The sequence below is a fragment of the Candoia aspera genome, chromosome 6 (genome assembly GCF_035149785.1).
Source record: "Candoia aspera isolate rCanAsp1 chromosome 6, rCanAsp1.hap2, whole genome shotgun sequence".
Lineage (NCBI taxonomy): Eukaryota > Metazoa > Chordata > Lepidosauria > Squamata > Boidae > Candoia > Candoia aspera.
The window spans coordinates 10,504,274-10,781,751 of NC_086158.1; the positions used below are offsets into that span (position 1 = coordinate 10,504,274).

General features: G+C 41.4%; 6 protein-coding genes across 8 annotated transcripts; 3 read left to right on the top strand and 3 right to left on the bottom strand.

The window, feature by feature from the left end:
* Positions 1-28,470: 28,470 nt before the first annotated feature.
* Positions 28,471-79,544, top strand: PEX5L (peroxisomal biogenesis factor 5 like). The gene is made up of 14 exons (XM_063307868.1): positions 28,471-28,533; positions 32,655-32,759; positions 48,516-48,627; positions 52,175-52,381; positions 53,796-53,922; positions 55,805-55,901; positions 63,835-63,930; positions 70,900-71,016; positions 72,257-72,400; positions 74,382-74,452; positions 76,283-76,480; positions 76,691-76,856; positions 77,532-77,689; positions 79,327-79,544. The coding sequence occupies exons 2-14, from the start codon at positions 32,691-32,693 to the stop codon at positions 79,529-79,531; spliced, it is 1,767 nt and encodes a 588-aa protein (XP_063163938.1). The 5' UTR covers positions 28,471-28,533; positions 32,655-32,690; the 3' UTR covers positions 79,532-79,544.
* Positions 79,545-92,376: 12,832 nt separating this feature from the next.
* Positions 92,377-199,558, bottom strand: USP13 (ubiquitin specific peptidase 13). Of its 3 annotated transcripts, XM_063306408.1 has the most exons (21): positions 199,292-199,557; positions 167,365-167,490; positions 154,797-154,857; positions 139,240-139,361; positions 137,318-137,460; positions 134,936-135,120; positions 127,354-127,448; positions 123,947-124,134; positions 121,533-121,604; positions 121,227-121,320; positions 110,796-110,921; positions 105,877-106,030; positions 105,142-105,316; positions 102,820-102,908; positions 100,271-100,393; positions 99,109-99,135; positions 97,254-97,397; positions 96,322-96,488; positions 94,824-94,986; positions 93,392-93,476; positions 92,377-93,006 (listed from the first exon to the last, which is right to left on the bottom strand). In XM_063306408.1, the coding sequence occupies exons 1-21, from the start codon at positions 199,445-199,447 to the stop codon at positions 92,913-92,915; spliced, it is 2,589 nt and encodes an 862-aa protein (XP_063162478.1). In that variant the 5' UTR covers positions 199,448-199,557; the 3' UTR covers positions 92,377-92,912. The 3 variants fall into 3 exon arrangements, with proteins under 3 accessions (XP_063162478.1, XP_063162479.1, XP_063162480.1); XM_063306409.1 differs by lacking the exon at positions 99,109-99,135; XM_063306410.1 differs by lacking the exons at positions 92,377-93,006; positions 93,392-93,476 and adding an exon at positions 93,504-93,620 and having other exon boundaries at positions 199,292-199,558.
* A 2,014-nt stretch (positions 199,559-201,572) lies between these two features.
* Positions 201,573-210,943, bottom strand: NDUFB5 (NADH:ubiquinone oxidoreductase subunit B5). The gene is made up of 6 exons (XM_063306412.1): positions 210,774-210,943; positions 208,432-208,517; positions 207,234-207,300; positions 206,621-206,682; positions 203,869-203,975; positions 201,573-202,295 (listed from the first exon to the last, which is right to left on the bottom strand). Exons 1-6 carry the CDS (start codon positions 210,898-210,900, stop codon positions 202,175-202,177), a joined length of 570 nt encoding a protein of 189 aa, XP_063162482.1. The 5' UTR covers positions 210,901-210,943; the 3' UTR covers positions 201,573-202,174.
* Positions 210,944-211,039: 96 nt separating this feature from the next.
* On the top strand, positions 211,040-218,189 carry MRPL47 (mitochondrial ribosomal protein L47). The gene is made up of 7 exons (XM_063306411.1): positions 211,040-211,173; positions 211,790-211,935; positions 212,930-212,990; positions 214,648-214,744; positions 215,588-215,718; positions 217,674-217,769; positions 217,886-218,189. Exons 1-7 carry the CDS (start codon positions 211,085-211,087, stop codon positions 217,998-218,000), a joined length of 735 nt encoding a protein of 244 aa, XP_063162481.1. The 5' UTR covers positions 211,040-211,084; the 3' UTR covers positions 218,001-218,189.
* Positions 218,190-220,187: 1,998 nt separating this feature from the next.
* On the bottom strand, positions 220,188-241,149 carry ACTL6A (actin like 6A). Its single transcript, XM_063306413.1, has 14 exons — positions 241,034-241,149; positions 237,750-237,826; positions 236,709-236,883; positions 235,529-235,629; positions 233,525-233,622; positions 232,722-232,816; positions 231,621-231,727; positions 230,295-230,384; positions 228,202-228,263; positions 226,737-226,851; positions 225,202-225,282; positions 223,506-223,601; positions 222,258-222,344; positions 220,188-220,680 (listed from the first exon to the last, which is right to left on the bottom strand). Exons 1-14 carry the CDS (start codon positions 241,056-241,058, stop codon positions 220,600-220,602), a joined length of 1,290 nt encoding a protein of 429 aa, XP_063162483.1. The 5' UTR covers positions 241,059-241,149; the 3' UTR covers positions 220,188-220,599.
* Positions 241,150-242,289: 1,140 nt separating this feature from the next.
* NIFK (nucleolar protein interacting with the FHA domain of MKI67) lies at positions 242,290-248,718 on the top strand. The gene is made up of 6 exons (XM_063306414.1): positions 242,290-242,435; positions 242,531-242,659; positions 244,234-244,342; positions 245,353-245,564; positions 246,560-246,637; positions 247,736-248,718. The coding sequence occupies exons 1-6, from the start codon at positions 242,325-242,327 to the stop codon at positions 247,910-247,912; spliced, it is 816 nt and encodes a 271-aa protein (XP_063162484.1). The 5' UTR covers positions 242,290-242,324; the 3' UTR covers positions 247,913-248,718.
* Positions 248,719-277,478: the final 28,760 nt, after the last annotated feature.

Below are 277,478 nucleotides of genomic sequence, written 5' to 3' on the forward strand. Positions count from 1 at the left end.
CAGAGTATGAAATACAGCTTTACTGTGCTACTATTCTGGCTCTATCAGGTTAATATAAATTCAAGGGGAAAGGTGACTTAGAACGTATGCGGCCAGGCATAATACATCAGGGACTTGCCTCTGAATAAAAGTATGTCTGTAGCGCCGAGGCTTTCTTTAATTCAGCCCTTCCTCCAACTTATTAGGTAGAAAATTTTCTTTCTTAACCAGGAAGCAAATTATTATTTCCCACTCTAAGCAGTTCTGCTACAGCTACCTGCCCTCCCTTGACTGAAATTGATTTTGATGGATGAGAACATTCTTCTGAACAAGCTTACACTTGCAGAAAGATTCACAGGAAGAATGTGCAAGACACTGCAGCCCATGATGCAGTAATGAAGAATCTTACCAATGTGATACAAGTTTTTGAAGCCAAGCCAACCTGCCTTCATTCAGTTCAACATCCCACACTATATATGATTAAACTATGAAGAAGTATTGGGCGTTTATCTCTAACTGCTGGTTTATCATCTTGCCACTGATGTACCAGATTAGAACTACAGTTCAACAAAAGGATTTTCCATGTCCTATAATCCAGTTTGGAAATACAAGCAGCATTACGTAGCTTTCCAAGAAAAGCAAAGCTCTAAAGGAGCTTCAGAGCAAGTTTAATTCCTGATATAACAGGAGCATAAGCCTGGTCAAAAAATAAAACACTGAAAGTCACCTCTGATGTTATATACGTATGTTGAAAACCTATATTTGCACCACATTTATTAATTAATCGGTGTTAGGTTTATGCCCAGCCTTTCCTCCAGGAGCAAAAGGCAGCCCCATAACACTTCCTCCCTTATTTTATCCCCACCCACTGCAAATCTGTGTGGTCGCTTGGAATGAGAGCGTGTGGCCCCAAATCACCCAAGGTCTACTTCAATCTACTTCATCCCCTTCAATAATCAAGTAAGTCCAAAAATTACTCGAGGAAAAAAAAATTAAGTTCTCAAGCTCTTGAAAATACAACATAAAATTATAAGCCTTGTTTGCAAGAAAAAAAAATGTGGGGCAGATTTCCTCCTTCTGGGAGGAACTCCTGTCTGATGTCTCACTTTGAGACTGAATTGGTGTGGACAGAAGCTAGAGAGGTCGCAGAAGAAACCTGGAAGACATGGCTCTGCAATGACAGGAGAGTCACCCACTATCATTGGCCAACTCAGAACTAAACACAGGTAAGAACAGCCACTCTTCCCATTTAAATTCCATTAACATATTCTTCTGGATTAAGTGGTGCTTTAAATGGAAATCATCTTTCATCACACTGAAAGAAAGTAGACCTTCCATGACTGAAGTAGACTTGAACCTGAGTCTTCCCATTCCAGCTGCAACACTTCAACTACTACACCACACTGGCCCACAAGGATTTTTAGCCTATGCTTCATTCATTCAGAGGTTAGAGTTAGAGGTTGTGAAGGCATGAGCATCATTTAAAGCAGTGGGACTTATATCTCAAACAACATGCAGAAGACAAGTAAAACAACAACCCTAAGATAGAGCATCTGGATTAAATAGATCTAAGGTACCATGAATGACCTAGTCTGTCTGAAACCTTGGTAAAACTCAGCATGGGGTGAGTGGGTGGGAAGGAAAATGTCAATATATACACTCTTGTTACCTAAAATTCTCCCTCACATGGCATGCAAAAATGGCCTGTGTCTAAATTTAGATGGGAACTACTGTGCTTAGCTTTTAAGGGAAGATGGCTGGAGGAGAGCTGGAGATAAAAGCAAAAGAGGGGGGGACATAGGCATCGGTACAAGCCGCAATGACACTACATGTGTTTAATGTCATTGTGTGAGTGATGCAAATGACATAATTTGCATCATTAGTACAACTGTGTCATGATGCACAGGAAGTCATTCATCCCCATGTAGCCACAGTGGCTCCCAGCATCCTATGAAATTAATTATGGGAGTTGAAGTTCACACATCTTAAAGTTGCCAAGTTTGAGAAACACTGGGTTGGACAAATTCCATTTTTTAGAAATATGCAGGCTTTTAGGATGAGACTGCACAATTTTTTCCAGGCGAAGAGCTCCCTGTGGCCTTTGAATGGTGTGCCAGGAGCCACACATTGCAAAAGAATGGGGAAGAAGCGGCTGGGTCAAAGTTGTATTGACTTTGTGTTAGGTCAAATTAAATATAGTTAATAGGCTTCCAATGATACAAAATTATGTCCCTTTCTATCACATTTGAATTACAGTGTGGGAACTTTCTGAGGTTTCTAACAGCCACATCTGGAGCTTTGGACTGAAATCTGGAGCCTCACACTGTGTATTTTTGACCAGATCCCTAAAAACCATACTAATTCAGAACCTAGAAGGAGAGATTTAGATTTGTCAGCCCCGAAATGCCCTTTTGTGGGATTGCATTCTAATGCACATACATGGAAATGTAAAAAGTATGTGCAAATATACATTAAAAATATTAGGAAGAAAATCACCCTGCATGAATCTGAGTTGTGCTTTTATCCTGGTGTATAAACTGTAGCTCTTCACTGCAGGTTTTTTTCTTTTCTTTCTCATTTTGTATTGCTAGATTAGGATGCCATGCCTGTAGAACTGACTGAATACACATTTTCCTTGAACAAAAACCTGGGTCCTAATTCCCAGCTCATTGGGCTGGTTTATTGTTTGTTGTTTTTCAGCACTGTGTTTTTGTAATCCTCATTTAATTACAGTGATACAATCACAAGAGTTTTCAATATCCTGGGTTTTTATCTGGTGAGCTGAAGTCATATGGTGAAGATGCACAGATGAGATATTGGGGGTGGAACATACTGTAGGCTTTGGAAATTAGGTACTTGCCTTTTACAGAATTGTTCACAGCCAAATGACTTGTCATCTAATGCTACTTTTACATGCATAGACACACTCACCCTGTCTCAATCTCCAGCAATGCTTCTGGGCTCCACAGAGGCCTTGCAACCATTAATAGAAAATTTAAATGGCAATTGTGGTCCAAATTAAGGTTGTGCAATCATCTGGATTTGAAAGGCTGAATGAGATTTGGTGGGCTTGTTAAAGAGTTGAGTCTTTCTTGCCTTAGGTGGCCTGCAGCATGTGTTCAGAGTGCTGGAAAGCGTTTGGCCTGAGAGATCAGAAAAAACACACACCAGGCATTTCTGTAAAAATAAGTGTATTTACAGAAAGCATAAAGACACAAACAGTTTCATATCCAGATATCCTGGATAGGCTCAAAAGCTTCTTACATAAACATATTTACAAGCTCATGCATTCACACGCGCAGAGCTGTGACTGGAAGGAAGGCTGCAAAAAGGAAACTAAACAAGTCCAGGCAAGTTTCCTTCAGGCAAGTTCCCCAAACAGCAGCTTTTGCTTATATGGTCATCTTTTCACACCCCAACCTCAGGATACTTAAGTTCACCCTGCCAAAGTGATTTGTTAACATAATAACTTAGTGTCTTGCTACTTGCAAACAACCAAATACCAACATCATGATCCTGGGAAAATATGTATTTGATGGAAGGTGTTTGATAGATGCTGCATGCATGTCCTTGCACACTCTGAATCACCTTTTGCCCTTCGAATCTCAGTCGTTACATAATCCTCCTTCAGAGATCTTGCACTACAGTGTGTTTTGTACTCTGAGATTATTTGTGGGAATAGGAGCTAAGAAACTAGCTCAAGTGATACTATAGTCACTGGGGGCAGAAGATTGAAGAGTAGCAGAAGGCAAGGTGCAGTGTCAGTTCACACAACACACTTATCCAAGTCAGTTAACATGGTGAACTTAGCTAGTACTAGCCTTGGATACTTGCTACACAGCCTTTTGGTTAATTTATGATTCAGTGTATTGTATGAGCCTAGAAAATAGTTAACCTGGCAATCAAGTTAAGCATCTTGTGAAGGTAAAGGTTTCCCTTGACGTAAAGTCCAGTCGTGTCCGACTCTAGGGGGCGGTGCTCATCTCCGTTTCTAAGCCTTGGAGCCGGCGTTGTCATAGACACTTCCGGGTCATGTGGCCAGCATGACGACTCGGAACGCCGTTACCTTCCCGCCGAAGCGGTACCTATTGATCTACTCACATTTGCATGTTTTCGAACTGCTAGGTGAGCAGGAGCTGGGACGAGCAACGGGAGCTCACCCCGCCGCGCGGTTTTGAACCGCCGACCTTCCGATCGGCAGCTCAGCGGTTTAACCCGCAGCACCACCGCGTCCCAAGCATCTTGTGAGTACACAGCTAAAGTTCAGTAGCTCAGGGATCAGTTGCAGTGTGTGATAACTCATGGTAGCCCTTGAAAAATATTGTGGAAATGGAAGCAAGTCAACATTGAATTGATTTGGCATTTCCCCTTGCCCTTCCAATGAGTGTTTAGGGCCATACAGGGGCATCCATGGAGGGAATCAAAAAGTCAAGATGGTGGCCCTGCCCCCTTTTTACCTGCTTTGCAAGTTCAACACACATTAAAAAGAGACTGGCCTTCAATTGCTCAGCTGTATTTGTGATCTTGACTTTTTTGACCTCTCCTGCAAATGCCTCTGGGCCAAACTTGGCTTTTGAGTGATGTTGCTGAGGGGCACAACTGAAAAAACAAAGACAAAAAGGAATTTTGATTTCATTTAATGTATTTTCCATTAATTTCAAAGTGAATTGAAATAAACTCAGTTACTCCTAATCATGTATGTAAATGTTTCCCCCCTCAGTTAGATTAAAAAGTGCAGAAAAGTGTTTTTGGATAACCTTTGGGGGAGCTCTGGTTTTCAGGGGATTCATGCCCCCTGGGGCCTCCCATTGTGTACTTGTGTTCTAAAACCCCCATTTAAAAAGGGCCATTTCTGCAATTTACCTACCATGTAAATGGGAGCTGGAAGAACCAGCTCATTACAATCAAAGGGATTCCCTGAGGGAACAGAGAATCTTAGCTTTTGCATCAGTTTGTTGTGCAAACGCAGCTGTGCAGCTGCTAGGTCTTTTAACTCACCTGGTTAAGTCCATCGTGCAAAAATAGCTAGTGAGTCATTCAGTATGATGAATGTGTGCTAGAAGCCAGATTCATTTTGTAAACCTGCTTTCTGAGAAAAGGCATTGAAAACGGTCAGCTTTGCACTGAAGTGGAAAAGAAAAAGCATTCTTGTATGCATCTATAAGGTATAATATAGTTCTAGCATTACAGTAATTTCTCTCTTCTACTTATGCAATATAAGCCAAATTAATTATTAAATGATGAAATGATTTACCTATCATTCTGGATTAATGAATGGCCTCAATATTTGTGTTACAAGACTCAGATTTATTTTTTTTAAAGATGTAGTATAACAGAAACAGTCTCAAAACCTTCCCTTCTATTTAGCAATATTAAAAAAAAAACTGCAGAAGAGAAGTGTCTATTAGTGGTAATGGAAGAATATCTTTGGTCTGACTACCAGTCTCTTGAAATCTAATTCTTATTATTTTACATAGCCTAAGACATTTTTTTAGCCTAGATGGGACACCACGTGGCTCTGCTGCTGCCAATTCAAAGTCAAAGAACATATGACCAAAGATTGGTCAAGCCGGTTTGGTCTAGTGCTTAAGGTGCTGTGCTAGAATCCAGGAGACGGTGAGTTCTAGTCCCACCTGAGGCATGAAAGCCGGCTGGATGACCTTGGGCTCTCTGAGCCCAACCCACCTTGCAAGGTTGTTGTTGTGGTGAAAACAGGAGAACGAAGGAGTATTAGGTATGTTCGCCCCCTTGAGTTATTTATAAAAAAAATAATAAAGGCGGGATAGAAAATAAATAAATTGCTTTGGCAGAGGTGGCAAAAAATCCCTGTAAGAAGATATCTAACAAACTACCTAAAAACTTGCTGCCCTTTCATGGGGGCACCCAAAATGAGCTGCCTGAAGGAGCCAATTTACACACACACACACACACACTTATACATATATATATATGATATCATAAGAAGCTTACAAAGAAGTATACAAAAGAGGGGAAAATACAAAAATTCATCAATAAACAATAACTAAATAAAGAAAAAGAAAAATCACACTATCACATATATAGTAAGTAATAAACAGTATACAAACATTTCTAATTTAAATAGAATAAATGATGGTGTTGTAAAATAAGATCAAATTTGTCCCAGAGGCATACGTATTGCATCATTTTTTTATTAACAGATAAAAGTGCCTTTTCAAAAATAGATTGCATGTCTCCTGCACCTCATTCTTAATTTTTGGAATATTGCCTTTTTAATTTTTCAAAATAGTTCCCTTAAAAATATCCCATGCCCAATATAGACATAATTACTCAAAAACAGTCAGATTCCAGAATTTTGGAACATAATTTAATGTAACATTATGACCTTTAACGTTAAAAGCTCTTTCCATAAATCTACCAACATGCCATTTCATTCTTTCTAATAATGGGGCCAGTCATGAAACACACAATTTTTCTACTCAATAGACAACTGTAGCCAATTATGTATTTATTCATGTATTTAAAATAGGGGGGGGATTAATGGCTACCTGTTAGGGACAGTTTAGTGCAATGTTTCTCAACCTTGGCAACCTTAAGACAGGTGGACTTCACCTTTCAGAATTCCCCAGCCAGCATGGCTAGCTGGGGAATTCTGGGAGTTGAAGTCCATCTGTCCTAAAGCTGTCAAGGTTGAGAAACATTGGGTTAGTGGATTCCTTCAATGGACAGGTGTTGGACTGGATGACCTGCTTTCCAACACGTATGATCTATGATTCTCTGAATAAAACTAGATGATGGTTTGGAGTCCCATTTGCCCTACATCAAAGCAGTGTACTCAGGAAAAGTCTGCGTGAAGGCAGTTCAACATAAACCAACACGAAACCCTTAAGTTTTTTTCCTCCACGTCAGCAGGGATGGAGGAAAAATGTCAGCTGGATGACATCTCTGAAATAATGTCCAAACCAGCCCATCACCATAAAGTCAGGATAAAAGGTATGTGTAAGAGCGGCGCTGCAGGTTAAACCGCTGAGCTGCTGAGCTTGCCGATCGGAAGGTCGGCGGTTCGAATCCGTGTGACGGGGTGAGCTCCCATTGCTAGTCCCAGCTCCTGCCAACCTAGCAGTTTGAAAACATGCCAATGTGAGGAGATTAATAGGTACCGCTTTGGTGGGTAGGTAACGGCATTCCGTTTAGTCATGCCGGCCACATGACCACAGAGGAAGCATCTACGGACAAACGTCAGCTCTTCAGCTTTGAAACGGAGATAAGCACCACCCCCTAGAGTCGGACATGACTGGACTTAATGTCAAGGGAAACCTTTACCTTTACCTTAAGAGCAAAAAACTTCCCAATACACAAATAGCTAAATTTGGGTTAATGAAGCACCATTACAGTGTTCAAATAGCCCGTTAGATTCCATTTACAAACCATACTATGGCTAAAATGATATCATGGTTCATATAAACATGCTGGGTTCCCACAACCTGCTGAATTGCAAATGACCTGACCCCATTTTAGTCTGGTCTAATGTGTTGTGTAAATCAATAATGTCAATCAATTAATTAATGTGTTGCAGCACATGCAAAAAACAGGATTTGTTCAAATGATGAAGTAGGGTGTATTCTGAGAAGAACTGTCACTGTTTGTTTAACTATTGCTTGTTAAATAAGCCTCAGCGCCCAGCAGGCCCGCAACTAGGGTCTCTGTCACCTGGGGCAAACATGGAATCCGTGCCCATTTTGGTGCCTCCCCAGCATGGCACCCAGGGCACATGCCCCCTAGTTGTGGCCCTGGTGCCCAGAATCATGTATTACACTGACCCAAACCCAAACAAATCAGTTATGGCTTAACAGGCTATATAAAACTAATCTAAATGTCACTCAATTTGGGGACAATAGAATGGATTTAAAAAACTGTTAAAAAAGTGTGTGTGAGAGAGAAAGAAAAAGAAAGGTGGGAAGATGAAGAGAAAAACAATTAAATAGGAAAGGAAGATTTCAGCATTTGGCCCTGTCCAATATATCAAACATCTTGGGAATTTGGAAAGGGAGACATTAAAGCTGCATTCCTGAAGCAGGAAATATACGTCCCATCACTTCTGTTTTAAGGGGAGACAAAATTAGAATGACTGGTTCTGTGCAGATCCACCCTGAGTAGGCTGCTTCACTGCAACAGTAGGGTTTCAAGGAAGGATTTTCCCACAATGCACATGGATGAAGCTTTTTTCAGTCTGAGTCCTGACATGAAAGACTCACTTTGGTTCCCCCAGACATCAACAGAAATTAACAAAGAGAGAAAACTGCCACAAATCTATTGGTGGGGGTGGGGGGCGAATTCTTGGCGATTTTTGATGCTAGATCAAACAAACCAGTCTCCCAGACTAGTCTAGCTTATTCACAGTTTGAAAGATGGAATGGAAGCAGGAATTTAGATACTGAAGACAGTTGAAATGCCAGCAGTATTGAAACTGGGTTGTGTTCATTGATAAAATGCTTAGAGGGTCTCCAAAATTTTACAAAGCAAGCTTTTGTCACAAAACCTACTAAGTAAAAATTACCACTCTGCCAATTTGATCATTCAGAGCATACCCCTTTTTTGCAAATCCCAATGTCCCGGGAACATAGCAAAAAGATAGGTACTGAGTATGTGTCAGAAGTATTGGCTTTTTTATTTAAGTTTCAGAGGTGGCATCTTAAGCCTAGGGTTAACATGACATATTTTATTTAAAAAGCCACAAAAGTAGATGACTTTGAGCTGCTTCACAGTAGGATCTCATTCAGTCTAAATTGGGACAGAGCCCCTGGCTTTTCAAGCATTTATGAACTAGGTTCAGGATATTCAGTCCAAAGCAGTAAATTCCCAACTATTTCAAAATAAATCATTGTACAATCCAACTCTAATTTCTGTCCGTTAGGGATGGGAAACCAGAGATCCCAATGCTCCCTGTAGTTCCCAGAGCACCACAGTTGCTAACAATGCTCATAATTTTTAGATGGAAAATATAACAATTATGATGTTCTAAAATAAGTTTAAAATTGGTTCCAAAACACTGCAGAGGACTACAGCTCTGACTATATGTTAGACCATGCCCCACCTACTTTACATGATAGTACTGGCCTTGTTCTTCCCTGAAAATGTTAAATGTGACCACTAAACTCTTTCTAATCTTGCTGGTCATGGGAATGTCCTTCAGACCTTGCTGACATCCATACAAATTGTGTGTATATCCTGGATTATGGCCCAGAATTGTAGGCTATGCACCAAATGCTTTAACAACCCAACTGGAAGAAAAGAGAAATATTTGAAGGTATTTCTGTGTTCTCTGTGCATCAATATTTTCAGCAGTTTCTCAATGTATCAAGAAGCAGCTTTCATTGCCAGGAAATCCATTAAAGTGAGTGGAAAGTGTGTCTGAGCATCCGAACAAAAACCAAAAATAAGTGGGATTTTTTACTTAAAAAAAGGGTATTAAGTTTCTCAGTCAGAAAAAAATTGTGATATAATAAATAGCCCTAGAGATTAAAGGCATTCTGAGATCAAAGAAAGAGAATTTGATACAGATCTTATTTTTTAATGACAGATATTGATTTGTTGTCCACCGGGGTCTCATATCTAAAAACAATCTGTCTTCTATTACTTATTTCTTCCAGGAAATGATAGGAATATCAGCTAGAATAGCATACTGTGGTATTGCACATATCTTTACAGTTAAAATAACACAATACATTGTTGAATAGGCTTAAAGGAATGCAAACCAGGTTTCTTTTTAAATGTTAATAGGATCCGTATAATGTATTTGTGATAGTTATATTAAAAACTGGAAGAATGGTGATGCTGAGTATAGCTCTCATTTTACAGTTCTGCAGTCTTCATGGGCACGTTTTTCCTGCATTGTTGTTGCCCTTTCATTTATAGACGCCATTGAAATAATCCCCAAGGATTAGATAGACCATACAATATAAATGAAAGATTCCAGAGGCTGATGCTTTTAAATCTGAAACTTTAAAAAAACATTCAGTTAAGAGAATTCCTATTACTAGGAATCTTTATTTTTTATTCGTCAAATTTTATCACCGCCCATCTCCCCGCATCCATCTCTTCGGTGAAGCCCATTTCCTTCCAATAAAACATCAATGATTACTGTTACACATCTGTATCTAAGCCATTTGGAAAAGGTGGAAATAGTTTCTGGTCATATCTGTCTCCTTTTCTGGCCATGGAAGGTTCAAATATGTGTGTAAATAAGGCCAATAAAAAGGATGAGGATATAAATGAATTCATGGGATCCTTCATAGTATATGTCTATTCAAGGGAAATCTGCTGAATATATTTTGCAAAATTAGCAGAACTTCCAGAAGTTTTATATTCTGGGGACTTCTGGTGGGGACAATGGCGGCTTGAGCTGTTTTTTTCCACTCTCTGTGGAATGGCCTGTCAGAGTGGCGTTTTTTTCTTGGGCTCAGGCAGGCTTCCATGGAGCCCAGAAGCGTTCTCCAGATTAAGGAGAACCCCAGGAGTCACCCCATGTGTTCTCCAGAAGGTTGGTCACAGCCAGAAGACCGCAAAATGACGTTTCACAATTGACTGGTAAGCGATCAGCTGGGAGGGGGGGCCGTCATCTTCTTCCCAAGCCACTCCAAAGCCAAAATGGACCTTAAAGCTGCCCATCCCATTTCTGCAGCAGTAAGGGTTTTTTTGTTCGTCTGTTTGTTTGAATTTTACCAAAGAGAGACTTTCTACAACAAAGAAATGCGGAATCTCTTGGTGACTCTCATTAGTTTTGAAAATTAACTTGGTAATTTGGCTTTTTATATATAATTTGTTAAATTAAGATTTTAAAATTTTGTGTCATGTTCGCCGTTTCAATGTCTTTGATACATCGTAACGTTTCGCATGTCATTAGCTGGATGCGTGTTTCATCTTTCACGGGAGGATGGGAGTATTTATCTCTTGGCTTTGATTTTGGAATGTGTTTGTGTTATCTGCTATGTTCAAGGTTACTTTCCCAGGCTAGCAGGTCTGACGGTTGCCAGCACCTGGGGACGGGCGGGGCTGTTGCCAGGGAGGCGGGGAACGTTCGCACCGAGGGTTTTAAGTTTGTATTTGGCGTGCTTTTGCTCATTCTCAGCTTTCTCTGTATTTGTCTTAAGTTCCCTAATAAATCAGATTTCATTTAGCCACCTCTTGTGAGTCTGAGTATTTGGGCTGGGCAATCATTACATTTTGGTTTTTTTACTGCTTTTTTATTAAAGTGATTTTTGAGGAATATTTCTTTGTTGAATCTGCGGATTGGAGTTCTGATGTATTTGCTTGCACTTTCCTGTGGGAATGCTGTTTGTTATTACTTTTTATTTTCCTGATCGGCCACACTGGAGATAAAGAGGCTGGAGAAGAGGGTCCAGTTACAGCATTAATGACTTTACCTTCCTGAGGCACTAGAGGGTGCCATAGTCTATCTTACTGTTAAGAAATATGGAGGAAATTAATTTGATATTTAAAGGTCTCTACAATGCTGTTATTTAAGTCTTGGAGCATTTCTCAGAATTTGTGGAGCCCAAATTGTCACAAGAATCAAGAGAAACTGACAAGGCTGAAAACTACCTTAAGAGTAAAGTGGTTTCTCCAAAGAAAAAGAGAATTGGTGACTTATGTTTAGTCAAAGGAAAATTGAGTTGTCAAAAGTTGAAGATAAGAAGACAGTGTTGCCATCACATGGTGATCAGGAAAGAGAATTAAACTCTAGAGGCTGGAAGATTTTGGACGAATATTGGGCTTCTTAAAGCAGGTTGTAGAATTTGAGATTGACAAGAAGAAAGCTCTGTACATAATACTGAGACATGTCAGTGCCTTGGTTTACTTTGAAGTGGGATAAATTGTCTAAATGTGTTTATCAGGATGGTTTCTTAAAGGTTTGGATAAAGGGTTATGCTGTTTTGAAAATTCTTACATTTTGGTAAATGCCTAGGTTATTGTTTAAATGTGGTTATCAGGATGGTTTTTTAAGGGTTTAGATTAATGTTTATGCTGTCCGGATAATTCTTATATTTTTGGTTAATGTCAGTTTAGTTGGCAGACAGGAGCAAATTATGGTGAAGAAGAGTAGTGTTTGTTACTATATTGGGTTCCAAATTATGTTTGAAGGGTTTTATATGTTTTTCTTTTATTGGGAGGGTAATCTTGTTTTAGAAGGGAATGTAGCAATGAGGGTTTAAATGCTTTATAGAAATAATGCTCACAATAATATGAACTGGTGCAAGAGATTGATATTGATTTATGTATATCTTTGTTATAGAAGAGGGACGCGGTGGCGCTGCGGGTTAAACCGCTGAGCTGTCGATCGGAAGGTCGGCGGTTCGAAACCGCGCGGCGGGGTGAGCTCCCGTTGCTCGTCCCAGCTCCTGCTCACCAAGCAGTTCGAAAACATGCAAATGTGAGTAGATGAATTGGTACCGCTTCGGCGGGAAGGTAACGGCGTTCCGTGAGTCATGCTGGCCACATGACCCGGAAGTGTCTATGACAACGCCGGCTCCAAGGCTTAGAAACGGAGATGAGCACCGCCCCCTAGAGTCGGATTCGACTGGACTTTACGTCAAGGGAAACCTTTACCCCTTTACTTGTTATAGAAAGTCAGAAGTCACTTTGTAGTAGCTTGTTTTGTGTTTTTTCACACCTTTTTAGTTCCGTTTCATTTTCTTTGTAGGCTTCTCTGTTTCAATCTTTTTAGTTTTTATGTAGATTTTGAAAATGCTTTAATAAAGTTTTCTTTAAAAACCCCCAGAACTTTAAATTCTGAAATATAAGTTCCAGATTTAAGACCGGTATCCATGAGAGACGTTCTACACCCATTTCATTTAAAATCAGAGGAACCTGTTTAGTATTACACAAGGTTTCCTATCAAATATGACAGGCACTTCTGAAAACTTTAAAAGTCAGGGGTGTGAACTTGATTATTCAGTCGGAACTTTTTCTGGATAAAATTCTCTTCAGAATACTTTCAGCAAGTCAGCAAGAGATGTAGGGGGCAGAGGGAAGGGCCTTGAAGGACAGGAAGAAGGGCAGCTACAAAGGCAACAGTCAGATAAGACGGGCTTTAGCCTGGGCCAAGAAAATAATACGAGTAAATGTCTCAGACAAGCCCTTCCCTAGTTCTCATGAAAATAAAGTGAGGGAGGATGAAGCCCATTCAGACTTCCAGGATTCTGTCACTATAGATCAGTGTTTCAAAGCCTCAGCAACTCAGGGATTTGAAGTCTACACAGCTTAAAGTTGCTGAGATTGAGAAACACTGCTATAGCTTTACAGTAAAAGCAGTACCAACCTACATGGCTTGGTTTCCTAGTCTGGTCTACCTTGTAGGGCTGACAAGAATTGAGCAATTCATATAAAGTATTACAGTCCTCTAATATCACATTAAATCAACAGAAAAGCTTTCTACACTGTGAGGAAGATCTGGAAGTAAACTGTCATAAAACCAACGGAAGTCAACGGAAGAACCTGGTCATTCCTTACATGGCCAGCGTGTCGGAAAGGATGAAACGGATATTTGGAAAACACCACATACTGGTATATTTCAAACCCACTAACACACTGAGACAGAGGCTTGTACACCCTAAAGATCCAACACCGAAACATAAGAGGAACAAAGTAGTATATGCAATCCAGCGTGGTGAGGAGCGTTCTGAGCTCTGCATTGGGGAAACCAAACAGCCTTTACACAAGAGGATGGCCCAGCACAGGAGGAGCAACACCACAGGACCAGAATCAGCAGTTTACCTTCATCTAAAAGAAAAAGGACACTCATTTGAGGACAACAATGTTCACATTTTGGACAGAGAAGATAGGTGGCTTGAGAGAGGGGTTAAGGAATCCATTCATGCCAAAGTGGAAAATCCTTCCCTCAGTAGAGGCAGAGGCCTCAGACACAACTTGTCTGCCATTTTTCATTCTGCTCTTTCATCAGTCCCCAGGAAGATTAAGACCACCAGGAAGGCCACTCTGAACGATCCACTTGGGGATGAAAAGAAGCTGCTTGGACAAGCAGCGAAAGGTTTCTACCAGAAAGAAAGAAATCCAGTTGCCATGACTCAACCTACAGACAATTCCACCTGGATGACTGAGAAACTTCATCAACATATCATAAAACCAGGATCTCCGCTGCTGCCAGAAGACCAGAGACATGCTGATGGTATATAAAGGGGAAAACAATAGAGCAGGTTCCATGCTATAACCACCCTCCCTGGGCTATAAGCAGACCAGCACATTCCTTAAACAGCATATAATGGACACAAAGGTCAGACCAATCTACGCAAAGCTCCACAGGTATATGGTACCACCAGCCGCATATTTTAGCAATTACAAGTTGATTGCCACAGGGTGTACACAGCTGCTTTCCTTTTATTTATTTCAGGGGCCCCCATGTGGGGGAGATGGGCAGTGATAAAAATATGATAAATAAATAAATAAATAAATAAATAAAATATTATTTATTTATTATTCAAATTTCTATTACCGCCCATCTCCCCCCAAAGAGGGGGAGTCCCCAAAGAGGGGGACTCTGGGTGGTTTACAATAAAATACTCTGTTAAAACCTCAGCACCTAAAATTACCAAATCAGCATCTACCAAACTAAAATAATAAACATAAATATAAAATCCAAGTGGGGAAATTTCCATTCGGTAGGGAGAATTCTACATCACCAGCCACCCCCAGGAAGAGCTGTTGCCCCACCCCAGGCGAGGCGGCAGAACCAGGTCTTCAAGCCCTTCCAGAAGGTCAGGAGCGAAGGGGCCTGCCTCACCTCCTGGGGCAGAATGTTCCAAAGGGCAGGCACCACTGCAGAGAAGGCCTGCTTCCTGGATCCCACCAGGTGAAACTCCCTTGCTGACGGGATCCGCAGCATGCCCTCTCTGCACGACCAGGTGGAACGGGTCAATGTTATGGGGATGAGACGGTCCCTTTTCCCTTTTTTACCTCCCCTTACTGGTTTACAATTTTTCTTATAAATGATAACTTGTTTCATTCAAAAGCGAAGAAAATGAATTTTAAACTGTTCATTAAACTGATAACACTCCAAGGTTGGAGGAATTTGACATTTTCATTTACATCTGAATGTTTCATTAAACTGTGCATCGGTTCATAGATTTACGAGGCTCCTAGTGGCTTTGATTGGTTGCTTGTCTGAAAAGGAAAACCTACTATCAGATGTGAGTGTCTGATCAAGTCTGTGCATATGTAATTAGGACACAAGGTAAAGTTCGTGTAAAAATTCCTGGAGCAACATCTGCAAATTCTGAGGGGGGGGGGAGGGAGGGAGGGAGGAAGGTCTGAGTGTGTGAGTGAAGCCTATAAATGGAATAGGAAACTTTCTGAGCGCACTAAACTCTTGCTGCATGATTCAACCATGGTTGTATGTAAAGATACCTGTGAAAGTACAGTTCTTTACATGTGGCTCTGTTCAAACTTTAGATAATTTCTAAAGATTTGGGTAGGGGAACACAGTGCCGGGGGTATCATCCTGCATGTTCAGTGAAGAAATATATCTTGGGATTTTGTGAAAGATATGCAGAAATCCCTAGGCATTTGAAATCTGTGGGAAAGATTTCCTGATAGCAGATCGTAAGTACTGTTGTTTTTGTTAGGTGTTGCTCTATCTTCTCCTCAACACCCCCATGACTTCTACTCTGTAACTATTTTGGGTAGTTTTTGTACTCAGGGGCCTCTTGGATCTCTGTGATTATTATTTTTCAAATCTGACTACCTTTAATACCTCTTTCCATTTAAAAGATGATTTGGTCTATGCCAATAAGGGCTAAAGGCTGCCTTTGGACTCTTGCTAATGACCTTTGAGTCTCTGAATGTGGAGGTGGAGATTTTAAGAGTCTGGAATTATTTGGCATGGGTTAATCAGATAAAGTGCCAGCCTTGAGAAAATAATTGTGCTTTTCGAGAGTTGAATGGGAGATTGCATTACCATATCATCTGACATTTCCATGGAGAAATTATCTCCTCTCTGCAACTGTTGAAATTTCAAGAAACTTGACAGTTGTAGCAAAGATTATGATGAAATGTAAAAAAAAACTAATTGTCATCCAGTGCAAAGATAAATGCTGAACCACAGAAACTTATAAAAATGAATTGCAGCACCATATTTATTAGGATTGGTGTGCATGCAAACTTCTACACAATTTCCTAAGAATAAGCTTCAGTAAACTCAGTGGTGCTTATTTCTGGTTGCATTGGTTGACCTGAGCTTTAATAAATAATAATTGTGAACAGATTCCTCATAGATGGATTAACCATTTCAATGGCTGGTGTACAGTAGGAATTCCACCACAGAAGAGAATGCAGACATACTGTGCTCTTTATTGACAATATTCATATAACACCCTTATTCTGTTTACAGAGTTGACCCTTTTTCTGGGCCCAGAAAATACATTGAAACAGAAACTAACCAGGCAGGCAGGTTCACAAGCACAACATGCTAACCCTAAGCAGGTTTTGCACTTTATTTGTTTATTTGTCACATTTATATGGCTGCCCATCTCACACAAAATGACTCTGGGTGGCATACAGTAAAAGCCACCATCAAAAACACACTACAAAACCAATTAAAAACAGTAAACAAAGATTACACATAATACAGCCAACATGCAGACTACCTACTACCAGGGGATCCCCAGGTTTGCTGAAAAAAATCAGTTTTAAGGCCTTTCCAGAAGGCCATGAGGGATGGGACTAACCTCACCTTGGGTGGGATGATGTTCCAGAGGACAGGCGCCACAGCCGAAAAGGCTCGCCTTCTAGGTCCTGTCAGATGGAACTCTTTAGGAGACGGGACCTGTGGCATGCCTTTTCTGCCAGACCTGATGGGACAGGTGGATGTAATAGGGAAGAGGTGGTCCCTCAGATAACCTGGCCCCATGCCATGTATGGCTTTAAAGGTCAAAACCACACCTCAGATTGGACCCAGAAGCAAACTGGTAACCAATGCAGCTCACAAAGCAGAGGTGTAACATGTGTTTTCGTAGGGGCATACATAACTGCCAGTGCTACTACATTTTGCACCAGTTGATGCTTCTGGATACTCTTCAAGGGCAGGCCACTTTCTCCAGAGCCTTTCCCCAAAAAGGAGGTTGGACAGTGGAAGAAAACTATCCAGTATGGTGGGATCCAGCAATGGCTTCTTGAGGAGGGGGTGAACCAATGTGTCCTTAAGAGACAAAGGAACCACCCCCTCTCCCAAGGATGAATTAACCATCACCAGAACCCAGCCACATGTCGTCTCCCAGGCAGACTTAGCCAGCCAGGAGGGGCACGGATCCTGCTTGGTGGCTCAGCAAACAGTCATAAGGACCCTGTCCACTTCCTCAGGCCCAACAGGTTCAAACCGTTCCCAGATAACAGTGGAAGACTGTGCCCCAGGCATCTCCAACAGACCTGTACCAAGGCTGGTGTCTAACTGGGAACAAATTCAAGCAATTTTAACTGACAGATGCTCCAAAAATTCTTCTACCTGGCCTTGCCGATGAATCTCCAGGTTCCCCTTGCCCCTTGGGCTCTGGTCACCCAAAACAAGGCTGCTGGATGGCAATCTGCAGATACAATAAGGGCAGAGAAGTACTGTCACTTCGCCACCCTTACCACAAGATAGGCTTTAATAGCGGCTCTTACCCATGTGCAGTCAAGTTCATCCTTTGTTGACCTCCAGCAGCACACTTGACATCTCTCATTTCATTTCCCTCAGCTCCCCCATAAACCACAGGTAGCAACTGGATCCAGGGGAAGAGAGAGGTCACACGGGTACAATCCAGTCCAAGGCCACAGCTGCCCTCTCATTCCAAGCAACGACTAAGCCACTGTCAGACTGTGTAACATTTCACATTATATTCCACATTTCTTCTCAGTCTGTGTCCTCAGGCCAGCCAATAAAAAATAAAACACAAATTCGAAAGTGCAAAATTTAAAAAAGTAAATGAAACACTAGAAGTTAAATTTCCAGCAGCTTTATCATAGCTTCTGTGCTGAAAACACTCCTCCATATTTCCTTCCCCATTACACTATTTTGCCATGCTATCTCCTTACAAAGCAGAAAAAAGAGCTTCAAAAATAAAATACAGGTAGTCCTCATTTAGTGACCATAATTGGGACCAGCAAAGTCATTAAGCGAAGCAGTCACTAAGTGAAACTGCAACTGTGCTTATGATCTTTCTTCAGCTTTCTTTGTTTTACAAACCTGCAAAGGGCATAAATGCAAGGATTGGTTGTAAAATTACTTTTTCATCACAGTTGTAACTGTGAATGGTCACTGAACAAGACAGTCGCTAAATAAGGGCTACCTGTAGGAGAGAACAATCATATGCACATTAGCTGTATTCACACAATACACTTATCCAGGGCATTTAGAGATCTAGTGACTGCATTCATGCAACATACTTAGTTGCGATTAACCTTCATTAGTTTTGTGTCTGTGTGACTTAGCATTTTGTTTAGTTTATGGTTCAATGAATTGCACAAAGTCAGAAAATGGATCCGTTCAATAACCAGGTTAAGTATATTGTTTGAATGCAGCCATTCTCTCATAATATTTTTAAAAAATGGATTTGGAGAGATGGAATGAGGATGCACAGAAAGTACTTTTGCTTTATGGAGATGTAGTAGTGACCTCCTTGGGAGGAGAGCAATGACCAATCTCGATAAAATAGTCAAGAGCAGAGACATCACACTGACAACAAAGGTCCGCATAGTTAAAGCAATGGTGTTCCCCGTAGTAACATATGGCTGCGAGAGCTGGACCATAAGGAAGGCTGAGAGAAGGAAGATAGATGCTTTTGAACTGTGGTGTTGGAGGAAAATTCTGAGAGTGCCTTGGACTGCCAGAAGATCAAACCAGTCCATCCTCCAGGAAATAAAGCCAGACTGCTCACTTGAGGGAACGATATTAAAGGCAAAACTGAAATACTTTGGCCACATCATGAGAAGACAGGACACCCTGGAGAAGATGCTGATGCTAGGGAGAGTGGAGGGCAGAAGGAAGAGGGGCCGACCAAGGGCAAAGTGGATGGATGATATTCTAGAGGTGACGGATCCGTCCCTGGGGGAGCTGGAGGTGTTGACGACCGACAGGAAGCTCTGGCGTGGGCTGGTCCATGAAGTCACGAAGAGTTGGAAGTGACTGAACGAATAAACAACAAGTAGTGACCTGGTCTAAATGCATAAATCTCCCAGCATCATTTAGAATTTGTCCCTAATGGTCAAGGCGTTCTTTACAGCATCTACAATACTTTTTGGACTAAAACATTTTACTTGCAAACACTTATGTCTGTAGAGGCTTTATCACAACTGGGCACCTGCTTTTATTAATAACAACTTTCCCCCCTGGCTTTTTTGTTGACTAATCCAGTACCTGATATAAATCTCAGAATCAGGAATGGGGCCTCAGCTGTTCAGAGATCAGGGTATCGTAGCTTGAAGGCATCTTTGTTAACTTTGTTCTCTGATTTTAATTCATTGTTAAAGTCATGCTAGCAAAAGGAATGAATATATAAATTGTTTAATGAATGAATAAATAAGCAAAAACATTTTGTTCAGTAGATCTCATTAGGGGCTAGAACTATGCAAAATAAATTAATGCCTATGCCTTTGTTTGCAATGCAAAGTCTATTCATACCTGCATTTCTCCATTTAGAGCACAATGCTGCAGAACTGAGGTTTCGTTTTCCAGCTCTGTGTTGAAGATTTGAAGGCCAAACTTCATGACCCAGCAATCTTTTAAACCAGACTAGCATTGCTTAAGACCACTGGTGTGCTGATAAATGTATAACAACCAGCTTTGCCAGCTCCATTGCTGCTGCCATGCTGTGATATGAGCTACCAAACAGCTGATCAGTATGCTAGGCATCATAGCTCAGCTCTGCTCTCGACTGGTTTGCAAAATTCTAGAAATTTAACAATTGTCTCTCAGAAGCCAGTACAAGCTGGTCCTAGCATGCCACTGCCTATGACCCAACAAGCCAAATGTAGCCCATCTATGGAAGACAGCCAAATCTGTAGTCAATCTTTACTGCTTGCCATGGGTTTGAGAACCAGGTGGAGTGAGGTATCACCTCCTTGGCAGCTTACATTCTGTTTATTTATTGATCCAGTGCTACATTTCTATCCTGCCCTTCTCTGGAAACCCAAAAAAGGATGGGGGGGGGAGGTCTCCATTTTTCTTCACGTGAACAACCCCAAGAGTTTAGTTGGGTTTTTCTCCTTCATATTGTTGCACCCCCTGCCTTCCTCTGTAAGGAGACATGAGCCAGCATTGATTGTCTGGTGAAGGATGCACACACATGATCATGAAGAACCCACTTTCACACAAGCATACAGATTCACACTACGGTTATCACAAGTCCTTCATTCACACACCTCATGTATTCATCCTTTTCCTTCCTCATTCATAGCTTACCTTTCCACTCATCCTGAGCAGAGTCACTGGGTGGAAAAGGGAAGCAATGCAGTTTTCCCTCCTTCTAGCAATTGTTTTCTGGATCTTCTCGTTTCAGCTGAGGGAAAATTGTGATTTTCAATAGGGTTACTGAGAACAGGGTAAAATGTTTCCTCCTGCTCAGTTATTATGGTCAGTAGCAGAAGGAAATTAAAAACCTTTGAGCAGTGTCATAAAGAGGAAACAGTAAATATTTCCCCTTCTGTTCAGCCACCCACAGTAAGTTGCTGGTTTCTTACAAGCTGGGGGAAGTCAGTAATCCAGGTTTAGTGTACCAGCTGACCAGTGGACTGGTAGAGCCAGTTTGGTCTAGTGGTTTAGGTGCTGGGCTAGAAACCAGGAGTCTGTGAGTTCTAGTCCCGCCTTAGGCATGAAAGCCGGCTGGGTGACCTTGGGCCAGTCACTTTCTCTCAGCCCAACTTGGTGCAATGTAGACTAGCCTCCTCGTGGTGCACCCTGGGCAACATGACTTGTCGTAGCTAAATAATCTACACACCTGGCTGCTAGACCTCACAAGGATTTCCCAGCAAGAAAAAGCAGCATGAACACCAAACTGCTATGCCATACAATTAAAAAAAAAGAAGGGTGGACTGGTGGGCACCAGATTGCTCTGGTGTCTTGTTGTTGATGTCTAATGGCAATGGGAAACTGATAATCAAGAAAGGAAAAATGGACAGGGGTCTCTGCGACTCATCAATAGACTTGTGTTTTTGCGCTAAATTTATTGTGTCAGTCATGGGTTCCCCATTCATGCTTTCCAAATGTCTCATTGTAATTTTTGCAAAACTGCTGAACTGTAATACTGTACCCACCAATCCAAGCAGCAGGACCAACTGTGAAGGATGTTTGGAGTTGTGGCTCCCCAATATCTGGAGGAACATAGATTTCATCCTTATGCTGTGACATGTCCAAAAAGGAAGATATTTATGAGTTATCCCATAGTCTGTATATGGGTCCTCAAAGCCTTCAGATTAAAAAAAAATCCAGGTGCTTCAGTGTGAGATAGTTAAATCATTTTGCTTTCTGACATCTTTGAGTGATTAAGTACTTTTGTTAAATGACAAGCCCTATCTAATTGTCTTAGAACTTTCAAATTAATATTCTATAGCTGTAGCTTAATTAAATCCTCATTAAATAGCACCATATTTCTTATGAGAATCGCATCTTCATTGAAACACAAAAAGGTGGCATGTTACTACCAATAATGGATCAAGGGGGGATCTGATGGTGTGTAATGAGTTCAGCAGTTGGCCAGTGGCCAAATTCTGATGAATGACTGCACATTTGCTGGTTCCAGAAATACCTTGGAAGGAAGCTGGTTTAAATAAATCAAGGTAGGAAAGGGCAGGGGTTTTTTGTTGTCGTTTTTTTAAAATCAAGAGTGCATTCTTGGGAGCATTCTTTGCTGTCACGGCTAAGCAATTGTACAAGTAACATCTTTCTTTAAAAAGTTAAAATACACCAGTACACCATGAACATGTTAGGAAGAATAAAATTAAATGAATCATACAAAGTAAGGTTGTGTTGGGGTTCACATCCAGTCTCAGTAAAGCATTTGTTTGTTTGTTTGTTTGTTTGTGTAGTCTTCTACCAGTATCCTTAAGAAAGCAGTGAACTAACAGAAGTGCTAAATGCTGCAGATTTAATGGTTTGGTCTAATTTGTCATGTGAAACTCAGGATCACTTCATGGATGATTTTTTTTTTCCATGAGTGGGTATTAAGGACTGGGATGGGGAATAATTTGAAATTAATTTGAAATCTTGCTGGCAGATTCCTTCTTCCAAGGGTTTCCCCATAGAAGATAAATATTCGTTTGTTTGTTTGTTTTCTATCCTGCCTTTATTATTTTTATAAGTAACTCAAGGCAGGGAACGTACCTAATACTCCTTTGTCCTCCTGTTTTCCCCACAACAACAACCCTGTGAGGTGAGTTGGGCTGAGAGAGAGTGACTGGCCCAAGGTCACCCAGCCAGCTTTCATACCTAAGGTGGGACTAGAACTCTCAGTCTCCTGGTTTCTAGCCCAGCACCTTAACCACTATAGACCAAATGCAAGTCTGACTCTGAGTCTTACACAGCTGGCTATAATAGCTGTCACTAGCCAGGTTGCCACTAGAACCTCCTGACACACTCTACTCAGTCTAGCTGTGTACATCTAGTTGGAGAGATCTTTCTCCAAGGACTTCTCCCTCCATCCCAACCTTAGAAAACAGAGAGAGAAGATACTTTGGATCTTCCTGTCCCATGACAGCAGTACAGAAGCTAACAAATTTTCTGTCAACCTAGAAACGTAAAGGGTAATTGGACAGTCATGTTCTTGGAGAATGTGGAGGATAACTGAAAACTAGCTTCTTTGGGGCCCGTTGCTTTATCTAATCAAGCAAAATGCTTCACCTCAGATGTCCTGGCTCTAGTCAGCACAGCAGAAAATTATCTAGTGGGTCTTCCTATAATCTTGGTTGAACAATAAAGACATTGTCTAGCTTTCACTAGTTATGATTGATTATGTGCCATCAAATCAGTGTTGACTTTTAGCGACCACATGGAAAGATTTTCTCCAGAACAATCTGTCTCCAACCTGATCCTTCAGGATTTTCAGTGGTGCATCCATCGCCACTGTAACTGAGTTCATCCAACTTGCTGCTGTTTGTCCTCTTTCCTTCCACCTTTCCCAGCCTCAGAGGTTTCTCCAGAGAGCCAGTCTTTGCATAATGTGTCCAAAGTAGGATAATTTGAACCCGGTCATTTGTGCCTCAAATGAGAACTCTGGGCTGAGTTGTTCGATGATCCACTGGTTTGTTTTCTTGGCTGTCCATGGTAATTCCCTGGATGTCTTTTCTGACACCAAAGTTCAGAAGCATCACTACTCTTTTTATCCTGCTTCTTCAAAGTCCATGTTTCCATAGAGTGTTCACTAGCTATACCATAGTATTGAAAGGATTGTATGGAGGAGGCTTTTTTGGGACAACAAAAGACTAACTTCATCTCATCAGGACTCTTTGGAGCCAACTTAGAAGGTGCTGTAAGGGGCCCTACTGTGCCTGCCAAAAATTAGAGATTTATCATAATGGGAAAACAACTGTACTATCCAAACATTATATGGTAATAGATTCAATGTTTCTCCTAGAGAATGGTGTACAAATGTTACGTGTCAGTTTTTGTGCACCAGTGTAAAAAATATATGAATTGACAGTATCCTAGTGTATAGAAAACTGAATTCTGGGAGTCAGTGCCATGGCATCCTGTAAGATTTCTTTAATAGTGAACACATTTTAAATTGAGAATTATCTGTTCTTTCCTCTTAAAATATAAAGTAATGTTCTAGATTTGAGTTTCTAAGTCACTTCTTTATTACCTTTGATAATCTCACTTTGGAACTTGTTCCACTCAGTGTAAAATTCCCCCCACAGCATAGACAGATACACGTGATGTGGAAGATCACACATAATGTTTCCTAGAGGTTGTACTTTGTAATAACGTGCTGTGTGAAAGTGCATTATTAAAAATAGATGCAATAACTACATAATTTAGGCAATTAGTGGTTTTGCCTCCTGGTTTAATAATAGGTCTTCACTCCATGTTAAAATTAGATTAGAGGTCAAGCTGATTCAGGGGCATCTGCAGCAAGCCAAGACTCCATCCAAATTATGGAACATGTTTTGATATTGCAACACAACCTCTGTCCCTTATATACTTGTGAGTGACAAATACACAAGCACAAGAAGGGTAGAGTGTCCATTACAATAACATAATGCATGTTTTGTCATGTGCTTCCATGAGCTGATTATATCCTCAAAATGTCCAAATGTCCAAATTTCAGTGACGAAATGTAATAAATATCCTCGAAATGTCCTTCTTCTAATTTTATGGCAAAAAATAATGGGTTGGATCCTGATTTACTCATACTTAGGATAGATCCATTGAAACCATTACTTCACAGGGCACTGGAGAATTGGAGACCCAGTTTCAGATTCTTTCAACCCTGGAAACTCACTGGGTGACTAACGCTCAGCCCAGATTATTTCATAAACTAGCTGTTATGGGGATAAACTTTGAGGACTTTATTATCTTTTCTCCTGGAGAAAAGCCAAGACAGACTCAATAAAATTACTTAATACTCATACTTCCTGGAAACTCTAAAAGTTGTGACTTGAAGGGCACCCAGCTGGCAAAACCTGGTAATTGAGGTCATATTATAAAAGTTTATTTTTTTCTTGTAAATAAACCACTCCAGAAAGGCTGTGTTATACAGGAAAATAATTAGCATTTGCAAACATTGTAGCTAGACGTTTGTTACTGCAGGGAACAGAAAATTCAACCCATTTGTCTAGCATTTACAGTAGTTGGAACATTACATGAGAACAATCTCATATTCCCAGTATCCTGTATTGAGGCTGGTATAATGAAGTACTGATATTTAAAGCATCATTTACATTAGTACCTCTTTGGGGTACTATAGCTTTGATTTTTCTTTAAAAAAGCCACTTGCATAATGCTAAGACTAGGTTCCAACAACATGTTAGACTGGGCTAAAATTATTATTATTATTATTATTATTATTATTATTATTATTATTATTATTATTATTATTATATTTATAGTTGATCATGTTGTGGGAACCCATACATTGTCAGTTATTGCATCAACCAGGCCATCACATTAAGCCATAATATCATTGGTTAAATTGGCGTCAGGGTTTAGGATGTTGGGTATACCACTGGGATTCAGAAAGATGTATCTGTGGAATTCCTCATGGCTCAAGAGCCGCGGCAGACTTCAGTCTGTGTGTTCTGCGTGTTGATTTTAAAATTTCCATATTACAAATTCATCTGCCAAGTTCTCTGAGGTGCTTCCTTTATTAAAAAAAATAGTATTAATTTCTCTTCATCCAAGAACAGAACACATCCTTCTTGAAGGCTAGGTTGCTGTCACAGCTCATAGGTACAGAAAGCCAAACTTTAAAAACACATTTTATGCTGGAGGCATTTGGAGCAAGAAGTAAACACAACAACTCTTCTCCCTAATTTGGATACAGTTAGTATTTTTTTAATGGCATTGTGAAAATGCTGCAGATTATCAGCAGTATTACATTTTAGGACATGGGAAGACAGCACCATTATTTTTGGTGCTTATAATAAAAAGGCTGGCCTGATAACAGCTAAACTACAGGTCTCAAATGGGCAGGCTGTCTTCGGGCTGCGTGCAGTTCTTCACAGACCACGTTTATTTTAGGCAGTGAGAACGCTGACTTGTGAGCCCAGGGCACTGAGAACTCTATAGATATGCAGGCTGGGAAGAGCTCCAGGCAGAGAAGTGGGACAGGTCTCCCAGCATCAATAGGGCCTGGTCAGACAGGCCACACAATCACTATACTGAGGCTTGTCACACTGGGCAGCACCACTCTCAGAGAATCCATACCTGCTCTCACACTCCATAGCAAATGTTGCTTCTTAAGAAAAACCATGCTATCTGGGTTTGAGCAATGGGAAGGTGAGGCTCAGCCATGGAAGATGGACCAGGAATCTGGGGCTGCCCAAGGAAGAGGAGGAGGAGGCAGGCAAAAAAGAGGGGTGGTGGTGGGAATGTCTCTTAAGATCTTCCTGGTGTATTCCAGCTTATCTCACCATCTGTTAGAGAGTCGTTCAGCATTTCACTGATATTTGGGAAACAGGGTCAGGTGAAAGGGTGCTGGACAAGCAAGAACCAATTGGCCTGTGTTCCTCTGGAGGGAAAGTCCAAGGCCATCTTTCCATCTATAATACCACCCTTGTTTTAAAACTTAGGATGCAGCATCACCTCAGCTCATCCTCTGACTCTTTACCCTTCTTTTCACATATGGAATGACCTTGCCCTCCTTTCCCAACTTCTCCATTTGTGTCATCAACTTGTCATGATTAGCTTTCTAGCTGCCTTCTTCAGCACTGTGCATCAACTTAGCCGCAAAACCTTGAAAGGGTATGAAAATAGGTCAAAGGGAGGTCCTTATGTTATTAAGGCAAAGCAGAGATTCATGCTTTTGATGTAGCTTCTTTAGTTAAGCAAAGCTCCTTCGCATAACAAAGGGTTTATCTGTAAGCATCTCAGAAGGAACCCTCCCTAGTTTTCTGGGAAAGTAAAAGTAAAGGAGGGGAGAAGTGCTTTCAGACTTGCAAGATTGATGTCAGCCCTTTGAGGTAGTCCAGACAAGAAGCACAAACCATGAGTACTAACACTGCCTTTATTGTAAGGTTACAGTTACAGAATCTTTTAGGTCCAAAAGTACTTCTCCCCTCCTTTATTTTTACTTTCCAGAAAAGTAGGGAGGGTCCCTCCCGAGATGTTTCCCATGCCCCTTTTCCTTCTGTGGGCTACCTTTTGCATGAGGGGTTGTCTAAGCTGAGGATCTTCCTTCTGTCTCCCAAGGTCATTCCCACATACCATTACACTGTCTAAGAAGGTGCTTTGTACTACAGTGATGATCCTGTTTGCCTTGTTGAGACATGGTGGTGCCACAGTTGCCTGGGTGAGATGTTTTCTGATGCTTCTGAACCCCCTGCCTGTATGTCCAATAGCTACCACAGGTTTTGATCATGCACTGGACATGTGCAGAAACCTCTTCCAGGAATTAGAATCGGTAGAGGAGACCTCCAAATCAAAGTAATACAGCAGCTTTATTTTGTTAGTGAGGGAACACATTCTGTAACGAAGGAGCTTGAAAGGGGTGCTTTACTTCAATCATTATTGAAGTAAAGCTTTGCACGTCCCTAGACATTAATTTGGCAGGAAAAGAGTTCAAGGGATGTCAGTTTGTTTCCACCACAAAGTCTTTTTTGAGTGCTTTTAAAATTGGGGAAATTCCAAATGCCTGTCATCATTTTGTTCCAGGGCCTGACAAATAATAATTATAGCACAGTAAATTAAGTTAGTTCTTTTAAGCAAAGTGAATTAAGATTGTGGAAAAGGTATATTATGGCTTTAGTTCTGATCCATAATTATAATAACATTTATCTGTTGGTTGTGAAGGTTGGTCACCTCTACCCTGGCCATTTGCTGGAAACTGCTATTAAAATGGGCAATATTTAAATATTTTTAGAGCACACACATTTTTTCAAACTGACTCCAGAATCTCAATGCAGATGAGAAAGGAAGGACAAGGTTTTAAGTGGATTTGCTAAAATGTCACAGCTTCATATTTCAGCAATCCCATTTTCAGATTTGGGTACAAGGGGAAATATATTTCCATTGGGTTGTTTTTCTATTACGTATTTCATGTAAAACGTAAAGAGGCTGTAGTCAAATATTCATTCATGGGGAGGGGAGGTGGGAGGTGTCAGGGAGATTTCAGATTAACACTAGATTCTAATCAAAAGTAAATCTAGTTGATTTTCTTATGACTGACTCCCAGGTACCTCTGCTGAAGAATTGCTAAAGCATTTTGTAGAAATAACATTATAGAAAACCCCTTTTCACAAAACTACTTTTTCTTGGAGTTATGAGTCTGTTTCATGCATTTGTGGTTAAATTACTTTTTCTGCCAGTCCTAATAAAAACCGTAATAGCCTCCTAAAGACAGATTTAGCACAGCAGTCTTGCCAAAGAATCTCTGTGAATTTGTCTATAATAGATTTTCTTAGGGCCCTTTATAGCAAATTCCCCTAGTTGTGTGTTATGCAGAGAACTATTTTCTAGATCTTGTACCTGCTGCCATTAACTGGAGGCATTAATCACTCCAAAATTTCAACTGCCATTCTCAAATCTTAGAGAGGCTGCTTCTGTTCCATGCAGAGACGGGATGAAGTTTGAAGCTGTGTATGGCTCTGTGTGGCAGCCCCCTATTTTTCCAGCCCTTTCCCCATCCAATAAGCCTTCTGTGGGGATTTTGGGGTCTTCTGCAGCAGAAATAACAGGGATTATGGATTACGGATTATCGGTGTAGAAAAAAAATTGAATGTTGTGGTATTATGATTACAGCCATCCAATGGATTAATGATGATGATTGATTGATTATTATCAAGCACTAATATGAGTATCATGACTGTTTTCAGGCAGTAGGTGAGACCCTGAAGAAAAAATGGCTGTGGCTTCAAAAATGCAAGCTGATCTTTGCCTTGGTGGGTTTTTCTCCTCCTGTGCCAGACATTTAAAAAGCATTGCATGTTTTCTAATGCAGCTTTTCTAACTGACAAAACTTGCTTTATTCCAACCTTCAGCACGAAAGGAGTAACCTCTTTTGCCAAAGCCGCATGTTATTTACTGCTAGTGCAATGATAGCCCCACATATCGCATCAGAGGATGCTGCCACAGGGTGAATCATCCATAAAACTCTGCACATTTGGCCAGATCATTTTTGTTATGCTTAGCAAGTAGAATGTGCCTCCCATCAGATTAAAATACCATATCCTGGTTATATTTCACTGTTCACTACTGTGCATTTTGCAGTTTGGGTATAACAAGTGTGTCAAAGGATAAGCATGCTTAGATTTGATGTATTTTATATGAGCATGCCTTGTACATGATTGCAGTTTCTTGTATCTTATTTCAAAATGTTAATTTGGGTGCCAGTGTTATTCAGAAACCATGGTTCCTTGACTGCACTTTATAAACAACAAATAACATGTGTTATTTTATAGGTAGTCCTCACTTAACAACCACAATTGAGACTGGAATTTTGATTGCTAAGCGAAGCAGTCATTAAGCAAATCCAACCCAATTTTATGACCTTTTTTGTGGTGGTCATTAAGCAAATCACTGTGGTCATTAAGCAAACCACATGGTCATTAAGCGAATCACGTGGTTCCCCATAGATTTTGCTTACCAGAAGCTGGCCAGGAACGTAAAAAATGGCAATCATGTGACCACAGGATACTACAATGGTCATAAATGCGAACCAGTTGCCAAGTACCAAATCGTGATCATGTGACCACGGGGATGCTGCAGTGTTCGGTTGTAAGTGCAAACACTGGTTGTAAGTTGGTTTTTTCAGCACCATTGTACGTCTGAACCGTCACTAAACCAATGGTCATTAAGTGAGGACTACCTGTATAGTATCAAACAGACCCAGCTTGATTTTGATGCAGTGAAACAGCATTGCCTAAAAACCTGATATGAAGATGTCAGTAAAGTTACAGGAAAGTGCCATATTTATGGCTTTCCATCTTTTTTTAAAGTAGTTTTATTTCCGGTTAAGTTGTACATCATAATTCCAAGCAGGAGATCTACTTAGAAGAATAAGCAGATGAAATAATGGGAGAAATCAGAACCTGAAATGTCTATAAAACTATAATGTTTGTCAGAATACTTTCATTCCTTGTACAGTACACTATGATTCACATTAAGTGAATTTGTGTGTTGCCTTTATGGAAGAGAGTTGTTTTTACATGTTCTCTCCATCCAGTTTTGTTTTGTTTGTTTGATAGATTTGTAATTTTTGTTCCAACCTCACATTTTTCCAGCCAAGTTTCTTGCACAATGAGAGGGCCACCCACTGGCAACATTCCCAAACTCATAATCCCATGAGGGCTTTTGTGGATATTTACCCTCCTTTTCAGCAACTGAGACATTGAAAAAAAAAATACTGCTGTTCAGCCATGCTGAGGTCCATGTCTGATCCATCATTCAGCATTCCACCCCAAAAGCCAATGCAGAATACACAGTTGCTCTTCCTCATACCCTTGGGTACCATTCTTGATGATCATGCCTAAATTCTACATATGCAATAGTTTAAATGTAGCAGAACTTATTTGAAGATGCCTTTACTGCCCTAAAAACTCACTCAATGGAAAATGGTTCTGTGAAGTTCCAGTATATAGAAGCCTTGTACCATCAGTCCTACTGGCCAGCATCCATGATAGCATCCATGATACAGATAAGGAGCTATTTCTACACTGCTGAAGTAGTTCTAGAATTGGACTTTCATGGGTGTATGTTTCTATATATATATTTGTATGTGTACACACCCACACACGTATACACATACGGCAGTTTTCAACACATACTTGACATCAGAGGTAAAGAACCCATTATAGCCCATCAGGAGGATCTTGGGGTTATAATTCAGGTTACCTTGGATATTGCTGTCTCCATGCAATGGATAACTCAAGAATAGGAGTCAATGCTTAGCACAGTTAAGCTATTAATCTGTTGCCCCTGAGGAACAGTCGGATTTGACCTGACACTAGGGCGCTAATCACATTTATCATAAATCAACATCTAGTTCCGTTGTCAGATCACTGGAGAGGACTTGATCACATATGCACAGTACAATTATACATTCAAAGAAAAACCTAAGAGACCTATACATTTTTACAATTACATCAGAAATTATTTAAGAGTTGTAATAGTGTTCTCTTTATACATGATTAACCACTTGGGTGCCTCCCTGAAAAATACTTTTCTGTTGTAGCAAGAAGGACAGACTTTAAATTCTGCCATTTTGAGCTTAAATGGTTTATTGGGAGTGGGGACATTAGCTTTAAACTGTAAGATAATTGTTTAAATAAATGTTTTTATCGCAGTCATGCTGTGAATCTGAATCTGGTGGGTTGCCATTGGGATTAGATATTAAAGCCAGTGTTGGTTTGAAGGAAGTTTTTATTCTCAAGAATTTGTTTTTTTCCCAGAAAACTTATTTGGTTCCCGCCATCTTTACTTTTTAAAATGTATTTATTTTAGAACTGCTTTTTCTCCTAAGGCAACACATACTGTTTCTGTGTTTTAAGAGGGGACTCATTACATTCTCTAGAGAGAATTAAATTAATTTCTCTCTCTCTCTCTCCTTCTTTTTTTTTTTCTTCAAATATTGGTATGCCTCTCTTGATGTCCTAGTAATCATTATGCTTCTTTTTTAACAATTCAGTTCCAGAGGAAAGTACCACCATATTCCAATGGGTAGCTTCTGCCCCAGTAGGAAATTAAGATACATTTTAGCTAACCATGCCATGCAACTGATGCTTAAAATTTTCTCAAGATAATTGGCCAACTGAAGCTTTCATTACATGGGGGCTGATGAGAGATAAACTGTAATACTGATCTTTGGTCTCCTAAGAAAAGAAGGCAAAGGAGACAATGGGAGAAAGCAGTAACCTGATATATTTATATGAACGTGTTAATGATGCATTGCTGCAGATTCTCTGAAGTCATTCCAAGACTAACAAGAATGAAAGTGTTCAGCATGATGGCATTTGCGAATGAGAATGGAAAAAATGTTCATACTGATTTAAATTCTTTTTCAATTAATACCAGACATGGTGTCCAATCCTACAACTTTAGCTTTGATGTGGCATCTTATTACCCCAGCAAGACTCCCTTATTAGGTACAATATTTTGAAGTATTCATATACATTATTTTGTGTGTCTCACCACAACCTGGAGAAATAGGCCAGTACTGTCCTCCACAACAACCTTAGATAGGTCAAAATTATCTTGTTTCGGAGAAGTGCCATGCTATGCCTAAAACCACCTAGGGAGTCCAGATGAGATTCAGACTGGAGGTTGAATTACAATTTAATCCACTGCAGTAAATGGTGCAGATACTAATTCTGAATATTGTACAAATGGAGTTATAAAATTGCAGCCCACCAGGAAACAGTACACAGGAGGACTTGGCCATCTTTTGCAGGTTGAGAACCTCCTGTGGTCTTTGGTGTGCTGTGGGCTGTGCTTTTTAAATGACTTGGCCAGGAAAAATCCTAAATATAATATAATTTCAACTTCATTATTTCCATGGATTTAAAAATATCCCCCTACTGACACAGTAAAATAACAATTTAGCAGCAAATTTTGGAGGCCACACCAAGGACTTGCCCTGCCTTCAGGTTGGGCACCATGGAGGATTGCTTTAAATAATCCACGGGTCATACATGGAAACCTGAAAGAGGGGCACAAAAAAAAAAAGAATGCTTGGAAAATAATAAAGAGTGTTGGATTGGGCATCATACTGTATATCTATAAATATATATTGCTTCTTACTATTAACAGCTTTGCCAATATGATTGCTTAATTGCTTTAAAAATTACATTTTTGTTTCCAGCATCAACATTTTGCTTCCACTATTTTACATGTTAGTTTAACTTCTTGCTGTTTTGTTTTTTGTTTTTTTGGGGGTGGGGGAGGAAAAGAGGAAGGGAATTAAAATGGATGATAATAATGTCATACTAAAGCTATTTCTACATCTGTAACAGGAATGTCCTAAGTTTCCTCCTGACACAAGTCATTGTTGATTTCACTGTTATAGGGGAAAGGCTCTAGGGCGGCAGATAAGGCTGTTGCCATGGTGATGAAGGAGATACCGAGGGAGGAGTCTCCGGAGGAAAAACCCCTCCTTACTATGAAATCACAGGTGGGCAGAATGGTCCGGATTTGAAGGAAGAAGCTGCCGTATGTCAATACAAATGGAGATCGACCATTAGTAGAGCTATCATATTTCAGTTGCAAAATCTCAGCCACTAGGTGGCAGTACAGAGGTACCATTTTCAGTATCTCTTTGCTGCCACCTAGTGGTCGCAAAATCTCTTCAGCTCAGATATAGTAGCCCTATCATTTTCTAGAAGTCTTCCATTCTTGAACTCAATATTCATTAAGATTTCTTTTCTTTCTCTTTCTCTCCTTCCCTCCTTCTCTTTGGTTCTAACTTTATCACCTCACTGGGAGAGAGATATTTAAATCTTCATCCCAAGTTACACTGGAGGCAAATTGGCAAAAAATAATTGGGGAAAAATGTTAAACTTTGACAATACCCCTTGCTGATGTGTTTAACAAAATATTTTCAACTGTATCCTTTAAAAAAAAATTAAACTATATCCAGTATTTATTTATAGGTGTATTTATGTGATTTCTTTGTGGGCATTGCTCTCAGGATCCGGTTTACGGTATTATAATATTATATGCAATGTATTGTTACAAAATTATCCAAACAAGTATAAAAAGCGTAATATGTATTATAAAGCAGAGAAAAATGTTACTTCTATTTAATCATTTCACATATTCTGTGTTAGTATTGGATTTTTTTAAGGCAGGTATTCTAAGTAAATTAATATATGTAACAAGACTGTGTATGTTAATCACTAGTAAAGTATCTAAAACTGCTCAGAACTACCATCTGTGATCCATGCTGTCCATAGCTGCATGATGCAATATATATAAATGCACATTAATAACAAAAAGATAAAACGTACTTGGTTTGTTGAGCTTTGCACCATATTTCACAATACATTTAGTGCTTTAAAATAGTCATGCTTACTGACCCCACCCTTACCCCAACAACTTCACACATGGACACAATCCTGAATGTTGAATCCATTTTCCTGTAGAATGTTCTGCTTGCTTTGGCTAATGCCAGTTCTTATCCAAGTTGCACCCAACTGCCTTCAGATTTGCAGTTTGCAGTTTTCAACTTTAGAAATGCTAAGTTATACATTTGCAGATTAAATACTTTAGGTGGAAGCATGGAACAACTCAAAAAGGCCTTTCTTCAAAAGCCAGCAATCAAACAAAACAATCTAATGACCAGTCTATTTTGTTGAAACAGTCTGCTTTAGTTTCACTGTAATCAATATATAAGACTTCAATCTCATGACTTCAAGCTAAGGTCAATAGGAATGAATTTTGTGCTGATCAAAATCCTTAATTTTCCAATCCCCAGTGCAAGAGGGACACTAAAAAGTATTGCTTCTCTTTTTAACTCTCTGCACATTGGCATTATTTTTCAGCCTAAACCTTGTTTAGCCTCAAGTACGATTTATTAAAACAAGCTGACTTCTCACTGTTCATTGTGAAATAGGCTTGTTTTAATATACTGTGGTTAAAAGTAAGCACACTTTTAACATTCAGGTTTAATTCTAAAGTTATGAAGGTTATAAACTGGACTATTAAATAGTAATTCAGTAAGATGGGGTTAGCTAAACAAGTCTTGGGTGGAGTAAATGGGGACATTTGATCCAGATCCCTAACATAAAGGGGATCCCATTTAAGAATGCTTTAGTATTTGGAGTGAATAGATAGATCTAGAGTTGAAATATAATCTCAAGGATTTTTGTCTACACACTGCCATTAATTGCATCTTTCATTTGAATGGATTAAAAGCCAATGGGAGGGAAAAATAGGTTGTCATAGGATGCAGGGATACTGAACAGGTAGGACTGTAAGGAACACTGTGGCCAGGGATCTTTTGTCTCAAATTAGCCCTGATAACCAGCTATTTTAATTAAGGGTCTGAACTGCACTATGTATCAAGCCTCAGTGCCTTTGCTAGAACCTGAATATTAACTCTAAAATCCTGTGATACATTTCTTTGAGACTTTCTGCATTAAAATGTAGACTGTGCCTCTAAATTTTGATTCTTCCCCTTGTTATGGAATCATTACCTCATTATTATTATTATAGTAGTAGTACTATTACTATTATCTTGTATGGGTAGAATAAATGGAAACTTATATTTAAAACAGAACCCAACTGAAAGCAAGGCTTTACCTTTTTAACTTCATTTTATTTATAAAACACTTTTAAAAGAATACAAACCATGAAAGATAAGAATTATCAAAATAATAAAGTAATAAAATACAATTAGGAAAGTACAAGTAAGTAAACATGGGACGTAAAATGTCATGCAGATTAATGTTTTTCAATATAACTAGCTACTTATAGAGTTATCAAATGTGTTATATCAGTTTGTAAAGGAAAAGCTGAGACTAGTTTAAGAGCTTTAAACTAAGAGTACCTGGTTAACACAGTATAAACACTAGCTAGAATTATAGGTGATCTAATTCTAATTATAGAATTATATCATCTCATTGCTTGTAAAGTTAAAATATAGACTAAATGTATAACAAGCCAAATTTGGGGTTTACTTTTTAAGTATGACATTATTTTGGACATCAAAACGTAGCCCCATAACTTGATCAGCCATTTTTCCAAGGAAAGAAGCAAACGTCATTTCCAATAAAAAGTATGTGATATACTTGCCACAGTTAACATAACTAGCTCAGCGTGCTTTGAAGAAATACATGGCTTAATAAAATTTAATAAAAATATCTTTGGTTGCAAAGGGAAATCAGCTTTCAAAAGTTGTTTCACTCTAATATAAATCATGTTCCTTTTTAACTTCATAGGAGTTATTCAAGTGACCAACAAGTGATTTTTTTTTCAGCAGAAATAAGATGCATTCTACACTGTTACTACCTCGAAGCATATGTTTAAAATAATGGTAACAATGACAGTTATAAACAAGTCAAGCCCTGTTATTATCAACAGTTTGCAAATGTTACATAAATTAAAATACCAGCCCACTGTTTTTTATTATTCCTACATTTTCCAATAGCCCTGAATGTTAAATTGATTGAATTATTTGAACGAAGCACATAAGAATCTAAAGGCAGCTCAAACTTCCCAATTATTTTATTTAATTTACTTCAATTGTGTAAAATCCCAAAGTAGCTTAGTTCAAGTTATTAATAATTGCCAATATGCTTCTGTGCCTTGAAAGAATTTATTCTCAGTTGCCTTTCACAGATTTGCATTATTTAGTTACCCACACACATATGTCAAGACGGTAGGTAACTTCAGTGTGACCACTTTTCCTACAGGGGTTAGAGTGAAAATATATTTGGTTGCCCCGTATGTAAGAAGGTTGTGATTGTTTCTGGATTTTATGTGAATGTGTATTAACACCTTGTCCATTTCCAATAGCAGCTCCTTAACAAACATACAAAGCAAAACAAATATCTCAGTGGTTTTTGTATATGAAGTTATGCACAGATGATCCATGTAGGAAAATCTTCCTGTTTGATGCTGCTGTGTATTGACCTATAATACAGTGACGGAATGGGATGCTTTCCTTTGATACATCCTGTTTTAGTTTTACATACCAGTTTATGAATCAGTCGTATCGAAGGAAAGAGAGAGCGAACCTCCTGATTCATACTATGTGTTTCATGCCCTGTTCATATTTCCGGTAATCATTTGTGATTAGAGTTTTTCAGAGTAAACTGTTATTGGTCTGTGCACGTTTTTGTCCTAGTATGTGTGAACTGACCTCATCCTTGCCATGTGCCAGTTGGCTTTGCACTGAGTGGTCAAGTATTTCTGATCTTGCCCCTGCACCTGTTTTCCTGTATCTGATCATGTGCCTTTCTCACTTGCATACTCCTATAAATAATTTACTGCCTTTTGATGCCTTTGTCCTAAGCCTATCCCCATGCACTTTTCATAGTGAGCATTTGTCTGACGTAATGTAATATTGCAAGAAAATCAGAAGGTTTTAGATCCAACTTTTGTGTTCCCTCTGTAGCAGGGAAGCCACTTAAATATTCTTTCTGTGCTAGACATCCTTGTTGTGTTCTTAATGCATACAAGCATAGATCAAAGGGATTGCCTTGGTCATGTGGCTGCTTCCTGCACACCTGTATCTCCTCTGGAGTTGATATTGGTGGTATCAACAATGGATGGATGTGATCTGCATGTATACGTGTTATTTCTTCACTGCTGGAGTCTGACGGAGGGGAACCTGTTTTTCAGTGGTTACCATGCCATGGCTGTATTCTATAAACTCAGCTTTAATATAGAAGAGGAAAACATTTAGTTTGAATTCTGCACCCAAAATAAGATTGTCCACTATAGCTTCTCAACTTAGCCTTCTCCAAATATATTGAATGCGACTCTGATTCCTGACAGCATGATTATTGTTTTAATGGCTTTAAATTAGCCAGCAGCATTAATGTGCAAGGATCATTAACATTAACAAGAGCTTGAGCAAGAGAACCATCATCCACAACCTGATATCCTCCAGAGGTACTGGAATCCCAGCATTTTCAGGCATCCTATACATGCTGGTGGCAAATTCTGAAGTCCAACACTTTTGAAGGGCATTTCGTTAGAGAGGTAAAGTAGCAATGGATATTTCTATGAGTCGCAGAATAACTGCTAGCAAACATCCTAAATCAGATTCCATTATAAAATAATAGGCTTTTTAGTATCCGTTTTCATCAGAATTTTTTTTAAAAAAAATAGCGAATGTGGATTTTTTTAGAGGAATGACCATGCTTTGGGGAAAAGTTAAATTAAGAGTCCTGGTGACTTTATAGATACATCTATCTAGTTTTATTGGCAACAATACAGTATGAAGTGGTTTCTCTTTGCCTTCCATCAGGATGTTTTGTGACTTCCTAGAAGAAGGCAGTGGGTATTATATAGAGAAAGTTTGGTGTAGTGGTGAAGGTGCTGGCCTAGAAACCAGGAGACTGTGAGTTCTAGTCCCTCCTGAGGCAGGAAAGCCGGCTGGGTGACCTTGGCCAGTCCCTCTCTCTCAGCCCAAGAGCCAATCAGGTGTGGTATGAGAGTTCTAGTCCCGCCTTAGGCACGAAAGCCAGCTGGATGACCTTGGGCCAGTCCCTCTCTCTCAGCCCAAGAGCCAATCAGGTGTGGTATGAGAGTTCTAGTCCCGCCTTAGGCACGAAAGCCAGCTGGATGACCTTGGGCCAGTCCCTCTCTCTCAGCCCAAGAGCCAATCAGGCGTAGTAGGAAAGTTCTAGTCCCGCCTCAGGCCTGAAAGCCAGCTGGGTGACCTTGGGCCAGTCCCTCTCTCTCAACCCAACCCACCTTGCAGGGTTGTTGTTGTGGGGAAAATAGGAGGCATTAGGAGGAGATATTAGGTATGTTTGTCACCTTAAGCTGACTCTGCGTGTGTGTGTGTGTGTAGACACACACACACTGTATATGCAGGATAAAATATTATTATTATTATTATTATTATTATTTACTAATGATGTCTAATCCTGCTTGGCTTTGGCTAAATGATGCCATCTAACCAGACATTATTATTATCATTATGTAATAATAATACATATTACTTAGGTAACAATAAAAAATTCAACTTGTAATGCATCTGCTGTAACAGCTATTTATATTGGATGAAAACAAGCATCTCTTGGTTGAAGAGGAAGTGACTACAATGTTACAAATAAGCTTAAACTGGATTTGTTTTGCAAATCTCCATTGATTGCTTACTTATTTATCTCTAAAGAAGACAAAATAACAGCAGAAAGACGGATGAGCCAAATTGCTATATAAAACTCAGCTTCTAAAACATCTGTATATACAAAAAACAAAAAAAGACCTTGTTCACGTTGATCAGTTAACTCCCGATGAACATGTCTAGAGAGAGAGAGAGAGAGAGGAACTAGAGAGGATGTGGAAAGTGAAGGCCAAAGTGGTCCCAGTGGTGGTAGGGGCACTCGGTGCTGTGACTCCTACGCTGGGAGAATGGCTCCAACAGATCCTGGGAAGAACATCAGAGCTCTCTGTCCAGAAGAGTGCAGGGCTAGGAACAGCTCAGATCCTGCGCAGAGCCCTCAAACTCCCAGGCCTCTGGTAGGAGACCCAAGGTTCAGGAAGACACACACCACCCATGGGGGTGAGAAGATAATTTTTTTGTTTTTAATGCAACAGTATAGAAGTGATTTGCAATTGTTTTCTTCCAGAATTTTTTTTTTTCAGCTTCCAAGTGTAGCTTATAGCCTTGGGATTTTGTGGTCATCTCCCTTCCAAATATTAACTTGGCCTCACCATGTTTTGTGTTTTCTGAGATTAGTTGTCTAGGAGATCTAACTACTGTAAGGTTTAATGGGACTTACTACCAGGTAAATGCGCATAGGACTGCTGTTTTGGAGAGTCACAACTGTGATGGCTATCACCTAAGGGCTGAAAAATGCCCTCTGAAGACAAGTCTCATAGCATCTGGCCAGTTTCACTGGGAGGCAAAGATCTTTAAGGTTTGATGCAAAGCAAAACAGGCAATTAAAGACTGAACCAGGACATTAGCTATGTGCGACATCCAAATAATATGTTCTGTTGAAACATGCTCATCGGTTATATTTTTTGCCTTGAGGAAGTCATATCCAACATGCATATGTATGTGTATATGTATATGTACATACGTGTACATGTGTGTGTGTGTGTGTGTTTGTGTTTCAATAGGCCTCCCTATGCATCCAGCCCTTTGCTCCTCTAAGATTAGAACTGGAGTTAGATTAATTTGTTTTATGTCTAGCCAAATGGGATTCATACAAGTTAGTAACCTAGATCATGAGTGCTGTAGTGAAACTGGAATCCCTGGGCTGTCTTTAAAGGAATTCCCCATGGACATCTGAAAAAAGGTGTTATCAGAGGATAGATAACAATGGCCAAATTGTCTTTGTTGAACTGGGATTATAGCTGACAGCCAAAATTGGAATATACTATCATGAAGATGTAGTATTCTAGTATGAATTACTAGATCATAAAATATGCAACACCAGTATCTCTAAGAATGATTTTGAGTAGAATCAGTTGAAGCCATATTTTGGATGTAATAGGAGCTATTAAGTATACAGTACAGTTATGTGGATGAATTTATGCCATGGATTTTATTTAACTATGATTTGTTGAAAAAGCCATAGTAATCTTGTTCACACATCATGCTAAGCCATAAACCATGGTTTACAAACCACAGAGGCTAGGTTCACACACTCCACTAAGGCAAAATCCAACGTATTATAGCTTAGTACGATAGCCTAATATAGGCATAGGATGAGCTAGTTTTAGGTGCTACTCAATGGCGCTTGGCCATTTGAAACCTTGGTTTCAGTCCCTGGGGGTTTCACTTTTCATAGAAGCAAGGCAAAGAACAGCCTCCACTGATACAACTACTCCTCTGAGAAGAATTATACAATGTGCCAAACATTAGGAAGCCAAATTTGGAAGAGTCTTAGTTGTTGTGAGGAGGCCTATGATATAAAAATGTCTTCCCCAAACTGGTGGCCTTTGAGGATTCTGAGAGTCTGACCCAGTGTTTCTCAACCTTGGCAACTTTAAGACATGTGGACTTCACCTCCCAGAATTCCCCAGCCAGCATTGCCAAGGCTGAAAAACACTGGTCTAACACAACTGGAGGGCACTAGGTTGGAGAAAGTTGGTCTCATCATTCTGCATATGGTCTTCCTTGTGGTGGCTGAAGCCCTGGTCATTTGGTGTGAGTACACCCATGATCTCTTCTGTGCTTTTTGGACATGAAAAGAACCCTTGATTTGTATGTACCTTACAAAATCATTTTTGAGCAAAGGCCAGTAAAACTGTTAAGCCATGACATTTATTAGATTATCAAGAACCATTTGTAAGTTAATTGTTAAAACTTTTATTTATTTTTAGGAGGACACATATAATATCAGCCAAGTGTTCCTATGAGAGTAATGTTTAAAACATTGCCTCAAATAAAAAATGGCTGCCTGCCAAACTGCCATTTCTTTATAGAAATGATTTTTTTGTTGTTGTTGAGTAACTGATTTGTTTTTAAGCTGCCATGCAATAAGGAGAGATTAAGACCTTTATAGCCTTTTCTCTAAAAGTTGTGTTTTGCTAAACAGAAATGCAAAATTATACTGCATTTTATTATGTATAAAATATTTATATTTCCTCAAGCAATATCTAGGTAATATAGATGTCTATAATAGAGGTTTAATTAAAGATTTAATGAATCTCACAAATTCATTAGAATATAAAAGGCTTCGGCAGCTAAGCCAGTCTTCCCCAACCTGTTCTTCAAATGCATTCATCTTCAACTCCTGTAATTGTGGGGTCCTTGGTGCTCTCTGAGCCTTGTTGTTTTCTTGCAGACATTTCATTGCCAGACAACAGCCTAATCAAGGAACTCCCAAGGAGAGAACAACACCTCCACCAACACAAGCTGGATAAACCACGGTATATAAATAGAGAGCAAGATCCACTCCCTCTTTGCATTGAAGATGTTGCCTTGTCTGGCAATGAAACGTCTGCAAGAGAACAGCAAGGCTCAGAGAGCACCAAGGACTCCACAGTTCAACCCTGAGCTACAAATATTCGCTTTGACTGGTACTCCTGTAATTCCTTGACTGTGTTGGCTGGGATTTTGCAAGTTGAAGTCTAACACCCAGAGATCACCAGATTGAGTAATGCTTAAGTAAACAACAAAGATGGCGCCAAACGACACAGGTGCTATTCACTGGGTGCTTATATTTAAGGTTCCGAGTTCTTTAATGCCAATAACTTCAGCTAAGATGTTGGATAATTATTGGGCCTAGAACAGGCCTACCATGAAGATGGGGTGCTCTGAGAAAATCTGCTTTTTGAAAGCACCATTAGTATCGGAAGATGTTCTGTTATGGGTGCTAATATGAGATTTTCTTTCAAAGGAAAATCAGCAAACGTAGATTTTCTTGATTTTTATAATAAAATTGAATTTTATATCAAAACAACATTTATTTTTATTATATTGTATTATTTTATTGATTTCCATGACCACCCATCTTAAAACACCTCTCTGGGTGGCTCACAAGAACAGTAAAAACTGCCCAGAGTCCCTCTTTTGGGGGAGATGGGCGGCAACAAATTTGAATAATAAATAAAATAAAATAAAATAAAATCCCTGAACCATAAAAACCATACAACACAATCAAAACCCAGCACCCCGGTCATCCCTTGGGATGCTCCAACAACAACCCAAAATACCCTCACTCTACCCCAGTGCCTGGGTAAAAAGCCAGATCTTGACTGCCTTCCAGAAGGCTAAAATGGTGGGGGGCTGCCAGATCACCGGGGGGAAGGTGTTCCATGAAGTAGGGGCAGCCATGGAAAAGGCACACTGGCAGCAGTTCAGGGAAGGCACCTGGAGCATACCTACCCTATCCGATCTGGTGGGATGGGCCAATACCCTCAGGGAGAGGCAGCCCCACAAATAACCTGGTCCCATGCCATATAGAGCTTTAAAGGTAATAATCAGAACCTTAAATTGCACCCAGAAAGAAACTGGAAGCTAGTGCAGCTCACACAACAGAGATGCAATTTGGGCAAGTAGGAGGCCCAACACTGCACACTGCTGCATTTCAGACCAAATTGCAGCTTCCGAGTAGTCTCCAGGGACAGCCCCATGTAAAGCACATTGCAGTAACCCAAACAGGCAGTGACTAAAGCATAAGTGACCATGAGCATCTTCAACTCTATCGCAATAATGTCTCCAATCACTCACCTTCCAAAGGCATCAGGCTACAGTTCCCCATCATGTATCATGCCCAATGGTCATGGTATTTGGATGAGCTGTAGGCCAAGAAATCTAGGGGTTTAAGAAGACTGCTCTTAAAGCTTTCCAATCTTTGAAAAGACACATCCAGACATATTGGGATTACAACTTCCAAAACTCACAGTTGTAGTACTTTTGGAGGCACCAGGTTGGGAAAAGTTGGGCTAGATGCACTGGGCACAATGCCTCAGGAGCTCTAGCATAAATCCTATTGAAGTGAGTGGAACTGCATAAAACATTATGGAAGAGTGATGATTTAGCAAATCTTCCTTCCATTGTGTGATTGCAAAAACAACAACAGACTGTTGATTTGTGGAAACAGATTGCATGTATTTTCTCTGCAGACTTGAAGCAAACAAAACAAGTTTCTTTTTAAAAGAGGGAGGGAGAGAAAAAAAATGCAAAATAAAACCAAGTGGATAAAAGCAAGTCTATGTTTATTACAGGTAGCTAAATTTACTTTCAGATGTGATGCAAATCTAATTTTAGAGGGAAAGCAAATACGTTAATAGCAATATTGGGTTAGAGGCCAGTTTTGTGGACTGAACACCCATATTCCGCAAGGTTAAATAATGATAGCTTAGCAGCAGCCATGAGGCCAGACTGAATACCCATATTCTGCCTCTGCTATGGTATCATTACTTAACCTTGCAGACTGTAGCTCTGAATAAGGTATTAGCTCCGTGTTTCTTCTTCCTCAACCTACCCAAGCATTTTCTAAATAGCAGCCCTTTTGTACAATTTGGATTCTTCACACACTTAACCAGGTAACTAAACCCATTTTTCTGGATTTACACTATATATTGAATCATAAATTAGGTAATCAAGAGAGGTTCACATCACACAATAAGCCATCCAAAAACCTAACCCAGGTTAGCACACTATGCATGTAAATCTGCTAGGTTTCTAATTCACCTGGTTAAATACTTCATGTAAGACAGCCTTTTAAAGCCTCTTATTGACAATGTTCCTTCCAAGTTTATTTTTAAGCTGCTTTTATATAATTTCTTGAACTAGCACATTCTTACAACTAGGGGTAGGACTGTTATAAATGCCTTTACACAGCTAATATGATTACAGACTCCCAATAGGTGCAGGAAAAAGTAAGTCATAAGACTGAAAATCAAGACTCAATCTGGCATTTTCCCAGCCTCTACCTTTTCCCTCCCCTGCAAATTGCTATCAGTATCCTGATTAGAAATGCTGACTGGATTCACTCATCACATTAAGCCATGATTTATCTAACCATGGTATATTGAATTAATCATAATTGGCTGGGATTGCAGAACACATAAACCTTAGTTGCAGTCTACAGTAGCTGATTACATCACATTAAACCAAATGGAGTAGACTTGTTCCCTGTTTCTTCAAAGGCATAGCTAAAACTAATGGGTGGAAATCTCAAAGAAGCATGTTTCAAGTAGCATTGGAGAAACCTCCTGATAGTAGGAGCTGTTTTGTGGTAGGATGGATGGATTGGGAAGTGATGGACTGTCTTCTACTAGAGAAAAAAGCTGGATGTCCATCTGTTCATCTGTCTAAATTAGTAGTTGAGAAATTCTTCAGGAATTCCACTAATGTTTAGGACAAGGCCAAAATCACCTATGTCATGAGTACTGATGGCGAGCTGGAAGGGGCCTCTATCCAGGGGGGAAAACGCATGCGTAGTACTGAGGAATTAAGCAGCCATTCAAAGAGACACAGATCAGACCCGCCTTAACCTTTGGGGTGTATCTGTCTGGGTTTTTCCCACGCTGCTTCAGTTTGTTAGGATTCTGTCTTATGTAGCAGTAATAAACACTAGAGACCTACTCCTCGTCTCAGCGTGATTCCTGACTGTTAGGACACCTGTGGGCCAACAGCGGACACTTCCACATAAACATACCCTTCCCTTTCTATTCCTCACATGTGCATTGATGTGTTCACATACAGAGAAAATCACACTTCATCTGTACACATGCATCCTATCTTGTCAGTCATAGCAATCTATTTGACTTGCTCTATGCACAATAGTTGCATATGAGATGCAGGTTTGCCTAATGTTGTAGTTGCATCCTATACTGCAGGGTACAGATGAATTGCAAAAGTCCCTTTGAACTCTGATTTTGTGAGATGTCCTAAGAAGACTTGGGTATCTTTATCCATGTCTAAGCCCTTTATTACTCCAAAAGAATATTGTTCCATACAATCTCCTTTCTCCTCACTCAGTATGGAACACCAAATTATTCCTTGTTTCTCAGATTTTTTTTTTCTTCATTGCAGCATTCTGAAGAAGCTTCTGTTTAAAGTTAGGGTTGAAAATCTGCCACTCCATCTGCAGAATCAATTAATTCCTTAATAACAACTTCAGTTCTAACATGTCTGAAGGGCACCAGCTTGGGGAGATTTTGTAAATCTAACAGGGCAACCAATATGCTTAAGATAATCTTTCCAGATAATGCATTAGCTGGTTGAATTCTTTCAATACACAGAAAAGCTGACTTGATTAAATAGCTTCAGCAGCGTGCCAGAGTTTGCTTTTAGTCTATAAATGGGTGAACAGAACATTGAAAAGGAAGACGTATGAACAGTGAAAACATTTAAGCTAAGAGTGCATGTGAAATCCTGTCACCAAACTAGTAGTTGATAGTTTCAGGCAAATAAGGATTGCCACATTCACTTTACAGGTACACTTACATTTACAAAGCAGAGTAAATGATGTAGCAATCACTTACTTATATCAAATCCCAATGTGCATGAATATCTTCTATGAATCCCAGCAAAATAGAGATTTCTCTCGGTCCTTTTCTTTCCCCTATACAATAAAAGTAAAACCTTAGACTTATCTTGTCTCTTTCTTCCTTTCAATAAATCTACTGCCTCCACATAAAGGGTTAAAATTATTGGAAAATTCCTTGGAAGATAATGTATCAACTCTAACAAAGCACTCCTACCTTGTACTCCAATGAATCCAGAATGCTTCTGCTTCCAACCAGTGTTGCAGAAAACAGAACCGGCAGTTGCTTGAACATTTTGAGCCAGGTTGGTCTGGTGGTCAAGGCAATGGGCTAGAAACCAGGATGCTGTGAGTTCTAGTCCCACCTTAGGCATAAAAGCCGGCTGGGTGACCTTGGGCCAGTCCCTCTCTCTCAGCCCAAGAGCCAATCAGGCGCAGTATGAGAGTTCTAGTCCCGCCTTAGGCATGAAAGCCGGCTGGGTGACCTTGGGCCAGTCCCCCTCTCTCAGCCCAACTCACCTCACAGGGTTGGTGTTGTGGGGAAAAGAGGAGGAGGAAGGAGTATTAGGGATGTTCCCCGCCTTGAGTTATTTATAAAAATAATAAAGGCGGGATAAAAATAAAATAAATAAAATAAAATAAATAAACTTCCTTTCTGCTCTGAGGTGATTTATTTAAGAAACAGTTTCCCAATCATACAACTGAACAGATGATAACACCTACATGATCTTAGTGAAGCTAAGCAGGACTGGCTGTAGTTAATATTTGAATGGATGACCACCTGAAAATTCTGAAGCTTTAGCTAGACCAGGAGGCTGAAAAAACATTCTGGAAGAAGACAATACTGTAGTAGCTACTTCTATAGCTATCAAGGAAGCAGGGATCAAGCTTGTCTCAAGGGCACCTTTATTTTCTCTATCATTCAATGAAATCCTATGGGGTAGCCATAGAATAGTGTAAAGATCAGAGAGGGAATTCCTCCCCCCAAGATTGGAGATTCTCTTTGTCTTATAGGAGAAAAACCAGATTATCCTATAATTTCTGGAATGCTGCCCTGGAGTCATAATATTTCCACCTAAAACTTTACGATTATTCAATCTTTCTGTACAATAGAATAACTTCCCTCTGTACAGGCAAGTTTATCAGCCTTATTCAGATGTTTGGAAAAGGACTGAAACAAATGTCAAAGTGGGAATAGAATGTGCAAATATCAAGTGCTTCCAACTTTGCAAACAGCATTTACTCCAGAAGTGGAAAATGTTCTTGCAATCAGGGACCACACTTTTTTTAAAAAAATTAAATTTGACCTCAAAGGACTGCAAAGCATGTGACTGGTTGCATCATGATATTACTGAAGCAATGTCATCACTTGTTTTTGTGGGGTGGGGTTTTAAGGGCTAAAATAGCACCCTCTTTCTCCCTTAAACCAACCACTACAGGGGGAAACCTGATTCTTCCTTAACCTTAGCCTTAACTTTGTTTCATTCAGCAGTATAAAGATACCTGGAAAGAAACATAACCATGCATATATTAAACTGAATACAGTCTTCCTTCTCGAAACCAACAGTGCCACTGATGTCTGATATCTATCATCTGGGTGCATATTAACATGGTTAGACTGCTATATCTGTCTGTGGGTACCTTCCTCAAGTTGATGGATAATCTCAATATCATTAGAGCAGTGTTAGCATTGTACTTAAGGTAGCAATTAAGCCTGGGTAGAACTAAGTTCCAATTCTCCCTCAGCCATGGAAGCTCACTGAATAACTTGGGGTCCATCATTGGGTCTCAGTCCAACCTACCCCACAAGTAGTCGTTGTGAGGCAAAGTTGGATGAGAGAGCGTGACATACACCGTCTCAGACTCTGGGAGGGAAATATATAAATAGAATATTATGGAATAATTGAAAGTTTTGAATCTTGAATAGAAAGTATTGATAGGACAGAAAAGAAGGAGGGCGAAATCAGAAATGATGTATAAGCTGAGAAAGGACTCATGGCAATGGGCTCATTCAAATAAAGAGATGCAATCAGTGGCCATCCTTTGCGTGTGAGATAAAAGTCCAGGAAGACGCAGGAGCAAACTTCAGTTCCTCTTGCAATTTCCCATATCAGACTCAGAACCCTTCATGGCCACACTTGTACATAATTACCATGCTGGACACCAAATGTTCTATTCATGTAGCCCCAAAACATCTTGGTGAAAGACTCCTGAGAGACCTTCATAGATTACAGGGGAAAGGGGGTGTCAGAAGCCTTACCCTGTTTAAGAAACAGGGAAACATTTTCCAGTCTTAGGTCCTCAGATTTCATGGGGCGGAAATGACCATCATCCTGCTCATGTGGACAAAGGGAGTTAGAGTGCACAAGAAATGGTCACTGCTGAAGTTGACAGTATGAACTTTCTCTTTGAGCCAATATGTGTGTGATGGGAGTTTCACAGACACTCTCTGCCCCTGTAAGGGCTCTCAGCTCATGCAGATGACATCCATAGCATTTTGTTTTCAAAATGTTTTTGGAATGCACATTGGATGGTCTGTCCAGCCTAATTGAACAAGTGATGGAAAGAAAAGGCATTTGGATGATCGCTGTGTTCTCTTACCTTCTCTTGCTTTCTGTAGTTGAGATGGACTCCCTTTTCTAGAAAAAAGGCAGACTGCAATATTGCTAGCTAGTTGCCAAACAGGGAACAATGCATGAATACAAAAAGGCAGGTGTATCTACAAGCTACCAAGGCCATAAGCATGGCTGGATTTGCACAGCATGCTAAAGTAAGCTAAATAGATTAGATAATTTCTGGCAGCAGATGTTAAACCATGATAAGCCATGTTAATCCATTATTTATTTGGGTATAGCATGTTACACAACCACAGCAATTGTGTTTTGCTAACCGGAGGGTGGGGTGAACCCACATATTGTGTGAACTCAGCTAAACTGGGCTTCATTTGATCCCAAATCATAGAAACTATGCCTTTTGGAACCTGAATATAATTATATCACCTAAAGGATCACACCCACACACACACACACACACAGAGCACAAGTCTGAAATCTAAAACTGGATTTAGGTACTGCTGAGTGTTGATTTATCTTTTTTTTTGCTTCCTCTCATTCAGTTGCTATATTCATCTCATTTAATTTAAAAGGAGACCGTATGCCTATTTAAGCCATCTGATGCTTTCAGAAAAGGAATAATATATTTTTAAGCTGTTTGATGCTGCCAGGACATTTGTGTGCTTATTTAAGCGAATATCTACATGCACGCACATACACATATCTCCTTTTGCTTTTTGTTACTAGCTTGTGAATGAGCAACAAGAAAGCAGACCACTCCTGAGTCCTTCTATAGATGACTTTCTTTGCGAAACCAAATCAGAAGCTATTGCACGACCTGTGACCTCAAATACTGCAGGTAACTCTTGTTCAGTTGCAGTTCATTTCCAAATACTGCTTGGGATTTGTTTCTCTGCCTACTGCTTTTTGAAGCCCCTTACCACAAGCAAACTTAGGACAAAGATGTTCTCTCATTCGCGGGAGAAGAAACCAGCAGCTAGCAGTGACACATGTCCTAGAAAGCCATGATTATAACTTGTGATGTTGTTCAAAACTGCCCAGAGAATCTGAAAACCTGCTAGCATGAGAATCATCTGGATTTCAAAAAGAAAGGGCTGGATCAAATAATTAAATAAATAGGTCTTGGCACGTCAATTGAGAGCTATATTCTTTGATATTTATATCACTGAATTTGTTTCTGCTGGAACAAAGTGTTATTGGCTACTCTTGGGCCTGAGGTTCTGGGTGGAATACATTTTTCATCTGGCATATGAAGGCAATTTTGATGCTAAATAAAATTCCCTGTTGCTTTCAAAAATTCAAAATAAATAACATAAATACAAGGGAAGAACAAAATGTGAGTAGCACAAAACTCTAACAAACAAGATATGAAGACAAGTTCCTTGGCTCCTCTGAGCCAGATCAGCCTAGATAAAAATATCATGATGCCAATAAGTTCACCTCTAGAAGAGAAAAGGGCGCTAATATCTTACTAGAACACAAGTTTTACGTATAAAAGATCTCACACTCACCTGATGGTATCTCCAGGTCAGTCTAGACAAATCTTCCCTATAATCTTCAGAAGTTACTGCCAGTTCATTTAGCCAGCCTTCTCCAACCTGTTGCCCTCAAGATGAACCTCCACCTTCACTGTGTCCTATACTGGCTGGGAAATGTGGAAATTGCAATCCAACTCATCTGGAATGAACAGATTGGAGAACACTGTGGACCCATGGATTCTATGTAAGAAAATGTTTCATAGCCTGATGCCCTCCAAGTGTCATTCTTAGAATTCCCAACCACCATGCAGTGCCAACATATCTGGAAGATTCTTGGCTGCAGAAAGAAAGTGTATTGGCGATATCCTGTCTTCCTAAAACAATTCTTCACTAGTTACTTCACTTAGCTTAGTCTAGTAGTAACATAGGTGCCTCACATACTCCAGGTGAGACTGTCCATCCAATCATATATCATGTGTTCTGAGTGGCAAGGTCCCTCCGGGCTCTGGCAGGGGTTTTTCGTGTAAGTATCTGGCAGGATTGAACCACAAACCATCTGTATGCAAGGCATGTGTTGTGTATGCATCTCTTTTTATCCAGATGAGGTAATTTGTTCATCTGAAGGAGCAAGGATATTTTTGGAGATGCAGTAATAAGAGCTTGAATACATGGTTGCAAATAAATTAACCTGCCATCCCAGCTATCACTGGGGAAATAACATCTTTGTATATTGGATTCACATGCAATATCAAATTTAGACAGAATTTTAAGGCTCTTATGTCTCATTGCTGTTCCACCTCATATAGGATCTAGTTTTTGACAAAAAAGAAAGGATATGCTGTAAAACAAGATAAACATCTTCTGTCCTCACTCACTCCTGGTTTCTCCAACAACCTTAGCATTTGGAGATACATTGAATATGGCCTTTATATCCTCTTTTCTACATAATCAAATGGGTGTATCACCAAAGCTGGTAGGGCAATAACTTCAAAAGGTCATCCAAAGAGTGAACCAGAAGGAAGTAAAGATTACAATTAAAGGAGAAGAAGACTGAAGTTTGACTTATTAATAGATAATGAAGCAAAATATTTTAACATTGGATATATTGAAGGATATTTTTGAGCAATGGACCCAGAAATTTTTTATATGATTTTTATTGAAACTTTAAAAAAGAAAATACAAACTAATACAAACTAATATAAAGTAAGGGAGAAAAAAGAAAAAAAAAAGAAAGCAAAGAGAAAGCAAAAAATGCAAGACAAGAAAAAAGGTTGAAAAAAGAAAGAAAAAAGATACAAAGAAATGGCTTCTGCTATTCTTCACAGTAGTTATAAGTACAATTACGTATATTTTAACCTCACTCTCTAAAGTTACATCATGAGGTTAATTTACATTTATACATATAACTGCTGTAAAAGAAAATCAGAAGTCATTTTTTAATATTTCTTTTCTTTCTTTTCTTTGTTTTCTGCACTTTTGTTTCTGTTCTTTTCTTGTTTCTTTCCTTATTCTTCCATTTTTATTCTAAATATTTATTTATTGACCTGGTTAATTTTCCTATATTGGATTTACAAAAGAGTCCTGTCAAAACTTTGAAAAAAATTGTGAGAAGGGGCAAAGAAAAAATGAAAAGAAATCAAGTTCTAGGACATTATTTGAAGGGACTAAAGGTCAAGATTGTTAAAAGTAAAAGGAAGATATATAAAGTTGGTTTATTTGATCAAGGTTAAAATAGATATGTTGTTATCTCTAGTAACCCTTAATGGGCTTCTGCTGATGAGGATTGAACAACAAGGTTTTAAGGATTTGTTTTTAAATGAGAAATGGGATATGGGAAGAAGAGATCATTTGTTGTATTTTAAGAGAAGGTGATAAGTTATTAAAATTGTTTATACTTGTTGTGATAAAGGGGAAGTCATTTATTTATATATTTCTTTACTTTCTCTTTTTCTTTTTCTTATTTCTTATTTCTTATTTCTTTTCTGTTTTTCTTTCTATTCTTTTCTTTCTTTTACTTCTACTGCACTTTCTATTTTTTCTATTTCTTTTTTTTTAGTTTGCATTAGTTTTTATCTTTTTAATTGTGATTTTTAATAAAATTACTACATAAAAAAGAAACTTCATTTGTCTAACCCTCTCCTCTTAGGACAGGTTGAACAAATTATTATTATTTATAATCATAATATTATAACTATTAGAATTATTGTCTCAGCAAATGACAGTATCTGGCTGAGCTCAAGTGGGCTTAGAAACTAAGCAGGACCACCTGATCAGTATTTTCATGGGAAGTCCCTAGGGAACCCTGGGCTCATAGGCCACACTAGGAAATCAGAGCCATCACAGGAGAAGACAGTGGCAAACCATTTCAATAGTGTAGCCAAGAAAAGAAAATTTGAGGACAGCCATACTATAGGTTTTTATTGAAGAAATTATTTGATTATCTGGAGCAAAAAAAAAAAAAGCTAAAAAAAGAATGGCTGACTTTGATCACTGGGCTGAGATTTAATGGAGCCCCTGATCTGATTTCCTTATGTAAATCATTTGTACAGAACTGCTATAAGCTGGAAAGTATAAAAAGTAAATATGGTAACTTTTCTTGCTTATAATTAATTTAAATCATGTGTGCAAGAGGAGATTTGAATTACAGTCACCATCTGGAGGAATAACCAAATCCTTTTCCTATACACATTATTTCTTCAATCCAAACTTGAGATACAGGAATCTCCCCTCCCTTTCCAACAGGTGCACACACGCATACACATGCATAATTATCCTATGTTATATTTAGTTTGGATTCCACCTTGAAAAAGGCAAGGGAAATTCAGCTTCCTTTTCAAACATTGGAATTACTACAAAGCACTGAGAAGGTATTAAAATGTCTCTTTTTTCACAATGGTTCTATGATAGTTCTGTCAACAGGGTTAGATCTCCTTGACCTCAGTGAACCTGTTTCCCAAACTCAAAGCAAAGTGAAAAAGCGGGAGAATTCCTCAAGAAGGGACAGCTTGAAGGGGTCAACCCACAGAAGGAAGACAGACAAACTGGATCTTACCTGTGTGGATGCCGAGCAGAAAATCCAACCACTCAAGGGTCCAGAGAAATCATTGGATTTAGGTATGTAGCAGTTCCAGCGGAAACTGTAACAGGGGTCAAGATAAGGAACATGGTTGATGGAGCATTGTATTACAATGCATTATCCACCATCTGGCCAATTTCAACCTGCCTTCCAGCGAACGCCGCTGGGATTCATAATCTTGATTGGAAGCTATATGCTATTCAATCTATTCAATTTGCTTTGCTCTTCCGACACTTTATTTGTGGGGTGGGGAGGGTCAGTTCTAAAAAGTCCTGTTGACCTGTAAGACTTGAACTAAAGACTTTTGGGGTCCAGGTTGGGATACTGACTGGTGAGCTATCCTAATATTTAGCTTGTTCACCTCTTGTGATGGAGAAGTCTTCAAGCATAGAACATAATACCTTTTACCATTTCACAGGTGCAGATAACAATGGTTACTTTTAACAGCAATCCCACACCAAAGAACTTTACCACAGTACTTGGAGCACTAATGTGAAGATTGAGGAAGGTGCTATTTAAAATCCTGTAAGGAGGACCTGCAGATGATTTTATCTCTTGCATATTAGTCTTTATAGCACCCTTTCACAACCTGGTATCCTTCAGATGGGCTAGATTAGAAGTCCTATGTTTCTAATCATCCTAGGATAGGATGTAGTTGTAGTTCAAAACATGTGGAAGGGATCCAGTTGGAAAAAGCAGCTGTACAAAGCGCAGGGCCTTCACTGTAGTGGTCTCTGCTGATCTGCAACGCTTCCAAGACACTCGTCTGCTGGTTTTATGGAGCAGGGAAAAGGTCATTCTTTCTCAGAGAGCATCTTCATCCTATTACTCTGGTTCATCTGCTGATCTCTGAGATTTCTTCACTGTGTTCACACAAGCTTAACCAAGTTATCAAATTAAGCCATTTCTTGAGTGTGCACTTTATATTGAACCATAAATGAACTAACCTGGCTGGGGTTTGCACTTCGCCAAAGCCAAAGAAAATATACCTACATTTAATTCTAACCAAGTTTAGCAGTTGGTGTAAATGCAACCACCAAGTCACTATCCCATAACTGATTAAGTGTATTGTGTGAATGCATCTATTATATTCTCTACTGCAGCAGCAACATACATAAAACTCACAATGGAGGGAGCTTCTGACAATTTCCTCCCCTGTTTGGTTTCAAGGGAGGAAATCAATATCTGACATGCACTTTCCCTGCAGTCACTTAGGTAACCTTTCCGAAATGGAAAAGCTATTCAGGGTTGGCCCTGATTCATGCCTGGATGGAAGATCCCCATTCCAGTCCAGAATAGCAGGTTTAGGCTGGACTAGGAAGTCAAGTAAGCATCTTGGAAGAAGACAGTGGCAAAACACTTCCAAGAAAACAACAAGAAGTCAAGCTTATCTGGAAAGAGAGTTGATCTTTGCTTTTCTTACAAGAATTCATTTTCTTTTGCCTTATTCAGTCAATATTCAGACACAACTAGAAAAATGGGATGAAGTCAAGCATCATGGAGAAAGAGCCAGCAAAGGTTCTCCAGCCCCTGAGGGAAAATCATCATCTTCTAAAACTCCACCAAAAGAATTTGTGTGGTAATTTTTTTCTTTTAACTTTCTCTGGAGGGCCAGTCCTATCACTAGGTGAGAAGAACCATCCCACCTCATTCCACCTGTACCATCTTACACATTCTGGGCAACCTGTAGTCAATGACTTAGCCGTACACCATCCATAGCTTGCCATGCCCACACTTGCAGTTTGGTTGAATATAATGCCTGTGAGTAGATCACCCAAACAAATATGAAAGCAATGAAAAGCCCAGCCCTGAGATAGGAATAATGTCTAAATTGATGAGGTAGAAAGATGTCAATATTCATGTGTGCTTGTGTGCATGCACACAGGTCATGTGGGCATTGCATAATAATATGCTATAGGAAGAGAACCAAGGGAGATGCTTGCTACTATTACAAGTTGAACATGATCTATAAAATGGTCAGAAAGCGAATGACTGTGCTGGTTAGAATCTATGGGCTCATTCGTACAGTCACTTGTGTCTCAGTCACCTTGAGGATGGACTGTTGCATTATGCTCTGCATGGGGCTGCCCTTGAAAACTATTCAAAAGCTACAGTTGGTCCAGAATGCAATAGTATGAGCAGTGACACATGGGCCATGCAATGATCATATAATACCTTTGCTCTGTGAACTGCACTAGTTACCAATTACTTCTGGATGCAATTCAAGCTGCTGGCTATCAGCTTTAAAAACCTACATGGCATAGGGCCTAATTCTCTGAAGGACCATCTGTCTCAAATCATTTCTGTTCACATTGTACAATCTTGACAGAGTTGGCTCACTTTGGTCCCATCAATTAAGCAACATCATCTAACAGGACCAAGGAGACAGGACCTGCCCTCTGGAACAGCATCCCTGATCCACCTTTAAAAGAGCCTTACAAACTTGGTTCTTTCCTCCAGGTCTTGGGTTTGGGTGATGCAGGGGGTGGGGGTTGTCTGCTTTTATCATTGTGGGTATGGAAGAGAGTTAGTTGTTGTTCCCTTCAGATGAAACAGTCTGCCTTTGGGTTTTATTCTGGTTTTTTACTGTTTGTATATGTTAAGCTTCTCAGAGTCATTGGAGTTAGGTGGTCTAGAAATTGGATGGATGGACAGACAGACAGACAGACAGAGATGATAGATAGATAGATAGATAGATAGATAGATAGATAGATAGATAGATAGATAGATTAGATCAGCCTTTCTCAACCTATTTGACCCTGGAGGAGCCCTTGAAATATTTTTCAGGCCTTGGGGAACCCCTGCACATTCAGGCTCAAGTATAGGCCAGAAGTTACAAAATTATTATATTTGTTTCATGGGCAGGCCTGTATAGATGCATTAACAGTGTTCTTAAACTAAACATAAAGAATGAAACTTACCTCTTTAATGTGAAGTTGCCCAAATTTGAAATAATTTTTTAAATAAATTGTGTTCTCCCAGGGAACCCCTAGTGACCTCTCGTGAAACCCTAGGCTTCCACGGAACCCTGGTTGAGAAACCCTGGATTAGAGAGAGAGAGAGAGATTTTTAAGTCAGAAGGAGCACATTTTGTAAGTAGTATGAACTTAGCAAATGGGCAATTCCCTAACCAAGATACGAATCAGAACATGGTTGTTTTTCCATATTTACACCTCTCAGAATTTGTAGTACAGTTCTCTTAACAAAATGCATAAATGAGGGGGAAGGACACAGCCCTCTCCTTTACTCTCACTCAAATCCTCCTGCAGCTGAAGGCTGAGAACTCAAGGGCCCTTTTTGTATTTCTGCTGTCCAACATGTTTTTTTTTTCCGGCAAAGCAGTTTGCTGTGAATGGGCTTAGACCCATGATTTGGGGATGATGTAATGCACTTAGCATTATTTACATGGCCAGCTGTGCTGGCATTGCAATCTGAGGATGTACAATTCTGTCCTTTTGTAGGTCGGCAGAAAACAGGTCCCAGCCTGAACTGGCCGCTGTTAAAACCACAGCGGAATCTATTTCAGCCACAGATTTAGAATTAGCCCCTGCACCAAAGGTAAGAGACTTTGCATTTATTTAGTCAAGTCATGTTTTGAAGCAGGCCAAAATTGTTCTTTTGGTTTTCCAGTCCATGCAGATAGTATTAATATTTTGCAAATCAATAACATTAATCCTGATATCAACATCGATACTAATACTAACGTATTAGTAATAATGAATAGTATTTGGCATTTAATCGTATTTTTTTTAGCATGCACTTATAAAAGCAGCCCAGGATCCATTTTTAATTGGGAGTCATTGGGAGTCATGTGGCACACAAATTTGATAAATAAATTATGTAAGATCGTATTCTTGCACGTATTTATTTGAAGTAAGCTTTGGGATCATCACTGAGTAAGTTGGTTCAAACTGTTAAGTTGTCATTCTGTATGTACTGAGGGCACTTCTCCAGGAGGGCTTTGTGCAGGTGGCATTTTCTTTCCTTTTGCAAGTGGGGAAGGAGGGTGTGAGGTGATTTTTGCCAATGATAACTTGAGCCTGGACTACTTGGTCAGCTGGAGGAAGCATTGACTGACTTCAGCAGATTCTGCACATTTTGAGGTTGGCAGCAGTGAAGATGATTGCAGGTGGCTTCCAATGGTTTTGCCTGATTGGAAGAGATTGTAGCATGGTTGTGCTCTGAGGCTGATTAAATGCCATTGGTTGCACTGGATTTGATGACTATAATTTTTCTGTTTGGATAAGGCAGGATAAGACAGGACCTTCTCCACCCATTACCCCATAATACTTTGCAGAGTCTGCCTATGTGTGCAGTCCTCTGATGGTTGTTATATATATTATTCCAGTAAATATTTATTTATTGCATTTTATAATAATTGTAAGGTGTCTGGTTTTATGAGATTTTAATGTTTATGATCGTAGTTTGATTTTATTGTAAACTGCCCAGAGTCCCTCTTTTGCGGGAGATGGGCGGTAATTAAATTTGAATAATAAATAAATAAATAAATCTGAAAAAGTTCTGTCTTCTCTTGACTTCTTAGAAACATTTAATAAGGAACATCCCCTTTTCTTGTATGGTGCATTTGGATGTCCAAGGCAATCATACCCTTTACATTGAACTGTAACCCCCATGCATATGCATCATCATCTGGCTAAGCAATAGAAAGCTTCCTTTGTCAAGAATAGAACAGATCACCTTCTGCAATCCCTTAAGGGCATCTTTCTTGTCCAGTTTTTGTCAGTATGGAGATTACAGTACATCTTCTGTGGGTCTCAAGAGCATGGATGTTACTCCAACCATGTCATTTGCTGAAGTTATCTCCCAAGCACAGATGCTTGAAAGTGCACAGAAATCATTGGGGTGGCATTTATTAATTGTTAAACATTACCTGAAGGAGGATTGATCCATTCTTCAGAACAGCAGAGAACAGGAATTATTTTCATGGTAAATCAGTCAGTCAATCAATCCAACACTGGGGTCAGTTGTCCCAGCTAGAAAAATTCATATAAATTAGTGAACATTCAAGAATGTTGCATAAAGACCAGACGAAAGTGTGCTTAAAAACGGTAGGTTGCATTATGTCAGAACTAACAACTAAACTCTTGATGGATTGATTTTGATTCACTGATTGACTGTTTGGCAGCCTTTAAGGACATGCATACCTAATGTAACAAAAATGAAATCAACATTAAAAAAACTAGTGATAGTTGCATAGCAACTATGAATTTGGGAGATACTTATTCAGAATAATATCTGAGTCATACAGCAGGGACATGAACAGGAATCACTCTTCCAGGAATGCAGTTGCAAGGACTTGAGTTTACTTAAGACCAGTTCAAGCTAGGTACTTGTTGTTTATTCGTTTAGTCGCTTCCGACTCTTCGTGACTTCATGGACCAGCCCACGCCAGAGCTTCCTGTCGGTCGTCAACACCCCCAGCTCCCCCAGGGACGAGTCCGTCACCTCTAGAATATCAACCATCCATCTTGCCCTTGGTCGGCCCCTCTTCCTTTTGCCTTCCACTCTCCCTAGCATCAGCATCTTCTCCAGAGTGTCCTGTCTTCTCATTATGTGGCCAAAGTATTTCAGTTTTGCCTTTAATATCATTCCCTCAAGTGAGCAGTCTGGCTTTATTTCCTGGAGTATGGATTGGTTTGATCTTCTTGCAGTCCAAGGCACTCTCAGAATTTTCCTCCAACACCACAGTTCAAAAGCATCGATCTTCCTTCGCTCAGCCTTCCTTATGGTCCAGCTCTTGCAGCCATATGTTACTACAGGGAACACCATTGCTTTAACTATGCGGGCCTTTGTTGTCAGTGTGATGTCTCTGCTCTTAACTATTTTATCGAGATTTGTCATTGCTCTTCTCCCAAGGATTAAGCGTCTTCTGATTTCCTGACTGCAGCCAGCATCTGCAGTAATCTTTGCACCTAGGAATACAAAGTCTTTCACTGCTTGTACATTTTCTCCCTCTATTTGCCAGTTATCAATCAAGCTGGTTGCCATAATCTTGGTTTTTTTGAGGTTTAGCTGCAAACCAGCTTTTGCACTTTCTTCTTTCACCTTCATCATAAGGCTCCTCAGTTCCTCTTCACTTTCAGCCATCAAAGTGGTATCATCTGCATATCTGAGATTGTTAATGTTTCTTCCAGAGATTTTAACTCCAGCCTTGGATTCCTCAAGCCCAGCTTGTCGCATGATGTGTTCTGCATACAAGTTGAATAGGTAGGGTGAGAGTATACAGCCCTGCCGTACTCCTTTCCCAATCTTAAACCAGTCCGTTGTTCTGTGGTCTGTTCTTACTGTTGCTACTTGGTCGTTATACAGATTCTTCAGGAGGCATACAAGATGACTTGGTATCCCCATACCACTAAGAACTTGCCACAATTTGTTATGGTCCACACAGTCAAAGGCTTTAGAATAGTCAATAAAACAGAAATAGATGTTTTTCTGAAACTCCCTGGCTTTTTCCATTATCCAGCGGGTATTGGCAATTTGGTCTCTAGTTCCTCTGCCTTTTCTAAACCCAGCTTGTACATCTGGCAATTCTCGCTCCATGAACTGCTGAAGTCTACCTTGCAGGATCTTGAGCATTACCTTACTGGCATGTGAAATGAGTGCCACTGTTCAATAGTTTGGACATTCTTTAGTGTTTCCCTTTTTTGGTATGGGGATATAAGTTGATTTTTTCCAATCTGATGGCCATTCTTGTGTTTTCCAAATTTGCTGGCATATAGCATGCATTAGCTTGACAGCATCACCTTGCAAGATTTTGAACAGTTCAGCTGGGATGCCGTTGTCTCCTGCTGCCTTGTTATTAGCAATGCTTCTTAAGGCTCACTCAACCTCACTCTTCAGGATGTCTGGCTCTAGCTCACTGACCACACCGTCAAAGCTATCCCCGATATTGTTATCCTTCCTATACAGGTCTTCCGTATATTCTTGCCACCTTTTCTTGATCTCTTCTTCTTCTGTTAGGTCCTTGCCATCTTTGTTTTTGATCATACCCATTTTTGCCTGGAATTTACCTCCAATGTTTCTAATTTTCTGGAAGAGGTCTCTTGTCCTTCCTATTCTATTGTCTTCTTCCACTTCCGCGCATTGCTTGTTTAAAAATAATTCCTTATCTCTTCTGGCTAACCTCTGGAATTTTGCATTTAACTGGGCATATCTTCCCCTATCACTGTTGCCTTTTGCTTTCCTTCTTTCTTGGGCTACTTCTAGTGTCTCAGCAGACAGCCATTTTGCCTTCTTGGTTTTCTCTTTCTTTGGGATGTGTTTTGTTGCCGCCTCCTGAACAATGCTGCCAACTTCTGTCCAGAGTTCTTCCGGGACCCTATCTACTAAGTCCAGTCCCTTAAATCTATTCTTCACCTCCACTGCATATTCCTTAGGAATATTAGTGAGCTCATATCTAGCTGATCTGTGGGTCTTCCCTAATCTCTTTAGTCTGATCCTAAATTGTGCAAGAAGTTCGTGATCTGAACTACAGTCAGCTCCAGGCCTTGTTTTTACCGACTGTACAGATGTCCGCCACCTTTGGCTGCAAAGGATGTAGTCAATCTGGTTTTGGTGTTGTCCATCTGGGGAAGTCCATGTATAAAGCCGTCTCTTAGGTTGTTGGAAGAGAGTGTTTGTTATGCAGAGTGAATTGTCTTGGCAAAATTCTATCAGCCTATGTCCTGCTTCATTTTGTTCTCCCAAGCCATACTTACCTGTAATTCGAGGTGTCATTTGACTGCCCACCTTAGCATTCCAGTCTCCTGTGATGAAAATAACATCTCTTTTAGGTGTGTTGTCCAGTAGGTGCTGCAGATCCTCATAGAACTGCTCTACTTCAGCTTCTTCAGCATTTGTGGTTGGGGCGTATATTTGGATCACTGTGACGTTAGATGGCTTGCCTTGAATTTGAATTGAGATCATTCTGTCGTTTTTTGGGTTGTATCCAAGCACTGCTTTAGCCACTTTACTATTAATTATGAAGGCTACTCCATTTCTTCTGTGGTCCTCTTGTCCACAGTAGTAGATCTGGTGGTCATTTGATGTGAAGTGGCCCATTCCAGTCCATTTCAGTTCACTGACGCCCAGAATGTCTATCTTTAATCTTGACATCTCACCAATAACCACATCCAATTTGCCCTGGCTCATAGATCTTACATTCCAGGTTCCAATGGTGTGTTGATCCTTAGAACATCGGATTTGCTGTTCACCACCAGCACCGTCGGCCGCTAGCCGTCCTTTTGGCTTTGAGCTAGCTGCGTCATCACGTCTGGGGCTAGTTGAGCTCATCCTCTGTTCCTCCCCAGTAGCATTTTGACCATCTTCCAACCTGGGGGTCTCATCTTCCGATGGTATACCGACATATCTCTGGTTGTACTGATCCATTTAGTTTTCACGGCAAGAATACTGGGGTGGGTTGCCATTACCTTCCCCAGGGATCGCATTTAGTCTGACCTCTCTGTCATGACCTTCCCGTCTTGGGTGGCCCTTCACGGTTTAGCTCATGGCATCATTGAGGTGCTCAAGCTCCAGCACCACAACAAGGTAACGATCCTTTGCTGAAGAAGCTAGGTACTAGGGATATCTTTTAGCCACGATGGTACACCAGTTCTCCTGTCCCTCCATAGGTGCATAAAGTACCCAATATTAAGGGAAGAAGTTTACTGCATTCATGGAAGAGTGATTATTACTCAGATACTATTCTGAATAAGTATCTCCCAAATTCATAATTGTATAGTATAATAGATGCACAGGAGCATAATATTAGACCTGCTTATGCTCCTGTGCATCTATAACACTATAATCACTTCTGGTGTCATCCTAATCAACTGAGAATTGTGGGGTAGCATCCTCTAACCTGTTCCTTGCTCAGCAGTGCTCAGCTGAAGATCAGCAAACCATTTTCATCCTCCCAAAGAAAAACCTGACAGCTAGCTCAGAGTTTTATCCATCTGACAACCCTTTACAACTGAATAACCATGAGAATAACCCTAATCCAGACGCGGTGGCACTGTGGGTTAAACCGCTGGGCTGCTGAGCTTGCCGATTGGAAGGTCGGCGGTTTGAATCTGCGTGACGGGGTGAGCTCCCGTTGCTAGTCCCAGCTCCTGCCAACCTAGCAGTTCGAAAACATGCAAATGTGAGTAGATTAATAGGTACCGCTTCAGCGGGCAGGTAACGGTGTTCCGTGTAGTCATGCCAGCCACATGACCACGGAAGTGTCTACAGACAAATGCCGGCTCTTCGGCTTTGAAACAGAGATGAGCACCGCCCCCTAGAGTCGGACAAGACTGGACTTAATGTCAAGGGAAACCTTTACCTTAACCCTAATCCAAAGTAGAATAACATAAGAAGATGCAGTTGCCACTCTCTATTGGAAAGACATCAGGTTGATGAGTTTGACCTCAGACAAGTATAAGATCAGGAGCTTAGCAAAGCCAACATTTTTAGGTCACTCCATTGTTTTTCCTTGCATTGGAAGTGGAACTTTCTTTTTACTGTGTTCATGAGTTCAGAAAAGGGTTTTATTTTAATGAAAAAGCACTTATAAACTTGCATTGTACTTCTTCCCATGGGATGAATCCAAAGAAAGAGGCTGAACAAAGGAAGAAGCCAGGAATCGCAGGTACTGACAAATCACTGCTGCCTGGTCAAAGTGGAAAATGAAAACAGAGGGGGGCTTAGAACCTGAAATGGATAAGAAAATGTTTGATATGGGCTTCACTGCTGTTGACAGAGGAACTGGGCTATGATCAAGCAAAGGCTTCAAGTAAAGTGGATACTAGTAGAGGTTAACAATGAGACAAAGCTTGGCCTTTAGCCACAAATATTGTCGTAGACAGCCATGATTCCGGCTTTCATCCAGCAAAGTACTCTGAACTATATTCAGAATAATATATACTTCTCCCAAACACCAAAGAGCATTTACCCTTGCTTAGTGTAAAGTATTTCCTTCAGTGGTATTGGAAGGCAGATTTAGGAGCAACTCCTACAATGACGCAATCTGCTCTTACGTCTTGGATACCAACGAATCTCTGGAGCACGTCCTGCCTTATTATACCTTTTGTACAGATAAGCATAACAGCATAATATTGCCTCTAATTAGGATGTTCCTGGATGCCCTGATGCACTGTATGTTAAATTTCTTCTGGATGGCCAAGATCCAAACACTACACTCCAAGGGTGTAACATGGCTTCGCTTAAGCCAGATATTGGGGCCAGTTTGGTACAATGGTTAAAGGCACTAGCTAGAATCCAGCAAATTCTGAGTTCTAGTCCTGCCTCAGGCACGAAGCCAGCTGGGGAATTTGGGACCAGTCACTCTCAGCCATAGGAAGAAGAAGAATTCCTCTCATAAGGTGATTTTTAATAAGTATAAATTGTGGATGCCATTTCCTAGTGGTTTGGTCTATGATCATAATAATGTTCTGCCTCCCTTCCTCCCTTCCCTCTATCTCTATCTCTATCATCTCTATCATCTTAGATAAACTTTCTATTTTTTATAAGTGCAAATGCAGATAGGAAAAAATAAACAAGTACAAGGTATATACCAGTTATTGCTACATCAGAGAACCAAAAGAAAAGGAAGGAAGAGAACAGGAAAAGTGGAGCTAGAATCAGCATCTGAAACTGTTGTATTCTTTCAGGACAGGGCTAAGCACTGACCTGTTCATGATATTGGATACACTGGGGATCGGAGGAGATGTAGTAAGGCAAGTGACTTTCAGACCAAGTTGCTGCCATCAAATATGTTCCAAAAGGGAGCTTGTTTGTGGTTATCTTTTCTGGACCTCTTCCCCATAAAACCTAGACTCAGCTCTAGGAACAAGGACCTTTCATTCTCAATTCATTTAAGAAGATCTCCTGTGAGTATGACTCAAACAATGGACAGTGTTGTAAAGTTTTTGAGATCATTCTAAATCAGGATACACAGTCTAAACTCTGAGAGCTGCATATAACTTCCAAAGTCTTAGGGAGCCCCTCCAAAACTTGCAGTGAATTGTAATTGAGAGAAGAATAAGATGTCCTGAATGTTATGAAAATAACAGTTTGACAGTACCTAACCCACATGCTATAATTGTGCATATTCAAGAGGTGGCAGCATCTACTTAAGTTTGGCTTTTCTTGGAAGCTAAATAGGGTCCTCTTGGGTAGCATTTGGGAACTATTAGACTGATCCATAAGGGAAAAAAAATTCCACAAGAAAGGAATAACAAACCATTGTTAAGAGTCCATTGGAGTTGGGCAGCTATAATAAATCTGAAAAAATAAATAAAACCACATCTCAGTGCTGCTAAGAAAACTGCTTGGCTGCAATCACTAGGAGATGAACTCAATTTGAAAACATCTTTATTTTATTTTATTTTATTGATTTTATTTTATTCCAGATCCAGACCTAAACTTAACCCCAAGCATTGACTGATTCTGATTCTTTCAATGAATGTCATCTCCTTTCTTACCATATTTTGTTATTGTGTTTTTCTTCCAGGCCCGGTCAACCAAAGAGCAACGCTGGGGAGGAGCACTCCTATCCCGAAATCATTCCTTGGAAGAGGAATTTGAACGAGCTAAAGCTGCTGTTGAGGTATTTCTGGGCATTTTAGGAATTATTTTAATTAGAACTAGAAACTGTGTAATGCAACAGGCCATTTTCATTCAACTCAACTGTGGGACATTGGTTAAAAACACAATCTGATGATGAGCCATCTAAACCGGAGTAGTGATTATGTCTCCATTGTAAGAGAAACACCTTGGTCCTCAACAAATTCGTTGGAAGTGGAATGGCTGGTTCACACAACACGTTGAGCAAAAAAGTAGCCAATCACATTTCAGGCCAGACTGTTTGTGAACCAAACCACATGTTCACTGAACAGTGTTTACTCAGAAAATAGAGGTAGCTGACTTTTTAATTGCCTCAAACAATACATCCAAGCAGTTTGGTGAGTTCTAGGGAAGCAAATACAGACCACACTCATTTTGGAATCAGGAACTTGGTTGTTTTGGAAGGTAAGTGTTTGTGTATGTCTGTAAGCATTCCTGAGAGTGGGAATCTAACATGAACAATGATGAGTGAGGCAGAAAGAAAGTTTGTTTAAGGAAATGTATTATAGGAATAGTCTACTAGCTAACCACCTCCTACCAGGAGCAGAATTAAAGACCATCTGCTCTGTGTGTCTGCCCGGAATGAAGGCAGAAAGAAGGGAGCTGAGATTCTTAGATTAGTCTCATAGGCAAGAAGGAGACAGAGTGATAGATGCAGAATTAACTCTGTGGGTATCCTGTTGGTTTTGTCAAAATGCTGAAAGCAGCCTTGCACTGTTGTGCTGCAAACTTTGCCCCATTGGGACATATAGGCAATATCACAACACTCAAACAAAAGAGGGAAATGTTGCCTCACAGTGGTGCCCCCCTTTTGTCAGACTGACCTGTTTGACCTCCTTGGTGGACACCACTGCTTAAATCTCCATCTACACCCAGTATCTCTGAAGTCAGGAGGTTGTGGTGTGATGAAGAGTCCATGCCAGTGAACCCATGGTTCCAGCAAGTTGTATGGACAAGAGTTTCCTACCATCCCAGGTTGCTTGAATTTAATTTCTCCATCTGTGCCCTTTCCCCCTATGCCTTCTGGCTCCAGGCCAGATCCAAATGAAAACCCTTCCTAGAAACTGAATTTGGAAGTAGGCTTTGAAGAAGGATTGCCCTCTGCTGCCTTGACAGAAGATGCATGCCTGAAGTTTTTCCTGAAGTAGTCATTATTGTCCAAGATGGTAACACGTTTATTCAAATCAATGATTACAAATGAGAATGAGGATTTCTTTTCTCTGATGTTTATACAATTCTGTATCTTTGCTTTTGCCTTAAGTTCAAATTAATTCACCAAAAGATTTTATTCCAAATCCATTGAGTTCCTCCAAGAATGTATCAGAAAGGATGGAATGTAGGTTTTTTTAGTTGGTGATATAAGAAATGTGGGGGTGCATTAACTCATATGATTTGATCGTGTCCAGTTTTGGTTTCTTTTTGGAAGAATATCGTAAGATATATAAGTAGAATATCATAACATATATAAGTAGTAAATAAATGTTTTCTAGTTGAAGATCCCAATGTTATTTTGAATCATATTCCAAAATTGTGCAACCTAACTGTTTTTGATGAGTATTAGTATTAGTTATATCAGTACTATCAGTACTATTAGGAGTACTATTAACAGTACTATATCAGTACTATTAGGAGAATTAGTTATATCACTACTATTATCCTGGATATGTAAAACAGATTTGATATTTTTTTTGTAATTTATCCATTTTTTAAAAATATTTTTTCTCCTAATCAAAAAATGATGCAATACATTTCCTTTGGCATATATTTCATCTTATTATGCAAGACTAGACATTATTATGCAGAATTTGATACATTGTTACTAACTGATTAAACGAATGTGTGATGTATTTTGTGATTTATATGAATCTAGTATGTTGATTTTTATTTTTTTTTCTGTTTAATATTTTATTATTTTGATTTTCTTTTTGTTTCTTTTGGCACTGCGATTTCACACTGTAACTGTTTATTGGATAGTATCATTTTTCATTAAATTTGTTTTTGTATATTGTTTTCTTTTTCTCTTTTACAACTGCAATACTGTAATCTTTTTTTAAAAATTAGAAAGGAAGGGGGAATTTGTTGGCAGATGCTGGGAAAGCCTTTAGCCCAGAAGAGGTAAAAAAAGTCACACACCAAGCATTTCTATAAAAATAATTTATTTACAGAAAGCAAAAACAAAAGCAAAACATATTTAAAGGACTTAGCTCCCTTTGGAGCAAGTCTTGCTTGGCTACATTGCCGGCAGAGAGAAAAAAGAGGAAGTAAGAACAAGTCCGGGCAGATTTCCTCCCCCCAGGCGATTTGCATGAAGCACGTGAGAGGAGACAATCTAATACAACCTTTTCACCTGGCCAAGATGATTAGGTACAACAGCAGCTTAATCTGTTAGTAGGAAAACCTCAACAGAATTCATAAAAGTGAAAGGCAACGTAAGCAAAGCTTTGCTTAACGTTGAAACCCTCAGCAATTAAATGCCCTGTAGAAGGGTTGATAGTTGCAGAAGTACGACCCATATTAGAATGTAAGTAAATGTGTAGGGAGTAAATGACTAATTTTTAATATATATATATATATATTACTAAAGCTTACATGCTGCTCCAGTTAAATGATGACTCTAAGCAGCTTACATTCTTCATTACAGTATTAAGGTTCCAATGCAATTAAATCAAATCCCAAACCACAAAGAGCGCATCCATAAAATCGTAATACTACAGATGCTACTGCTTCAACAACATCTCGGTCTTCTCCAACTGTCTGAAAGAGCTGGTCTTGGCTGCCAGCAAGGATTTCAGCAAGGAAATAAATAAATAGCTATATTAACATCTATGGCGTTTGTTTACTTGGCGATCATATATATTTATTTTGTATTGTTTTATGTTTTTTTTAATGATCGTACATCACCCAGAGCATCTCCCTTGATCAAATTCTATTACCTTGGGGTACATGGGTTTAAAGTATTGACATATAAATCAAATCCAGTAAGTCTGCAAACCCTCTGTTTGGAGGCCAAAGCCAAAATAGTAATAATCATTAGGCATTAGTTTGATACCATTCTAGGTCCATTAGCTGCTATGACTTCAGCTAAGGTGATGTTTTTCTCATTCCTCTAGTATTGTCATGAGCACTGATGGTGAGCAGGAGGGGGCCCCTATCCAGGGGGGAAAACGCATGCGTAGTAGGGAGGAGTTGAGCTGTCATTGAAAGAGACACAGAACAGACCTGATGTCCTAACAGCCAGGAACCACGCTGAGACAAGGAATAGGTCTCTAGTGTTTATTACTGCTACATTAGACAGAAAATCCTAACAAACTGAAGAAGCGTGGGAAAAACCCAGACAGATAAACCCCAAAAGTCAAGGCGGGTCTGTTCTGTGTCTCTTTGAATGGCTGCTCAACTCCTCAGTACTACGCATGCGTTTTCCCCCCTGGATAGAGGCCCAGTCCTGCTCGCCATCAGTACTCATGACATCCGCCTTGACTTTTGGGATTTATCTGTATGGGTTTTCTCACGCTTGTTCAGTTTGTTAGGATTTTCTGTCTAAAGGTAAAGGTAAAGGTTTCCCTTGACGTAAAGTCCAGTCGTGTCCGACTCTAGGGGGTGGTGCTCATCTCCGTTTCAAAGCCTTGGAGCCGGCGTTGTCCATAGGACACTTCCGGGTCATGTGGCCAGCATGACTCACGGAACGCCGTTACCTTCCCGCCGAAGCGGTACCAATTAATCTACTCACATTTGCATGTTTTCGAACTGCTTGGTGTGCAGGAGCTGGGACGAGCAACGGGAGCTCACCCCGCCGCGCGGTTTCGAACCGCCGACCTTCCGATCGACAGCTCAGCGGTTTAACCCGCAGCGCCACCGCGTCCCTTTTTCTGTCTAATATAGCAGTAATAAAACACTAGAGACCTATTCCTCATCTCGGTGTGGTTCCTGCTTGTTAGGACAAGTATCCCCTAACCTTACAGGATCGCACCCCACCAAATAGGGCACTAAGCATATTTCTCAGCATTATAGAAATATGTCCAAAGTATGACAATTTGAGCCCGTTCATTTATGGCTTAAGTGAGAACTCTGAGTTGATTTGCTCTGTGATCCATTTGTTTGTTTCCTTGGCTGTCCATCAATACAGATTCTACCTGGCTTCTTCAAAATCCGGCTTTCACTTCCATAGATGTCACAGGCAAGATATTTCCCTGCACAGTTCTGATCTTACGTATTTGATATGGAAAAAAAAAAAATCAAGAGCTTTCTGGAATCCTTTGGAAACTGATTAGAAGGGACTGAAGTTAACCAAAGGGTTTAAATTTAGATTAGCTGATAAAATTCAATTGAGAAATTAATTACTTGAGTGGCAGTTTGCCAAGGAGAAAATGGGGGGAGGAAAGAGGTCCCATCTCTGCTACTCCCCATGTCAGCTGGAAGGGGTTGCTTTTTAAGAAAATGTCTCCATTATAAATGCACAGGACAAAAGCACTGTTGGTTCAAACCTGTGCATGTTTGCAAATGGAAAACTGAATTAAAACTCTGTAAATACATGAGGCTAGTACAGTGCTAATGATCTCCCCAAATGCATGGTTTTCCTCTTCTCCCAAAATTACAAAACATGTCCCTTCAATCACAATCCCAGCTGACTTCTTCTCTTTTTTGACCCCATTTGTGGCCACCCCTGCACACAGTTGTAGATTGAAATTTTATCCACAGTCATCACATTGCTAAGGACAATTAGACACTGACTGTTTTTCAGGACTGTGGCATGGATTATTTAAACTGCATTTTCTGTGTAGATAAGGGTCTTAGAGGCATCAGAAATAAAATAATAAGGTGCTATTGAGATAAATAACATTAAATGTTCTGGCAGGGTTATAGAAATGCTAATGGTTTGCAATATTCCATAAACATTTCTCCCCCCTCCCCCTAATGCATAACATTATACGTTTTAGGAGTTTCTTAGCTATGTGGGAGAGAGAAGCTTTTTTCAGTGTGCAAGGCTTGGACTCCAGATATCCATAAAGTGCTAGTGATTGTGCTATTCAATTACAAAGCATTCAATCAAAAATAAAGAGGCTGTTTTTAATAGCATCCTTCCCTAAAATACATTACCTAGAGAGATAATTAAAACAATTTTATATCAAAGTGTGTAGGGAATGGGTGGGGAGCACCATTAGTTAGAAATGTAATTAAGAGAGCTTATTTGAATTTTGGACTGGATTTAAAAAAAAAAAAAGCAAAAGGAAAGGAAAACCTGTATGTATAAATGGCAGCATTTGTTAGAGTATTTCCCTAATCAGTAGGAAAAAAAGGTAGTATTATTGCTGGGAAAACAGAAAGATAGCCTCAATAATGGCAAATGGCAAGGAATAAATTTATTTGTTTGTTTGTTTATCCAGATGCTTATATACTACCTACTCAAGCAGACTTTGTGGTTTACAACATAAACAACTGGGAAGCTCTAAATTCAGAAGCTCTCCAATAAAATTCCTATTAAGGCATAACTTGAAACATAAGCATAGACCCAAATAAAAACACACTAAAATCCAATCAAAAAGGCCCTGCAGCACCACCAGTAGTGCCTAAGCATTTCTTGGAACAAAACTCCTTTCACACCTTTGTAGAAAACCAGCAGGTTGTGGGTTAAACATACCTTACAGAGCAAGCTAGTCCATAATATCAAGGCCTCCACTTATCAGGTCTGCCTCACGTACCCACACCTTAAGTCTCTTGTGGAGTGGGGACCCTAAACATCCCCTCCTGGAGGATTACACAAGACAAGCAGGATCTAGACTGGAGAGAGTGTCAGGCAGATAAGTGGGAGCTGAGCTATTGTAATGGCATGGGGACATGACCTTGGGAGGCAGGAGGAAGATCTGCAGCCTAGACAACCCTCATGCAAAAGGTATCTCAGCCCACAGAAGGAAAAGGGGCATGGGAAGCATCTCGGGAGGGACCCTCCCTACTTTTCTGGAAAGTAAAAATAAAGGAGGGGAGAAGTACTTTTGGACCTAAAAGATTCTGTAACTGTAACCTTACAATAAAGGCAGTGTTAGTACTCATGGTTTGTGCTTCTTGTCTGGACTACCTCAAAGGGCTGACAGCTATATAGGGCACTGGCATTTGAACAGGATTCTGGTAACCAATACAATAGCTAACCTCTTCCGTATTGCTGCTAAGAAAATTGTATGGAGCACAATTGCGGGGGTGTGGGGTGTTTATTTGTTTTTTTATAAAAAGAATGTCAGCCATGTTGACCATGAAGGGAACAGGATCTACCTCAGTTGGAATTCCTCCTGAGTAAATAAGAGTAAGATTGGACAAAGGAAGAACAGCACCTTGACTATCTTAAACTTGCAAACTGGGATGAGTATCTACAGTGACCATCTAGATCAGTCTTCCCCAACCTGGCACCTTTACTAGTGTATTGGGATTAGAACTCTGACATTCCCAACTTTCACACAAGCTGACTGAAATTCTAGGAGATCTGTAGGCTGTGTTCACACAGCAATTTTACCTGGGTCAGGTAAAGATCTCAAAGATCCATTTGCACGGTGTGTGCAGATTGTTTAGTTTTAACTTTCGCTTATTTCTGGCTTTGTTAATTATGAACTTATGGGTCAGTATATAGTGCCAAGCTGGAAATGGGTTAACTCAATATGAACACAGCCTAAGATCTGCATCCTCTTCATCTGGAGAGCGTCAGCTTAGGACCTAGGCCTCTAGTAGAAGCCAAAATATTGTCACATGCATCACAGTGGCATCACACAAATGATGTCACTTCCCCCTTTAACCCCCCCCCCTTCCCCAAGGATGACCACATTTAAAGACATTTGAGGTTCCGGATTTTCAGTTTGGAAACTGAAAAATAGCTAAGGAGGTGCCATAAAGAATGGTGTCTCTCCCACTCTACTTCTTCCACGTTTCGTTATTGCTTTCTTTGGTTCTCTTTGCTTTTTCTTCTCCCTAGTCAGACACAGAGTTTTGGGACAAGATGCAGGCAGAGTGGGAAGAAATGGCTCGCAGAAAGTGGATTTCAGAAAGCCAAGAAGCACGAGGACAAGCGGCAGTCTCCATTAATGAGAAGGTAACCTGGGATTGTAGAGGTAGCAGAACAAAGGAGAACATCTTTATTATAATCACAGACCAGGATAACTGAGGTAGAAGGCTAACCTAGGGGCAGCTGTGAGAGCTTGATTAGAAATCTCTCTCCCTACTCAGTAGTAAAAGACACATTTGCACATCATCACATAGGGCCTGGTTATCTGAAGGACCACCTATCCCGAATGTTTACTCAACCAACATTGTCTGATGCAGATTGGAATGCTTGAGTCCCATTGATTAAAAACTGTCACCTCATGAGACCCAGAACATGGGCCTTCTCTTCATGGCACCTACCCTGTGGAACACCTTCCCCCTGAGATTAATACAAACGTCCTACCCTGGATCTATTTCGATGAGCCCTTAAAACCTGGGTCTATCTTGAGGGCCTAAGCTCAAGGGGGCGATGAACCTTGTGTAATGTTCTGGTTTTTAATTAAATGGACTCATTGTGTGATATTCTGTTTTTTTCTGGATTTTGCACTGTATTTTTACTCTATATTATGTAAGCCACCCAGAACCGTAACAGATTAGGGTAGCCTATAAATGTCATAAATGTCATAAATAAATATGTTTAACCTGTGTACTTTATCTGAACCACAACAGTCAAACTCCCTCTTGTCAGAGCTCCTGCGCAAAACAGGCACATTCTTAAACTATGGCTCTATCCCTCTCCCATCATTAGCCACCATTATAGTGTATGGGTCCAATCCCATCCACCACCATCACCCCCTTGCAGTTCAGTGGTTGCCCCTTGCACATCTGGGAAAAATTGTAAGATGAGGAGGCAGAAGGGGAGGAGGAGATGCACTGTGTGCAATTCCAGTTACAGGTACATTGTCCCTTACTGTAGTATATTTGACACATCAAATGTTTTCAGAAGAAAAAGAATCATCTCGTTGATCATACAGATTTTCCTACTGTTCAAAATAAGCCACTGCATATAATAATGTTTCGGTTGTTCAGACACATACGAAAAACCCGTTCATGAATGAATCCAAGTGAATGAATGATTTCATTTTAGTGTAGTTAAATTGCACCCACAGGCTCACGGGGACTTTCCTGTGACGAAATACGTATAGGACTGCATGGATACTTTTATTTATTTTATTTATTTATTTTTCCAATTTTGCCACCGTCCATCTCCCCCCAGAAGAGGGACTCTTTATACTTTTCTATAATAAGATTTGCTATCTAATGGTCAACACATTAATTCTCTTTTTCAGGGCTATTACTTTCACACTGAAAACCCCTTCAAGGATTGGCCTGGTGCTTTTGAAGAGGGACTAAAAAAACTGAAAGAAGGACACCTGCCCCTCACCATCCTATACTTGGAGGCAGCTATTCTCCAAGATCCACATGATGCCGAGGTATCCACCCTGATGAATATCTGGAACTAGTAAAAATTCCCTTCTGGTTCTTTGTCAGTGCTGGAGAACCAGCTTTGGAGTTCTTGATTCTCTCTGAGCATTGTTGTTTGTTTGCAGACGTTTCACTACCCAACTAGGTGACATTATCAGTATGAGTGAGTGTGGGGTTTGCTGCCTGTTTATATATACTATCTTGCCCCACCAGTTTTGGGGTGTGTGTGTTTTACTTCTTCATTAGTACCTTGATTGGAGTTTTGTTTCATTCCTTTATTAGAATATTCTTTGAAACAGCTTTTCTTGTCATCCTCTATGCTACCCATGGACATGTCATCAGCTTAATCAAAGGGCACATATCCTTACCTTGAAAGGAAGATATTCATATCAGAATAACCCAACCTTTCCTCACTTTTGAGCTTGCCATTTTGGAGATAAAGCCCTAATGTATTTGATGGCCTTGGTGCTTTACCACGTATATATAATTTGAATGTGATTAACACTGTTTTACATTCTCTTGAGCACCAAATCGTTGAGGGTAATTGGAATTGCTGCCCTCCTGATTGGTTCCATAGCCAGAACTTCTAGGATTTAGGATAGTAGGGCATCTAAGAGAATTTATGACTCTAGAGGTATATGACCTCTGCATGTTCATTTCCTTTCCTTGCAAGACATCTAATTCTACATTTCATGAATTTTGCTACAATAACATCTCAATTCTCTATTAGAGGGCATTTGGCTGTACATTGTGGACATCATGGCAATCCCTGGTTAATTCAGCTATGATTTACTCAGTTAACCCAACTGTATGGAGTTGTACATCTCACTGAATCGTAAACTAACCACATAGATTTGGTTTGCACAATATGCTAGGCAAGCCATGGTTATCTAGTTTGTGGTTCGCTATGTCATGTGAGCCCAGCCTTTGCCCATAAAATCTATATCTATCTATCTATCTATCTATCTATCTATCTATCTATCTATCTATCTGTCTGTCTGTCTGTCTGTCTGTCTGTCTGTCTGTCTATTCTCTTTCTGTGTGTGTGTGTGTGTGTGTGTGTGTGTGTAACCATATATATGGTTAGCACTAAAAGCAGAGAATATTGTATGATTTCTAAGACAGTGGCTATGTTCATTCAGACAACATTCTTCATCAGGTCAGTTAAACACCTAGTGACTGCATGCCTGCTGAGCTAAGTTACTGTAAATCTTGATTAGTTTCTTGTGGCTTAATTTGTTGGGTGGCCCTGGGCCACTGGTTTACTTTATAGTTCAGCAAACTAAGAAAATAGAATAATTCAATAACAGGGGTAAGCATGTGTGCAGATGCAGCTATTGGATGATAATGCAGCTTCCATGTTAGAAGCCACATTGCTACATTGTAGGTTTGGTTGCCCCAATAATTGGGGATGGGATATTAAGGAGGTTATAGCTGTCTGCACCACTTTGTAGTAGCAAACAGCAGCCCCCATGCATTGATCTTATGGAGCTTCAAGATGATTCTGATAGTTAAACCACCCACTGTGGATGGTTGGTAGTCCTTCAGGTTTGAAGAAGACATGCTGTTGTACAGTTCATCTGTGGACACGGAGGTGGCTCTGCAGTCCCAGTCTGGAAGTGCAGAGTCTAGCACAATGGGGGCACTGGAAGTCCATTGTTGTAGTATTCTGTGATGCCACTCAGGGTTTTCTATCAGTTTTCGGCGGCGCCTGTCTTCAAAGCCAGTGGAGGCTTCATAGCACAGGGCTCACCAGCAGGTTCTATCAGCAGCCACAGCTTCTCGTTCCTTGGCTGGAAGTTACAGTGTAGGAGAAAGCTAAAGGACAAACCTACAGATTGTATTTTCTGATTTTGTTCACCTTCCCTTGCTTTTTGCAGCCTTGCGTTTTAAAATAAAGATCTACATGGCATTCATAACAAAAGAATATCCCAGAATTTATTATGCAGTACCTAGCATGGAATAATCCTAACACCCCCTATTTTGCAGGCCTGGCAGTTTCTTGGAATAACACAAGCAGAGAATGAAAATGAGCAAGGCGCCATAGTTGCCCTCCAACGGTAGGTGATGCTAATGACAGGAGACTGTCATTGGGTATCCAAGTGGTTGCCCTATTGCAATGTTTTTCAACCTTGGCAACTTTAAGATGTGTGGCTGGCTGGGGAATTCTGGGACTTGAAGTCCATACGTCTTAAAGTTACCGAGGTTGAGAAATACTGCCCTATTGCTTGCAGAGGGAAAGAGGTTCCAGAAATCATTGACATATCTTAGTTTGAATTCCTGGAGTTTGATGCAGATTTTAAGAACAAGAACCCAGAACTGTTCTTGAAGGATACAACTAGACTGGTAATCTTGGAAATGTTCTGCCTCACTGCTCATGGACTTAACCAAAGCTGTTCTTATAATGAAGCAATATGAAATAATTGCTTCAAACACCAGTGGTATGTCATGGAAGAATGAACTCCAATCCAGAATAAAGGTCAATAAAGAATATTGACTTTTCACTTGAGCTGGAGAAATATCTACAGCGACCCAATTATTTTCCATAATTTATTGGTACTCTTGTTTTGCCATTCTGTTTCGTAGGACATCATATTGATGATGAACCATCCAGCCCAGAGCAGTATATAATAGGGAAGTCTCCTTGGTTTTTGGTACTGAGACTTCAGCCGCCATGCCCTGCAAGGGGAAACTGGGATGATTCAGGAATTTCAGGGCCTCCTTAGCAACATGAACTTATCCCAGGTTATTTTTGGCCTGACTCATGCTGGCAATCACATTAGGCCTAGGATTCGTCTTGGAAGGGTTTGCATGTGATCTTAATGTGGAAGTTGTCATCATTAGCCCTTTGCCATGATCTGATCAGTCCCAGGTCAAGATGCAACTCATTAACTCCTATGATGGGAAGAAATTAGGATGTCTGCCCTAGGTGCCTTAATGATCTGGAGGATGTTCTGTAGGTGGTTGGAGATTTTCCTGGTTAGCTAACAGTAGCTCCACAGTATGCCTGGTTGAACTCTGGAATGCAGACAATCAGGGCTTTGGATGTAATGGCTTCCACATGACCTCCATCTGTGTGCTAATCAAGGGGGAAATCATAATTTAGGAGTTCTGAAAGACACAGCAACCAAAGCGATGCCTTAGAGCACTGATGGATGAAACTAGTGAATTAATAAGACTACAGGTAGGAGTTCATGTTCAGCCCTGTCCTATGGTGGTATCATCAGCAAACCAACAGTACTTTTCCACTTATCAGCAGGATAACCAGCTGATTTAAGATGGCCCATTCCCTGCAGTTTACTAAACATTTTACAGATAAAATAAAATATATTTACTTAAGTTTGGATTCCATATGAGGTGACTGGGATTATACCTTTTATTATCATCTGAGATCCATTTGATTTTTAGGTATCAAGGAGATAGAAAGGGTTATATGCAGTATGAGCTCCTGTGGGCAGCTGGGCCAGGGGTTTTGTTGGATTTGAGATAATGCTGGAACAGATGGAAGGAAAAAGAAGAACAGGATGAGCAGCAGTAAGGTGGATGGTCTTGATCAGTGATGGGTACGCTGATGGAAGACCTGAAGGGCCAGGTTCATGATAGATCATCTTAGAGAAGGCCTATCTATGTGATTGCTAAGGGTCAACACTGATACAATGGCACACAATAAATCAACTTCCTGAAAAAGAAAACCTCCAACTTTGGTGTTTTGACTCTCAGCTACTGCGTGATCAGTAGATGCAGTCTATGGCCATGGGAGCATTCATCCAGTTTCAGCTGGTACATCATTTGTGGTTCTTTTTGGAACAGGAGGCCTTAGTGATAGTAACTCCTGGCCTCAGCCCACTGAGAAGGATCTGGTTAACCAGATTTCCTTTTCTTCTGCTCAGGTGCTTAGAGCTTCAGCCAAACAACTTGAAAGCCCTCATGGCCTTAGCCGTGAGCTTCACAAACACTGGCCACCAGCAGGAGGCCTGTGAAGTCCTAAGAAGCTGGATCAAGCAGAATCCCAAGTACAGATTCATCTTCCGAAGCAAGAAAGGGTCTCCGGCACTGCCCAGGCGGATGTCAAAGGCAGCTGATGAAAGGTAACTATAATCCCTGATTAACTGATTTACAAGCAAAATTTGGGACACTGAAACATCACCCAACTCAACCTGCATTTAAATCATGTGTTCTTTGAAGAACAGAGGGAAACATGGGAGCAAATTAATTCTATCATCTATTCTGAGGACAAGGTCATAGTTTCATTGCTCTTACATTACTGTACATTTATCTCTACACTGTACTACTTCTAGTTCACTGCTGGAAGAAGTGAAGGAGTTATATCTGGAAGGAGCTCATCATAACAGTGAATTGATCGACCCAGACTTGCAAACAGGACTTGGGGTGCTCTTTCATCTGAATGGGGAATTTAACAGAGCAATAGATGCATTTAGCGCTGCCCTCACTGTGCGCCCAGAGGTAAGTTTTGCACTTTAGCGTTAAAAGTTACACTTCTCTCTATTGTCCAATGTCCTTTAAACTATTAATAAGCAATCACTTCAGCCATTAATAAGCCTGAAGTGAATCATTAATTGCAAGCCCTGTTTTTAAATAGTTTCGTTTTTCTCCCATCTCTGGCTTACCTACAAAAACAAATAGAATAAATCTCAGATAAAATTATCTTGAGTTACATGCCATACTAGTTAAAGGAGAAGACAATTACTCTTATCCATGTTGGCAGATGCTGGGAAAGCCTTTAGCCCAGGAGAGGTCAAAAAAGTCACACACCAAGCATTTCTATAAAAATAATTTATTTACAGAAAGCAAAACAAAAACAAAACATGTTTAAAGGACTTAGCTCCCTTTGGAGCAAGCCTTGCTCACCTACATTGCCGGCAGAGAAAAAAAAAGGAAGTAAGAACAAGTCCGGGCAGGTTTCCTCCCCCAGGTGATTTGCATGAAGCACATGAGAGGAGACAATCTAATACAACCTTTTAACCCGGCCAAAATGATTAGGCACAATAGCAGTCTTAATCTATTAGTAGGAAAACCTCAACAATCCACATCATTCATTCATTTGAACAGGATGGCAAAAAAAAAAAAATCAAAGCTATCTGCATGAGAATTATATCCATATTGTTTTTGTCTTGTCAGGATTATTCCTTGTGGAACCGTCTAGGCGCAACCTTAGCAAATGGTGATCGAAGTGAAGAAGCCGTAGAAGCCTACACTCGAGCTTTAGAAATCCAACCTGGCTTCATCAGGTCCCGGTACAATTTAGGAATCAGCTGCATCAACCTGGGGGCATATAGGTTAGTATAGCAGATTCAACATCTTTAAACATGGAAAGAGACCATTGAAAAAGTCATTTTCCTACTCCTGTCTTTCTACTGCTGTTCTCTAGTGTAACCAGGAAAAGAACCCACTCACTCCCACAAAGAGACTTCTGAATAGGAGTTAATATCAAAATTCAAAGGCAGGTATATTTTTCCCTTCGAAAGTCTCAGCTCAGGTGTTTTTACCTTAGATACAGGAGATTCAGTGATAGACTCAGAAGAGCACCTGCTAATATTGTCATTATGGCAGTATCTGAACTTGGATGTCCTTGGCACATGCCCACACTCTGGGCCTTTATGCTATTCCACTTCTTTCTGTCTCTTTTTTTTTGTTTTTGTTTTGTTTTTGTTTTTTGTTTTGGGGTGCCTCAAGTCAGCCTTGACTCCTGGCAACTGCCTGGACTAGTCCCTGCAGTTTTCTTGGCAACAGTTTTGAAAATGGTTTGCCATTGCCTTCTTCATCCTAGGACAGAGAGAAAGGACTAGTCTAAGGTCATACAGTTGGCTTGACACCAAAGGTGGGACTAGAACTGTGGAGTCCTTGGTGCTCTCTGAGCCTTGTTGTTTTCTTGCAGACGTTTCATTGCCAGACTAGGCAACATCTTCAGTGCGAAGAGGGAGTGGGCCTTGCTCTCAGTTTATATACTGTGGCTTGCCCTGCTTGTGTTGGTAGGGGTGTTGTAGAACTCATAGTCTCCCGGTTTCTAGCCTGATGCCTACTGTATATCTGTTTATCTGCTTGTTGGCCATGCCTACAGTGAGCATACATCCTTTATTTCAGAAAGCTGTCCTTTCGATCTATTTATTTTTCAAAAACTCACTTTTGTCCTTTATTTTGGTCATTTAACTTTTACATACAAATGGTACCACTTAATGCACAGTCTTTCACATTCATGTAAAAAATATGGAAATTGAATTGTCTTTTTAAAAATAAATGTACATATACTGTTTGATTTTAGATATTTTTAGTAGAATAGGAGGCAATGGTAAACCTCTTTCGAAAAACCTTGCCAAGAAAACTGCAGGGACTAGTCCAGGCAGTCACCAGGAGCCACACTGACTTGAAGGCACAAAACAAACAAAAGTTTCAATTGTCTTCTGATTGATGTGTTAAGAAGGGGCATGGGTACAGGGACAATATTTTCTTGGAAAGAATAAAGGGCAAACCTGAAGAAGGGGCAAATCTGAAAGAGGTTCATAAGGACAAAAAATTAAATGTTTATGTTTATAACTTTGCTTTACAAAGGAAAATTCAAGAGCAAAACCAAGAAAGACTTTACAAAAATGCATATTCTACTAAAAATATCTAAAACCAAACAGTATATGTAAATTTATTTTGATGTTCTGCTCCTGGGTTTAATATTCAAGAAAGATTTCAAGGTGTATTTGATAGCTATCAGCATTTCAATCCGAAGGGCATAAGGTTTGTTTGATAAGTCAGAACTTATCTTTATGTGAATAATTTTTTAAAATGTGCATGGCCAAGTGATGCTTCAAATGAGTTGCCTTACGTGAGAAAGGGAAAAAAATCAAAATACTAACAGCTTGGTTCTTAGACATTGTAGAAATGGTGGATTCTTTTTGAGCATGTTCTGCTTTTTTCTAACCCATAGAGAGGCGGTGAGCAATTTCCTCACAGCTCTCAATCTCCAACGAAAAAGTCGGAATCAACAGCAGGTATCTCATCCGGTAATTTCAGGTAATATTTGGGCTGCTCTCCGGATTGCATTGTCTATGATGGACCAGCCAGAACTTTTCCAGGCTGCTAATGTGGGTGACCTGGATGTGCTCTTAAAAGCTTTCAACATCAAGTCTTAACTACACTCACTCCCATTCTCACTCTTTCCCTCTATAACACACACACAAACACATAGACACACCTTCCAAATAAATCATCTAATGTTCTACAGGAGGAGGAAACATTACATTTGCGACCTGAACAACAACATCAACAACAAGCCATTTGGACTACTCTCCAGTGTGAAGGATCTGCAGATTCCATCAGATCTTCAGAAAACACGTTCATAAGCACAACATTTTGTACATACCATCTGATGGGGTTTGAATGTTCACGACAGAATTAAGAGAAGAACAGCTATTGTGATATGTTACAGCATTTGGAGAAACAACCTCACGCGTGTTCTGTACAACATGCACTGATAGGTTGCCCATCATGCTACAGAGACTCAAGAGCACATAAGCCAGGAACAAAGGGCAAGTTTTCCTAAAGAGTCCTACTAGTCCATTGGATCTTCTGCCCTTGAAACAGAGCATCAATGGGGAAAATTGGTAACTTGCCTCAAGGTCTTTTTTCCACAGATGTGATCCTCAGTATATGTGCATGTTAGATAGCTGTGTTTTCTCCATTAATGTATTAAACTGACAGATACCTAGGGATTTAAATTATATTAGCTGAATTTTTATTCTGAAAGCTGATCCTGTGAACCCCTCCAAAACAGAGTTCTCATGAGATTCCAAAAGAATTCTGCACGCACAGAGAATGTGCATGTCAAATAATATCTAACAGGGCTGTGTCACACAATTGTAAACTGCTATTTGCACTAGATGTTGGGGTAAGTATGAGTAGGGCTGGACCTAACTGGGCACCTTGGACAGGTATCTGGGTGCATTCTGCCCCTTTTGTCTTTCTAGATCCAAACACCGCCCACCTGACATTTGACACCTAGCTTGGTTCAGAATATTAGCTTTCAACCATCTGTTTTGGGTATTTCTGAAATAAACCGAAATGTTGGGCTGGAAGTCATTGTTACTTAAGAATGCCAGGATGTAACTGGAATCAGTTCAAGATGACCCCCAAAGTGGTCAGGGAGGGTTTTATACAGTTGCTAGACAACTGCAACGTGCTTCCTTCATTGAACAGGCCAACACTGTTGGCCACAACTATGGTGAAAAGAAACTGGAATGTTCAGCAGCTGGCTGCACTATTCCTTTGGCAGGTATCTGGCCACTGTATTTGCTGAACCTTGTTTTGAGCAGAGCTCAACTTAGCTAGAATTTATGAAACTTGCACTTTAATCGAGCTTTCTTGTTTTTCTGATAAAGGAAGACAATATGCCATGCTTTTAATTCTTCAAAAGCAAAAGATACAGATGTAGTTGTATTGGCATAAAGGGTCAGTAATGACCCTTCAGCACAGGAAGAACTTTAAATGGCTACCTTTAAAAATGAAATAGAAGTTTCACAATTATGGTGGAGCACAGATAGAACGCTGATGGCAAATATCAGCAATGAGAGAAGGTACATCCCTTTCCTCACCTATCTCAAGAAAATGCGCAGATGGGTACAACTCCTGCTTTGACAAACAAACACTAAAGCAACTCTCACCCCGCCCTACTTTTCTATGGCTGTAATAAAAATGTTGCAAGTGGAATGCAAAATGGCTTACCATCCTTGATAGAAATGTGATCACACCCTAGATCTTTGGTCAGTGCTAAAAGGAGGTAAAAATACCACTCAAGTCCACCAGGAAATAAGCAAGTCCAGCCTCCATTAAAAGACATGTGCAGCAGCATGTGATCTGTTGGTCTGGTGAATTCAAAGGTACCTCAAGACAATAAAGTGCCTCATGAAAAAATCCCCTTAATTCATAGACAAAGTGTTACATGTTGTGGGGGGTACCTTCAGTGGGATTTTTCTGCATATTCTGGATGGGGAAAGAGTGATTGGGCCCTTCCAACAGTGTTTTCCCATTTTAGAGTTCATTTTACAGGTTTTGTGGGGTTCAAAGCGCTGGAAAAACATGCTGTCAATTTTCAGCAATGATACTCAGAGGTGGATGAGATTATTTTAAAAATGGGGGAGGGGTGGCAGGTTTGTTTTTCCCCTATACTATATATTCAGGTGGAGGCAAATATCTGGGATCTCTTTTTTAACAGTCACAAGTATCCACTCCTATTGCTGAACATGCATCCACAGATCAACTTGTAAGGCTTTCCACTAGCCCAAAAACACAGGGTCAGAGCAAATGTATTTTCAACACATACCCCCAAAGGAAGGCTATTCAGTTCTAATAACCAGGGACCTTAGCAGACGCAATAACAGTTAGATGTAAATGCTGCAATCCATCTTTCTGTTTCCCTCACCACCCTCCACTCTGCAATGAGGTTGTAAAGCTATCAGTGCATATCTGGTGGAAACTGCCATTTATTTTTATGGCTAGCGAGCAAACACCTTCCCTGCCTCTCTGACAGATCTCAGAGTCAAGATGCAACAGTTCATTAGCGAGATTGAAAACACTCCATTATGCCCTTTCATAGGAGACTGGAATCTCAACGTAATGGGATGAATGGTACCTTAAGGGAGAGAGGATGCAGGGACAGAAAAGGACCTTTGAAGAGGTGTTGCCTACATGACTGAATATTTCGTTTCCCATTATACCGTTCAATCAGAACTATTTATTTCATTTATTTCTTTGTCGTATTTCTTTACTGTCCGTCTTGTAACAATGATATGAATTGCATTGGGACTTGCTGGACCTTATTGGTGGCTGAATTGTGGTGGCATGACACACAACACTCAGCAACACTCAGGGCTGCCACCAAAATGGTCATCCTGGTATAAAGGTCACTCTGTTCTCTCCTTTTTCAATGCAAGTCTATCCAAGTCACTTCCCTGCCTCTCTTTCTGTTAGCTGTTAATGAGTGGAGCAACAGCATCAGTAAAATGGTTCAAGGTTATAGGATGGAGAAGAAATTCAACACAGAACTTCAGCGCCTTCAAAATGTTACCAGCTGCTGTCTGAGCCTCTTCCCATTGCTCTGGCAGACCACTTAAAAAGCAGCCTTTTTGTTTTAATTTCATGTTTTAAGTGTTTAAGCTTTTCCCTTGCAAAAACAATAAATCTTCAATGTACTGGACTTCAGTTTAGTGGATTTTGGATTTAATAGACAAAAATCTTTCCTCCATTTTATGCATGCATAATTCCATTTTACAAAAACCCATTTGCCAATTTATACATGCATCAAATGGTACTACGTAAGTGGAAAATCCCATTTGCCCTTTAATAGTCATTTGGATCTAAGGGGCTCCCCTTTCCCTCATTCCCCTGTTAAATCAAGGGTTTGCTGAATTGTTTTTACAGCCCACTGAAATTTCTTTATTTAAATACATGAGCAGCTATATCTATTTCAGTTAGCAAATATACCATCTCGCTACCATTCTTCTTCTCCCTTCTTATAGGTGTGTATGTGCATGTATATATGTTCGTGAGAGAGAGTGTGTGTTTTGCTCTTATAGAGGTAAAAATTTGTGCAAAAGAGGTGATATTTTTTTGAAAACAAAAAACATAGGCTCTCAGGTACCAGTACACTGCATGTAGCCATATTTAACAGAAGTGTGCTACTATAATGCTTGCAAGATCTTTTTAAAGACTAGTATATGCTGTGCATGGCTTAACCAGTCCCTGAGCAAACAAAATTAGTACACCAAGCAACAGTTTGCTTTTCTTAGGTAAAGATATGCCTAACTAGCTAAGAAGTCTTCTAAGAAGAAGGGATCTGGCTTATGTCACTTTGATTAGTGCATAGAAAGGAGATAAAAGTGGGAAGAAACCATCGGTGCTTATCCTCCAAGAAATTTATCTTAATTGTATTATTACTATTATTATTATTATTACTATTATTGTTATTGTTATTGTTATATCCAACTTTGGAAAACAATTACATCATCCTTCCCCAATATGGAAACCATGCTGGTTGGAAATTCTGGGAATTATAGCCTTAACGCATTCAGAATAATGATTGCCATAAAGACTGGCAAACCACAGTTACTACCCTCTGGGCTGTCAAATTAGGGCACATATGCCATTTTGTTTGTCTCAACTCTCAAAATGTCCTGGAATTGCTAGGATCTCTGTCAGAAATCCTTTGAGGCTAAAAATGTAGACTTGGCAAGGGTTGACATCAAGCCGTGAACAAAGGAATTAAAAATGGAATACATCCATCTTTACTGGCATGGAAGATGTATCATTAAGACATGGGATTGTAGCAGTCGTGAGAGAATTAGAAGCATTAAGCTGACAGTGTAACAATCACCATGTTCCCAAGTGTTGGGGAAGATAAAGTACCACTAGGTTACACAGATGGAAGGACCCAAATATATTCATGTCACACAACAGATGTAATGAAGCAGAAATCATTTAGGTCTTTAAGGCTATTTTTATATAATGGAAATGGGCTCAGTCAGAGACTATGTAGCTGAACTTCAACTCCCAACATCCCTCCCTATTGAAAGTTGTTGGGTAGGTCACTTCTAGAAAGCCAAAGTTCTCCTCTCTGGCTCGATGCAGGCTTGTTGGTTCACAAATAAAACTAGAGAGAGCAAAACATACTGTATAGCAGCTTCCCCAACTTAGTGTCCCCTAAAATCCCAGCATCTGCCATATTATCTGAGGATGATGCACATTAATTCTGACAGCTCTGAAAGGCACCTAAGGTCGGAAAGGTTGCTCCACAGACTGTATCTTACAAGTGTGAAGGCTGCTCACTGAAGTGTGAAACTTGAGTGAAAGGAGAAGTGCACAAGTGTATGTGTCTGTGTGTGCATGCCTGTAATGTATAGACAAGAGAGAGATGAGGTCACCACAGTGCTGTATAGTTCTGCATTCAAGATTCCTTTTGCTGCCCCTCCCAATCTTTGTCTCTGCTATGGTAAAAAAGGAAAGCTGGGTCCACAGTGACTCATCCCGTTAGCATCAGGTCATGGCCTGAGAATGGAAGTCTTCACAGAGCCAATCTTAGAAATAACTTTTAGACTTTCTCGAGCAAAGACTACCCTCCAAATCAAGGCAGCGTATAAGTTAGCAGCAGGTAATAGACCCACAAGGCAGAAGAGTGAAGTGAGGCCAATGTGTATGTGAATCAGCCTCAGGTCTTAAATTTCTACTGACTAGTCAAAGGCTCATGTGTTTGAGAGACCTCAGTATTTATCTGTTTCCTATTCCTCTGCCTGCATAATTTCTAGGACTTGCATCATAGGCAAGATGAAGACTGCATTTTAAGTTTGCAGCTTTTAAAATATCTGTATGCTACCAGCTATACATTTAAAAGAAATATTTATATATTTCTTTATATAAAGAAATGTATATGTATGTATATAAAGATCTATATTATATATATATATGTATGTATGTATGTATATGTATATTCTTTATATATCTTTATATATATATAAAGATGAAACTCAAGCATATAAATTTTCAGGAGAATCTTGTGCCTGCTTTTGCTGTGTGATGTTTGGAATTTAAGGTCAATTACCTTGCAGGAAACTTGCAGGGTCTTCTTTTAAACTACAGTAAGAAAAAAGTCTGAAAAACCTGCCCTCGTTTACATTGTGATATATAATTTAATTTGTGTAAGCATCAATCCTGCAAATATTGGACTGTAACATAAATTGGAAAAGAAGGGGAATCATTTGCTCTAATGAGTGCAGTTCTTTTGTCAAAATGTTCAGAATGTTACATGTTTTTCCTCTATGTCATTGACTGCTGGCACATGGAAAATACATTCAAAGGATTGACATCATTGTATGCAGTGCCAGCCTCCTTCTCCAACCTGGTGCCTTCTAGATGTGTTGGATGTCAACTGATGGGCACCAGTTGGGGAAGCCACAATACATGAACCTTCATACTTCGGGAGGTAGGAGACTTCAGCATCAGTTCTGGCAACATCTCTAAATGTTAGCACACATGGGTCACACATTCAAGGCCAAACTACACTGTGTAGTAATTAAGTATGTTTAAAAAGCATGCTTAATTGGCCATTTTTATTTTGAAGGAATCAGCCTTTGAATCTGCACTTTCTATGCAGAGATGTTGCTCATTCCACCTTTGCCCCCATTACCTGTTGTTAGCAGCTGGTAGGGCAGGGAGAATGTTCAGAACATAAGGTAATGGCATTCCTTCATCTGATTGGGGACATGCTTTACAGACTGCAGGATCTGGCCATTTTTTAAATTAAAAAGGGCAATTTAATAATTGCTTTAAAATATAATCAATTAACAATAGTTATTTGGTCAATGGCCAGGTAAATATGAATAACGTAACATGTAATTTGGCCAGAGGTAAGATTGTTGCCAAGTCTGAAGCTTTGCCTAAAAGCTAGCGTTCCATATGATCATATTTGATTGAAAGATGTATCGGCTGCAGTGAACAACCAAGTGGGACAACACATGCACCAATTTTGCAAAATTAGAAGCTTATAACAGACTAAACGACAAAGATGCAAGTATGAGCAGAATAATCCCTGGGGGTTTTTTTCCATTCATTTTTCATTGTATAGGATAAACCTGGATTGGGCTAATTTCGAATAAAGAGTTTAAAGTTAGTCTCCAAACAATAGCAAAAAATTGCTTCCATATATTTAGTGCATTATTAGCAGCAAATACAAAATTCTATAGTTTACTGCATCTTTAAAGTGATTTTTTTTTGTTATGCTCATTAATGCAACTTTATCTTGGAACTGTATGGATATTTAGTGTGTTTAATTTATACGGCTGACAAAACTTGCAGAGCACCACAGTAAATGTATTTTTGTACAGTAATGGAAGCATGCCTTCCTGTTTTACTTTCCTGTATTTCTATAAAATTGTGCAATTTTTAAATAAGTTTTAAAAAAATAAACTTTCTCTGTGGCTTCAAGTTCATTGCTAGCTGGAAATCTGCATTATTTATTTCTGCTTGGGGTGATGCCTTTCTTACTACCTGAAGTTAATTTGTTTTATTTTTACTAAATTATGCTGAGGAACCAGATGAAAGCTTTCCTTGTATTGAACCTTCCCACAAGAGAGGCATAGATTTTGATGGAAGAGGTAGTCATAGCAGATCTGTTGAAAATCGTGGTCACAAAAAAGACAACGTGAACCAGGAGATGCAAGTTTGTTTGTTTTTTAATTTAAAAGAATGGTAACTCATTTATATTGTTTCTTCATGTCAGACAAATCCTCTCCAGAACAGGAATTCAAGCAAATAATTCTGAACAGTGCAAAACTCATCAAAATTACAAACAACCCCAAGGATACAGTAGTCAACCTCAAGTGACAAGGAAAGACCTAGAACTGTGATCTGACTCAGTTTGAAGATTAGTGTGACCAAGGGATGAATTTAAGAGGCACATCCAGTTCTACCATAATTTTGCATAGCAGTGTATCTCAAAACTAGTAAATCTGCCCCAAGAATGAAAACAAAGGAACTATGCAACAGATTCATTTGGAAATATGCAACTGGCAGCTAAGGACAAGTCTTGTAAACTTGTAACTTAAAATTTCCACTGTGGATGTTTTCAAATGTTCCACATCCATAGTCACAAGTGCTGTTTCCCAGCTGAGATTGGTATAACTGTAGCAAGCATGTGTTTTGGCCAACCAGCATCGTATTTGTTACTATTGACAAGTGGTGCTAGTAATGGCAACCATGTTGATCAGAGTCAGGTTCCTTTATGGAGTCACTCTGCATGGGAAAATTCAAAGAATCTGACTCTGCCCAACGTCAACTTCAGAAATTTATATCACAGCCATTTTTAGTACAGTATATGTTGAAATATTATCCTAGGCATACCATATCGGGCAGCAAAAATCCAGACAATCAGTAGAAACATCTCACTATTTGCTTCCAATTTTTCTAGGTAGCACTAAATAAATTTCAGTTTGGGCTAAAGGACAAAGTTCATTATTTTCAAAGTTGAGTTGTCTCTCCTACTGATGAATGAAAGATTACCAGTTGTGATTGGCTGAGATATACACTGTGTACTTGTGTGATGGATTACATCAACAAATCCTCATGTGTGTACCAAATGTTCCAGTGAAATAAATTATCACAACCATCACAAACCATCATCACACTTCTGGAAAGCAAGACTAATTTCACTCAGCTCCATGCAGTTAAAATCAATAAGGAATAAAGGGAACAGTTTGCTATGACCAATAACTATTTAACTTTGTCATACTGTTACCCAATAAGACGAGGATATTTTTCCCCTTTGTTTGCAAACATAAAGTCCTACTGAAGCAAAATAATGACTTCTAAAATAATACCTTAAAACCTTGATTTTACAGACTCCTATTCAGCAGGTTTTGGACAAAGTCCATTATTTCCATAGTTGAGTTGCCTGTCCTACTGATGTAATTCATGGCCTTTTCATCAATTGACACCATTTGCATAATTATATAATTAACATCTTTTGTGTCAATTTTGGTCTTCTATGTACTGCAAATGATGAACATTGACACAATTGACACCAATGAGGAAAATTATGTAATTATGCGAATGACATAAATTACATTAATTATCAACATTCAAATTTAATAGAAGTTTGCATTTAGCTAACATCCATTCCACCATATGGCCCATTAAATCAATGTTGCACTCTGTAACTTTGTAGCCAAACACGTAGATTAAAAAAGACTTAGAAATCATTATCCCAAAGCACAGACAACAGAGGCAAGCAGGATCTTAATTCCATTATTCCATGGTTTTTGCACATAACCCCTTCAGGATTTTTTCTATACCCAATCAAGTTAACCTTTCTGCATTTCTCATGCCAATTTCAAAGGCACATATACAGCATAACATTTCAGCAGTGTTCCCTGTTTTTGAAAGTCTGGCTCGTTGTAAATAAAAACAGTTTTTATTCCAATAAAATTTGATGTTCTAAGAAGTTTTTCCATCAGCAGCAAAGCTAACTCATCTGAGGTGTGCAGAATGTTTTATGTTCAAAACAGATGCTTTAGGTCTGAGACAGGCAGTTCCAACATCACTGTAACCATTCTGCATTGAAACAGCTCTTTTCTGCTGCAGTTGGAAAGGCCGGTTTCAAGCTTCTAATGTTTTGCCCCTCCGTTGCTCAGGTATTTGTGAGCCAGGGAACCCTTGGTTAAATAAGGGTTGTTGTTGTTGTTAGTTACCGTTGAGTCGTTTACAACTCATGGCGACCCTAGTATAACAGAACGAAATGCTGTTCAGTCTTGCGCCATATGCTTGACTGTTCCAATGTTTGCATCCATTGTTGCGGTAATTGTATCAATCCATCACATTGAAGGTCTTCCTGTTTTCCACTGGCCCTCAACTTTACCAAACATGATGTCCTTTTCAAGCAATCGGTCTTTCCCGATGATGTGCCCAAAGTATGAGAGTCTAAGCCTACTTATCTTCGCCTCTAGGGAACATTCTGGTTGTATTTCTTCTAAAACTGATTTGTTTGTTCTTCTGGCAGTCCATGGGTGGCTATCTGGGTGTTGCTGACTGATGATCAGTATCCCTCATTATTGGTCACGTTGGTAGGGACAGCTGGGAGCTGTGCCACAGTAACACCTGGAGGGCCTTGGATGCAACAGATGTTTGAAGCATGCTATTTTCTTCTCAAAAGAATACATTTAACTTTGATATCACATAGTCCAAAGAGCTGCTAACAAACTATCCCAAGGCAAATAAATCTAAATATACTGTATTCATGCCTAGCTCATGAACAAGCACCTCAGAGACAAATCAGCTTCCCTAACAAACTACATCATCCCCCAACTGCTAGAGGAAAACCATATTCTTAAATGTTCACACTGTCATAAATCCCTAAACTATAATCTCAATGGTCACATGCACACAGCGATGAAATTCTTCCACCCCAACCATCCTGTTAGAATGTGAACAAGAGTTCTTGTAAAGGAAACTCTTGTATTCATAATCAATGACCAGACACAGTGTATCAATATCTAATTATTATTTGTTGGCAATTGTACAGAAGGGAGCCAAGTGGGGACTAAAGTATTTGATTCAGCCCTTTCTTGCACCATCTTAAGAATAAAATAATGATTCACACCACTACATCTCTCTTCTGGAATATTTATTAATATTAATATAAGGGAGGACTATGCATGGATGAATCTGTATTGGAGTTGGGTGGCCAAAACATGAGGAGGAGGGGGAGGAGGAGGAGGAGATAATTCCAGTCCATTGCAAAAGGCTCACTCAGAACATATATTCAAGGTGGATCTGCTCCAAAGATTCAGAGAACTGAGGTGCCCCTGTGTTTGTCATGACCTCACATGAGTTAGGATTACCAGAACTGGGGTGCAAAAATCTGGACAACCACTAGACAGCAGGAAAGAGATATAGAAATCTTTAGCAGTCTGCTACCATTTAATGGTTATCTGGATTTATATAGTCCATAGCTGGTAGACCTCACCAGAGGCTGAGGGAGGAGGAGGTCAGGTGAGGTTGTCAAGCTTGAGAGAATCTCTATACACCTGGATAGTCTGGCAGCTAAATCAGCTTAATGGACACCAGCTGAGTGAAGGAGGGTAACAAAATATTGTGATGGTCTTGCAGGTAGAGCAGGCATGTTGAGCACCAGCTACATAAGGGCAAGGTGGTTACAGCCTTCAGGATCAAGCTCTGGGAGTAACTTGTTGAAAGTAATGCCTAATGCAGACCTGTATTTTTTGGTTATTGTTGCATCTTGAATCTTAACTGCCTGACAGATCTTCTGGCTGTACAGATTTTTTGCTAGTTAGACCCTGACTCTGGTTTTCTTGTTTTGGCCCACTGGAAACTCAGCTAAGACTTGGACTGAGTTAGCTTTGACTTCTGGACAGCTTTGACTATTGAGTATTGTTCCAGGCTGACTGACTTCTGGACACATTTATTGACCTATTGTTCATGAGAAGTCCCTTCTGGAATTACATCTTGAACTGCCCTGCTACATTTCTGTCTTTCTCAATCCCTAAAGGATAACATTTCTGGGTAAATTTGGTAAAACAAAATAATAAGACAGATTGGAGGAAGCATCAAAACCAGAGACATACTTTTTCCAATCATCTACTCTAGCTAAGAGCAAGGATACAGAAGGTCAACTGGCAAGTTTGTGTTGCAGAAGCCAAAATCTGCAACCAGAACAGCCCGGACAAGGCTGCAAGAATGATCAGTGTGCCAAGATGCCTGCAGGGAAGTGGTATGAGATGCTAGACTGAGTTGGAAGGACAGCTAGGTCAGAAGATACTCCTTACAGTATTATTATTTTGGAATGCCTTATCTTGTAGGCTTCTAGGCTCAAGCCCATAAACTGCAGCATACAGACATCTTACTTCAACCATAAAGAACTATAATTCCTGCCTTTCCGTATGTGTAGGGGATGCATGCATAAATGTGTTCCTGTGTAAATCTGTTCATACATCCATCCATCATAATAGCTTCCAAATGTCCCATTATTTTATACAGAGTTACCTCCCATAACCATTGAGCTTCTTTTACTCAATTATTAGAAATTAATGTATGTGCCATTGCAAATTCCTCAATGATCAACTGTTTCAGCAATGGAAAAGGAAATTACAAAGCTTCTCAGGCCTATGATTCATATAAACAATCAAAATCCAGATTAAAACCTCTGGAAAAGCTATTAAAATGTTCAGGAAGAGAAATGTTTTTTTTCTTTTTTAAATGGAGTGAAGTCTCCAAAATACAACAATGTGGGATTGGCAGATGATTGACTTCTTTGCAAACTGCTGGTAAATCAGTATGACTGTATTTAAAATGAAAAAGAAAAAAGAAAAATCAATTTGTCAGCACTTTTACCAAGCAATATCCTGTGCCCAAGAACAAAATTTCAAATAATTAAATGATCTTTGCCAGACAGCAAGACAATATACTTGGCTGTCACAAATCTGTTCCTCCTTGTGTGTCACTGCTGAGGATGGTTGCATTAAGCTTCTCTGTAAATGATCAGTGCTGCCTTTTTTAAAACCCTTGGCGGAAGGTGTGCAACAGGTAATCTTGAATACTACAAAACTAAACTTGCAACAAAAATACAGAACAGGTGCAACTTTGCTCCAAGGTGTGTGTGATGACCATGATGAATGCCAAAAATGGCTATTTGGAGGTGAAGGATGCTCATGTGAGTGCTCAATATTTGCATCCAGATAGTCCTTGCTTAGCAGCTGCTTCGTTTAGTGACCATTCGAAGTTATGACAGTGCTAAAAAACAACTTAGTGACCAGCCCTCAAATTTACAACCTTCACAGCATCTTTGTTCTTATTTTCACTGGTTTCTTTACCCCATACCAAGATGTCCTCAAAGACAAAGAGGAAGAAGAAGAGGAAGAGAAAGAGAAAGAAAGAGAAAGAGAAAGAGAACCCCTGTTCAGCTGAAGGAAGTGGCAAAAAGCAAAGGAAAACTGAAGTAGAATCATAACCACAGTCGTGGTCATGTGATTTTCATAGCAACCGCTTTGCTTAACGACCAAGTTGTTGGTCCCAATTGAGGTCACTAAATGAGGACTACCTGTATTCTCCTCACAGGAATCCCCCTGCCACATCATATTGCATGTTTCTGCAAGCCATTTCCCATGCATTTCTATGATGCATTTTTCAATCTTTATTTGCAACCCGTAACAGAGGAGAAAAAACAGCTATACTGAAGTTTATCAATCCACAGGCCCACATAAACACTTGCACAGGGTAGTGGTAGGGACACAGTTATACATATATATAAACTCACATATGTGTACCAATCTATTGCAGTGAATGAAACGGGCACTTTCTTAGACAGGAACTCCAGGACCATCAAACATTGGGTGAAGAAATAAAAAAATCATGATACGTGATCAAATCCCAACTGAAAAAATGAACATTCAGACTCTGTTGGGACACAATACAAGTCACCTTGGCTTTGATAATTAACTTTAATTTCAAGCTCTGAGGTCTGCAGAATATTCTGGGCTGTTACATTTCTGGAGGGTTTTTCTTTTTTTCTTTCTAACTGGAAATTTGGGGCTCAAGATAAGCAACTTTTCATGCTAGCAAACAGATTCCATTCAGCATAGTGATGAATTCCTAGTTCAAAGCAAGTGTTTAGTCCTTAAAGATTAAAACTAAGCTGGGAGGTTCTTCTCAGTGTGGGAACAGCTTTCTCTGGATGTTTCCTGCAAACTCTGCTAGTGATCAGAACAGTCTTAAGGTCTTCACAAAACGTAGACAAATTTTAAAATCCTACAATGCACCATGATTTAACAGAAAACTCTCCCCTAAAGATTTAAGAAGGCATCAACTGAATTATCCTGATTCAAGCGATAAAGAGGACCAAATATTTTCCTTCTTGCTTTTCTTTTTTGGCAGTCCAAGGGCTTTGCTTACTTGAAACACATTTTTGGCAGAATAAAAAGGCGTACGGCTCCTTAAGGCCAGAGAACATCATGAGGTCTAACTTGGTATCCTGCGATAGAAGTAAATATATCCTAACTCTCTGGGTGGCTGCTCAGAGGCACAAACTTTAAGGTCATTGTAGATAATCCACCTGAAAAGGAGGAAGAAGAAGAAAATAGAGTGAACATCATAAAATTAAATTAAATTGACAAGGAACACCTACAGAAGCTGACATACCACCACCACCACCACCACCACACTCGTTAAGAGCCTACTTTGGTTTTCTTATCTGGAAAATTAGGGTAATGAAGTAGCATCAGGCTGGCTACTCCTGACATTTAAAAGAACCTGTGTTCAGCTCTTAATCCCCATCCAAAACCACTGCCAACTTGGAAGCCAGCCCTATTCATTCATTCATGTTAGAAACTGAATTTTCTAACATGGTTTCCATGGAAGCGTCAATCTCAAAACATTTATCCAACCGTTGGGCACTCCCTAACATTAGCAACCCGACCGGTAATGTCACGCTAAATTACCTTCCTTCCTTTTTAAGATGACAAACATAATGGCCGCTCATTGTGGATGTTCCCATGTGACTGATGAATCCAAAGAGTTCATATCCTGTGCAAGAAAACATCAAGGGTGTGGTAAGCAAAGCCATCAGGAAGACAGTCCAGAAATCTTGCCCACATTCTTACAGCAACAGTTCCTTCACCAGCTCACTCTTGATACTCTTATCTGTCCCCGTCCTCAAAAAATTAAATTCTGGAATAAAATGGACATTTTGAAAATTTCAAATCCATGCCTATACAGCAGATTACCAAGTACTGCACACTTCAGCTCCCTAGCATTTATAAACCCTGCAAATATACAGCAAAAACTGTGTGTGTGGTTGTATATTATGTCACGAATCACATCTACTTAAATGCTATTTCCTATAAAGGATGGTTATATTCACAGCAGCCCTCAGCGACATTCAGCCTTTCCTGAACTGCACACAAGGTATCTCAGAAGGTTGTTTATTATCTCCCTTAAAAGTTCCACAGTTAGGTGCATCAAGCACTACTTGCTATTCTCAGGCTATTATGACTGTGTCCTTGCATTCACTGATGCCCAACAACTTTTAGCTGCTGCCTGAAAGCTGCATCCGGTGGTTCATTTTAGATTTCTCCTGCAAGAACCATAGTGACATCAGGTTAAAAAAACATAAAGCAGGGAATGTTGCAAGCAAATTGAAGCATGAGGACCAGGCCTCAAAGAACCCTGGCGAAACTCATACATGCATGATTCAATAGACTTTTATGATGAGCTACTTCGTATCGATTCAGACATATGGCCCGTATCAGCTTATTTTAACTATTTTTGCTGGCTGAGCAGTATTCAGGAAAGGTTGATCCCACGATGCTGAAGACTGAACTAGGGTCAACTAAAGAGCTGTTTAACATATTATGCAGCAACAACCAAGTTCATCGTCAAGCCAATATTCAACAGAAACTTGAAATCAGCCCTTTTCTTTGGTTATTATATATGTATAATACATATGTTTGGCTCACGGATATGTTCATAGGTATGTAGCATTGCAATCACGGGTGTTATCAAAATGTGTAAAAAGTCCAAAAGCACTTTGTCATAAGTTCTTCAACCTATCGACTGGATTAATCTGAAAAAAAGATGGCTTATCTGGGCGAGAAATTCTATCACTGTTTGCACAAATCCTGAAACCACTATTTTCTCTCCCGCATATTTCTTAAGCTTTTACCAGTCTCAATAGTTTATATTCAGAGATTCCTACTGGTCAGAATTAACCCGTATTCCTTATTTTGATCACTGCTGCTTTAGAGCCATTCCACTTGAAGCTTCCAGTACGGACAGAGAAGCAATTCATAAATGTAGCCAACAAATTTGAGGAGAAGGAAAATGAATAAATCAGGCAGATCGACTTATGCAACGTGTCAAAGGGAAACTTACTTCCAGGCCCATCTTTGATCCGGGGCCCTTCGGGGTCAGATTCTGCAAGGATGTTAGCGTTCACACGGTTTTCTATATTCATGACCTCAGAAGCTACTTCCGTCTCCTCCTCTGGCTCAGGATGACTAAAGATCCAGTCCAATGCATGTTCCAAGTTGTTATTCTTCCAGGCAAAATAGCATGGAATAATAAAATAGCGAAGAGCTGTCAGTATCCTGTAATCATTGTGATTACATTATCTCTTATGGAGCTGTTGTTGCCTTGTTTTCCAAGAACAGACGAACATACACCATTTTATGGAGCGACTACAACTTGCATAATTCAGATAAGGTATGGTAGCGGAAGAGCCCCTGGTTAGGAAAAACTGTACTAGCTTCTTCTACTAATGCACAGATCATATTGTAACTAGCATCTACTGTCACAGCCTTCTCATGTCTGACACATTCCAGAAGAGTAATTGCATTTACCGGTATATACTTGGACCTGTATTTGCAACAAAGCAGAACGTTTTTCTAACAGCTTTTTTCAAAATCTAGCACAATCTGCTTTACCCATTAGGCTCTCTGTTCTACTAACATCTTGTCAATACATACCCTGAGAACTTCACTGATGTGTTTGATCATTTCAAACATTGTACAAACTATTAGCACATAAGCAAAACAGGACAAACGAAGACTACCAGACAATTATAGATGCTGTTGAACTACAGCTCCCAGAATTCCTGGGGCTGTTGACATCTGGAGGGCCTACAGGTAGTCCTAACTTAACAACCATTCATTTAGTGATGGTTCCGATTTATGACAGTGCTGGAAAAATGACTTGCAACTGGTCTTCACACTTGCAACTGTTGCAGTGTCTCTGTGGTCACGTGATCACAATTTGGGTGCTTGGCAACCAGTTTGCATTTATGACCATCGCAGCATCCCGTGGTCACGTGATCACCATTTTCCACCTTCCCAGCCAGCTTCTGGCAAGCAAAATCAATGGGGAACCAAGAGGTTTGCTTAACCACCACTGCAAAAAAAGGTCATAAAATTGGGTCAGATTAGCTCAATGACCACTTTGCTTAGCAACCGAAAATCTGGTCCCAACTGTAGTCATTGAGTGAGGACTACCTGTATACTCGTGGTTGCAAAAATACTTGGCTGTGGTGCTTAATGGCTTTGCATTCTCTTTATAATTCTTAGATCCGTTATAGCCGTTTCCTAATTCTCAAGGAGAGCCTGGCAAAGTACAGTGTTTGACCAACTAATATTTTCCCCTGCCCTCTTCTTATAATAGGGTGTATCATCAATTTCATGCCCCAAAACAGATCTACAGTAACTTAGAGTCTTCCTTTAACGAATTTGCTGCTGCTAACAAGAGTCAGGAGACTTGTGTTGCTGTGGATAACGACATCAATTTATTGTCGCAGCTTCTGGAAGTCCTGTGGGGTGATGGGGCAGGAAGCTGCATTTGTGCTACAAATAAATCCCTAATAATTTTCAGGAAGACTCACTGTTGCCCGTAATGCCTGAAGAGCTACATTCCGCTGGAATCCCATAGAGGTAATTATGGCTACCATCTCTTCTGGAGGCTGGTTATCCAATCCAGAAAACTCTGATCTTCCTCTTCCAGGAAAAGCAGTTCCTCCATAGCCAGGCATGGATAGAGGCTCTGCAAAATCTGGGATAAAAATGGCAGGTATTCATTCATTCATTCATCTGCCCATCCATTCATTATACTGGTAGACTGCAAAATCAATACAGGCCCACACAGATTCAAACCTAGGCAAATAATTGATTAGAAGTTTTGATCCATGTGTTTCACCCCAGGTACAGACATGTTGTTATTGGGAAAATGCTACCTTGTGTAAGTTAGTAAAAAGACCCTTGTATAACTGCAAAAAGAGAAAGGCAGAAATGCATCTAATGTGGCTGGTAGACTTTTACCTGGTTACTTGTTGATTCACATATTTCATAGGAAACCAACCACAGAGGAGTTTGTAAACTGGGAGAGAGAGAGCACTTTCTCTCTCAACTGGTGGCCATTTATGCATTAAATAAAAATAATGTGGGCATATGGGTTAGTGACTTATTTCACAGAATTATGTACTGCGTAGGAAGTCTCTTTTTTACATTTGTCTGTGGGCTTTCCCATTCATAGTTGCTATACTTTTCAGGAAAGTTCATGTCAGATCTTTGGTCTAATCGAGCAGGATGATTTTTCTAAAGGTCTTTCATTTGTAAGAGTACGAAATAGGAGACAAAACAAAATGAGTGACTGTGTATATTTCACATCCATTATTTTGCAAAGTAATATAGTATTCAAGGTCAGGTTGTAAAGGAAGCAAGACTTGTTTCTAGCTTAATAGAAATACACTTCAGCCCAGGAAGCACAAATATATTTGTTCACAGGTGCAAAACCAAAAAAAAATTCCAAATACCAGACCTGGTTCTTCCATGTGTGCAATGATCCAGTTGAAAGCCACCTCAGCACCCATGTTGCCAGTATAGTACACAGCTTTTCGGCATGCTTCCAATGGAAATCCCATCTCTGCCAGCTGCATCACAGAGGATTCATCAACATCTGGGGCTGAGAGAGAGGATGTTCCACAGGTGAAAACTGAATTCATCGCTTCCAAGTCAATCAACCTCGCTACATGGATCACCCAAGACACAAAGACTGCAATTTGCATCACACTGTGAGTCTGCAAAACACTGTAACTGATTCTCAGAGGAAATGTTGTAGCCTTTGCTTGTAGCTGTTGAAAAAAAAAATCATAACTGCTAGAGACAACATCTGATGGAGGCTCAAATTAGAAGAGAGAAATTACTCAGGAGAGGATTCTCTATTCCCTTTCATTTCTTGTACAAGGAACTGCACGCTGGGTTCAGATGTTCAGTTTTATACTTGTAAAGATCAGTATATGAACTGAACATCAAAAGGAAGAGTTGTGTGAATTCCTACAACAGTCTTCATACTGTTCTGAAGAAGAGCAAAGTGCTAATCCAAATCAGAGAAAGTGCTGATTCAAATTACCCCTAAAAGCAAAAGGGACAAAGACCATTAGGTTCTACAGACATCAGTTGAATGGCTATTTTCCATGCAAAAAAGTTCCAAAAGCTAAGCAGCCCAGGCTTCTTTTGTAATTCTAGATTTTAAGGATCACACCTATGATGGAGCTCCAACAGGGGTTCCATCAGTCAGGCCAAGCATAAATGGTAAACTGAAGCAACACCCTCAATCTTCATCTGTTTAAAAAATGATTAGATCGTAAATACTATTAATCATGTAGGGGAGTCTACAAAATTATGCTGCAGCATCCAGAGAAACTCAGTATTCGCACCTTCAAAGTTTCTCGATCTTATTAATATAAAACTAGGTATGAATGTGTGAACCAAAATTGCTATTCTTCCTCCACTCCCTCTCTCTCTCTAACACTGCAGTGACTATTGGCCCAGAAGATCTTGCTTTCTATTGATCAGCATACCGATCAGCAAGCATCTCTGATAATCTTTTTGGGGGGAAGAGTGAAACAAAAAGATTTAAATAAATAATACTATTTTTATGGCAGATCTTCTGAACAGCAAAGAAAAACGACAACTGTGGATCTTTTTATCTTCAACTTTTGCCAAATTCCTGTGTTGTGAAGTCATGAAATGTTGTTCCCAACAGAGCAAGGATCCCCAGTGTCCCAGGCTTGATTTTAATACTTTGTTTACTACACTGTTAATCTGAAAACCTCCCCTCTGATACATTATGAAACCACTGAAAGCCAGGATGGTGGAGAAGATGGGGAGAGCCACAGGAGTAAGTCCACCCTCAACCATGAAAGCTCACTGAGTGCCTTTAAGGTGATCCCTGTCTCTCAGCCCAATCTAAAAAGATGGTTGTGGTGGTCAAATACTGAAGGAAGTTCTATGAATGCTACCCTGACCTTCCTCCTAAAGCTGGGACAGGATACAAATCTAACTAATAAATTTATCTAACTAATTTCCATACATATTCCTTCAAAAATGATTCAAACCCATGAACCCTTCTGAAAAATGTAAACTAGTTCTTTGAATTCCCATCTGATTTACCAGATCCAGAAGTCAGAAAATACCTATTTGCAACAGGAATTATTCCTTCAAATATCCAAACACAGACCCAGGATAGGTGGAAAGTTATAGAAGACAAGACCACAGTTAAATACCTAAAGATAAGAGCTCTCATGCATCTATAGAGCTTCTGTGAGTGTCAGCAAATAAGCTCAGCCATTTCAAACAAAAATAAAACCAACATAACGAAATGGGGTACATACGCTCCATGAAATGGTTCATCATGCCATCTGAAAATTAAGGAAGTAAAGTAAGGGAGACAAGAGTGTTCTGGAGTGGCAGGAAAATGGAAATTGGCCAGTTCTGCATTTGGTGTACATACTAGATGATCACCACTACAACTTGAAAATGCTCTTTGCAGTCCAACCCCAATCGGGTGCCCCCAGCCCTGTTGGACTACAAACCCCATCACCTATACTCAGCAAAGTTATTAGCTATTCCATTTCAGGAGTGGTTAAAATTCTAACCTAAACCAGCTGGAGTAAATTTTATACTAGGAAGTCCAGATGAAACACTCTTGACATTTAGTAAAATACCTAAGGCATAGTCAAATTTTTGTTGGGTCTAACTTTTTCTGTCCACCCCACTTCTGCACAAACTTTTCTTCTGCAGAGGAAAAAGTAATGTATATGCACCCTTACTGCATCTTCTTGAATTCCAATCCTGAACCTTGTGCTTATGGACAATCCATGAGTGGCATACACCTTCCTTATTTGAGCTTTCAGCCTAGAGTAGTGTTTCTCAACCCTGGCAGCTTTAAGATATGTGGACTTCAGCTCCCAGAATTGAAGTGGGAGTTGAAGTCCATGCATCTTAAAGCTGCCAACATTGAGAAACATTGGCCTAGAGTGATAAAGTTGCTATCTTATGGCAAGCCATCATGTTAGAGGTTCCACGACTCTGACCCCCTGCCCCCCCCTCCAGACAGGGGGCTATTTCAGTAAATATTCCTGTGGTTTTATACATTACGTGACCACCAGGAGGCAGGACAATTATATTTTGAATAGACCTCTTCAACTTTGGTTCATGATCTCCCTGGCATGTTTGTCATTTTACCTCCCGTCTGCTTCTGCAGAGCTCTATCACAGCTTCTGCCTGAAATAGATGCAGAACATGCCAAATCCACCAAAGCAAGCATGATCAATGGATCTCTGTTTACACTAGAGAACCAGGCCTTGGTTCTATCATTGCCTACTTTTCTTCCAGGGAACATCCCCAATGATTATGTTGGAGCTTGGCATCCATGACGATGTTCCATGCGAACAGGAAAGGATTAAAAATGACAAGGGAACAAAAAGAAGATCAACTAACAGTTGTGGTGGAGAATGGTGTGGAGGTAGGAATCCTCGTGGTAGTAGGCAGTACCTTTGGGGTCAACAGGAATGATAACAGGTGGAGAGATGTCTGGAAGTTCCTCCTCTCCTGGTTGAAGGCCTGTTGCCCGGAGGTGGCTGATGTCAAGAAGATCTGGCATGTCTATAGAAACATCTGCAAGCAAAAGGACAAGTGGGAAATATTAAATTATTTGTAAATCATCCTAATTGTGAAACTGCAGGTGATCTACAACAAAGCAGGAATAATAAGAACAATGGAACAAGACACACCTATCCAGAAAGAATTCCTTCAATCTATTAACTAGGGCTAAAGGTGTGGTGGAATAAAGATGCTATAACTGTTTTGCATAATGCAAGGAAGGAGGGTGCTATATGTACCTCTGGGAAAAGCATATTCCAGAGCATGGGGCCACTGCAGAGAAGGCCCACCACCTAACTCAAGTCCCATGTACTTCCCACAGAGGGGGAACACAGAACAGCCACATTCAGGATGTTCAGATCAGAGGGGCAGAACAAATTTTCGCAAGGTGGTGCCTGCTGTAATTCTAGGCTATCTAGAGTTAGATAGGTAATCACCAGCACTTTGAACGAGGCCCCAAAGCTTGTTTTTAACCAGTACAAGGACTCAAAATAGGTGTTATCTTGCAGCGGCAGGGTTGCCTGGCCACTGCAGGCTGGCCCAAATTCAGCTCCCTAGTCACCTTCAAGAGAGCCAGTTTGGTGTAGTGCTTAAGGCACCAGGCTAGCAACCAGGAGACTGTGAGTTCTAGTCCCACCTTAAGCCCAAAGCCAGCTGAGTGACCTTGAGCCAGTCACTCTCTCTCAGCCCTAGGAAGAAGACAATGGCAAACCTCTTCTGAAATCTTCCCAAGAAAACTGAAGGGACTTGTCCTGGCTATTGCCAGGAGTCAACACTGACTTGAAGGCACCAAAAGAAGAAAGTCACCTCCAAAGGCTAGCCCACAGCGTGTTGCGGCAGCCTACCCATGTAGTGATCTGGGAATAAGTTATCAATGCTAAAGCATCCTGACCCATTCATTACAACAGGCAAATTAAAGTATGTTCCCACATGCTATTCGTCAAACCCAGTGTTTTTGTGTCACAGGAGAAGGTATGGGAACCATCCTTTGAAAAACAGGGGTGGGAGATTTTTATCCTTTTCTCAAGAAAACTGGTGTATCCCTAAAACCTTATCAAAGCTGCTTCATGAGATGATCAGTATTTCAGGTTTCCTGAAATACAGGCTATTCAACATGACCAGTCTTCCTTGGCAAAAGGAACTTGCTGCCAAAGACACTCCCTCCACATGGCTTGGCCACTCTCCCAGATTAATGGCGTGCCCCTTTGAAAGAATGCCCTCAGCTTGCACTGCTATATATAAAGGCTCCAGAGCAGAATGTAACCTTAAATAAGACCCCCAAGAAAGGTAAGCTTGAAATCATTGGCCTAAAAAGCGAAGATGTTAGAGATGAAAATCTCTGTAACAACATAAAGAAATTAGTTTAGGGCACACTTATTTATTTATTCCCATTTATACGGCCATCCATCTCAACCTCATGACTCTGGGTGGGAAACAGCAATTAAAAAATCAAATAGCAATTGCATCACCATAAATATAAATATAAATTGGCAGCTAGGTAAATGAAAGTCACCACAACCATCCCGTGGGTTCTGTCACATCCTTTCCCTTCAGCCATCAACAACCAAAGTTGGGCTAATATAGACAAGGGGTAAGAGATGACCTGGATGCCCACTCATCTGCTCCTTCAAAGGCAGAGGTACCATCCTGCATTCTAAATTTCACAAAGTTCCTTGTATGGATGAGGATGGTTTGAAATGTGACAACCAGTCATTTGACTGCTTCTTAATTTTCCTTCTGTGAATTTCAAGCAAGGAGCAGTCCAGAGATGGGGAAGAATGATGTACAAAATATACCTGAGATTGGAGAGTTTCCTAAAATCCCATCAATATAATGGTAAATTTGTTTTCAGGGGTTTGGAGGACAGGCACACAGGGAAATCTACATTCAGCTTCCATAACCAATGGACAAATTTTAATTGTGATGCTGCTGTTACTGCTCTACTAAAATTTTTATACTGCTATCAGTGGGATCAGGGATATCAATGCCAACGATGTTCATGTGCTTACTGTGAAGTAACTGAAAATGGCCTTTATGGAATCCTTGGGAAGTTGGACAAAAATAGCAAACTTTTTCTGCACTGTTGCTGAGAAATATACATGGATTTATCTGTGCAATCACAGGAGTTAAGCTTGATTTGTGGGTGCCTTTACTTTCTTAAATACACTAGTGAAAAGGCAAAGAATTGTGAGGAAAACTCTTTGGACTGGGAAAATAACAACAATTCAACTATTTTTAGTGACTTGCAACATTCCCAGGTCACCAAACCGAGTGAAAAAAAACCCACTTTCTGTTATTAACAGAAAAAAGAGGAAGCCCCTTGGTTGTTGCCTGGAAGATAGAAGCTACTTTCCCCCTAAGCAGCCTTGGAGTTCATAAACCTTACAAATGAACGCAAGGCCATTCAGGACGGAAGATACTGAAAATTTCAAAATACATACCAAGCTTCTTAGGGATCCAGTCGAGGCCAAAGGTAAACTTCTTTATCTGAACCACCAGGTATTCAGGAAATGAAGCAAAGCGAGAAGTTCTGGAAGTGCAAAGTAATTCCATGTGAAATTAAAAGACCGGAAAATTCAAGATCAGAACCTTCATCATCTTAACCGAACAGGAAAATTGCTCTTATTGGGTCATACACAACAGCCCATCCGCTCCACTATTCTTTTCTACAGCGGCCAGCCTGATACTTCTGGAAAGCAAAGAAGTGCAGGTAGCCCTCGTTTAGCGACTGGCTCGTTTAGCGACCATTTGAAGTTACGGCAGTGATGGAAAAGGAACTACAACTGATCCTCCCATTTACAACTTTTGCCGGTCTGTAAAGCAAAGGAAAGCTGAAGTCAGATCAAAAGCATAGTTGAGGTTTCACTTAGCGATCGCTTTGCTTAATGACCAAGCTGCCAGTCCCAATTGTGGTCGCTAAATGAGGGCTACCTGTAGAGCGAGATGGAGGTCATCCCTCTCCCACTGCTTCCCCGCCATCTGGTAAGACTAAGAACCCCTTACTTTATTTTTACCAGATGGCTCAGCCAAAGTAACGAAGTGTCAGAGTACTGTAAGGTTTAAAAAGGTAAAGGTAAAGGTTTCCCTTGAGGTAAAGTCCAGTCGTGTCCGACTCTAGGGGGCGGTGCTCATCTCCGTTTCTAAGCCTTGGAGCCGGCGTTGTCATAGACACTTCCGGGTCATGTGGCCAGCATGACGACTCGGAACGCCGTTACCTTCCCGCCGAAGCGGTACCTATTGATCTACTCACATTTGCATGTTTTCGAACTGCTAGGTGAGCAGGAGCTGGGACGAGCAACGGGAGCTCACCCCGCCGTGTGGTTTTTTGAACCGCCGACCTTCCGATCGACAGCTCAGCGGTTTAACCCGCAGCGCCACCGCGTCCCTTACTGTAAGGTTTAATACATATATATTTTATAGCATGTTTTGTACTATCTGAAATCATCTCCAAAACAAGCAGACATAGAAGAAAGAGAAGATTCCTTCCATTTCATCCCAAGGGAAGACCCAAATCCCAAGCAACTGAAGAAACAGCAGAAAGTGTGCAATACAGAGAACCAATGAATAACAAAAAGTTCCTGGCAGACTTCTCTAAGTAAATGGATTTGCTTCTTATGGATTTGCTATCTCAGAAGACACAGAGAGTAGAAGAAGTGGATCGTTCCTACAGTTGAAGGCTTATGAGAAGTGGGATTCCCCAAGGACAATGGTTTTCACTTATAAATAATCTAATGTGAAGTATGGCCGAAATAATCGAGAAGGTTGAAGCAATGTCTGATGAGAAAAGGTTATTCTTGAAGCTTTTAAACTTTTAAATAAGGGATATAATAAACATATAAAGTTTATTGTAGAAAGAGCAGAAGGAACCTCTTCCTAGCACCAGAACCATGAAAGAAGATCAGGATAGATAAACTTAAGTAATTTTTCACACATTTAAGATTTTACGGCTTTAAAAAAGGATAAGCCCAGTTCGTGGAAACTCTCCATAGCTCTCCATGTCATCTCCCAAGATCACAATCAGCATGTTTCTGAATACCAGTTTTGTTATGTTGCTAAGAGCCCAGGAAGTAAGCGGCACACAAACAGAAATTGCTTGTACATATAAATGAAAATAAATATCCATGTAATTGCAACTAGTTGGCTAGTTTGGGAGTCGGTATGGCTTTGGTCTTGATCCAGAAAAATTCTTCATATGTGCATCTGGAGTGGAGATATCAGAGTGATGGGTGTTTGTTTCTTTTACAAAATCTCTAACCTGCCCCATTCCTAACAGACCTTGGGCGAGGCACAATGTCAAAGCACAATGAATGAATGAATAAATGAATGACCCATTCTACAAAAAGAAAATAATATTTTAAAAAGACAACAATAGGCACCAGAGTTGCTTAGCTGAGTGAGGCAGCTAATACACCGATTAAATGTATTAAATAAACAAATAAAACCATGGATGACTATAAAACTAAACTAAAGGCCGAGTGCTCAGTGGAGTAAGATTGCTTTGATCTGCTTACAAAACGTCAGCAAGGGCACAGGCAAGCTGTAATGGGGGTGGGGGGATCCTCAACCAAGTAAATTAGATAAAGCTATCTCATATGTAGCACCATTTCTTTAACTCAATACTATTTCTGTTTCTGTTCTTAAACAGTTCTGGAAGTTGCAGTTGAAAATCCTGGCCAGCATTATGGGGCTGACCAGCCACAACTTGCCTACTCCATCATGTCTGATCTGTGCCTACCCATGTTCAAGCAAACCTGGATACTCACTTAACACCAGCAGACTTGGCTTGGAGGGCGCTGCTCCAGAAGTCTTCTACATTTTCTGGTTCAGAAAAGGCCTGTAGACAAGCACTGAATGGGATCCTAGCCCGGACCACCTCCGGTGGGGGCCTCCTTGCAGTTTCTGCTTCTCTTCTCTTCAGTTCATAAGCAATCAATTCATCTAATCAGAAGCACAAGTGATACTGAAGAACCACCACCCTTTATTGAACAACTTTACTGAACCTGATCAAACAACAAAGTCACGGGTGGGCTCGTGCACGGGCCTTATTTGATGACAAATGAACATGAGGAAGGACTCCATTGATAACATTTTGCATCTAAGATGGGATCCCTTAATTCTCCCTTTAAATATGAGTGTGTGTTAGTTCATAGCCGTAGTATTATTTTCCTTCATTTTTTTTCTTTCTTGATTGTATAGTTTTAGCAAATAACATTATTACTTCACTATTGTTTATTTTTGATGTTATGTAAATATACGGAGAGCTCTTGCACCGAAGTCAAATTCCTTGTATGTCTAGTCATACTTGGCCAATAAAGTATTCTATTTCTTATTCTATTTCCTATTTCCTGTTCTATCAGATGAAATGGCAATTTCTGTCATCATTGCTAGATCTGTAACATATACATGTGATTGAACTTGGACTTTCAAGGAATGTAACCCTGAATTATATTTGAATGATAGACAATCCACACATGTAAGGAGCGTCACATCTACTTCACCTTTGTTTGCTGCAGCCTCCATTGCCACAGGCAGTTGCATGAGATAGTCCACCCTCTCTGTGTACCGTACTTTTCTGGTCTGGCAGCACTGCGTCCGTTCTTCCACCAAAAAACGGAAGACATCACTGGGGTTTTCGGAGCCAATCCGGTTTCTCTGAAGAGAAAAATCAGAAACATAACCACTCACGACCACACAATTGTTGACTATCCCAGGTCATGCAGGAAAACACCAAGAAGCATCCTCTTTGCCCTGACCACCTAACTCCAGTTTCCAAGAAAAGTAATACCGGCTGGGGGAGTAATCGCAAAACCCGAACAACTCCCATGCCACCATCACAAGCCTTAGTAAGTTGGAATTACAAGGCAAGTAAAGAAAGCCCTTCAACCTCTACACCCTGAAACTCTCAAAATCCTAGCTGAGGATATTGAATTTGTAGTCTGAGACATCTCAAGGGACATCAAGCTATGGAAAGCTTGCACTTTAATGGTTCTAGAAATAGTCCTGATAGATACATCTACATCTGGAGATACTACATTAAGGATTTGAGCTTAAAAAAAAAATCACACAAAGCACCAGGGAAGCAAAATCTAGCTTCCCATTCTCCCCTGGGGGGAAAAAAAGCTTCAAAGGTATCAGTCAGCATTTAACAGCACAGAACCTCCCTCCCTGTTAAATGTATACTGCTCAATTTTTCAAAAAACCATCATGAATGCAAGCCAATGAAAGTTTAAGAACTTGAAGGCTCAAGTTCAATAGACAACTCCCAGTGAAATCTATACGGTTTGGAAATGCTTAATATTGGCTGGAATATATTCTATATTTGTGGATCATTTATCAATAAATGGCATCCTACAAGTGAACTCTTTACTGATGCCTGGGTTTTGTAATAAACCTGAACGTATCCCAGGATGAAATAAGGGCGTTTGAGAATTTGGATTGCAAACCTCCCCATGGGATTGAATATCACAATGTATCACAATTTCAAATACAGTATAGGAATTTTTTTTACCCCAACATTGCCTTCCCAACATGGTACTTTCCCAATTTTTTTATTTTACTCTGAGGAATTCTGGGCGCTGAAGTCCAACATAAGCTGCATGTCACTAATATCTGCTGTGATTTTAAAAAATAATTTCATAATTACGCTTATCCATTAAAGAATTGGCAAAGCTCATTACAAAAAAGATGAGGAAAATGAGACAACAGAAAGAGAAAAACCTAACAACTTGTTCAGAAAAGGCATACAGAACAGTCTACCTGGTTCTATAGGATTTCTGAATTTTGAGGAATGAATTCCTTCACTGCACTAAATCTTTCTTTCAAGAATTCCAGAATAGTTCAAAGAGATCTCTACCATTTTTCCCCCAAAATGTAGACTGATTTCCTTTATGTGCCCCAGAATTTGCTGACAACTGTTTCTAACATGGGTGGCTCCTGTTAATAACTTGATTTCCAGACTGAAGCTCAGCCAATTCTCAGTTCAAGACAGAAGAAATAATGTGTGTGTTGGGGAGGGAAAGTTTAGATGAACAGCATGTTTTAAAGTCCTTCACGGGAAGGACATTACGGAAAATAAATTGATCCTGTTACAAAATGCCCTAATATCTACTATTCGGGAAGAAATAGCCACTAGAACTAAACAGAGACAAAGCCCAAATTCTGATGAAAATCAGAGTAATTTGGGACATTTATATGAGGTATGCATCATCCTCTCAAAGTTACTCCATGTTGAAGCAAACCTTTTTTGCACACACACCCTCACTGTTACTCCACCGTGCTAACATTTAAAAAGTAACAGCCGTTTGGGGATTTATGCATTTCCTATTCTAGATAAAAGCTTGGTGGAGCTCCGATTTTTCAAATTTCTTCTGATCCAGGGAATGAATCAGAAAAGAATTCAGATTAGCCCAAGGTGGGCTATTTCTGAAGTCCTAGATCTGAAGCTGGCCTTGACCCATTCATTATGAGGGATGATTTTCAGTCCACATGGAAACAGGCAGTGGCAACTAAAATGTCATCCCTGGAATTCTCCCCAGGTCTTCTACTCAGCATGGGATATGATCGGGCCAAAGCACTCCTTAAACAGCGTGTAGCAGACACAGAGTGCCAACTGGATTTAGCCAGGTCCCCATCCTTTATTGCCAGTGAATCCAGCAGGTATTCTGCCTCCTCTCTGGCATACTTAACTAAACTCGAGGTACCCAACCATTGGAAGGCCTTTACTTTGGCACGATGTAATGCCCTCCCCTCAGCTGTCCTTGAAGGCCAATACAGGAAGATTCCTTACCCAGAGAGTCAATGCCCCTGTGACTCTGGTCACATAGAAATAACAGAGCATGTGCTCCTCCAGTGCCTGTATTATAGAGACATTCAAACTAGCCTCATTTTACCATTATTGTACAAATACCCAGGGCGCTCAGGACAATTTTACACCTCCCTGCTGCTGTCAGATTCCAACCCTGCTACATCATACGATGTTGCCAGGTTCTATGCAGCAGCGCTTAAAATGCTCCAGATGATGACCAGTGCCATAAACTAGCATTTATTTTAATATACTAGAGTACCGCACTTACAGATATTCTAACCATAATGCCCCCCCACACCCATCTAATGCTCCTACCCCTCCCTCCAGATCTTCTTTTTTCCCCCCTTTTTTCTTCTTCCTTTTCCTTTATATTTCTGTGTTTTAGCTTTTTATATCAAATGTTAATGTACTTTTGTGTTTCAGCTTCTTGTATTAGACTTTAATGTACCTTCTATGCTTTCAACTGACTATACCTCACCCTCCTTATGCTGGTCTTTGACTGTAATAAAGATTTGTTTGTTTGAAGCTGGCGTTTGCAAAAAAAAAAAGGGGGACGTTGAAGCAAACCTTCCATTTTGGATTTCTCTTTGCACACACACCAAGTAAAGCTATATGTACACCTTTTGCAAGTATCTTGCCAGTAAATGATCTTGCAATTCCATGACTTTCTCTATCATTCCCCATTCACACTTTACATAGCTGCATATGTTACTTCAAGAAAGTTTTTCCAACCTGGCATCTTTCAAGTCTATATTGGGCTGGGATTGTATCTGGAGACTGCTAGATTAGAGAAGGGCCCAACAAGTAATCAAAACAAATAGAAGCTTATTATATTCAATCTCTTTAACCCTTTCTTTAAAAAAGAAAAGAAAAATGGAAGGAGGTTTTGGAGCTTTCCAACTCAAAGAACAGAAGCGAAAATACATCATATGGCTCAGAAAAACACAGGAAGAAATCTGTTGGTTGTTGTCAGGTTTATTAAATAATTATTCCCTGTGACTCCTTTCAGCCACCTGAATGAGATCCACTTTCTGGATTTTTTACATAGTAACCTGAAGTTCCTGTCTTCCTCCCATATTGATTTAACTGGGGAATCAAGAATGATACTAAGAAATACATAATTCTTCCCTTTGAAAATTTCAGTGCTCTCTCTCTAATTAGTCATTTCACCCTTTGATAGCAGCTATTTTGCGAAGGAATTGCTTTCTTTGAGAAATCAAAATCTTAGCCTTAAATATCCAAGACTGTGAAATCCATATTCCAAGGATGATTATTAAATTTATACCATGGCTTTCTGCTTAACATAAACTGGCAAAATGTTCACCACAGTTCTATGGCCAGGAGGATTTTTATGCCTTTTTTTGCAATACTGTATATGGATGACACTGAAGTTTCTGTAGGTTTCTTAGTCTGCGCTGTGGCCATACTATTCAAGAAACAAGCTTTATTAAATAATGATCACTTCCCAATGTCAACCTTCCAAATTCAGCTTAAGAGAGTCTTGCATTGATTTTTATTAAATTCATTTCATGGCATTCTTTTAAGAGAAAATTTATGAGGCACTCAAGCCTGTTTACCCAATTGATTTATTTAAAAGGAATGACGATGATTTAGCGAAATCTGTCATTGAAACATGCCCAGCTGAATCCACAATGGTTTCTTGGTAACGCACAAAGGATCATTTTCTTTTCTTCTAAAACAGAAGATCGCCTGGGAGTGGGGTGTCAGTTCTAAGTCTTTAGAGGACAATGTGGCCCCAGTTTATGCATGTCTGCTTCAAAGGAAAGGTTTACTAAGCTTTACTAATAAAACACTGCTGATTCAGCTGGGCATGTCTCAATATAATTAAATGAAATACATGTTTAGGGGGCATGGCCCTACCTTCTTCTTTGTAAAAAGGCAGCTTTTAGCACATCACTCAGAACCAAACGTCTTTGGCTCAGAAACAGCTGTACATCTCTGTTTCCCCATGTACGATGTGGTAAGCTAAAATAGCTAGGAGAGACCACATCTTTAGCTTATATAAATCTCTGAAAGCCCAATATATACTATTGGCATAATAGCCAAAGCTGACAAGGTAGGAGACCACAAAGAAAGCCACTGTGTGAGCACTGAGCAGGTACACTGGGCTCTCAAGAGTAGGAAAATATTGACTAAGAATCAGTTAACTTGAACAGGTGAGAGGAAAAAGCTTAATTCTAAGTCCTGGGGCAGGCAGGCAGGCAGGCAGACAGACAGACAGCCTGATTTCTGTGTTCTGAAGCATGCTAGTCCCTCATATCTAATTTGGTAGAAGTAGAGGTAGAGGTAGAGATATATTGGACAAAAAGGAAGACAGACAGACAGACAATATCTTCCTTCTTGTCTATAATAAAGCAGCATAACTACCAGTATCAAGTCCTGGAAATTTCTTTTAGTTGATTCCTATATGTGAGGTTGAATTTCTAGAAGAATTGAGATTCATAATGTCCTTGACCAGAAGCCTGACAGTTGGTACCACATTTATCTATGAATAAAATACCTAAATGGTTGTGTAAGATTGGCTGGTATTACCTTTTGCTTGTTTGTTCATGTGAAGAAAAGGAAACAAAACTAGAAGTAACGTTTGCTCACCTCTATCAGGTTGATAAGGTGCAGAAAAAACTCTTGTGCATCTTGTTGCCGACTGGAGGAAAATTCGGGGTGCCCTTTGCTTACAAAAGCTTTGAACATGCGAGGAGAAATACCATTGTGCTGAGGCTGAAACCCAAAATGAGAAGGAAAAGAAAAAAGAGGTCAAATATATTTTGAAAAGTTTCTTTCACTGAATATGACAGAAACGGTATAACTATTATGCTCCTTTAGGACAGTTTGTTTCCCAGTAAGTCTGACAAAAATCTATTATTTTCATTTTATTCATTGTTGCCAGAAAATGGAGGGAGAGAGGACAAGAATTGTTATGATGCCACTTGATTCTGTTGTTTGTTTGTCTACAGATCCACATTAGAATCCATGAGTGAACTGGCACAACTGGTAAGATATATTCACTATGACAGTACACAGCTTATCATCCATGCAGAGAACGTCATTCAAGTGTAGCTCCAGGTACGTACATTAGTTCATTGCCTGTGCACTCTTTTACTGTGGCAGATGGATAGTGCAGACACTCATCCTACCCTGCAGATTCACAGAATGTTGTCCTTACTGTTAGCAGGTAATGGAAGATAGATTGTACAACACAACAAAGAGTACAGATATGAAAATCAATGTATCAAAGACCAAGGTATTGTGTTTGGCAGGGAAAATGGAGTGAATGAGTGTAAGTTAGATATAAATGCCCCCCAAAAACTACAGCAAGTAGGTGAATTGTGAACTTTGGTAACAAGTCGGTTAAAGAAGAGAAATGGAGAAATTTTAAGTTGTGTCATTGCTGGTAGAAAGGTAGCAGGAAGTATGTATGTTACTGTAACGGTTGCCTATTCCAATAAAAGGAGTCTCATCAGTAATTACTAGAGAAAACTGATTTATTGAATGAATAGTATGCAAAGTACGAAGAAAGCTGAGAATGAGCAAAAGCGCGCCAAATACAAACTTAAAAAGCCTTGCTCCCGTTGCGAACCCTCCCCTCAGGCTAGCATAGCAACCACCCACCCCAGATGCTAGCAACCGTTAGAATCGGCCTGAGAAAGTAACCTTGAACAGCAGAGATAACCCAAACATACATTCCAGAAGATCACAAGTCAGCACAAAGGAAATTTACCAGCGTGGCCAGGCAGGCACGCAACTGCAGACATGACATGTGAAACGTTACGAGGAACCATAAATATCGGAACAGGAACATGACAGTTACAAGGAATGAACGTTTGTTAAAAGAAGTGATAACGGCTGTGCATAAGAGTGTGCTACTGCCCACCTGAAACATCTGTGTATGTCAGAAGAATCACAGAAGTTGAATGTGGTGGGAATGAGGCACTTACAGTACCATAAGAACGGACTGGATCTAGAACGAAGCGGTGCTGAATGAATGGTGGATTTAATGTAAATGTGAGTACCGGTATGAAAGAAATGCATTGAGGTGGTTTGGTTATATAGTGAGAATGAACGAAGAGCAAATTGAAAAACAAACATATGAAAGAAGAGTGCATGGGTTGAGAGGAAGGGGAGGACTGAGGGAGACATGGATGGATAGAGTTGATGAGATTCCCAAAAAGAAGTGAGAACTTTAAAGAATAATCTATGAAGCAGTGTATGCGAGTGGTAGAAGCAATTATGGTTTGTACAAGATTGCAAGGTATGGAGAGAAAGAGAGAGGCAGGCAGGCAGACGCTGAATTAAGTTTCCTTGTCTTTTTGTTAGTTTACGCCTTTAATTCTTTTGACCTACTATTTCTTAGTCCTTTCCTGTGCTCTGCATAATATTGCTTATCCTGAAAGGAAATAGCATGATGGGTACGCACATCATGAGACTCATAAGGACTGAAAGAGCCAGTGAACAGTCAGGCAATCTCTGCACAGAAGTCAGTCCCACAGAGTCACAGTTTAGAGTAAGGCAAATCTTGTCTGTAAGTTAAGAGCCAAAGTACCAAATTCTACCTGTAGGCAAGGTTCAAGAATATGAGTCAAGGTTAGGATTAGAGTTAGGCTAAAAAAACAGCTGTTTAGTTTTGTGGCTCAGTGTATCATGTGAATGTAGCTATACTACTGTTTCTCTGATCCTTCATGAAAAAAGAAAGAATCCATATCAATTTTATGCCACTTTAACACTCATGGCTCATGCCAACAAATCCAGGGAATCAGGAATTGGTACTGAGGTTCTGAGAACTGCCAAGTGTAGTGAGTTATTCCCTCTCAGATAATCGAAAAATAGGTTGGTTAGTTATAATAAAGAATAAAATAAAAATAAAATAACAGTGCAAGCCAACTCAAGGAGACAAAGTAACCTAATTCGAGATGGCCACTGATAATAGCTCCTTGACATAATTTTAAAGGGGAAGTTAGATGAATGGAGAAGCCTAAAATGTTGATCACCCTTGATAACATACTGGAAATTATATTCCCCTGTGACATCATGGCTGGGTTGAAGTTAGTTACTTAACTTGGTTAATCTTCTGGGCTTGCACAATACATTGAATCATAAAGTAACCAAGTGGCAGAATCACACACAAAAAGCTTAACCCAGGTATAAACTAAGCTTATCATGTTTTGGCAAAATGATCAATAACAATTTAAACTGACCTGGATAAGCATAATGTATTATCCAGACAATATATATTCTCCAACCCAGTATTCTAGCAACGCCTTGGGCCTGTATCTCCTAGAACTCCCAGCCAGCTGATCTACAAGAGCACTTTTTGGGTGACAATAAGGATGCTCCAGAGCAAACAAGGGTGACAATAGCTTTTAGGCCACGTTTTTTAGTTTCTTGGAGACTCTTGACTAGCCTTTGCCAGAATTGAAATAATTTGTCTGTATCTTTTTCTCTCACACACAACTCTTAAGCACCCATACGCAGAACTACAATTCCTAGCATTCCTCAACAAAAGATACATTGTTTAAAAGGTGCTATAGTGTAGTTGTATCCATTGTTACCTAACTGAAAAACATAATTCTCTTTCAGCCAATTCATTTGATTTCTTCTTGTCCTTACACTTATGCTTTCAGGAAAGCAAAGGAGATTAAAAACTATACCAACATGTTTCTTTCTTTCTTTCTTAACTATCCTCTCTCTGAATTTTCTATCCTAACTCACTAAGGGGGACAGATACTCCCTTATGGTAAAGCTTGCAAACTTCCAAAACCTGAACATGTTACAACAGGTTTCAGCATACAGATGACTACGTATATTTATATACAGAAACAGAAAATTCTGGGCATGCTTTCCTCATCAACAGTTGCAAAACAGCTTAGCTAAAAATAAACTGGGTTAATTATTCAACCTCTCACACAGATAATTTAGGCAGGAGGCACTCCGTGATGTCCCGCCGTTACATAAAATTAAGAGAACTCTTTATAAAGTACATTAACAGACATGGTGTAAGCTATATGCCATCCATGTAAATAAGAAGGCTATATTTATAGAGATCTAGTCAACTAGAAGAAGTAAACATGATGATCCATGATGTTTTCGGGTTGTAGGATATGAATCCAGTTTTTTGGGAGCTGGGAGCGTCCATATATGATAAAATCAACTGCTTCCAAAGCCCTGTGACAAACAGGACCCCACTCTGATGGTCAGAGAAGCACCCAAGAAGACATATTTACAGTGGGATGCCATAACTGTAATTCTTCCTGTGCAGGCAGAAGAAAATAACAAGGCCTGTTACAGACTGAGAGCTAAAATATATAGGTTCTGCCCAAAATTGACTGCCATTCATCTTGGTTGTGGGAAATAAACTCCAATGCTCTAAGTCTTGGTTCTCTTCTCTATTCAATAAATTGGGAATGTGCTAAAATGTATTGTTTACTGATTCTTCAAAAGGACAACTGATCATTCATGTTTTTTTAAAATGGTTCATTAGCAAAACTTCCACTTGCCCAGCCATCTGATAGTGCCTAGCCAACTTTAGCTGACTGTGAAAAGCTAAGTGGGGTCAGTCCTGGTTAAAATCATATAATTGAAATCAACTCTGTCCCCCTTCTCTTAAAGCATCCAACAGATGACTATCTAGACTTTGCTGGAAAATATCCAGTGAAAGGGAAACTGATACTACCCTGGGTAATTAGTTCCACCATTAAACTGCTCTTACTGTTAGGAAGTTTTCTTTCTCACATTCAGTGGAAATCTGCCTTCCTGTATCTTTAATCCATTATTCTGTGCCCTGCATTCTGGAACAACAGAGAACAGGGGCATCCTTTCAGATATCTAAAGAACATTATCATCTCTATCTCTTAGTCTTCTCTTCTCAAGGCCAGAAAATCCCAGCCTCTTTTCTTCTTTTTAAAGACAGAGACATCAGTTCTGAAAGATTTCTCAAAGATAGAACATCAAAGTTCACCCCATCCATCAGCAAATGATTAGGCCAGAATTGCAGACTAAACAGGGAATTTTTTTTAAAAAATCCTGTATTTATTTATTATTTATTGTATGGCAGCACATCATACATATTACAAATACATTATATTTTAAAAATGGAAATATAAAAAGGTATACAGAAAATACACAATGGTCATAGGGCAATTATAACTAAAAACCAACATTAAGATTACAAATATAGTCTTTTGCAGCATCAGTTGCCATCAAGAAATCAGCAAGTCGTAGGCTCTAGTCTTACATTCTTGTATTATGTGTTTAACAGTTTGCCTGTCAGCCCCGCAGTCACACCTTGGAGATGGTATCTTACCCCATTTATACAGGGAATCTGCACACCTGCCATGAACAGCGCACACTCTGTTGATAGCTGACCATATTCTGCATGGCTGATCAAAAACAGGAGCTTCGTTGTAATACAGGGTAGGCTTTGACAATGCTGGGGGCAGGCTTTTTGCCAAGATTGCCTCCAGGAATTGAGGAGATGGAATTTTTTATAGCCAATTCCCTGGCAGTAGCCATAGGTGGTAGAGGGAGAAAATGTAGAAGCAGTGAAAGACTTTGTATTTCTAGGTGCGAAGATTACTGCAGATGCTGACTGCAGTCAGGAAATCAGAAGATGCTTAATACTTGGGAGAAGAGCAATGACAAATCTCGATAAAATAGTTAAGAGCAGAGACATCACACTGACAACAAAGGTCCGCATAGTTAAAGCAATGGTGTTCCCCGTAGTAACATATGGCTGCGAGAGCTGGACCATAAGGAAGGCTGAGAGAAGGAAGATCGATGCTTTTGAACTGTGGTGCTGGAGGAAAATTCTGAGAGTGCCTTGGACTGCAAGAAGATCAAACCAGTCCATCCTCCAGGAAATAAAGCCAAACTGCTCACTTGAGGGAATGGTATTAAAGGCAAAACTGAAATACTTTGGCCACATAATGAGAAGACAGGACACCCTGGAGAAGATGCTGATGCTAGGGAGAGTGGAGGGCAAAAGGAAGAGGGGCCGAATAAGGGCAAGATGGATGGATGATATTCTAGAGGTGACGGACTCATCCCTGGGGGAGCTGGGGTTGTTGACAACCGACAGGAAGCTCTGGCGTGGGCTGGTCCATGAAGTCACAAAGAGTCAGAAGCAACTGAACGAATAAACAACAAAGCCATAGGTGGATGCCTAGATCGCAATCTGTTTATTCCTAATTCCGCTATATCGCCATGTATGGGGAGCTCGGAGTTATCAGCTATCCTTTTATATTCTCGGAGAAGAGCATTCTTCCGCTGGAGGTCTGGAGGATGGATATGACTCAAGATGGGCAGCCATTGGGTAGGAGTGGACCTGATGGTTCCGCTAATAATCTGCATCATACTGTTGAGCTCTATGTCTACCTTCTTTGCGTGCGCATTATTAAGCCACACCAGAGCGCAATATTCCACAGCTGAATAGACCAGCGCTAGAGCCAAAGTGCACAGCATGTCAGCAGAAGAACCCCATGGAGTACCGCATAGCTTATGAAGAATGTTAATTCTAGTTCTCAGTTTAGCTGTGGTATCTTCTAAGTGCTTCTTAGAAGTAAGCGTCCTGTCTAGGGTTACCCCAAGATATTTTGGGTATTATGTCAGAGTCTTACAAGAAATTTGTGGGGGCAATAATAAGTGTAGCAAAGAACACCATACCTAGAGGATATCGCAAACAATATATTTCAGGATGGAATGATGATTGCGAAAAACTATCAGGAATTCCTTGAGAATGGAGATCAAGAAATTGTGGATGAATTACTACATAGTCTTGACTTAGGGCGACAAAAGAAGTGGATAGAAACAGCTTGAGGCTCTGGATTTTAAAAAATCCAGCAGAAAAGCCTGGTCACTCTTACGGAAACTGGGTGAAGGCCACAGGATGGCACAAAATAGTATATCTACATCCCCAAATAAGATCGCAGCCCACATTGTATCAACATCTAGTGCCCCACAGGATAGACCTCATGCAATTTATATTAAACATAAGTTTACAGCGCTGCTTGCTACCAGCGAAGAACAAACTGAATACTCCCGCCCATTCTCGACTGATGAAGTAACAACCATGCTGAAGGATGTGAAGGCGAACAAGGCACCAGGGCCTGACGGAATCCATCCAGAATTCCTCCTTAACTGTAGAAGTGGCTGGCAGACTTCTTTACAAATATCGTGATGACAGGCATGATGCCCCATAAGATGAAGCATTCTAACATTATTGCTATTCTCAAGCCAGGAAAACCAGGTAACCAACCAAAAAGTTATCGGCCCACTGCACTTTTGAGCACAATTTACAGGCTTTTAGAAATGCTCCTCTATAACAGAATTAGCATCAAGATATTCGAGAGGGTTCCCATGGAGCAAGCTGGTTTTCGCCCTAAACGAAGCTGCACTGATCGGGTCTTATCACTGACCACCTACATAGAAGCAGGATTCCAGAAAATCCTGTGAGGCATCAGTGATGAACTACTTCTGTGTTATTGCCAAGGAAGTTCCACCAACGTGTCCATGAAGTCACTGAGTTGACCGTGGTATGTAGACTTTATATAAAGGTTTCATGTGTTTTTTTCCTGAGACACTGAAGGGTGTGATCACTGCTCATAACTGAATAAAGAAAAGCTGCTATTACTCATTATCAGAAGAAAGTGTCACTGTCAGCATTTTATCACTCCCAGATTACAGGTTCCTCAAGAACTGCATTTGGCCCTTATCCTGTCTTCAGAGTATTTGCATAGATATCTTTCTCTAGGCCTTTAAATACCTTTGATTTCATTAGCTATGCTTTCATAGGTTTTTATGACTTGCAATTTCTGCCTCAGCATTCAGTCTTAACACAAACACAGCACAGAAATCAAAGAGCGCACAATCAAATAAAATACTGTAGAATCAAAGAAGCTTCTAGAAAGAGTTTTTCTTCAACTTTTGACCCGACATTCAATCACTCACAAAATCTGCCTTCAAGTTGAAGTTCAGCTGATTAACCTACTGATTCAACTTTCAACCCTCCTATAAATATATCTGTGTTTACCCAAGTAGTTCTTCCCAGAAGAAAAAATCCTCACTAGCTACTGCATCCCCTATATCTGTTACAGTGACCTTTCCTTTCTAAATATACCATCTATATCTATCTATCTATCTATGAAAAAAGGCACACAAAAAAATAAAAAAATCAAGCACAAAGTAGGTATCAGGTAGTCCTCGCTTAACAACCACAATTGAGACCAGAATTTAGGTCGCTAAGCAATGCAGTCGTTAATCTGGACCTATTTCATGACAATTTTTGTGGCAGTCGTTAAGCAAACCATGTGGTCATTAAGTGAATCATGTGCTTCCTTATTGATTTTGCTTATCAGAAGCCGGCTGGGAAGGTTAAAAATAGTGATCACATAACCATGGGATGCTGCAACTGTTGTAAATGTGCGATGGTTGCCAAGTACCTGAATCACAATCACATGACCGAGGGGACACTATGACAGTTGTGAGTGCAAGGAAAGGTCATAAGTTGTTTTTTTAGTGCCCTCCTAAATCCGGACAGCTGCTGAACAAACTGTCATCAAGTGAGGACTACCTGTAAATAGGAAATTTACAAGCATCCTACAAGCATCCTAGAATTAGTTATTTTTTTCAATATTTCACTGATTAGTTTTAAGTAATGGGAATGTACTAAATACTTTTTAAAAACTACAAATCTTTATTAAAATCCAAGTAAACTATGAATATTGACAGCAACATTCAGCAGCACAGTATAAATCATAAAATGAGATTAAGAATTACAGCAATTTCTACCCAAGCAATTAAATACGTTACAAAAAAAATCAAATTTCAGAAGTGGCACCATCCTGCAGAGAGTTACAAATAGTTTTCAAGTTGAATTAAAATCTGTGTTAGATTTACTTGGGAAATATATACAGCACTTTAGAGGGAGAGGTAAGGGGTGAGGCATGGAGGTCTACAATGAGTTTCCACATTTTAGGGGTAATAAAACACTGGCTGGAACTCAGATGTTAACTAGATGTAAATACTAACTATATCAATGGTTTCTCATTAAACAAAGCGTATAAAGTAGGGCAGACATAAATATCTTCCTGTTTCATTCTTAAACCAGGCAAGCACTTTTATGAACACTAGCTCAGAGTGTTGCTCTCAGAATACAAAGGTATCTTTTTGCCAAAATGAAAAATAATGAAGGTTGCACTGGGATGTCAACTGACACAATTGTTAAACATACCAATTTGTCCTCTGTTTGTGTTTATGCTGCATGGGACTATTCTTCAGATATGTTTATTAGTCATTTCCAGACTCTTGGTCCTTTGGAAGTTACTGAGACACAACTGTGCCCTGTTATCTGGAATGAGTTGGAGCTGGTCAATCCTGAGAAAGTAGATGGTCCTCACAGCTGTGAGCTTGGGCACCTGTGTTCTGGACCCATGCCCTTCTGGTTGGTCAAGGCCTCCCAGGAGGTGGCATGTGGTTGGGTCCATGTGGTGGTTGATGACTCTTTGCAGGAGGGGGTGGTACTGTCTGTCTTGAAACCATTCTTGGACCCAACAGCATTGGACAAGTTTTGTCAGCTGCAAAGGGCTCTGAATGAAGTAAATTATCTGAACCCCTTTCAGTCTGGGTTCAGGCTGGGGTACAGTACGGAGACAGCAATGGTTGTCTTTCAGACTACTTCTAGAGACCTTGGGACAGAGGTAGTGCTACAGGTCTGGCCCTCTTGGACATTTCGGTCAGTTTCAATACCATAGTATTCAATACCATTCATGGCTCTCCTGTATCTCATGGTTATTTGGACCTAAGAAGGCACTTGGAAAACTAAATAAAGGAGTCCTCTGTTTTCTGGCCCCATGGATCTGACACTAAACTATGATTTAATGTTAGGTAAAAAGCTGGGATTCATGCACACCTGAATCCCTTTCCTATTTAGATGAGTAAAAGAGAATGGAAATAATCCCTTCATTTTAATTAACTACAATTAGGTATTATTGTCCAAATCCAGTCAATTTTGAGCCAGCTTTTCTTAAACAATTAACTTGTGTATTGAAACAAGCCAGCTTCAAACTGTGGTCTTGTAACTGTAGCTGGCTTGATTCAATAAGCCAAAGTCAAGGCAAACATCGGACATCATGAAACAATTGAAAAAAAGAAATGAAACGTCCAATTCGAGAGGGCTGTAACTCAACAAAATAGCATATGACTTTTATGGAAAAAATCCTCTCAACAAACTCCACCATCTTCAAGTAAGGGTAGAGAAATTCTCACATGGAACCCAGAATGCTGTCACTAATTAGTGTCAACATTACAGGTGTAGATGGTCCAATGGCTTGACTCAGCTGGAAGCAGCCGGCCATGTTCCTAACGTTCAGTTCGGAATTTCCAGCAGAGGAACAGCTTGGAGATGAATATAAAGTTCATTCCCATTGTGCTAAACAGTTATGGCTATTTTGCAGATAGTCATTATTTGTATTTCTGCCACCCACTTCCCCACCCCCCATGTCAAGGGCTGCAAGAGGTGCATCTGCCACGTACGCATTTCACTGAAATAGAAAAATCGAATATTTGGCCCACTTTTTTCCTTTGGTGTGCACTTTGCAAGTTTTTGTTACAGTAAGTTTGCTAAGCTTATTAGAAGCTTATTGCATCTATTGTACTCAATATCCTGCCAAAATTGGCAGAAAATCATGTTGTTGTTATTCAACATCTGGCTGTCCAATTTCACTGATGCAGTCTTGGGGCACTCACTGAGCTGCATACTGTTTTCTCCTGCATTAGCCTAACATCTGAACAAGACTATTGTGCCTTTGCATAATAATACAGCGTTTACTTTTCAAATCTTTAAATTAAAGTTCCATACAAGAATTCTCTCTAGACCTTTGCAAAGATCTCTATAATACCTAAATTACAAATAAATATTCTGCTATTGCTGAGGCTGTGATTTTCGAAGAGACAATCGTTTTGTAAAACAATGGTGGTTCTTCACATCTGTCCCCTTCTACTTAATTCTCAAGCTGTATACGATGGATCAAATACCTTGTGTTGTTCCTTCATCACCTGTTCAATGAGCTCAGATTTCACTGGAGGTTTCGAATACTGGCCTGAAAGAAGGCCATGTCCCAATTTAGCCCTGTAGTAAAGGAGAAGGGAGAGGGGAAGAAAGAGAAAGCATACAAAAAGTTGCCCACGAAGTTTTAAAAAGGGAGAAAGGACAGGAAGTGGAAAGTAAGTTTAAATCAACCATCTGTCAACACACATCCAACCTGGACTCATCAGACATTCCCAATAAGGCTATCCTCCAAGTAAGCTTCTTTCCACTTCCTAAAGTAACCAGCCACTTACATCTGAGTATTGAAATCTTGTGTTGGGTCCAAAGAAGAGTAGTCGAATATTCTTGGAAGGTTTCCCACATACCTAACACAGAGAATAGTAGAAGAAAAAAGGGAAAACAAGAAAAAGAACAAAATATTGAAAGATTACAAATATTAGTGTCTTTTACTTCAGAAAGACAGACATTGTGGAATCCCCTTCATGATGTCTCAGAATGCATATGAGGGTGCTTCTTTTGAAGACGGGCACAGTCTTTAGGGCACAGGACAAAACAGACTTTAGGTTACATTAAGTTCTCCCTGCTGCCATTCCTCACTCCTATACTACAATATCAGAAAGGCCCGCTCAGACTCTGTTGCATTCACACTTTACACTTCCATCTAAAGAAGAATTAACTTCACTGGGAATATATTTGAAGCCAGTGTTTTCATGATTTGCTTAATCATTTGCTTATCATTTTATGATATGAACAAGCATTATCAGATCAATACTGAAGTACAGAGAAGCTCCATATGATACTTCAGCAATTTGTAAAACCCATGTCAAGCTGGTATCCTGTAGATGTGTTGATAATTTCCAGCTAGCATGAACCAGGTATCTTTAGGGATCCCTTGCTCCCCTATTGACTTACCCAAGAATTAACTTAAACTTCAGTATCCTGGCCTCTCCAGATGCTTAACCAGGCCAATTAAAAGATCAGTGCCTGCACTTCTACAACATGCTAAGCTTGGTCACTTCAACCTTTTCTGCACGTTTTGCGGGTTAGCACTATTTGCAAAACCAGTTTACTGGGTTAGCTTTTGGTTCAGTGTACTGGGTGAATCCATAAAGAAGTTTATTCAGTATCCAGGCTCAGTTTGTTGGGTGGACACCGCCAATATATTGTGCAAATGCAATACCATGGGATGATTTCAGTAGCAAATTCCATGTGCTGTGCCAATCCAACCTCAGGGTGAAAAATAAATGGTGTGATATTTTCTGTTAGTCAGTTGGTCACTATGTGGGTAAATTAAATGGACTCTGGAATCCTGATAGAAGCTACACTATAGTAGAATACGTGCATTGAATGAACCCTGGGAAACCTCCTTCATGATCAAGGTATCTCTCCTGCCAGTTAAGTATGACCTGTGCCATAAACTAGACTTAATCAGCATCTAGTTTGTCATACTAGAGTGCTCTGCAATTTGATATTGTCTCCTACATAGTAACCTTTATGCTCCCCTACACCCATCTAATGCTCCTACCCAACTTTTAGATTCTTTTAGACTCTCTCTCTCTATATATATACACATATATATGAATAATAAAGTCGTATAGATATACATTTATTTATTTATTTATTTTTCAAACTTCTATTACCGCCCATCTCCCCCAAGAAAGGGGGACTCTGGGCGGTTTATATATATCTTCTCGCTTTTTGTAATTTCTTTAGACTCTGATGTATCTTCTATGCTTTTTAATTGACTGTACCCCACCTTCCTTACGCTGGTCTATGACCATAATAAAGATTTGATTTGATAGTAGAACATTTATTTATTTTAACTTATTATTCAAATTTAATTACCGCCCATCTCCCCCAAAAGAGGGACTCTGGGCGGTTAGAACATGAGCAGTAGGTTCTACAGCGCCTGCACCACAAGAACATAATCAAGTAGCATGGGGGATTTTTTCACACCTGCCTTGACTGATCTCCAAACATTAGATTCAGTTAATATTTTGATGGGAGACCACCAGGATAGACCAGACTGGGAGAATTAGAAACCAACCATCCCAGTAGAAAGCAACAGCAATCTACTGTACGTCTGCAGTGTTGGCAAGAAAACCACGCAGATTTTGTCCACGTAGCCACAAGCGTTAGGGTTAGCTCAACCTGAGGCTGCTTTTACATTTGCTGGAATATGTGCAAGAGTCACGGATTTGAGATGGAAAGCTATAAACAAACAAACAAACACTGTAAAGAGAACATCAAAAATAAGAAAATAATGCAATAAATATAACTTTGTCCACAGACAACAATGCTCACTCAACACTCCCAGTTAACGGCAGCTTCCTGTTGAATGAGTTTTGCCATGTATAAATAGCAGTAATAATATTTCTAAAAGGATGCAGAATTAAAGGCCAGTGGTCACCAAAAAACTAGCCTCTCAAATCCCAGTTTGCCTTCACATAGGCAAGTAACTGTGTTTAAAGCAAGGAGGCAACCTATTGGCCCCAAATTCCCAAAGGTTTAGAAGAAACAAGCCTAGGTTTTAATACAACTAAATAGCAGGGGGCCTTCACAGACATTGTAGCCTTGTACATTTGTAACACTTCACACATCGCTGCACCACCTCTGTGGCCCTTCCCCAAAAGTGCAGTCATCAACCAATTGCTTGTCTCCAATCTGTTGCAACCCAAGTTCTTACAAACCCCTGGAAATGACTTACGCCCTCTGAAATTCAGGAATACTGAAAATGGCTTGCAGTACACTGTTGGTATAGCAGCTGTTCCCCAAGTTTTTCATGCCAGTATATCCGGGGCCATACATTGGTTTCAACTTCATGCCCGATTCTTGGATGATTTCCCATTCAGAGACTCGGGGTTTTATGTCATTATCTCTCAGGCCGTTCTCTGTCTGAAAACAAAAATAAAGTTTTTAACAACTTACAAAGCCAGGATATTTAAAAGAAAAATCATACATCTTGTCTGTTTATTTATTTATTCGATTTCTGTAGCCGGCCATCTCAGCTAGTGACTCAATGGGCTATGAAAACCCATTCATTCCAAAAGGAAACATCTCTCAGCATAAAAATACCTTATTTTATAATTGCTGAGACATATATGTGACCGTGACTCCCTCTGCTGAATTACCCAAGTAACTGTAATCAATACAAGGATCCCACAGTTAAGTCACACTCTACAGCTTTGCATGGAAAATTATCTTTACACCCACAAAAACTTCCAAGTATTGCTGCAAACATTCAGCTGTGATATATGGTAAAGCTCTGAGAATAAAACTACTTCCAATCTTTTTTATATTTATTTATTGCATTTTAGATTTGTAATGTGTTTGATGTTGATGAGATTTTAACGTTTATTGTTGTAGCTTGATTTTATTGTAAGCCGCCCAGAGTCCCTCTTTTGGGGGAGATGGGCAGTAATAAAATTTGAATAATCAATCAATTAATCAATCTCATTGTTGCGGAGAGTCAGTGTAGATGCTAAGACAAGGTTCAGAAGTCTGATTTTCAAGTTTCGCATTTCATTCTGGTTTGGAGTGGTGGTTGTTTTTTTAGATTTTTCTTGAAGATAAAGCCTCTTTCAAGAACAGGTAGTTTTGAAATTCCTACCTATAACTCATGAACTCATTATGTAGCTATTAAGGAACATCACAATCTCTTTAGAAAATTTCTACATCTACAATACAGCTTACTTTAGCTGGTTGTTTTAAAGGAGAATAAAGGGTACTCTGAATTCTAGGTTAAAAACATTCTTTCAAAAGAAGTAGCGAATAATGTATCATGCAAGCACTTTATTAAGCTAGGTATATAGTAATTTCATAGCAAAATATGCAAACTTACGAATGATGTGAGGTATACATTTTCAAACACATAATATACGATGGAGCAAGTAATGGTAGGGTTTTATGTTTTCCCAAGTGGAGGATTAACTATAGTTTATTTTCTCTGCTCAGGAGCCCTGTGGTAGCACCTAGGTAAAACTTGCAATCATTTCAGCATCTGATGTAAGCTCATTTGATTATCATTTTCAGACTAAAAAGCTTGAACACAGGCCCTTGGTCCCCTTTCTCATGCACCTCCATTTTTGCTCTGATTAGAAGCTTGCCCAATGAAAAGTCGTGGAGAACTTGAAACCTTATCCTTAAGTTGACTTAACAAGGTATTTCCATAATATTCATTTTGGGAAACAATCTTTACAATAAATAGCAGCTCAGGCTAATTCATCAAGTTCACTAGACTGGTTTTTCTCTCTCTCTTGATGTTTAACACTTTAATCCTATGCATCCCTACTGAAAAAATACTTGTTCTGGGATTCAAGGTTTTTATTAAGTGTGCCTTAGCTTTTCCATTATCCACAGAGGGCATGATTTTGGATGAGGGAATTTAAATGCAGTGAGGACAGTTTAAATATCTTCTTTTCTCAGTGCTACTGATCCAAATAGGACAGGTTTAAATAAAGAAAAAATTACCAGACTTTACACCTCTTAATTGTCTTTAATATCACAGATATGTAATGGGTATATCAATAATAATGAGAAGAAAAGAGGAATAAAACCAGCTGGTTGATATACCATCCTGATGAAGCCTCACATTTCTGCAGGACAACATGGTAGCAGATTTCCATTCTTCAAAATGGAACCCTAGCTGTCCCAGAGTTTAACTAAAAGCTACAGACATACTTCAGACTAGGGTTTCTCAACCAGGGTTTTGTGGAACCCTAGGGTTGAGCGAGAGGTCACTAGGGGTTCCCTGGGAGATCACGATTTATTATTTCAAATTTGGGCAACTTCACATTAAAGGGGTAAGTTTCATGCTTTAGTTTTAAATTAAGAACACTGTTAATGCATACGTACAGGCCTGCCCATGAAACGAATATAATAATTTTGTAACTTCTGGCCTATATTTCTGCCTGAATGTTCAGGGGTTCCCCAAGGCCTGAAAAATATTTCAAGGGTTCCTCCAGGGTCAAAAGGATGAGAAAGGCTGCTTTAGAAAATACATGGGAAGATCAGTGGGCAAAAAGTTACAAAAAGTGAGGGCATATTGACAAAAAAGGTCTGGTTGTGGAGGGATGGTCTGAACCACACAACAAAATTTCTACAGGGTGTTGCTGTCATTCAGGTCACAGCAATATTTCTTTTAGAACCACAGGGGTGGGATTTTGAAGACACTGAGTAGCATGGCTATTCAAATTAAAATAAAACTCTGAGTATACACTTTATAAATCTTTATAAATATATAAATTATATAATTAGTTTTTATATAAGTATGTATAAAATTATTATACATATAATATAAAATGTAATACATAGTTTATCATTAATTATTGATAATATAGTATTAATAGATTAATAATAATGTATTATCAATATATATATAATATAATAAATAATTCTATATTAAATTATAAATATTTTAGAGGTATAGATTTTATAAGTTTTTAGGGATACTTGATGTAGCTCTCTGGACCCCGTCATCCCATCTATGTTACACTTCCTTAATGTGAGAGCATCTGATTTAGCTATTACAGATGTAACTCTTTCCTATGACTTTTTTTTTTATCCATTTAATTGTCTCTGATTCTCAGAGACTGCCTGGACAAGTCCCTGCAGTTTTCTTGGCAAGGTTTTTCAGCAGTGGTTTGCCATTGCCTGCTTCCCAGGGCTGAGAGAGACTGACTGGCCCAAGGTCACCCAGCTGGCTTTGTGCCTAAGGCAGGACTAGAACTCATAGTTCATGAGTTTCTAGCCTGGTGCCTTAACCACTACACCAAAGTGGCTCTCATATGACTTATTACATATCTGCATATATACTGGATGAGTTCAGGCAAGGATCTATATACGAACACAAAAAATCAGTTTCTGTTCAGTGGACAGGTCATATTCCATGCTTTTTTTACTTAGTCCAATACTAATCCATTTCCATTTCTTTTTTTTTTTAATGTTATCAGATCTATTTCAGTAAAAGAGCATAAACTGAAAAAATGCAGAAAGAGGGAGAGAGACAAAAGTATTTTTCACCGAGATTTTGTTTTCCTGATTTATTTGTCAAATTCGTTTGTCACGATAACCGGCTGCTTAGGACAGCTTCTTCATAAACATCAAGTCACTTACTACATGCATTTGAAGCATGTCAATTCCAAAATGAGCTAAGTGTTTGGCGATATGAGGATCCAAAACAGCCTCCTCTTCATCAAAGGAATAGACATCTGCAAAAAGAGGAACAAAAGGGCAATTCACCAAATACTACCCATCAATAGTATTTAACAATTCTGAAACTCTGAAATGGTACTATGATAATTTTCTGCCAATCTAGTTGTTATGCAAATAATCATCATGAAAAACTACCAAGTTTTCTATATTGTAATGGCTATGGCTATGTGCAATACAATTTTTTAATTAAACCATGGTTTGTATCAGCCCTTTCAGGTACTCCAGGTTAAGAAACAGGCACAGCAGAGATCCGAGAATGCTGATTATTGCAGTAAGGTAGAATAACAGAATCTTGAAAACCTGACCAAGTTTTTCTCTATCCCATGTTATACTAAACAAAATCAAGATGGGGTTATGTTGAGTTTCTTTCTCACACTTCTATCTTAGGACTATGTAATTTTTTCTCAAAGTGCCCTCTTAATGCCTTGCTCCTTCCTTCCCCACTCAAGGTCAGGTTTAAATTCCTTTACAATTTATTACTCTTAACTATGAACTATCCTGCAGATACCTAAACAATCCATGGCTTCTCTTGCCCGCTCCTAATTTGTTTTTTTCCCATCTTACCTACCTGATTCTCCCAGTATCCCAAACACATACATATACACCATTATAGGAAGGCACAACTCAAGTATGTTAGCCAATTTTCATTCACCATGCCATGAACTTGCAGAAATTGCTTTCAGATAAAAGCCTATCTGCCGAAGGAGAAGTCAAGAGCAACGGAGAGTTGAGCTTCTTCCCAGATACGCCATGAACTGGATCATAGCAACTACCACAGCGGGAACCGGCAGGATAAAGGAGTATGTGCAGAACCACTATAATCATAATTCTCTGAGCCACAGTTCCCAAGTCAAGATCCAAACATATGAGGAACCAGAACACCCTCAATGTGTCTGGCTGAGCACTCTACTGCTACCAATGAGGAAAGCTACTGAGATGGCTTTTGACTTTTCCACAGTCAAATACTTTTTGGAACTCAAAACCAAAGGCTTGAATGCTAACTTCCATCAATACAAATGAGTTCACACTTGTGGAAAAAGGCTTTCTGCCTTCCTCTTTCTTCTGTAGCCACACGGCACCTCTTAAAACGTGAGCTCCTGGGGATGGGGGATCCCTGGGCGTATTATAGGATATAATGTAGGTTATATCCCACATGGAGGTATGACATGTAGGTAAGGAAAAAGACTTTCTAGCAGAAATTCTCCACCTAATGTGGAAGGAGAAGCAACTTAAGATTCCAAGACAACTTTCAACAAATCATAAACACTGTGCAGTAGTGGTCAAAGTACAGGATTAGGACCAGGCCAATTCAGGGCCAAGCCCACCCTTCTTCATCAAAATTCACAGCGTAACTTTGGACCAAGGACTATTTCTCAGATCAAGCTATCCAACAGAGTTGTCATTAAGGAAGAATAGGGAGGAGGGAAATCTCTATATATTACCTTGAGCTCCAAGAGAAAAGAAGGGATATAAATCTAATAAATAAATAAATATTCACTCATTCATTCATTCAGGCCAGGAACAATGGGAAATTGTAGCTCAACCCATTTGGAAGTACAAAGCTGGAAAAGAATGTTTCTAGTCACTGTATCTAACTTCTACCAAGCTAGCAAAAGTACTTTCTTGCAGGAGATAGATCTTTTAATGGCCCCTGTTTGCATTTGTTTAACCCTTGCATGCTGCAAGTTACTGGGCTGCAAAATACTTTGAATTAACCTGGCACCTGTGGGCTTTATGTCTTGTCCAGGTCTGCTTTTTTATCACCGCAAATTATAGAATCTAGCTGATATGGATTTTTCTCTTGCGCCCTTAATACTTGCAAATGATCAAATAGAAAATGCTTTTGCTGTAGGGATAGAGACTCAACTACAACTGGGAATATGAACAAGAAGATCAAATATAATAATAACAAATATGTTATCATTTGTTTATCAAGATACTATCAATGAATAATAATTCATGATTATCATTAGGATATTTTTCCAGCAACAACAATAATGCTGTAAACAGCATGTCCCAGAAGATGAGTCAAAGGAAGGAATGTAGATGAACTGGATTTTTAGATCTTCTGTGACTTTTTTAATGTGTTTGCTTCGTTGCTAAAATCCCCTTAAGCTAAACAGTAGAACATAAAACATTTTATCAGGGATAGCATTTCAAATATGAACACTCTTGTGTATTGTACTTATCAGAAATGTACATTGCTTGGTGTTGGAAAAAAAGAAGCTTTCTTATTCTTCTGCCAAGAATTTATCAAGCCCAGCATTTTCCCTGCCTGTGCCCACCTAGAATGATCCTGCTGGCATTTATAGATATGCAGCATGGCCTTTTGCTGGCATTCCAATTTAATGTTTCCCACTATGTGTTATTGTTCCCCTATATAAACATGAGCTCAGAGAGGTCTCATGCTTTTTCAGTGAAGTCATGATGTCGCATGACACCCAGTCAACGTCTCTGCATCAGTGTGGCTCTAAATGGACCTTGTGTGGATATTTTTAACAATAATCAATGTCTGGTTAGAGAGAAGCAACTAAGAATACCCCCAGGCAGAACATCGTAAAACCAAGAACCCTAACGCAGCAACTCTGCAAATCGTTTGTCTCTTCTGAAGTCGCATTGAGGTCAGATTGTTGCCTTGGATCTTGTCTAAGCTAATTTGGACACAAGCCTTCATTCAGCTAGAATGCTTCACTGGAAGCCCCTGGGCTAGTTACCATCTTGGCTTAACCTAACTTACAGGGCTGCTTGGGAAAAGGAAAAAGGATATGCTATTCTGAACTCCTTTAAGGAAGAACCCAAACAAGTATAATGAACAGATTTTACATATTTTTGGCTTTTCAGAATACTTTTTAATTCATACATGCAACCCGGCTCAGTTTTTTTAAGATTCTAGCTTTAAAATGTGCTCTCCATGTAGGGGTGAGAGAGAAAGAGAGAGAGAGTGTGTGTCAAAAAATACCCTACCTTGTCTCATCAGTTTTGAAAGGTTGGGGTTGGGATTTTTTTTTTCTTTTTGACATCTAATTAGTCCCAAAGCTGATGAAAACAAGAATTAAAACTAGCAAAATTGCTAGTTACATATCCATCAACTTTGTTTGTTTGTTTGCTTATCCAATTTATATGACCGCCCATCCTTCCAAGAAACCCTGGGCAATGAACACGTTAAAAACAAGAATTTCATTAAACCAAAGGAGGGGAAAAAAACCAATAAAGCCATATTGAGACTCAGTAAAACCACACCCCATGTTAGCCTCCTGAGCCAAATGCTTGGGGGAAGAGCCAGGTCTTCCTGGTCTTGCAAAAGGCCAACAGAGCAGGGGCTGCTCATATTTCAGGAGGAAGGCTGGTATACTTGCCTTCTGGTTCAGACAAGGATATGCCCTGGTATTTGATTCGCATCAATATGTGGTTTTGTTTCTGTTTTCAACTTTTTCATCTACACTGCAGTCTGCGATTTCCTGGTGATATTCCACCCAAGTACACATCAGATCTAGCCTTGCTTAACTTGGTTAAGAGCAGCTAAATTTGTCTAAGTACTGCTTTCCACTGGCAGTGGAACAGATGGAAGAGAATGCTAAAAGGGTTGTTTTCAAGGATGAGAGATAAGATTTGAAAATATCACCTGGGCTACACAAAATGCTGTGCAGAAGTCCAGTATTTACAGTGAAATCCTTTACTAAAACTTCATATTTAGACTGAGTTCCAAAATAATTCACTGGTCTTCTTAACAATATGCTCCAGCCAAATATTACCCAAGTGACTTCAAAGCACATGTTTTGATCCCCTCTTAGCCAGATGGGAGCCCTCCAGAGCAGTACGTCAGGCACTTCATCACAAAGGGTGCATGAACAGCATTAGCATCCTCTAATAAATTTTGTCCCAATTCCCTAAGGACCCAAGGACAGAATTCACTTTGCCCTTTTCTGCTGCAACTAGAAGATCCAATGATTAATTTGCTTTGTGATGCAGCATTAATTCTGGAAGAAAATTAGGGGAAAAAGAAGGATGAACCTTAGAGAATTGCTAGCTGAGCTACAGAGCCTTTGAGAGCTGTGTGATAAACACTGCTATGTCAAAAGGCCCTGCAGACCTTTTTGTTCTAAATTTGCAGATGGCTAGGAGGTGAATACTTGCTCTCCCAATACCAGATCCATTTTTTGCAGTGATGAAAGAAGACACGAAGGACTGGAGTGGCTTTGAAGGAGAGATACGTTGGTCAACTTTGCAGCTAAAGAGTGTTCAAATTTAGGTGAAAATCCTATGAATCTGCATACTCTCTGCCTATTTTAAGTGCTGCCCAGCATCTTTTCCTTTGTTTGAAGTGCACATGCATACACTTATGTTGTTCCTCTGATATCTCTGCACAATTTGGCACATCCAGCATTTTGCTTTGGAATACACAGCAGCTAATTTCTATTTAAGAGAGTCTAAGTTCAAAAGAGAGCCAGTTCAGTGTAGTGGTTAAGGCACCAGGCTAGAAACCAGGAGACCGTGAGTTCTAATCCCGCTTTATGCACAAAGCCAGCTGGGTGACCTTGGGCCAGTCGCTCTCTCTCAGCCCTAGGAAGGAGGCAATGGCAAACCACTTCTGAAACCTTGCCAAGAAAACCTCAGGGACTAGTCCAGGCAATTGCCAGGAATCAAGACTGACTCAGAGGCACCAAAAAAGAAAGAAAGAAAGAACGTTCAAAAACATTTCAGGCACTCAACCCTCTAGCAGACCAGCATGCTTCACAGAATAAAATTAGGAAAAAAACATAAACATTATATTATATAAATTACAATTCCAATGAAAAATTGGAATATGAGATCCAGAATTCATCTCCTTGACAATACCTACTTTCCTCCTCTATTTATAGCATGAAAGAGAGATCAATAATGGGAGCCACCTGAATTCCAGTTATGCCGATGGGTTACAGAGAAAGCATCTGTACTCTACTTGGGCACTTACCTAACACCATTCTCAAAAACTATGAGGAAAAACACAACGAAGTGTAAAAAAGGCATGATTTCTCTTTATTTGCATCATTGAAACAAGGAGAAGCCAGCCTTTATAGGATCAGGATTGGTATCAACTTTGTGTAGAATGGTGGCAAAAATGGCATTTTTCTTGGCCAGGATGAGCAATTTGCCAGCCATAGGACAAATTCCCTTCCAGCTGCATGGACCTTCCAGATGCATTTTGCTGCCCCGTGAATCATCACCCACAACCCATCCACCCCGCCCCATAGATCATTCCAATTTCCAGCAGCCCCAATAAGGACTAAGATATATTAGGCTTCTAGGTAATTTTATCAAACCCACTTTGATTAAAACAAGACAAAAACAACTTCAGGACTAATGATTATCTATAGGACCATCTTTCCCACTTCCGCTTACCTGATGAATTGGGCAAGTTAATAGGGGGAAAGACGTACTCCCAAAGGATGTGCGTTTCACTCCCACTCCCCCATGATTTAGGAACATCATAAAAACACCCCACTTTCAACAAGCTTTAACTGTTAATTATATTTAAAAATTCATTTCAATTTGTTAAATCAATTTCAACTGTATTCATTTTGTTATGTCGTGTACTCTGTATTTTTATTGTGACAAGCCAAAACATGCACAAAATGGAAAATGTCTTTTGATCTATGCTCCAAACACTCTGCAGCTCAGGAGTTTAGCTGAACTGAAATCCAGGACATCTTGATCATTCCAAGCTTGGGCAAGACAAATTTCAGAAGCGTCTTGTAGAAGAGTAGCTAAGGCTGATGTGCTTTGCCCCTTTTTGCCCTCTGAATGGCCTATGCAACAGTGCTTGAACTCAAAAGTTCTCTGAATGCCCCAGTGGATTCCTCTCCCTTATCTCTGCTCAACTGTTACCGTGACCAATGGTTTTGCTATTTTCCTGCTGCCTTTCTCCTCAGAACACTGGTGCCCCACACTCTAGATCAGTGTTTCTCAAAGTGTGGTTCAAGGACCCCTCAGGTCCCACAAGACCCTCTTAGGGGTCTGCAAAATCAAAATTATTTGCCAACCTACATTGAAAAATAATACTAAAATCCTATCAAACAATTGTGAGAAGCAGAAGTTGCAGCAAATGGGTCCATTTTAATTTTTAATGTGGTAAATATCAATACAGGTAGTCCTCCACTTACGGCCATTCGTTTAACGACAGTTCAAGGTTATGAAGGCCTCAGAAAAAGTGCTTTATGACCTGTACTCGCACTTACAATCCTTGCACCACCCTTGCGGTCACGTGATTGCAATTAGGGCACTTGGCAACTGGCTCGCATTTACGACCAGTTACAGTGTCCTGTGGTCATGTGATCGCAATTTGAGATCCTTTTTGCTGGTTTCCAGCAAAAATTAGCAAAAAACATCCATTGGAGAAGCTGGATTTGCTTAATGATAGTCATAAAAAATGGTCATAAAAATGGGGTCCAGTCGCTTGGTGACTCGACCTTTGACCGCAACAACTTGCGACAGAAATTCCAGTCCCAACTGTGGTTGTAAGTTGAGGACTACCTGTAAATAAAGCCCATACAAACAAAAGCTCTTTAGGGCTCCTCCATAATTTTTAAAAGCAGGAAGGGGTCCGGAGTCAAAAAAGTTGAAGTAATACTGCTCTAGATCTTTGCCTAAACAGATCTTAACGGTTTGGCCTGGACCACCCTAACCTGACCAGTCCATGCGCATAACTTTTTGCATATCCATAGTTGTAAGTTGCTTTCAGTGTTGAAAGAAACAGGAAGGTAGGCTATATATTCAGAAGTAAACAAATATACTATCAAATCGAATAGAAAAATTCACCCCTATCTTCTTCAGTAATGTTACTGACATACAAATGTGTACAACCTCCAGCCACAAATACATTGTCTAGAGTTGTATATTACGGAAAGGTAATTCCAACCGCTACGTCGCAATCAGGTACAAGGGGACATTCTCATTTAAGCTTTAAGCCTTCGAATAACATGGAATATGTAAACAATACCTCTGCCAGCACCATGCAAATGCACAGAGACTATCCAGAGAAGTATCTCGGCTGAGAGCTATAGTCCAAAACCAGGGCAACTAACCATCAGTAACCTGTGCATTTGTTACCATCTCCCAATGTTCACAATTATGTGGGTGAAAATTTATCTGCCCCCAAGCATCCAGCAATTTTGCCTAAGGAATTCTCTCAGTGGACGCTGCCAGACATATAAAAAGGTGTCCCTAGATTCAAGCTTAAGTTCTGGAAACTACATGGGAGTGTCCACACCGTTTTCTTAGCAACAATATAGGAATACCTTGCTTCTGCATTTTTAGGAATTTTTAAAAAGCTCCTAGTCTAGTCTACACCCCTGGGATTTCCTGCAGAACTTTTTCAAGATTAGCCAAGATGCTGTCATCTGGCAAATCCACTGGCAGGTATCTCTATAGTGCGAGTGCAAAACAAAGTACAGATATCGGAAGGCTGCTGATGTATAATAGGTCATCAACACAAGCTTTCACTAACCTGCACCATCAGGAGTAATTGTTCCGAGCTTCACTGCTAAGGGATAACCCATCTCCTTGTAATGTTCCAGCGCATGTCCGTTTCCTCCGCTGCCATCAAAGAACCATTTGCCGCAGGATATTGACCCGTCGGTAAGATTTAGCCAAAGATTCTCCCGCAAGTCACACTTGGAGCATTTCCAGCCACTGCAAAACAAATTGCCGCAGTTAAACAGCCCGCATGAAGTCAACTCCTGCCTCAGAACCACCAGGGACTGAGATAGCAAGACACCACCTCCTTTTTCTATTATTTTAGGAAATCCACCCCACTAATCTTTCAAAACTTTAGTTCTCTATTATAGGTTACTTAAAAAGCGCCATCAACATATATATGGGATATGGGATAGTGGGCCTTAAGGCATGTTTAATCTACATTTCAGAAGTGAGTTGGGAGGAGGGATAGAAAGAGAGAAAAGGGGGAATAAATGTGAGTAAGATGTCCTCTCCTGAATATTCCTTACCAATACAGAGATTAAAGCAGCTTGCTGATAAAGAAAATCATGATCTATTAGAAACTATATTTAAAAAAATACCTATAACGGACTGCAGTGCACTTCAGAATCGTTGAATTAACTTTCATGTACTTTACACAAGACAATGAACGGATTAATGCTGCAAATGTTTCTAAAGAAATGTAAACAGCTGCAGACAGACACTTGAATAGTCGCTAGGCAGATAGAAAATGAGTGGAACAGAAAGTAAGATAACTTTTGATTTAAAACTAAAGCCAGATATCTACATGACACAAAGGAAGAAAAAATCTCAGCCAGTGGCTGTGATCTGGCAGATCTTACCCAAGACCTTGGCTCCTTTAAATTACCAGATATTGTTTGATTGCATTTCCTTCCAGCACAGCCATTGGTCAGATATGGAAAAACCCGTAGAACCACAGTATTTGAAGGGCTAAAAATGTCTCGGCTTTGTTCCATATGCCACAACGTGTCTGAATCATTAGGACATGCTGAACTTTCTACCTTATTCTAATTTTTACATCATCTGCCCTATCCTATCCCACTTCAACTGGCAATAGATGCCAATAGCAGTCGAAGGGAGGAAAAAATGTCTTCAAGATACCTGAAGTCACAACCAGAACCAGTATCTGCAACAATCTGGTTGAACCTGAACAAGTCAAAATCGCATTATGATTTTAGGAGTAATTATTTTTATACTAAACACATATTATTTACCTATTCAAGGGAACAGGAGTACGTTTTGTCCCCCAGCCATCATAAGTCAGAGTCTCAAGTGTACAGAAAAAAAAGCAAAATGGGAGTTTCACCCCTCCCTCATCAGTTCAGAAAGTGACAGCTCTGTATTCCCTATCTGTGCCAGGAGCCCTTTGGAGTATCCACCAGAACAGCTTCCTTGTCAGTACCATTCTAATCAGCAGTACTTCTGGACATGTTAGCAGAAGTCTACCTCAGTCACACTTCTTCAAACCCTTGTTCGTAGAACCTGGGTCATCCAAGTTCCAAAGCATGCATGCTACCTCTGAGCTTTGCCTCCCACAACCTGTCCAACATCTACCATCCTGTGATACCTTACAACTGCTTCCTAGACTTTGCCATCCCCACACCTTCCTCATTATGTCATGCCTCATCCTTGCCCAGAATGAGATCTGCTCTTACATTATGGGGTGGTGGTGTATAGATATAGATATAGATATAGATATAGATATAGATAGATATATAGATAAGATAAAGCTTAGGAGCTCTCTCCCATACAACACTCACATTCAGGCAGTTGTAAAGGTAGCAAGTATGGCAATGACCAACAATGCCATTTGTTGAGATGGGCGGCTATAGAAATCGAATGAATGAATGAATGAATGAATGAATGAACGAACAAACACAAATCTACGTACAGTGGCAAAATTGACAGGGCAACTGATTCCCATAAGTGAAGTTGTGTCCTTTGGACCCTCAGAATCCCCTCCTCCACATATTCCACAATGTTGTATGTACAGTTTGTAGACTGTATGACTCAGAAAACTAAAAGCTGAGCAAAGCCACAATGAGGAGAATACACAAAGATTACATACCTTTTTTTTTGTACAGAGGGGGGCAGCTTATGCAAATGTTTTGTCTTGGGAAAATAAGATATTAAATAAAAGGGTGACATTTTCCTGCATTAATTTGCCCATCAGAAGTTATTCACCCTGATGACTAAATGAAATTTCCACGTTCAGAGGTAGGGTCAACTCAGAGAGAGTAGGGTGTTACCGCCATTGTGTTCCCCAAAGGCTGCGTCAGATTGGCTAATACAAGAGTGGCAGTTGGATCACATGGGCTCTTCGATTCACCCACTAATTCACTTCTTCGGGTAAGAAACACAACCACCTCACCTTGGTGGAATCCTGACCCCATTGTCCAATTGCACCAGAGTGTTGGCATGTTTTGAGACTTGCAGCTCTTCTTCCCATGAATCTGGGTCTTGTTTTCTGTATGGAGATTTCGAACTGAGGACTGCATCACAAGCTATTGTCACCTGGAGTGGAAGGAAAATTCAACTGGATATCAAAGGAAGGCAGAGTGATCATTGGGTTTGTTCTGTCCTGCTTTTTATTACTGGATTGTAACCAAGAGCACCAGCAATACTATAACCCTCAGGTAGCCCTCTGGAGTATCCGTTTCCTACACATAATCTCAGTAATCCTTTGAATTGTTGCATAAATTACACTGACTGCATCAAGAAACTGCAGGTTAATAGCGGAATTAAGGTTGAGAAACGCTGACATGCTTCAGGTTATCTTAGTGACTTCAACAGAGAAGTAAAAATTGGTATCAGTGAATCTGTCATTCACAATACACACAGTCAGCCAGTTACTTTAGAGGGCAAAAAAGATGGAACAGAGTTTGCAAGGATTTCTGAACACCTGCCTACATAGAAGGACCAATGAAATGTCACTTCCTTTCTCTGTCTCTGCTGAAATGGCAAAAACCTGAGATGCAGCAGAATAGAAACTATGGGTAGGGTTGTCCAACATCCAATTCAGGTCATGAAAATAAATCTCTGTGCTCAAAAATACTCTCCAGACATCTTAAACTGTACGGATTTGCTCACATTGCCCTGCTGACCTTTGATGCTAACTCCATGCAGACCTTTGATGCTAACTGGGAATTCTCAGAAACACAGGTTTTGACCTATAAAGACTTGGCACCCAGGTATCTGCAGGACCATCTTCTTCTACCTGAATCAGACTATCCAGTATGTTCTTCCTGGGAGAAGCTTTGGGTCATATCCAGCTTTTGTGAAGCAACAGAAATGGAGGCCAGGAGGTGCTGTTTCTCAGTTAGTGCTCTAATGTGGCAGAATACTTTCCCCTAGAAAGTATTCTCAGCCTTTGCAACTTTAAGATGTGTGGACTTCAACTCCCAGAATTCCACACATCTTAAAGTTGTCAAGGTTGAGAAACACTGCCTTAGAATTAAGGCTTGCTCCATCCTTTCTAATGTTCAGAAGCTACTGAAGAAAACTTTTCCACATAGCATTGGGTGGAATACTTTGTTCTCACCATCTTTAATTTATTTTGCTTTAAATTGATTTATTTCATTTGATTTATGATGTGTTTTATGTTAGCAGATTGCTAGGAAAGCCTTTGGCCCAGGAGAGATCAGAAAAGTCACACACCAGGCATTTCTATAAAAAATAATTTTATTTACAGAAAGCAAACATATTTAAAAGCTTCTGCATTCTTACAGGCTCTCAGTGAGAGCTGCTTAGCTCTCTACATGCCTACACAGAAGGGAAACTGAAACTAAAACAAGTCCAGGCAAGTTCTTCTCCCCAGGTGCAAAAATTAACATCCGAAAAGAGGACAATTAAATTCAACCTCTTCACCCGGCCAAAATGATTAGTTATCATAGTAACCTTAATCTGTAGTAGAAAACATATTAACATTTTATTTATTTCTCATCATCACTATTTTTATCATTTATCCTTGTATTGTTGCCACTTTGATTAGTTATTGTTTTAATTTAGTTATACTTACTGCAGACATAGTTGATGATTGTTTTTTTAATTCACTCTGGTCTGTATTGACAAAGTGGTATGAGAATAGAATAATGTAATTTTTTAAAAAAATAGATGCCAGAAGCTTGCAGTTGACCATCCTTGCGTGACCCTCTAGCAACTATAATAATTGGTATTGGCAGTAACATGTCTATACAAGTGTTTCCTGTATGCTGAAATAGCCAATTGGCTTCCTCAACCCACAAAGTTAGTTTCAATCCCATTCTTTGCTATCCCATTCTCTCATTCACTCACCAGTGCTGGCAACTCTTCTATGTTGGGTAAAGGAATTTCATAGTGGTCTGGAAATATGACAAGTTTAGCTTCATCCTCATATTCATAATCATCGTTATTTAAATCGCTGTTAGATTCAAGATCTGTCGAGAGAGAAAAAAAATAGAGCATTAATGGAGCAGAAAAATAAGCATTAACTAGGTTAAGGCTGCTCAAGCAGATGTCTCTTTAGTCCTGTAAAGAATTGGTAACGACATATGTGATGATAGAATGTTTTCACCAACAACTGAACCACTCATTTATGGACACAGAGGTGAAGTGAGAAAACACACATCCCAAGTCATCTGCAGCAAACACTATATGTCCAAATCCTTCTGAGCACCCATCCTAGCTTTACCTCCGTTTAGCTCTTGCCTAATGACACCCTATTGTTCCTCACTGTTCCTCAACAACAGTAAGGCCCATTCCACATGCAAGGCATATACCAATCTGAGATCGGGGTCACAGCCTGTTGATATCTATCTATCTCTCTATCAAATTTGTCACCACCCATCTCCTCCCACCAGAGGGGCATTGGGCGGTTTACAACAAGATAGTCAATTAAAACAGTAAATAAAATACAATATATAAAAATATAAATACCCTTAATAAATAGATATAAAAATAAGGATAGGATTTAGCTCTTGTTCCAGAGGAAAGGAAAGTTGCACAACACTTTTTCTAGAGCTCCACAGCAGGGCAGCTTCTTATTAGCAGAAACCTCTACCTCTTTCTGTCTCCAGTCTCAGGAATTCTCATCTCTATCCAGAAGCCAAGGAGTTATAATGCCTTGGTTTCTTTTCCTGTGGAACAGCTGAGCAGGCTTGGTTTTTAGCTCCCTCCCACAAAAAGCTAATATGGGGGAAAAGGAAGGACAAGGATGGGGAAATGTTTTGATGCCCACCATCGCGAGGTGGCTGAAGGAAACACTGGCCCGAGCAAGGAAGGGAAAGTGAGGCCAGCTGCTGGATATTCAAAAGCAATGAGAAAATAATCATCATGGTAAGTGGAGGGGTGAGAATCTAAAATGACATTTGATTTTGAAGGGAGCTCTAAGAGGCCTCATGCACACTTTGTCCCATCTAGACTTGTGAAACCTAAAAGTCCTACCTAGCCTGTTTAGCAATGGGAAACGTGGGATAAAATTCACCCATTAAAAGCAACAATTCCTTTCTTATTACTGGTTTCGATATATGAAAGCTGCAAATCCATTATGAAAGGTGCAAATCAATGTTGTTGTTCATTCGTTTAGTCACTTCCGACTCTTCGTGACTTCATGGACCAGCCCACGCCAGAGCTTCCTGTCGGTCGTCAACACTTCAATATTTGTTCTTGCACACAAACGACCAAATTCCAACAAAGATTATCTCCAGCAGGTTGGAAAGAGGCCAGGTAGATAACCAGGGTCTTTAACCACTGAGAAAAAAATAGTCAGTGGGGGGAAAAAACAAGTCTCCTCAGAAAATATCAGCTTATTATAGAGAGTGGACTATTTATTACAGACATATCCTTGGTTTATCTCCACGAATGTTCAGATAGTGAAAATGGCACTCTATACTTTATCAGTGTTAAGTGCCTTGTATGTTAGGTGAGACTGAGAAAGAACCACTGGTCCAAGGCAACCCCAAAGCTTCATGGTTGGAAAATTTCAGTTCAGTTCAAGCTTCCACTTAGTCCCTTCTCTATGAAACTTTTGGTTCTCAAGACCAGATCACAATGAGAAATAGTCTAGGGTACTGGTTATGATGTTAGACTACTAAGATTGGGAAGATGCAGGTCCAGGCCCACCGGTAGTGATTAAAAGCTCAATAGGTGACTTTGGGCCATTCACTTTCTCTCAACCCAGTCTATCTCATGAGTTTGTTGTTGTAAGGAAAAATTGAAAGAGGCAGTGCTCTGCACACTGCTTTGAGCTCCTGAAGGAAATGTAATAATAAAAAATCAAAGTATTTATTCCAGGCATTTTGCTCTGCCACCCATTGATCCTGCTTGCATTAGAGAAACATGAAGACAAACTTCCATGAAAATTAGATTGTAGCAGAAATTAGCCTGCAGCTATATCTATAAATACAAAGAAGCCTACAATTAGAGCAGCAATTAATAAAATCTCAAGGCTTATATGGAGATATCTCTCAGTTAACATTCTCCAATATAGAATCCTTCAGATCTCTAAAGACCACAATTCCCACAATCCCTAGCCAGCCAATAGCCATGCTAGCAGGGAATATAAGAGTTGTGGCTGTAACATATCTTGAAGTAACCAAGTTTGTGAAGGCTGCTCTAGATAATTCCTATTCATAGGAGGAATTTCATGGAGAATAGAATACAGGCATACTGTATAACCTTGATTTAAAATGATACTTGTGAGTTCTTTAAGGATTTGTCATCATCATCATCACCATTTTTAATTTTTTTTTTCAGAATCCGAAACAAAATACAGATAGTCCTTGCTTACTGACCACACATTCAGCAACCATTCAAACTTGCAATGGTGCTGAACAAATGGTAGTTACGACCGGTCCTTGGAGTTATGGCTGTTGCAACATCCTTGTGATTGCTACAACATCAGTTGTACCATCCCTTGGTCATATAGTCACCATTTACAACTTCTTTGCTGGCTTCTGACAAGCAAAGTCAATGGGGAAGCCGGCAGGAGGTTGCAAACGGTGACCACATGATGTCCACGCTTAATGATTAATGGTGATTTGCTTAATGACAGCAACTGGGACTGCCGTGAAGTTGCGCTTTATGATAATGTTGCTCTGCAATGGCAGTTCTGGTCCCAATTGCCGTCATTAACCAAGGACTACCTGTATTACAGTGCACTAGAAAAAGTAGAATCGGAGGGTTAAATATTAATTTGATGGCCATTCTAAACAATATCCTGGGCAGAAGAGAAAGGACAGAGGAAACAACTATTATTTATCTCCAATTAGATTCCTGCCTTCCAGTTTCACATCTTGGGCTTGTCTGCTTGCCAGTCCTTTGATCAGGAGGTGCCCTCCTCTCCTCTTTCCTCCCAGCCAAGTTCACTGGGGTTTGCTGACAGATGCCACACAGCTGCTGCTTCCTTCCATGGCGCTCCTTTCCCACCATCCTCTAACAGAGCACAAGGAGACCCTGAATTGTGATGCCCTTCTCCAGCAGAGGCAGATGGAGGAAAATCAGTGGGGCAAACCCCTGGGAATCAACAGCTGCAGCCCCACTTGTATGCCACTGAGGCTTATCTGTTTCCTCCCAGTGACTTCCCCACAGCTGGAGAGCAGGGGGACAGCAGGACAGGGTGATGTCTCTCAGCCAACCCAGTAGAACTTGGCAAGAGGGGAAGGTGCCTTCCCTTGAGGAAGGTGGACCACCATCTCTACCCAAGTGGTAGGGACAAGGTATAGAGAGTAAGGGTGTCAAACTTGACAGAAATATGCAAGTATGTTTACATAAGCAAAGAGGGCTGAAACATTCATTAAGTTCCAGGAAACAAGTTAATATTCTGAAGCAGTTCAGGCAGGCACCTCCTTGATTCACTGGGGTCTAAGAAGGAGATGAGATATAGCACAATCAGACTTGCAGTACTGACCCAAAATACAATAGCATCACTTTTCTTCACATTTTTAGAGAAGACTATGCAATCACATGCTTTTCCAATATTATTAGGAAGAGTTCTTAAAGCATGTCTTATTACTTAATTGGGATTTAAAGCTCGGTGATAGGAGTTGTAGTCTAGCAACATCTGGTGAGTTATTCATCGTCTAATTAGAAAGGGCTAATTATTTAATCCAATAACACTAAGTTCTCCTGAGTAGAAATCCCCTTCTCCGTCTGTTCCCCATTTGTGATGAAACAGTAGAAGTAGCACATGTATATATGTATACTTCCACGTTATACGAAATAACTATGTAGTTCTCGAGAAGCCTTTACACTTGTATGACCCAGGAGTTATTCTGAATAAAGACTTCTTTTCCAAAATTGGCAAGCTCCTCAAAGTGCCTACAGATAATCCTAAGAGCCTTGTTCCATTTTCCTTTCATAGAAGTTCCACTGCCACCAGCCAATCCCATTAAGAGAGATTTAGAAGTTCCAAAAGAAGAGAATCTCTGTAGCTCAGGGTTGAACTGTGGAGTCCTTGGTGCTCTCTGAGCTTGGTTGTTTGCTTGCAGACGTTTCATTACCCGACTAGGTAACATCATCAGGCACTGATAAATATAAATGATTCTACATTTCCGGGTAATGAAACGTCTGCAAGCAAACAACCAAGCTCAGAGAGCACTAAGGACTCGATGGATTTAGAAGTGCTAATGTGAAGTGCAGAGCCTATTTCCCTTCTAAGGGGCTGGAAGCTCTCTGAAGCTGAATCAGAATTCACAATTAAAACTGGTGCCGTCATCAAGAGAGGTACCACCAAATGGCACAAGAAAGAACAGACCACGGCGGGCAAAGCAAAATAAGGCATGGTGTCAGCCCACAAAGAGTGAGCTGAGGCAGGGACCATGCACAGGAGAGAGGAGTGAGAAGCTGTTATTTTGGGGCAAGCTCTCTGTGGAGGAAATTTCCTTCGTCTACCATCTGGTCAAGCTGAACAAGCGTCACTTCTAGTGTTAGACGATGACAAATGCTCATCACCAGCTGACTGAAAACAGCAGCTGTGCCCTGGCTTCAGGCAGACAGAGAAGCTGTGAAGTTGACATGCTGGAGGGGAAAGGAAAAGAAAGCTGTGCAACTAGACATGCCCAGATCAGGTTTAGATGTTGCTAACTGAATGTGCTAATTATAGCAGGATTATTAGATCCTGAGTTGGGCTCCCAAACAAGAGGACCGTTGCATTCGAGCAAGGAAAAAAAAGTAAGATACATTCTCACATAGAAAAACAGAAGCCAGTCACTCCTGGCACAAGGGTCCCCAGGTTGTAAATTCTTCCATTTTCTGCAGTTCCATCCTATTTCTACAAGAAAAAAAAGCCAGGGATTGTGAGCCAGTCCTGTGTGGAAACTGAGTAAGACTGCCGGCAACTAAGGATCTCCCAGTTTTAAGTTGTATTATTAATTCATAAACAGCCCGCCATTCTTTCAAAGACTTCAAGATTTCATAACTGATTCTCTTCCATTGTTGCCCTGTTCATGGACTCCTGAGATGGCTTGGATGAAAGAGAAGCCGTGGGCCCGAAGACCACGTTGTGAACTGAGTAGGGATTAGAATCTGGGTCTTCATGATCTCAGTCCAGTACTTTCATCCAGGTTTCCCTAATCTGGCATGTTGGAATAGAACTGCAATGAGTTCAATATTGTTGAAGACTAGAAGAACTGCTCTGACTGCTTTACCACAGTTGTTTTTAAAATTAATCTCAGCTAGAAGTTGTAAACCAACATCCTTCAGTTCTTCCAGTTCTAACAACATTCATCCAAAATTCCTATCTGGTAATACTTTTACTGGGACCAACGAAACTTCCACAAAGAAATGTGCAACCTTTGGAGCTCTCCTAAACTCTCCTAAACACTCTGTCTAAAATCACAAAATTAAAGCAGCAATTAACAAAACCAACCCTGAGATACCCTCACAAATGCACACCTTCCAGCAGCTCACGCTTATTAACACTTAGGAAACTATCTGGCAAAAGAAGATCTTCATTAAGCAACAACAAATGAAAAGAGACATCAGATCAAAGTAGGTATGGGAGAAAAGGCTCTGTTGTAGCATATTATAAGAATTATGAAAATACGATAAACTTTGATCACGCAAAGAGCTTTCTCTCTGTGTGTGCATTAGCTGATATTAATGAATGATACTGATGCAGTTTAAAATTAAAGCAAGTAGAGAAAAGGAGTTCCATCATTATGAGCCTTAATATTGTGTTGCATATAAAAATGGTATTTAGCATTCACAATCTACTCTGATGAGACGAGATGAGGTCTACAGATTGACAAATTTCAACTCAATCTCATAAAACCTGCAAGCTAAAACATGTTGAAAAATTATAAATTTTCTCTAAACTTTAGACAGCTAGGGTATGTTCCTCTCAAGTCCTGGTGAAAACTTCTGCTGAGAGAGTATCTATTCAGTCTTCATTCCAAGCAGCAGTTCAAGCATGATTAAGGTCTTCCTGCCTCACTAAAATCCACCACAGCTAGTCACTGCTGGCTAAGCTCTGCAGCTAAATGCTGTCAGCACCCTCAGCAATCTTGCAGAGGGAATCTAATAGATCCTCTGTTCAGTTCCTACTGATTTCATTATGAACTGTGATTTCACAGGATCAAACTACACATTACAATATGGAATGGGATTCCAGCAAGAGAGATGGAGAGCCTTAACCCTTTTTTCCTCTATAGGATGCTAAAACATAGCTTTTTCTTGCCCTATGGAACTGGCATGAAATTTCCTAAAAAGCGTGTTTGCAAGATGATTTTGTGGGAGAATGGAAGATTTATAGACAGAAAAGACTGGAGGAACATCAGCAAGAGGGAATAAAAAAGCCCTAATACAGAAGCCATGGAGGTAATCTACAATCAAATATTGACTCAGAACTTTCATCCAGCAGTAGCTCTGAGGCCAGAGACCAGCAAGTTAATGTCTACATTTGCATTCCAGCCTACTACTTCATAGCAGCTTACTAGTCCTAGGTAACATAAACTGAATTTTGTTTAGTGCAACTTATTGCCTGGTAAATCAGGACACAATTACAGTCTCTACCTGAAAGCCACATCCTCCAGCCATAACGTACAATTAGAGAACTGTAATAAATACCAATAGACTTTCCTCTTTTGGGATACAGTAAACTGGGAGGAAAGGCTGTCCATTAAAGGAGAGTGTCCATTAAATCCAAATGGGATTTTATGCATGTATATTTTACACATTTACTGCATATGTAAGTACAATAAGCACAGAAGCATACAGAATGCAGAAAAGTAATCTGCTAAACAGAGATCTGTTACATCAGGATTGTGTTGTACCTCTTGGATATCTCAAACATTTACATTTGACTGTTCCTATCTGTACTATCCTATTGTTCTGTTTTAGTTAGGAAAAAATGTTGTCTTCATTTAATTTTTGAGATGTACCCATTTAAAAAAGAAAGTTATTTACCCTGAAATGAAAACATGATGATATTAATTGCTCACACACATTAATTTCCAGGAAGGTAAATCACTGCGGGAAGTATGAGTTTGCCAATGAATACATTAAGACAGAATTAAGCAAAGCTCCACAAAACCGGTAAATTGGAAGCCAGGTTGTTAATGTTTTTTTTTTAATCCTTACTGACCTTAAGGTGTATCAGTACCATTACGGATACACCCTATGGTCAGTAAGGATTAAAAAAAAAAACCACTTTGTCTGCTTGTTCATGCATTTCCCTCAGAAATGCCTAGTGTTTTCTTTAGCAGTTCAGGCCCAAATCCAGAAATCCAGCCCAAAATGTCCCACACTATCTTAATCCTATGAAGCACATGAGTCTTTTGCACAGCACTTCAAAACACAATTACTGATCATGGCCATCAGACTTATCTTCCAATTTCCTGAAGTTTGAGCTTCCAAAAAGGCTGGGTAATCTCTTAGGGTCAGTGAGAACATGTCATGGACGTTCTCATAAAATGAGAAAGAGGGATGGGTCTGTTTAGTCTTGGAAAGTGCTAGTGCAAAACAACCTTCTATATCCTTCGGCTCCTAACATCTCTGTAGAGTTTCCCTGACCACTTCTTACCACTTTCTTTTTTTCTGAGCAAGCAGGGGCAATTTCAGACAAAACACTGTGTAGCAACCATCCAGCACTTGTCTGTTTTTATGAATGCTTACATGGAACCAACGAGGACAGAATTTTTGGAGAGGTATGGGAGCGGTTCCATTTGCAGCGTTAAGCCATATCACAGAATGAATCCAGCTATTATTGAAGTGACCATGAATAATAGATGCATCCTGAGACCATTAGCTGCCAACTTGGGGAAAAAGTCGTGTGTGGCAATTTGAACTTTATGATTCATCTTACTAGAATTTCTTCCATTGCTAAATATGGCACAGGCCATTTTAGTCACAACTCTGAAATACGCTCCTTGCAGAATAAAACTGAAATAGGACAAAGAGGGATTCTTGCAAAAATGTTACTAGTCACACTGAAATATTAAGTCATCTTCTAAGCAAATCCGCCTATCTTACTTCAGTTTGAAAGCCATCCTGTAGTGAATGGGTAGGAATCTCATCCCCAAAAATTCAGAGTTAAATCTGGTAATCAGATCATACATCTGATTTGTCCATCAAATCTGATCTGTCAATCGACAAAGGGGACAGAGACAATCGAAGCCCACAAAAATCAAATACTCAAAACCCATTGGGAGCAGATGGATGAGCTTTTAAAAGGAGGAAGGGGCAGGTCTACTGGTAGAGTCTGTCTTCCAGGGTCAGCTCCAAGCCATGTAAACCAAAACCCCAATTCCTAGGATTGGGGAGCAAGGAAGAAACAGTGGACCTCGATGAGGATTCAAGTTTTGGATTTTATTTGATGGGACTGATTTGAAGTGTGGTCCTGTGTTATGCTTTGTTCTTCATCCTGGCTGTATCTTTTGCATGTCTGCGTGTATGCCTGGCTGAAGAGTATCCTCTGAGATAAGCCCTATAGACACCACTGCCATCCTTTTATTTTGTTTTCAACTCACATATGTTCTTGATATAACAGGCTTGCATTCTTAACAAAATCAGCACACTCTTAGCACATGTATCTCCCTGCTTGGTTAAGCTACAGAAAAGGGGAAAAAAAGCTAAGACAGGATGTCTGCCACTTTCATCCTCCTGAGTAGGAGTTTCTCTGGAATACTGGATGGTGGCAGCATTTAAAGGACAGGTCCTTCCTATGAGTTGGGAGAAGGTGCAGAAGGACTGTGAGTGAAGCATCCAGAGATTGCCTCATGGGGGCCAGGCAACCACATCCCTATGCATGAGTTCAAGCATGCCTCACTGCAGACCATGAATGTGATCCACCCAAACTTAAGTTTGAAAGGCAGGGGAATTGCATTCTGTCTTTGTAATTACTGCTGAGTTGCCTAAGGCAAATTAAGGATATTTTTAATACAGAAAGAGCGAAAAATAATTTAGTATCTCTAAGTGTTTTCACTTCAAAAAGCATTAGAAATAAGAATGAAACCAAATGTTCAGTCTGGATTCATTAAATGCTTTTAAGGTATCTTTTGGTGCAAGACTAAATAAATTAAAACACATCCATGTCACATTCTGTGTTGGCTAAATTAGAGGTTTTCCCTCCCACACTGAGATTTTTGCATTTGCTAATACAGAAACCCTTCTTTACTTCTGTTCACTGAAAGTTTTGCAATTAGTGTTGAGAACCAGCTCTAGAGTCAAGCCATGAAATCTATCCTGGCTAACTGAGCTAATTAGCTCTTCCTGTCAGACTGGTCACACTGGAATTGCTTCCACAACATGTTAAGATGAACACAGAAATCACATATTTAAATTTCACATTTAATAATTTGGAACAGGGAGCGACCCTCATGTTGCCCTGATAAACGGGAAAACAAACTATTATCTAAAAAGGTATCAACGAATTCAGCAACACAACAGACCAAGAATCAAAACTTTGTATTTTTCTCTCTGCCACAAATTTCCTGCTTAATTATAAGCAGATCCTTTAAAAATCCTATAAAAGATTTATATCTTTTACTATAAGGGTTTTGTCATGTAAAAATGGACCTCAACTTTTGGTCCTACATCTTCTACAGGAGCTTTGGGACATGCAAAATAGATGTGGGCAGGCCACATAGGCTGCGTTTTCTGTAGCCAGATCTTTAAAAAAAAACCTCCAAAAGTTGTCATCATACTGTCATTTTTAATATAATAAAAGAGGATTATTATTATATTAATTAGAGTTGCCCATTCCCATAGACTCTTAAAATTATTAGGCTCTCACTCTATTAAGCCCATGGAGAATAGCACATTAATGGTATTACATTAATTATACTCAACTAAATTAATTATACTCATAGCAACTTCAGCTTATGTCCTGAGAGAGCCAACATTTTGGCAGTATTACTCTCTCAGCCTGAAGAAGGTTGCACAAACCTGTTCTAAGGGACTAATTCTCAGGTGCAAGAATGGTTTCCAGCCAAGATCATGCATTATAAAGAAAATGTAAAGCCCTATAGCTCTGAGATGAAGCCCATGCTTGAACTCAGTACAGTTCCTGATACTTCCGCTTAAAAGAATATGAGGCAGTCACAGAAAACATCAAACTTCATCCCTGAGCTCCTGCCAGTTAAGGTACATAGTACTGGGATAAATGAGCCTATGACTTTATTTTCATTACTAAAACGAAGGTCTGAGTAGAGATCTGTTGATAAACCATTGCCCCATCCCCAACATAGAGGCACCTTTGGCCCAAGTAAAAAAAATAAGTCACATAACCCTCCTCCCCCTCCCTGAAGTTCTCCAAAATAATACCTACATTTATAAAGGTGAATGCTAAATGAACTGCACCTTCCAGAAGATTAGGGAAAAAAAGGTTGAACCAGAAAAGAGCTATGCAAATAGAGGTTGCTATCTCTGGCAAGTATTAAGAGCCAAGAGGAAAGCATATAACTCACAAATGTTTTGCCAAGACTACAAAACTGTACAGCTGGTTAAGGGATGGCTGGGGAAAAGGTTCGTTTCTGTCACTCATTAAATGGAATGGAACTGAGATCAGATCCCATATATAGATAGTGGAAGGGCTCGTAATTGAAGCCGTTAGTGGACAGCTAGGACCACTGAATGGAGCAGAGCTTAACACAGCGGAGAAGCTGCGCACAGAAAATTAATATTATCTTAAATAGCTTTAATGAGCACATTAGAGAAATACAGGTTATTGATCTTACACACTCAGCCCTCCCAAGCATAAAGAATCACACGCTTAGACCAAATAAGTTCAAAGTAAAGTAAAAAGAGACTTACTGACTTTATTCTTGGTCCAGTTACATTTCCGTTCAGAAAGGATGAAATCTTTGTTCCTCTTTTTCCCTATATTTTAGTGATCTCTTAGCCCTATAGCTGCTAAGAGCTGCATGGAAGAAAGGGGCAGCCACATGGCTTTAGGCCCAAGATGGAGAGAGAAGCAAAACATGCTTCTTGCTAGAAGGTGAAGGAGGAAGAGAGAGAGAAGAAGTGGGAGTGGGAACAAACAGCTTCCTCAGAAGCATGGAGAGTTGCATCCTAGGATGAACTCATTTTTATGCTAATGAGGCATGCCAGATTTGCCAGGATCTCCAACAGTAATGGCTATCAGAGCATGATGGCTTCATCTTCTGTCCCTTTGCCACCCTTTCCAAGTATGATCAGGTGTTGAAAACAATATTAACTATAGCTAGATTGTATTTGAGGTTTTGGCACAGGCTGCTGGATATCCTAGATGTCTGTGGGGCTGCCTCTCCCCAGTGATAACTGCCTGTCCCACACACTCCAAGAGGGTGTGCTTGTTTGAGATCTCTTCTGATGGGACCCAGGAGGTGGGCTTTCTCCATTGTGGTACCTACCATCAACAATCTCCCTATCTCCCCCACCACCACCACATTCCAAGATACAGTTGACCTCAACCCTGTTAGTTTTCAGCAAGGCAATAAAAACCAGGCTTTTTCCTCAAGCCTTGGGGCCAAATTGACTGAAGTTCCCATCTTGGATTGGAATTAAAATTGTTTATCTTGTTTTATTTTCAGGGTCTCCTGCACGCTGCCCAGGTTTGCAATATTGGAATTGGGCAGCCATATAAATTCTTTAATATATATATATATATATATCTCAAGAGTTTGTAAAAATGCAAATCTTTTCAGAGGGGTAAAAAGAAAATAAGCAAGCTTTTGCAAAGTATATTTTTATAGTCTAAGAAAAAAGTGAGTGTAGTCATAGTCACCTAGTGGACTAATAAGGAATTTGTACCTAATGACAATCCAAAAGGATTATGCCAAACTGAAACCTGTCAGGAATTTCTTGTAGTTCCTGACTGCTCTTCCCTATGCTACTGACCACTAAACCTCATTTTAGCCCAAGGCAGCCATTTTGCTAACTTCAGGAAAACAGTTCCTAGGCAACCATCACCCTGCTTCTCTTTAACCAGAAACTGAATTATGGGAATGGCAATTCTTGTTAAAACTGCTGAGCAACAGATGAAGGGGAAAAAGGCCATGGACCAACCTTCTCCAGTCTGATGTCCTCCAAATATGGTCCCAAAATATCTAGAGGATGCCAGCTAACTGGTTATTTTGAAAGTTGCAATGCCAACACATCTAACAGATGCTGTATAAAAGAATAATGTAGACATTTGGGGATGAAGGTGATATGGGAATTAGCAGATAGAATGTCACTGCCATTATTTTTTATTTAAAACTTAATTGTTTTTAGGCTATATTACATGCTACTACTTTGGTAATTTTAATAATTTCAGCATTATTTTTAAGTTGTAATACACCTTGGGAATCTTCTTGTTAAAACTAAAATACCTATATAAGGTTCCCTCAATTGCAGGTCTGCCCCACCCAAACAAAACTGCTTGAGATGATGCAGCAATGATTTCCTGCCACAACCTTCTTTTCTTCCCCTCAACTGGGGTCATGGGAGCAAGGCCAAAACAAGAAAAATGTCCTTCCTTTTCTGTTAAAGCTAAGAAATTCTGGAACCAAATATGTAGTACTATCCAAAAGATTCTTAAAGTGGACTTACAATTGAAACCAGAGCTGTTTCTCTTGGGTTTGATGGATCAACAGCTTGAAAAGCAACATGGAACTCTGTTCTTATATATGATAACAGTAGCAAGACTCCTATACGCTCAAAGATGGAAGGATGCACTAATTCCCTCAATAGAGGATTGGATGATTAAGTTGATGGAATTGGTGCAAATGGCTAAGCTGACAGCATTGATAAGAGAAAACACTAACTAGATTCCTTTCCAGCTGGAAGCTGCTCACTTGTAATGCAAAAGAATGAAGTCTTGATTTTGGGTTTTGATGATTGAATGGTTTGATTTTGGAGATACAAGGTTCCTAAATGTTTAATTAATAGTAAGGGATTAACTTTTAAGTACTTTTATACCAGTGTTGGAAAAGCTCAGAAGCCACTGGTCAGATATGCTTTTTTGCTTATTCCTGCATCGATTTTGGGTTCGTATTTCCTGTTTCTTTTTTAGACTTGTATTTTGTTGGTCTTATATTTGACATTATGTGTCTTAATTATATCTTGAACAATTACTAATTCATAAAAAAGGGGGAAAAAATGAGAAACACAAAGGAACCTTAACTCCAGTATCTCATAGTCAGTCTTGAAAGGGCTGAGGCACGTTGTCAGATTATAACCCCAAGGCATAAATTGGTGACAAAAATATCTATTTCAAACTGCATTTAGAGTTTATTAAGATTGCACAGACGGGTGTCAGGCTTAGGAAAAAGACTAGGCTTCAAGACAGGCAGACTGAACAATGAACAGGACCATCTGTGGTGACAATTAGGACTTAGGGAAAAAATTTCCTCAAGGAAATTGGGCAAGTTTTTCTTTGAGCACATGAAAAACCAAATTAACATGGCTTTTTCTCTAGTTAATTTGTGGGAGTTATAGTGTTTCCTGCATTCTGGAATATTTTCCACAGCCCGAGGGAGATTAGATCCCTTTCTTTCCTTCTCCACAGCAGCTGTTGCTCTCTAGGGAAATTCCAAAGAATCAAAACAGCCAGCAAACTCCTTCTTTGCTATTTAACCTCAAGAGCAGAGGACTTAATTCCCTAGACTTACCTTACTACATGACAACTGTGGGTACATTTCTGACCTAATGGGGTTTTCTAGAAACATGGAAGCATCCATTATAATCCTAAATAAATAAAAGGCAAAACTAAGCAAAAACCTATTTAAAGCTTAACAGAAATATATTGTTATGTTCCCTCAAATGCTTATTGCACCCAAGTTCCTTTCACACTTTATAGTTTGGAACTAGCTTTGAACCAGCTTTTCTGGATCAATTTTAAAATAGATACTCCCTTGGTTTGGAAAAAGGAGATAATTGTAGAATACAGGTAATTGCCTTAGATAAATGCTCGAATTATAAAGTAAATAGAGGGGGCTTAGCCCTATTATCTTTCATGATAAGCCTCAGTTAATGGTTTTACAGAGCTTTCAGGATACAAATTGGATAAAAGCAGGTGGAATCACCAGGGCTTGTAGATTTAATTAATATCCCTCCCTTTTCCATCACCATTTTTCAATGGTTTTGCTATATTTAGTAAAGCTGTTAGTTGTATTATAGATCTGTAGACCCCAAAAAATCCCAATGTCTTTCTTTAAACTTAGCATATAGGGTTCAGCCCTTTATCCCAGCCCCATAACCTTTTGACTTTCAAATCACCTTAGTTGAATTTAGGGTGAGGGAAGTAGCCTTTATTTTTTGACGAGATCCAAAATACCCTCATTTCTTCATCAGCAAGGTGGAAAGAACTTGAGGTTTAAAAATGTCTGAATGTGTGTAAAAGCAAAAATAATGGATTTGTTCACCGAAGCAATGGGAACTGGGTGCTTACCTTTTAAAGGTCTGGCTTTGGATCATTATTTGTGATGCTAAATTTGAGTTGCCACCTCTTTATTTTGCAAGCTCATCTTTAACAGCTGCACAGCAGGTAGATGATAAATTCCACACTGAAACTGAACTTGGCCAGTAGGTATGAATAATATTTTCTTTTGCTTCATTCCCCTTTCAACCCTGGCTTTAATGTAAGAACTTACTAAAATTCACAAATTTCTTTTGTGATAAACAGGATGAAAATAATTTGAGAGAGAGAAAAAGAGAAAAAAAGAAATGGGATGTGACAGAAAATAAAACTCACAATTACTCCAATCGATCCCTAAACCTCAACATATGACATAACTCATCAGTGTAAACTTTTTCACGCAGTTCCTTTCCTCTAAGGTGTCCCATTCCTTTGGTTCTTTATCTCTTAAAAGGCAGGGGAAACTGTCAAGAAAAAGGGTTACAACCCTAATATATATTTTATAAGCACAAATATGCACATACGTTTACAGTGAGGCTATAATCTTTACCAAGTTTCACCCTACTGATTTCAGCAAAACAAATGGATTATAACTGCATTCAGGTTTTAGCTCAAGCAACAGCCACTGAATTCTTAGCTTTAAGACAGATAAAAAACATGTTATTAATTAAATCAGAACAAAGAGCTTGTGTTCAGACTAGCAAAGAGCTACTCGAGTCGGAAATTAGCCTCTCTGTTGTTCTGTCTCTTTCTGTGGGACCTTCAGTAGCACAAAGAAAGGATTCATGGTTCAGTTTACGAAGTCATGCAAAGCATTTGTAAAGTACAAGTGGGGATCAAGGGAAAAGAAAAGCAGTATCCCAAAGAAATTCTCAAGGCAATGTAGGAATCCCTCTATAGGACTGCAGCTTATAAAGTGATTTTTTTTTAATTCAAAATCCTCCCCCATCACCTATAGAATTTGTACTTAAACCAGTGTGAATGAACATTCAAAACATAAAAATACATGCACCTAGGTTAGTCAGAAGAAGGGTGTGAAAACAGCTCTTTACAATACCTAAAAATAGCTTGGTGTTTCTCCTTTTTGGTAAAGCTCCACCAGATGCCCCTGTTACCTTCTGAAAAGAAAGAAAGAAAAAGTAGATAAAAAAGAAGAGGAAGAGGAAGAAGAGGAAGAAGAAAGGTTAAAAATCTAACTTATGTTGCTACAAAGATTTTTCCCCCCCATATATTCAGGAAAAAAAATGGGATCAACATAAAATTAACCTGCATGGATACTCTGGTGTAAAATGGATGCTGTTATTTCCAATAACTAGAACTTGATTCTATCACACTTCACAGAGTTGCAAATTCACAACAGCAACAATGACACACAGACACACACACATATATATTTAAATCCGTTCAATCATGTCCAATTCTCCGGAGACTGCCTGGACAAGTCCCTGCAGTTTTCTTGGCAAAGTTTTTCAGAAGTGGTTTGCCATTATCTCCTTCCCAGGACTGAGAGAGGGTGACTGGCCCACGATCACTCCACTGGGTTCGTGCCTAAAACAGGGCTAGAACTCAGAATCTCCTGGTTTCTAGCCTGGTGCCTTAACCACTACCCCAAACTGGCTCTCGTAATAATATAATCACTGGTTAATCATTGCGCATTGTTGATAGTGCAGTCATGGCACACAGATGCAAATATCTTTTAGATTTTAACAGAGATTTAGGAGAAAGGATTCCAACAGGTGCAGATTCATTCATTCTTTCCTGAAAAGCTATCCTTGTCTCTCTTTTACTTACCTGCTTTTTAAAGAAATCTTTCATCCCTGACTCTAGTCCAGCCTTCTCCAACCCAGTTGCCCTCTAAATATGTGGACTTCAACAGTCAGAATCCCCCAGAAAACAAATCCATTGCTAAGAATGCTGTATGCAAAGTCCAGTCCACACATCTGGAGGGTATTCATAGTGCAGAAACTTGTTCTACTCACCCTAGATTCATCCCAAAATATACAAGAAAAAGCAGGTGCAACTAATACCATATTGTAATATAAAATATGATTGTTGATCATATTTTTCATTCAGATGAAGACACAGAGAGCATTTATATCTTACACCAACTTTTCTCAACTTGGGCCTCCATGTTGGCTCAGGATGATAAACATTGCAATTCAATACATTTGGAGGACATTAGATTGAAGAAGACTGCCATAGATTTTGTAACTGATTTAAGAGTTTCTATTCCCCTTTCCCCCCAAAATTCATGGGAACTGTGGCTTAGCTATCCTGTGCACAAATTTCCCCAAACACTGGTAACCACAATGCTTTTGACAGGATTATGACAGATGGAATGGGATGAAAAATAAAATTGGGTAGAGTTGATATGTTCCTCCTCTCCTGATGGAGCCTTCCCTAGCTTGGGATACTGCAGATGTGTTGGGATTACTTTGGACACACTGACTAAAATTTTAGGGCACTGTATTCCCCTCACATCTGGCAGGACCAACCTTGAGAAGGCTGTCTTGAAACATAAAATCTGGATGATAAGCTCCCAAAATACTATTTGTTATCTCCTTACAATCTCTTCAAAAGCTGAGAACAGCTGGATTCTAAATGTAGTAGAAAATCAGTGTCAGTGGAAATTAGAACAAATGTTAAGTTTCTAAAGAAAGAGATATATAAACAAAGCAATAACAAGAAAATAAACCAACAATTTTTGGCACTGAATTCCCAATTTTCACTAATATTTACAAGATATTCCCCATGTTACTAATTAGGTAAAATCTTTGGCCTTCCATCATGGTACCTCTGTGATGCTACACCTGTTAGACCCCTGTTCATAAAGGTATTTAAGAAGTAGAGTTCTTTCTATGAGCAGATCTGTTCTTTGTGATTAAGTAAATAACACCCAACACATTTAAATAATTACACAAAACCACACTTTTACTAAGTTAACATACTATACCACCAGCAAGTGGAGTTTCAAAATAGCTACAATTAATAATTAAAATTAGCAACTTATCAGCCATTAAAATACCTGTTCAAAAAGATGTTCATCAAGCTAACATGTTTATTAGCCTTTTATACAAATGTTTGTCCCCTCAGTTCTGCAGAATACATTCCAAAGAGTTGGGAAGCCAACAGAGAAGGTAGGACCCAGAGTTGGCACCACACAAGCTGATAGCAATTGTGGGAGACCCTCTTTATCTTGTCAGTGAATATATAGGTTCATGTAGAAAGAACCTGGACCTTAACCATGTAGGGCTTTAAAGGGAATAACCACCAATTTCTCTTTTGCCCAGAAACAAATTGGCAGCTAGTGCAGTCCATTAAACATAGGCACAATATTGCCTTTGGGGTTCTACTCAAGATCATCTGGCTGCCAAATTTTGTATCAACCAAAGTTTCCAGACATGACACAGACATTCCCTTTATCATAGTCAAGCCATGAAGTTAACAGCACATGTACCACAGTTTTAAGGTCAATGATGCCATTTTTTCTCAAATGATGTAATTGATGTACCAATGAAAGGTGATTAAAAGGTGTTCCTGCCTGTTGTCTCAATCTGGGAAACCAGAGAAAATTTGGATCCAAAATTTCTCCTTACACAGAGTATAATCTTGTTCAGAACAAGCAGATTTACCACCTCTGATCTGATCTGATCTGATCTGATCTGATCTAATCCCAGCCTTTTTCATTCATGGCCTGTCAACTATATTCAACCTACAACACTACAAACCTTCAAACTAAGTGGGAAACATCTGTCCCTAAATTCAATATATACACACCCATACATAATATTGGTATTATATATGACCATATATATATTATAATAAATATGTAGTATTATATATCTGTTTTATATATATATATAACATGCATACGTGTGTATCATATATATGTGCAGTACAGTATAATACAGTAACATAATACAGTTATATGTATAAACATCTGCAATGCATATGATCAAAATTTTAAAAAGCATTCATATAAGTCTATCTTCAATAGTTATTTTCAATTTTTATTTTCAGTCCAAAGTTCTAATAAATCTAAACTCTAAAAAATATATATTTATATGAATATTAGGAATGGTGCAAGTTTTGGGATTTGAAGGGGAAAAAAGTGCTTCGGAACAAACATACCATCTGTCAGCAACTCCTTAAATCAAAAACATGTTTTCCTGAGATTACTCTGCAGCTGTGCAGGGCAGCCATGTGGTCCCTGGAAAAGACACAGCAACTTTAAGGAGTTGCTGACTTGTCCTAAACAAACCCCCACACCGTTTTCCCTTCAATCTGAAGTGCTGCTCAGCCCTAAACATACTATACAACTTGAAATGGCTCAGCCCTATACATACTATACATCTTGAAAACAACACAAGCATCTTTAAAGCAATCCATTATATGGAAGACCTTTTAGAAATTCTACAAAGTCTTCCGTGTTCAACACATTCAACACTGAGGTACAGGGGCTTAAAGAGTGGGGTAAGTATACTGGAGCATGGGAAGGGATCAAAAAAGTCAAGATGGCAGCTACAGTTGTGTGATCATAGCTACTATCTTGGCTTTGATGACCCCTCGTGGATGCCTCTGTAAGTGTGCATGCCAACATCCCTGCACATTTAATGTACGTAGGTTTAATGTAGACTTGATTCACCTCTAAAACATTCTTTTAAACCTGCAAAAGTGGGAAAATGCATAAATTTTCCACCAATACAGACCTTCATCAGTTAAAATAATGAGCAAAATTAAAAATACATGCCCCAGCCAAAAAAGCCATCCCTATTGCTCTATTCCCTTCTGAATGTTACATTTGTTTACTTGTTGGTATAAATGTGGCTCCACTTCCTAAAATTAAACTAAAATAATTATTATAATAGTACAAGGACATACTGTTTTTGCAATAGACACAAGCATAGAAAAGTTGTTATTCCAGAACTACTAAATACATATATAAGCACCCCATATATCCTGACTACCCAGAAAAAGAGAGTCATTTGTCAAGATGGGCGGTGAAGAAATGTGATTGATTGATTGATTGATTAATAAACAGACAGACAGACAGACCAGGGTGCCAAAAATGTGGCCCACAGGTGACATTCAGCTCAGCAGTGACACTTCTGAAGCCCACACAGACCTTTCCCCTAAAGGGAACAAGCCCCAAAGTTTTAGCCTCTTTTTTTCCCCAGTTCTTTTGGAGGTTAGGGGAGGCTTAAAAACCATTGGGCTGCCTAAAATCCTCACAGTGCTGAAGGGAAGGGAAGCCATGCAAAGCCTGTTGCAGCAAGCAAGTTAAATAAATTAAGCCTAAAGTAGACTGCAATCAGAGCAACTGTTGAGCTAGACAGAGGAAGCCTAGTTAATAAGTGATGCAAGCAATTAAATCAGATAGTGGATGGATAAATAAGAACAGCTGGAAATTCTAACAGATAACAGATACTGTTCCACACATTTTCTTTCAACAGAGCTCTTTGCTTCATGGTTCCTTACAAGATGCCCATTTCTACAGATGTGATTTATGACACCAAGATTATTTAAGGAAGCAACGCATCATATCTATATAATATATTTCGTGTTTGAGGAGCCCAAATGTATACAGAGTGTCTTCATCTGTGTTCATGTGTCTACTGAGTAACAGACAAACACAAAGCTGTAAAAGTTGAATCAACTTTGATCTAACACCACTGGGGCAGTGGTGTATTAGCTTCTGCTGCCAGTGGGTTGAAGAGTTTATGTGATCTCAGTAGTTCCTACTGATGTGTAAGCAATCTTCAAGCCAAACTTGCTGGTACATATCTTCAATAGCCTTCTACAACATGCTGGAAAGATTTCCAAGTAACCAGAAAGGACAGTAACAGATTCTAAAGTTACCACTGTACATTAAAATCAGGATTATCAGGACTCTGCATTTCCAGAAATACAGCACTGTAACAGGTGCCCCTGAAGTGTTCTGTTTCTCGTAATTTCCAGAAAGTTTTGGGGGCCTACCTCCTACAAGGAAAATCAAGCACAGGACTGTGCCAACTGCACAGTATGTGGGAGCGTGTGTCTGTGTGTGTGTGATTTTTTTCCCCCCTCTCCTTGAAAGCCCTGGAATCCAGCAGACACCATCTTTCCCTTTTAAACTTCCTAGAGAGATCTGTAAGTGCCTTGCTACAAAACCATCAAAGCAATTTTATGACTGCAAAGTTGGAGAAGGAAAGACACCGGTGCCTGTTGCTACAAGGCTGATCGTTGAAGGGGAATTATTTCTAACATAAGGTGCTAAATTACAAGATGGTTGGAAAGGTTCTGAAGTGTCCTTAACAAGGAGAAATGGACATAAATGTCAAAATACATAATAAAATACACAATACCTACCTGAGCATATCCTAAACAGCATTTACAACAGATTATATTTATACAATGCAGGCCACCACTAGTGAATAAATCAAACATGTTAAAGGGCTGGGATGTCTTGTCATAAAGCACTGATTCTCAAAAACAGGGAATTAGGTGCTTCCAGAGGGACGACTCTAAAAGCTGCTCATCAAGAAAGACCACAGAGCAATTCTGCCTCCTTTGTCTCTTTCACAAATTTTCTCTCACAATAAAAGTTGTCAGACAAACCTGTAAAGAAATGCATAAATAAAACCAGGCATCTGCAGGATTAAAAGCCTTAATCTGGAAGCATTTTTAAATAACAGAAAGTATGCAGAGATGATTAATAAGTGTATTTTCCATCTGAGCCATCAATTAAAACTTATTTCCCCCTGTTAGTAATTCCTACCGAAGTACTTGAAATAAAAGCACATTAAGGAGAAAGGTTGGGAGGGATGGGACCAGTGGGGTGCATTTCCTATCTCAGCTTTCTTCAGATAGCCAAAAAAAAAAAAAAGGCCCCACTGAAAGTAAATCCATAGCTCTATAGTGACTTTCCATCACACCATTTTATGGTTGTCTGGATTTTAGCTTTAATCCCTTCTCCCTTTAGCCCTGTCCTGGGAGAAGCCCAATAAGATTAAGCTTGGTACATATCCTCTATCTACCCTGAGAGTTGAGTGGAAACAGCAGACAATGTAAAATTAAAATGGTATTCTTTAGGAGTCCACTGATATTCAAAAATCCATTGACCTGCCTTTGTTGGTGGTACTACCCAGACTACTCCAATAAAATCCTAACTGAAAATTACTATGGTATTCATCCCTAACCTGGTCTTAGCTTAGATTTTTCTCAAAGTTGTTGACCAGTAACCAGACACCAGGTGACTTCTCAAGCAAACTAAACTATGTTTCTTAACTTGGTTTGTTATATTACAATGCTGGGCTTTACACATGATGCTAAAGCATGAACTTTGGTTTACAAATCACAGTGGCTGAATTCACAGAATAAGCTAAACCCAAACTCAACCACCACATTAGCATGCGATGGAAACCAGCTCATTGTGCTTAACAAGAGGGTGAGGCAATTATGTGAAATGCCTACTTGTATCTTCTTAGACCAAATAGGAGAATGGAACAGAGAATCAGTACAGAAGATGTAGTAGATAGGCAGAAGGAAGCTCCAAAGAGAAAAAGGCCAGGTGCCTATCCTCAAAAAGGTTTAACACTCTTATTTCACAGGGTGGACCCCTTGGGCTCAGTGTTCATACCTTCTCTGCCTACAGAACAACAAGATGAACTAAAGACAACTACATTGAACTGACACAACCCAAGTACTGCCCACAGGGACTATTATGTATTTATTCATTCATTCATTCATTCATTCAAATTCATTCATTTATTTCACTGACCTATTTATCTCCTACCCTCAAAAATAAGATGGGTACAATCCCAGTAGGGTTGTCCCCTCCTGGAAAACGGCATTATCCTCAACACAGAATCAGGTGGACCTTTGGTTCATCTGGGCCATGTTTTTATTCTCTCTTTTTGCAGAGTTATTGCTAAGGCTAGAAATAAAGGGCTGGGCAGGAAACCCAGCAGCAAAGACCAAGATGAAAGCGGAAACGCTGAGTGGAGATCCCAGAACTCGAGCCAGGAATTCCTGTTCTGTTGACAAACCAAGGATCAAAATATATTTATAGGGGAGTATAATTACCTAGCAAGGCCAGCCCAGAGGCCTTAGTCCCTACCTATAAATAAAATAATGTGAACATATTTTTTCCTGGCCCTGGAAATGGAAAGGCCAAAGCTCAGCGGTAGCAATTGCTTCTCAAAATCTGGGAGAGGTGCCTTCCATTTCTACAGATAATACTGACTGGGATCAGGTTGGATCACCTTCTTGCAGAGAGGGGTTCCGCTTTTAAAAAGTCAGTTCAGCTGCCTAGGGCCACATGGACAAGGTATCACAGGAGAGCAGCTTTTAGCCATATGAGGGGGGGGCGGTTTCCATCCATCCATCCCACTATTCCCTTCGGGTTAGGAGTGTCATGCAAAGAGCAGAAAAGCAGCTGGACGTAGTAAGCCAAAGAAATTAAAAGCAGGAGATAAGAAAAGACAGCAAAAACTGGATTATGCCATCATCCTTCACTACACCGCACTGGACCTTTCGGTCTGCAAACCATACTTCCTTGTCTGTAGGGTGCTTTATACCCTGTCCTTTGTTCTTATTGCCACTCCCTTTCTGAGCATCACATCATCTTCATTCAACCATGACTTTCTCAGCCTTCCCTTTGCTTGCAACTCTTGCTTCATATATTTATTTTGTGAATCGGTCCTCATTCATTCTCACTACATGACAAACTACCTCAACAGATGTGTTTAATTACTCTACTTGCTCTAGTTTTCCACTTGCAACCACCTTCTCCATTTTTTCCGTCCAAGACAACTACCTTAATCATTGGCACATTATTTTTCCATCCACACACCTCGTTGCATCATACAATTTGTCTAACATTTGTTGCAAATCTCAGCCAACAACACGGCATCATCTGCATACAAAATTATATACCCATTCATTTCCTGCTCAATACCGAACTATTCATTAAGGATTTCATTTATTCTCATGTACACTTTTCTTCAATCATACACCACTCTTACCATATTCAATAATCAAGCCTTCAGCTCCTTATTCATGCAAAACCTTCCCTAATTCAAGCCTATCCATTTTATCATACACTTTCTCTAAATCAACAAACATGCAATAAACTTTCTTTCCATTTCATACATTTCTCAATGACCTGCTAAAGAGTAAAGCCCTTGTCCAGTATGATACTGCACTGCACTTTCCAAATTTTGTTCATTGTCATCTCTCATACCTTTTCATTCAGAATCTGGCTAGATGTAATGGTATGTGGGACTAAACTTGGGAGACAGAAGGAAGGGTCACAGACTAGACAATGGTCAGATAAGAGGCAGCTGAGCCCGGAGAAGGAATGGGGGCGTGGCAAACATCTCAGAAGGGACCCTCCCTAGTTTCTTGGACTGTAAAGGCAAGGGGGGAGAGATGTACCTTCAGACTTGCAAGATTCTGTTTACAATAAATTAGAGCTAGTACTTCTGGGTGTGCTTCTTGTCTGGACTACCTCACAAGGCTGACACTAAACACCGTCCTAGGCACATTTAACAAACTAACCCCCTGTAGTTTTTGCATTGATTTTTGCTACCTTTTCCTTGCACAAGGGAACAACAGTACCATTCTTCCCAAAGGTGGCCACATATGCAATTTTCACACAGGTTAAACAAAGCTGTACAGTGTGCCTATTATAGCTACTGTTTCTGACGATAACAATTTATGAAATGTTCTGATTTTGTTAAGGATTATTAGCTCTTTATTACTCTGTTTTTCTGTCATGGTCATTTGGGGATTTTATTGTACACCATAATGATACCGTATGGAGCAAGGCAGTAGAGAAGAAAGTTAGTAAATAAATAGAGCGTTTTTCTTTCTTCTGTTTGCAGCATTCTCTTGTATTCAGGTTTTTTTTTTTTTATCCAGAGTCTCTCTCACTTTGCATTTCCACCAAGCATCCTTTTCCATTCTTCCCAACAGCATAACTCCACACACTTCTGTGGCACTCCGCAGTGTCTAAGTAACTTCTACATCCTCTTTCTAATATGTTTCATACAAGACCCTTCTGTTCCTGAAGTTGTTCTGTTTTAATTTCTTTCACATATTTCCTTTTCTTCCCTATCCATTTTCCCAAGATCCACTTTTGACACTACCAAGAATTGCTCTTTCCTACATTCAGAAGCTTTTATTGACCTGGTATCCACCACTAATTCTTTCACCTTTCACCATAAACAATTAAATTGTGCTCCTGAGTTTTCGAAAAGCTATAAATGCTTCCCATGCCTTCTCCTTCCGTGGGCTAAGAAATCTTTTACATCCTGTGGTTGTCCAGTCTGCGGCTCTTCCTCCTGTCTCCCAAGGTCATTCCCACAGACCATTACAGTATGTGAATTGTTGCTAACAGTGCCTGGAATTTGTTGGAGTTTATTTTTATCTCTCATCTTTACTCTGCTTGCTGTATCATGTATGGGTGCTGCTCAGAGTCTGCTATGATTGGAGTGGCCTAGAAGGCCAATAACTTAATAAATAATAAACAAACTCTACTCACAAGATCAGACCATCTCCATGCAGACCTCTGATATCCTGCCCTAAATGCTTTTTAGTAAGATAGAGAAGATGTAGACTAGGCTACATCCTTAACTGTGGGTATGTCACATGTTGCATTTCCTGCTAACAGTGTTGACAGTACTCATCAGTTTTGGCATAGTTTAGCCTACTGAAGTATAAGCACAACTAAAGTCAAGTTTTACCCCCAGCAACATTCACCCTATCCTATGTTGCTGCTGCTGCTGCTGCCTCTTACTCTTTGCCTTCAAGTCGGTGTTGACTCCTGGCAACTGCTTGCACTCGTCCCTGCAGTTTTCTTGACAAGATTTCAGAAGTGGTTTGCCATTATCTTCTTCCTAGGGCTGAGGGGGATTGACTGGCCCAAGGTTACCCAGCTGTCTTTGTGCCTAAGGTGGGACTAGAACTCACAGTCTCCTGGTTTCTAGCCTGGTGCCTTAACCACTACACCAAACTGGCTCTCCTATGCTACCTAGGACCTATAATATAGAGACTACTTTGCAAGCCACAATACTGTTCCCTACATCCCACCAACTAGGATGCATATGCACTATACTGACACAATTAGGATCTCTCAAGTCTGACTTAGGGTGAGGTCTGTGTGTGCTGTTCAACATGTAGGGCAACAGTTGCTCTCTGAAGATCTCAATCAGACCTGACTGGTTTGCATCTGTTTTTTTCAGTAGCTGTGAACATTTTTATGGACTTCATTCTAGCCTGATGTCCAACCTTCCTCCTTTTTCATCTGACTTAGGATCAACAATATCAGGTCTGAGACTTAATAAATCTCATTTTAGGCACTGGTGAAATATGCCATCATATTCAAGTTAATACATCCTCTGTTTTATAACTGATAGATTAAAGATAAGGAAAAATAAGGAGCAGTATCAAAGCATGCTTTATTTCCATATTCCTTTTATGCTTGTACCCTTTGTAAAGAAACAGTCACAGGTGTTCCTCATAAATACATACTGGCATTGAAAAATGTAAGAAATGCTATTCCAAGGGGCATCACTGAGCCTTCCAGTTATCAAATCAGGAGCAAAAGGAAGATGTGGAGGTCTATCATTTATGGAAGTGGTATTCATTTATTATGGTTAGGGTTATAAATGGAAGTGATATTAGAACCACATCTGTAAAGTCATTGAAGATGGAAACAGACTTGGAAAAATAAGGAAAGTTTTCCAAGAGATCTTGTAACTCAGAAGGAGGTTACAACTCAAATTGGCATGCTAAAGGATGCCAATAGACGGAAAGTAACTGATTCCAAGATCAAACGAAGATGGAATGATTATACTGCAATTCTGTACAGTAGAGAGATCAACATCCAATATACCTTAGAAAATATTCCCTATTTACAAGAACTTCTAGTACTAGAAGAAGTTAGAGCAATACTCCAGTCATTACCTATGCCGAGAGCTAGAGGAACTGATGGAATACGAAGAGAAATATGGCAAGCAATAGAAGAAGAATCAGTAAAGATTCTAACCAAGCTATGCCAGCAAATCTGGAGAACAACACAGTGACCAACAGATTGGGAGAGGTCAGTCAACATACCAATACCAAAAAAAGGAGACTTAACCGAGTGTGCAAATCATACACATCCTTAATTTCACATTCTGAATCTCATAATGCTTAGGGTCATCCAACGCAAATTAGAGTCCTTCATAGAACAAGAGATGCCAGATGTTCAGGCTGGCTTTAAAAAAGGCCAAGAAACATGAGACATTATTTCTGATACATACTGGGTAACTGAGAAAGCCAAAGAATACCAAAAAGAAATCAGTATGAGCTTCATTGATTATCAAAAGGCCTTAAATTGTGTCAATCACATAAGCTGTGGAAAGTGCTCAGAGAAATGGGAATCCTAGAACATCTCATTGTCCTTGTGAAAAACTTACAGTATATACAGGTCAGGAAGCCACAATACGGACAGAACATGGTGAAATGGACTGGCTCCAAGTCAGCAAAAGAGTGAGACAAGGCTATACTCTCTCCCCTTATTTATTCAACCTATATGCTGAATATATATTGAAGGAGGCTAGCCTGGAAGAAGTGGAACATGCTTTTAAAATTGTAGGAAGAAACATCAATAACCCGTGATATGCTGATGACACTATTCTGACAGCTGAAAATGCAAATGATCTGGAATCTCTAGTAATCAAAATCTAGGAGCACAATGAAAAAATGGGACTAAGATAAAGATGACTAAACTAATGACAACAGGTATAGCAATTCCGCAGCCTTAGAACTGACAATAAAGATGTTGAAATGGTGGATAGCTTCTGCCTTTTAAAACTGACTACCAGCATTGCTTCAGGTATTTAAAAGTGCTTTCATATCCTCTCTCAAACTTCTCTTCTTTAGGCTAAATATAACCAAGTCTCCCAACGTATTATAATACTTGATTTCCAGTCTCTTGTTGATCCTGCTTGTCCTCCTCTGAAGCTGTTCCAGTTCATCAAAATCCTTCTTAAATCATGGTGCTGTGAAAGAATATAAGCTTGGCCTTGGGAAGGGGGAAGAAACAACGAACCATTAAAGGAAGAGAAACTCATTCCTGCAAAAAATGGGAAGTGTGAGAAAGAATCTCAAAATAATCGTGCCTTGATTATGTTTGGTATAAAATGAGACAAGAGAAACTCAGTCATGTTTCCAAGATTCTGTTACCTACCCTACAATAATAAAGAACAGTCCTGGAATCCCCATGGCTTCTGTTTCTTGACCTGGCCTAACCTGAAAGGCTAACAGATGCCCAGAGCAGCATATGGTACTCGAAGTGGGATCTAATCAATTTCAAATAGAGAGGAACCATCACTGCCACTGCCTCTATGACCACATTCCTCTATAACTACAAAACCAAGGAATATTCTACGGTTCAGACAAGATCTTGAAGAAGCTTCCATTACAAAGCCAGAGACTGGAGGAAGTGTTGGGGGCAGAACTTTCTCCCACATGTATCCATCAAATGTACCACCTCATAATGCCCTTCATCAAATTACGTTTTCAAACAAGTATAAATGCTGAAATAGAAAATAATTTCTGAAGCAGCCTTCTGAAGTCTTGGTTAGAACAACACTTACCTCTCTCATGTGCCGCTTCATATGCAGGTACACACATTGCCCTGTCTTGCGATAATGCCTTTCTACATGTTCCCTTCCAAATCCCAGGAAAGTATTCATGCAGACATAAAGGCCTCCTTCAGAATCCTGAAGAGAATAATAGACAATCATTAGAGTATACACCACCTGACATAATTCTTCAGCATGGCAAGGGACATAAACTTTCCTTTAAAGAATCATGGAATTGGACGCTATCTCAGATGTCCTTTAACCCAACTTCCTCCTAAGTGCAGAACCTGATAAATCATTTTGGACCAATGGCTATCCAGCCTCTGCTCTAAGACCCTAGAGAGAGGAAAATACCACTTCATGAGACAATCTAACGCACTGGTTGACAGCTTTTACCATTAGGAAATTCCTCCTAATATCTAACCTGGTCCTACATTCCTGTAGTTTTAACCCACTGGTTCTAGTTCGATCTTCAGGGGCAATGAAGAAGTCCATTACTCCCTGTATATGACAATCCATTAGATATCTGAAGACTGGTATAGTATCTCCCTTCAGTCTTCTGTTTTGCATGATAAACTTTTCTAGTACCTTTAACCATTCCCCACATGACTTGGTTTCCCATCCCATCATCATTTTGTAGCCCTCTTCTTGAACTTGCATCTGTGGTGCCTAGAACCAGACACTGTATTCCAAGTAGAGCCTGACCAAGGAAGAATAGAGTAGGACAATTACTTCCTATGATCTGGACCCTATGCTCCAGTTAATACATCCCAAAATATCATTTGCCATTTTAACATCTGCATCACACTGTTGGCACATGTTCAATCCAGAAGAAGATGCATTTCTACTAAAACATCCAGTCACACTCTATCAGCCCAAGAGCCAATGTGCTGTAGTAGTTTAGGTGTTGGACTAAGTGTGAGGACACCCAGGTTCTAGTCTCCCCTCATCCACGGAAGCTCACTGGAAAACTTTGGGCCAGTTGTTTTCTCTCAGCCCAAGATCCAGCATGGTATAGTAGTTAAGATGTTGGACTAGATGCTTGGGTGACTTTGGGCCAGCCACTCTCTCTCAACCCTAGACTGAAAAATTGGAAAACATCTATTTATCAATCCACATTAGTGTAGTAGTCTTGAAGGAGAGAGGGGAAAACCTTAACCAAAGAGATGAGAAGGAAAACACAGACTAGGACATATAGAAAGTATGCACAAATGTCTCAGACAGACACCTCCCTAATTCGCATTGTTCTAAAAGAGAGAGGGGCAGGAGGAACACAATCAGACTCCAAAATTACTGTATATAAGCCAAACTAAATAAAAGTTGTCTTTAGTCTCCCAAGGCGTTATTTCTTGCTCTGGTCTGCCTCGTAGGGTATTGCAGCAATACCTTGAATTAGGCTTAGATGTGAAATGGAAACCAGAGCAGATCATGGCAGATCAGTGTAATATGACCTACATCTTTTCTGTCAATCATTAACAGGCCAGCAACATTCTGCACCCACTGAAGCTTTGGAACAACCTTTAAGGGGAACCCCATGTAGAGTGTTTTACAGTAATCTAACATGCAAGGTTACTAAGGCATTTAGATCACTGCAGGCAGTTTCTCATGTCCAAGAATGGCTACAGCTGCCAAGCTATTCCGAGCCAAAAATAGGCACTCTTCGCCATCGCAGTCACCTGGGCCTCCTGGATTACCCCATGCTGTACATCTGCTCTTTTAGGACAACTACAATTCAGTCCAGAAGAAGATGCATTTCTCCTCTTGAACCCAGGAACTGCCCATTTACAGTATTCCACATTGATAGGATTCAATGTCAGTTTCCTACTCCTGACACAGTGGGAACAAACTAAACAAGGGTGCAATTAGGGACACTATTGAGATTGGACAACAACTGAACTCTTCCCAAAAATTGAGGGAGTGGGGAAGTTTCCATCCCAAAGTGCGTGGGCTGCTACAACATACAATACTGGTTAAAATATGGCTAACTAGTTTGTGGGTTGTTCTGTTGTGGAAACCAAGGCAGTGTGGTTAAGTTTATGGTTCAGTGCAGTGTGCAAACCCAAGCAGTTATATTAATTCAGTAAACTGTTATTCAGCTGACCATGGGTTAGGGCAGTGTTCCTCAACCTTGGCAACTTTAAGGTGTGTGGACTTCAACTCCAAGAATTATCCAGCCCGCAACCTTAAAGTTGTCAAGGTTGGGGAACACCAGGTTAGTACGTTGTGCAAATTGAGCTTGTCCTTGCTATTTGTTTGCAGAAAAGACAAGTCAAACGGTTCTACTGCAACCAAGCAGAACCCAAGAAAGCACCACTTTTTACTCAGGTTAATTCAACGGTTAAAATGCAACGCATCACTGTGTGCAGAGGCTCCCAAGATGCTTCGTGCTGCATTCGGACTCTCCGCAAAACATGTACTTTTCCCAGATAGTTCGTAATGCCCATTCTGCTTATATAGCAATCCAACCCTCAATCATCACAGATTTTAAGCATCTTGGAATGACCCAGAAGAAATTGCCTTAGCACTGTTTTAGCCCGGTAAGCTTTCAGCAACAGAGGGGTGTCCTTCAGCCAGTCGACCTTAAGTATTTAAATCTATAACATTGTTTTGGAATATTTTTGGCCTTCCTAATCAGTGCAGCTCCCTGTTCAGAGAGACCTGCTGGGTGACACTTGAGATTTGAAGTGTGTGGGTTATAAATATAACCTATCTTCCAACAAAATGACAAACACCAGGCAGCTGAGTGGCCTTTGAATCGTGTACAAAACATTTCATGGCCAAAATACAAACACAACCTTAAAAAGAGGCAACTCAACAGCGAAAACCCTAAGACTCTTTGAAATATATTCTTAAAAGAGAAGGAATAGAAGTATTGAGAGGAAGAAAAATATTTCGCAACGTTTCCCCTATTTCTGCTTTCGTGTTTGTTGGCGTCCTCTGGACTTGACAAAAGCATCTTTTATTTATTTACTGACTTACCCAAGTGAAATGTTGTCTTTCTGCCAGTGCTTCCAAATTGGTTTATATTTTAAAATAATGGTTTACAATGCAATAGGTTTTTTTTTAAGAGGGAAGAGAGAAAAGGAACTAGGAAGGTAGAAGAAATTTTTAAAGTTTTCTTTCTTTAAATATAAGGGAAGATGAGAATGCTAACCTAGCCAGAACAGAAAAGGTTATGCCTTGATAAATGTATTAGTTTTAGGTGCCATAACATTTTATGTTGTTCTAGGTGACTTGGCTCCTAAAGGAGGTTCTTCTTGGCTCCTAAGAAGGGGAACCAAAAATCTTGGAGATGCTTTTTAAGGCAATGGACAGTCACGGGTTCACAAAAAGCAAACTTGCTCGCCAGCGATTATTATCTCAACATCCAGGTCATTCGGATTTTTTGTATCTCAAGCTGTTTCTATCAGACCAATCTGATTTTACTTCATTGACCACAGCTAAATATTGCTCTATAATGTGTACAGCACGCCTCAATATCTCTTCTAATTTTTCTTAGATCTTTTTTAGAATTTTAAGTGTTTTTTCTTTTATTCTATTCAGATGTGAATCTTGTTTTATTTGTTGGTCTATGACCAAATAAAAATTGATTTGATTTCATAATATAAGCTAGCATAGCTTCACATTCTCACAGTGTTTTACAAATTCCAGTATTACCTATGTCCTTTTATAGTTATTTGCCCTAGTTATTTATAGTATTTAGATTATTCATTGTAAAATTAATTGTAATTTTATAGGATTCTTTTGTTTTTTAATACCTGTACTCTGTAATTTTACCTTAATAATTTCATTTTTACCTTATTTTATGCTATCAATATGACTTATTTTTACTTCTATTTTAGCATAACTGTTATGTTACTAGTTGTATGCTGGTCTATGACTGAAATAAAATTGATTGATTGATCTTAAAAACAAAACTCTCTCTCTCTCTTATCTACATATTCCTCTTCCCACCCAGAGTATCAGCAATGTGATCAGGCAATTGTAGAGATCAGCAGCCAAATCCAACAGTGTATTGATAGATTTCTGCTTGTGCAACAGAATTACTCTACTCTCCCTGAACTCTTAGGTACCATTCCTGAGCATCTCCCAAATTTGTGAGGCATGTTATGAGATAAACAAGGAAATCACTCCCAACCTTGATCCCAACTTTGTATTGATCCAGTGTCCGGAGGCTGTTCGAGTCTGGATGGGGCAGAACAGACTTCAGCTCATTCCTAACAAGACTGTGGTTGTTGGATGTCACCGTCACTGGTCTTAGATGGCACTGCACTTCCCCAGTCAAGACAGCTGCACAACTTGGGAGTCCTTCTGGACTCAGAGCTGCTGCTTGAAGAGCAGGTGGCAGCTGTGGCCAGGAGGGCCTTTGCCCAGGTTCATCTTGTACACCCGTTGCATCCCTTCCTCAATCGGAAGGCCCTTCAGACAGTCACTCACACCCTGGTCACCTCACAATTGGATTACTGCAATGCACTCTACATGGGGCTGCCCTTGAAGACCACCCGGAAGCTACAGCTGGTTCAAAATGCAGTGGCACGAGCAGTAACAGGCATCTCTCAGTGGTCCCACATGTCACCACTGCTATGCGAGCTGCACTGGCTGCCAGTCAGCTTCCGAGAGCAATTTAAGGTGCTGGTTATTACCTATAAAGCCCTGTATTGCACAGGACCTGGATATCTGAGAGACCGCTTGTCTCCAATAGTTTCTGCCCCTCTCAGTACATGCCATCAGAGTGGGTTCACTCCAGGTCCCCTCCATTGGATGTTATCTTGTGGGACCAAGGAAGCATACCTTCTCTGTTGCAGCCCCCACCCTCTGGAACAGCATCCCCCAGAGATAAGGATGGCGCCTTCTCTCCTGGGGTTCCAGAAAGCAGTGCAAACCTGGCTTTGGTCAGAATCTCCTTTTTTTTTTAAAGAAACCATCCAAAGTAGAATCATTCTTAATGATATGCTAGCCTTCTGCATACTGGGTTTCATTGCAGACCACTAAAACATGTGAAAATCCTCCTAAAATTCTAAATATACAGTTCTGGAGATGCGAACCATATGCTTTTTCTTATGGGAAGGTATATTAAATGTATGGAAGGGGAACTATTTTTTCATTAAAGTGACCTTGCAGATATGCCTTTAAGTAGATTGATTAATTGATTGGCTGCTTGGCTGATTACATCCCATCAAGTCAGTGTTGGCTCTTAGTAACCACATAGATTTTCTCCATGGTGGTCTGTCCCTAACCCCGTCTTTTAGCTCTTCCAACAGTATGCTCATCGCCACTGTAACTGAGTCCATCCACTTGCTGCTGGTTGTCCTCTTCTTCTCTTTCCTTCCACCTTTTCTAGCATCAGAGCCTTCTCCAGAGAGCCAGGTCTTCACATAATGTGTCCGAAGTAGGATAATTTGAGCCTGGTCATTTGTGCCTCGCGTGACAACTCTGAGTTGATTTGTTCAGTGTTCCATTGGTTTGTTTTCATGTTATTCTCAGGAGTCTTCTCCAATACCAAAGTTCAAAAGCATTGATCTTCTTTCTACCCTACTTCTTCAAAGTCAAATTTTTGCTTCCATGTCACAGACAGCCTTTAAGGAGGGGGACCCATAATCACCCTATCAGGGCCCCTCCAGTCTTGTAGGACTAATTGTGGGCTAAAAATGGGTAAAGAGGGCATAATGCATGTTGTGGGCAGGTAAAGATAAAAGACCTCTTAGGAGAGTTTGACTCCTTGCAGTTTCTATGCCACTGTTACAGGAGTGGTTTGGGATCACCTTCTTCCAGGTTGTTTTCTTCGACTTCCTGTCTACAACCCTGGAATTCCAAGTATCCCCCATCCAGGTCCTAACCAGGCCTACCCTGCTTAACTCCCATGACCAGCCATGGTCAGCCAGGTGCCCCCACTTTGTGAAGCCAAAACCAAAAATAAATGGGCAGAGTTGTGATGAAATTGTAGTTTGTTGTTCTGGAAGAAAACAAGTAAAAGATTAACTAACCACTTCCTTATAAGGAAGGTTGTCAGAAAGGTATCAGCCCTTCAAGGTTTGATTCATTGATTGATTGATTAAATGTATACACTGTCCATCTCACTATAAAAGTTCGTCCGGATCAGGAAACTGACTCCAGGAGAAGATAAGAACTCTCCTTTATTTTTTAACTTTTTATATATAACTTTATTAAAATTTTAAGAAGAAAGATAAAAACTAACAAGAACTGATATTTAGAATGAAGAGAAAAGAAAAAAGAAATAAAAAAAGAACAAAGCCAAAAGTACAGGAATAAGAAAAAGAAAAGGGAGAGAAAATATAAAGAGGTGACTTTCAATTTTCTTTTACAGCAGTTATAAATGCAAATTAGCTTCTTACTCTATGGTTACAACATTACTTACATTTTTTCTATAACCTATTTTTTTTCTAATCATCAAAACCATATATCATTTCATTTCATTTCATTTTTTGTTTGTTTGTTTCATGCAAAAAGTCACTAAAGGGTTTCCAGTCAGCAATAAACTTAGACAAGGTCTTATCTCTCATTAAGCTGTCAAGCTGGCCATCTCAGCAAGTTCCATCATCTTCACCATCCATTCCTCCATTGTGGGTAAAGTCGAATCTTTCCACCTTTGTGGGTATAATAATCTCGCTGAAGTTGTCATATACAAAAAGAAAGTTCCATGGTTTTTTCCCAGCGAGAACTCTCTTTTATTGAGGTAGGCTACAGTAATAGAATCTTGCAAATCTTATTGTGTTTTTCTCCCCTCCCTCTTTGTAGTGAAAATACACGGAAGACCACTGTTATTTTGAGGAGTTAGTTGACATGTTGATTTTCTCCCTCACACAAAGAAGATTAGAGTTTATTTTGAGTTAATGCCGATGCTTAATTGGCTTGTTTTCATTTCTGTTTGGCATGGGGGGGGGGGAGAGATAAAACTTTAAGACTGTTTTTGTAAGACAAAGTCTACTCCTCCAACAGCCCTCCAAAAATGTGGGGAGGAGATGAGAGAACTCCCCCCCGCACCATTGTTTTTCTAAATCTGTAAAACTTCCCAGGCTCTTGAAGACAGGTGTTTTTGGCCTGAGAAATGGCCAGTCAACGTCAGGTCTCATAGCCTGCAACCATGGAAACACGGTCACAAGATTTGAGGCCCAGACTCTGATAAAACTCCTGGGCTTGTTTTGGGGGTTTGGGAGCTTCTGTGCAGACTCTAAGCTCTGGGGTGCTGCAGAACAAAAAGCCAGCCTTTGGGGGATCTCTGTTGCCTTGGTCAGGAGGCTCCTGGCAACATAAAAGGGAATAAAGGTACCACCCTGCTTTGGTATGTATGATTTCTTTCTGTATGCTATGCTTTTTATACTTTTGTTTAACCTGCCTAAACTGTATTTCCGTTTGAACCGTGTTTCTGTTTAACTCTGTTTGCTTAAGTTTATAATAAAGCTTAGTTTCTTTATCCACTGGCGTGCTTATTATCTCTGGATCTAAAAAGAACCAATGGCCTGAGCACCTGATCTCTGCCCGGACACTTGGCAGAACACTCTTACACCCCAGTGCAGTGGTTCTCAACCTCAGCAACTTTAAGATGGGTGGACTGCAACTCCCAGAATTCCCCAGCCAGCATGCTAGCTGAAGAATTCTGGGAATTGAAGTCCGCCCATCTTAAAGTTGCTACAGTTGAGAACCACTGCCTGAGTGAGTCAGGGAGGAGCCAGCCTCTTTCTAATACTATCTCCTTTCCCATGACTTAAGGAATGCTTCTGACCTTGTTTTCACAATAGCTTTTGAGTACTTCCCTCAAGACCATCTCCATGGCTCTCTACAAAAGTTAAGGGAATTGGGGAAGGGGGCATTAAGAGAGGCAGTTGACCCTCGAATAGAATATAAAAGAGAGAAAAGAAAGAAAAAGGATTAGACCAGCCAAGACACTGGAAGCCCACAAGACAAATCAAACAATCCTCATGTAACTAAGTAAAGAGAAGGTTTGCTAATGCACTTCTTCAAAGCCAAACAACTTGTATCTTAGATTACCTGCTTATACCGTACAGTGTTGTTGCTAAACAAACTTTTAACGGTTCATAATCAGCAGATCATCTAAGACAGGGTTTCTCAACCTTGGCAACTCTAAGCTGTGTGGACTTCAACTCCCAGCTTTGCTGGCTGGGGAATTCTGGGAGTTGAAGTCCGTACAGCTTAGAGTTGCCAAGGTTGAGGAACCCTGATCTAAGAAATCAGAAACAGATAGGCTTTCCCTCACCCTGCACACCACCACTGCTAAGATATTACACTAGTAAGAAAAGAACTCATCCAAATTCAATGTAAGAACTCTAAATTTACCATTCTGAGGTGGCAACGGTCAGACCTTCCAAATAATCTTAGAAGGAATTATGCCATTTCCCACCAAATCAACCCAGTTTAATCAAATGTAGTGTCAGCAGTGGGATGCAAACCACCAAAGAGTCTGCCTGAACAAAAGCATGACCAAAAAGGGTGACAGGAATCAAGGAACTAAAAAAGTTTTAGTGCTTTGCAAAAGGCCCAAGAAAACTAGAAAGAACAGAGGGAATGCAGAGAATAGGATGGGCAAAGAATTCTGCTCCTGGACCATACCAAGTTGGCCCCAAATCGCACAACCCGAGAGAGAAATGGAACATTCCATTTTCCCCAAGCATGTTCTATTCCCAGAACGGAATGTTCTGCACATCCCCAACGCAGGACACGTCTTTTACATTCACAGCTGCGCCTTTTTGCAGCTTCTTCCTTCACTTCTTCCATTTCTCTGCCACCCCATTTCTACATCACCATCCTCAACGACAGCCAGGCCAGGCTGAGATTTCTTAGCTTTGTCGTCTCCCTGTGGAACTTCCTCTGGTGTCTCTCTCTTTTCCTAAAAAGATGGAAAGTGTCTGCTACTCCATGAACTACTGACCCTATCTGGAATGGCTGAAGCTCTACCACTTACAACCCCAGATTATCCAAGCAGAGTTGCTGTGGCTTCCAGAAGTCTGATCCATTCAGCGTTGCACCTTTCTGAGATCCATTTATTCTCATTTTTTTCTCTAATTTCACAAAGCAGCCTCTTGAGTGCCTCTATTTTCTCCAACATAACCACTCATTTATCAATAAGTTCCATTGACTTAATGAACCATCCCTCTGCTTCCTTATAATTTGAGAGAGCTACTAAAAAGATGGAACTTGAGAAGAGGTTTTATGAAAATCATCCCAAGTTTGAATAAAGGAGACCTGGCAGAGATCTATGAAGACCTTCTGAAGAAAAAGCTTTTTAACAAGGGGATTGGCTGTCATAGACCTTCTCCTACTTACAGGGCCACAACTGGGGGGGGGGGCAACCAGGGCATGTGCCCCGGGCGCTGCGCTGGGGGGGCGCCAAAATGAGCGCTGGGGGGGCACCAAAATGGGAGTGGCATCCATGTTTGCCCCGGGTGACACAGACCCTAGTTGCGGCCCTGCCTACTTAACAGAAGAGAGCTGGTTGGAGAGGTAAAACCAGTAGGAACTTTGGGAGAAGTGACTGTGTCATCTTGGGCTCAAGCAAGTACAAAAAGAGATTTTTATGTATTTATTACATGTATTTCTATACATACTGCCCAGTTCCCAAGACTCTTACAACATCCAGGAATAATCCCAATACACTTCAGTAAGCATAAAGTCAATGACATACAACAACCTCATGTCCATAAATACAGCAGTATGAAAACACAAGATTACAGCCAGTTTATTAAAACAAAATCTAGACATATCTAACCACAATAATGGAAAAAGTGACAAAATGTGGGTCATGCTGCACTCTCCTCCTTTTCATACTTGCTCACCACATCAGATACAAGTATGTTAGTGGTAGGATTCACACCCCAACATTGGGACACACATTTCGTCACAGGTCTAACCCCTTTCCTGGGCTAAAAACTAAAAATAGCAACATTGGACTTAATCATTTCCCCAAAGCCTGCTCAAACAAAACCATCTTGACTGCCTTCCAAAAAGCCAACAGGGAAGGTGCCCCATGAATCTCTGGAGACAAGGGATGCCAAAGCATCTGGACCAACACAGCAGAAGATGGTGTCCAGGTTCATGTCCCACTGATCTCTCTCAGGGACGGGACCCTTAACGTGGTCCCTAAATTACCCTAGACAGTGTTTCTCAACCTTAGCAACTTTAAGATATCTGGACTTCAACTCCCAGAATTCTCCAACCAGCATAGTCCAGACATCTTAAAGTTACTAATGCTGAGAAACACTACCCTAGGATGAAGTCATATAGGGCTTTCTAGATCAAAACCAGGACTTGGACTTGGAAGCCTACTGGTAACCAATGCAGCAACAGTTAAACAGGAATTATAATCCAATTTATGTATGTATGTGTGCATGCATGCATGCACTCAGCCAAGCAAGCACACACAAATAAATATGATACCAAGGGCAGATGGATTTATGCACACATCCGTATGTTTATGAATTAGAATTAGAATTAGAATTAGAATTAGAATTAGAATTAGAATTAGACTTGTAAATCACTCAATTCTTATACAAGACTTTTATATGCTCAACTATGGAAAGATCCACAAATACCTACAGTTGAAGAATGAATTGTTAAATTAATGGATTTGGCTCAAATGGCTAAATTAACAGTTTTAATAAGAACATTCTGTTTCTGGATTTATGTCTACTTGGCAACCACTTTTAGAGTATTTGCTTGTAATAGAAAAAAATGATGTTTTGATTTTGGCTTTTAGTGATTAAATAGTTTGTTGTAATAGAAATAATGTTATGATAGGTTTATTAATGGTAAGATATTAGATTTGTAAATTTATCTATATCTGTATTGGAGAAAGTCAGAAGTCACTTTCCATTTCTGTTTTCTTTCTAACTGACATTTTTATAGTTTTTTTCTTTTTTCTTCAGTCCTGCTTTCTATCTATTCTATACTTCCTTTTTTGTATCATAATTATACTCTGAAAAATAATAAAGTAAAAAAAAAGGTAAATCACTCAATTCAGCATAAAACTAAACACTACAATGTATGCTCTGCTGAGTCACAGAAGGCCAGCCAGAAGGCCAGCCCCAGAGAATGAAAGCAAAGCAAAAATCTGTTTTTAATTCATTATTCCCCAAAAATGAGGGACAAGCCAGACAGCAAAGCCCACACTTCTATTCAGCTGAAACTGACTGTTGACAAAACCAGAACACCACACTTGGGACAAACCATATATAAAAAGGAAAGTGCTCATATCTACTTTGCAATGTTGGGTGTCAGATGCCCTGGAAAAGCAAAAATGGTTCAAGCTAATTTTAAAGGCAGAATGTATGCCTTTCTTCCAACAATCTCTGGCTACTTGTGACCTGCAATCTGCTAAAACTGGGAGAGACACCAGGAAGAGCATCAAGCTTTTGCACACCAGCCCCTCCTAATATGAAAATACATCTCCCTGGTTATGTTCAGTAGCTCCTAAATACAAGTGGGTGCACTCATGCTTTCATCCTCCTAGCAAGCAACTGGTTTCACCACTAGGAAATGGGATAGAAATATATTCTGCTTGGGGAATATTGCAAAGGTAAGAAAGCTCTTCACTGGCCCCAAGCATCCATGTTCTGCAAGATGAAAGTAATGGATACCCAACAAAAAGTTTGCAAGTTTAATTATCACGAGGGACAGCCTACAGGTGGAATTGTTTCCCAGTTCCCCTCTGAGCAGCAGTAAGAACATCACAAAAAAGTATTAGCTTGGCAAAGAGAAAAGTTTGGGAAAGTGTTCAAAGCATGAGGCAAATAAATGGAGGCAGTGGTGGACTGGCTTAAGGACAAGGAGAAAACTGTAGATCATTCTAAACCAACTACTGTAGTTTTTTTCTAAGGGTTCACCCAAAACTTGAAAGATCACCAATTTTGCTTGAACTCTTGATGATCTCATAAAATTTGGGGCATTTTAATTAATATATATATGAATGTTTATAAATACTTAATATATATATTACATTTGGGAATACTGCATCTAAATCACCATTCTTGCTCCAGGCTGCTGACTTTTCAACATTACAAAGAAATGTGTATGCCTATGCCAGAAAGTTTAAAAATGAAATCATAACTAGACAGATTATAAATCAATATACCTTTGAGAATGTCTACCAATGAAGAAACTATAAAAGGTTCTTTACTCAGATACCACTGAAGCCCTTTATTTATATGTTGTTATAATCTTTTGTGCAATATTTTCAGATACACGTACTTCTCAGAGGCACTGGAAAAAGAGTAGAATTATTTAAAAAGGCTTAACTTCAAGTTTAGTTCTTAAAGACTAATATATTTATTGCAGAAACAGCTTTTACAGATTCCTACGCGGTCTTATTCAAATCTAGAGTGTTCAAACAGAGGCTGATCATCTGTCAGAGATGATCTAGTATAGTATTTCTCAACCTCGGCAACTTTAAGATGTGTGGACTGCAACTCCCAGAATTTCTCAGCTAGCATGCTGGCTAGGGAATTCTGGGAGTTGAAGTCCACACATCTTAAAATTGCTATGTTTGAGGAACACTGCTCTAGTGGATCCTGCAGCAAGCATGTGATTGGATTAGATGACCTCTAAGGCAGGGTTCCACAACCTTGGCAACTCTAAGCTGTGCAGACTTCAACTACCAGAATTCCCCAGCCAGCCTTGGCTGTGCTGGCTGGGGAATTCTGGGAGTTGAAGTCCGCACAGCTTAGAGTTGCCAAGGTTGAGGAACTCTGCTCTAAGGTACCTTCCAACTCTATGATTCTATTTTATATCATATCACAACCCCAAATAAGTATCAGCTACCCCACTCTGGTGGCCCCCTGAGGTTTTAGCACTGTAATTCCCAAACTTCTCAACTCGGATATGAAAAGGGTGGCCTAAACCAAGAATAGGACATCTGGTTTGTGTCTTGTAAAAGTTTTGGACTCCATCTCACATCAATCCCAGCCACTGAGAAGTTACTGTGGAACCTATGGTCCCAAATATTACAAAAATAGTATCCTGATCATCAGTGACCATCCAAGATTTCAAGTGGAAGCCCTTCTGAGCCCCAAATGAGGACACCAGATATTGAATCTACGACTTTCTGTGTGGACAGCAAAGGAGGCCAACCTAGAGTAGAGCTGTAAATTCCCATACATGTAAATACTGGAATGACAAAATCTCAAAATAAGGAGTAAGACTACAAAAATCCCAGGTCTCTAAACCTGACTTACAATACCTGATGTAAAGGATATATTCACACAACAGAGTGAACAACAAACTAGCCAAACACATTTTATACTGTACAAACCCAGAAAACTAGGTTATTTAAGAGAAACTGGTTAAATTAATATAGCAAAATAGAGCTCAGTTTTCCATTTCCAAGAGAAGCAGATAGAAGTCACAAATTCTAAGGATTGCCTATTCTAAAACACCATCAGACTCATAAACAGGATCACAAAGATATCTGATTTATTAAAGAATAGTATGCAGGATCACAAACAAAGCTGAGAATGGAAAAAGCACGCCAAATGCAAACTAAAAACCCTCGGTACAAATGAGATCCCTCCCCCTGTAGAATCTTCCCAGGCTCACAATCCCAGGTGCTCCTAATGGCTTCTGATGGTCTGCGGGAAAAGTCCTTGAACAGAGCACATAACCCAAACACATTCCATCAAAATGAACATAGACACAGAGCTTGGCACAAGGTTTCACAGCAGCTCCCTCCCAAACAGAAATGCGCGTCAGCGCCATGGCATGTGAAACGTTACGATGTACAGTGCACATTGAAACAGTGAACATGACATACTGCCCCCCAAAAGAAAGAAAACATTAAGCGGCAGGCTTCAAAGGGTAAGCCAAGTGGAAATGGTTAACTAAATCAGGAGCATTAACGTGGCGAGCAGGCACCCATTCAGGATGAGGAAAGTGTTTCCAGCGGATCAGGTACTGGAGGGTGCCTCAAAGCTTGCGAGAATCAATGACCTCCTTGACTTCAAAGTGCTGTTGGCCGTCAATCATGATTGGACCAGGAGGAGGAGGTTGGGGATGCCAGCGGGAAGAGAGGTGGACAGGCTTGAGTAGGCTGCAATGGAAAACAGGGTGCAAGCGTTTCAAATTGTGAGGCAGGTCCAACTTAACAGTAACTGGATTGATAAGACCAACAATAGGGAAAGAACCAATGAACTTGGGAGCAAGTTTTTTAGAGGGCTGTGGGGACTTGATGAATTTGGTAGAAAGATAGGCTTGATCCCCAATTTTGAAATTGTGTTGCAAAGAACGTTTATCAGCTTGAAACTTGTAAGCAGCCTGGGCATCAGCCAAAGCCTGTTGAATCACCGGCCAGGAATCAGCCAACTTAACAGCCCAGTCAGAGGCAGAACAGGATTGGGGAGGGGTTTGTGGCAGTTCAGGGATGGGAACAAAGTCGTGACCAGAAACCACCCAAAAAGGGGTTTGCCCGGTGCTCTGATGGACAGCATTGTTGTAAGCCACTTCAGCAAAGGGCAGCAAGTCCACCCAATTGTCCTGATGGTAATTTATGTATGCTCTAAGGAATTGTTCAAGGGCAGAGTTCAAAACCTCAGTAGATCCGTCAGTCTCAGGATGCGACACTGTGGACAGCGCCTGTTTGGTGCCAATCAATTTTAAAAATTATTTCCAAAACTGGGAAGCGAACTGTGTCCCGCGGTCGCTGACCAAACGGGAGGGGCTACCGTGGAGACAGTAGATGTGGATGAGAAATAGGCAGGCCAATTGCGGGGCCGACGGGATGGACACACATGGAATGAAATGGGCTTGTTTGGAGAAAAAATCCTTCACAACCCAAACGACAGTTTTCTTCTGACTGGGAGGCAGGTCCACAATAAAATCCATAGAAATCTCCTCCCAGGGACGGGATGGGCTGGCCACTGGCTGCAGAAGCCCCTGTAGTTTATCTCCTTTACGCTTTGCGATGGCACAAACAGGACAGGAAGCAGCATAGTCTTTTACATCACGCCTTAAGGTTGGCCACCAAAATTGACGGTGAACCAAATGCAAGGTTTTGACAAAACCAAAGTGTCCAGCAAGTTTGTCATCATGGGAACACTGCAAAACATCAGCTCTTAAAGTTTCAGGCAAATAAAGGCGGTGTGCCACCCATGCCAGACCATTTTCAAAAGAAACATTGTCTTTATTAGCTAGCAACCAAGTGTCAGATTTCAGCGCCTGGAGAAAGTCCTTCTGTAACTGACAAGGAACTTGCATTTTCTGCTTCCCAGACGGGGCTGGGGGCGGGGTTGCCTGCGCACAGGTCTGGCTCCGAGTGATGGCAACCAAGCCCAGTCATGATTCAGTGAGAACACTCCCAACTATATCTGCCACGTGGTCAGAGTCCTGAGGTAAACATGACAAAGCATCGGCCAGAAAGTTTTTCTTTCCCGGAATAAATTTTAACTGGAAGTTAAAGTGACTGAAAAATTGAGCCCAGCTAATTTGTTTAGGACTGAGACGCCGGGGGGTGCAGAGGGCTTCCAAATTCCTGTGATCAGTCCAAACCTCAAAAGGGCATTTAGCGCCTTCCAGGAGGTGACGCCAGGCTTCCAAAGCGGCTTTTACAGCAAAAGCCTCTTTCTCCCAAACATGCCACCACCGCTCAGTTTCAGAAAATTTCCTGGACAGGGAGCTTAGCCAGGGGCCACGATCGGTGGCAGACTATGCTCTGGAATTTAAGGCTCTGGCTGGGAAGGTTGAGGATTGGTCCCAATCTACCTTAATAGAACTTTTTAAGGACAATCTGAACACGGAGGTCCTGAGGTGGTCGCTCGGTAGGGATGACCCAGATACCCTGTATGAATGGATACAGTTGGCAGGGAAGGCTGAGCATGCCCATGAAACCTTCGCTCACAGGAAGGGGATGAGATATTCCGGGCTCAGCAAGGGTTCCCGCCCTGCGGCGCCTACTGGAAAGTCCGGTCAACGTGCCTGGGAGGAGGAGGAGGAGCGCCGCTATGCAAAAGGGCAGTGCCTCCGATGTGGAAAGGAAGGTCACTGAGCGGCGGCGTGCCCGAAGGGCAAGATCGATGATTGTTTGGGAAAGCTGACGGGGAAATCTCCCTCCCTACCCAGGAAAATGAAGGCAGCCATGGCTGAAACTGAAGTGGAGGAGGTTCCTTACTTCGGGGGCGAGGGGGAGCCCGATCTACACCAGCCGGCGGGAAACGCCAGCCACCTGCTCTAAGGAGCGCCTGTGGGCAGGTGGTGGAGGATGGGCGCGAACATGTTTCGGTGAGTGCCAACTATCCCATACTGAATGTGAAAGTGAAGTTAGGCTCTCGCACAAGAACCATTGAAGTTTGGGCATTGATTGATTCGGGGTGTTCGCGGTGCTTGATGCACCCTGACATGGTGGCTGCTTTGGAGTTGCCCAGCTTTCCACTGCAACGTCCCATGATTTTCACCCAGCTGGATGGTTCTACGGCGGGGGGGAAACCGGTTACCCACTACACGGGCATGGTGGCGTTGCAAATGGGCAGCCACCGTGAGGGGCTGCCATTTGTGGTGGCACCTGTGGGGCATCCTTTAGTCATTCTGGGGATTCCTTGGTTGGTCCAGCAAAACCCCTACATAAATTGGGTACACAGGACTTTGACTTTTGGGGATGGTTTCTATCAAGCCCCTGGGGAGGATGACGCTCCGGAGGCTGCAGTGGGAAGGGCGGCAGCAGCAACCCCGCATTTCGCTGTCACCCCACTGGAGGGCTTGCCGGAGCAATACCAGGGCTTTGCGGATGTATTTGGTGAGAAAGAAGCGGACCAACTCCCACCCCATCGAAAAACTGACTGTGCGATAGAGTTGGTCCCTGACGCTCAACTGCCTAAACCAAAGATTTATGCAATGACTCAAAAGGAACTGGCGGCGTTGAGGGAGTTTGTGGGACAAAAACTTGGCCAGGGGTTCTATTGAACCAGCAAATTCGCCAGTGGGCACCTCCGTCTTGTTTCAAGCAAAGAAGGATGGGACATTGAGACTGTCAGGGCCAGCCTCGCTTCGCAATAAGACACAGACTCACTTAATGGGTATTAAGGATTTCTGGTTTATTGGAATGATAGCTGACAGAACGAAAAACGGGAACGGGGTAGGTGGTGTGGGGGTGCCCCTTTTATACCCTCCTGTATTGCCCCGGGCTTCCCCACCCTGCTTTGACCCGATCCCTCTTAATGGGACCCTTGATGGCTGCCTGGGCGTTTTCCCGGTGTCTTTTGTCTCCCAGCGACGGTTGTGTCCTCCAGGGCACCAGGTGCGTCTTATCTTCGTTCCTCTGACGTCTTTCTTTTCAGCTGCCTATGGGTCCATGGGTGTGGGTGCTTTTGGGTGCTTGTGTTAATCCCTGTTTTGATTATCTCCTTCCTCTTTTCCTTGATGATCATGATCCATGTTGTGAGGCTCTTTGTGCCTTGCAATGAGGTCATGACATGCCGCCCCCCCAAAGATGTTCTTATGGTGCTGGTTTCTCAGGGTATGCCTCGTGGAACTGTCTTGTTAGTTGTCTAGCCATGACGTGTCGTGCCTGGACCCACTCTGGGTGTGAAAAATGTTTCCATTTCACGAGGTATTGTAGTGTTCCTCTTTGCTTTCTTGAGTCCAGTATTTCTTTTACTTCAAAATGTTGTTAGTTGTCTATCATTATGGGTGGGGGCGGAGGTTCTTCCGTATGCCATTTGGATGTGCTCGTTGGCTTCAGTAGTGCACAGTGAAACACTGGGTGGACCCGTCTCAAATTGTAAGGCAGTTCCAGTTTGAAGGTAACTGGGTTGATTACCTGTATGATTTTAAAAGGTCCAATGAATTTTGGTGCCAATTTCTTCGAGGGTTGTGAGGTCTTTATGAACTTAGTGGAGAGGTAGACCCTATCTCCCACTTTGTAGTTTGGTGCCTCCGCCCTGTGGTTGTCCGCATATTTTTTGTACGTGGTTTGTGCGTCTGCTAGGGCCGTTTGGATGATTGGCCAGGTTGTTGCCAGCTGTGCCGCCCAATCGTCTGGTGAGCAGGGCAGGGTTTCAGGTTGCGGCAATTCTGGTATCGGTACAAAGTCCCTTCCGTAGACCACCTTAAATGGGGTGTGGCCAGTGCTCTGGTGTACCGCGTTATTATAGGCCACCTCTGCAAAAGGTAGTAGGTCTACCCAGTTGTCTTGTTGATAATTTATGAATGCCCTCAGGAACTGTTCAAGTGTTGAGTTTAGGATCTCTGTAGATCTGTCCGTGTGTGGGTGCCACGCAGTGGACAGTGCTTGCTTGGTTCCAATTAGTTTTAAAAATTCCCGCCAAAACTTTGACGTGAATTGTGTGCCTCTGTCGGTCACCAACCTGTAGGGGGCGCCGTGGATCCTGTATATGTGTGTTAGGAACAAACGTGCCAGTTGTTGTGTGGAGGGGATAGTTGCGCACGGGATGAAGTGTGCCTGTTTTGAGAAATAGTCTTTTACCACCCATATCAGTTTTTCTTTGGCTGGGTGGGAGGTCCACAATGAAATCCATGGAAATTTCTTCCCATGGGCGGGAGGGGCTGGCTACCGGCTGTAGCAACCCGTGGGGTTTCCCTCCTTTCTGTTTGGTGGTGGCACATATGGGGCAGTTGGCCACGTAGTCTTTTACGTCTTTTCTGAGGTTTGGCCACCAAAATTGCCTCCTCGTCAGGTGGAGGGTTTTTACAAACCCAAAATGCCCTGCAGATTTGTCATCGTGCGATCTATGTAAGATCTCCCCCCGCAGTGATTCGGGCACGTACAAGGCTTCCCCTTTCCAGGCGATGTTGTCTTTAAAAGATACATGTTGTCGGTTGTTTTGCAACCATGTATCTTGCTGTAGTGCTTGTGTGAGTCTTTGTTGCCAGTTCGGTGAAATTGAGCGCCGGCTCCGATCGCTCCCCACCGTTCGTGCTGGCGTGCGCTGATTCCTTGTCTGGCTACGCGTGACAGCTGGGCAGCCGAGCTGTTTCTCGGTCCATACTGTCCCCACGATGTCGGAGGCTTGCGTGTCATCCTGTGGCCGTTGGGAAAGGGCGTCTGCCAAGAAGTTTTTCTTGCCCGGTATGAATTTCAGCGTGAAATTGAACCGGCTGAAGAACTGAGCCCATTGCACCTGCTTCGGGCTGAGCCGTTTTGGCGTGCTGAGTGCCTCCAGGTTCTTGTGGTCCGTCCAGACTTCGAAGGGGCAGGTGGCCCCTTCCAGCAGGTGCCGCCATGTTTCCAGAGCTGTCTTTACTGCAAACGCCTCCTTTTCCCATACGTGCCATCTCCGCTCTGTTTCGGAGAATTTGCGGGAAAGGTAGGCGCAGGGTTTTAGGTGGTTGTCTGAGTCCTTTTGAAGCAGGATGGCTCCGATGGAAAAGTCGGAGGCATCTGCCTGCACCACAAAAGGCTTGGTGGGGTCGGGGTGTTGTAGCACTGGCTCAGCTGTGAAGAGGTTTTTCAGTCTCTCGAATGCCGTTTGACAGTCAGCTGTCCAGTTCAGTAGCGCCCCCGGGTTTCTCGATTTGCGCGTCTCCCCCAAGCCCTTAGTCTTTAGCAGGTTAGTTAGGGGCAAAATAGTCTCTGCCAGCCTGGGCGTGAACCCCCTGTAGAAATTAGTGAATCCAAGGAGGCTTTGCAGTTGTCTCCTCGTGCGTGGGCGCTCCCACGCCAGGATGGCTTGGACCTTGCTGGGGTCCATTTCTATCCCTTTTGCTGAAATCCTATACCCTAGGTAGTCAATTTGTTTTTTATGAAACTCGCACTTGGAGAGCTTAACGAACAGCTCTGCCTTGCAAAGTTTCTTGAGCACTTCTTTTACTAAGCGTTCGTGCTCACGTTCTGTTTCTGTGTAGATCAATACATCGTCGAGGTAAACCAAAACCCCCTTAAAAAGGTGGTCACGCAGGACCTCATTAATTAACTGCATGAATACCCCCGGTGCTCCTGCCAGTCCGAATGGGAGTACCTTATATTGAAACGCCCCCAATGGGCAGTTGAAAGCAGTCTTCCACTCATCCCCCTCTCGTATCCGTATGCGGTAGTAGGCTTCCCTTATGTCCAGTTTGGAGAATACCTTACCCTTTACCAGGTGGGACAAGATGTCCTTTATTAAGGGTAAGGGGTATTTATTTGAAATGCTTGCTGCGTTTAATCCGTGGTAGTCTGTACAGAGCCGCAATGACCCGTCCTTTTTCTCACGAAAGAGGACTGGCGCTCCCACTGGAGAGTTTGCTGGCTCGATAAAACCTCTCGCCAAGTTTTTGTCTACGAAGTCCCTTAATGCTGCCAGCTCTCGCTGGGTCATAGCATATATTTTTGGTTTGGGTAGGGGTACCCCCGGGACCAGTTCAATGGTGCAGTCCGTCTTTCTGTGGGGGGGGGAGTTTGTCCGCCTCTTTCTCGCCGAAAACGTCGGCGAAATCCCCGTATTTGGTTGGCAGTCCCTCTGGCAGTGCCGTCTCTCTGTGTTCCGCAGTCGTCATCGCCCCCCCCATGGCTGCTCGGGGAACCCTGTTCCCTGAAGGTGCTTGGTAACGCCCGTCAGCAAACTTAATCTCTCTGGTTCTCCAGTTGATGACTGGGTTTTGCTGCACAAGCCATGGGATCCCCAGTATGAGTCGGGGTTGCCCCACCGGTGCCACGATGAAAGCCAATTTTTCCTCGTGGCTGCCGAGCCTTAGCGCGGTTTCTCCGGTGTATTGGGTGACCGGGCCCCCTCCCGCTGCAGATCCATCGAGCTGCGAGAACACCAGTTGGTGCTGAAGTGGATAGCAGCGGAGGTCGAGTGCGGCTGCCAGGTCAGGGTGCATTAGGCTTTTGGAGCAACCCGAATCAATGAGTGCCCAGACCTTTTCAGTTTTATTTCGATGGGTGAAGGTAACACGGACGTAGAGGGTGGGGCATTCCTCACTCACCCCTTTGTCGTAGCGCCTGTCACTGTCCTCCACCTGTCCTTCGGCGCCCCTTAGGCCAGGTGGTTGTCGTTTCCCGTCGGCTCGTCGGGGTTGCTTCCCTCCTCCTCTGAACTGTAGGGGACGTGTCTGCGTCAGTACTCCCCCTTCGCCGCTGGTCGCTTTCTTGGCGCTGGGGTTGGTGCGGTTTGTGCCCTCCTCGGGCTCTTTCTGGGTGTCGTTTTGGGGCATGCGGCTGCTTTGTGATCTTCCCTGCCGCACGTGAAGCATTGCCCTTTAGCGAAGCATCTGTCCCGTTCCTCCTTCCAGGGTTGGGGTCTCACCCTCACCTGCCTTGCGCTGGTGCGTGGGGGTCTCGCTGCCTCCATCTGCTGCGTTTCCCTCCTTGCATGGAGGAACGTGTCATGAGCGTTCTCCGCTTCCGCTGCCAGCCGGATCCAACCCGTCAGGGAGCTGGGGTTGTCGCGGCCGAGTGCCCACCGAAGGACGTTTAAGTTGAGTCCGTGTTTGAACTTCTCAATCAGTGTCGATTGAGACCAAGTGTCCACTTTTCCGGCTAGGGCTTGGAACTCCATGGCATACTCTGCCACGGAGCGCGGGCTTTGTCTGAGTGTCTCTAGCGCCCTTTTCGCCTTTTCTTGCTCCAGGGGGTCCCTGAAGTGCCGCTCCAGCGCCTGCAGGAATTCTGTGCTGTCCTGCAGCGCCCGGGCACCTGATTGGCACAATTGGACGTACCAATCGGCGGCCCGCCCTTTAGGTTTTATGGCCAGGGTGTTGACTTTGCCCCTTTCGGTTCTGAAGCAGGGACCCCATTCTTCGAGGTAGTACCTCGCGTTAGTCAAGAAAAAGGAGAGTTTAGAGGGGTCCCCATCAAGCTTTATGCCAAAGTCCTTGGCAGCTGTCCTGGTCTGGCTCCTGACGCCCTCTGTGTCATGCCTCGGGCTCTGCGGGAGCTGCTACGGGTCGGGTTGTCTCCAGTTTTCTTGCGGTATTGGTGCCTCTCTCTGGGTCTCCTCGCAAGGTCGTCGTCCCATCGCTCGGGGGGGAGGGCAGGGCGTTCTCCCTCGGTCAGGCTCCTGGATCCAGGCTCCGCCGTCGCCATCGCCACCCGCCGGGTCGTCCCTCCGCCTCTCATCCTGGTGCGTCTCCCGTCGTGGGGTGGGTTCCTGGGACCGGGCGCCGCCGCTGCCGAGGTTGTCCCGCCGTCTCACGTCCGGGTGCGCCTCCGATCGGTGGGTGGGCTCCTGGGGTCGGGTTCCGCCGTGGTCGCCGCCGTCCGCTGGGTATCCACCCCGTCTCTCGTCCCGGTGCGCCTCCGATCGTCGGGTGGGCTCCTTGGGCCGGGTTCCGCCGTCACCGCCGCCCCGCTCGCCCCGCCGCCGTTCGTCCGGAGGTGCCTCTGCGCCGCCTCCGCCGCGGGGTCCCTGCGCCATCAGCTGTTGCAGCATCAGCCGCATCGCCTGCATCCCTTCCTCCAGCGCGTTGAGCCTCTCCGCCGTCCACGGCTTCCCACCGAGGTGCTCGCCACTCCGCTCGCCCTCACCGTTGGCCGTGGTGGAGGACGGATCTTCCCTTGGCCCCTCCGCAGTGCGAGGCGCGCCCTCGCCTCCGTGCGCCCAGGGTGGCGGTTCGTCTCGTGCTTCCTCCGGGGTTGCCTGCGGGCCTGGAGAGGGTCCCCTCGTCTCGCCCCCGGCGCCCCGCGGGCTCCGGGGCGGGTCCCTCCCCCGCCGCTTCCCCCCAGCTGGGTCCCATACTTACCGGGGTGTTACATCGCCCGGACCTCAGCTGCATCCCGCCCTGCGGAAGCGGGGCTTCGTCGCCGGGCGCCGAAGGGTTGTGCTGCCTCGGTTCCTGGTTTTCCATGCCTGGCTGGGTCCCTCACAAGCTTGTTGGATAGGTGCCAGGTGAAAAATTTTTTTTTTCCGTTCCCGTTTTTATGTCAGGGCCAGCCTCGCTTCGCAATAAGACACAGACTCACTTAATGGGTATTAAGGATTTCTGGTTTATTGGAATGATAGCTGACAGAACGAAAAACGGGAACGGGGTAGGTGGTGTGGGGGTGCCCCTTTTATACCCTCCTGTATTGCCCCGGGCTTCCCCACCCTGCTTTGACCCGATCCCTCTTGATGGGACCCTTGATGGCTGCCTGGGCGTTTTCCCGGTGTCCTCTTTTGTCTCCCAGTGACGGTTGTGTCCTCCAGGGCACCAGGTGCGTCTTATCTTCGTTCCTCTGACATCTTTCTTTTCAGCTGCCTATGGGTCCATGGGTGTGGGTGCTTTTGGGTGCTTGTGTTAATCCCTGTTTTGATTATCTCCTTCCTCTTTTCCTTGATGATCATGATCCACGTTGTGAGGCTCTTTGTGCCTTGCAACGAGGTCATGACAGAGACTTTGTACAGATTACAGCGGATTAAATGCGGTCTCGATACTGAACAAATATCCTCTGCCATTAATAAAAGACATGTTAGCACATCTGGCTAAGGGGAAAATCTTCTCTAAGCTGGATTTGTAGGAAGCCTATTTCCGCATCCGCATACGGGAGGGGGATGAATGGAAGACTGCTTTCAATTGTCCACTGGGTTCTTTACAGTATAAAGTTTTGCCTTTTGGATTGGCGGGGGCACCAGGGGTGTTCATGCAATTGATCAATGAAGTGTTACATGAACATTTGTTCAAGGGTGTACTGGTCTATTTGGATGATGTTTTGATTTATACTGAAACGGAAGAGGAACATAAGCGCTTGGTGAAACAGGTGCTTAGCAAATTGCGAAAGGCTGAGCTCTATGCTAAGCTTTCTAAGTGTGAATTTCATCAGACTCAGCTTGACTACCTGGGGTACAGGATCTCTGACAAGGGCATTGAGATGGATCCTGTGAAGATTCAAGCCATTTTGGGGTGGGAGCGCCCGCGCACCCGCAGGCAGCTCCAAAGTTTTCTGGGATTTTCCAACTATTACCACCAATTCATCCAGGGGTTCGCAGAAATTGCGTTGCCTCTCACTGACTTGTTATGTACAAAGGGGTTGGGGGACACATGTAAGGTAAAGAACCCGGGGGCATTGCTCAATTGGACATCTGACTGCCAGTTGGCTTTCAACAAACTCAAAAGCCTGTTCACTGCTGAACCCATTCTTCAGCACCCTGATCCCACTAAACCCTTTGTGGTTCAAGTGGATGCTTCCGATTTCTCAATTGGAGCGCTCTTACTGCAAGCGGATGCTGACAACCACCTGAAGTCGTGTGCATATCTGTCCCGGAAATTTTCCGAGACAGAAAGGCAGTGGCATGTTTGGGAGAAAGAAGCTTTTGCAGTCAAGGCTGCTTTGGAGGCATGGCGCCACCTCTTAGAAGGGGCTAAATGTCCTTTTGAGGTTTGGACTGATCATAAAAATTTGGAAGCGCTCAGCATGCCCCGTAAGCTCAGTCCTAAGCAGATCCGCTGGGCTCAATTTTTCAGTCACTTTGACTTTAAGTTGAAATTAATTCCGGGCAAGAAAAACTTCCTAGCTGATGCGCTTTCCCACCTGCCCCAAGATTCAGTCCAGGCACCTGACATTGTGGATACAGTGTGGACAGAACCCCAATTGGGTTTGCAAGCTGTCACATGCAGTCAAACTCGTGCGCAGCTGCCTCCAGCTTCAGTTTCACCGGCTGGGGGAAGGACGCCAATTCCCTCACAATTGCAACGGTTTCTACTAGAGGTGAAATCTGATACTTGGTTGCAAGCGAATAGAGACAATGTTACATTTGACAGAGGCTTAGCTTGGAAACAAAACCGCCTCTATGTCCCTGACAGTTTGTGAAGGGAAATTTTGATTAGGTATCATGATGATAAAGTGGCTGGTCATTTTGGGTTTGTCAAAACCTTGCATCTGGTACGCCGCCAATTTTGGTGGCCCACATTGAGACGTGATGTAAAAAGTTATGTTGCTTCTTGTCCTGTCTGTGCCATGTCAAAACGGAAGGGGGGCAAACCGCAGGGGCTGCTGCCGCCAGTGGCCAGCCCCTCCCATCCCTGGGAGGAGGTCTCTTTGGACTTCACTGTGGATTTGCCTCCTAGTCAGAGAAAGACTGTGATTTGGGTGGTAAAGGACTACTTTTCCAAGCAAACCCATTTCATTCCATGTGCTTCTATTCCGTCTGCTCAGCAATTGGCCTGCCTTTTTCTAATCCACATCTACCAGATTCACGGTAGCCCCTCCTGCTTGATCACGGACCGTGGGACACAGTTCACTTCCCAATTTTGGAAGGCATTTTTGAAGCTGGTGGGCACCAAGCAGGCGTTGTCCACTGCGTCGCATCCGGAGACTGACGGATCTACGGAGGTTCTTAATTCAACCCTGGAGCAATTTTTGAGGGCATTTGTCAACTATCAGCAGGATAATTGGGTTGATCTGCTACCTTTTGCTGAGGTGGCTTATAACAATGCCGTCCATCAGAGCACGGGGCACACCCCTTTCCATATTGTTTTTGGCCGTGATTTTGTTCCCATTCCTGAGTTGCCTCAACCCCCCGCGCAGCCCTGCTCTGCTTCTGATTGGGCTGCTCAACTGGCTGATTCGTGGCCAGTGATTCAGCAGGCGTTGGCTGATGCCCAATCTGCCTATAAACTGCACGCTGATAAGCGACGAGCCCTTCAACCTGATTTTAAAGTTGGTGATAAGGTCTACCTCTCCACCAAGTTCATTAAGTCACCTCAGCCCTCCAAGAAGTTGGCTCCTAAGTTTGTTGGTCCTTTTCCCATTGTGGGAATGGTGAACCCTGTCACGTTTAAACTGGATTTGCCACACAATCTGAAATGTTTACATCCTGTTTTTCATTGCAGCTTGCTCAAACCTGTCAACCACTCCAATCATTGGCATCCACAACCCCCACCTCCTGCTCCGATCATGATTGACAGACAGCAACATTTTGAGGTGAAGGAGGTCCTGGATTCTCGCAGACTGCGTGGGACCCTGCAGTACCTCATTCGGTGGAAACACTTTCCCCACCCTGAGTGGGTGTCTGCCCGTGATGTTCAATCTCCTGTTCTAGTTCAACGCTTTCATCTCGCTTATCCTCTGAAACCTGCTCCTTAGTGTTCTTGGGGGGGGGGGTGGTATGTCATGTTCACCGTTCCAATGTTACCGTTACATCGTAATGTTTCGCATGTCATTTGGCTGATGCGTGTTTCGTCTGGGAGGGGATGAGGATTCCATCTCGTGGGATTGTTATATGTTAGCAGCTGGATTGGAATGTGTTTGGGTTATCTCCTGTGTTCAAGGTTCCTTTCCCAGGACATCAGCAGAAATGGTTACCAGCACCTGGGGGGGGGGGGGGAGTTTGCAACGGCAGGGCAAGGGGAGGGATTACGTTTGAGCTGAGGGTTTTTAGTTTGTATTTGGCGCGCTTTTGCTCATTCTCAGCTTTCTCTGTATTTGCATACTATTCTTTAATAAATCAGATATCATTAAGTTCCTGCTTGTGAGTCTGAGTCTATTAAGGTAGGCAATCCTTACACCCAAAAGGGAGGACTTTGTACTGAAATGAACCCAGTGGACAGTTAAAATCAGTTTTCCACTCGTCTCCAGCTCGTATGAGGATGCGAAAATAGGCTTCACAAAGATCGAGCTTGGAGAAAATCTTGCCTTTTGACAAATGAGCTAACATGTCTTTCATTAGTGGCAGAGGATATTTGTTGCATATTGAGACGGAATTTAACCCCCGATAGTCCGTACAGAGTCGAAGCATGCCATCTTTCTTTTCCCGGAATAGCACAGTGGCCCCAAATGGGGAATTTGCAGGTTCAATAAACCCCCTTGACAGATTTTTGTGGATAAAGTCCCGTAATGTCCCAAGCTCCATTTGAGTCATCGGATAAACTTTTGGCTTGGGCAATTGAGCGTTAGAAATCAACTCTATGGCACAATCGGTTTTTCGATGGGGGGGGGGGTAGCTGATCTGCTTCCATTTCTCCAAAGACATCTGCAAAATCTTGGTATCGATCGGGCAAGCCTTCTAAACGTCCCAAACTAGGGCGCGGCGTGGCAATTGCAGCCCTTCCAACCCCTGCGCTTGAAGCCCTCTCCACGGTAGGGGCTTGGTAAAACCCATCCTTAAAAGTCAGAGTTCTGTGTTTCCAATTTATGTGTGGGCTTCGATAGGTCAACCAGGGAATCCCCAGAATTACCAAGGGGTTGCCAACAGGTGCCACTACAAATTTTAAAGATTCACGGTGGCTGCCCATTTGCATCGCGACAGTTCCAGTGAAATGGGTTGCCGCCCCCCCCCCGCCGTTGAACCATCCAACTGTGTGAAGATCAAAGGCTGCTGGAGTGGGAAGCTAGGCAGGTCCAAAGCAGCAACCAGATCAGGGTGAATCAGACACCTGGAACACCCAGAGTCAACTAAAGCCCAGCCCACTGTAGTCTTTGTGCGGGAGCCCAATTTCACTTTCACGGCTAGAGTGGGACAGTCAGCACTCACCATGGCATCCTCGCGCCCATCCTCCTCCACCTGCCTGCAGGCGCTCTTCACGGCAGGTGGCTGGCATTTCCCACCGGCTCTTTAGAGTCGTCTTCAGCCTCTTCCGAGAAGTAGAGTACTTCTTCAGTGTCGGCTGCCCCGTTGGCTGCTGTCATCCGCTGCGAGGGGGGCGGCGATTTGGCCGGCAGCTTGCCCGCTCGGTCTCCAGCCTTGGCTTTTGGGCAATCTGCTGCTCGATGCCCTTCCTTTCCGTGTCAGAGACACTGACTCCTCACATAGCGCCGATCTCTCTCCTCTTCCCAGGCTCTATAGCCTGGCCGGGCAGCAGTTGCGGCACTTTGGGGTCCCCTCATGGTGGCTGGTTGTCTTTCAGGTCGTTTGGTTTGCATGTAGGTATGCTGGGCATGCTCAGCTTTGCCAGACAGATCCATTCGTACAATGTCTCTGGGTCGTCTCTACACAACGCCCACTACAGGACGTCCCTGTTGAGTCCCTCTTTAAACCGTTCTATTAAGGTTGACTGAGACCAGTCGGGGATTTTCCCAGCTAAAGCCTTAAACTCCAGGGCGTAATCAGCTACAGACAGTTGGCCCTGGGTAAGATCCTTCAGTGCCTTTTTAGCCCTTGCCTTGGCTAGAGGATCTTCAAAATGCAGCTTTAACGCCCACATGAATTCCTCAAAATCCTCAAGCTCAGGGGAGTCAGCCTCACTTAATTGAACATACCAGTCAGCCGCTCGTCCCTTCAGCTTGGTTGCAATGGCAGTTATTTTAGCCTCTTCGGAAGGGAAGCATGTTCCAAACTGCCTCATATAACTTTTAGCATTAGTGAGAAAGAAAGACAACTTAGTTGGATCCCCATCAAACTTGACAGAAAAGTATTTCACCCCCACTCCTGTTGGAGCTGAATTAGCGGCTGCTTGAGTGGTTGGGCCCCAGGTTACAGTAGTTCTTCCTCCTCGGGGTTGGGACACTGATGGTTGAACTCTGCGGGGTGGAGATTCATCCTGGCGCCGTCTCCGGCCCCACTCCGCCGGCGGTCCGGGTGAGGGGATGGAGGACGATTGCGTGGAGCTGGAATCTCCTTCGCGTCTCGGCTGCCCTCCCCCCATGACAGAGACAGGTTTTTTAGCATGTACTCCATCGATTCTAATTTGGCCTCTACCACTCTTAGCCTTTCAGGGGTTTGAGATTCCTCCCTCCCTCACGTGATAGGCTGTCTCCCTGTTGATACCATGGTAGATTCTACGTTTGGGGTCAGCGGGAACCGATACTTCCAGGATGCCTGGGACGTCCCTGGCTGGGGTTCTCCCATTTTGTCCCAGGTGATCAACTCTGCGGGCGATTCGCTGGGTGCCGGTTGCTCTGGTCCTCTCCCATCGTTGGATTCCTCTACCTCAGGGCTGGAACTCAAATCCTGCCGTAAACCTGAAGGTTCTGGGGTGAGGCTCAGTTCTCCGCTCCTGACCGTTGACTCGGGCATCAAGCCAGTCGGCTCCTCAAGTCTCTCAGTCGTGAGCTTGGATTCGGCCATCGTTAACTGTTTTCCCTCACAAGAAACTAATCTTGGTAGGAGCTAACGGTACAACTTTAGTGATTCTCAGCTTTATGTAAGGATTGCCTATTCTAAAACACCATCAGTGTCATGAGTAAGGATGGCGAGCAGGGGGCTCCCTTCCAGACTGTTAAGCGCATGCGTAGCACTGAGGAATTGGTGAGCCATTCCAAGAGGCACAGATTGGGACCGCCTTAACCTGCGGGGTTTATATGGCTGGGTTTTCCCACGTTTGTTCAGTTTGTTAGGATTACTGTTGTGTATTATCAATAAAACATTAGAGACCAGTTCCCTGTCTCAGAGTGTTTCCTGGGAGTCAGGACATCAATCCTAACAAACTCCTACTCCCATCGAAAGAGGGAGGAACAAGGAATTAAGGAGAGATTTTTAGAAATGTCTGCAGAAAACCAAGAAATGCGCTTAACAGTCTGGAAGGGAGCCCCCTGCTCGCCATCCTTACTCATGACAATCAGACTCATGAACAGGATCATAAAGATATCTGATTTATTAAAGAATAGTATGCAGGATCACAAAGAAAGCTGAGAATGGAAAAAGCGTGCCAAATGCAAACTAAAAAAACCCTCGGTACAAACAAAATCCCTCCCCCCGTAGAATCTTCCCAGGCTCACAATCCCAGGTGCTCCTAATGGCTTCTGATGGTCTGCGGGAAAAGTCCTTGAGCAGAGCACATAACCCAAACACATTCCATTGAAATGAACATAGATACAGAGCTTGGCACAAGGTTTCACAGCAGCTCCCTCCCAACAGAAATGCGCGTCAGCACCATGGCATGTGAAACGTTACGATGTACAGTGCACATGGAAACAGTGAACATGACACAAATATCTACTAAAAAAATTAAATACCGCCTTATTTCTGCCCCCTTGCAATAAAGGCATTCTTCTTTCGTTCATGCCCCACAATTGATGCTCAATACACAAAGCTACCAAATACTGAAACTCTATTTATAATTAAACCCAATGCTTTGTTCAGGTGTAAGAAAATCAAAACAAAGTTCCCTTTAGATAAAATGAAGGGACAGGTTCGCAAGTGGAGGGAGCAGATCTATAGCACAGACCTCAAAAGCAGGAGAATAACAAGAATCGGAAATGTACAGATTTAGGACAGACCAAGATCATAGGAGATATGTTTGCAACCCTGTTGAGTTCAAGCTGACACTCCAGATTGTGGGAAATGCAGGCAGAAATGCATCTATAACTCAACCAGTCATTCCCATCCACAGTCCTTGAGATGTATTGGATAAAATAGCAACTTACTGTATTTCAGTTGTGTGACATCGGTACAAGTGTCTTACAACTCAATCAGAAATATACCAGTGACTTCAGATCTATAGGATTAAGAGCTGATGGAGAGAAATCCAATAGAGACTTGAAGGAACTAGCTTAGCAGCTTGAAAAGATACCAAGGAAGCAAAGACAAAACCATCATTATTAGGCAGAGAGGAAGTTTGAGCAACAGAAGGGCTGATAGGATAGTATCTAAAGGGGCCAAGAAACTCACTGGGCGTATTCATACAACTCACTTAACTTTGTTAATTCATTTCCTGGGTTTGCACGATATGCTGAATCATCTGCTAACCAAATTAGTTGGTTCGCTCAAGGTGCTAATTCACAACAAGAAACTAACCAAGATCAATGCTAAAATTAAGGTACTGAGTGAAGGCAGCTGCTAAGGCCTTTAACAGACCTGGTTGAATATGCTGCACTGTGGGGAACACGGAAGCTAAGAAGAAGAAAAAAAACAAACGATGGAACATGTTACTCTCTACTGTCCCTTTAACGCATATGCTCACCAGGAATTATCATCTTTATAAACATCCTGGTCATTCTGATTTATCTTAAGTTGTTACTATCACATCAATCTGATTTTTCTTTGGTTGACTACAGCTAAGTACTGCTCTATAGTATGTACAGCACCCAGTAGTACCCATTCTAAATTTCCTTAGATATTTCAGAAATTTATGTGTTTCTCTTATTTTAATTAATAATTTTTACTCTAATTAATTGTGATTTTTTTTATTTTTGCTGGTCTATGACCGAATAAAAATTGAATTGAAAAAAAAAATGAAGCTAAATTTTAAAAGGTGGCAACCTGAGGACCAAGGACACCCCACTCCAAATCTGAGTTGCGGCTGGCAGAAGAACTTCCTTACAAATGAGAAAGACAGGAGGGGCAGCTGAGGGCTTGATCAGCAGAACTGGGCTTCACTGGCAATAAAATAGGGTGGGCACAGGGTGCATACGGGGAAAGGAACCTATTTAGATGCACCTGCAGCAGTGCAGGGTGACGAGATAACCCAGCCATACACCTGTAACCAGCTCAAAAATCCAACTGCCCACCCCACAACACGTAATGTGTTCAAGTTGAACTGGACTTGTGACTCCACAGACATGTCCACTTTGTTTTCTTGACAATGACATGGAACTGGTTTGGCATTACTTTCTTTCAGGATGCTTTTTTTTTAACTTCCCAATCTGGCCTACAACCTGGACATTTCCTGGTGGTCTCCCATCCAAGTACTAACCAAACCCAACCCCCTTTTAGCTTTTTCTAGATCAGCTGACCTTGGCTAGGCGCTGCCACCTAGCTCCCCCCCCCCCAAAAAAAAGTAGAAAGAAGCAGATGTGGTCTTTTCAAGACAACAGGTAGGGGAATCACAGAAAATTGGGAGGGTGTGGAGGTGGGGGACAGCCACAGGGCTGCCCAGCCTTTCCCATTCAGATGAATCAGGCCCACGGGTCACCAAAATCCGCAGGGGACGAGGGGAGGTGTAGTCCGACTCACCTGGAGAGGTGGGGAAAACTGGGGTAAAGCCTCGCCGCGCAACGAGTAAGAGCGGGAGGCGAGGCCGCGCTGGCGGCGGGCGAAGAGGGCGCGAGGGGCGGAGGGTCGCGGGAGAACCCGGGAGCAGCGCCGGGCGCGCAGACAGAGCCCCGGATCCCGGGCGCGGGGAGCACGCGGACAGCGGGGAAGGAGGCAGGGAGCGCCGGGCGCGCGGGCGAGCCCCGCCGGCCGCCGCCACTTACGGGCGAGTCGTAGGAGAAGGCACACTCGGTCTTGTAGACGCGGTCGCCGGTCTTGGGCACCCGGATGGTGGGCATGTAGGGGACCAAGAGCTCGCCCACGTCCCCTGCGGCCATCGGCGCCTCCCGACCGTTCGCGAACAACGCGGCCCGCTCCATCTTCCCCGCCGCCGGCCGGACCCAAGAGCTGTGCTGGCTGGCTGGCTGGCTGGCCGGGGCGCGAGCGGTCGGCCGAGCCCGGGGAAAGAGACGGGGGCAGGGGCAGAAGCGCGCCGCCGAGGCCGGCCTGCCCGCCCGGAGGGGCGGAGAGACGCTATTTTTAATCCAATGGAAGACAGAGCCGCGGCGGCGCAGCTGCTTCCCCGAAAGCAGCCCCCCTCCGCCCGGGAAGCTCTGCCCGGCGTGTGTTCGGGACCGGAGACCGCGCCCAAGGGTGGTTTGGCGGTCCGGCTTCCCTGGCAGGGCCTCCCGAAAGAGCGCGCTCTGCACCTGCTCGGGAGCTCTCTCTCCCCGCGTCCGCGGTCATGGATCTGAATAGGGGACTTTGCAGGGGGGGTTGTATTCTGGGAAAAGGGAAATTCCAGGGCTGGTCCCAGAAACGGGTGATGACGACAAATGGGGGTTGCACGAAAAGATGAGCGTGGCCGTGTTCACACAAAAGGCTAACCCGGCCTGCGGGGGGGAGGGGGGGGCTTGCCTGCCACTTGCCAGGGTTCACGCAATACCCAGAACCGCAACGTTTGCACAATATGCCGAGCTATAAACAAGCCAAGCACGTGTTATCTGGCATGAGCCAACGAAGGGTCATTTTACCTAACCTCCAACGGGAGCATTCAAGATACAGGGAATCTACCGAAACGCTTTTCTGGGCTGGCAGAGTTTATGTTGAGCCCTAAAACCAGAGGGGTTGGATTCACAAAGCAGACACTAACCCCATCCCAAAACCTAAGGTAAAATGTAACAACTTGGGAGTGAACTTGGCATCTTGATTTTACCTGACCTGATTAAGTATGTTGTGTGAAGACCGGGGATAGCTGGGCTTCTATATGCACACTATCTGGATTCTGAGGATCCAGAGGCTGGGGAAGTCTGATCTGTATAATGTGTGGTAATGGAAAAAGGATTCTGTTTATCCAAATTCCATAGTAGGACACTGTCTTTACTGGGACTAATCAAAATGGCACGAAAGAGTACAATCCTATATCAACATTCACCCATTCATGTCTTCGGCAATTGAAATCAATACTTATGTATAAACTGTCCTTTAGTCAGATTTACTGGACAACGGAAAAAAAAAGTTGATTTCCTGAGCAGGAAATTCATACTGCATTGGTCCTTATCGCTTTGTACAACAGGCACATTAGGTGTTTTTGCACAACATATTCAACCAAACCAGATAAAGCTGTAGTGGATGTATTGGCTCAACAAACTAACCTTGGTTTGTTTGTGAGTGCAGCTGGGATCCTAGTGATCTCAGCTCATTTGGTAACTTTACACTGTAGTGTATTGTACAGAGCTAGCATGAGCTATTTATACAGCACACTAAACAAAAAATAGGTGGTAAACATACTTTAGCTTGTGATTCAAATGTTAAGACATCTGTGATGTAGAAACAACCTGAGATCAAAGTCATGCCCTCTGTTGGTCCTAATAACTTCTAGGAACATCCACAGCAGAAGGCAAGTACAGCCTATGATGGAGAATTTACATTATCCTGACATCAAATGACAGGCCCATGTTTAACCTAAGATTCACTGATCCCAATTCTCTAGGTTTCCTCAACACACTGGGTGTGTTCACTCAACACATTTAACGCTAAACTCAGATTAACCAACATTGCTGCACTCACACGATATGCTATGTTCAAACAATACAAGCTTGATAAATTTAATAATTGGGTGAATATATATTATATGCCACCCGATACATTGAATTAGCGTGATAGCCTGATTCTCACAATTTGCCAACATAATGGCTGGGTTCACATGACTGCGCAAATCATCCAACCTGTCAATGGTTGATCTAGCATTTCTGCAAAAGCGAGTACAGATCTATAGGGATGGCTCTGTACATGTGTTAATCTCAAACGGGGTTGTTCATATTGTGCAAACACAACAAGAATGTGATGGAATTCTGGAAACCGGCATCTTAGGTTGAGAGTGAAAATGGATTTTTGGGAGGAGGATGTCAAGTCCCCCTCCCAAATGATCCTCATAGAGAAAATCTATGTGTTACAAGTTGAAAACAACTTGATGGCACATACTGTAATCAATAACCAAAAATTGATGTCAAGTCCCATTTAATAATTAAAATATAAGAAGTATCACAGTGACAGTGAAAAGGCAAGAAATTGGTACTCACAAAGTAAAATTTATTTCTCGTACCCATTATAATTTATGTTGCTATGTCCCAAAGGGATCTATGTGGTGTAATGGCGAAGGTGTTGGGCTAAGTACGGAAAAAGCCACATTAAAATCTCGCCTTGGCCACGGAAGTTACTGGTTGACCAGGGCCAGTTATTCTCTTGGCCCAACCTAGGATTGGATTGTGAGGCAAAACCTGAGGAGAGAACACTAGCTATGCCTCTTTGAACTCTGGAATGAAATGCAGGATATAAATGAAATAATAAGCTTTGAATGAACTATATTGAACTGAATGGGATTTATTCTGGAGCACACGCATTAAAAAGGCACAGTAAATGAAAAGTATTTCAGCTAGTACAAGGGGTTACTGAATCAGGACATTTGTTTGTTTATTTAATTACACATGTAATTAAACAACTCTGTGACAACTCTGGACAGCACACATTTTGATTTACGTTAGATATACATCACATATTTTAACTGCTCTGTAGGGGAGCCTGCTGAGGACTCCAGCTGAGCAAACTCAGCAGTCGGGTGATGCTTTAGGAGAGTTATCAATCATGGCCGTGCCTGGGGCGTCAAACTGATACCATGGTCCATCCCCCCTGTGGTACATCAGATGAGATGCCTCTGATTCCAACTTCCTATTAAAGGAGAAGAGAGGAAAGAGAAAAAAGCAACCATGAATAAATATTTTTTAATGTTAGCCATATGGTTTTATTTCAACAGCGCAGTAAATGGACTGTTTAATTTGTCAAGCAGAGAGGGAAAGCTATATGTTCTTGGATACCTGTGTTCCTTCTACAAAGATCCTTGCCCCAACCTGGTTGGCCTTCAATCATGTGGACTTCCATTCCCAGAATTCCACAGGGAGCACGGCCATTGCTGAAAAATCCAAGTCCTGAAGTCCATGCATTCTTAGAGCAACTCGAGTGGGGGAAGCCAAACTAAATTATAGACTTAAAGGTCTCATATTGCTCCTTATCCATCAGGAATGGATAACCTGCACCCTCTTTCTGGCCTTCAGACTGTTCCCTCCCCAGCCTGAAAAGAGATGTGGTTGCTTTAACGAGTTGACTAGCTAATCAGCCCACCTGCTGAGAAACCATACATTTTTTTTTTTGAAAGACTGTTAGACATGCCTTCAAGGAAGTAGGGGTTAAGTAAAATTTATTTGTTTGTTTATTTTATTTTCTATCCCGCCTTGATTATTTTTATAAATAACTTAAGGTGGCGAATATACCTAATACTCCTTCCTCCTCCTATTTTCCCTACAACAACAACCCTGTGAGGTGAGTTGGGCTGAGAGAGAGGGACTGGCCCAAGGCCACCCAACCGGCTTTCATGCCTACGGTGGGACTAGAACTCTCAGTCTCCTGGTTTCTAGCCTGGTGCCTTAACCACTAGACCAAATGTCCTCTCAGGGCAAGGGACAAACCTGGATTATCTCTTGGCAGATATTTGCACAGTTTAAAAATGGTTTGAAATGTGAACCCATGAGGAGTGTCATCTGATGGGACTCAAGATAACTTTTTTGTCATGGCACCTGCCCTCTGGAACATCATTCCCCCTGAGGTCAGATTGGCCCCAACCTTCTTGGCCTTCTCGAAGGGCCTGAACACATGGCTTTGCCATCTGGCCTGGGGATCCAGTAACGTGCAAAATGGCTGTATTGCTAGGGAAACTGAGTGTGCTCTCCCACAGATTGCTTTTTAACAGTTTTTACTGATTTTTGCTGTTATGTTCTTGGTTATTTTGTGGCTTTGTTTTTAACTTTGTACACTGCCCAGAGTCACATATGTGAGATGGGCGGCTATATATATTTACCAAATAAATAAGGCTTTTCAAATCTTGTCAAAGAAACTCCATCTCAAAAGCATGTATAAAATAGGGAGGAAATGTACTGTGGGATGATATGATTATATCCATACTCTTTATACAGAAAGAAAGGAAGAAAAATGGGATGTCTGGATGATAGAAAAAGCAAAATCATAATACACAATGATACTTTTTGTTCCCTTTATCATTTAATATTCAACCCTCCCCATATGTATTGCCTTGAGCTTTCAGAGGAAAGATGGGATGGAAATGCATAAACAAATAAATAAGGGGTAACCAGATAAACAACTTGTTCAGCTTCTAGCTCACACATGAAACAATATTTCAGTATTTCCATTAAGTCTTGAAAAGCACGGGTACATTTCTGGTTTCTCCTACCTTAACTTCATTTTCTCAATTTCAATATATATCCTAGCCATTTCCTTTTCATAATCCTTTTCAGGGGGGTAATAGATGTAGCGGGCAATCCACCGACTTATAGGATGCTGGAAGGAAACCAAAGGCAGGCATTACAAGAGAATTGTGATCATCACTACTGTATTTTGCCTGAAGAAGGAAGCTACAGGCATGGGCTGGTTGGACCAAGGTCAAGGCACAAGAACTTTCAACGACTCAGGGACAAGGGTCTCAAAATAATAAAGGTTAGAAGGAGGTAAATGTCCAGCTTGGCTGGGATTAAAGTATCATATTCATCCTGTGGAAAGAGGAGCTGTAAGACAAAGATGGAAGGTGGTTGGAGGGGATATCCCAAAAGTCAGGCAAAATATTAACAGGTTCAGAGGAAGGTAACAAAGATGAAGCAGGGACTTCAGTATATACCCTATGAGGATAGGCTGAAAGACTTGAGATGTTCAGTCTGAAGAAAAGAAGACTTAGGGGAGACATAATAGCTGTGTTCAGGTCCATAAAGGGAACTTACAAGGAAGTTGCCCAAAATTTATTTTCCATGGTCACAGAAATACGGCCAGGAATAGCAGGTATAAGCTGCATTTACCTAGATTTCTTTTAAATATAAGGGAAAATGTCATGATAGTAAGATCTGTAGAACAGTGGAATAATCCACCGATGGAGGCTGTAGGTCTCCATCTCTGGTGATTTTTAAGAAAAGACTGGACAGCCAATTCACGCAGGTGGTTTGGTTGGTTTTCCTGCTCATTGCAGAGGTTCGGGCTAGATGATCCTGTGATCCCTTCCAACTCTACAATTTTAGGACTCCATGACTTCCCCAATCTGTCATCCTCCACTTGTGTTGGACTGCAAATCCCATCATTTCCAGTTTGGGTGATCAGATTGGGAGCAATGCCAGAGCAACTAGAGGGCATCAAGCTCTGGAAAGATGAAGGAAGGAATGAAAAAGGCAGAACGAGAAAAGAGGCAAAATCTAAACTTTGGGGGAAATGATAAAGAATCAATGGGGGGAGGAACAGATTTCAGTGCAAGACTGCCTGCTCTTGAGGTTCCTGGTTTGTATGATGATCCTGATTTGATTCCTGGTATCTCCAGGGTTTGTTTTTGAATGATCCCTAGAGTTTGTCTCATTCATTAATTCATTCATTAAATCTGCATGCCAGCAAATCTAGACTTGTGGCATCTTATGACACACTAAAATACAGTAGAAAAACAACTTCCACAACATAATGAAAAGTTAAAAGCATAATACTCAAACTTAATAACGATAGCACCTAATAACAGAAAATAGATCACAGTAATTCACCAAAGGCCCTCTTGTCAAGCCCCATGCAACTGGGGAAGGCCAAGGAATCAAGAACTACACAGATTTCAGCAAGGTGTCTTAATACTAGACTGGAGGTAAATGCAGGATCTTGGAAACTGCATTTCTCAGCCTCATTTATTGTTAAGGAAGAGTCTCTGATTTGCTTCTTCCCAGATTTCTCTTCACCAGGGCTAAATGGTTGTATATGAGATAAGCTGTCAACTGACTTGCCCACTACTTTCTCACCTATTCCTTTTCCAGCCTCCCCACAATCTCTTGCATCTCTGGAAAAGCTCAGTCTTTCAAAGCTCCTGAAAGGCCATCAGCAAAGAGGCCAGCCTAATTTCTGGAAGGAGGCTGTTCCCTAACATAGGTGCCTTGATGGAAAAGAAGTGTCTTCTGGCCTGAGCCCCCACCTCATGAAAGCAGCAGCTTTCCCAAGAAAAATTAAATTATTTGGGCTAAACAGAATGGTTTGGTTCCATGTAATCTTCAATGAGTTTTTTATTTTAGAATCCAGAGTCTATATTTTCTATAACAAATGAAGAAGAGCAATAAGTTTATATCAAGGCTGCAACCAATAGCTGAGAATTTATCAAGTTAAATAGAATGGACTAGAAAAAATGATTGTGTCTGGCAAAGTTAAGGTTACGGAGAAAAGGAGAAGAGTCCAGATACGGTGAGGAAGAGCTAAAAGTTATCACCAGGTTCAGGCTAAAATTGCAGGCAGTCATCTAAACAGTCACTGAGGTTGAACCCAACATCTAAGTAAACCAAATCAAGCTAAATTCCAACTTACTCAGTAAACTCAGTAGCTGCTTTTCAGAGAGTCCAAAGTCTGATCTCTGGCCACTTCAGTTTGAAAATGAATCAAGTAACAGGTGAGGGGAAAGAATTCTGCACTGGCTAGTTGGACAATGGTCTTGCCTTTTTAAAGGCAACTTGTTATTTCCCATACTTCATTTTAACTTGCAGGAAGAAAAATGAAAGTCTGCAATCTACCTTCCATTAACTGTGCTGCCTTTCAGAATGACCCCAATGTCAGCTTCCAAGATTTCCTCCAACAGTTCTCATATGTCACTCTCAAAGCCATGCAGAGTTGTTACTAGGTACTTGGTTTAAATGAAAGCAGATTCTATGGAAATTCATTCAGTTGTATGATCCTTAACAGAATCAATGTAAGATTTTTATTGTCTCAATAACCAATACAACAAATTGGGGGATAAAAAAATCAAATCAGTTATTACATTTCAAATTGCTTAAATAAAAATAAATAAATTTAGATTATTTATTTTATTTATCAAATTTGTCACCACCCATAGCCTCCCACCAGAGGGACTCTGGGTGGTTTTAAGAGCTTTCTTCCCAAGGATGACTTACAAAATTCACAGTCTTTTTCTTTAGTGTTGTACTCACTTTATAATACTCCCAGTGGTCTGGAATATAACCTTCTGGGATCTCAGCCAATTCAGCTTCACCTGGGAAGAGACAAGGTCATTAAGTTTAAGTGCAACAGACATGTAAAAAGAGACTGTTGGAAGACCAGGAACATTGCCAGTCACAATTTATTATCAGCCAAAAGGGAGGATGAATCCTACATTTCTAATCCTATTGAATGCATGTTTATTCACCAAGTTCAAGCACGCATAGACTTCCACAGCCATTTAAGCATACAAGAAGGAGAGCCACAAAGATGCAAGATGATGTAGTCCATTATCTTCATAAATCAAGAAAAAGCAGAAAACCATCAAGAAACTTCTTCCAAGAGGCTTTTTACAGAAATTCTGTAGCCCAGCCGTCATCGAGATGGTAATTCCAGATGTGTTAGACTACACATTCTAAATTTCCAAGGGAACTGAGTTGAAGTCCAAACATCTGGAGGAATGCACTAATGGTTCTTGTCTTATCCAGGGACAACAGAATTAATCCAATCTCAGCGAAATAGCAGTCCTTCAGAAATGATACAATTATCTGTGATGCTCAGCAGTACAAAACAGAACAAAAGATTCCAAGGTGCAGAAATACTTACCGATAAAGATATTAGCAAAAGCTACCAAAAGCAGCACTGGGATTCCAGTTAACGAAGTATACCAATACTGTTCAAAAAAAAAAGGAAAGAGCAAGGTCAGTACAAAGCAAGCCCACAAATTTTACAGTCTTTCTTTATGTAATTACAAGCTGAATTATTATTAGAACACTTTTTCTTCCAGCCAGACTATACACAGAAAATATCTAGACTTTTCAGGATCACTGTCAGCACCTGATCATTCGAGCATTCACACAATCACAGTCAGGAGGCTGGGATTCCTTTAACTGTTTTAATGAAGCGTAATGAACAGTACAGAAGGCAAGCTGCGAATAAAGATTTCCGGCTCAAACCTAACTTAAAAACTACATTCCCTTAGTTAGTCCCCTTTCCCATGAAACCATGTCACTCCCCCTCCCATCCAGATGGTATTCCTGGCATATCTCAACCCCGTGTCCTTGATGTCCTCCATAGCCATAATAAACCACTTCACACTCCAACTTCACACCCCCTCCCAACCTTTGATCGGGGGGATCTGACACACTGAAAGACTGAATGCAATAAAATTTTAGGAACTCTTAGAAATTACGGTTCAGTATAGGAATCCACATTCATTTCATTCATTTTATCTACAATCCCAGACCAAGAAAGGAATCCAAATTAAAGTATCCCTGACAGATGGCTGATTAGCCTTTTCTTGAATACCTCCAGTAAGGGGAGTCTATCACCTCCCTGGGAAATTAGGTCCACTATCTAACTATTTTGTTTAAGAGGTTTCCTAACATTCAGTTGAAATCTGCTTTCCTGCAACTTAGGCTTGCATGATTCTGGGTGTCCTGTAGTCTGGAGCAAAACAGAACTTTCTTCTGTGTGACATCATTTCAGGTATTTGAAGACAGCTAACATAACTCCCCTCATCCTTCTTAGAAACACATTCCCAACTCCTTCAAGCTCTCTCCACAGGATTTAACTTTTACTCCTCTGTCAATCCACTGTGCCATTCTTGGAACTTGGGCCAGTTTTCCAAATCCTTCTTAAAGTGTGGTGCCCAGTATTAGACAGTACTGGAGAAAAGTGGAATAAAGTAGAACTACTCATTCCCGTAATTTGAAAACTATACTTCTGTTCACGCAGTCTAAACTGCATTTGCTTTTTTCTCTCTCTGCTCTAATTTTTTTCCCAACTCTAATCCTAAACTTACCAGTAATTTCACAAATCGCTTATCATAAAATCGTGATGCTCTGATGAAAAACATCCTTTTTGTGTCGCTGGCATGGCGCAACGGAACTGAAAAATTAAATTGGCATATTAGTACAAATCAACAGTTACTTCTGCAATCTCTTCAGAACACAAAAAGCTCTGAAATAGTCTAATTTTTCAGTGTGACATTCACACACAGCTATTCTGCAATGGAAAAATAAGGGATGCCCTATCCAGATCTGGGCTGCCAACATTCAGACAACCATAAGCTAGCAGCAAAGTTGTAAAGTTTTCAGTGTATTTTTGCTGGCATCTAGTGGGTATCTGGATTTGTGCAGCCCAGATATAATAGTCTTAGGGTTATACAACTCCAATGGGAGCTCAGTTGAATAAACGTGCTGCCAGCAATCACATTTGCACATAAGGTATATTGCACTGTGGTGAGATTTATTGTGTCAGGCTAACCTGGAGCATGGGAGACTGTGGTTAAGGCTGGGTTGTAGCATCCAACTATGGTTCACGCTGTGCTAAGCTTGGCTTGTTGAGCAAACATAGCCAATTTGGACAACAATTCACTCAAAGGCCCAATTATTTAATCCAGCTAAGACTGCTTTCTACAAACCTACAGTATCATTTTAGTTTCCCGACCCCACTGAGGTATGTCTGGCAGATATTGTCAAAATTTCAGGGTGGATTTTTCACAGTGCAGCAAAGTGGCACATTTATACATACAGTAGCTGTGTTTGCACAAGCCATACCCCTAGGTCATAAGAATGAAACAATGATAAAAATGACATAATGATCATGATCAAGGCCCTGGGGAATTATATGTATTTAAATTAAGATTTCTGGATTCACCATCATGGATTTTATATTTATATTTTTAGGAAGAATTTTGCTTTTATTGTATTTTAATCTGCAGTTATTTTAATTTTATTGTAAACCGCCCAGAGTCACACTTAGTGAGATGGGCAGTGACATAATATTAAATAAATAAATAAATCTGGCGTCCCCCATTGATTTTGCTTGTCTGAAGCTGGCTGGGAAGGTCGCAAATGGAGATCATGTGACCCTGGGCTGCTGCAACCACCTTAAATACATGCTGGTTGCCAAGCACCCCAATTTTTATCATGTGACACATGGGGGGGAAAGCTGTGATGGTCGTAAGTGCGAGGACCGGTCACAAGTCACTTTTTTCAGCACTGTCATAACTTCAAGCAGTCCCTTAAACAAATGGTTGTAAATCAAGGACTACTTGTAATCTAATCTTCATGCAAACCCGCAGGGGTTTTGCAGGCCTTGCAGAAATCCATCTACTTCCTAGTATGAGGAACACACTTTTTTTTTCTTTAGAATTGCTTGTGTTGAAGGCTGAACACTAACTTAAACTTGGTTTAAGCATTTTGGTTGACGGAAAAAGCAAGGTAAAAGCAGCATGAGACTATGGAAATACCAGGTGGGAAGTCTCAAGGTATGTGTGCCTTTGAGTCAATGCTGACTCCTGGTGACTGCCTGGACTAGTCCCTGCAGTTTTCTTGGCAAGGTTTCAGAAGAGGTTTCCTATTGTCTTCTCCTGCCTATGGCTGAGAGAGAGAGACTGGCCCAAAGTCACCCAGCTGACATCGTGCCTTAAGGCAGATCTAGAACTCACGGTCTCCCAGTTTCTAGCCTGGTGCCTTAACTACTACATCAAACTGGCTCTCAAGTTTCAAGGTACACTGGATTAAATGTACTTGTTAAAATCTAGACTCTGCTTAACATCGTGTTATTGATTTAAGATTCTATAACATGCTGACACTTTCATTTTACATTGATAGGAATATCCTGGTTTTAACTGCGCTGCTCACCTATTCTGTCTTTCGTTAGCTACCTCGAACGTCATTTTTCTTCACTCAGAATATACATTAAAAAAGAAACGATGCCACGAACAGTAGCTCCTTATAAGCTAAATGCAGCGTCGAAAGAAAATGTATTTTGCGAGAGCCGTTGGACGAGGACTCAGAAGCCACGGGAGCTCAGCCCAACCTACCTCATAGGGTTGTTGTGGGGAAAAATTAGAGGGAGCTCCTAAAGGAAAGGCGGGTGGAAATCTAAGTAAATCAATCAATGTGGGTTTCTGGCTCAGGCTCCCCGCTTTCGTTTCTAAGATTTTAATCCCGCTCCCATGTTTTCAACCCTACTGCACGGCAAGCAGAAACCCAGCAGGTGAAGCTGCTCCAGGCGGAAGGACGCTCCCCCGCCACCTTCAGGGGCATCTCGCCCTCCTTCCCCGCTCCGTCCGCCTCCAAGGTCAACTGGCCGGGAAGCCCCTGAGCGTCTCCTGCCATCCGAGCCCGTCCCTACCGATCACTCCGGAGCGACTGGCAGCCGGGCCCGGCAGCGGCGCGCGCCCGAGCCACGCGGAGACGGTCATCACCCTCCGGACCGCGGCGCGGGCCGCCGTTCGGAACAGGAGGCTCATGGCCGCCATCTCTGGACTGGGCAAAGCTGCGAGCCGCGAAGCGCTTTTCGGCGACGCTCACAGCTGAAGCCGCGCCGCCGCCATCTTTGCACCGGGCAGCGGTGGGCGGTGAGAAGATACCACCGAGGAGGAGCGACTAGAGGGGCTTCCTCGAATCCCAGGAAGGGCCTTGTAGGAAAAAGGTGGAGGAATCATGGCGCTGATGGCGCTTTGCCGACGGCTTTCCGCGGTGCTTCGGGTGACCGGCGCGAGTTGGGACGGTTCGGTGGCTTCAGCCTCCAGGTGAGGTCCTGTCGAGAGGGAAAAAGGAGTTGGGGCTGCAGGCTGCTTTGAGGCCTTGCAGGGGAAGGGGCTGTCCCTGCGAATGATGGCGAAGAGGAGCCTCCCTGCCCAGATGTATTTCTGGGAAGGTGCATATAATAAGTTTGAAACCTTCTCTGGAAAACAGTCCTTGATACTGTAGACCTCGTGAAAGTATGAGCTTGCTAGGAAAAAAAAATGGTAACGCCAGGTTCTGGTTCCTCTATTTAAAGAGGAGGAGGAAGGATTAGGTATGTTTGCTGCCTTGAGTTATTTATAAAAATAATAAAGTCGGGATAAAAAATAAATAAAAATAAAATAAATAAAGCCATTCAGGTTCCCTCAGTTAAATAAATAAGTAAGAAAGACATCCTGTAAAAGCTTTCTTTAAAACATCCTGAACATTTACTTTTAACTAGAGAGAAGAGTCTTGAAGCTAAAAATGCAGTTGGTGCTTCTAAAAATAGATATTATTTTATCCAAAGAAATCTTTTGAATGTACATGCTTAAGGGGGGAAAAATGCCCTTCTGGGATTGAATCTGATTTGTGTATGTGCTTACAATGTTGGTAAAACAATTCTGACCTTTTGCTGTTCAGAGGAATCATCGGTGATTGGCCAAAGAAGGCTTCAGAATTGAAGATTTGTCCCTGTTCTGTGTTGCTACATACAACTGTGTCTCAAAATGGGTTGGAGGAATTTTTTGATGACCCCAAAAACTGGGGAAAGAAAGAAGTCAAGTCTGGTAAGATACCCTTGTAAATAAGAAAGCCAGATAGTATTATAAGAGATTCAGTAAGAGTATATCACATGTATGTTGAGTCTCCATTTGTAAAAATTGCTGCTCATACAATCCATCTTTTTCAAAAGTTGATATCTCATCCATTAGTCTGATTGACAGATTTATGCCTTTAAATAAAAATCAAGGAATGGATTACAACTATTTGTATTTTATGTTTTGGATTTACATATGCATGAGTAAAAAATGTTCTATATTGTCCTGAATAATTTCATCACCTTTTTCCTGACTTTGTAATGCCTTCATTTTCTATTTAATTTTTTAAGTTCTTCTGCACTCAAATAGGATCTTGTAAATGCTTTTTTGTTGATTTGTTTTGGGTGGCTCTAATGAAAGCTACAAAATTCCATAATGGGAAAAAAGTGTTGTGCTGCCTTTCAAAAGAAAAAAAAAAAACAGGGTAGCTGACAAGAGGCTGACTTTTAAAATGTAGATAATGACGAATACAGGTAGTCCTCATTTAATGACCACAAGTGGGACTGGAATTTTGGCTGCTAAGCAAAATGGTCATTAAGCGAATCCTATCCAATTTTATGACCTTTTTTGCGGTGGTCATTAAGCAAATCACTGCGGTTGTTAAGCAAATCATGTGGTTTCCCATTGAGTTTGCTTGCCAGAAGCCAGCCGGGAAAGTTGAAAATGGCGATCACGTGACCATGGGATGCTGCAACTGTCATAAGTGTGAGCACCAATTGTAAGTCAGTTTTTTCAGCACCTTCGTAAGTCTAAACCATCACTAAACAAATGGTCATTAAGTGAGGACTACCTGTATTGATTTTTATATTCCAGAGAGTACAGCTCTTAAGAGAAAATCTTTGAATAACTACCAAAATAGTAGCTGTTTCCACTTAATCAGCATGGAGTAGAAGTTGCTATAGTTTAAGATCATGAGACTGTCAGGAAGATGCTCTTGTTTTACTTTGCTTTGTGACTTCCACAGGAGATTCCTGGACTGTAGAACAACTTAGAGGCAAAAGCAGCGAAGATTTGCATAAGCTTTGGTGGGTGCTTCTTTGTATGACTTAGGGGGCCAGTCTTTCCTTGTGACAAGCTATTTAAAGAATTGCTTACACTTAGTACCCATTTCAAAAATCTATATTAGATTTAATTTGTAACCACTAAGTCTTTGGCTCTTGTCATGTCTCTAGTTATTCAAAAAGCTAAAAGTTTATAGCCAAGAGTCTATGAGAGAAGAGTAAATGGAGAGACTGTGTAGTACTTCAGAGGTTGGACTAGGACCAGGGAAATTCAGTTCAAATCCACCCTCAGCTGCAGAGGGTGACTGGATGACTTTGGGTTGAACACTCTCTCTCAGCCCAACCAATGTCATGTTGCTGTGGGAAAAATTTGGGGGAGGAAGTGCTAAGAATGTTGGCTTGATCTCCTGAAGTAACAGAACAATTTAAATGTGACAAATATGTCAATAAAGGTTATCAGTTTGGCTGGGATTTTAAACAGCTTTCAAGTCATAAATGATAAGAAAGTGAAGGGCAAGAGGTATGAAAGAAGGATTCAGAGTGGACAATAGATTGAAAACATTTTTTAAAAGGTAGAGAACATGGAAAATTAAGCATGAATTGCAGAGATATTTAAATTGAAAAGGGACAAGAATGAAGAAAGATAAGTGCTGAGGTGCAAGAATGTCTAAGGAATGCATGTAAAGAGCAAAAAAGTGCCTAAAGGAAGAGAGTTTAAAAAGGCAACAGTCTAAAGGACAGGAATGTGAGGAAATTTATTTATTTATTTGTTTGTTTATTTATATTTCAAATTTTGTCACCACCTATCTTGCACGAAGCGACTCTGGGCAGTTTACAATAAAACTAAAACTAAATACAAATTAAAATACGCTAAAAAACCATACTACTTAAATACAAATATAGATATAAGTATAAAATATAAAATCCAAGATGGTGGTATTAATAGTTCTTAAAATTATGAATGGTGGAGACATATTGTTGAAGAAAGGAGATGTGAAAATAGGATGGAAGGAAAGCTTAGAGATGTAAGTGGTGGGCTGGAAGGAAGGAGAAGGCTAAAAGAGGAAGTTAAAGCAGGCAGAGGGCTGGTGGATCTGAAAGTTAGACTGGTGGGAGAATTCTACCAGGTATGGCTTCTGCTATTGTTGTATCTTAGTAGCAACACAAGGAGGGAGTGATGTCCAAAAAGCGGGTGGTGGTAGCCAACAGAATTTCATATATTGCGATGAATGTACAAGAATATTTGGCGGTATCTAATAAGAACAATTATCTTATCAATGTAGTTAATATAATGATTATATTGATATTATAATTACTAATATTGTATACAAATAGCAGTACTGTTTTATTTGCATTTAACTAAAATGTGTGATCAGTTGTAGCTCACTAAAAAAGCACTAAGATGAAACTGAGCTTAGTGATTCTCAAACTTTTGGATCTTTTGTCCAGTTGATAACTCAATCAAAAAAGAAAAAATGGGTTCTACAATGACAAAAACAATAAAACATTTTTTCCAAGAAGGATGTTTATGAGTTTCAGGCATCCTAGTATTATATTTAATCTTTATGATAAGTTTTAACTACTTAATCTGTCTCCCATCCAGGCTATTTGGTTGTCTTACTGAGAATCATTGTCCTAGCTAACAATGTAATGTTACTTACTAATAGATTCTTTCTCTCAGGTATGTCCTGCTAAAAGAGCGAAATATGCTTTTAACATTAGAACAAGAAGCAAAACGGCAGGTGCTGCCAATGCCAAGCCCAGAAAGATTGGAAAAGGTAAATTAGTGTTGAGAATGCCACACGTTCTTTGTTAAAGATACAGCATTAATGGGTTTACCCAAGACTGCTTATGTGATTTGCTGTGAGGGTGAGATGAGCTGGAAGATGCTGTTAAATGTTCATAATTCCAAGAAGTCCCTGTTGATCCTCTATCAATTTGCCCTTGTAGTTTGTCATCTGTGCTGACTCTGTGGAACTTGGCAGCCAATGGAGAAAATACTTCTGGTGTCAGATACGGTTATCTGGTGCTCTGAAAAACCTGCAAGTCATACAAAGGCTATATTAATTGCTGAGCTGCTCCTTGACAAAAATACCTGATCCAGGCAGACAGCTAGGTTCAACACATTATGGTAGAGGGGAATGCTGCATGACCCCCTGTCCAGAATGTTGTGTTTTTATGACTTCCTATTACTTAGTCCTAGTTTGCTCAGTATAAGTCATATATTGGGAAAACAAGTGAAGCAAGATTTCAGGATAGAAAAATAAAGTCTGATATTTATGGCAGTGTGTAAAGTGAGTGAATAGATTTGCAGGTAAGAGAGACCAACAGTGAAAAAAGACAGAACTCTGTTGAGAAGTGTTTCTTTACATTTCCTATCTCTGTTTCGATGGGTGTTTCTGAGATAGGGAATTCAAGCAAGGCGTCCTTTCATTTGTAAAGAGTAATACTGGCTGGTTTCACACCTAATATTAAGGCAAAGTCATGACTTACTGCAGTGTGTGAATCTAACCTATAACTAGTAGACCTTGTTACAAGACTAGGTAACCCTGATGCATCTTGGATGATGTTGAGAATACCCCTGAGCTCCACCTCTTGAATACACCACTTCTGTTTTATAGGTAAAAACTTCCATGGAAAGAATGGACCAGGTCATTCAGGAAAGGGAAGATGCTTTGCGACTTTTGCAGACGGGTCAGGAGAAGGAGTGGCCGGGCGAATGGAGATATGATTTCCTTGGCCGCGTTGTTTGGTAAACTGGCACATCAGATCTGTGGTGTGTTTAGGAAGTACTGAAGTAAATGCTAAGCTTGATTCAGTAATATTTTCCAGGTTCAGTGAAAGACTTAGAGGTAACAAAGCTAGGAAAATGTTTACCTGGTTGTGGCAAGCACTAACCAGCCAGGACATGCAAGTGGGACCTGCAACAAACTTGCACCGTGGAGCACTGCTGTTTAGTGTCAAGAGTAGCAGACCGTCCTCTGTGGTACATCTCTCCTCTTTCCATTTTCAAGATTTTCATTTTTTGATGGTGTATTTTCTAAACTTTTTTTTGTGCTTCTGACTGTGTATAAGCCTGTGCATTCAAGCAATGCAAGACCGTTTCGCATAAGAAGGGATTGTCTTGTGGAAAAATCTTTCCAATTAGTTTTTTTATGACTTTTAATACGTAATTTTTGTTAAAGATTTTAATTACAGTAATAAAAGCTAATTCAAACTAAACTCAGAGAAAGTAAAAAGAGAGAGTAAAAAGTGTAAAAAAAAAAGAAAAAAAGAGTGAAGAAAAAGAAAAATATATAAAGAAGTGACTTCCAATCTTGATCACAAGAAGTATAAACAAGTTTGGGAACTCTTCACCCCTTATAAAGTGACATATATCTCTTCTTCCCCAAACCCATTCCTTATCTATAAGCAAATCCATAAGACATCAACTTTTCAATCCCGGTATCAGCAAAAAGTCCGTTAGGGATTGCCAGAATTTCATAAAAATGTCTTTTTTTAACCTTGTAAACCAACTTTATATTCCTTCCTTTTGCCCCTGAAAAATCTTAACCTTTAGTTCATTCGAATATTGTTGTAGGATGTGATTTCTCTTCAATTCTTCTTTGTCCCTTCGCACAGGCTTCTTCAAGGCTTTAACAAGCTTCTTTTGTAAATCCAATACAAATACATTGTCTAGGTCATTCTCTTGGTTTATCATTTGCATCTTCCCTTTAATTCTTAAAACTTCAGCCAGATTCTTTTGTATATCCACTAAAGAATCCTTATCCAGTAAATGGTTGTTCTCTTGGCCTGCCACTTGTATTTCCACTTTAAATTTATTTATTTTATTTTCTATCCTGCCTTTATTATTTTTATAAACACCTCAGGCGGTGAACATACCTAATACTTCTTCCTCCTTCTACTTTCCCCACAACATCCCTGTGAGTTGAGTTGGGCTGAGAGAGACTGACTGGCCCAAGGTCACCCAGCCAGCTTTCATGCCTAAGGCGGGACTAGAACTCTCTGTCTCCTGGTTTCTAGCCCATTGCCTTAGCCACTAGATCACACTGGCTTCTCTATCTTGTAATCCACACTTTTTTTTTAATCCAATATTTCTGATTCCACTATTTCTGCATTGAGCAAGATTTGTTTCACATCTGTCATTTTTTCATTAACATCCTTTAAACATAATCTATCATTGTTGACATTGTTGGTATCATGGCTACTAATTTCTGGTCCCATTCTTCAAAGATCTTTAATATTTCACATGTTACAGTATTTTGTGTCATTTTGTAAATCCCAGTCAGAATCAAAACCAGAGGAAGCTTTTTTTTTTTTCCTTTTTGCCTGGAATCTTTAGTCTCCTCCAGTGTCCAATTTAAATCATAAGGTTTCTAATCTCTGTTATGACTTAAAGTAGACAAAATAATTCTAGTTCCCACAAAAAGCTGTTTATTTTATATAGTTAGTTCCAAAATCTTACAGTAAAAAAAATTTCAATATTGGCTGACTGGGGAATTCTGGAAGTTGAAGTCCACACAACTTCAAGTTGCCAAGGTTGAGACACACTGTTCCAGAGGATGATTCACTTTGTGTTGACTGAAAGGGAGAACTTAGAAGCAGGACGCATTGTGTGTAGGTGAATCTCTGTGCAAACTCCATCCAGCAGGGAGGATCTGTTTGGTCTTAAATACTATGCTTTTCCCATTTCCATGTTGCTGGTAGGTATACTTTCAGAGAATGGCCAATCCCCTGGTACATGAATGCAAGGCACAAGAGGAAACGCTTCTATTACCTGCCAAATGTCAAGCCTTTTATAAGGTAAATAGTAGTATGCTTTAAAATGGGAACATTATTTTTTTTTTTACATCTTTATCATGGAATGAAATAGCTTTTCCACTCAGCGGTAACTTCTGATGGTTGGTTTCATCCCGCAGACTCAGATTTGAGAAATACCTGCGCATGAAAAACAAGCAGGAGAACCTGAAGCGAAAGAAAGAGGAGCGTCTACAGCAAAAAAATCCTCATCTTGCCACACAGTCACAGAGTTAACACGGGGTTGGAGGTGTTTGACGTTTGAGAAGACTAGGAGGAATAACAGACTGTTGCAGGGAGTGAAAACGTGATGCACGTGCTTTGGCTTCAGTCATTACCTATAAATGGACACTGAGGTGAGAAATGTGTAACTTCAGAAATCAGCTCATTTTTTTCTTACCAAAATAAAACTTCTGTACACCTGTTGTGATTGTTTTTTTTTTTTTTTCATTTATAGCTGTGCCTCCGGTATAAAAATCATTTGACTACCAGTTTTTATATATGCTGCCCACAACAGCATATTGTCTGCAATTCTCTGACTAGACCCTTAAACAAAATGGAAACTGGAATATCCCCTTTAGGATCCTGAGAATCTTCATTGGTATAATTTAAATGGCAAGTGACCTTCTGGAACAAGAGTTCAAATAAACCTGCAAATAAAGCTTGCTATTTTAAAAAATTAAACATGTTTTTTAAAAAGCAGGTGAGGCAGGGAGCTGTTGATCACAGCCTGCAGGCACCAGATGGCAGCCACTGCTCATGTCCATATAATCTTAACATAAGGTCACACAGAATTCCCTGGATGCCAATCAGAATTAGAACCAAAAAATGGAGTTGGACTAGATTTGACCAAGGACTGAAATACGTTGACTCTGTGAATTAAGATGCACCTGTTGATTCCAGGCCAGAAAGATTAAATGTTTTGGTCCACTCAGCACAGCGCTGATGCATTCTTTAGCGGTGAATGTGGGCATAAGGTCAGAACTTCGCTTTGCCCAATGAAGACCCTGTGGCCAGGTTCATGCCATTAATAATTACATGTATGCCAAGTCAAAACCAATTAAGTGACATTATTTGTTTTCACGTAACCCAAGTTGCTGTCTGAGAACCCAAATGATTTGCAGTGAACCTCATAACAAATATAGACCTGAAACTAGTGTACAAAGATCAAGGTAGTTGTGCTTGATCAGGAAAATGGTGTGAATGATTTAAAGTTATAAATAAATTACAAAAAAGAACAAACAATTGAATTTCTGTACTTTGGTAAAAAGTTAACTAAAGAAGGGAAGCGGATGGTGAAATTTTAGGGTCTGCTGACACAAATGGGTAGCATGTGGCTTTGTTCAAGGAATGAATGAATGTTGAAAGATCCAAAAATGCCTATGCGTAAGCATGATTTTGCCCATTTTATTGTATGGAAGTGAGAGTTGGGGATATAATAGATAAGTTGAATGCAGTGGTAATGGGGTGCTTAAATATTTATAAGAGATACAGTAAAGAATGAATAGCGGCTAAATGAATGCAGACTGAACCGGAAAGTGAGTACTGTAACTAATTGGAAAGAAGCATACTGAGGCACTTTGGTCATACTGAAAAAATGAGGATCAAATCACAAAACAAATATATGAGCAGGTGTGAGAGAGTGGAAGACTGAAAAGATCTTGGTTGGATGGAGTTCCTCAAAAAGGCATTTAAAGAAGACAATGTATAAAGTGATGTATGGGTGCATTAGACACAAAGGATGCAAAGTTATGCAGGCATTTTGTGAATGGTATTGATGTAAACAAGTATATTAACTATATTTCTTACCTCAAGTCTTTACTTATTTGTCAAATTTGTCACCACCCATCTCCGAGCGGAGGAACTCTGGGCGGTTCCTTCGGTTTTTTATTTCTTACCCTCTTTCAATATTCTGTACAATATTGTTTGTCCCAAACAGGTATATATGTATGTCTGCATGGCTTAGCGTGTTGTGCCATTCTACTCAGCTGTTCTTTAATAAACCAAGGTGCGCAACTATTTCTGGAGAGTGCTACGCTTGGCTTTTGAATGGCATGCTGGGACCAAGGAAAACTAGATTGGATTTTATTTTATTTATCTCGGTGATACTTGGAGATCTCTGGGGTCCACATTAACACCGTGGTTCAGGTGATGCAGCTCTCTAATACACTATGAATAAATAAGCGAAGGTCTGGGGCATTCTGTTAGCTCTGAGTATTGGATCTCTTTCAAGATGGTCACACTGGTGAAGATTAAACAGCATCATCGTTATCCTGTGTTAACCAGCAGCGATTAGCCTAGCTGCAGATACATATATACCTTCTACGAATATAAAAAATGTAATAGAAATACGTAGCCATAAAAACCTCTAGATGTAAAAACCCCTATGCTGGAATAAATGTTGTAAAATGAAGGAGCCCCAAAGCCAAACTAGAGAAATTTATTACTGCCAGCACAAGGAAGACTCATCTGTAAGCAGATACAATTCTTTTCATCTTCACCCAAAGGCAAGAAATTACATCCATAATGTATAGATCAGTTTCCAGGAGAATTTCGTTTGCAGAAAATAGATATTTATACAAAATTATAAAAAAAAAAAAAAGTTTGTATAAAAGTTATTGCATTTACCATGGATAAAAGTATCCACGTGCGGTGACAGAACAAGTTTGGCCTTTTAAAATATTAGGGTGGTTTGTTTGTTTTTTTAACTTGAAAATCAGGATGCACAAAAAGTATACACTTCCTACAAAAGAGACAAAGTTTCAATTCCTGAGTATACTAAAGCTATAAAAAATGAGAAGCATCGGGAAGGCAGATTCTTAAAAAGTCATGGGGTTTATGGGCACTTTCTTTCTACGCACTGCTTTCCCCCTTCTTCATATTCTTGCTTCGAAATCCACATCTGTTGGAAGGTACCCTACAAAAAGTCAAAAGCAGAAATAGTCACTCCATCTCACGATAGCTATTTGTGGCATATGGAAACTAAGTTATGCACAACTTGCCTTAGCGGAAGATTGCAATATGGTTCTCACTCAGTTCCCCTTCAAGTGCCCCCCCAACTTTACTGCAGTATTTTCTTGCCTTCCTCCTCCTCCTCCATGCCTAATTTGGACTGCATGTTTCTTGAAGCAGGTGCCTCACTTTGCATAAATTACCATATTAAATGGTGATGCTCTCACAATCACACAGATATTAAAATATTGGGGGGGGGGATTGAGTTAAGAAAAAAGCCTACTAAGGAGAGAAGCAGTGAAGTATATGAAGTTTTGCATATTGTGGGGAAGGTGAAAAGGGAGTTTTTTCCCATCTACAGCTCCTAAAATATGAGAATCTAGTACTAACATGGTTATGTAGATGAAGATAACACAGAATGTGGTTAACCTGTGAAATCTGCCTGCTGAAGATGTATTGATGGCCATTAGCTCAAGGAATGGTTCCTGACTGGCTCCTAGTCATGAGAGAGTTACTCCTTTTTACCCATGAGATAATTTCGACTGATACTCCTTCTGCCGAAGAAAGGGTATTTCTATGCTCATGTCCCACTGGTGAGCTTTCCATGAATATCTGGATAGTTGTTGTGCTAACTAATCCAAGACTCTTAATACATCTTCTAAATGCCAGAAGACAGAGTGGGCAATTTCATGAACTGCAATTCTCCCGTGCCTTTGCTCAGCATACCATTCTAAACATGCCCACAGCACTGCTCAGCTTGCAGGTGGGCTGATGCAAGTCCTCGGTTTTAGACATTTACGAGTTTCCCTAGTGGATTTCCAGACACTACTGTAACTGCTACCCAATATGTGAAATACATTAGGTACCAATTTAACATGAGGGATTTAACTTTTCAAACTATAAGTAGGGCTTGACTATTTGAAGGGCTGGCTATCTTGCCCCAGATCTCTTAGAAATGCCATCTCTTTCTGAGATGGGTTCCTTGGGCCTGCAAGAAAGGGCTGAAGGAGATGGAAGCTTGCCATGCCTAACCTATTATTGGTTGCAACAAGACGTGTTCAAGTGATGGCTGCTGTTGATTTAACAGGACTGAAAGTAGGAAAGGACAGCTAATCCATGCTTCCACTTTTCTTGTTATGGCAGTGATTTTAAAGAATAATTAAGGAAAGGCAAAGGTCTGACTTAGCCAGCTTAACATTCTGTATGTTTAGAGTTATGGGACAAGTCCTGGAAAGAAACGATTAGCACTGGGGTGGAAGTAGGAGGTGCCTCGTCATCCATATTTTTCTTTTGCAAAGATGCTGACTCTGAATGGAAAGAGGAATCACCCACCAGTGTCTGAAGCAGGTGCTTTTATGTTTGACGTGCTGTACCCATCAAAGAAGGGTTCACTGCAATTCTGCAGACTTCTGAATGGATTGATTGCTTGTCATTCCCTTGTTACATACAAAATTAGATGCTTCTTCCCTCTCTCTCTGTCATGTACCCTCCTGTATCCACAGTCTTTTTAGGAACCATCAGCAGCCAAAATAGTTTACTAACCAAAGAAGCCAAAATGGAACCACCAATCCAGGAACTGAACCTTCGCTCCACTGTTGTATTGTTTGCTATTAACTTCAACCGCATGCTCTGAAATCAGAAAAGAGATTAATGGTAGTTGTGGGTGGGGAGGAGCCTTCCCAAATGATAACCGTTAATATTTGCTGTTCTGAAATGTATGCTCTACATTCCAGAATACAGATCAGGGCAGCTCAAGTCATAGTCAACCAAGATCACTGCTTTATGTCAGAAGGGGCAACCTGCTTCGATCCTTAATACCCAAAGACACAGAAATCTGATAGCAAAATGGGTGATTTTCAGTTGTGCAATTCCCTCCTCCAGATAAAGATAAAATAGAAGTGGGAAACCTTGGGGCGGGGGGGGGGGAACCTAACTGCTTCATTTCCACCTTATTTCTGACCTCCCCAAATAACTGCAATTCTGCATTTTGCTGTTGAATTTTGGCAGCATGATTAAAAACCCCAAACGGGGCAGGAAGTAGCCACACCTTCCTGTAATGTCACCATCAAGCTTTGCCTGGAAAAGCTGCCCACCCAATTCTACATCCATGAGTGTTCCCTGGCCACCTAATACTATACATTCCTACCATAAACAACTAGAAAAAGAAAAATGAAGACCTTTCAATTCTTTCCTAAGTGCCTTTCATATGTTGGGACTACACATCCCAGAATCCCTTATAATCTGAAAATTTGAGGATTTCTAGTCCCAACTCATCTGGAGAATTCTGGGTGATGAGAAGACTATCTAGAACTTCATGAACCAAATAGTTTATAATAATAAGTCAACTATCCTGTTGCTTTAGCACAGATCAGTAGAGCTGCTTGAGGAACATCCAAAGGTCTGAACGTGCTTAGCAGCATTATTGTTCACTTGGGAAGCAGCTGCCTCTGCCAACCCAATTCCCAATACAGTCTTTCAAACCACATAATGCCCCAGTTTCATGGGAAGTTGCAACCAGACAAGGCAAAAATGGGAGATATTCATCTTTACAAAATCTATACTCCAAAGCTGCTAAAACACACAGAGCTAACATAATTCTTTGGACTGTGGCTGTTAACACGGTTATCTTCAACAGACAACCCGGATCAGAATCTTCTGTATCTGTACCGATGGTGGTTTTTAATAAAGCCACCAAGGGCTAAATAAGTATGTCCAAATGAATATCATTCAAATATGCCAATATGGGGAGTTGAGAAGAGCGTAAATGTAACTATTAAATGACAAACTTACTGGAGGGGTTTTCTGCGACAGTTCTCTATTCAGCCGGTCTGTAAAACTCTGTAGTAGTGTATTTCCTCCGGCTACAATCACACTACCGTAGAGGCCCTGCAAAAGGAAAGCAATGCACATAAGTCACTGGACATGTAGCTTTCTGCAGTCTCCTTTTCAATAGTGAGGAAAGACTACACAGGCCTACAGAGAATTTGAAGGCAAATCCCACCCTCTTATATTACAGTGCAAGGGGGTAAAAACTCATTTCTGCTAACAAATTTAAAACTTGCAGGTGGTCCTTGAGCAGAAGAGAGATCTTTCCCCTTTTTAATCAGAAAGAGTCTTCCACTGTACAAAGAACATTTAAAATTCCTTACTAAATGGTATTTTAGGGAACAGGAATGCCTAATTTAGTAAAGGTATGGAAAACGGGACAAGCAGCACAATTTGGATTCTCTGTAAAGTTTGCACATTTGGGGCACAACTGCAGATGGTGAAAAATCCTGGACTCTGCACTGTAAAAGTTAGAACCACCTAACTCTGCATCGCATGCCAGACTGGACTTCCTTGGTCTCACAGAAATTCACAGAGCAATCTCAGTTACTTCTGTACAAAAATACTACACACAAAGTGGCAGCTGATTCTCAAGTGCCACATAGACCTAGGGTGAACTGAACCTTTGGCTACCTAAAACGCCAGCATTTAATGCTTAGATTTTCATTATGCACCCATGCCAAATTGTGAGAGATGGCGAAGGATCACAGAAAAAAAAAAATCAGCATTCTTTGCCCGAAAGCATCAATTCAGTTCCCCGTTTCAGATGCCAGTCAACATGGCTGACAATCGCCAAACATTTCTTTCCTCTGATCAAGCTTTGTTTCTAGGATTGCTGCTTCTCTTCTAAAATTTGAAGAGCTTCTAAAAGTGGAGGAACGTCCATCTGAAGCACCATTAGCCATCTTCTAAAATATACATAATTTGAAAAGGTAAAGCATTTCACTACTATTACTACTCAGCTTTTGACATACAAATGATATAATCATCAGCATCACTGAAGCTTTTACATAGTCTTTGTAGATCAGCTGTCCTCCAAGAAGATGCAAAAAGGAACAAGTATTAGGCATTCAGGCAGAGAAGTACTTTCCCACCATCTGGTACTTAATTCTTTTGTAAGTTATCCTCTTGTAACTAGAGAACTGTTTCTTCTAGAAAAAGGAAGCCATTCTTGATAGAGCACACCATCAAGCAAGGGGAGAGCCACCTGGGTCACCTTAAAAAGAGATCAGGGAGATCCCAGGAAGGATCAGGTGATCAGTGCTGAATACCGAATAGCTCTGTGACAATTAACGTGCGTTCGGTTTCCATCCCTGGAAAACACAAAGAGGGTTTCTCTCGTTCACACACAGTTTGTGTGTTCTCTATAAACAGCTATGTAAGGAGAATGTTGGTATGTGGCCTAATCTTCTTAGAGAACAGCAGATGTTTCGCTAAGACTATTCAACAAGCCTGTCGCTGACACGAGAACTGAACCATGGTCATCGGATCGGCAGCCTTTAAGCTACCCCAGGGCTTACCTGGGGACTGCAACTGAGCTTTCAGGTACCCCTGAATGGTGCAGATTTCTGCATCGGAGCACAGTTCTACCCTGCCAACCCACCATTCCGAATTTTAATCACAGAGAACGAGCTTCCCATCACGCCTAGCTAAAACCTACCGGCCGGATGTCTATATCGCACATTCCAACACTAGTGGTGACCACGTGGCTCACACCAAGCATTGTGTTGCCAGATAAGCCCTAGGAAGGAGAAAGAATGTCTGGCATCAGTTGTTATCACGTAACAGGCAGAATTAGGAAGAACATTGTGGGAGAATGTTGTCATCGAGTAAAAAACTTTAATGAAATGGGAAGCTCCACCTGGTAATTCTAATCAGTATAAAAAGGTATTACGCAGCAGAGCTCACAGAACCTCTTCTTTTTCCTTCTTATGACACGGTTTATAACTAATCACTTTATTCAAGGTAAGGAAAGGAGAATCAAGTTTCTGCTTCCTTTTGAGCAGGTACATCCAAGCTGGCTAGCAATGCATTTGTGACTACTTCCTTGCAGGTCCCAGACTCACGAAGTGCACCAGAATAAAAACAGTACGATAAAATACAATAAAGTAAGAAAATTAACTGAAAGGCAAAAGTCAGATACAGAGAAGGTAAAGTAGTGCAGTACTCTGAAACTTTGCACAATACTCTGCTCCTCATAGCCTTCACCACCACCCCAATCCAAAACTGATTTGCAATTAGTAACAAATGAATTTTGCAGGTTACAATGCACTTAGCAGCGGTTTGTGTTATCCTAGAGCAGTATTTTTCAAACTTGGCAACTTTTAAGATGTGTGGACTTCAAGTCCCAGAATTCCCCAGCCAGAATGCTGGCTGGGGAATTCTGGGACTTGAAGTCCACACATCTTAAAGTTGCCAAGCTTGAAAAACGCTGTCTTAGAACGTCTGTCTGCCAGAAGGAGATTTACAGTACGTAAAATTCATTTGGTCGTGCAGCGAATGGTTCAATGAAGGATGTTAAGAGCTTCCTTCGCCAATGGCGCAAAGCTACCATGTATGGGGTTTGACTGAACTCTTCTAAACCGAGGCTGTAAACCTTGCATGGCCTTGCAGCACTCACTTTGCTTCTTAAAAACCTGAAAATTCAACCCACCCCAAAACTCAGGACAATTGTTTATGGCTGAGCAAGGAGTAAGATTGTAAAACAGAGCCTTCCCCTATCTGAGTTCCTAGGCAGATCAATTCACACAAGAAAGAAACCAAAACAGATTCCATAACCACAAGCTCTTATGAAGACCATAAACTCTTCATGAGCAAAATTCCCTTTTTGCACATCATGTCACAGCATGGTGTACTCATCTACATAATGGCATATGAGGCCTCAAAATGTGGCAATGCATGTGTAAGTTAAAACCACAACACGTGAAAATAAAACATGAACACAAAATTCTAACGTCTGAAACTAAAACACTAAATAAGCACTACATAAATTTACTATAATGTAAAATGAGAGCCTCAACATCAGATGTCATGGAAACACAAAACGCACTGTGACTTTTCTAGAATTCCCCTACAATCCACAAAATTAAGATTCTAGAGTACTTGTCTTCAGCCATTTCCACTTGTTTCCATAAAACTGCTGTTGAACATAGGTACACAAAGGATCCATTTCCATTCCATCTTACTTAGTTTTACCTTTACATTTGAAGGGTCAAACAAGCCTTCAGGAATTTTTAGCCGCTCAGCACCAAAATCACAATTGTAGCCATTGGGGAACTCATAGTGTACCGTGGGCATTTGCGCAGCCACCCTGGAGACAAAAATCATTCATTTTCAGATGGCATTCAGTGAATATGCATTTATTTTCCCCTTTTGATAAAATAAATTACATTTCTAATCAGCTTTTTCTCTTCAAGAAACCTGAGAAATAGCAATTTAAAAACAGTGGAAGAATCTCTTGGCAACTCGGTGTCTTCCAGATGTTTTGAACGAAGATCCCATATGCCCTAATCAACACAGAAATTCACATGAATTTGGGGAGCTATAATTAATATCTGGAGAATACCTAATTCTCCATCTCTGCTGTCAAACAAAGGAAAAAAAGGATTTTGATTTTTTTTTAAAACCAGATCACATTTTGCCCTGTGCCACATCAGTGTGAGAGCAGAAAGGTCCCCTGTGCAAGCACCAAGTTATGTCTGACCCCTTGGAGGGATGCCGCTTTTGTGACGTTTTCTTGGCAGACTATAGCGGGGTGGTTTGCCATTGCCTTCTCCAGTCGTCACCTTCCCCAGCAAGCCGGGTACTCATTTTACCGACCTCGGAAGGATGGAAGGCTGAGTCGGCCTGAGCCAGCTACCCAAGAATCCAGCTTCCTCTGGGATCAAACCCAGTCGTGGGGAGAGTTTTGGTTGCAATGCTGCCGCCTACCACTCTGCGCCACACGAGGCTCTGCCACATCAGTATCTACAAGGAATTTCTATCTGGGTTTTCTGCAAAATCCAGGAATATTGTGGCTATAAAAGGTAAAGGTTTCCCTTGACGTAAAGTCCAGTCGAATCCGACTCTAGGGGGCGGTGCTCATCTCCGTTTCTAAGCCTTGGAGCCGGCGTTGTCATAGACACTTCCAGGTCATGTGGCCAGCATGACGACTCGGAACGCCGTTACCTTCCCGCCGAAGCGGTACCTATTGATCTACTCACATTTGCATGTTTTCGAACTGCTAGGTGAGCAGGAGCTGGGACTAGCAACGGGAGCTCACCCCGCCGCGCGGTTTCGAACCGCCGACCTTCCGATCGACAGCTCAGCGGTTTAACCCGCAGCACATACTCAGGGGCTAATGGTGGCACCCAAAAGGCCCCATAAGCATTTTACATCCTAAAAAAAGGGGTTCCCAGCTTTCTTGCAGCTGGTGGCAGCCCTTTAATTTACCAGTCTCACAAAGGCTGCAGAGACTTCAGACAAAGGGATTTCAGCCTGCTTAGAGGGGATTTTAAGGGAGAAAATGGAAGGGTTAGGTTAAGTGGCCTAGAGGAGAACTGCATGGTCAATTTTGTAACGTTAAGGCACGAACCAGCCTACAACTTCAGACTGGAAAAGACTGGAATCTGGGTTTTATATCAGCCACTGTAACACTCCCATTAAATTAAGAAAGACTTACTGCTCATCATAAGCTGAATCAGAAACTTGTAGAACAGACGCTTGAAAGTCCTGAATAACACACTATTGGAGGAGAAAAGATGTTTGCGTATGAGGATTTCTGACACAAATACTGCTATATTTTTTAAAAAAAATCAAGGTAAGGCAAAGCTCCAAATTAGACAACATGGATACCACGTTCCCAATGTCACTATCATTTTGGGAAACCCCAGTGGGACCTCCAGTTATAGGTCAGGAAAAACTTAGTAGCAGCAAGCACCACAGTGGAAACAATATCCACAGAGGAGATGACCTCTACTTCCCTGCATGTGTTCAGACTGAAATCTGTTTTAGGCTGGATTCCTGAACTCAGAAGAGGAGTGGGCTGGACAGCCTAAATTGCTCCCTCTAATGCTGCAGCGCTATGACCAAAAAAGCCCCCAATGCTGGCCTCTTTAAGAAAGCCCTATCTAAGTACAAACAATGGAATTGTTTGTTTGTTTGTTTGTTTATTATGCAAATTTTGTTACCGCCCATCTCCCCCAAAAGAGGAACTCTGGGCAGTTTACAATAAAATTAATGCTATAACAATAAACATTAAAATCCCATAAAAATAAAAACAAGTTACAAATATAAAACACAATATAAATAAATATGGAATCCAAGTGGCTCTAAAGATTCCAATCCGGTGGGAGGGCCTCTAAGGCGCAAGCCACCCCCAAGAATGGCTACCCACCTTCCCACCCCAAGCGAGATGGCAGAACCAGGTCTTCAGGGCCTTCTGGAAGGTCAGGAGTGAAGGGGCCTGCCTCACCTCCAGGGGCAAGATGTTCCAAAGGGCAGGGGCCACTGTAGAGAAGGCCCGCTTCCTGGACCCCGCCAGGTGGAATTCTCTTGCCAACAGGGTCCATAGCATGCCACCTCTGCATGACCAGGTGGGCCGAGTCAATGTGATGGGGATGAGATGGTCCCTCAGGTACCCTGGCCCCATGCCATGTAGGGCTTTAAAGGTGATAACCAACACCTTGAATTGGACCCGGAAGCAGACTGGCACCTAGTGCAGCTCGCGCAGCAAAGGTGTTATATGTGCCGATCTAGGGGCACCAAGATTTATGACATTACAGAAATATATCTGTAATGTCATAAATCAAAATATAAGACTCTCCAGGAACCCTAGAAGGATGCATGGAGCAAGCAATCCAGTTCAGGATTAAGAAAGTCAACTCTTATGGGGAAACATCCATTAACCAATTATCCCATAAGTTGGGTTAAGACACACCTAGACCAATACTGCAGGTGACCGTGCATACAGGTAGTCCTCATTTAACGACCACAATTGGGACCGGCAACTCAGTCGTTAAGCAAAGCAGTCGCTAAGTGAAACCACAACTGTGTTTATGATTTTACTTCAGCTTTCCTTTGCTTTACAGACCTGCGAAGGTCGTAAATGTGAGGATTGGTTGCAAAATTACTTTTCCATCACCGCTGTAACTGTGAATGGTTGCTAAATGAGGACTACCTGTAGTTATGTGCCCAGGTCTGGGAGCATACTATAGTGATAAGAATGGTGAAGCATGCTCCCTTTTCTGTTCTTACTGCATCTACAGATTCTCCTCCAGTAGCTTGGTTCAAGGCTACCCATTCCATCTGGGGGAAAAGTCAGAGCAAAGATGCTCCTACCAGTTGCTGGGACACGTTTGCAAGGTTTTTGCAGATAAAAATCACTTGCATTCACTCAGTGTTGGAACTCCACTTGGGCAGAGTTTAGAGAGGTGACTCAAGTAAGGGCAGGACCCTTTTGAACTTGTGGAGATTAGTGAAGAGGACAGGCCCCGCTGGGACATTGGGCCTGGACCCACATCCACGCTGATTTGTGTGTCTAGACTTACCATGTGATAAAATGCTACATACAGGTGATGTTAATAGTGCTATTAATTTCCTCTTTACTAACTGTAATTCATAGATTGCATGTGGTGAAGAAATCTTATTTAATCATCGGAGCCATGGGACACATCAGTAATTCACTCCTAAAGGAACCATTCCTTACAGGAATCAATGTATTTGCAGGGAATACTTCTTATATCCCAGTAAATTAACTTACGGACAAATACTTACATTGCACATATAATTGTGCCAAGACCTTGTGACCTGAGGCAATTTCTCTTTTCTCTTCCAGTTTGCGGGAGAACCCTCTCGAACTGCTTCCTGGAATATAAAATCAAGGTCACTCAAAAGGGCCACACTCAAATGCATTATTCAAGACAGACAGCTTAGAGCAGCTATAAACCCAGGTATCCTGAGGATACACAAGGTTTCCTTTTATGCCAAGACAACACCTAGGCATCCACAGAATATTCCAGCCTGACTAACCTAAAGGCTATTTACACTCAGTCCAGCTCTCACCATTTAATGTTTCTAAAAACATAACCACCGTGTGAAAAGGACTGTGGCTTTGCAAAGATTTACGACTGTAAATACTCTCTTTAGCACAGTAACAGAATGTTAGTTGGGTTCATGCTTCATGCAGCTGTGGAATGGTTTCTGTCAGAGACCGACAACCTATGGTTCTCCAGCTGCAGCTGAACGACGACTCCCAGCATCCATGGCCAAAGTAAAGGATGCTGGATATTGTAATTCAGCCACAACTGGACCACTACAAGTTGCCGTCCTGGCTTACGGCTTAATGTGTGAAGCCAACCTCTGTCTTGGGATAGTGAAGTACATTGGGAATCAAAACTCTTTTATGTACACCCTCCGTGTATGACTCTAAACTGTACTTAATCCCAAGGCCAGATACCTTGGCTAGATACTGGACAACTGCATGTAAGTAAATTTTTTGAATAGGAATAGGGACCTAAAAACATCACATCAGGTTGCATATTGACAGATTTGTTTTAAATATATCTCCTCATCATCCCCAACACCGAATTTACCTCCTTTGCAGGAGTTGCATAACAAATGTTTTCATGAAAACATTTTCCCACAAATGTCAACATCCCTTTGTCCATCAGATCCCATTAGTACATACATAGAGGTAGGTCTCTATGCAACACTTCACACAATAATCCTGGGAAAAGTGCTTTGAAGAGAAACGTACAAATTTTTAAAATTAAATAAATAGCACCACCACCACTCTTGGCGACTCTGATGGGAATGTCCCCAATGCTGTTGTCTTTTAATCATCCTGCCTCTCACCCATATGGGTCAGCTGTATCCACGTAGTGTCCTCGTGTTATGAGGATTCAAGTTGTGACAATTAATGCAAAGCGTCATTCATACGTAGAGGTGCTCTAAGTGGGAGACGAGGTTGATGGAATTCAGTGTTGGAGAAACGATTTTTAAACTGGAAGTATTGAGTCAAAAAGCAACCAATGTTTGCAGAAACATGCAGCCTGCAAGGAAGTCTCAGCTTCTCTCGTTCTATCCCACACAGGATCTCACCTTTGATGCAATCATATAAGGCGGGATGATCTCAATGTTCATTTCCTGAAATAGTTCCCTGCACTGCATTGAAATGAAATCTCCGGCCAGAGGTGACTTCACAATACCTAAATGCAGAGCACAAATACAATCAAAAGATTTAAGACCCTGCCACCACCCACAAGTATGTTTTGTACAGAAACCTTTTGTGGACAAATTCATGCTTCCTACCACCAGACTAACCAGGTTCTGTGTCCTTAAGGGCCACTGAGTTCCCAGATCCTGCATTTTGCTGCACAAGAGTAAAAGGAAAAATGATGGAATCCCTCTGTTTGTTAGAAGCCAAAGATGCTTCTTTCAGGAGAAACCAGATGGGGAACTTTTGGTTTATTATACATTCACTGAATCTGGATTGGCTCCTAGAAGTCCTATAAAATTATTTCCTGCATTATTCCTGAATGATTGTCTCTCATTTGAACAGCAATTGTAGTCCCATGTGGTCTTCAGTATCACTGACAAGACTATCTAATCCAGCCTTTTTACTGGTATTTATCCTCAGCACCTGGTGCTCAGACATGTACTGATTACGAGTGCAGAGGGTTACGTTTGTCTAGCTTCAAGTCTTCCATCTTTAGATAACAGTACAGCATTAGCTTTTCTTCTAGTTTTATTCTGCTATGTTCGGACGACATCTCATTCTTCTAACGGATTAGTGTTTTACAATACATTAGAAAGAGGTGCTTGGCAAAGCATGTTAGTGTGAACAGAAGACCTCTCCTTGAATTTTAAAGCAGCTGCATCTTTCTCAAATATAATGGAGTTGCTTTGAAAAGAGTCCCCAGTTGTCTGCACCCACATACGCATTTTTGCTTTCAAATGATATCTGTAATTTAAATAAATACATTTGAAATAACTAATTTCTGAAGAGACATCAGGGCTGTCATCCAAAACATCCTCTCATCCCCATTAAAAAAATCTCTCTGCTGGTGGCCAATGTGACATTTTTCATAAATAAGTTTCATTTATTTAATTTTGTTTGGTATGAAGAAACCCTGTCATTTATCTGCCTTAAGTTTTAACTATACCGTGGGATTGCTCAGATCATGCTGGAAGATTTCTCACCTTGCTGAAGCACATATCCGTCATGGACCGGAATTGCAGTGGTGTGAGTTGCTCCACTATCTAAGATCAACCCCGTGGATCTGCCATTCGCAAAGCTAGTTGCGGAGTTAAGGAAGACAACAGAATTTTGGCACAGTAACAGCATACTCATTATGGTTTATTTTGCTTTTATATGTTGCATATAAAATTATAGCTGATCATATTACGTGTTTTTTCTTGTTATATTTCTGGCAGCTTTGGGGAGGGGGGAAGCAGCTTAGGGAACTAAACTGGCTGTAAATTACATCCAATTTATAGAGGAATAAGTCACCCAAAACTGCTTCCCAAGTATACATACACAGAATTAAGCTTCAGAACTGCTTGAAGAATTCCAAAGCCCAGTTCTGGTCAAGGTCGTATCAACTTCATTTTTATTGACACAGACAATCTACTTTCTTCCCAGCACAAAATACCATTTATTTACATTTGTCCCCTCCAATCTGGTGTCCTCCAGATGAGTTAAGCTTCAACTTCTATAATATCCTGCTAGCATGATCCCATCAATGGAGGGCACCAGACTGGAGAAGGTTGATTTTTAAACAAAATATACAAATGCAACAAGGAACCAGTTTTTATATAACAAACTTAATGAGATCTCCCTATACATAATTCATTAGTTTTCACAATTTACTGTATCTGTTTGGGAAGTAGCACAGGAACAGGATCTTGGTTAAACAATTATAAAAGCTACTTTATAACTGCTTCCTTAAAACAGCATAATATTTGTGATGATGCCCACTTATTCTTCAACATTTCTAGGATACGCTGTGAGTACTGCAGTTTTGCATAGGAAGAACGCAGGGATATTGTAATGTTCAAACATTAATTCAGTCAGTTTTTCACGCTTTGCTCTGATGTTCCACTAGAAAAGCACAGAGAAAATATTCAAAATACAAAAATATTATGTACTACTCAAGAAGTACGAGGCTGAAAGTTTAGACTGTAATAGTCTTATCTATTTACCAATCCTAGAGATAATTCAGTTGCCAGCACAGAAAAATATCTCATGCTAATTGGACAAAACTATGGACAAATCCAAAATAACCATTATTAAGATTTCAATAATCCAAGAGCAGACCCTTTTAAGACTAACGAATTTTATTATAAGGGCATAAACCTCTATGAGCTACAGTTCACTTCATGAGATGTACTTCATGAAACCTTAAGCCTTATTTGAGTAAACCTCGTAACAGTGATGGGGAACCTCTGACACACGTGTCAGAGGTGACACGCCACAATGTTTTGGGTGACATGCTGGCGTTCACCAACACCGGACAACAACTATTCTCCCTGTCTGAGTTACCAAAGAAACTGAAAGAACAAAAGGCACTGCAATTCCCACCCCCCACCTATCTCCCCCTCCCCCATCTCTGCCCTTTTGGCCGTCCAAAACTGGATTGTATTCTTTTAAAATAAGTATGTAAAGAATTCTCTTTTGTTCAAGAGGAGTGTGACACGCCAGCAGAGTCAAGTTACGCATTTTCTGAATTTTCGACACGCTGAGCCCAAAAGGTTCACCCTCACTGCCTTATAATATGATTAAAATGATTTTTGGGTTTCATAGACTAATATGGTTCTCCTCCTCCAACATCTAGGATTTCAATAGTAACAATTTCCTCTGTTTCCAGTACTCATTAGCAATTTCTAACAGATGTATTGTGTTAATAAAATTCTGAAGAAGTGTTTGTTAGCACTGGGATCATATCATTATATCAATGCACCCAAGACAGATTCTTTTCCAGTATTCATATTTGAATTTATTATTCTATTTTGGTATTTTTATTCACATGATTTTTGATGCTTTTACTTATGTGAGCCTAAGAGCTATTAACAATTAAATGATATATAATGTTCTTTTCAAAATAACCACAAAGGGCGCACACAACTCTTTCTAGCACAAAGCAATCTTCCATATATGACATGCACATATATAACTTGAGTTTTAAATTAATATTGTACAATAATAATCTACTCACAGATACCTCAATTAAACTTGCTATATTTCTTTTCAAGCCCTCTTTTAAAGGCATTTATTATATATTTATTATCTAGATTTATAAGGCTGCCCAACTCAAACAGTGTGACTCTAAGCAGCATAGTAAAGGTAAAGGTAAAGGTTTCCCTTGACGTAAAGTCCAGTCGTGTCCGACTCTAGGGGGCGGTGCTCATCTCCGTTTCTAAGCCTTAGAGCCGGCGTTGTCATAGACACTTCCGGGTCATGTGGCCAGCATGACGACTCGGAACGCCGTTACCTTCCCGCCGAAGCAGTACCTATTGATCTACTCACATTTGCATGTTTTCGAACTGCTAGGTGAGCAGGAGCTGGGACGAGCAACAGGAGCTCACCCTGCCGCGCGGTTTCGAACCGCCGACCTTCCGATCGGCAGCTCAGCGGTTTAACCCGCAGAGCCACCGCGTCCCCTAAGCAGCATACAGGACAAAAAAAACCCAACAAAAACAAAACCCCAAGCCATATAACATTAAAACATATGCCATGAATAAATATAAAATCCAAAATATAAAATGGCAACCAAGTCCACTCCACTGGCCCCTAATGCCCAGGAGACAAGCCGGGCCTGAACAGCTTTCCTAAAGGTGAGCAGAGTTGGGGCCTCTCATATATTGATGGGGTGGGGGGTAGGGATTTGATATTCAACCCCCTACCAACTATTTTAATTACACAGCCAAATATTCTAGTTAAACAGCCATATATTTATGCACGTAGTTTGATGAGCTCTTTGAAAGAAATAAAACCAATTTTTACTCACTGGTGCTTCAGACATTAGAACAGGATGCAGTGCAGCTTCAGATTTGATGTGCATCTTATAGGTGTGATCCAGGATGGCTTGGAAACTATCCCAATCTTCAACTGTAACAACATAAAATTAATGCTGTTTTTGTCAACGGAATGTGTTCTGCTTGTTGCATATATGTTATTAACACAAGGTTCAGCATGAAAATATAAGCAGCTCATGGACACGGTCAAAACAGGATAGAGGACTGACAATATATGCTATAAAACAACCATCATAAAATGGACCATCTAAGATAGCAAAATTAACAACGATTTTGGAGCATAAATATACCACTTCTCGCTGAACAAAGAAATTTAGCATTAGGTTTGTCTTGACCATGATCAAGTAGCATGTGCCATGAGTTCTTTTAATTATGGTTCACTGAATATACAGGATGGCTGAGTTCCTATACCACATGAAGGCTGTATCAAACAAAGCACATTATGACTAGTGTAATGTATGACCTCAGCCAATGTCTGAACAACAGTTGAGAACTAGTGAAAAGTTTAAAGTAGGTCTCCAAGCAGTGTATGTGTCATAAGTATCCAATATGCCTCAAGCAGGGCAACCCTTCGTAGCCCACCGGTTTCCATGAAGTCTCAGTGGCATCCCTTATTTGGAGGGATAGCCTTAGCTGGGCAAGCCAAACTATGCTTTCAGCAGGCATTCAGGATTTTATCCAGGATTAGGATAAGAAAACCACTGTAACGGTTAACCAGGCTTCAACATTATCTCTGAACAGAATCCCTGTCTTTTACCTTAAGCAGAATGAAGAATGACCACAGAAAAGACCCAACAAACTACACAAGAGAGGACCATGTTTTTCAGTTCCCCAGAGTGCTGATATTTAATTAGAGTTACATCTTCTCTATAAGGATTCAAAAAAATCACTAGGTTTCCTCGGAAATCCTTATTTCAGACTAAGTCCACATAATAAATGGAAGGAGAAAAAGGGAATGTACAAGGTTCCTGTGTTATTCTAAAAGCAATCTTGGTTTGAGCAAGATAACACTTTTATTTTCATCTTCCTACCACCACCACATATCTTGTCCTGAGTAGGACAAAATCTGTTTTTCAGAAATAGAGATTCTGATGTACCACAAAATAGCAAGCAGGATTTAAATTCAAAAAGAGGAAACACAGAACATCATACTCATTCCATTTTTCAAAGGTGAAATGGCTTCCATATTCTCCCTTGGAACTCTCAAGGCATTTGTGTCTATGTAGTATGTTGGCCCTCCTTGCTTGCTTTTATCACTGTCAATCTCCATCATGGAGCTTCCATCATCCCGGTCCAAGACCACCCCAATGGCAGTAGGGAAGTCCACCTAAAATAAACAGTGTGGAGACCAAACATATAATGTTATACAATGATCACCTGCTTGTATTATTTTAACTAGCCTAGGTGTTACAAAAACGGGTGATTATCCATCAAGATCCCACATTTCCATAGCCGCCTTCTGCTTCCAAAGATCAAGATGGAGTTGACCAACTGTGTGGCTAGGCCAAAACATTATGTACCTTTAGGAAATGTTTCTGCTATGATAAATCAGTTATTAGCTACGGGGATCGTATGGACAAAGATTGGGATCCAAGAGAAAAGTTCTGAAGAAACCACATAATGGTAGATAAACAGAGTATGTAGGGAAATAACTTTAGACAGCAAAAACTACACTTAATATGAAAAGTGAAATGTAATTTTTTCCTGGGCAATAGCGATTATTGTAATTAATAATTAGATTTATAGGCTGCCCTGATCTGTTATGACTGTGGGCAGCTTCCAAAATGCAACAATAAAACACAGAACATATCATCCAAAAGAAAGGCTGGAGAAAATCAACAATCAATTAATAACAGAGAAGGGCAACTCCCTGGGTCCCACCAGGTGACATTGTTTAATTGATGGGACCCAGAGCATACCAATTAATCAAGCGGATATGACAAATAAACACATAACTGTAATGTTTCACATATTATCGGACCACAATTGCTCAGGGGATGTTCTGTTGTTTATTATATAGAGCAGTGTTTCTCAACCTTGGCAATTTTAAGATATGCGGAAGTCAACTCCCAGAATTTCCCAGCCAACATGTTGGGGAATTCTGGGAGTTGAAACACTTATATAGAGCTTTGCTTTGCTATATTAAGTTATGAGGGCTCCTCGCTTAATCTACCACTTTACTTTTGTCCTTACCTTTGGGCAATCCTCTCCAGCATAGCCAGCTCTCACTGTGCAGGAGCCAATATCAAACACCAGAGCACCAACTTCATCTGCAGACAGAGATGTATCATTTCAGTTTATTTAAATGCAGTACAAAAGTCCCAGCTCCTGCCAACCTAGCAGTTCGAAAACATGCAAATGTGAGTAGATTAATAGGTACCGCTTCGGCGGGCAGGTAACGGCGTTCCGTGTAGTCATGCTGGCCACATGACCACGGAAGTGTCTACGGACAAACGCCGGCTCTTCGGCTTTGAAGCGGAGATGAGCGCCGCCCCCGAGAGTCGGACACGACTGGACTTAATGTCAAGGGAAACCTTTACCTTTACCTTACAAAAGCACTACCTTGTTTTACTGACAAAATACTCTAATTCTTGATATAACCACCCAGAAGACAGGGGAAAAAAAACTGTTGCCACTCAGATACATCCCAAATGAATGAGCTTCTTACATGTACTGGTAAAGCTTACATATACAAGCAGAGTATAGTGAGCTCTCAAGCCTATCAGTGCTGTAACCCCCTAAAATGATAAATTAATTTGCGTGACCTTCTCCTTGAAATAAAACAAATGAGTTCATTGGGTTAGGATGGAACAAAAAATAAATATACCATGTACTTTTAACCATTACGTTTTCCTCTATAAATCAAATAATATAATGACAGAACCCTACAACTTTATAAAAATAAAATCTTTTTCTTGGAAATAATCAAATGCTTTAAAGCCATATTTTTCAAGGGAAGGCTAAACCACCTTAGTTTTTACACCTTCCTATTTCCTGAAATGTGGGTTTTATTTTGAAACTGCCACTCTCTCATTCCACACATATTTTAGATCAATATTTGAAACAATTGTAGGAAATCCCGATTTTGCTGTCAGCTTGTCCAATCAGAGTGGGAGCAAGTTCTAGCAGTATTCTACTTTGTATGAAAAAGCCCCCCACAATCTGCAACTTCCCCCTTGAGGGTTATAATCCACATTTTGAGAATCCCTGGGATAAGTAACATGCAGAACTTGGACCAGGGAGACCAGACTAAAGTCCTCACTCAACCAGGGCTTGCTGGGTGATCATTCTTTCATTCTACTTCACAAGGTTCTTGTTATGGGGATAGGATTAGGGGAGCCCCCATTTATGCCAGGTGGAGCTTTCAGAGAAAAAGCAGGCAAAAATGCAATACCTATTTTTTTTTCCCCAAACATCCATGAATAAAGTTGGTCTGTAAGTATTTTTTTTTGTAATCAATTTATATGGCCACCCATCTCACAAACATGGGCAGCTAACAACACATTAAAACAATAAAAACAGGTAGTCCTTGGTTAATGACAGTAATTGGGACTGGCAACTCCATCGCTAAGTGATGCAGTCATAAAGTGCGTGTCACGTGACTGCACCGACTTACAACAACAGCTCCGGCAGTTCCTGTTGCCCTTGTTAAGCAAATCCCATGAGGTTGTTAAGTGCAACGTCATGTGATCGCCATTTGTGACCTCCTGCCGGCTTCCCCAGTGACTTTGTTAGAAGCCAGAGGTGAAGGTCGCAAATGGCAATCACGTGACCACAGGATGCTGTGACCATCATAACTGCAAGCCAATTGCCAAGCCAGAACTGCGATCACGTGACTGCAGGGACGCTGCAATGGCCGCAACTTTGAGGAGCCATCACAAGCCTCCTTGTTCAGCACCATAACTTCGAATGGTTGCTGAATGAGTGGTTGTTAACCAAGGGCTACCTGTGAAAAAACAACAATGTTCACCAAAGATGAACCCAACAAAACAATAAAGAGAAAAAACTTAGGGGGGCATCAAATATGCCACACAATCCTGGGAATTCTTAGGAGTTTCCATACTTCCCAACCATGGAATTATTATTCTCATCAGTAACAATACTTATAAATCACCCCAAATCTGATGGCCTTTGGGTGGTTCCCACGAGCACCCTAGAAACAGACTATAATAATGCAATTATCAACAAATGCATCATATTAATAACAACGAGAGATGCTCCTAATCACCCTAGGATCCAAATGCCCATTGTTACACAACAGTTTGAAGGGCCTTGCATGCTGAACAAAAAAGGAGGGCTGCAGCCAGTTGGTCCAAACTGGAAGTGGAAGCCTCCAAACCTCCTTAAGTTCTTAACAGACTTTCCCTCACTTTCCAAATCAAAGCTTTATGTTGGTCAGCACTGCACAAGGCAGCTAGTCATTCACACTCTCCCATGCTAGACCCATTAACACTGACACTAAATTCCATAATTTAGTGCAGACTAAACTCAATGCCTGGCACCTCCCAAGATGTCAAACGGCAGTTAAGGCTTGCGACGTTTAATAGGAAGATTTAGTGGGAGGGTTAGAAGAAAAGGGCCTGGGCCTGGGCCCCGAGTGTGTGCAGGGACCCACTTCTTGGTTGTACTAGCGATTTGGGTTAAGATGTTTCTTGGCTGCTTTGTACTTTAATTTTTCTAATGCTTGTAATTGTTTTGATTTTATTTCCATTCTGTTCGCTGCCCAGAGTCACTTGTTGAGACAGGTGGCCATATAAACTGAGTAAATAAATAATAAAAAAGTATATTCTCCAGTAAGCGAGGCTAAGCACCCTCCCAGAGTTGTTAAGAATCAGAAAGCATGCAAGCTTTATAAATTATTAGTAGATGATACAGGTGACATCGATGCAGGGCTTCAGGCAAGGCGATGCTCTCTCCCTCAGCAAAACAGACATTTAGCCTTATGGAGCCACTCAGCGCCAAAGTCTTGGGGGGGTGGGGGGTTCCCCATTATAGCAGTGTTCGTCAACCTGGGCGACTTTAAGAGGTCTGGACTTCAACTCCCAGGAGTCCCCAGCCAGCTCGGCTGGCTGGGGACTCCTGGGAGTTGAAGTCCAGACCTCTTAAAGTCGCCCAGGTTGACGAACGCTGCATTATAGGCACTGTTGTTCTTGGTATTTCTGCAACATCCCCCGCCCATCCCACCCAAGCCTAGTTAGGCATATCTGGCAACATCAGGATTAACCATCAGCACTCGTGCCACAAGAGGATCCCGGGGCAGCCAGGAGGGGAGGCGGCGGCAATCAGAGGCTCGGAAACCCGGCAGGTGGTTTAGCCAGAGCCGCTGGAGGAGGGCGCGGGCTCTGTTTCCATACATGCGAAGGAGACCCTTAAAGGCACAGGGGCTCGCGCGGGGGTCGGGGGGGTACTCAGGGGCTCCGTCCTCCAGGGTCGCGAGTTAAAGGAACGGCAGCCCCTTCCCGCCCAGGGCCGCTCACCTCCTCCGTAGACGCCGCCGCTCATGGCCGCTCGAGCTCCCGCGTCGCCGGGGGCGGCTCCAACCTGCCAGTGTCTAACCCCCTCAGCCTCGCTCCCTCGTCCGTCTGGCTGCTCCCGGACGTCCCGCCCTCGTCCCCCTCAGAGAGCCAATAGAAAGCGAAGTGGCGGAGGAGGCAGCCTATCGGAAAGGAAATGGAATACATAAGCCAATGGCGGAGTCGCTTTCTCGGGTCGTTTCGCTTCGGTTCGGTCGGGCACTCTGATAGGTTGAGATGCATCCCGCCTGCAACGCCCCCGCCTGGGAGGAGATAAGTTCGGCGGCAGTGCCTGGGGGCGGAGCTAAAGGGGCTTGGGTTGTGTGCTGCGTGGGCTCGATTCTAGGCACGCTTTTACTTGGGAGTAAAGCCTTCTGGGTTCAGTGGCGAGATTCTCTCTCCAGTGTGGTCTCTTCCAGAGTGCTGGACTACAATTCCCATCGCCCCCACTTACGTATCTGTCGTGATAGGGATTATAGTCCAATCAAAGGCTCCCACTAGTTTAGAGGAACTTTCAAATGCTCTCCCTCCGCCGTGGCCTATGCTAGTGTTTCTCAACCTTGGCAACTTTAAAATGGGTGGACTTCAACTCCCAGAATTCCCCTGGAAATGCGGAATTCTGGGAGTTGAAGTCCACGTGTCTTAACGTCACCGAGGTTGGGAAACACTGGTCTATGCCATTGTCTGCCAGCAACGTGCTTCTGGATTCTGCGTGGGACAAACTTTGTGCAAAAGAATTCGCAGAAACAAAGACTGGCATCAGGACTCAAAGACAAAAGTAAGATTAGAGCATTTCAGCCCTCCTAGGACAATCTATAGCAGGCCTCAGAGTGACAATTTTGAAAATCCAAGACTTTTAACTCTACCAGCGAACGAGAGGTTGCTGAACTGACATACATCGGAGGATCCCAACAAACACAACGGGTTTTTGACCCGTTACAATTGTTTATGGATAAAACATGAAGCCTAAAACAGCAGCCTTGAAAGGCCTGGGAACGTAACCTTGCTTTTGAGCATTCTCCTAAACTTTAATCATTGTTCTCCCTTATCCATCCTATGTTTTGGGGGAATTATAAACTGAATGAAAACGCGATATAGAGCAAGAGGCTGTTGTTTCACCCTCTAACCGACAGGGGCCACTGCTCTCTTTCCGTGTCTCCTCTATGTCGCGCTTCCACAAGCCAAGGAGGAAGTGGCGAAACGGAGCTTCCGGTTTGTGTCGCAGGCGCGCTGCCGTCTTTCTCTCAGAAGCGCGATGGCGGCGAGCAGCGTTGCGTCCGCAGCGACTCCCCTCCTGTCTCTGGACCCGGAGCAGCAGCGCGAGTTCCAGGCTGAGGTGCATCGGGTGCGGAAGGCGGCCGCCAAGGTAAGAAGCTGAGGAAACGGGGTGGCTTCTCCCGACGCGCGGTGGGAGCGGAACGTCCAACGCCTGTTTGCGGTTTCCCCCATTTTACTGCCCAGAATCAGAAGGTGAGGCCTGGTGTCGTTTACGTGGGTCACATACCGAGAGGCCTCTACGAGCCGCAACTCACGCAGTATTTCCGCCAGTTTGGGACAGTGACTCGCGTTCGTCTTTCGAGGAGTAAAAAGGTAAGGTCCGTTTCGATGATTATTAGTTATATATAATTCAAGGCGACGAACTTACCTAATACTCCTGCCGCCTATTTTCCCCGACAACCCTGTGAGGTGGTTTGGGCTGAGGGTGTGACGGTGTTGAAGGTGGTTACCGCTTTGGGCAAGACTTCCTAAAATAGAGAAAGCCACTAGCCATTGGACTTTGGTGGGTCTGGGAATCTGGCTACTGAACACTTCTGAACAGACCAGTGACAAAAGCAGAGTTAGAAGGAGGATCTTGAATGAATCTTACCTGTGTTGGCCTTACCTCTTTTGGGGGAGATGGGCGGTAATTAAATTTGAAAAATAAATAAATAAAATATGGGGGTACATTTCTCTCCCTGGACAGAAAGAGAAAGCATGACACGGTGTTGAATCCCCCCTGTATTTTATTCTTGTTATATTTTTATCCAACTTTTTTTATATATAACCCAAGGCAGGAAACTCCTATTTTCCCCAGAACAACCATCTTGTGAAGTGGGTTGAGCTGAGAGAGAGGGACTGGCCCAAAGTCACTCAGCCTAACAGAGGCCTACAACTCACAGTTGCCTGGTTTCTAGGCCAGCACCTTCGTGCTCTTTGTCTGGTGGGTGGCTATCCTGCCCTTCCTTGGGAATTTCAAGGCAACTGATGTGGGAGACCTTTGCCAATTTTTTTCTCCACAACCACCCTGTCAGTTAGGTAGGGTTGAGAGACAGCAGCTGGTCCACAGTTACCCAAAGTATTTCCATGGCTAAGAGGGAATTTATTTTGTATATGTAGCCCCCCATTTCATGTAGGTGACTTTGAGTGGTGCACACAATTAAGAAGAAACTAAAAACCATCAGAACAATTAAAGCCATTAGAACAATTTAAAACTATAGAAAACAACATGGGAGTGTGCATTCAGAAACCTACATACAACACAACAGTTCCACAGTTTTGAGGCTGATTCTGGTCTAGCCCCTTAAGCCAGGCCTTGTACTGTCTTCTTTTCCAGCTGCATCCTCCTTATGTGACAATACATTTTTGGGTTGGAAACTGCCGTGGGTCCGTTTGTTTTTGGCAACAAACTGACCCAGTGCCATCTATTGCATAGTATTGAAAACATGGATTGGGTTCTTTCTTGAAATGACTTGGCAGAAGTCCTTCTGATCAATCAGACGCTATAGCTCTTCACAATGAACATTTTCCATTGCATCATTTTAAAAAAAATAGCTGGAAATTAATTTTAATTACTTAACTTTCATGAGGCTTCCCTGTATTTTACAAAGTCCATGCATATTGGTGGAAAGTAAAAGCATTTTGCATTTTATAGTGCAGAAGTCCTTTTTTGGATTAAGATTGTCACTGGGTGACTTTGAGTCAGTTGTTGGCTCAGCCCAGCATACTGCACAGGGTTGTTGTAAGACAAATTGGAAGAGGGAGTGCTTTATATCCTGCCTTGAGCTGCTGAAGAAGAAGCAGAAATATATCTTACAATGGTAATAGTAAAGCAAAAAAAAATCCTTCGGTTACATTTATAAAAGTATTGTAATTTTTTCCCATTTTTACATCCTTCTCTTTAATAGACAGGAGGTAGCAAAGGTTATGCTTTTGTGGAATTTGAATATGATGAAATTGCAAAGATAGCTGCAGATACAATGAACAATTATCTCCTCCGTGAAAAACTCTTGAAATGTGAGTATGCCCCAATTTGTTAAATGTGGCAGTTCCAAGAGGGAGTCAGTTTTGTTGAAAATTCTCCCACTAAATCTCCCTGGTTATGGTTACAGTTACCCTACATGGTGTATTAATTTTGTTAGTATAGTTCAGACCTGTCCATTGGTTAGTCCTTTGGGATTGAGGCCATCAATAAATTTTATAAATAAATAAAATAAATAATGCAATGCAATGCAAATGAATCTTTTACATTGAGATTAGGCATGGCTGCAGCTGCATTTTCCATTACGTTGTCTGCCTTGAAATGTAATTCAAACCATACACACGCGCGCGCACACACACACACACTGCTTAATCAACAGCCTGTGGTAGATTATATTCAATTTGCCTTGGTGATTCGGTTTGAAAGAAGGACAGGACACTCTTCCTCCCCAGAGTTGACAAGGGAAGAGAGTTGAGCACCACACAGTATTTAAACCAGGCTTGATCTTGACATGTTTTATAGAAAGCATCTGGCAGTGGCTGACATTTGTACGGATGCTTGGGAGCAACAGCAGATGCATTTATTTCTTTATGGAATGTACATATCCCCTCAATGCAGCCTGGCTGTAGGTGCTTACAAGGACAATACTAATACAAAATTATAACTAGAAAAATGTAATGCAATGTAACAATGTCGCATGAAAGTAACTATATTTATGTATTTAGTTATTTAGCCAAGTGTATGGCAAGTGTCTTTGGGCAGTGAGCAATATTAACTTAAAAACAATTACAGTCAAAAAATTAAAATACATAGTGTATATGTGAGAGAGACTTGATGCCTCACAGAAGGGGAAGCAATGAACCTGTATGTCTCTTGGTTTGGTCAAAGCCATGATTCATCAATATACTGTTTTGAGTATATGGACTGGATAAGACGTTTGTAGCATTGTTTAAAATGTTTTTGAGGAGCACAAGTAAGATGGAAGCCTTTATAATGGCCTTGACCTGTTTTTCACAGCTGCTATTGCCTTGATTACATGTTACAGGTGAATTTATACCATCAGAAAAAGTACATGAAAACCTCTTTAAAGGTTCTGAGCGAAAATTCAGAAGGCCAACATATCCAGCAGTAAAACGCTACAACAGGAATCGAACAGCACAGGAGAAAGAAAAGATGGCACAGCGGATGTTGAAAAAGGAAGGAAAGTTGCGAAAAAGGCTCGCTGAGAAAGGAATAGATTATGATTTCCCGGGATTTGTAAGTGACTGTTCTTTTTTCTGGATAATACTTAGTATAATGAGAAGAATGAGGCACAAATGTGATTGTTGCATACTGACTGCAAATTTAAATGCTTTAAGTTAGAATAGAAAGGTTATATTGTTACCAAACAATTGGAGATGTGAGATCACTTAACACATGATTCAGACAAAAGCCTGTCAAAAGATTGGCAGCCAGTTACAACTTTCTTAAAAAAAAAAAAAAAACACTTGTGTCACGAATATGTTTGCAAACGAATGTTAGTCTTTGCTCTTTATGCATTCAGGTGAAATCTTAAAAATAAGCTATGACACACTTCTGTCTAGTTTCCCATGGCAAGGAATTAATAACTTCCAGATGAACAGATAGGACTGATTTATAAAATAGAGGCAATAAAAAACGTAGGAAGTGGGGGGGAGACTAGAACACCCCCCTCCAGCAGCCAACCCTCAGATAAGCAGGCATCAACACCAAACAGGCAGAAAACAGTACTCTAATCAAGGAACCACCAGGGAGGAAACCACACTCCCACCAAAACTGGCAGGGCAAGCCACTATATATCAACAGGCCACAAGCCCCATCCCCCTTCGCACTGATGATGTTACCTAGATGGGTAATGAAACATCTGCAAGCAAACATCCAAGCTCAGAGAGCCCCAAGAACTCCACAGTGTGTTTGTTTTCTGTTTTAATTTTTTTTACATGTTTGAAGAAGGCCAACTAGTATGCAAATATGTCTTGCATAAACCCCTCACAAACACGTGTGAATTGGCTCTGGTATCATAGTGACAACTCCTAACTGGGAATTGAATTTAGGGTTTTATATTCTTTTATTTCTAGCACTTTTCATCCTATTTTGGTGAGAACCGTTTATACTGAGTTTCACGTCTTCAAGGCAAACTCAGCATGCTAACTGTTTTAAAGATTATTTGTTGACATGTTTATTTTTAAATTTGAATTACAAGGTAATCTTAATGCTAAAACTCTCTTTCTTAGGCTGCTCAGATGCCTCTGATAAAGAAAAAGAAGATTTCAAAATCAGTTTCAAACAAGAAAGCATCAGTGAATGATGAAGTAAGTGAAAGTCTTAGGTTTTGAAATCTTCCGCATTATGATGGGCCTTTTATTTGAGGGAGGGAAAATGTATTAGAGTATAGTAACAAATGTTTGTATATCAGTGAGTGTTTCCTTGAATGGAAGGTCTTTGCACTGACCTTCGTGCCTGTCGGGTCCTTTTGAGAAATGGTACAGACCGCTAACAGTGAGACTGCTGTTACTTTGCCTGTGCTTTCTGGGAGGCTTTTATAGTATAAAAGTTAACAAAGTTACTTGTTTTCTAACCTCTGCCTTAACACTTAGCACTAAACCTATGCCATATTATACTAATACTAATGTCAGTGCCTACGTGTTTCTCTAATTCAGTGTTTCTCAACCTTGGGGGCTTTAAGATGTGTGGACTTCTACTCCCAGAATTCCCCAACCAGCATAGCAGTTGAAGTCCACACATCTTAAAGCCCCCAAGGTTGAGAAACACTGATCTAATTCCTAAACAGACCTATGAATAGTTCTCCTTTGTTGCCTATAGCCACCTTTAACTTAGTTGGCTTCTGCTGCTATCAGCTGCTGTTCTGAACTGCTGCTGAATTGTTGGCCTTGCAGTTTCTCGGTCTGGAGAGGGGAGGAAGGTGCTTTAAAAGCTGCTGGCTGGAGGCTCTCAGTGTCTCTGCCAGGATGGTGTGGTTGATGGGTTCTGTTTCCCTTTCCAGCTTGTCAGCTGTTGGCTTGCTGAAGTCCAAGCATGCTCCTCCTCCACCATCAGTTGCCTGCTAAGCTGACAGGTCCACTCCCTCAGCTTCCTTATTTCCCATTTCTGTGCTGTGTCATTTCCAGATTCTGTGGACTTAGGAATTTAGTCAGAGAAAAGAGGATAATAAACTTACCATACTGAATTAAATTTTGAACACTTATGGGAAATTGTTCTCATTGTTTTCTTCAGAAACTAACTAGGTTATCAACATTTTGTCTTATATTGTTCAAATTAGAACAGGTAAAAAGCTTTCCTGTTTCAGTTATTGCCAACGAGTATTTCAGCTTTTTGTGAAAATAAACTTTTTAATAATTAACCCACAATGGTTCTGCTTAATTTAATAATGTTCTTCTCTACCTGTCCAGGATCCCGCCCCAGTGTGTACACCAACAGTTCTTGAATGCCAAAAATCTCAGCCAGAAGACAGCGAAGATGAAGAAATAAGTTTCAAACTACCACCTGCGGGTATAAAGTCTGCCCTGCAAAAAAGCAAAAAAGCAAAATTACAGAGAAAAACAGCTGGAAAGAAAAAAAAAATGTAAACCATAACAATTGGTTTATCACAAGGGATTTTTTTTTTAGTACACAAGACGTTTCTCAGTTCTAGGGAAAAGAAGTTTCAGTACATTTTTCCCCTTTTCTACTGTCAAATCGACATCCCGTTCTGGATATCTTGCTGAAATCTTCCAGATTGACTGCAGTTTGGCAGAAGCAACATCCTGAATATTTTTGTTATGTAAAAACCCCAGAGTAATTTTACAGGATGAGGAGGGCAAGACTAGTGTGGGTCAGCTCTTCCATCCTCCAGAAAGAAATATATGTAATGTTGCTTCCTCCGCATGGCCTGTGCGCTGGTTTATCATTGGTTGCAGCAGCTCCCAGACCAGCATCTCTCACCAGTTCACTGTTCTTCCCAGGGCCTTCCCTTCCCTCAGGTGTCACTAGTGTCCTAAGAAGACACACCCCACTGGCCCATCTACTCGGTAAGTTGGCTCTCACCACCACCGACCCACCTAAGCTTTGATATTTGGACCAAACACTTAGTTCAGCCCTAAACCACCTGAAAGCCACTCTTTTACACATCCCTACATCTCATCATTAAACGTGGGCTCCACTGCTACAGAAATATTTTTAGATACTGTCTGTTTTGAGGTTTTCAGCCCTGTAAAATGGAACTACTTGATATCAAAGGTATCAGAAATGTTGCCGCAGATGTCTACAGGGAAAGTTTGAACTGTGGGTGGACATCCATGAGAAAGGAAAAATACAGGATATTAGAGAAAACCTCAATCTTCTCTAACTGTGACTCAAATGCAGAATAAACTGAATAAAAATCAAAAGTCTTGAATGATGTGCATTAGAACTGTATTAATTAATAGATTTCAGTTTGGCTAATTGGTCATGTATGCAAACGACACATCCAACGTAGTTGGTCAGCCTTCCTCAATCCAGTGCACCAGCTGGAGGCTGTGGAAAGCAAAAATTGGAGAAGGCTATATTGGATCATTGTTCTATGTCAGTAGTTTCTGGTGGAATTCATCACCAGAAAAGCAGGTAAGAATCAAGGACTATTCAAAGGTTACAAAGATCTGCATCCTACACCACTTCAGGAATTCATGCCAGGTTTTGTTTGTTTTTTAATCCTTCCTTCAAACATTTCAATAGTCGAGAACCATTGAGGCAAAGTGGGTATTATCACACAATTCAAAAAAGTGTTTATTAATAATTTTATTACATCTAAACAATTGGTAATGAATAGCTTTGTCTGGTTGTAACATGGTTTGCCTTCTAGGGCCACTGGAATAACCTGTATTGATGGTCAAAATGAACCACTTTATTCCCATCGTCTTGTGTTCCCTGGATTGGTGACTATCCAGGTAGCTGTTCTTCATAGCTATGTTGAGATAGCTGTGTTAACATAGCTATGTTAAGGAATGGATGCGGTTTGGAAATTAATGCTGAATATGAATGAAGGCCCCTCCAGATCAGTTTTTTATTCTGCTAGTGACCAGTGAGGTGTGTATGGGAGTCCACTGCAGGATCAGGGTGCGGTGACCTGACCTTTGCTTGTGTTCCAGGCCACTGGATTTGGAGCTGTAGATATTAAAGGTAATATTTACTGATACAATCAAATTTTAACTTAATGGCACATTTGGGTCACAGTAGTGCCATCTGCCATTGAATTAAAAAACCCATTACATTTAAATGCAGGTACTTTGCCTAATTAGGTATGGATGTTTTTACATCATTTGTGCAATTATGCAAATGATGTCAATTTTCTAGAGTGCTTCTAACAAATTGGTCTGGAGAGTCAACTTTTTACTGTACAGAGGTTTTGGGGGGGGGGTTCCCCGCCCCAAATTACCTGGGAATTGGGAGGAATTGGTGGCTGCTGAGAGGAATATACCTGTTAAAAACCAGTAAATGGGAGCAGTTTCAAATAGCTGCAGACATCACCGTGGAAAAGCCCAAGGGCCATTGAAGATTACCCCCTACCTGGTGTTGGCTGCCTGCTCAGTTATACCTAGGGATGTGCAAAATGAAGCACAGGAGTGCCTTCCAAATACTAACCAGGAGAGCTAAGATTGGATAGATCCTGATGTGCACATTCCTTAAGGTCCTGGATAAAACTATTTGAATGATGTGGCTGGGTGTGGTTTCTCAGGCTAGTTTGCCAGGTTCACACGACATACTGAACCATAAAGTAATCACACAGGCCACCTCAGACAACCCACTAGGCTACAATTTAGTTGGCTAATTTGTAATAAATTGTGCCATTCAAACCCAATTTGGTTTTAGTTTGCTTGCCATAGATCACAAGCTACCTGATAAGTTGCTGAGCCCACCCATAACTGGCCCAAAGGCTCGCCCCAAGAACCCAAAGATACTTCCCAGCCATGTACCAGAATGTGTGGATACCTAAGTAACAAACCAGTACCTGATGAATTTTTAAAAAAAAAGTCAAAAGCCATTCCCCCCTTTTTTTCTACTTCCTAATGTAACCAACAGCCCTTACATTTTCTGGCCACCTTTCATCCAAGTGCCATGCTTACCTTTATCAAGATCACAGGTACTCCCTTATATGGCTCTTCAACTGATTTTCACATCTATTTTCAAAGAAAATGCATTTTTAAAAGTGACTTTGCTGTTGCTTTAGCTTCAGGTTTTAGTTATCTGCAGTACCAGCATGAAAGGAAAGTCATTTACATGTGTACGTTGGAACAACATATAAGGATATGAATAATTAGCCGTAATTCCATGCTTCACCGTGTTCACGCCCATTTCTCATTTTTCTTTTTTTCTGCAGAAATTGGCCAGATAAATGTTTTGGAGAGGCTGGTTTGATGAGTTGAAATAGAGGATAGTCAGCACTAGGGGGCATATTTATTCTGGTTTAAACGAGACATCTCGCCCCCTGCATTCATAAAGGGAGCATCTTGTTTTGCCATAGACTAAACAGTAAAACATTCAAAGACAGACCCTGGAAAATAATGAATTCCAGTGTCTGGGTGAGGAGGAGAGAAAGGGAAATAAAAGGCACTTCTGCAAGAAGAATGTTGGCTAAGCTGTAGTAAGTCAACACCCTGAGTCACTTTTGATTCCTGGTAATTTCATGGACCCATCTATGCAATTTGCATATAACATGGAAGTGGTTTCCATTTTTTTGGACTTCCTAGTCTACCCTACTTCCCAGATGATCCCTATCCAAGTGTTAACTTGGATAAGTTTATCTAATATTGCACTAACAACCCTCCTTGACTTTCTAGATCTAGAGCTGCCACACTAAACATAGGATCTATCAGCATAATAAACAAGGATTAGATTCATCATGGTTTCCCTCCTATCAAGTTCAACATACACGTAGGAAGTTTATATCTGTTTCTTCTATCAAAGCTGCGCAGATCTATGTGCTCTCTGGATTGAGTTCACTGTTCCGATTTCCTTCAAGGTTTCTAGAAGTATTTTTATGGTACAGAAACTTTTGAAGCTGTAATTCCATTGCAAGAGGATCTGGCTTCCTAAAGAAATTATTCCAAGTAACTAAACTTTGAAATGAGGGCGTGGCTATGTCTGTTCAGAAACTCTATGTGCCTTTTGAGTCAGTGTTGACTTCTGGCACTTGCCTGGACTAGTCCCTGCAGTTTTCTTGGCAACAATTTTAGAACTGACTTGCCCTTGTTCTTCCTAGGGCTGAGACAGAGGGACTGGTCCAAGGTCACCCAGCTGGCTCCATGCTTAAGGCAGGACTAGAACTCACAGTCTCCCAGTTTCTAGCTTGGTGCCTTAACCACTACAGCAAACTGGCTCTCAGACAAATGTCAGATAAATATTCCCATTGGAAATTCCAAATAAAAGACATTGGACAAAAATTGGGATTCTCAAGTGAGAGGCTGATGCACTTGGGAAAAGATCAGGCCATGGTATCTCTCAAAAGATTCTTGATGCGGAATTGCCAATAGAATATAGCAAGATGCCACTTAGAGATCAACCGGGTCACGGTAAATTTTATTTCCAACCAGCATTATATTTAGACCAATTTACGAATAATACATTTTGGAGGGCCTTTACGTCATGTTTCTCAACCTCAGCAACTTTAAGATGTGTGGACTCCAACTCCCAGAATTCCCCAGCTGGGGGATTCTGGGAGTTTATTAATTAAACGTTTATCACCACCCATCTCCCCCCAAAGGAGGGACTCTGGGCAGTTTAAGATGTCCACACATCTTAAAGTTGCTGAGGTTGAGAAACACTGCTTTATGCAACAGGGGTTGAATACTGTATCTTCTGTCAGCAGTGTTGGAGGGTAACTACCACAAAATGTGCTATGCCAAAAGTCATGTCAAGATGAGAGCCCTGAATCACAGAATCACACCCTACTCTACTGTGATTTTTACCAAGGCCCTTGGAATGAGTTTGCAATGAGTTACTAACACCTCTTCCTAGCCCATTTGCAAGTCGGACAGAAGAATTCTACGTGCAGCTTCTTTGGATGAACGAAGACCCCAAGGGAACACTTGCTATTGCAAAGTTCGTATTTGTAGCCTGTAAAATCCGTGCTCTGTTGAGAGTAAAGCAGACTAAGCATGATTATAGGCCCTTTTACCATGGGTGCTGTATTGTACTTTGTATTATGTGCTGTACTTTGTTTTATCCAGGCTGGTTCTGTGACCTGTAATAAAGTTTGATTGCTTGATTGCAAGAGGATCATGGCAGTTGACTTTTGTGATATTCTTTGTGTGCATGGGTGTGCATGTTTTGTTCATTCACCTAAAGACGCAGCAGGTGCGTTTGCACAACATAAGCTTGAGTAGGGTGAACTGAGGTTAGGTTTTTGTGACTTATCATTTTGTGCCGCCCCAGCCTATTTGATAGGTTGTGGTTTAGTGTAGTGTGTGAACTTAGAAAAAGGGTTAATAAAACAAACTGGTTAAATGAGTTTTGTGAAAACAACCACTGAATAAACTATGATTTATTTAAGTGGCCCTGGTCACAGTGTTACAGTTTTAATCTGTGTGTGTTATTGTGTTGTTTTAGTGTATTGTGAGTCACCCGGCATCACTTGAGTGAGAATGGATGGCCATATAAATTGTTTAGATAAAGAAATAACCACACTGAGTGAATTCACACAATACACTGAACTTCAACCTTAGTTTATCTAATATTGCATTAAAGCTGCCTCTTCTGAATCTGTGAGATCTCACTTTCTTGGTTGGGAGCTGTGGTAAGGAGCTTGGCACAAGATTTCTTTAACCATATTTTTATCAATAAGCCATAATTATCTGAGCTGGACAACACGCAGAGTGTAACTAACCAAGCAACACTATGGCTTGGCATGATGTGTGAATCCAGTCAACATTTAAGCTGACCTTTTCTCCCAGCTGCTTAGATCTTATTTATTATTATTATTAAACTAATATTAAATTATTATTAATATTATTATTTAATAATTATTTAATAATAATCCAGTCAACATTTAAGGTGACCCTTTCTACCAGCTGCTTAGATCTTATTTATTATTATTAAACTAATATTAAATTATTATTAATATTATTATTTAATAATTATTTAATAATAATCCAGTCAACATTTAAGCTGACCCTTTCTCCCAGCTGCTTAGATCTTATTTATTATTATTATTAAACTATTATTAAATTATTATTAATATTATTATTTAATAATTATTTAATAATAATCCAGTCAACATTTAAGCTGACCCTTTCTCCCAGCTGCTTAGATCTTATTTTTTATTATTATTAAATTAATATTAAATTATTAATATTATTATTTAATAATTATTTAATAATAATCCTGTCAACATTTAAGCTGACCCTTTCTCCCAGCTGCTTAGATCTTCTTTATTATTATTATTAAATTAATATTAAATTATTATTAATATTATTATTTAATAATTACTTAATAATAATCCAGTCAACATTTAAGCTGACCCTTTCTCCCAGCTGCTTAGATCTTATTTACTGAGCAAGTCATAATTTGGGGGGTTTACCCAATCAGTTCCCTAACTATGGTTTACAAATCATAATTGTTGGGTTCAAAGAAACAATAAACTAAACCAAACAAACCAGATTATTTGCAACCCTTCCAAAGTCTTACTTTTGTGCTTACCATCTTCAATTTTTGCATCTTCACTATCCTTTAACTGGTTTCATTTAACACATGATACCTCTTTAAAAGGTTTTGATTCACAAGACCTCATGATTCATTATATAACACTTATATAACACTTGCTTTCTTAAATTGCATAAAAGCTTTTCTCATCAGCCAGGGAAGTTTCTCGTTCTGACATATATGGTAACAAATCATGGTTTGGAACAGAACATGAACCAGATCATGAGTTGCAATTATTTGGAGTCTTGATTGAATGTGGAGGAAATGTCTCTTCTCCACACTGAAATGAAATCTCTGTTTAATTGACCATACACCTAAAAACACCAACTTCAGAGGCTCAGAAGCTGTTAGCTTGGGCACTGATAATGAATTCTGATGGGCGGAGAGGGTTTTGTTTAATTTCTCAGCAAAAATTTAATAGCGAAAAAGTTGGTGTCATGAGACTTCAATTAATCAGTGACCTAGTTTCTGCCAAAAAGTATAATCATAGAGTTGCACCATTTAGTACAGAGTGGTTATCAATAATTAAAGCCCACAGCACTTCCCAGTAGAACAGATGACTCAAAATTTCAGTGAACTGGTACTTCATTCTTGCTTGCAGACTTGTTTTCATGCATTTGTTATGCTACCAAAATAAAAGGAAGTTTATTTCTAATAGATTTCCCCATTTGTTGAGATTGGTATTGACCACCATGAAAAATACTTCCCTTGTGATCTTCAGAAAACAATATTTACCCCAAGAGCATCCACAGGGGTCAAAAAAGTCAAGATAGTAGCCATAGCCATTGGAACGCCACCCCTTTTTATGTATGACGTGGTGGGGGAGCCATGTGATTGAAGCCCCCCCACCATGTCATACATAAATAGGGGTGGGGTTTCAATCACACGTTTGTAGCCGCCATCTTGACATTTAGACACTCCTGTGAATACTCCTGCTACTCCTCTGCTTTAAGAAATTGAAAATAAATGTCTTCAAAAGTACTGGAAAGAGATATCCAGCATTATTTTAAAAAAATATCAAAACAAAGCTTACATAGAAACTTTTTCTACTAGGAATCCTTCCAAAAGAAATTTTTAAAAAATCGCTATTAAGATATATACTGACAGCCGTGAGGACAAATTTGGCCCAACATTGGAAAAGAGATACTTTGCCAACAATATCAGACTGGGAAACCAAACTTGGGGAATATACAGCAATGGCAAAATTAACCGTATACATTCAGAACAGAAATTTGGCTAAGTTTACTTCAGAATTTAAGCAATGCTGACTGGGGAATTCTGGGAGTTGAAGTCCACACATCTTTAAGTTGCCAAGGGTGAGAAACACTGCAAGCAAAGGATTAAGAGTTTTCTTCTACTTGAGCTGTCCAGCAGTCACCTGAAGCTTTGCACTGCAGATCTGGTAGCCCTGCCCTAATACTTTTTGCTTATGTTCTCTGTAAGAGCAAGAATATTTTATTTCACAATACCAGCAAGTTCCTTTCAACATTGCACTTTCTCAATATTGACAAATAATCTTTGTGCTTTCAAAATAGGGAGAACAACTGTTTGCTTTTTCATGAGAAGAGCTCTTCTGTTCCAGGTGGCAAATGCCAAATAAATCTGCTAATATATCCTGAGAAGAAGAGTTGTCTAGAACCAGTAATCCAGAGAGGTAGTGGGTAACTTATCCTGGATAAGTTCAAACAAAGGTTAGATAGCCAGGCCATCTAATTAGGATTCCTGCCCTAGAAGGCTGCACTCCATGGCCATTTCCAACTCTATGATTATGTCACACCTTGTCCAACCAGATGCATTCAGCAGCTCACAAAAACTCTTAACTGATGCTCCCCAGTAGCTGGGATTGAAGACCTCCTTGGGGAGATAGGAAAGAAGCCACTGAGCCTAACAGATCCTGATAGCTTTCATGAATTGATCTAACTGGTGAAAATAAACCAAGAACCAGACAGTGAGTCTCAGGCTACAGTTGGCAGTAGATGAGCCACTCAGCTTCAAAGCCACCAACCACCGCACAAGAAGCATGTTAATTTGTGAGAAGGTTGGGAAATGAAACCAATGGGTTTGAATCATTCTGGATATAAGAATCACTTGCTCCTTTATACAAAAGGTGGATGGTCAACTGCTCCATTTGGCTTAATTCTTGTTTAATTCTTAATTCTCCAATAAGGAGTCTTAACCAGCTGAACTGCCCCTGCCAGAATTGAGCCTAAGAAACAGGTTCAGCTGTGTAAAATCTGGACATCTGTGATTTCCTACCACATATGGCCAAGGGAACCTAACACAATTCTTGTTTGAAAACTGATTAATTTCTAGCCATTGCCACTTGTGATGGCCACAACTTCCAAATGTTGTGTTGTGTAAGGGAGCAGTTGTTTTTCTCAGTCCTGAATCTCCTCACATTTGATATTAAGGGAGGACCCCATCCACATTTTCCATACCTGATTTTATAAGCCTCTATTTTATCTCTCTGACCTGTCTTTGCTCCAAGATTATGCCTGATTTCATACCAACCATACCCAATCCTGACTCTGCATTCAGCCCATAATTTCCACGTTGGGTCTGATTCTGAGCCTGATTAAGCATCAGATCTAATTTTTGGACCTCCTTACTTGTACCCCATCCATCCTGAAGAAGAGCTCTGGAAAGCAACTAGATTTGCACAACATTCGTTGCCACCTTTGTTAATCCTAATAAGGAGCTTTCTCATTTATAGATTTGCATAAATGAAGATTTTTCCCTCCTTCCTTCCACGTTGAGATTCAGACCCAGAGCGCTTGCTGGAAAAGTATCACCAGTCTCAGGAGGTAAGAACAGACTCAAACATCATTAGCAGCCTTAGACATTTATTCCCACTGCAACAAATGAGTGCATTAGAATTTAATTGATGCTCACAATTTTGTGACCCAGCAAAGCTGAATGCAGCCCTCAAGAGTCTGAAAAAGCATTCTAGTTTTGCTGCCTGTTCAAAAATGTAAAAAATAAGGAGGGGAGAATCTAAAACTTAACTGACCTTAATAATGATTCCTGGACTATGTTTCCCCTTGGCTGGTCCAGAGTTTTCTTAGGTCTATTTCACTTCTGGTCTTTTTTTTTTAATTCTCTCTCTCTTTACTCCCTTTACCTCATATTGAATCAATGATGGAGCAAAATGCGTAAGCATCAAGTTTAGGAGAGAGAGAAAAAGAGGAGTTGCTTCAAAAACACACAATAAAAAGCAAAAATCAGCCAGCTCAATCGCATTACCTCTGCTATTCAAGAAGTGCAGAGCACTAAGGAGCATTGCTTACGTTATTACTGGGAACTCACAGAATCCATTTTGCTGCACTTAAACGTTTGATGATCTTTAGGACCACTTCACTTTTCACATTAACAAAACTCTTGGGCTTCATTGGGACATGAATCACTCCCCCTCTTGCCTGTATATTTATAGAAATTGAAAGTCCTTCATACTTATGGAAGCCATGTGGTGTCCATAGGAGTGCTATTTCTTAGAATTATCTATAATTCATGGTGTTTCCTTCCTCATTGCTGCTGCTGCTGCTGCTGCTAGGTTAATTGCAGTAGGATTGCTGCTGGTGAGTCTGCTAATCATCTTTGCTGGCTACTGTACTATCATGCAGGAAGATGGCAGAGAGATTTTAAAGCCCAGCAGCACAAGGGGGGAAAGTTGGGCAAGATTCAGCTAGAAGGCAGGGCCTTGAGCTATTTTTCTGGCCTCTATAAAACCTTAAACTCTCATAATTCTACATATTGTGATTAAGTGTTTGTTCAGGGAGACTCGGTGCCTTTGGGGGAAGAAAAACACAATGGCCCTTATTTTCACCTGGCAGTTATGAAGGGAAGCTGTATTAGCCTTTTTTCTGGTAGTTACTAGAAAGACATTTGGGGCTAAAGTCTTACCTATCTATCATTATTAAACCTAAAGGAAATGAAATTGACTGCTGAAACTTTTCAACATTTGGAGAATTACTGTGGAAGTAACACTATCTGAATAGGATACAAATATACCACCGGCAGGTTTAAACATTAGTTCAGGTATCATTTTTATACCTTTTTTTTTAAAGGAATGAATATGTATTTGTATCCCACCATTTAACCAACATGGAATTCAAAGGGGAATTCATAAGAATTGTGAAGGTTCACTATTTGGGTTTGTTGTTTATTTGTTTAGTCGCTTCCGACTCTTCGTGACTTCATGGACCAGCCCACGCCAGAGCTTCCTGTCGGTCGTCAACACCCCCAGCTCCCCCAGGGACGAGTCCGTCACCTCTAGGATATCATCCATCCGCCTTGCCCTTGGTCAGCCCCTCTTCCTTTTGCCCTCCACTCTCCCTAGCATCAGCATCTTCTCCAGGGTGTCCTGTCTTCTCATTATGTGGCCAAAGTATTTCAGTTTTACCTTTAATACCATTCCCACAATGGAGCAGTCTGGCTTTATTTCCTGGAGGATGGACTGGTTTGATCTTCTTGCAGTCCAAGGCACTCTCAGAATTTTCCTCCAACACCACAGTTAAAAAGCATCGATCTTCCTTCTCTCAGCCTTCCTTATGGTCCAGCTCTCGCAGCCATATGTTACTATGGGGAACACCATTGCTTTAACTATGCGGGCCTTTGTTGTCAGTGTGATGTCTCTGCTCTTCACTATTTTATCGAGATTGGTCATTGCTCTTCTCCCAAGGATTAAGCGTCTTCTGATTTCCTGACTGCAGTCAGCATCTGCAGTAATCTTCGCACCTAGAAATACAAAGTCTTTCACTGCTTCTACATTTTCTCCCTCTACTTGCCAGTTATCAATCAAGCTGGTTGCCATAATCTTGGTTTTTTTGAGGTTTAGCTGCAAGCCAGCTTTTGCACTTTCTTCTTTCACCTTCATCATAAGGCTCCTCAGTTCCTCTTCGCTTTCAGCCATCAAAGTGGTATCATCTGCATATCTGAGATTGTTAATGTTTCTTCCAGTGATTTTAACTCCAGCCTTGGATTCCTCAAGCCCAGCATGTCGCATGATGTGTTCTGCGTACAAGTTGAATAGGTAGGGTGAGAGTATACAGCCCTGCCGTACTCCTTTCCCAATCTTAAACCAGTCCGTTGTTCCGTGGTCTGTTCTTACTGTTGCTACTTGGTCGTTATACAGATTCTTCAGGAGGCAGACAAGATGACTTGGTATCCCCATACCGCTAAGAACTTGCCACAATTTGTTATGGTCCACACACTCAAAGGCTTTAGAATAGTCAATAAAACAGAAATAGATGTTTTTCTGAAACTCCCTGGCTTTTTCCATTATCCAGCGGATATTGGCAATTTGGTCCCTAGTTCCTCTGCCTTTTCTAAACCCAGCTTGTACATCTGGCGATTCTCACTCCATGAATTGCTGAAGTCTACCTTGCAGGATCTTGAGCATTACCTTACTGGCATGTGAAATGAGTGCCACTTTTCGATAGTTTGAACATTCTTTAGTGTTTCCCTTTTTTGGTATGGGGATATAAGTTGATTTTTTCCAGTCTGATGGCCATTCTTGTGTTTTCCAAATTTGCTGGCATATAGCATGCATTACCTTGACAGCATCATCTTGCAAGATTTTGAACAGTTCAGCTGGGATGCCATCGTCTCCTGCTGCCTTGTTATTAGCAATGCTTCTTAAGGCCCATTCAACCTCACTCTTCAGGATGTCTGGCTCTAGCTCGCTGACCACACCGTCAAAGCTATCCCCAATATTGTTATCCTTCCTATACAGGTCTTCCATATATTCTTGCCACCTTTTCTTGATCTCTTCTTCTTCTGTTAGGTCCTTGCCATCTTTGTTTTTGATCATACCCATTTTGGCCTGGAATTTATCTCCAATGTTTCTAATTTTCTGGAAGAGGTCTCTTGTCCTTCCTATTCTATTGTCTTCTTCCACTTCCATGCATTGCTTGTTTAAAAATAATTCCTGATCTCTTCTGGCTAACCTCTGGAATTTTGCATTTAATTGGGCATATCTCCCCTTATCACTGTTGCCTTTTGCTTTCCTTCTTTCTTGGGCTACTTCTAGTGTCTCAGCAGACAGCCATTTTGCCTTCTTGGTTTTCTCTTTCTTTGGGATGTATTTTGTTGCCGCCTCCTGAACAATGTTGCAAACTTCTGTCCAGAGTTCTTCCGGGACCCTATCTACTAAGTCCAGTCCCTTAAATCTATTCTTCACCTCCACTGCATATTCCTTAGGAATATTAGTGAGCTCATATCTAGCTGATCTGTGGGTCTTCCCTAATCTCTTTAGTCTGATCCTAAATTGTGCAAGAAGAAGTTCATGATCTGAACTACAGTCAGCTCCAGGTCTTGTTTTTACCGACTGTATAGATGTCCGCCACCTTTGGCTGCAAAGGATGTAGTCAATCTGATTTCGGTGTTGTCCATCTGGTGAAGTCCATGTATAAAGCCGTCTCTTAGGTTGTTGGAAGAGAGTGTTTGTTATGCAGAGTGAGTTGTCTTGGCAAAATTCTATCAGCCTATGTCCTGCTTTGTTTTGTTCTCCCAGGCCATACTTACCTGTAATTCCAGGTGTCATTTGACTGCCCACTTTAGCATTCCAGTCTCCTGTGATGAAAATAACATCTTTTTAGGCGTGTTGTCCAGTAGGTGCTGCAGATCCTCATAAAACTGTTCTACTTCAGCTTCTTCAGCATCTGTGGTTGGGGCGTATATTTGGATCACTGTGATGTTAGATGGCTTGCCCTGAATTCGAATTAAGATCATTCTATCATTTTTTGGATTGTTTCCAAGCACTGCTTTAGCCACTTGACTATTAATTATGAAGGCTACTCCATTTCTTCTGTGGTCCTCTTGTCCACAGTAGTAGATCTGGTGGTCGTTTGATGTGAAGTGGCCCATTCCAGTCCATTTCAGTTCGCTGATGCCCAAAATGTCTATCTTTAATCTTGACATCTCACCAATAACCACATCCAATTTGCCCTGGCTCATAGATCTTACATTCCAGGTTCCAATGGTGTGTTGATCCTTAGAACATCGGATTCGCCGTTCACCACCAGCACCGTCGGCTGCTAGCCGTCCTTTCGGCTTTGAGCTAGCTGCGTCATCACGTCTGGGGCTAGTTGAGCTCATCCTCTGTTCCTCCCCAGTAGCATTTTGACCATCTTCCGACCTGGGGGTCTCATCTTCCGATGGTATACCGACATATCTCTGGTTGTACTGATCCATTTAGTTTTCACAGTGTCAGGTTCTGCCTGCTACCCAGTAAAAACACAGACGCTAGTGTAGGCTTAGGTTCTGGATTTATTTGAGTAACAGTATGCGTGCCCTTTAAGAAAACTGAGAGTGAGTGGAGCGCGCCGGAACAGGATTTAAATAGCCCGCGCCGGTCAGCGCTCCACCCCTCCTTACTCCGGGTGCGCCCCCGAGCCCCACCAGTTCCGTCGTCGGTAGGTGAGGGGTCGTGGAGCCCCTCCTGTGCTCCGGGCGTTTCCTCGATTGCTTCCCTGACCGGTGATGGTTCATTGCCGGGCGATCAGGTTCGTAATCTCTTTGACAGCCCGGGCGCGCCTCGTGGTCTGGTCTTGTCAATTGCCTTCTTTGCAACATTGTATCTCTCTCTTCCGCGCCTCCAGCTAGAGTTGATACTTTGTTGCCAGCACCTGTTGCTCTCTTTTGTTACCTCGTTGCCTTTTCCCTTAATCCGCCAGGGACCCATTTCCCTGCATTGTCATGCGAGCTGTTGCGATGTTACAAGCATCGCAACGGTGATCATGACACACAGCAAGAATACTGGGGTGGGTTGCCATTACCTTCCCCAGGGATCGCATTTAGTCTGACCTCTCTGTCATGACCTTCCCGTCTTGGGTGGCCCTTCACGGTTTAGCTCATGGCATCATTGAGGTGCTCAAGCCCCAGCACCACGACAAGGTAACGATCCTTTGCTGAAATCAGTATTTGGGTACTAATCAGATATTATAGTTTCTCCTGTGGATTGCCTTATGTGCTTCAGATTTATAGAATCAATATATATACTATTATATTAACGAAATCAGTACATTAAACTTTATTTAATAGGCTGGGGTGTATTGGATCTATCGTAGCCTCTGCTTTTAAAATGAGATTTCAGTGGAATCTTGAATTTGTTTTAAGGTCCTTCAGAACATACTTTACTTGGACATGTCCATGAATTCTACTTGAAATTAGGTTTATCCCCATTAATTTTGACAAATAATTACTGTATAAGATCAGCTGGAAAAAGGCCCTGTTAAAAACTCCAGGTCTGTAGTACAAGATTGTAGTCTTGTAAATTCTCTGAGTTGTGTCAGGTTACCAGATATCTGGACAGGCAAAGGAGGACACAGATAATTGGAAAGGAGGACATATGGGGGAAAGGAGGACACATGATTTAACTTTCACTTTACAGTGAAAAACTGCACAAAGAAAAAAAAAGGACTTGGGCCTACATGTATGTGGAATTACTTCTTCCAGCATCAGAAGGACTGGTTTTTCAATCACAAGAATGTGCTAGAGCCAGTCAGGAGGCAAACGCCGTCATCATGTAACTGATTAAGGTCTTGTCAATTTCAGGCAGCTGGCACGCTGGCACTAATCAACTAATTAAGGTCCCAGAGCAGAGCCTGTTAACTTGGGGGTTAGCACTTATTAGGGAAACCCTGGGCCCCACAGTAAAACTGCTCAGGAACAAAGAGCTTGTTAGATACTAAAAAAGCCAGATAATATTTGATATTAAGGTTATGCCTGCTGGATGGAGGACATGAGGACAAAAAGGAGGACATAGGTACCCCCCTATGGTTGGGGCAACGCTAGAAGGCCTCACTCTGAAAAGATTAAAAGATCAGCTCCCAAATGTGGTTGTTCAGAGGAAATGAGGAATGTTTCTCTGGACATCTCGAGGATCTAATATCATAGTGCCAAAGCTGGAGAGGGCTTTTATGCTGGCCTGGTTGAATGTCTTCCTTTCCAAATGACTGATCGGTAGATATCAAATATTCCTCTTGCTCAGAATATCTGTCATTACGAGATTGGAGAAATAGACAGCTGGCAGGTCACATCCTCCTATGTTACCCTTCTACCAGTATATTTAATTTATCCCATTAATTTTGTTGTGCACTTTAACGAATTTGCTAAGCAGACTGGTCCAATGTTATGTACTTTGCCTTGTCATAGGTCAACATTCAGGTAGAGCAGCTAAGTTCCTGTACCCTTACTTGTACTGTAAGGAAGCGGAGAAAAAGTTTGCAAAGGAATGCAAGAGCCCTTAGTAGAACTGTTAAGAGTAGGCTGACCATGTTTCCTTGAAACAAAAATGGGACATTGGGATGGCAAAACGGGGCAGGGTTAAAAACAGGACATTGGGATGGCAAAACGGGGCAGGGCTGGGTGACGTGCTGGATTGGCAGGCAGGAACTTCTCTGGTTTTCTCAGGCTGGGAATCTTCGGATTCCTTTGTTTGCAAGAGGCTGGGCTGGAGAGTCTAGTGAATGGTTGTCCCCGACAAACCATTCATCCTCTGGCTGTGCTTTGATGTTCTTTTCTTCCCACCATTTCAAGGTAGGAGCCAATCGGCTCGCCCTTTGATCACCGCCTATCAGCTGATCCTGTTTTTTTCCTTTTAGGTTTCCTGTTGGGTTGAGCTCTGCGGCTTTTTTCACGCTATTTCTGCTGAGCTCCCCCTCCTTCCACTCAAAGTCAGACTGCATTCTGACAGGTTTGCGGGAACTTTCCAATTTTTAAGTAAGGTTTTTAAGGAAATGGGACAAAATGGACATTTATATTAAAATGACGGGATGGTCTGGAAATGTTTAAAAAATGGGACTGTCCTGTTCAGAACGGGACATATAGTCAGCCTAGTTAAGAGACAATAAAGGAGAAAATAAATGACAGCTCAGCCCTGGGAAAAGAGGAAGTGTGTCAGGCTCTGCCTGAGACCCAATAAAAACACAGACGCTGGAGTAGACTTAGGTTCTGGTTTTATTTGGGAATAGAATGCATACCCTTAGAAAGCTGAGAGTGAGGGGAGCGTGCCGGAACAGGATTTAAATAGCCCGCGCCAGTCAGCGCTCCACCCCACCTTACCCCAGGTGCGCCCCACGAGTCCCAACAGTTCGTCCTTGCCAGGTGAGAGGTCGTCCAGCCCCCTGCGCCCCAGGCATCGCCTCGATCGCCTTCCTGTGCGGTGATGATCCATTGCCGGGCGATCAGGCTTCTAATTCCTCGAAAGCCCAGGCACGCCCTTCCGAACCTCGCCTGTTCGGTTGTTATTCAATTTCATGTCAGTTTCCTTTTATTGTTGCTTCCTGGGCTGCTGGACTCGGTTGTTACATAGTTTCCTTAAACCCCTTACTTCTTTTTGTGTTTTTCTATTGCCCTTGCCTTATCAGCTCAGGACCCATATCCCTGTATTGTCATGCGAGCCGTTGCGATGTCGCAAACATCGCAACAGCAATCGTGACATACTGCCCCCCTTGAGAAAAATCAAGCCAAGGGTTTGGAGGGATATGCAGTGTGGAAGTTGTGGATTAGCTCGGGAGCCTGGATGTCTTGGGCAGCGACCCACTCAGTGTGTGGAAAGTGTTTCCATTTTACCACGTATTGGAGGGAGCCCCGCAGTTTGCAGGAGTCGAGTACCTCCTTGACCTCGAAATGTTGCTGTCCATCTATCATAACTGGTGGGGGGGGGTGCGTGGGTGCCACCGGGAGGAGTCACTTGCCGGCTTGAGTAAGCTGCAATGGAACACCAGGTGCAGCCGCTTTAAATTATGGGGCAGGTCCAAGCGCACCGTGACTGGGTTCACGATTTGTGTCACCTGGAATGGCCCAATAAATTTGGGGGCCAGTTTCTTAGACAGTTGCGGTGATTTAATGAATTTGGTGGATAGGTAAACCAGATCCCCTACCCGAAAAGTTGGTTGTTGGCGCCGGTGTTTATCCGCCTGCAGTTTGTATGCGGCTTGTGCCTCCTTAAGCACGTCCTTGATGACGGGCCAGGAGTCTGCGAGTTTTGAACCCCAGTCACAGGCGGCTACTGCTGGGGACGGGGGCTGAGGGAGCTCTGGGATGGGGATGAATTCCCGACCCGACACCACCCCAAAGGGGGTTTGTCCCGTGCTTTGATGTATCGTGTTATTGTATGCGACCTCTGCAAATGGGAGTAAGTCCACCCAGTTGTCCTGGTGGTAACTGATATAGGAGCGGAGGAATTGTTCCAGTGTGACATTAAGGATCTCTGTAGATCTGTCCGTCTGGGGATGCCAGGAGGTTGACAGGGCTTGCTGGGTACCTATTAGCTTCAAAAAAGCCCGCCAAAACCTCGAGGTAAATTGTGTGCCCCTATTGGTCACCAAGCGGGAGGGGCAGCTGTGGAGGCAGTACACGTGTACCAGGAAGAGTTTCGCCAGCTGTTGTGCTGACGGGATCGAGGCGCAGGGGATAAAATGGGCTTGTTTTGAGAAGTAGTCTTTGACTACCCAGATGACTGTTTTCTTTTGGCTGGGCGGTAAATCCACGATGAAATCCATTGAGATTTCATCCCAAGGGCATGAAGGTTCAGCCACGGACTGCAGCAGCCCCTGGGGTTTACCGGTCGGTCACTTGGCCATCGCACACACAGGGCAGGATGCCACATACGTTTTGACATCCTTCCTCAGCGAGGGCCACCAAAATTGGCATCGAGTTAGGTGGAGGGATTTTAGGAACCCAAAGTGACCAGCCTGTTTGCTATCATGTGACCTGCTGAGGATAGTCGGTCTTTGTGAGTCAGGGATGTATAACCTTCCCTCCACCCAGGTGAGGTCCTGTTCCATAGTCACTTTGTTAGGGTTGGCGAGGAGCCAGGGGTCAGATTTTAATGCTGTTATAAAATCTGTATGTAACCCACCTGGCATCTGTGGTTGCCTGTGGCTCGGGGCGGGCTGCGCCGGAGTCATTTGCAAGGGGCGGGAAGGCTGTCCCCGAGCGCGGCTCCAGGTGACAGCTGCTAAACCCAATTGGGAGTCAGAAAGCACAGTCCCTACGACATTGGAGATAGGCTCCACGTCCTGGCGTAGTTGGGAGAGTGCATCTGCCAGGAAATTCTTTTTTCCTGGGATGAACTTCAGCTGGAATTTGAACCGGCTGAAAAACTGAGCCCAGCGTATCTGCTTGGGACTGAGGTGCTGGGGCGTACGGAGCGCCTCGAGGTTGCGGTGGTCTGTCCAGACCTCAAAAGGGCAAGTCGCCCCTTCCAAAAGGTGACGCCAAGCCTCCAGTGCTGCTTTAACCGCAAATGCCTCTTTCTCCCACATGTGCCAGCGCCTCTCTGTCTCGGAAAATTTCTGGGAGAGATAGGCGCAGGGCTTCAGGATTCCGGCAGAATCCTTTTGCCGTAGGATAGCCCCAATTGAAAAGTCGGAGGCATCAGCCTGCACAACAAAAGGCCGTTCGGGGTCGGGGTGGGACAGGATTGACTCCGCTGTGAACAGCGCTTTCAGACTGTCGAAAGCGGTTTGACAGTCGGGAGTCCAATTAAGTACGGCTCCTGGGTTTTTGACCTTGCACGTCTCCCCGACGCCTTTGGTCTTCAATAAATCGGACAAGGGCAGGGCAATTTCAGCAAACCCTTTTGCGAAGGACCTATAGAAATTTGCGAACCCAAGGAAACTTTGAAGCTGGCGCCGGGTGCGTGGGCACTCCCAGCTCAAAACAGCCTGAACCTTCGCAGGGTCCATTTCTATGCCCTTGTCTGAGATTCTGTACCCTAAGTAATCCAAGCGCGACTTGTGAAATTCGCACTTGGAGAGCTTAGCGTAGAGTTTGGCTTTCCGGAGCTTAGTGAGAACTTGTCTCACTAATCTCTCATGTTCCCTCTGAGTCTTAGAGTAGATTAGGACATCGTCTAGGTAAACTAAGACTCCTTTGAACAGATGTTCATGCAGCACCTCGATGAGTTGCATGAAGACCCCCGGGGCCCCCGCAAGACCGAAAGGCAGTACCTTGTACTGGAAGGAGCCCAAGGGACAGTTGAACGCTGTTTTCCACTCGTCCCCCTCCCTGATGCGAATTCGGTAGTATGCCTCGCGGAGGTCGAGTTTGGAAAACACCCTTCCCTTTGACAAGTGTGGCAGCATATCTTTTACGAAGGGGAGGGGGTATTTGTTTGACAGGGAGGTAGAATTTAACCCACGGTAATCTGTGCATAGTCTTAGGGTGCCGTCCTTCTTCTCCCGGAATAGGACGGGCGCTCCAACCAGTGAGTTTGCCAGTTCGATGAAGCCCCTAGCGAGGTTTTTGTCTAAAAAGTCTCGCAGCGCCGCCAATTCCCTCTGAGTCATGGGGTAAATTTTGGGCTTGGGTAGTGGGACGTTCGGGAGCAGTTCAATTGCACAGTCCGTCTTGCGATGGGGGGGGTAATTGGTCCACCTCCTCCTCCCCGAAGACGTCGGCGAAGTCCGAGTATTGCTCCGGCAGTTCTTCCGGGGGGGGGAGCGTGGGCTTGGTGGTCGACGATCTCAGCCCTCCCCACAGTCAAAGCGGAGGATTTCTCCCTTGCTGGCGCCTGGTAGAACCCGTCCTCGAATGTTATCGAATGGGTCCTCCAATTAATGTAGGGGTTGTGGCGGGTTAGCCAGGGGATCCCCAACACCACTATGGGCTTGCCTACCGGGGTGACCACGAAGTCTATGGTCTCCTTGTGGGTGCCCATTTTCAGGGTGACCTTCCTTGTACCCTGGGTGGCCGGTCCCCCCCCCCTGCCGTGGAGCCATTGAGTTGCTGAAAGATCAGCACTTTGGGAGGGGGAAGCAGGGTAGGTTTAATGCGGCGGCAATGTCCAAGTGGATCAGGTTTCTGGAGCACCCAGAGTCCACCAAAGCTCCGACCGTGATGGCTTTTGGGCCGTAGGTCAGTTTGATTTCCCCTGCCAGGATGGGACAATCCCCACTCACCCTGGGGGTGTCGCGCCCATTCTTCACCACCTGCCCAGCGGCGCTGCTTAGTGCAGGTGGAAGGCATTTCCCGCCGGCTGCTCCTGGGTGTCCAACATGTCCCCTGCGAGGTAGGCATCCTCTTTCTCGTCCGGGGTCACTAGTGCTCCTGTCAGCCATCTAGGAGGGTTGGGTGGCTTGTGCGGCGCCTTCTGCGTTGGTCTGGGCGGGCGATCTGTCGTTCTGGCCTTGAGGCATTCAGCTGCCCGGTGGCCTGTCTTCCCACACCTGACACATTGCCCGCAGGCAAACCGACATTGTTGCTCCGCGTCCCATGTCGAGCCCGACTGTGGAACTGGCCCTTTCCCGCTGGGAGGGGGTCTGTCTTTCTCGGTCGCTAGCATGAAGGTGCGCTGGGTGTGCTCAGCCTTCCCGGCAAGACAAATCCACTCATGCAGGGAGTCTGGATCATCTCTGTATAGTGCCCATCGCAACACCTCAAGGTTGAGGCCATCCTTGAACATGTCGATCAAGGTGGCCTCGGACCATTCCGGGATTTTCCCTGCTAGGACCTTAAATTCAAAGGCGTAGTCCGCCACTGCTTTTTGTCCTTGGCGAAGTCCTTTAACGGTACTCTTGGCCCTTTCCTTTGCCAGGGGGTCTTCGAAGTACCGCTTTAGAGCAGCTAGGAAGGTATGGAAGGTAGCCAGGGCTGGGGCTCCGGACTCTGACATCTGGACGTACCAGTCTGCAGCCCTGCCCTTGAGTTTTGTGGCCACCACTGAGATTTTGGCCCCTTCCGTTGCAAAGCAATGTCCATATTGCATCATGTAGTTCGTGGCGTTCATCACGAAGAATGACAGGTTCGTGGGGTCTCCGTCAAATTTCACGGGGAAGTCCTTGGCGAACCCCCCAAGTTGCAAGACCCCCACCTGTGGGTGGCTAGGGATGACCCCCACCAGAATGGGACCACGGGGCCCTAAGAAAGAGTCCCGTGCTTGGCCCCTTCCTCTCAGGGTTGTCGATAGGGTGGGTGGGGTGCCACGATCCCCCACGATACTGATGCCATGGACTGGAGCATGTGTTCCAGGGCTTGTACCTTGGACTCCAGGGCTCTGAACCTGTCGGGTGTGACAGGGTCGTCCATCCTCGGTGCTGCCGGTTGCTGCCCGATCGGCAGTCCTGCAACTTCCCTCTCGGGCGTTTGGGGGTAGTGGAGTCTCAGGTGGTGTAGGATGCTCCTGGCCGGGGTCCCGTTATGCTGTCCCAAGTGAAGAGTTGTTGACTCCCGATTTCCTCCTCCATCGGGCCTCCCCACTCCGAGCTGGAGCTCCAGGTTTGGAACTGGGGTGCGGTGTGGGCAGGGAGGGAGCCCGTGTCCCCTCTCGGGCACGCTGACTCCAGAAGCTTTCTGGTCATCTCTCCCACGTGCGTTGCGTCTTTCGCGTCTCCGGTCTGAAGCGCCGACTCCATGGCCGTCCCCGGTTCCGTCATCGCCGGTGTTCTCTCCTGCGGAAAATTTTTTTTCCGGTGGAGACCGGTGAGGTTCATTTTAAATGACTCTCAGCTTTATGTCAGGCTCTGCCTGAGACCCAATAAAAACACAGACGCTGGAGTAGACTTAGGTTCTGGTTTTATTTGGGAATAGAATGCATGCCCTTAGAAAGCTGAGAGTGAGGGGAGCATGCCGGAACAGGATTTAAATAGCCCGCGCCAGTCAGCGCTCCACCCCACCTTACCCCAGGTGCGCCCCACGAGTCCCAACAGTTCGTCCTTGCCAGGTGAGAGGTCGTCCAGCCCCCTGCACCCCAGGCATCGCCTCGATCGCCTTCCTGTGCGGTGATGATCCATTGCCGGGCGATCAGGCTTCTAATTCCTCGAAAGCCCAGGCACGCCCTTCCAAACCTCGCCTGTTCGGTTGTTATTCAATTTCATGTCAGTTTCCTTTTATTGTTGCTTCCTGGGCTGCTGGACTCGGTTGTTACATAGTTTCCTTAAACCCCTTACTTCTTTTTGTGTTTTTCTATTGCCCTTGCCTTATCAGCTCAGGACCCATATCCCTGTATTGTCATGCGAGCCGTTGCGATGTCGCAAACATCGCAACGGCGATCATGACAAAGTGTGAGAAAGAGACTCAAAATAACCCCCCTTTGATTTTGCATGGCATAAGCTGGAGGCCAAGGGAAACTCTAGCAGGATTCAAGATTCTGTTATTATACCCTTCAAGACAGGACACCCTGGAGAAGATGCTGATGCTAGGGAGAGTGGAAGGCAAAAGGAAGAGGGGCCGACCAAGGGCAAGGTGGGTGGATGATATTCTAGAGGTGACGGACTCGTCCCTGGGGGAGCTGGGGGAGTTGCCGACCGACAGGAAGCTCTGGTGTGGGCTGGTCCATGAAGTCACAAAGAGTCGGAAGCGACTGAACGAATAAACAACAACACCCTTCAACAATAAAATAGAGTTCCTGTAATCTTTGGGGTGTCTGTTTCCTGACTTGAAGGGCTGACGGCAGCTAGTTAAAATTAACTTGCTTTGGTAGGTTGAGATAATTCAACATTAGCAGAATCTTAAAGGTGTAGTTATGAGAGCCAGATTGGTCTAGTGGTTAAGGCATCATGCTAGAAACCAGGAGACTGAGTTCTAGTCCTGCCTTAGGCACAAAACCAGCTGGTGACCTTGGGCCAGTCCCTTTCGCTCAGCCCTAGGAAGGGGGCAATGGCAAACCACTTCCAAAAAACCTTGCCAAGAAAACTGCAGGGACTTGTCCAGGCAGTCTCCGAGAATCGGACATGATTGAACGGATTAAAAACAACAGACTGTAGTTAGGATGCCAAGAGGTTTGTGTATAAAACATGTATCATGGGAAATATATACAAATTTGAAAGTGTGGCGCTTATTTTGTTTATATAGTCAAACACAGGCCTGGTTCACACATTGTCTTGCCTGACACCTTGCTTGGTTTGACCATGGTTTATTGGATAAACCACAGTTAGACTTATATAACAGGGTAATCAATAAATGAGAGCCAGTTTGGTGTAGGGGTTAAAGGCACCAGGCTAGAAACCAGAAAATTGTGAGTTCTAATCCTGCCTTAGGCACAAAGCCAGCTGGTGACTGTGGGTCAATCATTCTCTTTAAGCCCTAGGAAGAAGGCAAGGGCAAACCATTTCTGAAAATGTTGCCAGGAAAACTACAGGGACTCATCCAGGCAGTTCCCAGGATGAATTCCAGTCTGATTCAAAGAAAACAAAAAAAAAATCAAAAGGATGTAGTAACACCTTTTTTAACTAACAAATGTTATTAAAAACCATAAGCTTTCATGAAAAGCCATAAGCTTTCATGCAGCTCACTTCATCAGATGGGGTGAAGCATGGTGCTACCAGACTCCTCCTGATTTTTTGCCACCATAGTGTAGACTAACACAGCTCTTAACTTACCATGCACACACAAACCATAAAAGGGTTTATAACCCCCATAGCTGGATTTACACATTGCATAAAACCAAAATGTGACTGGTGTTTGCCATATCTATGTGAACCTAGCAACAGTGAATTTTAAACAAAGGGTTGTCAACTGGCTGAAACACAGCATTGAGCTTCTGTTTGGAAATGAAAATATTATTATTTAAACTGGTGGTGTGAAATCAAAAGAAAAAGCATAGAAAACTTGTAAAAACAGAGTAAGAATGTAGCTTGCTCTGGTTCAAATCCACTGAACCCAATAAAATGTACTTCTGAATAAATGTAGATAGGACTGTGCTTTAAGACTTAATCAAAACTCCTCCCCACGCACTGATTTCTGCATATTAAATCTCTGTTCAAAAGAAAGCAGGGCATTTTTATGGTCCTTTTTCCAGCCAACTGGCCACGTTGGCCATTCTTGTCCAAGACATCCTTTCACTTTATTGATATCCTGTTGCTGAGGTTCTCAGGGAACAGATTTGATCATTGAGAAGCCACGCCTGCATCTTTTGCATGGCTCTGCAAGCTGTATAGTTCTCATTCTGCTATTTTTCCCTCTCCCAGACCCAGAAGCAAATCAGGCAAGTACCTGTTTCTATGTTGCCATCTGTTTTAGCTACATTACTGCATGAGAATGACCTTAGGGATTAACTTGGGTTTTCCCGGTGAAATCTGTATGCACCGTAATCAAGCAATTAGGACTATCAACCCATCATCCTTCTTTCAACTCTGAAGCCACTGCTGGAAGGGCCAGTCTGAGCTTGGGGTAAATGCAATGAGGGGCATCATAATACTGAGTCCAATTTTCCTCCTTTGTTCGCTCCAAGGAAGCTTCAAAGAGAAAGAGAGAAGACCCAGGATCCAGAGGTGGTCCAAGACATGACACAGCCATAGTACCTAAGCCAAGTTGTTTTGGCACACCGATAGAAAAATCAAATAAACTGCTCTCTTCATCATTGGCGTTATGAAATTCATTAAGGAAAAACCATAGGATGACCTTTTATAACCCCCCAAATCTGCTGGCTAAGGCTATAGCTATGGCCAATTCTGTCCTGAAAACCTCTCCATTACTGGGTCACAATTTTTGTCCATGTCACTCTGTGCTATCAACTCTGACAGGCACTTCCCAGCACGCCTTCTAAGGCAGATGTCTTTCCCATCCCCAGCTAACTGATCCTTTTAACCAGTGTTTCTCAACCTCAGCAGCTTTGAGGTATGTGGACTTCAACTCCCAGAATTCCCCAGCCAGCATGAGCTTTTGCTTTCACAACACAAGTTTAAATAATAATACTTCCATTTCCAAACAAAAGCTCAATGCTGGCTGGGGAATTCTGGGAGTTGAAGTCCACATATCTCAGAGCTGCTGAGGTTGAGAAACACTGCTTTTAACCAAAGATGCAGCAATTGTATTGGAGCCTTCTGGCATGTGCTCCTCCACTGGGCTTCTCAAAGATTGTTTCAGCTTCTGTTGTGTAGCAGATCATCCTGCTAAAAGAAACCAGTGCCTGTAGACAGAGTTCGGGTGGATCAGTCTAAGTTTCCATGCAACACTTTTCCTACAAGATTAGAAGCTCTCTAGAGAACATTTGGGATCCCATCGTCCACGCATACATGACTCACTTTACAAAGGCAGGATCCCATGTGAGCAGGGGCATCCATGGGGCAGGGGTCAAAAAAGTCAAGATGGCAACCACAGTTGCATAGTCATAGCCTTTGTGGTGCTGTGCTCCCTAAAGGCCCACTGCCTCCCAGCTTCCTCCTCCATTGCTCTGTTATAGCAACAGCTGCAGCTGTCAATTTCCACAAAGGCCTTCTTTCTTCAAAGTGTAGTGACCCTTGGGTCCTTCACCGTGCTCCGGATACTTGACAGCCATTGGGGTTTGCAGAAAAAATACCTTTCTAGAAACTGAGAGTGGCCACAGCCTCAAAAGTAGGAAGTGGATATCACGCTGTGCTAAAATCTGCCTTGTCATTTGACCGAAGTTTTCTCCTTGAGTAGAAGAGCCTTCTGTTTTTCTACCTTATTCTCAGGGCACTCAAGTATTTATTGTGATTTTCTCTTGGCGGTGTTGTGCAGGATCACTGGAAGTGCCAGAGGGTGTGACTGCTCATCCTGTTTTCTAGTATACTTCTTTCCTGAAGCCCATGCTTCCCAATCCAAAAATGTCCAACGGCGGGCATTCCTTCATGAAACCTTTTCCTGTGATTTGATTGCGGCACAAGAACCCCTGCAGGCTGCTGGAGAGCCGGTTGTACAGTGAAAGACATGACAGCGTAATGAGATCAGCACAAGGACATCACACTCCATCACAAGAATTCCACCCAAAATCTCTTCTCGGAAAGAAAAAACAAACAGTCTCTCATCCCACCGAATTATAACTGTTAGAAAAGAAAAATACAAGAGGCTGGGGGGGGGGGGGTTGTGCACAACACTAAAACAGGAAGGCTGCAAGCACTAGAGAAAATGGCTTACAACCCAGATGTGTGTGTCTGTTTGTGTGTGTGAGAGAGAGAGAGTGTGTGTGTGTATATATATGTATGAGTAGGAATGTGCACAGCTATGTTGCAGCCATAATGAACAGCCCATCACTGATGTCTCTCCATAATAATGAACAACAACAACACAAAGATTGTCCACCTTTAAGGATATGGATAGTTCAAGTTGAATTTTTTACCTTGCTTTCACTGGGCTAATTCTTTCTGAAAAGGCATTGGGTGTGCAGAAGCAGCACAGCAACAGTGTGATCTGTTAGGAGTAGAAAAATGGGCCATTGATATGCAAGTAGCAGTGCATCTGCAAGCTGGCAAGCTATTTTTAGCTTCAGATATAGCTTAAAATAGCAACAGAGCAGTTCAGTTCCTTTTCCATCATGCTCCCTAAAGTCTACAGATTAAAAGAAAAGGGGGGGGGGAACCACCCAGCAATGATCACAGATGGTGCTCAGAAGAAGAATAAAAACAGAATAAAGGTTATGACAGTGTTAAAGTGTCTTTGTTAGAAATGGTACATTTTGCTTTTGGGTAAGGGTGGGAGGTGCGCAGGCACATCCACCCACCCACCCACACACAGACATCTGGGGATTGGGGGAGGGGGCTACATCTGATTATGAGCCTTACCAGATGACCCACCATTTCATCAACTGATCTAATGATTAAAATGAAGCCAGGCTGGAGGACGTGATCTGACATTTTAGATACTACGATGCAACGGACACATGCCTTCTTCTCTTGCTTGGGAACTGCAGGGCCCCCATGGAATCGAGAATCACAGGCACCCGTTTCTTCCTGAGCCATAAATGAGCCCAGGGGCGTCTCAGCCAACCAGTGGTCATCTGTTGGTCAGAAATAACTGCTGTATGTCCTCTCCCATTTTCACCCTAAAATAGAGACCCCTTCCTTCTCCCCAGGAGAGAGGAAATGCAAACTGCCAATGTCTTCTTTGTTTCTTGGTGAAGTACTTACGCTAGGATATGATGGTCCTGCTTCAGGACCCCCTTCTGCCTGGCAGGTCCTGCTTCCAAATAGCAACTGGGAAGCGGGATAAGGCAGGCAACCCTCCCCCAGCAACATGGATGATCTGGGAAGAAACGGGACTGGTGACAACAGAACAGCTTAGTAGAATCTGCAGAGAGAGACAGAGAGAAGCCCTTTATATGTGGATCAGTTGGGATGAAAGTGCATCCATTCTGTCCCCACCATGCTATAAATACTATTGTTGCCTTCACAAGAGCAACCCACTTATGCAACGCCAAAATAGAAAAAAAGGAGAGAGAACAAAAACAAAAATAAAAGCACAGATATGCATAGCATTTGCATAAGCAACTTTAAAAAGAACAGCTATGATTTCATTTCAGTAGAAATGCAGTGGGTTTCACCCATATTGAAGAGAATGAAGATGCTGGTATGCTCTATAAGCACCAGAAGGGTAACAGAGAGGACGGTGCACTTCAACCTCTTTCTAGCTCTCCCTTCTGGGTGTTTAGCCCCAATTATAGTTCTTTATATTTAAGGAGCTGGTCTGGGCAGCTCTTTAAACAGAAGATGCCTTCAGCAAGAGGACTATCCTCTATAAACACGCTACCTGGCCATTTTCATCTTTACCCCAATTCTGATTGATTCCAGGTCCCAAAGCAATTTTGCTAGCTACCCAAAGGGCATTGTTTTCCATCTGGTGGAATAGTCCCTTCCAAATCAAATGAGGGAAAAAGCAAGCATAAGACCAGAGAAGGACAGGAAGGCAAACCTGTTTGTCATAGATACCCTCTTAAGAAGTCTGTAACACCATTCTCAATTAAACCAGGCAGAAATTTCATGGACAGTCCTATACTTAAAGTCTTTAAGCCAGCCCTTCACTATGGCAACCGCTGGAATCTGTCTGCACACCCACCCACCCACACTTACACTCCCACCCACACATTGCTGTTGAAGAATAAAGGGCTGCTGTGCAAATATTTCTTGCTAGGGACATAGGAGGGGAATGGTGTTCCTCAGCTCATATATTGCTTGTGGGTTTTTCAAAGGTATCTAATGGGTTAGTGGGGGAATGCTGGACTAGATAAGATCCAGCAGGACCATAAGCTCTTCTGTCTGCCTTCTTTGCCAGCCTGAGAAAAGGGAGCATCAATCATAAATGAACTACACCTCCCCACAGTCTCAGCCATGCAGATTGTGAGATCTGGAGTCTGCAATAGTAGTCAGCAGTTGCAAGCCATTACAGCTGGCTGAGGCAATGCCTCAAAGCCTTCCTTTTATCTACCCAAGTCAGGATAAATAGTATCAAAAAGTCAGTTCCTGACAATAATAATACAGTAGCAATGAAACAACTAGAAATTAGTTATTCTTTCATACAATCATGGACTGATAGAATCGGGAGGGGCCATCTAGTTCACCTTCTCTTCATTGCAGGAATCCATCTCAGGCAGATACAGTAGCTGTCTAACCTGGGGCTTAAACACATCTAGTGAAGGAGAGACCACCACAGCTCTGGGTATTTGGTTCCACTGTTGAACTGCTCTTACTCCTAAGAGGTCTGTTCTAAAATTCAAGTCAGAATCTGCCTTCCTGTAACTTAAATTTTTTATGCTGTGGCCTACAATCTGAAATGACGGAGAACCATTCTTCGTCATTTCAGGTACTTGAAGATGACTTGCTTATCCTCCTTCATTTTTCTCCTTTCTCAAGACCAAGCATTCCTAATTCTATCAATGCTCTTGTATGTATGTCATTTCAAGTCCTCTGATCATTCTCATTGCCCTTATATAAACCAGCTCCAATTTGTCTGAATACTTAAGTGCCCCAAATTGGACACAATGTTCAAGGTTCTGCCCAAAGCAAAATATAATGATATTATTTCCCTAGGTCTGAAATCATGCTTCTTTGGATGCAAGTTAAAATTACATCTGCCTTCTTTAAGCCACATCACATTGCTGGTTCGTATTCTGTTTGTGATCAACTATTTTACTAAGACTTTTTCCCACAACAATTGCCAAGAATGGTATATTAGAGATTGGCCTTTAGCTCTCAAATTAGAAAGGATCTGGAGTACTATTGCCTCCTTTAGCAAAGGTGCATCACCCCCTGACAGAGAGAGACGTTAATAGTAGACCACAACATCTTCCCCAATGGATATCTCCCAGCTAGTGCTAGCTAGTGGAAGTTGGGTCCATCAGACACAAAGCAGCTCAAGCTTATCCAAGCTCATCCACTTTTCAGGAAACATCCCAGTGATGCTGGAATCCAGCTGTTGTCTTCCTGTAACTTCCATGTGTTGCTTAATGCCTTTTCTCAGCCAACAGAAAATCCGGCTTAAAAAGGTAACAAACAAACAAATGAAAACCAGAACATCTGAGTTCTTTGATATATACTATGATTCTTCCATCAGATCCAGAAGTTCCATGATAGATAGATAGATAGATAGATAGATAGATAGATAGATAGATAGATAGATATGATAGGGATTTACTGGGCAGGCAAACCGATTTCCTTTGGAAAAATTTTTTTACTTTGGTAGCAGTTTGCCCACAGTCTATGTAAAATAAAGAAATAAATAAGAATATTAAAATACTTAAACACAGGAGGACAACAGTTGGACCCTAACGTCATGTAGATGCTTCTTAAGAAACGAATGCTTTAG

Coding starts and splice junctions, on each gene's coding strand:
- PEX5L (XM_063307868.1), top strand. CDS start 32,691: ATGGTGATGAAGGAGATACCGAGGGAGGAGTCTCCGGAGGAAAAACCC. Junction 72,401..74,381: donor AAGATCCACATGATGCCGAG/GTATCCACCCTG, acceptor CCTATTTTGCAG/GCCTGGCAGTTTCTTGGAAT. Junction 76,481..76,690: donor TCAAAGGCAGCTGATGAAAG/GTAACTATAATC, acceptor TACTACTTCTAG/TTCACTGCTGGAAGAAGTGA.
- USP13 (XM_063306408.1), bottom strand. CDS start 199,447: ATGGAGCGGGCCGCGTTGTTCGCGAACGGTCGGGAGGCGCCGATGGCC. Junction 127,449..134,935: donor AATTACTCCTGATGGTGCAG/GTTAGTGAAAGC, acceptor CTCTTTTTGCAG/ATGTCTATTCCTTTGATGAA. Junction 93,007..93,391: donor CATCTTAAAAAGGAAGGAAG/GTAATTTAGCGT, acceptor CCTCCTTTTCAG/GTGGATTATCTACAATGACC.
- NDUFB5 (XM_063306412.1), bottom strand. CDS start 210,900: ATGGCGGCCATGAGCCTCCTGTTCCGAACGGCGGCCCGCGCCGCGGTC. Junction 208,518..210,773: donor CAGTCGCTCCGGAGTGATCG/GTAGGGACGGGC, acceptor TTAATTTTTCAG/TTCCGTTGCGCCATGCCAGC. Junction 203,976..206,620: donor ACCACTGGGAGTATTATAAA/GTGAGTACAACA, acceptor GTTTCCTTCCAG/CATCCTATAAGTCGGTGGAT.
- MRPL47 (XM_063306411.1), top strand. CDS start 211,085: ATGGCGCTGATGGCGCTTTGCCGACGGCTTTCCGCGGTGCTTCGGGTG. Junction 215,719..217,673: donor TTCCTTGGCCGCGTTGTTTG/GTAAACTGGCAC, acceptor TGTTGCTGGTAG/GTATACTTTCAGAGAATGGC. Junction 217,770..217,885: donor AATGTCAAGCCTTTTATAAG/GTAAATAGTAGT, acceptor TTCATCCCGCAG/ACTCAGATTTGAGAAATACC.
- ACTL6A (XM_063306413.1), bottom strand. CDS start 241,058: ATGAGCGGCGGCGTCTACGGAGGAG. Junction 236,884..237,749: donor CTGGAGAGGATTGCCCAAAG/GTAAGGACAAAA, acceptor TGTTTATTTTAG/GTGGACTTCCCTACTGCCAT. Junction 222,345..223,505: donor TGTCGCAGAAAACCCCTCCA/GTAAGTTTGTCA, acceptor TTCTGATTTCAG/AGCATGCGGTTGAAGTTAAT.
- NIFK (XM_063306414.1), top strand. CDS start 242,325: ATGGCGGCGAGCAGCGTTGCGTCCGCAGCGACTCCCCTCCTGTCTCTG. Junction 242,436..242,530: donor TGCGGAAGGCGGCCGCCAAG/GTAAGAAGCTGA, acceptor TTTACTGCCCAG/AATCAGAAGGTGAGGCCTGG. Junction 242,660..244,233: donor GTCTTTCGAGGAGTAAAAAG/GTAAGGTCCGTT, acceptor TCTCTTTAATAG/ACAGGAGGTAGCAAAGGTTA.